The sequence below is a fragment of the Vicia villosa genome, linkage group LG3 (genome assembly GCF_029867415.1).
Source record: "Vicia villosa cultivar HV-30 ecotype Madison, WI linkage group LG3, Vvil1.0, whole genome shotgun sequence".
NCBI lineage: Eukaryota > Viridiplantae > Streptophyta > Magnoliopsida > Fabales > Fabaceae > Vicia > Vicia villosa.
Genome location: NC_081182.1, coordinates 55424498 through 55675051, shown reverse-complemented (window position 1 = coordinate 55675051; position 250554 = coordinate 55424498). Strand labels below are relative to the sequence as shown.

Genomic DNA, 250554 nt, shown 5'->3' with positions numbered 1-250554 from the left:
TATGGGATTTTTGTTCACTTTTTCATAACCTCTATTGCTTCTTGATTCACCATGCGAGTTTTGAATAAGCTTCATTCCATGTCGTACAATAACAACAAAGTGCCTTGAAGCTCTATACATTTTCCATTCTATTTTAGGACCCATGTAAACAAAGTCCTGCAACGATTTAAAAAATATTTACAAATAGTTTATTTTTTGAACAAGAAAAAAATATAGAATTAAAGTTCAAATAGGACACCTTTTTAAGCGATCCAATTCATCAGTCCACTTAATCTCATCAGTTAATGGATCTTGCATGGTCAATAACCTTTCTTTTTGATGTCGGGGAATAAACTTTAATTTTTGCACTTTCAATTTAACATACAATCACAACAACATAAAATAACATATCACATCTACCGACAATACTAGAAGTTTGAAGAGTTGAAAACAAGATAAGTTAAGAACCAAATTGACCCTTGGTTAGCCTTCGAAACCGTATCGTCGTAACCAAAAAATAAAATACTTAACAAAAGTTAAAATAAAAGATCGGTACCCTGCGAATGAAGTTGTAGGGTTTGTACTTTTCCACACACATACATGTACTTTGTAGTATGCAACAAAGCCTCTTCAGAAATCGGAGAGTTTTTGGTATACTCTCTCCATAAAAATCTTGTTTGACATTGGATATGAGATGATTTTACACGTCCTGTTTAGATAGAACAATCCTCTCTTGGCCTCTATTCTTTATATGAAACATAGTTTCAACAACACAATAACAGGCAAAGGCAAAGCACGAGTTACCATTACCTTGATCTTCAATGGGTTCAAGAAACCCCTTCTTCTCCATCCATCAAAGATCAACTAATCCCTCTCCATTATTCTGAACAAGTATAAATCATCTTAATATATAAGTTTAAAAATTTATATTTTTCACCAAAATATATTTAAAATAAAAATATATTTTGTCTAATAGTTTGTTTGGTTTTGATTGCCAAACTTGCAGATGATATCAGTTGGCTTCAGATTCTCTTTAAGAAATGACTTTAAAAATTGAACATAGATTTGCCAAATTCATTTTAGCCAATAAGCTGAGCAAATTGTACTACAATAGTAAATGAGATTTTTTTTCAACAATACAAGCATCACTAAAGTGGTTGTTTTATTCCACTATTAATTAAAAGTAAAACACAACTTATTGTACAAAATATAAGCCGTAAAACTAGTAACAATTAAGAAAAAATGACTCTTAAAAAAACATTTGTACTAAACCTTTTTCACAAGGTTTACTCCCATTGCACTATTAACTAAATGCAAACCACAACTTATAACACATAAAATAATAATTAGTAAAAGTTTAGAAAAAAATGACTCATAGAAAAACAAAGTTTATACTAAACCTTTTTCACAAGGGCTACTCTCCATTGAACTATTAATCAAAAGTAAAACACAACTTATAATATAAAATATATGATGTAAAACTTGTAACAGTTTAGAGAGTGACTCCTAAAATAAAAACAATATTTGTGCTAAACCTTTTTCAAAAAGGTTACTCCCCATTGTACTATTAATCAAAAGCCAATCACAACTTATAAGACAATTTTTAGAAAAAAACATGTAAACTTGTTGTTATACCCCCAAAATTTGCCCACATATTTTTCAAGAAAACTCCAATCTGAAAATTAAGAGTTTCATATAATCATGGATTTTTATTTCAACAAATATCCTGACATATGAAATACTTAGTTTTTAGAATTTTTCTTATACAGTAATTTGGCTTGCAGTTGAATTTATTCTTACGCAAACACCAAATACTGTGTATTACTTCACACATGCTATTTATTTATTTACAGATAAATAGTACTGACACAATTGGTACAGAGTTAAAATCTTTTTGCAGGCGCAGAATCAGGAAACTCAGACTGTACTGGTAACAGTATATTAGTTATTTATTATGTCTATGTTTTTAACAAGTCATGTAAATAAACTTTCATTTTTCACATAAAACATTAAAACAAAAACAGCAAAAAAGAAAATTAACTTTGACTGTTGATTTTTCACTTCTAACTGCTGTTTCAATACCTGAACAGTCAGTTGACAGCCAAACTGCTGGCAGTACAATTCTCAGTGTTTTGTACCATCAATCAAATCAATCTTTCACAATTCAAAATTCCAAGATTTTTGTTCAAGAAGTCTTCTGAATATCACATGATTAGCAGAGACTCAACACTGCACAAAAATCAGGTACGCTTAACTGTCTCCTACACAAACAGTCCCTAATCAGGGTTTTTCTTGTTTTTACAGGAGCAACAAGTTTTTGAGAGCTCAAATGGATTTCATATACATCCATACATCTCAAAGTACCATCATACAAATTTTCAAACTTCAATTCACTCAGACGCACCGTCAGCAGCTCAAACAGTCAACAGACGACCCGTTTGACCAGAAAAGTCAACTGACAGTCAAAAATGAAATTTTTTGTCAAAATCCATATTTTGTCAAAGGATTCAACATTTGATCATTGGATGATCACAATTCATCAAGGAAAGATCAAAAATCAACAAAACCCTAAAATTCAAAATTAGGGTTTTTGCCTGAAAAGTCAACTCAACTTTGACTGATCATAACTCTCTCATCCTTCATCCAAAAAATGCCAACCAAAGCTCATTGGGAAGGAAATTCAATTATCTTTCAAATGCCATTGATCCCATGGTCATTGGATTCACCATTTGAAAACTATGGCCAAAGACATTACAGGTCATTTTCAAAATCAACAAAAAGACACTTTTTTCAAAAGGACACACAAGGAGAACCAAAAATCATTTTGATATGAGACCAAAGACATTGGTTAGAGGACTCTTTGAGGTTTCCAAAAAGTGCAAGATCTCCTTCATATGACAAAAATTGAAGGATTTACACCTTGTTGAAGTTGGCTAAATTTTGGGAAAATGCATGAAATCAACATTGCTCAAAAATGTTTTTTTTCCAAAAGATGCCAAGTTTTTATGGTCCAAACATCTTTGCCATGTTACTATGGGCCTCCCACGACCAAGACAAATCCCACTTCTATATTATCCATTTTTTGACATAATTTTATCTTATTTTAAGATTAAAATTAAAGGAAAATTGCAAGGATAATTAGTAGCTTGATCTCTAAGCATGACTCACCTCCAAAGTCTTCAATTTTCTGCAGAAGATTGGTGTCCAAGGCAAGAGCATTGAATGGAGTCAAAGTTGGTCAAAAATTCAAGGTTTTTTAATATTAAAGAACCAAACTTTCAACAAAGGCAACAAAGCTTCTTAGCTTGAGTTCCAAGCAACTTTGGGCTATAAATGAGCTATCATACTTCAGCAACAAGGGAGCCAAAAAAGAGACACGAAATATAGCAAGAGCATAGCCAAGAAACCTCTAAAAATTCTCAAAATTCTCCAAAACTTTGTAATTTTCGAATTATATATTTCAATCACTATCAATACAAACCAATTGCTCTAATCATCTCCTGGCACTTAATATAGTAAGTTAGAAGCAATAATCATGGCTATATACTCATAGAACTCGTGTTTAAAGAATAACATATTCGTGCATATTATCAACTTTTGATATCTATACTATAAGCTTATTTAAACAAAATCTAATGCCTTTGCCATCCCTTTGAGATCATATGGGGTAGATCTAACGTCTAACATGTGAGTTTAAAGCCCAGAATCGTGGGGTGCCATGGTTGAAGCTTAAAGCTTCAACCTTTTCGTTTTCATACTTAGCGTGATCAAATGAGAAAACTAACCTCACCATTGGACTCAGGAGGTCATCTTTAGTAGATCTGGGCCATTGTGGTTTTTATTTTCATGCGTTTTTGTAGGTTTCAAAAAATCCAGAAATTCGAAGGTGGAATCCGCAGGTAAAATCGCAGGTAAGTCCGCAGCTAAATCCGCAGGTAACTTGGAGAAGATGATGAACAGTGTAGTTGAACGTTTGACTGCACGCGTGGACAAATCTTGCTTCTCCATTGGCCAGTTTTGGCGCGTGTGGACCCCATCAAGAGTTTGAATTCATTTTGAATTCAGTGCATGCAGTCTTATCATTATGTCATGTTCTCTTCAATCTGGGCCATAGATCTTCATTAAAAAATGAATCCAACGCATCACAACACGCAGCCTATACCATGGGCTTCACTAATTTCCACACCAGATTAGTATCCTTTTAATTTTCTATTTTATTTTATTTTTATTGCAAAAATAATCAAAAAAATAGTTTTAAAATCCAAAAAATTCCACAAAAAATATTTTAAACTTCTAAAATAATATATTATTTTCTGAAATAAAAAAATATTTTATTTTTCTTCAAAATTTCAATATTTTACATAATTAATTAGTATGTACTTATATATTTGCTTATTAATTATTTTAATTAGTCAAAAAATCATAAAAAAAATTGTTCTTTGTGTTAAATATTGTTTATATATTATAAACTAATTTTGTACATATTTAGGATTATTTTTCTCATTAAGTTTTAATTATTTGTGTAATTATTTGCATAATTATGTTTTAATTAACTTAAATCAATTTCCAATCAATTTCAAAAATTCCAAAAAAATTAGTTTTGTTCTAAAATTAATTGACAAACCTTTTGTACATATTTTAAACTTATTTTCTAGGTTTAAACCAATTTTCATCTTTTTCTTCATTTTAATTTAATTAATCAAGTATTAATTATAATTAAAATAAATCCTAAAAAACCCAAAAACATGCCTTTTATTTTTCTTGCAATTTAAAATTCCTAGATAAATGTATAGGATGTCAAATTCATGTAAATAGGCTAGTTTACATTTCCCGCACAATCGATGTAATAGCGTAGATTTACTTTCCGCACTTTACATTTCCGCACTTTACTTTCCAGCACATATAAACTGCGTGTATGTCAAAGATAAAACTGAACCGTTAGATCACTAACTTCAAAGATAAATATCTGAATCCAATCACAATCACACTTGCACCTCTTCAGGTAATCCTTTCTCATTCTTTTCAAAATCAAAGTCAAAATTACACTGTTTCAAGTACAAAATCGAACCTTGCTTTTATATCCGATGACAGGATAGATTTTTAAAGGAAACAAGGATAAAGACCTTATAACTCAGGGTAGACCTCCTAGTTTGCTTGCTCAAATCAAAACAAACAAAATTCTCATACACTGCTGTTTCTTTCAAAACTTTCCAAAAAGACAATACTTTGTATACATCCAAACACGGATTATTACAAAGTCAACGTTCTTTTCAAAACATCTTTCGAAAGATAAACAAGCATTTTGTATACATCCACACACGGATCATTACAAAATTCAATTCACAAAGTATTTGGGAGCCACATATGAGCAATTTCATAGCAATCAAAAATGATCAATCAACAATTGAGCTAAGCAAACTTAAGAGCCCATGGATAACCATGGATACAAAGGGTGCTAACACCTTCCCTTTGTATAACCTACCCCCTTACCCAGAATTTCTTCAAGGTCTTTTTTCTGTTTCTTTTATAAACCTTTCCTTAATTGGATAAAATAAAAGGTCGGTGGCGACTCTGTGATATTTTCAAAAATGCGAAAGCATTAAGCGATAAAAAAGGAGTCAGTTCACGTATCTCTACAGATCAGAGGTATGGCCCGGTATATTGAAAAAATCGGAGGTCCACACTTGTAATAGTTTAGAAAAAATGACTCCTAAATCCTAAAACATAAGCAATGTTTGTACTAAACCGTTTTCACAAGGGTTTCTCCCCATGCGAAATTAATCAAATATCTCCCAAATATGGGATTTCTGCTCCTTTTTCCATAACCTTTATTGCTTCATGATTCACTATGCGAGTTTAGAATGAGCCAATACGACAGCCACCTATTTCAAATGAACTTCCTTCCATGTTGTACAATAACGACCAAGTGTTTGAAGCTCTATACATTTTCCGTTCTATTTTAGGTCCCATGTAAACAAAGTTCTGCAATGATTTAAAAAATATTTACAAATAGTATATTTTTTGAAAAATATAAAAAAGATATAAAATTATAGTTCAAATAGGTCACCTTTCTTAAGCTATCCAATTCATCAGCCCACTTAATCTCACTAATTAATGAATCTTGCAAGGTCAAAAACCTTTCTATTTCATGTTGGGAAATAAGCTTGAATTTCTGCACTTTCAACTTAACCTACAACCAAAAAAAGATAACCTGTGACATCTACCAACAATGCTATAAGTATGAAGAGTTGAAAACAAGGTAAGTTAAGAACAAAATTGACCCATTGTTAGCCTCCACAGCCGCATCGTCGTAACCTAAAAATAAAATATTTAACAAAAATCAAAATAAAAGATCGGTACCTCGCGAATGTAACTGTAGGGTATTACTTTTCCACATACGGACATGCACTTTGCAGTAAGGAACAAAGTCTCTTCAAAAATCTTAGAACTTTCGGTATACTCTCCCCATAAAAATCTTGTTTGACATTGGATATGAGATGATTTTAGACGTTCTGTTTAGACAGTACAGTCCTCTCCTGGACTGTATTCTTGAAAAGATACATAGTTTCAATAGCATGAGTTATTGTTACCTTGATCTTCATTGAAGTTCAAAAAACCCCTTCTTCTCCATCCATCAAAGATCAATTGGTCCCTCTCCTTTATTCGAATAAATATAAATCATCTTATTATATAAGTTTAAAAAATATTTTTTTTTTACCAAAATGTATTTAAAATGAAAATATTTATTTTCTAATAGTTTGTTTGGTTTTCATTGCCAGACTTGCAGATGACATAAGTTGGCCTTAGATTCTCTTTTAGAAATGACATTCATAATTAAACATAGATTTTCCAAACTCATTTTAGCCAAGAAGCTGAGCAGATTGTATTACAATAGTAAATGAGATTTGGTTTCAACAAATATAACTATCACTAAAGTGGTTGTTGCATTGCACTATTAATTAGAAGCAAAACACAACTTATAATACAAAATATAAATCGTAAACCTAGTAATTTTTTAGAAAAATGACTCCTAAAACAAAAACAATGTTTGTACTAAACCTTTTTCACAAGGGTTACTCCCTATTACACAATTAATCAAAAACAGACCACAACTTATAATATAAAATATAAGTTGTAAAATTAGTAACAGTAAATAAAAAATGACTACTAAAACAAAAAGATGTTTGTACTAAACCTTTTTCACAAGGATTACTCTCCATTGCATTATTACTCAAAAGCATTACATAACTTATAATACAAAATATATGTTGTAAATCTAGTAACAGTTTAGAAAAAATGACTTCTAAAACAAAAACAATGTTTGTACTAAATCTTTTTCACAAGGGTTATTGCACTATTAATCAAAAGCAAACCACAACTTATAAGACAAAATATAAGCTGTAAAACTTGTAACAGTTTAAACAAAATGACTCCTTAAACATAAACAATGTTTGTACTAAACCGTTTTCACAAGGGTTACTCCCTATACGAATTTAATCAAATATCTCCCAAATATGGGATTTTTGTTCACTTTTTCATAACCTCTATTGCTTCTTGATTCACCATGCGAGTTTTGAATAAGCTTCATTCCATGTCGTACAATAACAACAAAGTGCCTTGAAGCTCTATACATTTTCCATTCTATTTTAGGACCCATGTAAACAAAGTCCTGCAACGATTTAAAAAATATTTACAAATAGTTTATTTTTTGAACAAGAAAAAAATATAGAATTAAAGTTCAAATAGGACACCTTTTTAAGCGATCCAATTCATCAGTCCACTTAATCTCATCAGTTAATGGATCTTGCATGGTCAATAACCTTTCTTTTTGATGTCGGGGAATAAACTTCAATTTTTGCACTTTCAATTTAACATACAATCACAACAACATAAAATAACATATCACATCTACCGACAATACTAGAAGTTTGAAGAGTTGAAAACAAGATAAGTTAAGAACCAAATTGACCCTTGGTTAGCCTTCGAAACCGTATCGTCGTAACCAAAAAATAAAATACTTAACAAAAGTTAAAATAAAAGATCGCTACCCTGCGAATGAAGTTGTAGGGTTTGTACTTTTCGACACACATACATGTACTTTGTAGTATGCAACAAAGCCTCTTCAGAAATCGGAGAGTTTTTGGTATACTCTCTCCATAAAAATCTTGTTTGAGATATGAGATGATTTTACACGTCCTGTTTAGATAGAACAATCCTCTCTTGGCCTCTATTCTTTATATGAAACATAGTTTCAACAACACAATAACAGGCAAAGGCAAAGCACGAGTTACCATTACCTTGATCTTCAATGGGTTCAAGAAACCCCTTCTTCTCCATCCATCAAAGATCAACTAATCCCTCTCCATTATTCTGAACAAGTATAAATCATCTTAATATATAAGTTTAAAAATTTATATTTTTCACCAAAATATATTTAAAATAAAAATATATTTTGTCTAATAGTTTGTTTGGTTTTGATTGCCAAACTTGCAGATGATATCAGTTGGCTTCAGATTCTCTTTAAGAAATGACTTTAAAAATTGAACATAGATTTGCCAAATTCATTTTAGCCAATAAGCTGAGCAAATTGTACCACAATAGTAAATGAGATTTTTTTTCAACAATACAAGTATCACTAAAGTGGTTGTTTTATTCCACTATTAATTAAAAGTAAAACACAACTTATTATACAAAATATAAGCCGTAAAACTAGTAACAATTAAGAAAAAATGACTCTTAAAAAAACATTTGTACTAAACCTTTTTCACAAGGTTTACTCCCATTGCACTATTAACTAAATGCAAACCACAACTTATAACACATAAAATAATAATTAGTAAAAATTTAGAAAAAAATGACTCATAGAAAAACAAAGTTTATACTAAACATTTTTCACAAGGGTTACTCTCCATTGAACTATTAATCAAAAGTAAAACACAACTTATAATATAAAATATATAATGTAAAACTAGTAACAGTTTAGAGAGTGACTCCTAAAATAAAAACAATATTTGTGCTAAACCTTTTTCAAAAAGGTTACTCCCCATTGTACTATTAATCAAAACCCAATCACAACTTATAAGACAATTTTTAGAAAAAACATGTAAACTTGTAATAGTTTAGAAAAAATGACTCCTAAATCCTAAAACATAAACAATGTTTGTACTAGACCGTTTTCACAAGGGTTGCTCCCCATACAAAATTAATCATATATCTCCCAAATATTGGATTTCTGCTCCTTTTTCCATAACCTTTATTGCTTCATGATTCACTATGCGAGTTTAGAATGAGCCAATACGGCAGCCACCTATTTCAAATGAACTTCCTTCCATGTTCTACAATAACAACCAAGTGTTTGAAGCTCTATACATTTTCCGTTCTATTTTAGGTCCCATGTAAACAAAGTTCTGCAATGATTTAAAAAATATTTACAAATAGTATATTTTTTGAAAAATATAAAAAAGATATAACATTTTATTGTTCAAATAGGTCACCTTTCTTAAGCTATCCAATTCATCAGCCCACTTAATCTCACCAATTAATGGATCTTGCAAGGTCAAAAACCTTTCTATTTCATGTTGGGGAATAAGCTTGAAATTCTGCACTTTCAACTTAACCTACAACCAAAAAAAGATAACCTGTGACATCTACCAAAAATGCTATAAGTTTGAAGAGTTGAAAACAAGGTAAGTTAAGAACAAAATTGACCCATTGTTAGCCTCCACAGCCGCATCGTTGTAACCTAAAAATAAAATATTTAACAAAAATCAAAATAAAAGATCGGTACCTCGCGAATGTAACCATAGGGTATTACTTTTCCACATACGGACATGCACTTTGCAGTAAGGAACAAAGTCTCTTCAAAAATCTTAGAACTTTTGGTATACTCTCCCCATAAAAATCTTGTTTGACATTGGATATGAGATGATTTTAGACGTTCTGTTTAGACAGTACAGTCCTCTCCAGGACTGTATTCTTGATAAGAAACATAGTTTCAATAGCAAGAGTTATTGTTACCTTGATCTTCAATGAAGTTCAAAAAACCCCTTCTTCTTCATCCATCAAAGATCAATTGGTCCCTCTCCATTATTCGAATAAATATAAATCATCTTATTATATAAGTTTAAAAAAATATTTTTTTTCACCAAAATGTATTTAAAATGAAAATATATATTTTCTAATAGTTTGTTTGGTTTTCATTGCCAGACTTGCAGATGACATAAGTTGGCCTTAGATTCTGTTTTAGAAATGACATTCATAATTAAACATAGATTTTCCAAACTCATTTTAGCCAAGAACCTGAGCAGATTGTATTCCAATAGTAAATGAGATTTGGTTTCAACAAATATAACTATCACTAAAGTGGTTGTTGCATTGCACTATTAATTAGAAGAAAAACACAACTTATATTACAAAATATAAATCGTAAACCTAGTAATTTTTTAGAAAAATGACTCCTAAAACAAAAACAATGTTTGTACTAAACCTTTTTCACAAGGGGTACTCCCTATTGCACAATTAATCAAAAACAGGCCACAACTTATAATATAAAATATAAGTTGTAAAATTAGTAACAGTAAATAAAAAATGGCTCCTAAAACAAAAAGATGTTTGTACTAAACCTTTTTCACAAGGATTACTCTCCATTGCATTATTACTCAAAAGCATAACATAACTTATAATACAAAATATATGTTGTAAATCTAGTAACAGTTTAGAAAAAATGACTTCTAAAACAAAAACAATGTTTGTACTAAATCTTTTTCACAAGGGTTATTGCACTATTAATCAAAAGCAAACCACAACTTATAAGACAAAATATAAGCTGTAAAACTTGTAACAATTTAAACAAAATGACTCCTTAAACATAAACAATGTTTGTACTAAACCGTTTTCACAAGGGTTACTCCCTATACGAATTTAATCAAATATCTCCCAAATATGGGATTTTTGTTCACTTTTTCATAACCTCTAATGCTTCTTGATTCACCATGCGAGTTTTGAATAAGCTTCATTCCATGTCGTACAATAACAACAAAATGCCTTGAAGCTCTATACATTTTCCATTCTATTTTAGGACCCATGTAAACAAAGTCCTGCAACGATTTAAAAAATATTTACAAATATTTTATTTTTTGAACAAGAAAAAAATATAGAATTAAAGTTCAAATAGGACACCTTTTTAAGCGATCCAATTCATTAGTCCACTTAATCTCACCAATTAATGGATCTTGCATGGTCAATAACCTTTCTTTTTGATGTCGGGGAATAAACTTTAATTTTTGCACTTTCAATTTAACATACAATCACAACAACATAAAATAACATATCACATCTACCGACAATACTAGAAGTTTGAAGAGTTGAAAACAAGATAAGTTAAGAACCAAATTGACCCTTGGTTAGCCTTCGAAACCGTATCGTCGTAACCAAAAAATAAAATACTTAACAAAAGTTAAAATAAAAGATCGGTACCCTGCGAATGAAGTTGTAGGGTTTGTACTTTTCCACATTCATACATGTACTTTGTAGTATGCAACAAAGCCTCTTCTGAAATCGGAGAGTTTTTGGTATACTCTCTCCATAAAAATCTTGTTTGAGATATGAGATGATTTTACACGTCCTGTTTAGATAGAACAATCCTCTCTTGGCCTCTATTCTTTATATGAAACATAGTTTCAACAACACAATAACAGGCAAAGGCAAAGCACGAGTTACCATTACCTTGATCTTCAATGGGTTCAAGAAACCCCTTCTTCTCCATCCATCAAAGATCAACTAATCCCTCTCCATTATTCTGAACAAGTATAAATCATCTTAATATATAAGTTTAAAAATTTATATTTTTCACCAAAATATATTTAAAATAAAAATATATTTTGTCTAATAGTTTGTTTGGTTTTGATTGCCAAACTTGCAGATGATATCAGTTGCCTTCAGATTCTCTTTAAGAAATGACTTTAAAAATTGAACATAGATTTGCCAAATTCATTTTAGCCAATAAGCTGAGCAAATTGTACTACAATAGTAAATGAGATTTTTTTTCAACAATACAAGTATCACTAAAGTGGTTGTTTTATTCCACTATTAATTAAAAGTAAAACACAACTTATTATACAAAATATAAGCCGTAAAACTAGTAACAATTAAGAAAAAATGACTCTTAAAAAAACATTTGTACTAAACCTTTTTCACAAGGTTTACTCCCATTGCACTATTAATTAAATGCAAACCACAACTTATAACACATAAAATAATAATTAGTAAAAATTTAGAAAAAAATGACTCATAGAAAAACAAAGTTTATACTAAACCTTTTTCACAAGGGCTACTCTCCATTGAACTATTAATCAAAAGTAAAACACAACTTATAATATAAAATATATAATGTAAAACTAGTAACAGTTTAGAGAGTGACTCCTAAAATAAAAACAATATTTGTGCTAAACCTTTTTCAAAAAGGTTACTCCCCATTGTACTATTAATCAAAACCCAATCACAACTTATAAGACAATTTTTAGAAAAAACATGTAAACTTGTAATAGTTTAGAAAAAATGACTCCTAAATCCTAAAACATAAACAATGTTTGTACTAGACCGTTTTCACAAGGGTTACTCCCCATACAAAATTAATCATATATCTCCCAAATATTGGATTTCTGCTCCTTTTTCCATAACCTTTATTGCTTCATGATTCACTATGCGAGTTTAGAATGAGCCAATACGGCAGCCACCTATTTCAAATGAACTTCCTTCCATGTTGTACAATAACAACCAAGTGTTTGAAGCTCTATACATTTTCCGTTCTATTTTAGGTCCCGTGTAAACAAAGTTCTGCAATGATTTAAAAAATATTTACAAATAGTATATTTTTTGAAAAATAAAAAAAAATATAAAATTTTAGTTCAAATAGGTCACCTTTCTTAAGCTATCCAATTCATCAGCCCACTTAATCTCACCAATTAATGGATCTTGCAAGGTCAAAAACCTTTCTATTTCATGTTGGGGAATAAGCTTGAATTTCTGCACTTTCAACTTAACCTACAACCAAAAAAAGATAACCTGTGACATCTACCAAAAATGCTATAAGTTTGAAGAGTTGAAAACAAGGTAAGTTAAGAACAAAATTGACCCATTGTTAGCCTCCACAGCCGCATCGTCGTAACCTAAAAATAAAATATTTAACAAAAATCAAAATAAAAGATCGGTACCTCGCGAATGTAACCGTAGGGTATTACTTTTCCACATACGGACATGCACTTTGCAGTAAGGAACAAAGTCTCTTCAAAAATCTTAGAACTTTTGGTATACTCTCCCCATAAAAATCTTGTTTGACATTGGATATGAGATGATTTTAGACGTTCTGTTTAGACAGTACAGTCCTCTCCTGGACTGTATTCTTGAAAAGAAACATAGTTTCAATAGCATGAGTTATTGTTACCTTGATCTTCAATGAAGTTCAAAAAACCCCTTCTTCTCCATCCATCAAAGATCAATTGGTCCCTCTCCTTTATTCGAATAAATATAAATCATCTTATTATATAAGTTTAAAAAATATTTTTTTCACCAAAATGTATTTAAAATGAAAATATATATTTTCTAATAGTTTGTTTGGTTTTCATTGCCAGACTTGCAGATGACATAAGTTGGCCTTAGATTCTCTTTTAGAAATGACATTCATAACTAAACATAGATTTTCCAAACTCATTTTAGCCAAGAAGCTGAGCAGATTGTATTACAATAGTAAATGAGATTTGGTTTCAACAAATATAACTATCACTAAAGTGGTTGTTGCATTGCACTATTAATTAGAAGCAAAACACAACTTATAATACAAAATATAAATCGTAAACCTAGTAATTTTTTAGAAAAATGACTCCTAAAACAAAAACAATGTTTGTACTAAACCTTTTTCACAAGGGTTACTCCCTATTGCACAATTAATCAAAAACAAACCACAACTTATAATATAAAATATAAGTTGTAAAATTAGTAACAGTAAAGAAAAAATGACTCCTAAAACAAAAAGATGTTTGTACTAAACCTTTTTCACAAGGATTACTCTCCATTGCATTATTACTCAAAAGCATAACATAACTTATATACAAAATATATGTTGTAAATCTAGTAACAGTTTAGAAAAAATGACTTCTAAAACAAAAACAATGTTTGTACTAAATCTTTTTCACAAGGGTTACTGCACTATTAATCAAAAGCAAACCACAACTTATAAGACAAAATATAAGCTGTAAAACTTGTAACAGTTTAAACAAAATGACTCCTTAAACATAAACAATGTTTGTACTAAACCGTTGTCACATGGGTTACTCCCTATACAAATTTAATCAAATATCTCCCAAATATGGGATTTTTGTTCACTTTTTCATAACCTCTATTTCTCCTTGATTCACCATGCGAGTTTGGAATAAGCTTCATTCCATGTCGTACAATAACAACAAAGTGCCTTGAAGCTCTATACATTTTCCATTCTATTTTAGGACCCATGTAAACAAAGTCCTGCAACGATTTAAAAAATATTTACAAATAGTTTATTTTTTGAACAAGAAAAAAATATAGAATTAAAGTTCAAATAGGACACCTTTTTAAGCGATCCAATTCATCAGTCCACTTAATCTCACCAATTAATGGATCTTGCATGGTCAAAAACCTTTCTTTTTGATGTCGGGGAATAAACTTTAATTTTTGCACTTTCAATTTAACCTACAATCACAACAACATAAAATAAAATATCACATCTACCAACAATACTATAAGTTTGAAGAGTTGAAAACAAGATAAGTTAAGAACCAAATTGGCCCTTGGTTAGCCTTCGAAACCGTATCGTGATAACCAAAAAATAAAATACTTAACAAAAGTTAAAATAAAAGATCGGTACCCTGCGAATGAAGTTGTAGGGTCTGTACTTTTCCACATACATACATGTACTTTGTAGTATGCAACAAAGCCTCTTCAGAAATCGGAGAGTTTTTGGTATACTCTCTCCATAAAAATCTTATTTTACATTGGATATGAGATGAATTTACACGTGCTGTTTAGATAGAACAATCCTCTCTTGGCCTCTATTCTTTATATGAAACATAGTTTCAACAACACAATAACAGGCAAAGGCAAAGCAGGAATTACCATTACCTTGATCTTCAATGGGTTCAAGAAACCCTTTCTTCTCCATCCATCAAAGATCAACTAATCCCTCTCCATTATTCTGAACAAGTATAAATCATCTTAATATATAAGTTTAAAAATTTATATTTTCACCAAAATATATTTAAAATAAAAATATATTTTGTCTAATAGTTTGTTTGGTTTTGATTGCCAGACTTGCAGATGATATCAGTTGGCTTCAGATTCTCTTTAAGAAATGACTTTAAAAAGTGAACATAGATTTGCCAAATTCATTTTAACCAAGAAGCTCAGAAAATTGTTTTACAATAGTAAATGAGATATTTTTCAACAATACACGTATCACTAAAGTGGCTGTTTTATTCCACTATTAATTAAAAGTAAAACACAACTTATTATACAAAATATAAGCCGTAAAACTAGTTACAATTAAGAAAAAATGACAATTAAAAAAACATTTGTACTAAACCTTTTTCACAAGGTTTACTCCCATTGCACTATTAACTAAACGCAAACCACAACTTAGGGTCACTCACCATTGAACTATTAATCAAAAGTAAAACACAACTTATAATATAAAATATATGTTGTAAAACTAGTAACAGTTTAGAGAGTGACTCCTAAAATAAAAACAATATTTGTGCTAAACCTTTTTCAAAAAGGTTACTCCCCATTGTACTATTAATCAAAAGCCAATCACAACTTATAAGACAATTTTTAGAAAAAACATGTAAACTTGTAATAGTTTAGAAAAAATGACTCCTAAATCCTAAAACATAAACAATGTTTGTACTAAACCGTTTTCACAAGGGTTACTCCCCATGCGAAATTAATCAAATATCTCTCAAATATGGGATTTCTGCTCCCTTTTCCATAACCTTTACTGCTTCATGATTCACTATGCGAGTTTAGAATGAGCCAATACCGCAGCCACCTATTTCAAATGAACTTCCTTTCCATGTTGTACAATAACAACAAAGTGTTTGAAGCTCTATACATTTTCCGTTCTATTTTAGGTCCCATGTAAACAAAGTTCTGCAATGATTTAAAAATTATTTACAAATAGTTTATTTTTTGAAAAATAAAAAAATATAAAATTATAGTTCAAATAGGTCACCTTTCTTAAGCTATCCAATTCATCAGCCCACTTAATCTCACCAATTAATGGATCTTGCATGGTCAAAAACCTTTCTATATGATGTTGGGGAATAAGCTTGAATTTCTGCACTTTCAACTTAACCTACAACCAAAAAAAGATAACCTGAGACACAGGGCCGCTCCCGACTTTTTAGAGGCCCAGGGCAAACAAATAAATGGACCCCTAACAAAAAAAATAAGTTTTTTATTTGCCTCCAAAATAAAGAAGAATTTCAGAGACAAAATTAAAAATATGAAGTCTTGATTGTTTCTAAGAATGAAAAGAATAAATCTAAAAGCCTTAAAGAATTCAAAATCACATTATTAACTTAATTAAGAATAAGAATCTTTTAAGTGCCACAATTGCTCCAATTTCTAGGCAAAATTCATCGTCTCAAAGAAATGAAAGTGATGTTTTCTCTTATTTTAATTGTGAAAAACTAAGTCATATAGTTAGAACATATAGGAGCAGGTGTAAATCATGTCCTGGCCCTAATACGCAGGTTTATTTGATTGATAAGAAGTTTATTTTTTTAATAAAAATAAATAAATTAAAACACAAGTGATAATATAAATTTGATTTCATCATAAGAATTTGATGATAAATAGGTTAATTGTATGACATACTTTTAAATATTTAATTATAACATACAAATAGTCTAAAATTTATATTAAAATAAAATCAAATAAAATTATAGGAGTTATAATAAATAACCGTTGAAAATAAAATAAAATTTAAAATCTCATTATAAACTTTAATTAATTATATACAAATTATTTTATAATTAAAATTTTAAAAATGCTAATTGTTACAAAAAATATTTGAAATGAGTTAATTGTATGACACTAAGGTATCACTAGTATGAGTTTCTGTAAAAAAATATTAATTAAAAATTTGGAGCATTGAAAGATGAATGAGTTTCTATAAAATAATATTAATTGAAAACTTAGAGCCAACCAAGTATCGAACCAGGAATTGCTAAGCGCCTCAAAAGCAAAGGCTGAGCCACTGGGCTAGAACCAATGAGCTATCTTTTAGATTCGTTTACATGTATACATTTTATTATTCAAGTGTTATAATTTTCTAACTGCACCTCCCAAAATTGAGGCCCCTATTTTCTTGAGGCCCTGGGCTGTGGGCCTGCTTGCCCTGGCCCAGGGCCGGCCCTGCTGAGACATCTACCAACAATGCTATAAGTTTGAAGAGTTGAAAACAAGGTAAGTTAAGAACAAAATTGACCCATTGTTAGCCTCCACAGCCGCATCGTCGTAACCTAAAAATAAAATATTTAACAAAAATCAAAATAAAAGATCGGTACCTCGCGAATGTAACCGTAAGGTATTACTTTTCCACATACGGACATGCACTTTGCAGTAAGGAACAAAGTCTCTTCAAAAATCTTAGAACCTTTGGTATACTCTCCCCATAAAAATCTTGTTTGACATTGGATATGAGATGATTTTAGACGTTCTGTTTAGACAGTACAGTCCTCTCCTGGACTGTATTCTTGATAAGAAACATAGTTTCAATAGCATGAGTTATTGTTACCTTGATCTTCAATGAAGTTCAAAAAACCCCTTCTTCTCTATCCATCAAAGATCAATTGGTCCCTCTCCTTTATTCAAATAAATATAAATCATCGTATTATATAAGTTTAAAAAATATTTTTTTTCACCAAAATGTATTTAAAATGAAAATATATTTTTTCTAATAGTTTGTTTGGTTTTCATTGCCAGACTTGCAGATGATATAAGTTGGCCTTAGATTCTCTTTTAGAAATGACATTCATAATTAAATATAGATTTTCCAAACTCATTTTAACCAAGAAGCTGAGCAGATTGTATTACAATAGTAAATGAGATTTGGTTTCAACAAATATAACTATCACTAAAGTGGTTGTTGTATTGCACTATTAATTAGAAGCAAAACACAACTTATAATACAAAATATAAGTCGTAAACCTAATAATTTTTTAGAAAAATGACTCCTAAAAAAAACAATGTTTGTACTAAACCTTTTTCACAAGGGTTACTCCCTATTGCACTATAAATCAAAAACAAACCACAACTTATAATATAAAATATAAGTTGTAAAATTAGTAACAGTAAAGAAAAAATGACTCCTAAAACAAAAAGATGTTTGTACTAAACCTTTTTCACAAGGATTACTCTCCATTGCATTATTACTCAAAAGCATAACATAACTTATAATACAAAACATATGTTGTAAATCTGGTAACAGGTTAGAAAAAATGACTTCTAAAACAAAAACAATGTTTGTACTAAATCTTTTTCACAAGGGTTATTGCACTATTAATCAAAAGCAAACCACAACTTATAAGACAAAATATAAGCTATAAAACTTGTAACAATTTAGACATAATGACTCCTTAAACATAAACAATGTTTGTACTAAATCGTTTTCACAAGGGTTACTCCCTATACGAATTTAATCAAATATCTCCCAAATATGGGATTTTTGTTCACTTTTTCATAACCTCTATTGCTCCTTGATTCACCATGCGAGTTTTTGTTAGAACAAGAAATATTCTGATCAATATTCTTAGTTTTGATGATAACATTAAGTATGAATTTTGTATAAGACAATATGGTACTCTAATCCTTTACGTTTTCCATTACAAGAAAAGTATAAAAGAGTATGCACAAATCAGTGTTCAGAAGCACTGACCCAGAAGTTCTGGATGGCTTCATCAGAACATGGCCTGGCAAGACATCAGAAGATGGTCCTGCAGAATCAGAACATGAACTGGAAAACATCAGAAGATGGCAGCCAGAAGTACAAGCTCTGAAGCTCTGATGGTATCATGCTCAAAGCACTTCAAAGTCTGAAGACAGTAGTTGCTCTGCACCAAAGCTGAAGACTCTGATATTCAAAGGTTGTTATCTACAAAATCTGAGTCTAGAAGAAAGTACAAGATGAAAGGCTATAATGTTAATTCTCTGACTGACAAAAGGAACGTTAGAAGCTACAAAAGGCAAAGTCAGTAAAAGCAGCAAAAGCATGGCTTGAGGTAGTTGACAAAAGTGTGAAACATTAAATGCAACATTGTACTATTCACGCAAAGCATTAAATGCTCCTAACAGTCATTTCCTCTCAACGCCTATATATAGTAGTTCCATTCAGAAGCAGCATACAACACTTTGCGCAAACATACCAAAACGCTGTCAAACTGAAAAGCAAAAAGAACTTCATCTTCAACCTCACAACTTTGTAATATCTTAGTGAGTGTTAAGAACTAGAACTTAAGAGAAATATCACTTTGTGATTACAGCTTTATTAGAAGCAAGTTATACTCTTGTAAACATTTATTTTTACATTGATTGTAAAAGGAATTCCTAGAGTGATCAAGTTGTGATCTGTAGACTCTAGAAGACTTAGAGGGTATCTAAGTGGAAAACCATTGTAATCAGTTGGATTAGTGGATTAAATCCTCAGTTGAGGTAAATCACTCTAAAGGGGTGGACTGGAGTAGTTTGGTTAACAACGAACCAGGATAAAAATCATTGTGTTGATTATTTTTATCTTCCAAGTTTTTGAGTTACACTTATTCAATCCCCCCTTTCTAAGTGTTTTTCTATCCTTCAATTGGCATCAGAGCGCCGGTTCTAGGTGCAAGCACTTAACCGTGTTAGACAAAAGATTCAGGGAGAAAAACACAAAATGGTTGATACAATTCCAACTCCTACTCCTGAGCAAAACAACAATGGTAACAATGGAAGCAGTAGCTTCAATGGTTACAATAGACCACCAATCTTTGGTGGAGAAAATTTTGAGTATTGGAAAGATAGACTTGAAAGTTATTTTCTATGTCAAGATGGTGATCTATGGGACTTAGTGTTGGATGGTTACAGACATCCTGTAAATGCTCGTGGAGTCAAGATTACAAGACAAGCTGTGAGTGATGACCAAAAGAAAGAATTCAAGAATCATCACAAATCAAGGACTATACTGTTGAATGCTATCTCACACGCTGAGTATGAAAAGATTACCAACAGAGATACTGCTCATCACATTTCGTAGTAAAAAAAGTTCCTAACTCCCATTTATAATTTGCCATATCTTTGCGCAACTTGAAAACTGGATGTTTTCCCTTGTGCTTTTGTTTTTTGCTAGTACCATGTGGACAATGATATAGTCTAACAAATTATTCATTTCCTCTTCCATAAAATCATCATTATCAACTATATCCAATGCATTGTCATAGTTAAAATTCACATTATCACTATCATCCTCACTTTCATAACCATCCATGTTACTATTATTCATCACACCTACCTTAACCTCATCATCATTGTCCATTCCACCATTATTCAATTTACCATTTTACACCTGATCATCATGGACTCTATTTGTATGCACTCTTGTTTCATAACCTTTCACTACTTCTTCATAGAGTTTAGAAATCAAATCTTCTTCATAAAGATTAACAAAATCCCTAAGGCTTATGGGCCGGTTTATTTTAACTTTTTTAAACTATAAATAGAGGTACGTAGAAAACTTAAATTTTATACTAGAAATTAGAGATATGCAAAAAAAAAAAAAACTTTGAAATGACCATACATTTAGTTAAACCCTAAATGAGAAAGGGGCTAGAAATTTGTGACTGGTCCTGAAATCCTGCACATGCACTTTAAAAACCTGCATTTGAATTCAAAAACTTGTGTTCGTATCTTCACTAAGCTTGCGCCATCATCTTCTTCACATTTCTTTTCAAATGTTTGTCATTTTGATTCTAATCTAAACATGACTTCGTTTCAATTCAACATAATTTATAATTTTATTTTCACATTAACCGTATGTGATAATTTAATTTGACTTTGAATAATAAAATTAAGAAAAAGAATAAACATGACACAATTTAAAAAAACAAAAGATCAAAATCGTCTTTTTAAAAATTAAAAGTTTGCCAAAATAACTAAAAGTTAAAAAAATATCAATAAAGTATACGATGTCATAAATTTTGTGTTGTCAAATATTATGATGAGAATCTAAGACAATTTTTTTTATTTTTAAATAAGGGAATCTAAAAAAAATAAATGAGTAAAAACACTTTTAAGTAAACGCATAAAACATGAGGGTTGCTATGCTTACACCCAAAATCCTACTCCATATATGTACACCCTATCAAATAAAGCATGGCCCATGTATTTTTTTGTCAAAACAAATAAAAAAATAATAATTAAATAATTTAAAAAATCAAAACCGTATAACAATACGGTGTAGTGTTACTTTTTAGTGTACAAGTAATATTTCCCATAAAACATTTAGAACAAGAACTAACGATTAAAAATATTAAGAAATAGAGAAAAAAAAGTAATAGTAAATCAAAGTGTGAAACAAACATCACGTGGAAATGGTGTTGACTAGGAAAACAAAGAGAACAACATTGTCAGCTTGGATTCAATGCAAACTGTACCTCAGATGATAACTGAATGGCGAATCACTGTGCTGTCCAAGGAGGCTGTCCCACTGACTATGCAGCCGTTGTCGTTTCCGTTGCCTCCTTAATTCTGTAAGTTTCTTTCTTTTTCTACCCAATCTGTTTCTCTGCCAATTCGCCACCTGTTTGTTCAAATGCCTCTATCAATCTTGAGTTCTCAATCTCGTTAATCAACCACTTTCCTTTGCAAATTAATTTCTTACTATGCCCTTTTTTACCTTTCTGATTTGCTTATTCTCTGATGATTTCTGTGATTCCAATTAAGTATGCTTTAGTTTGGCCTTTAGGGGCGTTTGTTTGTTGTATATACAGCTGAATTAAGCACTTATTCAATTGGTGCTTATCATCTATGAGCTTATGAGTAAGCTCTTTCTATAATTGAAAAGTGGACCAAGTTAAACTATTTATTAGGTTGAAGAATTAGGTTACTATAATAAGCTATCGAGGGAAGCAGCTTATGAATATATAACATAACCTATTCATGTAAGTTCTTCAAAACAATTACGCCGGTCCAAGTAATCTCTTCCTGATGCTCCTTAACCTTATTGTTGAAGTATCGTTTGTTTCAAAGACATATAGTTTGGATTTTTTTATGCATTTTTTATTGGTAATGGTTGGCTTCTATCTTTCAGGCTTCTGGTATGGTCAATATTTCCCTTCATAGTTCACAAGGTTCCTCGTACTAAAGGAAGTGGTTTTTGGATACCTGTAATTCAAGTTGTTGCTAGCTTCAACCTTCTTTTATCAATTATGGTACAAAGAAAGTTCTTTATATAGTATATATCATTGATTTTCTGTGACAAAAAAAAAGGAAGTTGTATCACCCTGTTTGTGTTTCATGCTTAGCCCTCTATATTTTTTGTATGCAGATGTCAAACCGTTTCTTGAAATTTGAAAAGAGGCATTGGAAGTCATGCTATTTGTGGGCAGGTTACCTTCTTGCCATCTTTTCTGAATAGTTTATGCTTCGTGGTTGAACATATGAGTGTTTGTTACTTGTTGTTAGCATAACCGTACTTCATGTTTATTTTCAGTTTGGGGTGAAGGTCCACTAGGATTTGGTTTGCTTTTGAGCTGCCGCATCACACAAGCATTTCAGTTATATTTTATCTTTGTCAAGTAAGTGACAACCTGATGTTGAGTTGTTAGGCTCTATAGCTTCAGTTGCTGCCTTAGGTGGTACTTTGCCAAGTGGTTAAAAATTTTATTAGGGAAATTAAGCACTTCACAACCTTAAAATTTCTAGCCGCACCTTTTTTGCGATGGAAAAATATAACCACTCATTTTATTTAGTAGCTTTTTATTTGTACTCATCTCATTGCTTAGTGAGTGCCAAATGAGTTACTTCCGTTTGTCAATTGTGAGTTGAATTTAGATTTCTTTACTGCTATTTCAGGAGGCGTTTACCACTGATCAGATCATTCTTTTTAATTCCACTTATTCTATTTCCCTGGATTGTTGGTGCTACTGGTAAGAATCTGATTCAACTTTAAGTTATTTAGTGCTGTTGTTTGTGTTACATAGACTTTGCTGCTGGTGGTCAAGGTAGCTATAAATTTATCCTAGTACTTTCATCTTTTTCCCCCTTAGAGCTGCATTTTCTTATTTACTTTTATGTAAAATCTTTTGTTTTTTCTTTCTTCAAATGTTTGCTGGACATTTAAAAATATTTCTGCAATATGTCCGTAGTACTCTCGGCGTCTTGTGGAATTTCTAAGGGTCAATGCAAACAAGTTCCCTAAGTATTGTTTATGGAGTCCATAAAAGAAAATTGTCTTGGAAATACACGGCAAACACTTGTTGAAGTATTAAATACATCATTTATGCAAAAGTTACCTCTTTTAATTCCTTAGACAATACTCGAATGGCACTTGGTAGGATTTTCCTTTTAGAAATGATTGCTACAATCTTCCCTTTGCCTAGCCTATGTTGCTATTTTCTTGTATTTATTTCTAATGATGCTATTAATTCATGCTCTAGTTATCCATATAAAGAAGCCTCTTAACAATCGCTGCCACATGTCGGCTCAGTGGACCATACCAGTTGTTTGCCTTCATTCATTGTATGTTGCGACTTTGGTTGGGGTAACTGCTGCTGTTCATCATATAGAGTTCAGGTTTGATGAACTCAGAGACCTTTGGAGAGGAATACTTGTATCATCCGTATCCATTGGTACATTTTTTCCTAGATTCTATAAGACACTCCACTATATTTTTATTAGTATTGTAGCTCCTAGCTTTCTACTAACCACTAACTAGTACTCTAATTCAAATATCAGTGTTCTTGAATTCACCATTAAGCCTAGAATGAGTAAAATTCATGTTAAAAAACTGTAGCTGAAACCAATACAGATTCAGTAAAGTGTATAAATGAAAGAAAGAGAAGGATATTTTTACTAAAACATCTTTATGTATTCATGTTTATCATAAATTCTAAGTGAAATATAGTATTGAATTGGAAGTGATCCCAAGTAGTATTAATTAGAGAGTACAATTGGAAAAAAGCCATTAATGTTTTATTGAAAATTAAGAGAGATCAGTCATTCTGGGACAATTGTTTTTACAAATAGGTCAGTTATTCCCTCTATATTTTTAAGTGTCCCTTTTGAGTTGCACGCGGTTTTTAAGAAAATAAATAATTGTGTTGATTCCAGGAATTGTGGAATCCCCATCACGTTGGGCCCAAAATGGCCTGTTAGAATTAGCCCAATTTGGGGGCTGGCTCGGTTTGAGGCGCAACCTATACAGTTGACCCTGTTGAGTCAACACAACAAATTTGGACTCCACATCACGTGCTAGCTGCATAGCTTGATACCGGTTGCATGGTTTGATGGCACGAGAACAAATATCGTGACGCAAACCTCCCATAAAATACCCCAGAAATTGCTGCTCCAGAAATCGTCCACCCTGCGACAAATAAAGCTCAAATTCAGCAATGTTTTCCTCCCCAAGCTTGTTTTCCTGAGCTCTTTCAGTTCTTCGAAAGGATTATCCAGACACCCTCCCCCAAATCTCATCATCACCTTCCCGTCCTTCAAATCCTCCCACGTCAAAGACTCTGTAGAATCCCTCCGCAAATTAAACGAATGAATTTTTGGACCTTCCATGCTCAAGTTGGTGAGTTGAATACGAACATCCTCTGAGATACCTTGAACTTCAAAAGAGCTCTCTGCATGAGTGATCAAGCAACAGGATCAGCACCATTGAAAGGAGGCAATTCCATCTTCTCTGTAGAGAGGCGGCATCTGTCGAGTGACGTATAAGTCGCCGTTGAACTGGGCTGAGGTGTTTCCTTCTGCGCCAACAGCGTACTGCTGAGGTGTTTCCTTCTGCGCCAACAACACACTGCTGAGGTGTTTCCTTCCGCTCCAACAACACACAGGGAATTTTCTTATGAATCTTTGTGGGCACATTGTCATGGAATGACTCAAAACCAGATTCCAATTCTAAATGCTCCAAACAAAGTTCCACTGCAGTTACTTGATCAATAATTTTGGGGTGCATAACAAGGACTGCTCGGACCAATTGATAAAGCAGACTTGACTATTGGTGAATAATGAATGGAATATTATTGACCAAGATGGAATTTGATGAAGAAAGCAAATTACAACTACCATAGCTAAGGCTCCTAAGTTGAGAGAGAACAGTTCTCTATCCTTCCTACCACAAAAGGGTTCTAACAGAATTCTCATTACTGAATAATGCACCAACCTCCATGCCCTCTCTTATTGGAATATTCTAATTAACTAGCCAGCTGTCCCCTAGCATATTCCCCTGCCGTCTCTCTTCTTTTTTCTCATACACCCTCCAAACTTTGGGCCTACTGCCATCGTTTAGGCCCAGAAGGACCTCCTCCTCATTAGGATTTTTGCCCAGACTTCATTCTATCAGAATGTTATAACAAAACTCAACCCTGATCCTTAATGTTTTTATCCTATTATTAAATTCATACTCTCATTTAAATAGTGAAACAGATCATGATATATATAAGAAATATGAAAACTAAGCCTAAAGGATAATCTAAGATACTCTGAATTATTTCAAGATACTATTTTTTTTCATATATTCTAACATATATTGCAAGATCTAGAGATTTATGAATTGGATAGAGATATGATATATGATAGAACATTATGGCATCGTTTGATGTAGCCGACCCCACTTAGTGGGATAAGACTTGGCTGTTATTGTATTCTAACATATATTTTCTGGATGTCTCAGCTTGGTGGCCTCAATAATTTAACCTTTTCTAATTTTTTTGTCAGTTGTATGGGTTACTGCTTACATACTTAATGAAATTCATGACAATATCTCATGGCTTCAAGTTGCCTCCAGATTTCTTCTTTTAGTTTTGGTATGCTTTCCTACTGCTTGTTGCATTACAATGAAATAACACATTGTTAGTTAATTGGAAGTATGAATTCAATGCCATTGATTATGTTATGAATCTCTTATTTACTTTATCTTATGTTGTCTTTATTTAAAGGCTAGCATACTTGTCCTGGCGTTCTTTTCAATATCAAGTTCACAACCACTGCTCTCGCAAATCAGCTTGAGGAGAAGAGAATCCAGAGAGTTTCGCACAATGGGCCAGGCTTTGGGCATACCTGATAGTGGGGTATTAACACAAAGTGAACCAATTTCGAGGATAGATCCCAATGAACCATTGGATAAGCTTCTCATGAACAAGAAATTCAGGCAGTCTTTTATGGCATTTTCCGACAGGTAAAATGTCCTGCTGTTGACTCCAGTATGTAGGCAGACATTTGTCGCGGAATTATGGCTTCTCTTATTTAAGAGAAGTGTTTAAAGTTAAGGTTTTTCATTACATATAGATAAGATTGAGATTTGTGGTTCTAAAATTTTCATATGGATGAAATTTTTTGATGCGGTTCTTAATGCAGTCGCATACGTGGTTTTAATTCACACCACAATTGCTGCCCGATGCCATCGCGGAGGCGACCGCATCAGCAATGTTGCGGCCGCAATTGCGGTTGCGGCCTGCGATTTAAAACCATGTTTGGACCTACTCATCAAAATAGAAGAAAACAACAAAGAAAAGAAAAGTAAAAAACCTTGTCTTTATTAATGCAAAAGAATAACATTATTGTTTTAATATATTTTACAGTTGCTTGGCTGGGGAGAGTGTGCACTTTTTTGATGAAGTGCATGAGCTAAGTAAGATATCGGAAGATGACTGCGTGAGAAGAATCTATATGGCACGACATATTATTGAGAAGTACATAGTCGCAGGTTGCTACTTTTTGTTACAGATAGCTTTGTTTATTCATCCGTTGTCTTGTTTTCTCTTCTATGACATCCTGCTTTTGTCATTGCCAAAATTGTTATACTGGATTTCTCTCACTCCTTATAAAAACAGTTATTTCATTTAAACACCGTTGCATGTCTCACAGATAGGGTTTTCAGTGAATGAGTTCAATACCGAGAGAGTTCTAACTTTACAGAAAAAATAAAATCGCGTGCTTGCAAGCTTTCCTTCCAAATGTAGGGTGCCTGTGTTTAATATTTGACAAAATGTAATTTTATAGGTGCAGCTATGGAGATAAACATCTCTTACAGAAGCAAACAGGAAATTTTGTCAACTTCAGACCTAGCACGCGCTGATCTCTTTCATAATGCACTTAATGAGATCGTGCAGCTGATGAAAACTGTGAGTTCCTTACATTCTAATCAATTTAATAGGACTCCTTTGATTAAAATTAGCCTCGTTGTGACTATAGTTTTCATCTAAAATTTATATATTGCATCCACTTCCCAGAACTTGGCAAAAGATTACTGGTCATCAATGTTCTTCCTGAAGTTCCAGGAGGAATGCGACATGAGGTGTAACGGCTATGAGCTTGAGCAAATGACAGGGTGGAACTATTCTCCCAGGTTGAGTTCCGTGCACGGTACAGATGATCCTTTTCACCAGGATCATCTTCTTAAGAACTCAGAATGTGGCAATGATACTGACTCATGATTTGGAACCGCTTATCGACTCGCCAAACCAGATTTACCTAAATTACTGATATATTTTACCTACTCTATATATGACAAAAAGGAAATTGTATAGTTAGGCTAGGATCATGTACATCCTGGCCTTGTTGCTAACACTGATTTATGAACCCTGAACTTTCCAAGTTACTTTAACCACATCTTAGGTTTAGAGTTTTAAGCATACACAAACGACCTTGTTGTACTTGTAGTGTTGAATGCAGCTACCTTACAGCTTCCTCTGAATGACATGGCTTTAATTTTGATAGTTGCATTAATTTATATGCATGACAGTGAAACTTTTTTACACATGCGTTCAATCACGTCACACGTCACGGTTTAGGTGTTTGTAGAGCAATTATCATCAATGATACTTCTGTTAATTTTGTTAGGATTAGCTTGTATTTGCTTTTAGGATCGTGCATCCATTTCTACATCATTAAATTTTACTTAGTACTTCTTTCGGTTTTTTTATTATAAATTACTTAGATATTATTACTACATATTAAGAAATAGTGGCATCTACTATCTATGATGAACCATTAAATTAAATGATTCACAGTATGTATAGTTGTATACCATAGATAAGAGTTATTTGATTAAATTGTTGTATCAGATGTTATTATGTACAACTTGTATAGAAAGTTCCTCTTCTCACTTTCTAAGAAAGCACGGCAAATTTTCAAAGCATCGTACACTCACCATCAGATCTTGATATGTGCAGATTCAAAGGCCCAAATGCGCTGGCACACCATATGCTTTCAGGATCTCACCACACATGATCATAATTTTATTTTTTTTTATTTGATTTAACTTCTAAAATTAATAAAAAAACAGTTTTAAAAATCTTAAAATTATATAAAAAATATTTTTAGGTTGATAAAATATTGTCTTAATTTTTGACACAAAAATATTTTATTTTTCTTAATAATTAAAATATTTTGTTTAATTAATCAATATATATTCATATATTTCCATTTTAATTATTTCTTAACCTATCAAAAAATCAGAGAAAAATATTTTCTTTTTATTAAATTAAGTTTATATATTATAAACTAATTTTGTACATAATTAGATTATTTTTATCCTTAAGTTTAATTTATGTGTATAATTATTTGTATAATTATATGTTAATTAACTTAATAATTTCAAAAACAATTTCAAAAATCACAAAAAAATTAATTTTATTTTAAAATTAATTAACAAACAATTTGGAAATATTTTAGACTTAATTTTTTTTTTTTAGGTTCAAATTTTATTTCAAATTCTTAACCTTTTAATTAAATTAACACCATAAAAAAAATCCAAAAATATGTTCCCTTTATCTTATTGCAATTTAAATTCATAGATAAGTGTATAGGTTGTCAAATTCATGTAAATAGCGTAGTTTACATTTCTCGCACAATCGATGTAATAGCGTAGATTTACTTTCCGCATTTTACATTCCCGCACTTTAATTTCTGTACATATAAAACTGCGTGTATGTCAAGAATAAAAATTGAAGCGCTAGATCACTAATCTCAAAGATAACATATCTGAAAACAAAACACAATCACACTTGCACCTCTTAGGGTAATCCCTCTGTTACTCTTTTCAAAATCAAATCTTACTGTTTCAAATACAATTCAAATTTCTGTCTGTATCCAGTCAAGGAAAATTTTCTAAAGAAATAAGAAAGAACCTTATAAACTTAGGGTATACCTCATAATTGCTTGCTCAATCAAAAACAACAAAAGCTCTTACACATCACTGTTTTTTTTAAAACAAACTTTCAAAAGACTACACTTTGTATATATCCAAACAAGGATCATTACGAAGTTAAAAATCTTTTTCAAACCATCAAAATATCTTTCGAAAGATAAATACTTTGTATACATCCGCACAAGGATCATTACAAAGTTAACTCTTTACAAAATATTTAAAACCACATACAAGCATTTCAAGCAAAACAAACGATTCGAACAAGTGAGCTAAGCAATTAAGAGCCCATGGATAACCATGGATACAAAGGGTGCTAACACCTTCCCTTTGTATAACCTACCCCCGAACCCAAAATCTCTTTAAGGTCTTTTTTTGTTTCTTTTATAAACCTTTCCTTAATTGGATAAAATAAAAGTCGGTGGCGACTCTCTGATTTTCACAACTCAAAAATAAAAGAAGAGTCAGTTCGCATCCCACAAAAAACCGAGGCGACAGAACTGGCGACTCTGCTGGGGACTTCAAAAACAAAATGTTTTTAAAAGGGGTTACCTTAGAGTTTAGATCACTTCGATGTTTTCAATTGTTTGTCTTGTTTGCTCTATTTTTCAAAGGTTTGTTTGGGTATTGAATTTACTTGTGTGTGTGTGTGTGTGTGTGTGTGTGTGTGTGTGTGTGTGTGTGTGTGTGTGTGTGTGTGTGTGTGTGTGTTTGTGTGTTGCCTTTTGGAAGACCAAGGGATAAGGTTGTCACCTAGAAAGACACAATAGCCAGATGTGGAGTGTCTGGTGTCTGGACATCCACCTCAATCAGTGTCAGTGTATGAGATAAGCTGTGTAATGAATGGGGATGGGGATAGATGTAATCCAAGATATATTGTACCATGAACATAGCGCAAAATGCGCATTAGAGCAAGCATGTGTTTCATGCGAGGTGTCTTGTTAAATTCTCTTGTTTGACTAATGCGCAAAATCTCCGTCTAACGAAAACCCCCGTTTAATTACTTAATATTTGCACGTAATTCTCTTATTAAATTACAATCCTCGTGGAGACAATCTTTTTATTATTACTTCGACACTATCAATACACTTGTCGAGAAGTCATCAAGGTTTTGGCACTGCTACCGGGAATTGCAATTTCAACAAGAAAATTTTTGTGTGTAGTTTATGATTTATAAATTTTTAAGGATAACTGTGAATATTTTTTTGTTGCTACTTAGTTGTTGTTTTCCTAAAATATTTCTTTTAGTTACTTTAGTTTCTAATTTTTAGGTTATTGTTGGAAACATTTAGAATTTTATTTATTATTTTTATATTTATTTTTTGTTTTTTATTTTTATTTTGTTAGTGATTTTAGTTTTTTATTTTTAATTTGTAATTTTTATTTTCATCTTTATTTTTTAAAAATTTCTACTCTTGTTATGTTTTTATTTAGTTTCTATCTAGTTTAGTGCTACTAGGGTATTTTTCTTTTGATCCACCACCAAGGAAGTCATTCCTTCTAGTAAAGACTTTGAACGAATTTTTGAAGTTTCCTCAAAGCAATTTGGAAGCAATAAACTCAACCATGTAATCATTCAACAAGGACATTAAAGCATCAAAAATGACATTGAAGCATCCAACAAGAACATTCAAGCATCCATGAAGAATGTGGAAAATCACATTGGACATTTATATATATACAAGTGGTAGCTCGGTCAATTGGAGGTTTTAATGCATATATATTGAATAGTCCTATGGATGATGAAATTGAGAGAGAAGTCCAAGATGAATAAGAAGTAGTTGATGAAGGAGTTGAAAAAGAAAAATTAGAAGAAAAATCCATGCCATCAGATAACATTGAATCAAGAATAGAAGAAGTCGAGGTGGAAAATATATTTGGGAAAAGAGCGAGAATCGTAAGCAGAAATGATCTAGTTTTGGATTCAACAATTTGTCTAGATGCAGATATCCAACAAGAAAATCTTCAACAAAATAATTTCCCTAAAAGCTATTGTAGAAACAAGGAAGATGGAAGAGAAGAAATAGATAAATTATGAGATGTCATTTATGCCTTGTTCGTTACTATTAAGCTGAAGAACATATGAAAGCCACATGATTAATACCTCAAGTTCATGGAAGTACTATCAAACAAAAGGAAGAAGAAAGATGATGTGTTTTTCGTGTCATAACAGAGAATCAAATGGTCAAGCTAAGGGCCTTAAATAAGTGCTTCATAGGAGGCAACCCATTGAATTTTAAGTTTTTAGTTTTTTGTTAGATTTATTTCCATTTTTCATAATTTGATCTAAGGAAGATTAATAGCTAGCTCTCAAGAATGCTCTCCCCTTAGTGTTTTTCTTTGTTTTAAATTAGCAAACTTGTTTGCTTCTGTTGTTTCTTGCAGATTTAATTTTCTACCGTGCTAGTGTCATCATAAAAAAATAAAAGAAAAAGTCACCAGAAAAAGAATAAACAAAAAAGATCAATAGTGAAGATCCCTTGCAGATTGAAAATTAATGAAGAAAAGAGAAATCAACTACTTGTACTTAATCTCTAAATACCTCAGTTTGTAAGGTTTGAGCGGAATATTTTCACTGTTTACTTTTATTTCTTATAAGAGTTTCCATACTTTAGTCATTATCTAGAATTTGCACTATTTCTAATTTTGAGTCTATTGGTCTGATAAATACACATTGAGACAGTTCTTTGTGAAAACTCTAAGCCTTTTAAGCCACCCTGTTTGAATATGATTATATTCGTTGTTTAACTACTTTGAGCCTAAACCATTCTTTCGGTGACATAACCTTTATTATATAGTCATTCGATTTGAAAGATAAATTATTTCCACCCTCTTTGGAGTTAGGTAGAAATAATTGTTTTACTTGTCTGATGCAAAAAAATAAGTTTAGGGTTGCTCTTGAAAATTAGCAACAAATAAGTTTGGGGTTGGCCGGGTACTAGAGAAATGGGTCAAAAAGAAAGAAAAATAAGAAGTTAAAATAGCTTCTTCAAAAAAAAATTGTAAAAAATAACACCAACAATATGCAATTCTCTCTAGTATCAAGTGAATTACAAAAGAGTGATATGGAAAAAATAACATCGGAAAAAATTGGGTACCTAACTCCAAAGGTTTAAACCTATTATCCTAAATTATTCTACCCTAACATAAAGTATGAGTTTAAATATGACTTTGATTGATTCGATTAGAATTTTTTTCAAATTCATTGTTAAATGCTTATGTATGTTGATTGAGGGATTACCCTGTCAAATTGAGTGCATAATTGTGAGATGAAAAACAAGTTGAGTACTTGTATGTCGGGAGAACTTTTTCGAGTTGATTAGTCGAAGTAGAGAACCGAAGTGTTGATGGGAAAATGTGACATTCATTGGTAAGGGCAAGCATTTTATTCTAATGAAATGTTTGGTAGACAGGTTATTTGAGGACAAACAACAATTTAAACTTTGGGTTGTGATGACAGTCGTCATTACGTGATTTTTACGAGAAAATTTGGATGAAATCGAAATATTAACGAGCAAAAGTCATGCCAAAGTGTGAAGAATTGAGAAAAAACTTATCACAAGGAAGAAATAAAGACTTAAAAAAATTCTGAAGAAATCATAATGAAATGAACATTTTTCAGCACAATTTATATCAAAACGTCTGTTCAATAATTTAATCATATATAGAGTTTCGTAACTTAGAAAAAATTATGAATATCTATACCTTATAGAGTTTGCCACAGGGGTGAAGCTGTACAAAATTAAAAAAAAAATGTATTATTATAATTAAGCAAATAAAATATAGATTTACATTTTTTTTTTAAGAATATAAATGAATACATATTTATAAGAAATCAAAAATGTAAAAAAATCTTATACTCTTTTAAATAGAATCTGAAATGTAAATAAATCAGAAAATAAAACAGAAATAACGTTGTTAGTGTTGTTTTCTGCCGAAAAATTTTTACACATAAAAAAGTGAAGATGGTGGAGATACATTAATCTACTTTTATAATTAAGTGAATAAAGGAGGAAATCAAAATTTAAAATAAAGGTATAGAGGAAAAATTGATTAAAAAAAATGCATATATTAAAAGAAAATTTCTCATCTAACCCCATGCATTCTAACACATCACACAGGAATTTTCATATTTGCCCCAGTTTTTGTAGATGGATTTCCGGAAGCATCCCATATTTTAAAAAAATTTGATTTCTTTCGTAGATGCATCTACGGAAGCGTACAAAATCAAAAAAATCATGGTTAAACACAACTTTTTTCCAATTTAAAAATACTTTTGTAGATGCATTTACGGAAGGTGGTGAAAACAGAGTGTTCCGTAGATGCATCTACGGAACAGTCTGCTATTTTTTGAATTTTTTTCATTTTCATTTAAAAACTCCATTTTTTAAACACACACATTTTTTAATTAAGAATTACATATAAAGACAACAATGCGTCGACTAAAAAAAATATATAAATAATGTCGGTCAAATACATAATCCAAACTCATAGTCGAGTACATCATAAAAAATACATAAACAAATCAAATATAAAAACTATTGAGTATGCAGGGTAGCATCCTGCGTACCGTCCTGGCCATGTCCTCCAGCTCCGTCTCCGCCTTCGAGTCCACCAAGGGCTTTATTGGCTCTACTCCTGGCGTCAAGTGTTCCACGGGTCTTGGCTCGATGTCGACGGTACAGAAATGCACTCTCTGCCATCCTGATCATATCGTCCAGCACACGCCTATGAGCACTCCTCACCGGGAAGAAACCCTCTGCAATGGCTCCGAGGCCCCTGTCAGCTATCTGACGACATAGAGGAAGAAGATCCTGAGTGTGGTCCAACTAAGCCTGATATGCACGGAGAATCTCCCCGTGGGATGGTCTGGGCGGACCTCCCTCGACAGTTGGAACCATGTAGGGGTGTGAGACTTTGTAGTACCAGAAGATGTATTCCTCGGCACAGCTCTAGTCGTGCTCTGATGGCGTCGCCCGTGCCTCCTCAGGGACCACGTGCTGCTCACAATATGCGAAGACCTCCTCTAACTGCATTATGATACAAAAATGATCGAGTTAGAAACTACGTATTTATAAATAAACATAAAAATAATAACAGGAAACTACTCTTCCGTAGATTCATCCTCGGAAGCACCATTCTTCCCAAAATCCTGGGTGCTTTCGTAGATGGATCTACGGAAGCTACTGAGAGCAGAGAACGCAACAATGGCATCTTCTCCACTGTTCAATCGTCAGAAAATCCATTTTTGTGTCTTGATCGTGCGTTTAAATCCTAAAACATTACCTACATTGTCTATAAACACTATTTCTAAACCTGTCCAATCAACTATACACATAAATATCGAATTCTAATTCGATTTCACAACTACTCTAAAATAACTCAAAATATCGAAAACTCACCGATTAAATTGATATTTGAACTTGATGGAATTTGTAGGTTGTTAATGTTAACAATGCCGGACGAACTCGAGAGAAAAAAATGCAATGGAGGAAGTTGTTTGATTTTTCGGTTGAGAGGGTTTTTGAGAGAGAGAGAGAGAGAGAGAGAGAGAGAGAGAGAGAGAGAGAGAGAGAGAGAGAGAGCAAATGAAAAATGAAGAATGGGGAACGAAAGGGCCTAACGCGAACTATAACATCAAATTCTTTCGTAGATGAATCTACATAATGTTTCCGTAGATGCATCTACGGAATAAAGTAAACTTAAACAAAAAAAAATGTTTTTGGAGATCTATCAACAAAAGCACAAAGACAAAATTGTCATTTCGATAGCGCGCCTAATATCATATGGGATGGCGTAAGAAATTTTCTATTAAAATAACATGAAAGAGAGTTGTGACAATGTCAGAAAAAGTAAAAAAAAAAAAAATATTGATTCGATTGTGTTATTTTAATACAAACTCTATAATAAAAATGATTCGACAGGTAATGGTTCAATTGAAAGCCGAAATAGTTGTTGTGGTGGAAATAATGTAATTAATTGTTTTAAATCAGATGATGCAATTAGTTGAGAAAAGCATAAAAATAGACCACAAATAATATTGAAATGGTGACGTGGCAGATAAGAAAGGATAGAGATATATTTTCTAAAACATCTCGAGTTATGCCTCACTCACGTTAATATTGTAAAATAATTTTATATTATCGTTAAATAATAAATCAACATGTCATTTAAATAATTTTAAAAAATATAAAGTGATTTTCTATTTTCTCAAACATCTTTCTTATATATATTATAGACATTTTTAAGTGTGTATTTGATTTTTGTAATGGATATACTGATTCTTATAGTCGTTTTTGAGACCGTGCAAGACGGACTATCACACAGGTCCTCAAAATTTCACGGTTAAACCGTAGTTAAATAGAGCTTAATAAATCTTTGTCACTATTAAAACATGGTTAAATAGGTCCTCTAACTTTTTGTCATAGTTGAACAATGACTAAACTACGGAGGGATTCCCAAAAACTTGAGACGACTCTGCTGATTCCGACAAGATTCTGATATGATTAATGGTTAAAAAATATACTTATTCAGACAAGATTCTGATTGATACTCTCTCCGTTTCACCGTGAGTGTCATTTTAGCGAATAAAATTTGTTTTAAAATGAATGTCATTTTCACTTTTTTTGTAGTAATGATTGTTATTTTTTCAATTTTATCCTTCAATTATTACTTTGTATACTACTTCTAATATATTTATAAAGTTAATTTAATAAAAATACAATATCACATGATAATATTATTATATTTCGTAATTTGTGTGCAAAAAATTTTAAAATTTTAAATGATACTAAGAATATAATGGTTTTAGAAAAATGTATTTATGGTGTAGTAGTTAGTGTTTATCTAAGCAGTGTTTTGGAGCTTGGAAGTTACCCAAAAGTGCATGTTAAAATGTGTAGGTATTTCTATTTATATTTGTAATAAAAATCCAATCAGAATCTGCAGGAAAAAAACATTGAAAAAATTACATTGAAATCCCTAAAACTCTCACTCTATCCCTACTCCCTAGTGCCGTCTTCACCTTCCATGTCTGTCCAAACTTGCTCACATAGCCTCACATCATCTTACAAGTTCCGTTCCAATCAAGAGTTACTCACATCACATGGGTCTTCCCCATTTATTACACTTCTAACTGAATCTGACCTGTCCCCTTCAATCCTCATTACACACTACACACATGACTTCTCTATAACCTTGTTGCCCAACATTTAACACAACATATTCAAACATAAACCTATCCACTTTCTCTCAGTAATAATGGATTATACACATTTCTTCCTAGTAGCAACAGCCACTCTAGGTTTCATATCCATCTCCAAATCTCTCTTCCATTTCCTCACCTGGCTATACGCCATCTTAATCCGACCAACAAAGCATCTCAAACACTACGGTTCATGGGCCGTAATCACCGGCTCAACCGACGGGATCGGCAAATCCATGGCTCTCGAGTTCGCATCCAATGGACTCAACATTATCTTACTTGGCCGAAACCCTCTTAAACTTGAAGCAACGTCAAAAGAAATACTTGATAAATTCAACAATATTGAGGTAAATTGCCTTGTTGTAGACCTGCAGAACAATAGCGGAGACGAAATAATGAGAAAAATTGAAGAAGCTATTGATGGTTTAGATGTTGGAGTCCTAGTGAATGGCGCTGGTGTGGCCTATCCGTATGCAAGACATTTTCATGAGGTTGATTTGGATTTGATGGATTCTATCATTAAAGTGAATGTGGAAGGAGCAACTTTGGTTACAAAAGCTGTGATTGCTAGTATGATTAAGAAGAAAAAAGGAGCTATTATTAACATTGGTTCTGGTTCCACTGTTGTTCTTCCTTCTTATCCTCTTGTCACACTTTATGCAGCATCAAAAGCGTAAGTACTTTCATAAATGCATCTTTTCTATTCATCAATCGATTAATTAAAGATCCGTTAATTACTTTAATCACGAACAGATTTGAATCTAGATCTTGATGCTGATTTTACAGGTATCTTGCTATGTTCTCTGCATGCACCAATTTGGAATACAAGCATCAAGGAATTGACATCCAGTGTCAGGTTCCGTTATTTGTGTCGACCAAAATGACAAGGATGAAGGCGTCTCTGTTTGTTCCAACCCCGGATGTATATAGCAAAACATGCATGAAATGGATTGGTTATGAGAAACTGGTTGTGCCATACTTTTTTCATTCTCTGCAATCGTTTGTCATAAGGGCAGTTCCTGATGTGTTGTTGGATTCTTACGAATTTTTTTTTTGAATAACCAATTTTTTTAAAAAAATTTCAGAAATAACCAACTTTTCAAAATAATTCCCCAAATGTCCATTTTTTGCTAAATAATACACGTTGTCGCCAGGGGGGGTGGCGACAACAATGGGCTTTAAGAGGTGTCGCCACTGGGCCTGGCGCCTATGTGTATTTTTTAGGTGTTGTCGCCACCCCCCCTGGCGACAACACCCCCCCTTATTTTTTTTTTCTTTTTTTTTTTGTAATTTTTTTTCTTTAACATTAATTTCTCTTAAATTTTTTCAGTATTTTTTTTTTAATAACTACAATTTTGTAATAATTTTTTGTAGTAATTTTCAATATTTTTCAATCTTATTTTCATTATGTCCACCTAATTTTTTTCATTATTTCCTCTTAATTTTATTCATTGTTTCCTCATAATTATTTCTTTCAATATTAATGTAATTTTTTTCATTATTTCCTCTTAATTTTTTTTCAATATTAATGTAATTTTTTTCATTATTTCCTCTTAATTTTTTTATGGTATTATATTTTAGGTAATTTTTTACTTTCAAAATTAATGTTTTCGGTACTATTTTCTCTTAAATCTTTGTAAATTTTGTTGGTTCCAAATATTTTCTCCATGGTAATATTTGGTAATTTCTTTCAATATGTACCATGAACTTTTTTTTATTTAGTAATTTTTTTTGTGTTGTAACCCATAAAATTTAAAAAAAAAAAAAGTTCATTTCATTGAAAAAGTAAATTACATACATCATCGAAACTAATAACTATGTTGTGGAACTAGATCCACGATTGGGACATTTGGTCCTATTATGTCCTACCTCACGACATATACTACACTTTCTCTGCATTTTTTCAGCTACGTCCATCTCGGTTCTAATACGCCTGCTGTTTGGTCGACCGCTTTTATTCCGACGCATTAAATCGTTATGCCAAATTGTTTCCCCCTCGTACACAGGCCAATATGCTTCCATTGCTACCACCGGAAAGTAATTGTCGTATACGTTGAGCAACGTTGATACCTTGTAAATTTCGGATACCAAAGATAATGCATCAAAGTGAGTATGTGAACATGCTGCCAGGACATGGGAGCAAGGCATGCGAAATGCTTGAAATTGGCCACAGTCGCACCAACGATCTGGGATATTGACGCGATACTGTTGTCGTGGAAGTCCCTGATTGTGGTCAATTGTTTCCTTTACACTGAAGGTGTGGCCATGACGGTCGAACTCGGTCACCCGATGAGTGTTACCCTTGGCAGATTCCTGTTGTATATATTTCATGCAGACGTCACTATATACCTGTTGTGTTTGTAACACTGAATTCCACCTCTTGCCTCGTGTGGCGAACAAAGTTGCCATCCGAAAATACGTAGCACTAACAATGGCAGTTACAGGTAGGTTTCGTATGCCTTTGAAAACCCCGTTCATTGATTCCACAAGATTTGTAGTCATGTGGCCCCACCTAGCCCCATCGTCGTATGACCTAGTCCATCTTGCTCTATCAATGCTGTCAATCCACCTCCCTGCATCTGGATTTGTCAACACTATTTCTCGGCGGTAGTATTGAAATCCAGGTTGGTTTAAGGCGTACCCCGCGTTCACCAAGTGGTTCTTCAAAAATTTATCCTTGATCTCTCTCATAAAATTCTGTGCTATGTGCCTAATACAGTAGACATGCTTAGACGGAGGGTTGTGCCAACCATTTGCCGGATTGTTGTATGCGCTTTCAATAGAAGCGTGCCTGTCAGAAATCAAACAAAGATTAGGTTGTGGAGCGACTCTAGCTCGGAGATTCTTCAGAAAGAAACCCCAAGCAGCAGCTGTTTCGCCTTCTACCAAAGCAAATGCTATTGGAAAAATGTTGCTATTTCCATCCTGCGCGACCGCCATCAACAAAGTTCCCTTGTATTTCCCATACAGCCACGTTCCATCAATTTGAATAATCGGCTTGCAAAAACCAAAACCGACGATGCATGGTTGAAACGCCCAGAATAGTCTATGGAAGATTCCATTACCTTCGAGAGGGGTTCCGTCCTGGGACTGTGCCGGCAGTGTCTCCAATATACTAACAGTCCCAGGTGAATACAATTGCAGTGCAGCCAGGTAGCGAGGAAGTTGTTGGTACGATTCCTCCCAGTTGCCGTAGACTCTTTCAATTGCTTTCTGTTTCGCCAACCAAGCCTTTCTGTACGAAGGTCTGTATTTGAACACAGAAACGCAATGAGAAATAATTGTCTTCACCTTCAGGGATGGGTCAGTTTCGACCAGAGGAATGATGGTATGACATATCATGTCATGACTGAGTTTTCGATGATCTTGCGCCATGTTAGTGGTGACGCAAGTGTGGGCTTGAGATATCGAACGTATCACCCACGCGTTAAACTTCTTTCTGAATGATGCCTTCAGCATGTATCCACATTCCGGGTTTTTGCATGCAATAGTGACTCTCTCTGGATTTGATCGATCGGCTTTAAAATCAACACAATTTGCTAAGTGCCAATTTTTTATAGCCAACAGACAATCATCCTTCGAACGAAACGTGTCACCCTCTTTCAACTCCTCGCTTGACCTCATGTATGGATTGTAGAACATATCGGACGATGGCTCGTCCTCTCCTAAATTAAGCGTTGTGAAATGTGCCGGAGGTGAATATGCATGTGTATCCGGTACTGGATCCGGTACTGGAACTTCTTCGTCACCTTCATCTTCGGATTCACGATTCACCAACTCATCAACAACATCTTCTATATCAGTTTCTTCGTCAATGACATGCTCGGGTTGTTGTTCGTCATCAACAACAGGATCAATAACTTGTGACTGAATATTTTGCGAAGGAGCATTTTGTTCAACCACTACGTACAGTTCCAGATAATCATAACCAAAATACTCATGGGTGAGGAGCATGTTTTGGACCTCTAAGTCAGTTGTTATCTCTGATTGACAAAACATGACTGAGTTGTTAGGTTGAAGAAGGGGTTGTCGGTAAAATATCTGAGACACTTGTTCTCTTATTTTGGATTCGATTTTCCTTTTTAGATAAGAGAAATCTGATTGTCTATTTAGAGCAAAACGTGTTGAGTTTGTGTTTCTAAATAGAAAACCGTTTGTGTCGCAGTGGTATGTCTCACCATTCATATGAACACGAACTTTGAACTGCGAGGTGGATGCCATAATTTTGAAATGTGTTTGTGAAAGAAGAAATGTGAGAATTGTGTTGTGTTGCAAAAGGAAGAAATGTTTGGGAAAGTTGTGATGGTTGTAAAAAATAGTATGTGAAGTAGTTCCTATATATCATGCAAGAAATCTTACACAAGGGTAATGCATGCAAGAAATGAAGCAATAATTCTGCACAAGATAGTAACTTTGACATGACTAATGCATGCCACAAGAGAATCTCGTCCCCACCTCTTACACAAGGGTAATGCATGCAAGAAATGAAGCAATAATTCTGCACAAGATAGTAACTTTGACATGACTAATGCATGCCATAAAAGATAGGGCTGCATGCATGAAGATAGGGGGAATCGTTGCAGGAATCTATCAGGAATCGCTTCAGGAATCATTACAGGCGCATGCTAGGGTACAGGAACTCGTTTCGGACGCATGCGAAGGACAAAAAACAGATGGGGACCATGTGGGGCCCTAATTTGTATTCTTCAAAATTATTGTTTATGTTTTTCCCTTGTAAATGAAACCCTAATTGTCCCTCTATAAATTAGGGTTTCTTGTGTGCATCAGTACACACACGAAAAAATGAGATCTCGAATAAGGCCAGATAGCACGCACCGGACTACTGAGCCTCCACCACCTGTAAGGCGTTTGGACTATCAACCTCCCATAGTTCGAAGGAACGGATACGTTATTTTCTCTGCCGTCAAACCTCCCATGCAGGTAATGTTTTGGAACATTCAATCCATGGACCAGCTTAAGAGAACCCTTCTCAGGTTTTTGGAGGGAGAGTGGAGTCAAGGCGAACAAATCAGATCTATCAAGAGACTTAGAACAAGGGGAGGTGCTTTTCTTGAAAGACAGCGTTGGTGGGAGACAATGGAGGACGACATTCAATGCACTCGAATGATGGAGGACAGAGAAGACATTGTCCTAACCGTTGTAATATCCTAGATGTTACAGTTTCTTTATCATTTCAGCTACTTCTGTACCGTCCAATTAAATGCTCTGAGCATATATTAATGAAATGTTTTTTTAACATTACAAAGTTTCCAATTGGTATTGAAGTTATTAATAATTAGCAAAATTATGTTCCGCGGTATTTCACCCACTATAAATAAAGGTGTGTGTGTGTGGAGTTGAAGTACCAACTCTTTCTTCATTCTTACTACAAACACTAAAAATGAACTCAGTTTGGGCTGTCGTTTTTTTTGAGGAAGGTAGTCACATGCGTGTCTGCCTTAACCCCCATTGGAATTTCCAGAGAATTGTTAGAGCCATCAACACTGGGTTTCGTCAACTAGATGGTCCGACCAGAAAAGTTAAACAGATAGATTACCGTTGTCCATACATTACGTTGACGGATAATAATCCAGAAGGCACCTACATGTATTATTGGGTCCGTGTGAAAGACGATGTGGACGTGGATCTAATGTTTTGGACACACAGTGGAGAGGTTAACCGAGGCGTTGAAAATCCACTTGTTCTTGCAGTGATACTCGAGTAGTTTAGATTAAGTGTTGTTGTGTTTGTTGCAATGATCGAGCGTGTACTACAAGTTGTTATGTGTTATTTTCTTAGATGTTTTGGTTTCTGTGTTGGTTATTGTCAATGTACCTTTTTAATGAATGAATGAATTAATGTTTTCCATAATATATATATCTGCGCTAGTTTAATATAAAAGTCTCAAAATCTATTATAATTGTATGTTTTAAATGAATTAAAAATTATGATAATGCATGTCACAAATTATGATAATGAATTAAAATCTATTATAATATAAAATTCTCAAAATCTAACATAAACATGACAAGACCAGACTAATGCATGACACAAAAGATTCTCGTCCCCACCTCTTACACAAGGCTAATGCATGCAAGAAATGAAGCAATAATTCTGCACAAGATTCAAATAAGTATATGTGTTAAATGAATTAAAATAAAAATAAAAACATCTAAATAAAAAATAAAAGTATATGATAAATCGGTGCATGCAATGGTTTAACATAATTTAGCATGACAAGAATGCATGCCTCTATAGCAATCTAGTCCCCCCACCACAGACATGACAAGACAAGACACTGCAGGGAATCTCGTCCCCACCACAGACATGACGGGACAAGACACTGCAGGGAATCTCGTCCCCACCACACAGACATGACGGGACAAGACACTGCAGGGAATCTCGTCCCCACCACACAGACATGACGGGACAAGACACTGCAGGGAATCTCGTCCCCACCACAGACATGACGGGACAAGACACTGCAGGGAATCTCGTCCCCACCACAGACTTGACGGGACAAGACACTGCAGGGAATCTCGTCCCCACCACAGACTTGACGGGACAAGACACTGCAGGGAATCTCGTAATAACCTATGCATTTTGGCTATAAATATGTTCCCAAACTTGTTCATTTTCTTCATCACCTCTTATACTTTCATCAGAGCAACTTATCATCAGAGCAACTTTGTGTTTCATCATCAACAAACATGTCTCTCCTAACTATGGGTCAAGAGCATCGAGGCACCATTGCTAACATTGCCACTTATGTAAGTTTTAGTAAACACTTAATTTTTTTTACTTAAATTTACTAATTTCAAATACTTATGGGAGGTGTTTTTTTTATAGGATGTCACGAGATTTAGGACCCGTGCTGGTAAGATGATTGCTCCTGACCCTTTGATTGTGGACTACGTTAAACGTGCGGGATTTGGTGAGGTAATGAACTTAACACATACCTCAGTTGATATGAAGTTTATATTAGCATTGTGTGAGCGTTGGAGGCCTGAGACTCATACTTTTCACCTTCCAATGGGTGAATGTACCGTCACTCTAGAGGACGTGTACATGTTGTTGGGTCTCAGAACAAATGGAAAGGCAGTGTATGGAAATGTCCAACAACCAAACGCCCTATGCGTCGAATTGTTGGGTGTGGATTTAATAGAGGGTGAGGGGCAACAAAGGGGTAGGGGCCAAGGTATAAAGCTTGCTGGCCTTCAGGAAGCTTATGTTGGGATTCAATTGGATCAGTTTTCTGACGAAGAAACTATACTGCGGAAAACTAGGATGTATATTATGTTGTTGTTTGGTAGGTTTCTATTTCCCGAAGGCACGGGAAATAGTGTTAATTTTATGTACTTGTGTTTACTTGGGGACATTGATGCAATAAAGACATATAGCTGGGGTTCGGCTGTGTTGGCATACCTATATAGTTCCTTATGCAAATGTGCAAAAAAGGATGTTTGTACATTTAGTGGATGTGCATTCTTGCTACAAGCATGGGCATGGTGGAGGATGCCGATATTGGCCCCTGCAAATCCAAACAGTTACGCCTTCCCTTACGCTTCAAGGTAACGTTTGGATCTTATTTTAATTATTGCTTTTTATTCCATCATCATTGTAACTATATTGATTTATATCTTTTAATGTGTTTAGGTTCAATGCACTCGGAATGGATTGGTCCAAAACGCCTGATTCCAAAATCATTTTCTACCGCCAGCTATTAGATCGACTAGGACCCCAAGAAGTAATACCTCTAAAAATGTCCATTTTCTAAATATATTTTTAAAAATAACTATCTTCTATATTCTGAAATTAATATTATTTGCTTTGCAGTTTATTTAGCGTCCTTACTTGGAATTGGACCACGTACCCGACCTTGACGAGGCGGCTATTTGGACAGCAAAATCACCCATCATACGGTTCACCACTGTGGAGATGCACCCGAGTGACCGTGTGAAGCTCCAATTCGGCATGCATCAAGGTATCCCTGACCCACCTGAGCCTGACTGTTTGGGACGTTGGCATCTTGCGAAGGTTAGCGAACAGTGGTACGTACAAAATTACAAGTCCTTTGCCATAGAGCAGCGTAAAATATGGGCTCATCGATCAAAAACGGTTCTAGAATTTCCTGTGGCGCCGGGAGAAATGAAGCCAACTGTTGAGTATGTAAACTGGTACAGGACCGTCACAAATCCTGAAATGATTGTGTCTGCCCCTTTCTATTTAGCTGACCCGCGAGCACAACCTCCATATTTTGGAGGACAACAACAACCACCACCAAATTACCACCAACAACAACAACACCCACCGCCACCAAATTACCAACAACAACAACAACCACCACCAAATTACCAACAACAACATTACCCACAACAACACCACCAACAACAACAACAACAAAGTTACCACCAACAACCAATGCAACCACAAACACCTTTTTACCAACAACATTCCCAACAACTCCACCCGTTTTTTTCATCCCAAACTCAACCACAAAATCAAGAATTCCATGCAGGGAGCTCTTCTAGATCACATTTTCAGGAATTCCATGCGGGGGGCTCTTCAAGATCACCACCAATGACCCCCGACATGGGCATAGAAGAAGAATACCCGCAATACACCACATTCGACCAACACACATCACAGTACCCCAGCCAACAATTTGACTTCAACACACCGCCACAACCATTGTATTTTAACCAAACCGGATCCACCACCAACTTCCAAAACTTCCAGGCTGCACCCACTAGGAGAAATTTTAACCCGCCTAGACACAGCTTCGACAGCGCCGCGGGCACCCGCCTATCCTATGGAGGGAATTCTATAGGTCAAGATGTTGAAGACCCAGGTTTCATTCAGGGACCGTCGACTATGGCACAAGACGTACCAAATAGAGGGGGGCGTCGTCGCGGGAATAGGGGGGCATTACCAACTCGTGACCCATCTACACGACCCATTCGACAACCTCAGTGTGGATCGTACCATGGTCCACGTGGCGCGCAATAAGATTTTTATTTGTATCTTGAATGTATTTTGTAATGTTTTTAATTATAATGTATTTGTATCGTTAATGTTTTTTGAAATGTCTTTAATTTTAATGTATTTCTATCGTCAATGTATCGTTATTGTATCTTAATATATAATTATTTTAACGAATGTCCAACTTATATTTTAATGTATTTAATATTTTTTAAAATAATATTATTTTTTTTCAATATTATATAATCTTAAAATTTATTTTATAATATAAATATAACATTGTTTTACTAACCAACTTCACAACTATATTAACCACAAAAATATAAGTTATTAATTAATTATTTTACTTATAATTCATTAACTACTACACTACTTCATTGACCAATAAAATATATATTATTAACCATGTTCAGACACTAAATTATAAATAACTTAATTAACATTTATATTCCAAAAATAATTTTAACAAGATAGATAAATAAAACAATATAAAAAAATTATTGAAAAATTGTTGTTAAAAAAAAACTAAAAAAAAAACTAACAAAAATTATTAAAACATTGTAGTTATTAAAAAAAAAATACTGAAAAAAATTGGGAGGACATTATGTTAAAGAAAAAAAAATTACAAAAAAAAAAAAGAAAAAAAAAAATAAAGGGGGGGTGTTGTCGCTAGGGGGGTGGCGACAACACCTAAAAAATACACATGGGCGCCAGGCCCACTGGCGAATACCCTTAAAGTCCAGTGTTGTCGCCACCCCCTGGCGACAATGTGTATTTTTTAGCAAAAAATGGACATTTGGGGAATTTTTTTGAAAAGTTGGATATTTCTGAAATTTTTTTAAAAAAATTGGTTATTCAAAAAAAAAATTCGATTCTTACATGCTCAGTTATTTTCTTTACTGGCGGAAAAGAGGACTTGTTAAGGACTCGCAAATTAAAGTATCTAGTAATTCTGAAGCAAATTAGCTTTGATGATGATGATGCCAAATTTAGTTTTCTGTTTCTGCTCAATCAACATCTCTGCGAAAATTTAGAGTTATGATGATTACATATGTAGTTTCTTTTTTTTTTCTTGTACTTTCTCTTCTCGATCATTTGCTTAAAATTTTATTTCTGCTGCTCACTTATGAGCTCTGGATCCATTATAATTGAAAATTGGACCAAGGCCACCTCAAGGAGATGAGACTCCCTTAGAGATGAGTAGAAATGTGAATAATTTACTTGAAAATGGTGTTGAATAGTCTGTCCGAGTTTGATTGAATTTATTTTAGTAAGTGGGAATTTGATGTAAAAACGGACATGCAACGTACACTAGTTGTTAATTCTATTAGTTCTTACACTCTATTTGCCCAAAGCCAGGCAGAGTCGCAAAAATGGACAGGACCAACCGGTTCAACTTGGTGGAGAGATGTAGATGTTATATTAATTATGTTTTAGAAAAGTTTATAGAAAAGTAAAAAAAATATATTAATGTTATAGTTTAATTTGGTGGAGAGTATTTTTTTTTATGAAAGAGAAACAAAGAAGTAAAAAACATGGTGGAGAGTGGAAGAGAATTGTTGATGGTAAGTTATGCCTAGGTTGGGCTTGGGTCAAAATTATATGTATTTTTTTATGTTTAGTATTTATAAATTTTTTAAAAATATTTTATATATATTACCAGTTTTAATTATCTGGTCTAAATTGGATAGAAAATGTCCGTATTGAAATCTCGTATCCTTTGATTTCTTAATGATTAGGTTGATTCGTCATTACAATCTATGTCTTCTTATCTACCGGTTGACAATTAATGGAAATCAAATCCCTTCTTGTTTTTCTTTCTGATACCATACCAGTCATTTATGGTTATTTATACGCCTGATACCATACCAGTCATTTATGGTTATTTATACGCCTTCAATGCTCTGTTAAGTCACTTTCGGCTTTTCTGTCTTTTTCTGTCTGATACCATATCAGTCATTTATGGTTATTCAGACGCCTTCAATGCTCTGTCTGTGGGTTGAAATGCATATGTTGAAATGCATTAATCAAAATTGAGATATATTGATCTTAGATCGGCCAGTTCAACTTGAACATAGATATATGGTGCATTGTTGGAGTTGGATTTAAGCATATTACTTTTAGTTAAGTTGAATGAATTCCAAATTATCTCGTCTAAGCATTTTTAAGGTGATCTTTGTGCTCTTTTATTCATTGTTAAACCTTTATTGTCAAAAACAATTAGTCTGGTGACACTTTATATTAAAAAAATATAATTAAATGACACTTTATATTAAATATTAATAAAAAGTAATTTATAAAATTTAACAAATCTTTATTTTGACTAAAAGATATATATAGTTAAATGACACTTTATTGTATAAAAAATCATAATAATTAATTTTGGCATATGTCAAATAATAATAACAATATTGTATTTTATTTTATGTTTTTTTTTAACAGAAAAATACCTTTTGTGGTCATTTATTTTACAATATAAGACTTCAACTTTTTTAAAAAAATATATATAATTTTAAAATTATAACAGAGTTCTTTTTTATCCTAAGCTATGGTTGTGATTTATATTTTAAAATTATATTAGATGTGCATTATTAATCTAAGGGGTTTAATGAAAATTAATTCCAATAAAATAAATGACAATATTTTTTTTTCAAAACAAGTTAGTGTAATAATTTAGTATAATGAGAAATGAATGTTAATTACTAGCCATTTTTATGATATATTTTTTTCAAAACAAGTTAGTTTAATAATTTAGTATAATGAGAAATGAATGTTAATTACTAGCCATTTTTATGAAGATTTTAGTAGTTGAAAATTGAATTAATTTCATTTTAATACAATAATGATAATTTATATTTAAAAATTAAATTAGTTGATATTTTAAATTAGCATGACTAAATGTATGAATAGATTATGTATTATATGATATAATTGATTGATATTCCAAATAAATTATGCATAAAAAAATATTGTTCATGTCTTAAAGAAAATGTATAATATGTCATATATTTTTATTTGTCTTAAATATTTAATTTGATTTTTAGTTGTCTTAAATATTTGATTAGGAAAGTTTTATTAAATTCAATTATGATTAGAAATATATATAATATTTCATTTAAATTAATTTAATTAGGTAGATTTTTAGAAATTATGAATTTATTTACAAAAGTACTGTAACTTTATTCGAAATTTATTGGCGGAAGATTGAATTTTGCTTCTTCTTTAGAAAGTTGAGTTAAGTTTAATAAAAAAAATTAATGGTTTATAATAATTATTAATAACTATATTAATATAGTTTTTATGATATCATCATAAGTAATAATAAGAATTAATTATCTATTATTTAACTTGAATTTTGTTAATTTTTTTTTGTCTATTATTTGATTTTAGTGAATGAGTGATGGATTGATATTCCAAAAAAATTATGAATAAAAAAAACTATCTTAAAGAAAATGTATAATATGTCATTCTTAATTTGATTTTTATTTCTCTTAAATATTTGGTTATGAGAAATTTATTAAATTCAACTATGATTAGAAATATACATAATATTTCACTTAAATTGGTTTAATTAGGTAGATTTTTTAGAAATTATGATTTTTTTACAAAAGTACTGTTTCTTTATTCAAAATTTATTGGAAGAAGATTGAGTTTTGCTTTTTCTTTAGAAAGTTGAGTAAATTTTGAGTTAATTTTAATAAAAAAATTCGAACTATTTTTTTATAAATATTATTAATAAATATATTAATATAGTTTTTATGATTCATCATAATTAATAATAAGAATTAATTATCTATTATTTAATTTTGATTTTGTTACATTTGTTGTCTATTATTTGATTTTAGTGAGTGAGTGATTAAAGTTTAAAGGATGTTTTATAATTTAAAAATAGTTTTATATAAAGAAATTATTAAATGGGGGAATTTCATGTAAAAACCAACATACAACGTATACTAATTGTTAAATCTATTAGTTCTTACATTCTATTGACCCGAAGCCATGCAGAGTCCCAAAAATGGACAGGACCAACCGGTTCAACTTGGTGGAGAGATGTAGATGTTAGATTAATTATGTTGTAGAAAAGTTTATAGAAAAGTAAAAAAAATATTAATGTCATAGTTTAATTTGGTGGAGAATATTTTTTTTATCAAAGAGAAACAAAGAAGAAGTGACATTTCATATTTAAGAAATAAAAACATGATGGAGAGTGAAAGAGAATTGTTGATGGTAAGTTATGACTAGGTTGTGCTTGGGTGAAAATTATATGTATTTTTTTTTATGTTTGCTAATTTTTTTAAAATATTTTATATATATTACAAGATTTAATTATCTGGTCTAAATTGGATAAATCTCTTATCATTTGATTTCTTAATGATTAATTGATTGGTCATTAAAATATGTGTCTTCTTGTCTACCTTCTTGTCTACCTGGCGATAATTAATGGGAATCAAATTCCTTCTTGCTTTTCTATCTGATACTATACTAGTCATTTATGGTTATTTATACGCCTTCAATGCTCTGTTTGTGTCCACAATTAATGGGAATCAAGTCACTTCTGTCTTTTCTGTCTGATACCATACCAGTCATTTATGGTTATTCATAGGCCTTCAATGCTCTGGTTCTGTCTGATACCATACCAGTCATTTATGATTATTCATAGGTCTTCAATGCTATGTTTGTGGGTTGAAAAGCATTAATCAATGTTGAAATGCATTAATCAAAATTTCAATATATTGATCTTAGGTCGGCCAGTTCAACTTGGATAATTTAAGCTAACCTACCTCGATTAGGAGGGCGGTTAAATCCGAGTTTGGATTCGACCCAAATTATAAAAATTTATGCTAAACATAGGTGCATTCTTGTTAAACTTTTACTGTCAAAAACAATTAGGGTGGTCACTAGTTTATAAATAAAAAAGATTCCAAGTTTTTTTTTAAAAATATTATTTTAAAATTACAACAGAGTTCTTATTTATGCTGAATTATAGTTGTGATTTATATTTTAAAATTATATTAGATGTGCATTATTAATCTAAGGGGTTTAATGAAAATTAATTCCAATAAAATAAATGACAATATTTTTTTTTCAAAACAAGTTAGTGTAATAATTTAGTATAATGAGAAATGAATGTTAATTACTAGCCATTTTTATGAAGATTTTAGTAGTTGAAAATTGAATTAATTTCATTTTAATACACTAATGATCGTTTATATTTAAAAATTAAATTAGTTAATATTTTAAATTAGCATGACTAAATGTATGAATAGATTATGTGTTATATGATATAATTGATTGATATTCCAAAAAAATTATGCATAAAAAAAACTTTTCATGTCTTAAAGAAAATGTATAATATGTCATATATTTTTATTTGTCTTAAATATTTAATTTGATTTTTAGTTGTCTTAAATATTTGATTAGGAAAGTTTTATTAAATTTAATTATGAAGAGAAATATACATAATATTTCATTTAAATTAATTTAATTAGGTAGATTTTTAGAAATTATGAATTTATTTACAAAAGTACTGTTACTTTATTCGAAATTTATTGGTGGAAGATTGAAATTTGTTTCTTCTTTGAAAAGTTGAGTTAAGTTTAATAAAAAAATTCAAATTAATGGTTTATAATAATTATTAATAACTTTGAAAAGTTGAGTTAAGTTTAATAAAAAAAATTCAAATTAATGGTTTATAATAATTATTAATAACTATATTAATATAGTTTTTATGATATTATCATAAGTAATAATAAGAGTTAATTATCTATTATTTAACTTGAATTTTGTTTTTTTTTTTTGTCTATTATTTGATTTTAGTTGATTTTAATGAATGAATGGTCGATTGATATTTCAAAAAAATTGTGAATAAAAAAAACTATCTTAAAGAAAAGGTATAATATGTCATACTTAATTTGATTTTTATTTCTCTTAAATATTCGGTTATGAGAAATTTATTAAATTCAACTATGATTAGAAATATACATAATATTTCATTTAAATTGGTTTAATTAGGTAGATTTTTTAAAAATTATGATTTTTTACAAAAGTATTGTTTCTTTATTCAAAATTTATTGGCAGAAGATTGAGTTTTGCTTTTTCTTTAGAAAGTTGAGTTAATTTTAATAAAAAAATTCGAACTAATTTTTTATAATTATTATTAACAAATATATTAATACAGTTTTTATGATATCATCATAATTAATAATAAGAATCAATTATCTATTAATTAATTTGAATTTTGTTACATTTGTTTAATTTGTTGTCCATTATTTGATTTTAGTGAGTGAGTGATTAAAGTTTGAAGGATGTTTTATAATTTAAAAATAGTTTTATATAAAGAAATTATTAAATGGGGGAATTTCATGTAAAAACCGACCTGCAACGTATACTAATTGTTAACTCTATTAGTTCTTAGACTCTATGCAAAAATGAATAGGAGCAACCGGTTCAACTTGGTGGAGAAATATAGATGTTAAGTTAATTATGTTGTAGAAAAGTTTATAGAAAAGTAAAAAAAATATTAATGTTATAGTTTAATTTGGTGGAGAGTATTTTTTTATCAAAGAGAAACAAAGAAGAAGAAGTGACCTTTCATAAGTAAGAAATAAAAACATGATGGAGAGTGAAAGAGAATTGTTGATGGTAAGTTATGACTAGGTTGGGCTTGGGTGAAAATTATATGTATTTTTTTATGTTTACTTATAAAAATTTTAAAAATATTTTATATATATTACGAGTTTTAATTATCTGGTCTAAATTAGATAAAATTGATTTCTTAATGATTAATTGATTGGTCATTACAATAGGTGTCTTTTTGTATACCTGACGATAATTAATGGGAATCAAATTCCTTCTTGCTTTTCTATTTGATACCATACTAGTCATTTTTGGTTATTTATACGCCTTCAATACTCTGTTTGTGTCCACAAATAATGGTAATCAAGTCACTTCTGGTTTTTCTGTCTGATACCATACCAGTAATTTATGGTTATTCATAGGCCTTCAATGCTCTGTTTGTGGGTTGAAATGCATTAATCAATGTTGAAATGCATTAATCAAAATTGCAATATTCCAAAAAATTTATGAATAAAAAAACTGTCTTAAAAGAAAATGTATAATATGTCATACTTAATTTGATTTTTATTTCTGTTAAATATTTGATTATGAGAAATTTATTAAATTCAATTATATTAGAAATATACACAATATTTCATTTAAATTGGTTTCATTAGGTAGATATTTTAGAAATTATGATTTTTTAGAAAAGTACTATTTATGTATTCGAAATTTATTGGCAGAACATTGAATTTTGCTTCTTCCCTAGAAAGTTGAGTTAATTTTTATAAAAAAAATTGAACTAATTTTTTATAAATATTATTATTAACTATATTAATATAGGTTTTATGATATCATCATTATGATTAATAAGAATTTATTATCCATTATTTAATTTGAATTTTGTTACATTTGTTTAATTTGTTGTCTATTATTTGATTTTAGTTGATTTTAGTGAGTGATTAAAAATAGCTTTATATATAGAAATAATTAAATGGGGGATTTCATGTAGAATTGATTTTATATTTTTATTTTTATTTTTAATTCTAATCATTTAAATGCAATATTAGCTTATCAAAATATGCACAAAACTTTTTTCTCAAAATTTTTTTTTTCTATTCAAATGTTTTATTTTTAATCGATTCTATATATAAAATTTAAAATGTTATTAATAAATTATAATTCAAAATAATTTTTTTATGAATTATGTGATTTGTATAACCTTAAGATTTATAAAAATAAAAAGCAATAACATGTTCAAAACAAATAAACATATCAAATTTATCATATTCATAACATATTTTAAAAATTATCTTATTTTCACGTTTACCATCTATATTTTGTTATTAAAAAAGTCATAAAAATATTTATTATAGTATCTATGATATTTTTTCTATTTTAAAATATATTATATCATCTAAAATTATAAATACTATAACACATTAAGATAAAATAAATGATATTAAATTTTATTTATGGTGACCGAAAATGTAAAAAAAAAATTATATTCATGTAATTGTATTTATATTATAAAGTATAGAAAGTTATTAATTGAAATTTATATAATTAAATTAATATTAAAAAGTTTTTTTTGTACAAAATGATAATACAATATAAATGAATTAAATAAACTTTAATAAAAATAATAATAAAATGAGGCATAAAATTATACGGGTGACGTGCATTAAAAATTAATGATTACGAAAAATAATGTGTTATAAATAAAAATTGATATGATTATAAAGTATAGTATTGTGATCTAGAATAAATGCATAAAAAATGTATGAATTAAATAGTAATAAAATTGTATGATAATATGAAGTAATCTTAATTTTTTTATGATCACAAAAATAAAACTAATATATCATTATGATTCAAACATGAAAATTATATTTATTTAAAATTTTAACAAATTTTATTCTCTCATAATATGAAAATTTTATGAAGCGGAAAAAATGAAGTTATGATCAAAAAAGTTAAATAATAACGAGAATAAATTTACTATTAACTCAATTATTTTTGTAAATAATGCCAAAAAAATATTTATATAAAAAAATATTATTATTTCAAAAATAATATTTATATATGAAATATTCTTAATTATTTTATGATCACAAAAATAAAACTGATATATAATTATTGAATCAAACATGAAAATTATATTTATTCAAAATTTTAATAAATTTTATTTTCTTCTGATATGAAAATTTTATGCAACGAGAAAAATGAAGTTAATGATAAAAGGTTTATTAACATTTTTTCCCTCCTGCCATATATGCCACTTTTGGTTTATCCTCTGTAAAAAACTTTTTGTAAATGTAACCTTGCCGTTAGAAGATTCTCTTGAGTTTAACCTTGGGGTAAAATGACACACGCCCTGAGCATATGTGGCATGCCTAGTGTCATTTTTTGTTGTTTTTCATTTTTTTTTAAATGCCAAATGTACATACCAGTGCCACATCATATAATTTCACTTAATATATTTACAAAATCATTCTTGTTCTACACCTTAACATTTGCCCTAACCGTGAACCACCATTAAAGAGCTCAAAGGAACTCCATTGAAGAATCTCTGCATTTCATTGAAGAATCGTGACCTAAGGTATTTTTTTACATTCCATTTTAGCATATTCATGTATTTCTTTCTTTAGGGTTTCTGATTAAAAGGGATTGTGAAACAGATAATGAGTAAGTTCGTTGTGATCTTTCATCATGGGGGAGTTTGTTAGAGAAAATACAATGTTTTATAGGGGTGGGGTTCAAACAACCGTGTCTGATCTTGATAGCGAAAACTGAGGTGTTAGAGACATTCTGAAACTGGTGCTTGAGTAGGGATACAGAAGTAATTCGTTTAGGATTTGGAGCAAACTCGAAGGTATAGATGAATCATTTTTTGAAGTTAAAAGGGATGACCTTGCTTTGGATGTTGCTAATTTTTCGGTTGGTAATAATACTGAAGGACTTCTATATGTTGAACATAATGTAAAGGACATCAAAGTCAAGGTGGTTGAGCCTCAATGCATGGACCTGGACGTAGAATCTGATCCAAGTGAGGAAGAAAGTGATGATGATGCATTAAAGGTTAGGTTTGATGATTCAGAGGATGAAATAACAACTGCCATGGATGATGGTTTTATATTCATTGAACTAGAGAAAGCCAAAATTAGATAACAATAGAGTTGAAGTAAATGGAAAGTCATTTAGGTATGAGGTGTGCTATCAAGTCACCCCTGAAGAAATTACCTATAAATAATGAGAAAGTTATTGCTGTTGTACCTAGTTATATGGCCAAATGAGGTAAAACAAGTGGTATTGAAACAAGGGTTGGGGATGGAGACCAATATGTGAATGATGAGTTGGGTAGCTCTGATCTAGATGCATCTGAAGATGAAGCAATGCCCAAGTATGAAATGAATATGAATGTGCAACTAGGCAAAGACTATGAATTTAAGCTTGGAATGGAATTTGATTCCTTAACTGATTTCAAGGATGCTTTAATTGAGTGGTCAGTTTTGAATGAAAAGGAAATTACTTTTGTGAAGAATGAAAAGGATAGAGTGAGGGTAGAATGCAAGAGTAAATGTGGGTTTTTAGGTATATGCTCAAAAGTATGTGGGAGCAAGACTTTTCAAATAAAAACATGGGTGGGGACCTACACATGTGCTAGGGTTTTAAACAATAGAAGTGCTAAGTCCAAGTGGGTTGCAAAAACTGTGGTAAACAAGATACAGAGCAGTTAGAAGGTGAGGATTGCAGACATCATTCAGGACATGAGAAAAACCTACTCAATTGGTATTACACCAAGTAGGGCATTGAAGGCCAAAGAGATAGCTAAAGGAATAGTTGAAGGTGATGCAGTTAGACATTATGCTATGGTTTGGATGTGTGCAGCTGAATTGAAAAGAGTGTGTGATGGAAATACAATTAAGATTAATGTAAATAGACATAACCCATCTATTCAGCCCAGATTTGGGTCTTTCTACTACTGTTTTGATGGATGCAGACCTTTTATTGGTGTTAATGGATGCCATTTGAAGACAATTTTGGGTGGTCAATTGTTGATAGTTGTAGGAAGAGATCCAAATGACCAATATTTTCCATTGGCTTTTGGTGTGCTTGAAACTGAAACAAGAGATAGTTGGAGATGGTTTTTGAAACTTATAATGGAAGACATAGGCCAAGATAGAAGATATGTTTCATCTCAGACCAACAAAAGGTATGTGGTTGTTATATGTTTGTATTGTATTATGTTGAATTCTGCAACTATTATGTTAACTTCTGAATCTATGTTATGAAGGGATTGGTTAGTATTTTTGAAAGAGATGTTTGATAGAATTGAGCACAAATTGTTCCTAAGACATCTGCATGCAAACTTCAAGAAGAAATTTGGTGGGGGCACCTTAATCAGGGATCTGATGATGGGAGCAGCTAAGTGTCGCGGGCGAAAAACCGTTTTGTTCCTCTTTTTGTGGATGAGACACCTGATGCCTTCTTTGGGCTCGAGTGCTCAAAAAAAATGATTTTTCTTTTGTACCGACCAAACTTTTTATTATTTCCAAAGGAGGAAAAGGAAAAAAGCTGCAATAACCTAAAAGTGGGGGGAGATCTTGGGTAAGAGGGTTGGTTATACGAAGGGAAGGTATTAGCACCCAACGTATCTATAGTACTCTATAGGTTTCTTTGCTTTGTTTTTCATTCCATTCTTGTTATGGTGGAGGTTCTTGTGAAAAAGAGGTGGGACCTAAGGTGTTTGTTTGATTATGCTCGCAAAGATCATCGCGATCCTCTGCATACATATCCCTTAGAGGGAATCAGAGCATCTGTAGCTCGGGGTCTACGGGTGCTAAGGTTTGAATGGTTTTTTTTGTTTTGTTTTGCTCGCCAAGGATCGACCTTGTGCCTACGTATTCTCAAAGGGATGTTGAGAAAGTCAGAGCAATCGTAGTTCCCACTTATGCTAGTGGAAGCAAAGGAAAATAGACAAATGTCGTCTAAATGCTAGATGTATCTAATCTATATCATCACATACATCTGTTTGATTTTTGTTGTTTGTTTAACCAGCCTTGTGGCAAAAACTTTCAATGAAGTCAGCCTTGTGACAAAAAGTTTTGATTAATCAGCCAGCCTCGTGGCAAAAGTTTCAATGAAGTCAGCCTTGTGACAAAAACTTTGATTAATCAGCCAGTACGGTGGCAAAACGGTTTGATTGATTAGCCAGCCTTGTGGCAAAAAAGAAGTTGATTGATTAGCCAGACTTGTGGCAAAAAAGTTTGATTTTGATTGATTGATTGTTTGTGATGATATATAAGAGATACTCCTAGCATAGAGATGAAAAATGTCTAATCTCCTAGGGTATTTGTTTTGGATATTGGGGATGCTTATAAGAAGCCCGTGGGTCCTTGTACGAAGCCCAAGAGGAGGCTATCCGAGGGTCCTTGCATTGTAAGCCCAAGAGGAGGCTATGGGAGGGACAATCCAGGGTCCTTGCATTGTAAGCCCAAGAGGAGGCTATGGGAGGGACACTCGTTTGTACAAAGCCCAAGGGGAGGCATGGTATAGTTGGTTTGAGCTCTTAGAGCGATTTCACCGGGAAACCATACTCTATGTCCTAACCTAAACTAGGGAGATTCTTTGCACGAAGCCCAATAGGAGGCTATGGGGAACCTAGTGTTGTACTAAGTTGAACAAGTATATATAACACAATCACAAGTATGAACAAGTACGAACAAACATGAACAAGTACATGAACAAATATGAACAGTTATATAACAAAGTGTGTGTATATAATGGAGTTTATGAAGGAAATATACCTGTAAGCATGATCCATTTGTATACACAGGGCTCGGGACTCACACTCGGGGAGAGGTCCACTTGAGTTTATTCAAAGCTATGTAAACAGGTATTTACAAAGGGGCTTGGGACTTATACCTACATGGAGGCCCATGGTATATTTTTGGGAAGATTTAAAGAAACCTTCATTTTTGGTTTGTTATTCAAAGTTAAAAAACAGATTGAGATATGTACAAAAGGCGTACAATGAAATACCTAATTTCATGTACTGGAATGGGTATGTACAAAAGGGGCTTGGGACTTATACCTACGTGGAGGCCCGTGGTATATTTACAAAACATGGTTGATCGTTTTATTTACAGACGCGTCGTTTGTTGTTTTGAAAACAGTTTGAAAAGTATTGTTTTGAAAGAGTTTTCTGTACAAAGAAAAACTGTATAAGAAAAAAGAGTGGGTCTTATACTCTCTAATATTCGAGAGGCCCCACATCATTTTGAAAATCAATTGATCAATTAAAAAGATTTAATCAATAGTTTCAAAAAGAAATGGTTTATTGTCTTTGAAATGAATCGCGATCGTTTGCTTTAACATGATTTGAATTTGACAAAAGTCAACTTAATTAAGTTAAAATCAAATTTTAATGCTTAATTAAGACCTAAGTGATTAGGGTTTGATCACAAAATAATTACAAATGATTAAGTTTGAAAATCAAATGAAAAATAATATTTTAAAGTATTTAAAAACATTTAAAAACATGTCATTTTAAACCTATTTAAAAATGTATTAAATAAATCTTTTTTGATGATTTTTTTAGTATTCATAAAATATATGTGTTAAATAAAGAGTGTACAAAAAATGAATGAAAAATGAATTAATTTGATGTGTTAAATAATTAAATGAAGTTGTAAAAGAAAAATGAAAGAAAAATAGTTGTAAAAAAAATGTTTTGGTCCCTAAGGGTGTTGAACCCGTGACCTTATGCTCATCAGCCAAAACAACAACCAACTGAGCTGCGCGCGCAGCTTGTTAATGATACACGTTCATTTAATTATATTTAAAAACAAGTATTTGAATTTCTGAACAAAAAAATGGCGCCAAGAACACCATCCCCATTTGATTTTGAAAATTCTGAAAACTGAACCAAATTGATCAAGTGAAGGGTCTAACTCACTCGTTTTTTCACAAGGATCATGATGGTGGTCTTTAATTTCATTTATTTTCACTCTAAGATCATTAATTTTCTGATGAACACGAAGAACCCTAATTCTATGATTCAATCTGAAATCGTGTTTGTGCAAGATAATTGGCAATTGATTGAGGGTTAATGATCCATGCATGTGCAGAAGCAAGATAGTATGGCAGTTTTTCATTTATGATGCATGTATGATAGAGTTTGAAATTCAAGAGAGCTTACCTTAAAAATGGCAAAACTGGAAATTGAATTCTGCAAATGAGGGATTCCAGATGTTGTTTATTGATCTGAACACCTTCAGTGGACCTTATGGAACATGTTTGAAGTCTTGGAATGAACTGAAAACCTCTTGATCAGTTTGTGGTACCCGATCTGCAGAGCTTTAGTGTGAGGATCGAATTTGATGATTTTGATGTTTCAGATCATGGATGATGATTGGGATAGTTCATATATGGTACATGGATGGTGTTAGAAGCATTAGTTTGGACAGAAATGAGCTTGTGTGGATTTTGGCATGATAAGGTTCATTTCATGTTCATATGGAGGTTAAAAAGTGAATCTGAGTTTTGGGGTGATTTGGGGTGTGTGAGTGGTTCAAACACATCCCATATGATGTTTATGAGTTGCTAGAACCATCACTTTGGCCATAACTTCAAGGGTTTGGAGGTTGAGTTTTCTACCTCTCTTTGAAACTTAAAACTTGCAATTCAAGAAAGAAAGAGAAAACCTATAATTTGTGAGGTTTTGGTGTGTATTTGAATGAAGTTTGGACCTCTATTTATAGGCCAAAGTGTCTGAACTCAGAGCTTTGCAACTTGATCAAGAATTGGTGGTTTGGCACTTAAGGGATAGAAAGGAATCTTACCATTAAATGCATATGGTTAAAGTTACCAAACCATGGTTAAAATTGGCTATGCTTCTTATCTCTTTCCCATCTGTCTCAAATCAGAAAATATCTTCCAATTATTGCCTCTATGTATCATTACTTGGATCATTTGGCAAATTGGTTCATAACTTAGTGAAAATGGCATGAAATTTCAAGTGAAAAGTTCACTAATGTCAAAATTCAAAACCATGGCTACACTCCATATTTTTTCATGCTCTTGGACATTTTAGAAAGCTCATATTACATACTTCAAAACCCTAGTTGAAAGTTTCTTCAAGATCCTTAAGGAAGTGGGTGAAAAAGATCCATGAACTTTGAAGAAAATGAAGTTTTAAGTGAAGTTTTCAAAAGATACCAACTTTGAAGCTCCATATCTCTTAAATGGTTGATCTTATGAAAAAAAATTATATGTGACAAAGTTGTTTATTGGATCAAAATATACAACTTTCATGTTGGGAGTTTTTTTCAGTTTGTAGGTGAAATTTTGAGAAATTCCCTTCCAAAGTTTGGAAAAAACCATGAAAAACACTTAGAAAAAATTTCTAAGTATGAAAGTCAAACTTTTGACTTTTTGATTCTTGATTGATTTTCTTGATTTTTCTTGATCAAATGACTTCCCATATCATATATTGATGATTTAAAACTTCAAAAGTCATGGTTGACCAAAATTCCCCAAAAGTCAATGGTGTTCTTGTACAGTTGACTTTTTCAGACGAATCGCGTTTCTGGAGATTTCAAATGAGACAGGCTATCCCCACCAAATGAATGGTATGAATGGATCATATTGAGGCATTAGAGGATATTGAGCCATGGTTTGAGTTGTGGCACCATGTCCTGATTAAAAAGTCAGTTGTTCAGTGCATTAGATCAAAAACCCTAATTGTCGACCTGATGAGATTGATGACTGTAGGTCTTGAATTGAGATGTAATTTCCATTGGATATTGTCATAGGGATTATTTGAGGATGATTGAAACCTTTGATTGACTTCCTGGGGATTTTTAGGGTTTCCCAAATGTGATCCCTGATTTTAGTCCCTGATAGTTCAAAACCCTAATCTGATGATTTGAAATTTCTCTGTTGATCAATCCTTGTGTAGGAGATATTATGAGCCAATGGATTAGGTCACAATAATACACTTGGGGTCTTGAGGTCATGTCCCAAGCCATTAGGTCAAATTCTGAGCAAAAGTCAGGAGTATGCTATCTTCAGTCAAAACCCTAATTCAGTCGATTCAGAGCCTTTGAGCTTGTTGAAATGAATCTCTGAGGACCAAATGTTGATTTTTGATGAAGATAGTTCTTTTGAGATGGAGGGAGAACAAAACCCTAGTTGATTGTTGCTTGTACTGATGAGTGATCTCTTGTTTAAACCCTGCTGAGCATAAGTAGCAAACACAAGCTATGCAATTTGTTAGAGATGCAAATGATGCATATGCAATGATATAAGGTGGTATCTTAGGTCAAAAATTGGGGTATGACACTAAGGCAACCTATTTTCAAGCATGGGAGGAGAAGATGGTTGAATTAAAGAAAGTGGATTCAAAGGTTTAGGAATTGCTGATGAATGTTCCTACAAAATCATGATGTAAGCATGTTTTTAACATATATCCTAAGTGTGATGTACTAATAAATAACATCTCTGAATCGTTTAATGCAACAATACTTGGTGCTAAGGAGAAACCTATTCTAACAATGTGTGAATGGATTAGGACATATTTAATGAATAGAATTTCTACAACTACTACAAAACTAGAAAGGAGGGAACATAGGATAATGCCAATTCCTATAAAGAGAATGGATAAGGAGGCCTATATGAGTGGGAAACGAACTTCAAGTTGGTCTATGGGTGATAAATGGGAGGTAAAACATGCATTCAACACTCAGCAATTTTTTGTTGATGTTGGAAAAAGAACTTGTTCATGTGGGTTTTGGGATTTAGTAGGTATTCCATGTAGACATGCATGTGCAGCATTAGCATATAGGCAACAAAAACCAGAGGAGTATGTAGATGATTACTACTTTAGGAAAAAATATGCATTGGCATATAGTGTTCCAATAATCCCAATAAATGGGATGGATATGTGGCCAATAGTTGAAGCAGGTGAGTTAAACCCACCTTTGTACAAGAAGGGACCTAGCAGACCAAAAAAGCTTAGGTTTAGAGAATTGGGTGATGGTAATACAAGAATAAGGAGAGTTGGAGTGACCTATAGATGTACCAAATGTGATCAAATGGGACATAACTCAAGAGGTTACTTCTCAGAATCCATAGGCACTTAAAAGAAAGGTAAAATTGTAATCAACTATTAATAGTGTTATGATTTTATTTGTTGGACTGGGTTGATATAATTGTGTTTAATTTATCTTTTGTATAGAAAGGCTCCTAGACATTATGCTAAATAAGGTAAGGCACAAATTGCTGCATATACAGATGAACAAGCTACTGCACATGCAGATGAAGTAGCTGCCACACATGCTGATGAACTACCAGATGACAATGTTGCACAGACAAATGAACTAGAAGATGCACAAGTTAACAGTGTTGTAGGAACATATGAACTACGAGATGCACAAGTTGACAACACTGTTGCACAAGTTGACAACATTATTGCACAATTTGATAACACTACTGCCCAAGTTGACATGACTACTCTAGTCAAACCAATTAAAGCTGTCAAGAAAATAATTTCCAAAGACCAAGAAAGACTGCACCTGCACTTGCTACTAATGATGAAAGGTTTTATAAGTTATATGGAAAGAATGAGAATGAAGCAACTCCTGCTAAGATGGTGAAACATGAGCTACCCAAAAGATCAAGTGATAGGTTGAAGACCTTGAAAACTAAGTCAATTAAAAAGCCTGGATCAAGCAACACATAACCAATGCTCATACCTGAGGATGAAGATGGAAGTTTAACTCAAGAAACCACTCAAGTTATCGCAGACCATAAGTTAGGGACATGTCTAAGGACACTGAGATCTTGGGAAGATATTGCAAAAAGTTTAACTCAATGAATTGAATGAAGTTTTTAAGTCTATGTTTTTTGTTAATTCTATTTTGTAATGGTTTTGTAATGTTAATGTTAAGACCTTTTTTAAGGCTTATAAACATATCTCGAAATACTTATATCAGTATCTTGTAATGGTATCACCTTTTGTAATGCTTATGACAGTATGTTGTAATGGTACCACTTTTTGTGATGCTATAACATTATCTGTTATTGAAACATTAATATGCCATTGTTTTCATTAAACCATAAGTAACATTACATTGTTATCATTACACTGAATTATTAATAGAACAAAACATGATAAATGGGATGTACTATACATCTGAACATATTCTAACAGGAACATTACATTGACCTGTAATCACCCTAAGACTACAGTTTAGTTAACTCATTTTACACACAACAGCAAAATAATATCCATGATGCAAGAAGGGCAACCATCATCTAAAAACTCTTCTTCCTTTTAATCTGCAACAACATTTTTCAGTTTCTCCACCTTCTTTGAGCTTGACTGTTTAACAAATTCTTTGGCAAACTCCTTCCCAAACTCTTGGCCATATTCCTTAAGATAACCAGCCAATTCTTCACCTCTTAACATCTCGTGATTTTGACTACTCAATAAAAATTCTTTCACTTCATCGTCCCAAATGAATAACTCGCAGGAATCATCACTATGCGTTAAAACATTAGGGTTGAATGAGATTTCGGAAAAAATATCAAAAACGACGAATCAATAAGAAATACCTTTCCAACATTTTTGCACCTCAAGAACTTTTGGTTAGGGTTTTCCTGTGTCTTCGAAACCCACATCTTCATTAAAAGATTGCAACCACACCTTGGTATTTCTCTTCTATTGAAGTTTCCAATTGATGAATTCCTGCTTCCCCCCATTAGCTAACCCTAATTTCATGATTTGGAGAAGAACAACCTTATTTTGAGCGAAGAAGCATATGTTATGGAGAAGAACAAACCAGAATGGTTTTGTAAATATATTAAGTGAAATTATATAATGTGGCACTGGTATGATGAATTTCTGCTTCCCCCCATTAGCTAACCCTAATTTCATGATTTGGAGAAGAACAACCTTATTTTGAGCGAAGAAGCATATGTTATGGAGAAGAACAAACCAGAATGGTTTTGTAAATATATTAAGTGAAATTACATGATGTGGCACTGGTATGTAAATTTGGCATTTATATTAAATGAAAAACAAAAAAAATCACACTAGGCATGCCACATATGCTCAGGGCGTATGTCATTTTACCCCAAGGTTAAACTCAAGAAAATCTTCTAATGGCAAGGTTACATTTACAAAAAAAAAAAAGTTCCAGGGGGTAAATCAAAAGTGGCCTATATGGCAGGGGGCAAAAAAGGTAATAACCCATGATAAAAAAAGTGATAAAAAACAGGAACAACTTTACTATTTATTCAATTATTTTTGTAAATAATGGCAAATCAAATATAATTTGCATATAGGAAAAATTAAAATTATTGAATCAAATAATTTTTATTTTTGAAAAAACGTAACGCACTAGGACCTGTGCGAACGTAAGGGTATCTATACTTAAGGGTGGCTAAACGGCCAGGTCGTCCTGCCTTTTGCCCGTAAAAAAAGTAGCGGGGCGGGCAAGCCCGTAAAATGGAAATGAACATGGAAATCTAGGCCGCCACTCCAAGGTGGCAGGTTGGCGGACGGCGGACTTGCCCGCCTATTTTTTTCTTCATTTTCTAATAGATTAATTGACTTTTTTTACATTTCAATTAGATTTTTCACTTATTTTTTAGAACAATTTTCTATAAAAGCATTTTTTTAAATAAATTTTACTTAAAAAATATTGCATATATTCACAAATAAATGTATAAAATAAAATCATCAAGAGTTGTTATTACTAGAATTAACTAAAAAGGGCGGACATAAGGAGGAACGGGCTGAACTGATAGGCTAGGCGGATTTTGGAAGCGGTGGGCTATGGCTGGGCCGACATTAGCGGGCGGCGGGCTTTGGCGGGGCGGGTATTGGTGCGTGACGCGGCGGGCCGAAAATCCCAATCCAATTTGCCACTTTTTGACGGGTATGCGAGTTGGCCAGGCGGACCACAACTCGTTTCGCCACTCCTATCCATACTAGAATCTGTGCGAACCCACGGGTTATTATATTTTTGTACAATTAAAGAAATTAAGTAAATAAATTTTAAATAATGTATGAATACGAACACAACCAAAGCGTATTTATTTATGATACTAATATTTATTTATATAATTAAAATAATATTTTCAAATACTATGTTATTATTTGATATTTATAATATTAAATAATTGCATAAATATTATTATAAATAATGTCAAAATAAATTTAATATTTAGATAATAATAAAAAAATTTTGGTTAAATAATTTTGTCTTTCTGTTTTTTCACATTTTAGAAATATATGCGCGTAGTGAACCAGTACCCGTACAAACGCACAGTGTCCATATCAGAATTTGTGCGAATCCACGAGATATTACATTTTTTATACAATTAAAAAAATAAAAATAATCGGACTAAACCTGTGGTGATAAACAAAAAATAAAATAAAAATAAAAATATTTAAAATAATGTATGAATCCAAACACGAGAAAATATGTTGCTTTTTAATTATTTATGTTACTAATATTTTTATTTTGAAATTAGTTACAATTTAAGATAGAATATTTTTTAAGATAATATTTAGAAAATTGAAATATATATTATTGTTGTAAAATAATTTTGTTTTTATTTAAAAAATATGTCTTTCTTTTAAAAACAATAAACTCTTTTTCGTAAGATAATTTTGTTTTTCTCATTTATAATTTAAAAATAAAATCGTGCGTACCACAGCAGTACCCGTGAAAACGTACGGGTATCTCACTAGTTTTTTTATCAAAGAGAAACAAAGAAGATGAAGTGACCTTTCATAAGTAAGAAATAAAAGGGTTTAATATACGATACCCCCTATCAAATAAGCGATATTTGATATTCCCCCGTAAAAAAATTATGATTCCCCTATTAAGAAACCCATATTCTAAATTGTGTTCCCCATGCTGACATGGCTAGGAAATCTTCACACTTGACACCCCTTAAATTTTTTTGTCTAAATTGGCATTCCACGTGGCATTTTTAAATTTTTTTTATTAATTTTTTTATATCAATGTGAAATTTGTATTTTTTATTATTTGCATTTTTTTACTAATATATTTATTTTTGATTTCTTAAATCATTTTCATTAATATTTTTTATTAATCAATTTTTTAAATTATAAAAATATGTCATTTGGGCCTAAGCCCATTTTGGTTTGAAAAGCAGCTCATTCACTTAATCTGTCTTCAATTCATTTGCATGTATGTGTGTTGGTTTTATAAACACTCACTTGCTCTTTGTATAAAATAATGTGCGACAATAAAAGTGTAGTATTTGTTGCATTTTGGTTTTGCAGTTTGTATCACTTACTCTCTTCCCTGTTCACGTATAGATCTCACCTTCCATCACCATTGACACACATTCAACTTACATCAACTCAGAACAGCCCTAACGAACCACCTTAACACCATATCCAAAATTTGATGACACGGTGATTTGAATAATGTGTCGGTTCTTGCAGAATAATTTGTCAGCTACTTTCATACATAGAGACACACCACTTCTTCGTAGCATTAGGAGCAAAATACTCAGCTACAAACTTCCTCCAAAACTCGATGTTGTTATCCTATATATAAAATCCAAGTGCAAAAGTTATTATTAATATAGCATATGATAGACATAGAACAAAGCTAATATATAGATAAATTATTACCTCTGGTCTATGTTTTTGCTGATACATTTCGTGTGTCAGCCGCCTTGCACCATATTATTTAGACACGTGTATAGTATAGAATATTTTACGCTAACTATATAGATATTCATAAGCATAAGCCACACTATATAGTATAAAAACTGAATGGGGAAGATGAAAGATATTCATAAGCATAGGCCTTATTCATAAGCAATAAAGCTAACTATATAGATATTCATAAGCATAAGCCTTATTCTATGCATTTATTTGTTGTTGTGTCGAATGCTGAGGTGAAGCTTTTATGATGATGCATTTTGTGGTTGTTGTGCAATTTCTGTGAATCCTGCATGTATGTACCGGCTTATTGTTGAGTTACTGCATGCGTTTAATGAGGTTATTAGAGTAAGCAATTCAACCTTGGTAGTATTGATAAATATATTAAATTGTAGTATTTATAGTGATGAATAAGAGAAAGAGTGTGTTGTATTTATAATATGGTGATGATAAAATGAAGAAGAAGCAACTTGCAACTATTTTGGAAATTATTACAACTGTAAGTTGTGTTGTTGAATGATATATGTTGCTTTCATATATGTGTCGTTGAATTCTGTCATGAATATATGTTGCAGTAGGTGTCGTACAAAGATTTACAAACATAACAACTTTAAAATATAGTCTCTTAGGATCTTTTGGGGTAAGGTTACTGTTTTAATGTCAAAGAGTGAGATTGGATTTTTTGGGTTGTCCAACTGCAGCTTTCATAATACTTTAAATTAGTAGTTTATAGGATAGTTTTCATTCAAATCAGTGAGAAGTTGTATTATTAGCTTCATGATGTAAATATTTCTTTTACATTTTTATGTTTAGTATATATATATATATATATATATATATATATATATATATATATATATATATATATATATATATATATATATATATATATATATATATATATATATATATATATATATATATATATATATATATATTACCGAGGATAAATTGGATAGAAAATGTCTATATCTAAATCTTGTATCCTTTGATTTCTTAATGATTAATTGTTAGGTCAGTAAGATATGTCTTCTTCTCTACCTGACGACAATTAATGGGAATCAAGTCCCTTGCTTTGGTGTGTGATACCATACCAATCATTTATGGTTATCTTCTTTTCTGTCTGATACCGTACCAGTCATTTATGGTTATCTGTTTTTCTGTCTGATACCATACGAGTCATTTATGATTATCTGCTTTTCTGTCTGATACCATACCAGTCATTTATGGCTATTCATACGCCTTGAATGCTCTGTTTGTGTGTTAAAATACATTAATAAAAAATACGATATATTGATCTTGGGTCGGTAAGTTCAATTTGACTAATTTAAGTTGGCCTAGCTCGACTAGGAGGGTTGTTGAATCCGAGTTTGAATTCGATACTAATCATGGATATAAGGATGTTGCATTTTGGAGTTGGATTTAAACATATTACTTATGTTACTTTTAGTTAAGATGAATGAAATTGGAATTATCTTGTCTAAACATTTTTAAGGTGATCTTTGTGCATTTTATTCATTGTTAAAACTTTTTTTTTGTTATAAATAAAAGTAAATTATTTTTTAACTATAATACTAATATTCTTAATATATATTTATTTTGACTAAAGCATATATAATTAAATTGCACTTTATATCGAATATTAATAAAATATTTTATAAAATTTAACATGTATTTTGAATGAGAAAATTAAGTATATTTAATAAACATTTTTAACAACAGTAAAGTTAGACTTTTTCTTAAAGAAAAACAATTCAAACTAATTCTCTCATTCTGGTTTTGAACAAGTTTTTGTTGGTTTTGAAGTTATTATTCTTTACATGTTCTCAACAATTTTGATATCATTTGATTTTTTTAGCTAAAGGGGTCAAGTTCGTAAAGAATAATTTAAAAATTAAATAAATAGCATAAAAGTTAGACTTTTACCTATTTTCTTGATAAAGTTTAATACATAAAGCAGCCATCAAAATAGAAAATAAAACATAGTCCTCCAAAAAAAACAATCCACCCGACCCATATCATATTCTATGGACTCACTTCACTATAAATTATGTCCATGTCTGCTTCTCATTCTTTACAATAATTACTAATTACACCCTCAAATATGGAATGCTGTATAATAATTTACCATTATGAGAGTTTCTTTTGTTTATTCACCATTATGAGAGTTTCTTTTGTTTATTTCAGATGTTTCTATGTTAAATTTCTCAAAGCTCCCAGAAAGCTCAAAGATTGAATAAATGAATTATTTTCATAAATTATTTTCAAGAAATGTCGTATTTATTGAATTGAGAGAATAAGAGCATGTGGAGGCTCAAGGAAATCGTTTGTAATTTCTGTTTTATTTTTATTTGAATTCACTATTTTTCTATTTACCATTACAATGTATAATTTCTGCATTTTACGTATTTTATTTGTCATCTTTATAAGTTTTTTTTGTCTATTATCAATATATAAGGCACATGGGTCAGTATATAATTTTAATAAAAAATAAACATATGAATTCAATAATAAAAGTATATAAGTTACAAGAATTTCTTTACCATTTAATATAAACAAAACTTTTATTTAAATATTTCAACAAATACCCTTTGACTGGACTTGGATAATTAATGCTATTTTTATATAGAGAATTTCTTTGTACACCTCTTAACTTTTTTTTTAGGGTTTTTGGCGAAATTCCAGTTTTACTCCCCTAAATTTGAAGATGCATATTCGACCATACTAATTTTCATTTTTTTAGGGGTTCTTTCGGAGATGTATTTTCAAATTCACCTGAAGTTGATCAAGCAACTATGTATACGGGTCCTGATTGTAGTAGTCTTCCGGCATTTAATGTCTTAACTTATAATTTGTGCTCTGTTTGGTAAAAACAATTCAGTGTATCTCTAGATACGTTTCCTTAAGAAAAATGATAGATGGATGTTTTATAAGCTGAACTGTTGACAAATTATTCTTCAAATCACCTTAGAAGTGTGTCGAGTAGAGTATAACCATCAGTCTATCCCTGGTGTAGCGCTTAAGTACAATTTGGTTCATGGATGAGGTAGAGAGATGTGAATATGTTATAAGTTTTATATTTCTGTTTTGCAACTATTTTATTCATCTGCAATAGGGATGGCAAGCTGACCCAAACCCGCAGGGCCCACCCGCACCCGAACCCGAGTCAAAGGGTGAAAACCAAAGTTGACTGGGTTTGGGTTCGGGTTCAGGTGCCACCCTATATTTCGGGTTCGGATTTTGGTAGTGTGAAACCCGCACCCGAAACCCGAAATCACACCCTCTTTTAAATATATATATATATATATATATATATATATATATATATATATATATATATATATATATATATATATATATATAATATATATTGTGGAAAGTTGTAGGAAAAATGTATTTTGTGTATTTTGTTACGGGTTCGGATTTGGGTGAAAAAACCCGAAACCCAGCAGGTGTGGGCGTGGGTGTTATTTTTCCACCCGAACAGTATTTGTTTGGATTCGGGTTCGGGTGCCGATTTCGGGTGCGGGTTTGGGTAGTGTGAAACCCGACCCGACCCGATCCGTTGGCATCCCTAATCTGCAATGAATAGTGTTCTTTAGAGGTGAATGAACAAGATATGAATGAACAAGATTTATAAAATACATGCACGCATGTATATTTGTACCCCTGACAAACAATGAAATTTGTAACTTTTTATTGTTCAACAGCGATGTGGCTTGAGATTTAAAAATTAATAGAGTATGATAGCGTATGGAATATACAAACTGAATACACATATACAACATTAATCTTCTATATGTGGAAAATAAGTATTAGGGGTTGCACCTTCTAAGTCACTTCTATAATTCAATAATAAATTTAATGTTTAAGTGTAAACAGGGTGTTTTATTAGACGCATTTCCGAAACACTTTGAAAGTTGATTTGAGGTGCGTTCGTAGATGCATCTCCGAAGGGCATTTTAGATTTTCAGGGTTTTTTTCACCTTACAAGATGTACAAAGAAATTTCCTTTTATCTATGAAGGCTTTTTTTAGCCATTCTATGAGTCGAGCCTTTCAACTCACGTATGATGTATGATGAAACTCATACTACCCTTATCAAAAGCAGCTAGAGTTTCCTTGATGAGAGAGATTTTCTAACCAATGTGAGTACGACCAATCTCCTCCACACCTTTAGCATTTTTCATATGAAAACGATCCACAATGATTTTACAATCAATATTCACATGGATTTTCTTCGTCCCCATTATCCAAGCAACTTGCAGCGTGTTGATGATGTCTTAATTTTCAGTTGCAAGAGGATTATTGTAACCCTGCCGATTGTAACATATGTTCACGAACAATAAACTTTTATTTATTTGTAAATTGTGCACGAACATTTACCTCGACAACTATTGGCCGATCATGTGGTTTAACATCATTTGATTTAACATCATCATTCACTTCATGTAGTTTAACATCATGTTTCACTTCTTCTGATTTAACATCCATCCTCACAATAGCTTTAGGAAACATACCCTGGTGCACCATATCTAATACCACAAATAACCGAAAAACAACTTCAAAATTCAAACCAATTGGAAAATCTAGAGACATATATCCAATGAAATGAGTCCAGAGATGCATATCCAGACTCAACGTTCATTTTTTCAGTAATGCTGTACAAACTGTCAACAATGTTGTCGTCTAGTTAATAATAAGAGCAGTAAAGAATCTATCGATGTTGGGGAGATGGAACAATGAGAAGATATAATCCAAAAATCAAAATAAGATAAATGATAAACTTACTCTTAAATGTGTTGGTGAGGGTGTAGAGTGCTTTGATGTTGAATGGAGTAATAAAAATTCAACCAAAATTGCATGATATAATATGTAGGTATTTCTATTTATATTTGTAATAAAAATTCAACCAGAATCTGCAGGGAAAGAAACAGTGAAAAAATTACATTGAAATCCCTAAAACTCTCGCTCTCTCCGTCGTGCCGTCTTCACCTTCCATGTCTGTTCAGTTACAGGTAAAAGTTACTCTCACATGGGTCTTCACCATTTATTACACTTCTAACTGATTTCAATCCTTATCACACACTACACTCATGATTTCTCTCTGACCTCAAAAGTTGTTGCTCAACATTTAACACAACACTTTCAAACATAAACCTATCCACTTTCTCTCTGTATTCACCGGTAATAATGGATTATACACATTTCTTCCTAGTAGCAACAGCCACTCTAGGTTTCATCTCCATATCCAAATCTCTCTTCCATTTCCTCACCTGGCTATACGCCATCTTAATCCGCCCAACAAAGCATCTCAAACACTACGGTTCATGGGCCGTAATTACCGGCTCAACCGACGGGATCGGCAAATCCATGGCTCTAGAGTTGGCATCCAACGGACTCGACATTCTCTTACTTGGCCGAAACCCTCTCAAACTCGAAGCAACATCAAAAGAGATACTTAGTAAATTCAGAAACGTCGAAGTTAAGTGCCTTGTCGTAGACCTGCAGAACAATACCGGAGACGAAATAATGAGAAAAATTGAAGAAGCTATTGATGGTTTAGATGTTGGAATCCTAGTGAATGGCGCTGGTGTGGCCTATCCTTATGCAAGATATTTTCATGAAGTTGATTTGGATTTGATGGATTCTATCATTAAGGTTAACGTAGAAGGAGCAACTTTGGTTACAAAAGCTGTGATTCCTAGTATGATTAAGAAGAAGAAAGGGGCTGTTGTTAACATTGGTTCGGGTTCCACTGTTGTTCTTCCTTCTTATCCTCTTGTCACACTTTATGCAGCTTCAAAAGCGTAAGTACTTTCATAAATGCATCTTTTCTATTCATCAATCGCTTAATTAAGGACCGGTTAATTACTTTAATTACGAAACAAATCTGAATCTAGATCTTGATGTTAATTTTACAGGTATCTTGCAATGTTCTCTGCATGTACCAATTTGGAATACAAACATCAAGGAATTGACATCCAGTGTCAGATTCCGTTATTTGTGTCGACGAAAATGACAAGGATGAAGGCGTCTCTGTTTGTTCCAACACCGGATGTATATAGCAAAACATGCATGAAATGGATTGGTTATGAGAAACTGGTTGTGCCGTACTTTTTTCATTCTCTGCAGTCGTTTGTCATAAGGGCGATTCCTGATGTATTGTTGGATTCTTACATGCTCAGTTATTTTCTTTACTGGCGGAAAAGAGGACTTGTTAAGGACTCCAAAATCAAAGCATCTGCTAATTCTGAAGCAAACTAGCATTGATGATGATGATGCCAAATTTGGCTTTCTGTTTCTGCTAAATCAACATCTCTTTGAAATATAAGAGTTATGATGGTCCCAGTGGATTACTTATGTGGTTTCCTTTTTTTGTTGGTATTTTCTCGATGATTTGCCTAAAACTATCATTGTTGTTTTCTTAATGTAACTCTTATTTTATTTGTTTTGTTATCTTTTAAGTATACTGCATCTATTAACAATCTTTTGTAGAAATGTGCATAATTTACTTGAAAATGGTGTTGAATAGTCTATGTGAGTTTGATCGAATCGAGTGAATTTGCTGTAAAAACGACCGTGAGTCAATTTGTTTTGACCTCTTAGAATTGTAAATTGGTCTTTAAGTCTAGAGTTAATTCTCAAATCTGGCAATCATAGTTTTACGATATTGCATCATTGGAGTTGGATTTGAACATATTTCTTCTAGTTAAGTTGAATTAGAATGAATTCCAAATTAAAAGAAAATACACGTAGCCAGGTAAAGATAAAGAGAATCTTTGTTGCAATGTGGCTGTCATGAAGGAATTTGAAAATTACAAGAGAATTACAAAAAAAAAAACTTTACGAGAGTGTTGTATATTTAACCCAAATAAAAATTAATTATTTTGAACTATAATACTAATATTCTTAACATATCTTCTTTTGACTAAAAATATTTAGTTAATTAAGGATATTAATAAAAATATTTTATTAAATATATCTTCTATTTTAAATAAGAAAATTAATTTTATTTACTCAACATTTTAACTACAATTAATTTAATATTTTTCGCAAACAAAAAAAAAAGTTAGACTTTTTTCTGCAAAATAAATAAATAAAAATCAAACTGATTCTCAGTTTCTCACACTCTGGTTTTGAAAAAATTTTGTTGGTTTTGAACTTATTCCTTACAGGTTCTCAACAATTATATGATATTATTTGATTTTTTGAGCTAAAAGGGTCAAACTTAAGTAAGGAGTAATTCAAGAATTAAATAAATAACATAAAAGTTAGACTTTTACTTATTTTATTGACAAAGTTTAATACATAATAACACAGCCATTAAAATAGAAAACAAAACATAGTCCTCCTACAAAACAACCCACCCCACCCATAGCATCTTTAATCAAGTGAATCTATTCTATGGACTCACTTCACTATAAATTATGTCAAGTTCTGCTTCTCAATCTCCATAACCTATCTTCTCATTCTTTACAATAATTACTAATTACACCCTTCAAAATGGAATGCTGTATAATCAATAGGCTCAAGACTCAACCCTTATGGTTTGTCTTAGTCTTTCTTGTAGGCTTATTCACCATTCTGAGGTTTGCATTTGTTTATTTCAAATGCTTCTATGTCAAATATTTCAAAGCTCCTAAAAAACTCAAAGATTGATGAATGAATTATTTTCGAGAAACATCATATTTATGGAATTGAGAGAATAAGGGCATCCGGAGATCCCAGTGAAATCGTTTGTAATTTTTTTTTTATTTGAATTTATTGTTTCTCTTTTACAATTACAAATTGTAATATCTTTATATTTAGCTTTTTATTTTATCTTTCATGTGTCATTTTGCTTATATCATATCTCGTGCATCAAATAAAATTTTAAACTATAAAGATAAATTATCAATAAAAATGTAATTGAAATAAAAATTAATAAATAAACAAAATATGAAAGGGAAAATGTATAAAAGGAGCATTTGGTTTTGCATTTAAAGGTGGAACAACCAACTATATAATGAGGTTTTATTTAACCAACCAAGTATTCAGTGCATGTTGTATAAAATCGGCAAGAAAAACCGCTCCAACAAAATTTGGTGTCCATATTTAAATATAAACAACTTTATTATGTTTGGTTAGTCGTTTCTTTCGACAGCGTAAAGATATTTTACACTGTTAGTTAATCTTAACCGTTAAATTTTTATATGTCTTGTTGATTTTTATTTTATTCACATATAAAGTATTATCTATCCATCGTTAGTTGGTCTAGTGGTGATTGACGCTAGACTTGGTAGAGAGAATTACGGTTCGATTGGGAGGGGGCTGAAACCACTTGATGCCAGAACTGACCCCGAACTGGACTAAAATAAACCAAATATATATATATATATATATATATATATATATATATATATATATATATATATATATATATATATATATATATATAAAACAATTAATTTCTTCTATAAAATGTTGGATATATTTACTTTTGAGCGTAACTAAGATTAGACTTTAAAATGTTTTATATATTTATTTTTGAGTTTAATTAAGATTAGACGCACCATCATTATAAACGTAATTGTAACTATACAGTTGTTCAATAAAAAATTACAAATTTTTAAAATTATTTTAAAATATTAAAATGATTTATGGAATATACAATGTTCTTTGACGTCATAAAATTATTTTAAATTATCAATGTAACTTCTATTTTTTCTTTAACTTTTTATTACATTATAAATTTTAAAAAAACGAAAAACATGGTTTAAAGTATTGGTTACTTTGCTATCGATTGGACGACAAGAGTTTGAATGGGACGACTGTTTGGTAAAAATAATAGTTGTGTGATAAGCTAACCGATAGTTTATAGCTTATGATTTATGGTTAATGACTGATGGTTTATGGCTAGCGACTTATAGCAGATAAAGTTTATTGAAATGTTTGATAAAATTAACGGTTCAATTAGTTGATAAATTAAAATGACATAAAAGACATTTAATGTATAATTGTATAATTGTTTTATTTTAAATTAAACAAAATTATAAAGGGTAATAATGAATTTTAGATAAAATAATAAGGATAAAAATAGAAGAAAAAATGATAAGTCAAAACGTTATTTGAAATAGCGTTCGAAAAATAAACTATAAGTTAGTAAAATAAACTATATGCTCGTGATAAAAAGACTGTTACCAAACAGGTCTTTTATTGTCATATGAACTTATAAGCTATAAACTAAAAGCTTAAAAAGTATCTTGCCAAACAGAGCCTAAATATTCTTTCATTCTTTTTAATTATTAGTGATCGTACTGATCCGACTAGATCGTCAACGGCCTACAACAGCTGGGCTTCGAATGAATGGGGGTGTACCTGCAAGGTACTTCGATGCCAAAGTGAGAAGAGAGAACAATCAAAATGCAAGTACAAAGTAAGAGTGAGAATGAATGAAGTTACATGACCCTCTAGTGAAAGAGGACATTTATAGACCACAATGTTGGGCCAAGATATCCACTTTGGACTGGGTGCCCAGACCCAAAATGGAGTCTGTCAAGATTCTACGTGTGTAGTGGAGTATGTGGTCTCCATCCTTGGTCAACCGCTCCACAGTTTTAGGGGAGACGCGGTCTTCTCGGAAGCGTGTAAACTCCGCCTTATCTGGTGGATTGAGGGTGAAGGAACCCTATGAAGAGAAGGGCCCTATGAGAGAAGGTTCAATGGAGGTGCTCGCAGGTGGCGCCCATTCGAGATCCGGAAGGAAATCTTGCTCGGTCTATAGTCCTTCTCGAGGGGCTCGTGGACTCAACAAGTTAGACTCAGAGTGATTTATGCTCGGCGTCTAGACATGCACATGCCTTGGCGACGAGGAGGCCGATTGGGCCTTCTTTTGGATTAGGTGGGATTTGTGCCTCATGCTATATTTAGGCCAAGCGTCGGTGTCATACCCCAAAATTTGCCCATACATTTTTTCCTATTCTAAATTCAAATCAAGATGCAAAGCTCCAAGACACACTCTCCCATACCTCAAAAATTGAGGGAGATGGGCCTTGTCAAAGATGGGTTATTTTGAAAAAAAATGTGAAGGAATTTGGATTTTTACAAATGGGCCCATATTTATTTGATCCAAACATGATTCTAATCTTATTAGAAGACTCCTGACCCAATCCCATGTCATTTTCATTATTTATTATTTATTTTATTTATCTTGATTTTGAAGTCATTTTAAAATTCAATTTAATTAAAATAAATAAATAAGGGAAAATAAAAATTGATTTTAGGTATATTATGTGATGGAAATATCAAGATAATTGAATCAAATTTTGTGATTAAAGAGATTGGGAAGAGAATATTGAAATTGGAATAAAATTAGAAAGATTCGATGATAATTTTCAATCAATTTCCAAGTTCCTTGATTCACTACAATTTGATTAACCTAAATGCCTCTAATATAAATGGAGATGTTACTGAGGGCAAGAGGAGGTTTTTTGGACGAATTCACAAGGTTTTGCAGTCCTGAAGAACTTGTGGAACACTTGAAAATTTCAAGAGAAAATTCAAACCGTTCTCTAAGTGGCAGAGCAATTCAGGACGTTTCAGTGATTCAAACACACTCCTGGATCATTCCTGAAGCTATCCCGATCATAAAAGAAGATTAACGCTCGCGAACTTGCCTCCATACGCTCACGATTTTCTCACTTTTTTTTCAAAATCGATTTACGTAATTTATGACTCTTAAACATAATTTGATGTTATATTCATGTTCATATGCATGTATGGAATGTTTCTGACACATTTAATTCAAGGTTTGGTACAGATTGAGTAATCCGCCATTGTTAGGTCGCGGAGGTCTCAATTTGGGGCTTTAAGGTAGAGACAAAATTAGCCAAAACTAATGGTGCCATTAGATTCAGTGAACAATTTCTAACCGATCCATGGTTTCTATATGAGTTTATATTGTATTATTTTGATTTGTGAAAGATGCAGGTTCTATGGTGACATGTGAAAACCGTGGGTAAAGCCCTGGTAAGAAAAATCCAAAACGAAGAAGAAGACTCCTTTGGGCTGGGCGCGCGTTTTAATTTTTTGAAATATATTTCTTGGTTTTAAACAACTAACAATAATAGTGCAGGTGGCGAAAGACGCTGGTGGTTGAGTGAGATTGCCTGGGTTCGATACCTGCAGGCGACATTATTTTTTTATCCATTCAATACATGTGTTTGTTTATAGATCCAATGCAACACCAATGGACAAGATCACGATGCACCTTACTTCATCTACTGTCAGATCATCGTCAACTTCAAATCCAACGTCCCACAACGCGAGTGCCCATCATGCACCTCCACTAAGGCGCAGCACCAGATTCAAGCTGAGTGTTTCTTTTGTTTTTTTTTTAATTCTTTTATTATATTTAGTTATATTTATTTATATTTATTTTATTTTCTTAATAAGATATTATATATATTTATATATTTATTTTAATTATACTTTTAAATCATATATTTATTTTAATTATACTTTTAAATTATATATTTGTTTAATTATATTTATTTCCTTTTTCTTGTTCTAATTTATATTTAAATATGTATATTATTTCAAAAAATTCATATTTATTTTGTTTTTATTCCAAAAATTCCTAAAAAATATATATTACACTCGATTCAATTTTCTCATCCCGATTTAATTAATTAGGTTGCAAGACCAATAATTAATTAAATTAGTTTATCATTATATTCCATTTGAATTTTAACCAGGATTTATTCTACACTGAGAATTCTTTGCCATGCCTTTTCAGGGTTATCAACATGGTTCACTCCGACAGCGCGCCCGATCAAAAACCCAGAGCTAAGTATCTTATCTTTAAAACTATTTTGTTTCCTTTTAAATAATCAGAGTTTGCCTTGCCTTCATTTCTCTTCTGCCTTTGCCTTTTTAGGGTTAACCCCGAGGCTTCCCGCTAACCATATCAGATCAAATCAAGCTAAGTGCTTTTGTTTATTTTATTTTAAATACATTATATCCTTATTTTTAGGGTTAACTGTGTTCGCCTTCGAACCGATAAATGCACTCACCCTATTTTGTTTGCCTTTTCCAGGATTTGTCAAACCGCCGAAGCTACGAATTTGGTAACCCTAAAACCCTAACCTTGATATTTTTCTTTGTTTATTATTACTTATGTCAAACCCTATTAAGGGATCCGCTGGTTACAATTTCCCTCCCCCATATTTGTTAATTATTTCTGTTAAACTGCGTCGTTAGTAATATAGGGAGTGACAACCATTAAATTGGATTAGCCTCACTAATTTACAAGATAATATAATTGAATATAATCACGTGATTGGTGCACACACGCACGCTTTTGGGTAACCCTCTCTGTTGCCTTGTTGCCTGTTGCCGGTTGCCTGTTGCCTTGTGTTTTTTGCAGAATAAGCCAAGTCCCTCGAATACGAGGATACCTCAGCCATGTTGCCTCGATAAAAAGGTCACGACCCTAAATGATGCTGCCTTCGATACACAAATGACCTCGACCCTCGGAAGTTGCCTACGGAAAAAGGCTGAGGTATCTTCTGGTTGCCTAACGGAAAAATGGCTTATTCTGATCCTTGCCTTAGATTACCTGCCCTTCTATGGCATGGGACAGTCTCATGGCAAAGGATGCTTCGACGACCCTTCAGCCTCCAAACGAAAGGCTTCCTGCCCTCTTATGGCAAGGATAGACCCTTTCATTCTGAAAGGCTAAAAAGAGACCTATCATCTGAGTTTAAGGTAATTGCCCCTAATTGCCTTGCAATGCTCATCTTTAATATTCTTTCTCACAATTCCTCGAAAACTGGCTACGCTCATTTACGAGCTAAAGTCCACTTTTTTCTTTCATCTACCTTTTTCTAAAAACAAACGAGCAAGCAAAGCAATTAAGAGCCCATGGAAAACCATGGATGCAAAGGGTGCCTTACACCTTCCCTTTGCATAAATTACCCCCCGAACTCAGATTTTCTTTAAAAGGTTTTTTCCTGTTTCTTTTTGCCTTTCTGAATTTGTTTGGATAAAATAAAAGTCGGTGGCGACTCTTGCTTACCGCGACATTTCGATCGATAAAAGTCAGTTCACCGAGTTACAGTCGGCCCAGTCCATAACAATTAGTTTAACAAATTCATAGTTCAATAAAGATTTTCCATTATTTTACGGAATTATGAATTACTAGGGATTATTATTTTCAGAAACTTAAGCTCCAAATACAACATGTTCTTGTTCAAAAATCATAAAAGTAAAACGTATATGAATTAATTAAAGTCCAAAAATAATATCTTACAATAAATGTAATATTTGATACTTCTTGATATTTCATAATAATATTGAGTTTTTACATGTTATACCCACGAACTTTTAATAGAAGCGAGTCAAGATATTTTACAATGACTTATCTTCCTAATAAAAAGAAAACGTTTTTAAAGGATGAGCAAACGAACCAATTAAAGATTTTATAGGTTGATCTCAATAACTAGACAAAATGTTTTCAGACTGAGTTCTACAACCAAACACAAATTTTAAAATTGGTTAATCTCAAGAATAAACTCTTGAAAATAATAACACTGACACAACACCAATACAACTCTTTTCTCACAAGTATTTTTTCACTCACAAGACACTAAAACAACTTCGATGAAAACAAAATATTTAGAGAGAGAGAGAGAGAAGAGAGACAAATTGCTAAGAATTAGAGAAATTTTGTGTAAGGAAGAAAGAAGGCACCTCATTCATATAGGAAAAGAATTATCTCATAAAGGAAACAATCCATGTGTCAATTAACTTACCTAATCGATTAGGTCCTAAGTCTAATCTCTTAGGTCCACAAATAATCGACTATTTGTGTTTGATATGGAATGTTTGGATTGAGAGTTCTTTGCAATCATTAAGACACTATCATAATCGATTATATAAACAATTTTTTTCATCTAATCGATTAGCCTTAGGATCTAATCAATTAGGTAGTTAAAGAATGTCTTCTAATAAAACTGACAATCTCCTAATCAACTATCTAGGGCTTAAAAACATTTGTAGGTACTTTGTTAGATAAAAGAAGGTTTTAAAAGATGTTTTAAGTGTGTGTGTGCGTGTGTGTGTGTGCGTGTGTGTGCATGTGTGTGTGTGTTGTGTGAGTTGTCTCAGCATATTATAAGTTACTCTCCTACTTTCACAAGACTCTGGTCACTCAGACATACACGACAAGGCAAACTTTCACACTTCCTGTCTTTATCATCTTTGAGACTTTAAGTTCCTTTTTCAGATACACCGATCAAAGAAGCACATCAATGGAACCTTGAGTCTTCTACTTAATGAGTCTTGAGATGTCTTCAAGTTAATCACCATCATCAAGGAGTTATAAAGACATTACTAGCGACTTCAGTAAACATTAGTGTTGTTATCATTAAAACACTAGGAAGGTTGGTAGCAGGATCATCAGCTTCATACCTCTAAGCACATAGATCATCATTATCCCCCCCTTTTTATAATGAGAACACATCTTTTAGGGAGTTGGTAAATGGATAAACATATAAATAAAATGTAGAGTGATTAAACTCCCTCTCACATCAGTAAAGAGTATACTCTACTCCCCCTAAGATTATACTTCTCCCTCTTTGGCATAATAAAAAATGCAAGAAACATAAATACACCACATAGATCATAAAATATCATTTTTAGAAAGGAAAGAAGAAGAGGCATATAAGAGTATTAATTCATGCATGATTTATTTGAGATTCCTTGTTCAGTTCTTATGAAAAAGAAGCTTTCTTTAGAAAGTCATTTTGTAAAAATATCTGCAAGTTTATTAGATGAAGTCATAAACGTAATTATTCATTCCGCATTTTCAACATGATCCCTAATAAAGTGGTGTTTAACCTCAATGTGTTTAGCCAACAAGTGCAGTATTGGTTTTTTAGTGAGATTTATAGCACTATTGTTGTTACATGTTATTAGGACAACTCCAAAATTTGTTATCATTGAGTTGCTGTTTCATCTAGATAATTTGAGAGCAACAACTACCCGCAACAAAGTATTATACCCCAATTGTGGATAGCGTGACACTTTTTTGTTTCTTGCTATGCTAGGAGACAAGTGAGCTCCTAGGTAAGTAACATGTATCATTGGTGCTTTTCCTATCCAGTCTGTACCCGACAAAGTCAGATTCGGTGTACCTAACTAAATTACAATCCGCTCCCTTGGAGTACCATGGATACATTTGTTGTATACTGATAAGATACTTCATGATGCGTTTAACATCATTAAGATGTGATTCTTTTGGGGGAGGCTTAAAAGCGAGCACACAGACATACAACAACCATGATATCTAGATGGGATGAAATGAGATTGATAAGATAGCCTAGTATACCTCAGTAGAAACAAAAAAGGAGGCCCGTGCTTTAGGAATTAGGTGCAAGTATGTTGTCATCATCTAGGTTGGGTTGTGTCGAGGTTTTCTGACGGTTACAATTCACTGACGATGTAAAACTACTTTACACCGTCGGTGCATTCCCATTAAATTCATATATATATATATATATATATATATATATATATATATATATATATATATATATATATATATATATATATATATATATATATATATATATATATATATGGCATATCATATGAGAATGGTATATTTATATGAGAATGAATCTGAACCATTGGATTTTAAAATAAATGGTGGAGATTATGGGTGAATCTTTTTTTTCTCTCTCCTACTTCATTTATTTCTAAATGAAGTAGGAGAGAGAAAAAAAAGATTCACCCATAATCTCCACCATTTATTTTAAAATCCAATGGTTCAGATTCATTCTCACATTCTCATATAAATATGTCATTCTCATATGATATGCCCTATATATATATATATACATATATATATATATATACATATATATATATATATATATATATATATATATATATATATATATATATATATATATATATATATATATATATATGAGAATGTAATAACCATTAGATTTATATTTAATGGTTGAGATTAAAACATATTTTTTTAAAATTTGATTAATAATTTCGCTTTCCTCTTAATGACAAGTGATTTATTAAATATCACAATTTAATCTCAACCATTCCTTTTTCAATCTAATGGTTCTTATTCATTATCACATTCTCATATAACTTATCCATTATCACTAGATATGCCCTATGTCATTACAATTCATGTCTCCTTGTCTACCTTAACACAATAAATAGAAATCAAGTTTCTTTATTTTTTTGTCTAAGACCTGCTATTTATGGCTATTCATACGCCTTAAATGTTCTGTCTGCGTATTAAAATATGTTAATTAAAAATAAAAATATTGTTCTCAGACTTGCCTACTCGACTTGGCTCAATTGACCCAACTCAATCCAACCCTTTAGATGACTTAAAAACGGGGTGACCTCTATTAAAGCCCACTTTATCCCTTGATGACTTAAAAATGAGGTTGAACTCTATTAATTTGGAGTTTAAAACTGGCTCAAAATATAAGTTAATTATTTACGAGAATATTAGTTACGAGAATATTGCATTCTTGGTTGGATTTAAACATATTACGTATGTTATTTCTAGTTAAGTTGAATGATTTGAGAATCATCTTTTCTAAATACTTTGAAGTTGGTATATTTACGTTTTTTTTAATCTATTTTCATTAAATCTTTATTTGTCTAAAACAATTATTCTGGTCAATAATATAAATTCATAAATTAAAGGGAAATCTTAAATTTTGGTCTTTGTTATGGATAAAAGTTAATTATTTTTAAACTATAATACTAATATTCTTAATATATTTATCTTTTAACTAAAAAAAATTTAGTTAAATGACACTTTATATTGAATATTAACAAAAATATTTTATTAAATTTATTTTGTATTTTAAATAAGAAAATTAATTGTATTTAATTAAAATTTTAGCGTGAAGCTTGACTTTTTTCCCAAATTAAAAAAAAAAAAAAGTTAGACTTTTTTCTCAAACTGATTCTCACACTCTGGTTTTGAAAAAGTTTTTGTTGGTTTTGAACTTATTCTTTACACGTCTCAACAATTTTGATATCTATGATTTTTGACCTAAAGGGTTTAAGTTCATAAAAAGTAATTCAAAAATTAAATAAATAACATAAAAGTTAAACTTTTACTTATTTTATTGATGAAGTCTAATACATACAACAGCCATTAGAATTAATAGAAAACAAAACATAGTCCTCCTACAAAACAACCCACCCTACCCATAGCATCTTCAATCAAATGAATCTATTCTGTGGATTCACTTAACTATAAATTATGACTTCTGCTTCTCAATCTCCATAAACTATTTTCTCATTCTCTACAATAATTATTAATTGCACCCTTCAAAATGGAATGCTGTATAATCAATAGGCTCAAGACTCAACCTTTATGGTTTGTCTTAGTCTTTCTTGTGGGCTTATTCACCATTCTAAGATTTTCTTTCGTTCATTTCAAAGGCTTCTATGTCAAATTTTTCAAAGCTCCCAAGAAACTCAAAGATTGATGAATGAATTATTTTCAAGAATCATCGTATTTATGGAATTGAGAGTAATAAGAGCTTGTGGAGGTCTCAGTGAAATCGTTGATTTTTATTTTTAAGAAAAAAAAAATTTTAGTTTATTGTTTCTGTTATTGTAATTTCTTCATTTTGCTTATTTAATTTCATATTTGTGGTCACTTTTGTCTATTATCAATAAGTCGTGTGGGTCAATATATAAGGAGCCTCTTATTTTGAATTTAAAGTTGGGTAGCTGGTATTTAGTGCATGTTGTATAAAATCGGCAAAAAAAACCGCTCACAACAAAATTCTGTGTCCATATTTAAATATAAACAACTTTATTATGTTTGGTTAACTGTTTCTTTAAATGTTTGATATATTTATTTTTTTGTTACATTAAAAATTAAAAAGAAAAAAAATGAAAACAGATAATAACCTACAACATCACCTAACAATATTGACCAGAGACAGCTTAAAATATCTGGATAGTAAAACTTCAATGGTTTCTTTACTATCGATTGAAGGACAAGAAGTTCAAAATATATGTATAGTGATGAAACTTCAATGGTTCCTTCGCTATCAATTATAGCACAAGAATTTGAATGTGACGGTTGAATCAATTTATTTTGAGTTTAATTGTAGTGCACTGACAGTGTAAATAAACTTTACATATACATCCAATCAAAATTCTTATAACTTGTCATGTCATATTAATTTTTTTAAATTAAAATTGTGTTTTAATTGGATGCATGGTTGTGATTGGTTGACAGTGTAAAAATATTTTACACTGTCAGTGCATATCCCTTTTTCTCATTTATTTTTCTTTTTTGGATTACATATAATATCTTGCAATATAAGCGAGATTCATCTCGATAATATCGATGTTCTTTCACTATGTGGCTCATGTGCCCACTATTTCAGCTTAGATTCTATTTTTTTTATTGACTTGGTAGTAAAGTGGACTTTTATTTAACTTTTTATTTATTATTTAAATTTCACATAAATTATTTTTATTTTTTATTTTTTTACATTATATATATTTACGAAATATATTTAACTTTTGTATTTATTATTTAAAGTGGACTTGGTAGTAAAGTGGACTTTTATTTAACTTTTATTTTTTTACAAAATATATATATATATATATATATATATATATATATATATATATATATATATATATATATATATACACGAGGAAGGATATATTTACTCCAAGAGTAAGTGTTGAACACTTACTCCCAATCTTAACCATTGATTTTCATTAATCTAACAGTTTTAATTGATCATTTAATCTAATTATTTTTAGAAATATTTTTCTATATAAAAAATTAATTAAAACCGTTAGATTACTAATAATCGATGGTTAAGATTTGAAATGATAAAAGAGTCATTATTATTAATAAAATATTTAATTTTCATAATAGTATAACAACCTAAAAGATATTTGGAAAATTTACGTAAGTCCTCCAAAATTCTCCTTCAATACAATTTTTGAGTTCCCCATTTTATGGGATTTTAAGTGCTATAAATAAAATTAAACCCTCCAAAACTCTCCTACCCAAAATCTTTTTATTCTTTTCACTCAATTCTTTCTATTTTTCAAAGCCCTCCCCTCCAAATTCGCAAACAAAGTCTTAGCGTTGACTCTATAAACTTAACCTTTTCATTTGTAACTAGTCAGAGACCTGTGCTGTCGCCCGGGTGTATTAATTGTAGTGTAATATTTTTTGAACGATAGAAAAAATTGTGAAGTAAAGAATTTTGACCAATGCATATATAAAATGGAAATTAACCATTTTAAAAAAAGTTTTATTAATAAAATATTAGTGGTATGAAAATTAGGTTCTAAGTTAAAATAATGATTTAAAAAAAAAATTTAAGATAGATCACGAATACAATAGTAAAATAGGGTCAAGTATTGAATTAAACATGTTGTCCAAAAAATCCTGCAAGGCATACAAATAAAAAAAAGATATCGTGTTGATAGTGCCCCGTGATAAAAATTTCTAAATTGACATTTAGAAATAAGAATTTTGTGTCTAAAAAAAACAATTATTAATTAAAATAAAATAGGTATTTTGATGATAATGCCCCGTGAGAAAAATAAAAAATTTGACATTTGAAAATAAGAATTTTGTATTTTAAATAAGGACAATTGTTAATTAAAATAAAAATAAAAAGATATTATGTTGATAGTGGCCCGCTAGTGAAATATAAATGTTGACATTTGAAAATAAATTATTTAATAATTATGAATAATTTTTTAATAATTATAATATAATTATATTTTTGGTTGAGTTAATTTTTACGTGTTCCTCTTTGTTTCATTAAAAAATATTCAATTTATTAGATAATTCAATTTATTAAATAGAGAATGTGGATTAGGAGTGAGAATAAGCTGAAACTATAGTAATACACAATGTCACAAAAGTGGGATAAGCCATTGTATCAAAAACAATCTCAGAAAAATATAGTAATACTCTCTTCACACTTTTAGTGGGATAAGCCATTGTATCAAAAACAATCTCAGAAAAATATAGTAATACTCTCTTCACACTTTTAGTCTTCAACAGAAAAAGAAACAAATCGATTCTTATTTATTTAAGGGTTAAATAAGTTTTTGGTCCCTATAAATATTGCAGTTTTCATTTTTAGTCCCTCCCTGTCTTTAGGCAACTGTTTTTTTTTTTAAAACCGTTGCCAAAACCAGCTAAAACCATTGCCAAAACCCATGAGGGACTAAAAATGAAACTGCAATATTTATAGGGACCAAAAACTTATTTAACCCTTTATTTAAATGAAAATAAACTGAAACTCATATTGATGTACGTATTAAAACTTAGCTATATTTCATTCAAGTTTTGTTTAGTGAGATTTAAATACAAAACAATATATAGTCAAAGATTAAAATAATGAAAACTAATGAGATGTTCTAGATCTACAAAATAAAAAAACATGGAGCCGCGGTTTCTTCTTCCTTTAGATCTGAAAAAAGTAATAGTAAAATTGTTCTAGATCTATTAAGAAGTACCAATAGAAAAAAAATTAGAAAGAAGAGATAAAGAAGAAGAAAGAAGCGAGAAGATGAAGTGAACAGTGATGTTGTGCAATCGTTAAGATTTTGTTGGATTTTTTGTTTGGCTTTTCTTTGCAAATATCTACAATGTTCTCTAGAGATTCAAAACTATATGATAACAATAGTTTATTGTTTGTACGGAGAGAGAAACATTGATTTGTGAAAATGAATTAATTCTAATTAAATTATAATAAATATACTTGTTTGTGGCAAAGATATTGTCAATTCATTTAGGCATATAGCTAGTGTGATAGACATTGGACAGTCTGAATACTCTGAATTTACTGATCTGTTTCTCATAGTCTAATCACATCGTAACTCATAAAATGTGGAAAAGAAAATGTTTGAAGCAATTGTTTAAGCCTTGGAGGGAAATCAATATTGAATTTGGGCCAATGAAAAATGAACAGGTGTGACTTTCTGTGAGTAGAGTTGAAAAAGGTAGTGCTTAATTTGTTAATTACTTGAATGTCCAAAACATAGTGCAAGCTTTTTTTCATGAAAGGGTATTTTAGTCTCTTTGGTCAATTGATTAGTATCTACTTTTAATATAATAAAGTATAATACATATGAAATTCTATAATTATCCCTTTAATCACTATTTTGAGGGTGATAAACGGGGACATAGATGTAATTGCATCTCCCTTAATATTTTAATTAATAAATAAATTTTCTAATCATGATTACATTCCAACATTCAATTTAATGCAAAACTTCTTTATTGGAACACGCTTTTTTATTGCATCGGTGCATTTTCATTGGGTCATGCAGACATAGAGCCAAGTGAAGTCTGCATAATTTCAAATTTGCATACCTTTTTCATTCCTCTCATTCAATTTCGTTTGCCTATTGAATCCTATCTACTTTAATATATAAAAAATAATTACCACCAAATTTCCTTAATTATCCTAATCAAAACAATTTTAAGGGAGTTTATCATACCCTAAACGTAATTCCACAATAAAATCATTCAATTACCTTTAACCCTAATTAATTAGAATCTTTTATTGGAATGTGCAATTTCCTTTTACTTTTTTGCCTTGGAAACTATCCACGTGATCTCTGAAACCTATTCTACTTCCAACATATCTTCTAAAATGCAGAAAATAAGTTATTGAAAAACGAAAAACAAATCTTTTAAGTTTCTCTTCAATCATCCAGATTTTCCCATTTATTTAAGCAAACAGAAGTTATGAGTGATCTCATTCTTCACCTTTTCGTTCCATCTTCCACCAACTGCAACAACAATTTCCTCTGTTCCTTCTTCCTCCAGGTCCTTGCATAGGTTCCTTCCATCTCTCTTTGTATTGATGTTTTGATTGTTTCTTTTAGGGTTTTTATATCACTTTGTTTCGCTCAATGGGTTTGCTTGAAGTATTCGGAAATTGTTTTAAAAAAATCATCTTCCACGAAGAGTTTTAGGTCTCTGAGTTTCTTGATGTTAATCATTTTTTACGGTCCTGGCTGAAACCGTCGTTGTCGTCGCCATCGAAGTTGATCTCAATCAAATCAAAGTCAAGCTCTTCAACAGATAAAGCTTCGACGATGTTCAGGTCTTCTATTGAACTTTTCCCCCATTTCGATTTCTTGATGTATATGTTTAAATTCCATATTTTTATGTTTGTTTTAACATCATTTGAAAAGGATTAATCACTAGATTAGTTTCAATTACTTATATTTATTTGTACTGTTGTTATTAGATGTTTTAAATCTGAGAATCTGAGAAATTAATAGGCTTTTTTGTTTAGGTTAGAAAGTGTACATTGTGTTTAGGTTAATTTGAAAATTTTGTTAATTTTGTTATTTGGTTTTACCAGCTTAATGATGTGCCTCTTGGAGATTACATCGGAGTTCAATAGTCCAAGAATGCTACATATGTGCCTCACACTGCAGGTAGGTACTAAGTGAGGCATGCCATGGAAATCTTTCACTTGCTAACTGAAAATGAGGATTTATTGATTTCTTATTGGTTTGATTTCCTGGATGATGGCATTTTTGTAATAGCTTTTGGAGTGGTTTTATTTGAACTCATTACTGGAAGAAAACCAATTTAAACCAAAAGATTTCCATGAGAAGAGAATTTAGTATTACGGGTGAGTTATCATAACACTTTGCAAAACAGATTTGGTTCATTTTGAGTCTTTTGATAGATAATGACCAAGTTAACATAACCCTAATCACATCAAATGCTCTTTCTCAGCCATATTATCTGAAGAGTGGCAACACAACTACAAGGCAGACTAGAGGTTCCCTTGCTTCCTCAACAAAATCATTGGCGTCCTAGATCATGGACTTGATGTTTGGATTCTATATCAAACTTTATCATCCTTCCTATTTTATTATAAGCAATATTTTTACTCGGTTATTCATACTCTCTAAAGAGGTTCGGCGTATTATGTTTTTTTGGATTTGAGTTGGAATATTTACTCATTGGCATCTTAGCATTGTGATCTTATGATCGGTTACTTAGTTTTGTGTTTGTTGGATTTGAGTTGGAGTATTTACTCATTTAATTGAATTCTATGGCATCTTAGCATTGTGATCTTATGAATGACTACTTGGTTGGCAAATGTTTTGAGAAAGGTTCATAATTTATGGATACAGGTTGATCTATGTTAGTCTAATCATTGTGCCGATACTTTAGTTTTTGGACAGAATTGAAAGTAATGTTGATTTGTTGGATATTCATGGAGTTTATCTCACTTTGATATATGCATGCTTTTGTCTATGCACTTGACATATTGATATTCATTTCACATCAGAAAAACTTAGTAAAAGTTTTGACAATCAGTTATATGATTATTTCTTCTTTAGATTTTTTTTAGATTTTTTACATTTTGAATTAGTTTTTACATATGGTCATTTCTTCCTTGACAATTGCACGAATTGAAGATTTATTTTATAGTAAACAATATAAACATATAATCTTATTTAAAGGATCCATAAAAATATTTTTTCCAAAATATTTAACCTCAAATATATTAAATATTTTAAAGTAATTAATTGAATTATCAATTTAAATTTTAGTTTTTTTTTTGTTGTATATGAAACATTAGAAAGTTTGTATTTTTTTTCTCATATATTTGCATTTTTTTCATATGTTAAACGAGTTGTATTTGCATTTAATTAATATAATTGAAATTCACAATAGTATAGATAATTTGATACAAATTTTAATTTAATACTACTTATCACATTAAATTTATATAATTGATATTGTTAATACATATTTTACTATGATTATGGACCATTGGTTTTCCCAAACATTTCTTCTTAGAAGACGTAAAGTCCCTCATTTTGTTCATTTTTTGATACATGTATTCCAATAAAAATAATAAAAATAAATTTTTATTTTATTTTTTAATACTGTATTTCATCCATATTCAAAATCAACAATAATCAATCCTTACATTTACATTTAACGTAATCAACAAAACTAATAATGTGATATGGGGCCAATAATGATATATTTACTTTGTATTAAATAGAATGAGATCTTTATCATATCTTTTTTATTCCATTTATCAGTATATTTTTTATTTACTAATTATAAAATCATATTAGTATTATTGTCAAATTCAATACAATATTCGCACAAGATATGATAATGCCCTTAATTGTAATTTAATACTAAATTGCTAACCAATTTTCAAAATAATAAATATTATACCCTACATTAGAGCCCTTAATTGTAATGGCTTTGGTATAACGCCCTTAATTGTAACGCCCTTAATTAGGGTATAATAACGCCCTTAATTATAATTTCATACTAAATTGTTAACTAAGTTTTATTAGGCCATTAATTATAATGGCTTTGGTATAACGTCCTTAATTATAATTTCATACTAAATTGCTAACTAAATTTTAGAATAATAAATAGTATACCCTACATATTAGACTAATTCGTTATCTTAGAATGTTTTTTTTAGACAATTCATTATATTAGAATGTCACATTCTAAGTTAACATTTTTTTGGCTAATTTTTAAAATTTATTAAAAATTCGATCATTATAATTGATCATGCCATTAAATCTATAAAATATTAAATCAATTAAAATTACCAATTATTATTAAATGAATCAATTTTATTAAATTAACAATATTTTGGAAATTATACCTGGATCTTCCTTAATCAATTTTCTATCTTCTTTTCCAATTATTTTTTAATCTTTAAATTTAATTAATTATAATAAATGTATTATCAATATGTTTTATAGTTATGTAATTTTAGATTTGTAATAAATTGAAATAACTTTTGATATTAAAGAATGCAATTTTAATTTTATAATTTAAATTTGTACTATGACTTTATTTTAATTTTTTATAATATAATAAAAAATAAATTTGCAAGCTTAGAACAGTTATTTAGTTTTTATTTTGTTTTTTTTACGTTGAGATCATTTTTTATGATTAGATTCAAACTTAGAATAAAAACTTAAAGGGTTTGTGTTTTTTTTCTTATCATTCAAAAAATCCAAATTTTTATCTCTTTTTGTTCCTTAATTACCCTAATCACAATCAATTTAAAATGGTTTTACATACCCCTGAGAGTAATTACACCCCTAAACTTATTAAATTACAGCAGCCTAATTATTTTAAATATTTTATTGGAATAATGCAGCCGCCAATATAATTATTTCATTGGAATATGAAAAAGAACTTACAACACGCTTTACTCTCATTTCCTCCACCTTCCTCATACTCTCTCTTTCTCCTCCGGAAAAAAATTCCCAATTCTCATTTTTCCTCCATCATCATTCAACACTGCACCATCCTTCATTCTTTTTAATTTTATTTTTGAAAACACTGTTTCTCTCTACAGTTTTCCTTCATCTTCATCTCTTTCATCTTTGTTGCTTTCATTTTCTTGATGCTTTAATTTATTCGTCTATGTTGCTTTTAACCAGATAATAAGTCGATAATTTTCCTCCGTTAAGGATAATAATGATTATTAACATCATTTTGAAATATTTGTATTTAAAAAATAACATCATAGTTATTCTTATCTTTATATAATAATAATAATAGTAATAATAATAATAACAATATAACAACAACAATAATAAAAATACTTTCTATAAAAAAATAAAATAATAATATTATTATTAATAATAATAATAATTTATTAGTATTGTAAATGGTGAATATTTATAAAATTTATTTTATATATTTATTACATATTAAATATTATAAAAAATTCTTAATTTGGAGAAATTTGCATGTATTAAATTGATAAAAAAGATGGATAACACAATTTTCTTATGAAAAACTCAAATTTGTTATTATTTTTATTTAATTTATTTTATTATCTATTCAATATTTATAAAAAAGATGGATAAATTCATACTATATTTTTGCATATATAAATTCATAATATATAAATTTTATATTCATATGAATTTTATACTCATATGATATCTTTTACAATTTACTTATCACATTGCATTTTATAAAAACTTTTTCTTTTAAATTTTTCAACAATGATTATTTGTTTAAGATTTGTCAGAGATTTCTTATAAAATTTAACTGTGTTTAAATATACTTTCTATTATATGATAAAATTATATATTATCAATAGAATTAATAAATTTACAATACAGAAAATTTAAAAATTATAGGCATGCCTGACGGACCTAACCTATTATTTTGACGGGCCGACAAAATATTTACTTAAATTGAACAAGTATATAGATCATATATTAATGAGTTCTGAATTACTATAGCATATAACTTCTAAATTACTACACAAATTTAACAAACATAATCAAATTGTGTTATCCATCTTTTTTTGGTAGAATTATAAACAATTATAAAAATTATTGGCATGCCCGACGGGCCAAACCTTTTTTTCCACCATATATTTGGTTTAATAGCAATTAAACAATCTATCTATATCCTAACAACTACTACATAATAAATTAAATTAATATTTATATGACAATTAATATTGATTTTTTTCTGTTAATTCGTATAAATTAAAATACATTTTTTAACCATAACCATATTATATTTATTTAATATTTATACCGACTTTACGTGACCCGTGCGGGCGCACGGGTCCTTTACTAGTTTGTTAGATAGTAGATAAGTAACGCTGAATAGGAACATTTTTTCCGATAGTCGCTGAATAGGAACATTTTTTTCTTAATCCAAATCTATTTTTTGTGTTAACAATTTTTTCCTTCAACATAATTTTTTATATGAATATGACATAGGTCAATATTACTTTTAACTTTTTATTCTCTATCTTTCAAAAACAATAACTCATCTTAATTATTACTTATTTTAATTTAAATATTATATAATTTGGTTAAATATATTTTTAGTCCCTATAAATATATTAAATTTAACTTTTAATTCTAGATAAATAGTGTCATGTTTTATTTCTTATAAAATTATTATTATATGATGTTTTAGTCCTTTTACAGAGACTAAGAGTGTGTTTGGATGAGGTAATTAGAAATTTTAAAGCAATTTAAAATTTAAAGCAATTCAAATGATTCAATTCAAATCCATTCATTTTTAAATTATTTTGTTTGGATGGAGTATTAAGATAATTCATTGTTAGACATTTGGTGTCATTTTTTATAAAATTTAAATTTTTTGGACCAAGTTAAAAAATAAAAAAGTAGGGACTAATTTGCAATTTTTAAAAATTTGAAGGACCAAATTGTAAATTTAAAAATTTGTTAAGGATCAATTTGCAATTTTTTGAAATTTTTTGGGGTCAATTTTATAATTTTGGAAAATATGAGGATCAATTTGTAAAATTTGAAGAAATAATAATAAATACATTCTATGGAACATGAGAGGAATTTCAAATTCTTTGACTTTTGGTGTCATTTCAAAATGATTAAATTTGACTTAGATGAAATACTCCATAAATTTCCATCATTTTAACAATTCTTCATTTTTGTATCCAAACAATAAATTTTGATCAAATTATTTTAAATTCCCTCAAAAAATTCATTTCCCTCATTAAAATGTTTCATCCAAACACACTCTAAAACTACGCACAAAATAAATTTGTAGAGACTAAAATATGACTTTTTTTATAAGGGTTAAAAATAAAAATTAATAATTTTGTAGATATCAAAAATATATTTAATCCTAAATTATTTAAAAAATAATTTTAATTTCATATATTATATTTCAATTATTATATATTATATTTCAATTTCATATTAATTAATCATTGAAATAAATTTCTTCCCTACTATCAGCACTAAAAATTAATCCCATAGCATTACTTAGAGTTTCTTTTTTCCTTAGAGTAATTGGAGATATTTTTTTCTTCAACTAAATACATTTGAATGAGTTCAAATAATCCTTATAATGAGGAAACTTCCTTGTTTTTTCCCTACCGATTGAACCACAAGAGTTTGAATGTGTCTGATAAACCATTCTTTCCTTCTTTTTACGTATAAATTTGGTAAATTTACAGTTTAAGGAAGACTTGTTTATTAATTAAAGTCTAAATTTTAATATAAAATAAGGCATGCCAAATTCACAATAGGTACATCAATTAATTAAAGTTCAAAACTAATACTAGAATAAAGGCATGTCAAATTCACTTAATACACTAGAACACCACATAAAAGAAACTCTCCTATCGTCACATAGCTAAACTAATACATCAATTATTAACACACCTGATGAATTTTTTACACATCATTAAAGTTAAATGTATAAAATTTAAAATAAAAATGAAAAATAACAAAATTTGACCTCAAAGGGTTGGCTCAGTTGGCAAATGAGCTTTCTCCAAAAAGGGACGGAACCGGCTAGTACCCGGGTTCGATCCCGGCTGGAGTCAAAAACGCCCTGGGGCCACGGTGCCGTCGCCTCCGAGCCCGGGTCCGGATTAGTCACGTGGGGCCCCTTTCCCCCGCCTCCGAGTCCGAGTCCGGATTAGTCACGTGGGGCCCCTTTCCCCGCCCTGGGGCCACGACGTGGGGCCCCTTTCCCCCGCGGATCGTCGCTTTGAATGAATGTTTCAATTTGTAAAGCATCGCTAACCTATTTTATTCTGTTATTTTTTAAAGGAAACTTTCATATTTGTTTTTGGATTTCGAGTATTACTCTTCTATTTTTTTTTGTCATTATTTATTTTTTAGATTTTTTGTTTTTTTTTTTTTAATGCTGTTGTGGATTTTGAACGAAGAGATTAAAATGCATATTGTTTTACGGTCACTTTAAACTTTAAAGTAGGGAAAAAAACAACTATTAGATTATTCTTCGGTTGAGTTTGAGAAAAATTAATTTTCTTAGTCCTTTAAACTTTAAAGTAGGGAAAAAATAACTATTAGATTATTTTTTGGTTGAATTTGGGAAAAAATAATTTTCTTAGTCCAAGAAACATAATTACACAATTCAAAGAGAGTTGTTTCACGAGATCAGTGCAAATGAGACACTTATTATGAGACGGAGGGAGTAATTGTTTAAATGAGGATGAGAGAAACTACTTAAAAGATCATTTTAATGAGAGTGAGATCAAGGAGGCAGTATGAAGCTGCGATGGAAACAAGAGTGCATGTCCTGATAGTTTTAGTTTTGAGTTCTTGAAGAAATATTGAGAAACAGTTAAGGATGATATGGTTAATTTTGTGAAAGACTTTCATTCTACAGCAAAACTCATCAAAGTTTGTACATCATCCTTTCTAACTTTCATTCCTAAAGTAGATAATCTTCAATCCTTGACAGAGTATAGACTTATTTACTTAGTTGGTTGTCTCTACAAGATTCTAGCAAATCTCTTTGCTTTGAGATTGAAAATAGTCATCAGTAAGCTTATTTCCAAAAATCAATCAGTATTCATTTCGAGTAGAAACATTTTAGACGGCACTTTGGTAGCGAATGAAGTTTTAGACATGGCAAAAAGAGAAAAAAAAGAGATGTTTGGTATTGAAGGTTAACTATGAAAAGGCTTATGATAGTGTGAGTTAGAACTATATGAGATTTTTGTTCAACAAGATGGGGTTTGGACTTTGGAGTAAAATGGATTAAGGGGAGGGAGGCGTGTGTTTTTAACAGTTCTATGTCAGTGTTGGTTAGTGGTGGCACAACTAAGGATTTTGTTGTGGAGAGGGGGTTGAGGCAGGAGGATCCTCTATCCCTTTTTCTTTTGCGTGATAGCTATGCAAGGTCTCTCAAGGTTGATGAAAGAGTTGTGGAATTAGGGGAGTTTAGAGGTTTTCAAATCAATGAGGAAGTTTTCGTAGATATGCTTCAATTCGCAGACGATACTATAATTTTAGGAGATGGGGGGCAGTGAGAACTTGTCGAGTACCAAGGCAAAATTAAGAGGTTATAAGTTGATTTCGGGTTTAAGAGTCAACTTTTTCAAAACTAAACTATATGGCATCAACATGAGTGAATTGTCTATGAATACAACATCATATTTCCTATCTTGTGGCAAGGATAACCTTCCGTTCAAATTTCTAGGTATGAAAGTTGGAGAGAGTCCCAGAAGAGAGTATATATAGTAGGATATAATTCATAATCACATAAAAAGATTGTCCTCTTGGAAAGGTATATATCCTTCTTTGGGAGGGATGGTAGTGTTAATTAATGATGTGCTAAACTTTATTCCTATCTATAGTATGTCCTTCTACAAAGCCCCGATAAAGGTGTTAAAAGAGATTAGAAGTATTCAAAGTAAATTTTTGTGGAAAGGGAACGATAATAAGAGAACCATTCACTGGATTAGTTGGGAATTTGTGTGTAAACCCAAAGATTTTGGGGAACTCAGTATTAAAAACATAGAAACTTTTAACAAGGCTCTTTTACTTAAATGAAAATGGAGGATTTAAAGGAAATTGATCTTATTTGGAGTGAGATCTTGCATCATAGGTACAAAAATCTGAAGATGAAGATGTTTATCAACAACAAAAGTGCGATTAGCAAAAGGGACTCAATATGCTGGAAAGATATAATTATAGTGGAAAGCTTGATAGAAGGAGGTCTAGAAAATTTAAGTGATTATATTCATTGTAATATGAATGATGGAAGGTGCATTATTTTTTGTCCTTGTAAGTGGCTAGGAAACCAATCTTTGAAGGGAATTTTTCTTGATATTTATGCTTTGGCTGAAGATCCTTTCGGGACCGTAGTAGAAGCGGGATACTAGGAAGAAGGTGTCTGGAACTGGAAGTTGCAATCTAATTTGGATATTTTAGTGAATGTTGACAGTTTACAGGTGGGAGAATTAATTACTTTGATGTATGATTTAAAACTGAAATCGTCACTTACTGATGAGTTTTGTTGGTTGGCTGTTGACAGTGAAGCTTTGAAAATCATGTGGAATTTAAAGGTACCCTCAAATATCTAAATGTTCTGTTGGAGGATGCTTGTCAATAGACTACCAACCAGAGACCAATTAATTCTCAGAGGCATTTTAGTGGGTGACAAAAACAAGTGTCATGTATTTTATTTTCATGAAGAGGAGGATAATTCTCATTTATTTAGAACATGTGCAGTTTTAAAATGAATATGGATTGCAGTGGAAGAATGGATGGGTTATCAATATGGTCTATTTCAGGACAACTTAACAAACTTATTGTTACATAGCAATCGGGTGAAGAGCGAGGATAAGTGCAACAAACTTTCTGTATTCTGGTTAGCTATTAATTGGAATATTTGGCTGATGAGGAATGCTATTATGTTTCAAGGTAGAGTTTTCAATTTTTAGGATCGTTTGTTGTCAATCAAATTTTTATCTTGGAAGTTGGTAAGATTGAGTAGCAATTCTCCTTTCTATTGTAATTTATGTGATTGGTATACCTCTCCCTTGGATTGTCCTAGGACGAGGGGATAGCTTTTGTTTAGTGTTTTTTTGGGTTAGAGTACCCTTTGTACTCTTATTGAGTGAAATTGAACCCATTTGGTCTAGGACTCTTATTACTATCACACAAAGCAAGTGCACAATCAATCTCGGTGAGGAAAAAATGTGTTGTAAGACTAGCATAATCCTCCTCTGAGAGATGGAAAAGGAACCCATCCAACCTGGGTTGATCTAGGAGAGGTTCTATGAAATGATTGGAAAAGTAATTAACCATTTTCTGACGAATCTCATACACCCCTCCACTCAAGTATCACCTGCCTTAAGAGCTAAAATAACATTCCTCCTATACATACTTAATGCAAGCATTAAAGAAACTAATATTGGCATCTCCCTCCCTAAGCCATTTGACTCTAGCTCTCTAAATAAATTGGGCATCTTTGATCCGAAGGAGGGACTAGGGATGAGACACTACCTTTTTGCTATAGACAATCCCCCCCCCCCACTAAAAGTCCCCCCTGTTCAACTCTAGCATCTAAAGAATTTATCTCCTTCCTTAAGGAAGCAATCTAGAAATCAAGGTCACTAAAAACTTGATGATTCCAAGTTTTCAGAACACATTTCATGGCTTTAAGTTTCTCTTTAAGGACAAAATATTTCCAATCAGAGAATTGGGAGCTCAACCAACTACTAAGCGACAACTCAGGAAGATGAGGATGAGAAAGCCAATTGTTATTGAAACGAAAATACTTAGGACCCTACATTTGGTTGGAATACCGGAGAATAATATGACAGTGATCTTACACATCTCTAGGCAAAGCCCATTGAGACACTGTCCCCCTAAACTCCCACCAACCACTCGATATAAGAATTATATCCAGACGACTTGCAACTCCACCAAAAGGCTAGTACCAAGTAAAACTACTACCAAGAAGTGGGAGATCAAGCAAATCCATCTTAGATATGAAATTACTGAACTCAATACACATAATATTACTAACATTATAGGCAAAGTCATTCCCTCAAATTCTTTATGACGAAGATAAACAGAATTAAAATCTCCAAGAACGCACCACACTTTCCTACCAAGATTGATCCTCCTCAATTGAAGGTCCCTCCACAAAGACGTTTTCTCTCAGAGGCTAAACTTAAAATAGATATTAACGACAAAACAAGTAGTATTATCCATCCCTCACTCCAAACATACATCAAAGTACCTCCAACCAATAAAAGAAAAGAGCGGAAATCCCTTCGAGTTACACCAAATAGATAGGAGATCACCTTCATCCTCAACCTTCTTTCCACTTAAAAGAAGATATTTGTGGTTGTTTTTGAGTCATTTTGTTAGCTTGTGTTTGAATCATTTGTTTGAATTGTAACAATAAGTTATATAGTTGCAAGGATTTATCCTCGTTACATATTGATCACCTTGAAAATCGACGTGTGACGATAGATCAAGGTCGAGTTCAATTTGTTCTAATTTAATATCCATCATTAGTAGATCAATCAGCTTTATTGTTTAAACCTCTTACTATTTCTATTTTTTAGTGTCTTATTTGATTGTATCTTTTTGTAACTATTTAATATTATCTATTTTCATCTTGTCAACATGTGCAATGTGAATATATGATGCATTAGTATTTATTGCCAAATCATGGTGTCAACTGTCTAGCCTCCCTCCTTAATTTTGTTAGTTTTCAGCTCATCTACCTTACCATACTATACCCACACTCCTCTCTCTCCCCCTCCCTCTTACCATAAATCCAATCTTACACTCTCTTTATTTTCCTCATAAATAATTAAACCCCTCTCTCTTTTTTCTCCTCACAACTCAACTATTACCATTTTCTTCTTCATCTTCCTCCTTCTACCCTCAACATGGATTGCTGCATAATCAGCAAGCTCAAATCCGAACCTCTCTGGTTCCTCCTCCTCTTCTCACTCGGTCTCTTCATCATTCTCAGATTCACTCTAATATTCCTCAACTGGGTCTATGTCAATTTTCTCAGACAACCCAAAAACCTCAAAAAGTACGGATCTTGGGCACTCGTTACCGGACCCACAGACGGCATTGGAAAAAGCTTCGCCTTTGAGCTCGCTCGCAAAGGCTTGAACCTAATCCTCGTCGGTCGCAACCCCGACAAACTCAAAGACGTTTCGGATTCTATCAGAGCCAAGTTCGGGAAAACCGAGGTTAAAACCGTTGTCGTTGATTTTACAGGTGATCTCGATGAGGGTGTGGATAGAATCCGTGAAACGATTGAGGGGTTGGATGTTGGGGTGTTGGTTAACAACGTGGGGATTTCTTACCCTTATGCGAGATTCTTCCATGAATTGGATGAGGAGCTTCTGAAGAATTTGATTAAGGTGAATGTTGTGGGAACTACTAAGGTTACACATGCTGTTTTACCTGGGATGTTGAAGAGGAAGAAGGGGGCGATTGTTAATATTGGGTCGGGTGCTGCTATTGTTATTCCTTCTGATCCACTTTACGCTGTTTATGCTGCCACTAAAGCGTGAGTGTTTTTGTATTTGAATGCTGTTTTCTGAGATTTGAGATTCTCAAGTATTGATGCTATGATATTTTCTGTTTTTGGTGTTTCAGGTACATTGATCAATTTTCTAGATGTCTCTATGTTGAATACAAGAAGAGTGGGATTGATGTGCAGTGTCAGGTATTGTGATGTTCTGTTGATTTCACTTGTTTTACCTGCTGCTTCTAGCTTAGTAGTGTAGTGCATTTTTTAGTAAAAAGTTTCGTTGTTTTGCTTAAAAGATAAAGTTAATTGCTATACTACCAATTTAAAGAGATTGGAAATTGGAAATCCAGCTTAATAGCTCTAGTTTCAGATGAAGTCAATTGAATTTTGTGGTGACCTTTATCATTATTACTATTGTGCCAGACATAGATTTTATGGTATAGAGAGTAGATCGTATGGAAAGTAGTCAAACAGATAGAGGCATAGGAAGACTTAGAAAAACTATAAGAGAAGTTATAAAGATAGATTTTGAGATTAACAATTTGGATAGAAGCATGGCCCTTGATAAAATATTATCCTACTTAGTGAGATAAAGCTTGGTTGTTGTTGTTGTGAACTTTACATGCACAAAGTATGATTAATTTGGTAAAGCACAAATGTTCACGGTTACATCTGTGAAAAAAACTAAACAGAAAAGAAACCCCTTTACTTTTATTTTCCAAGTTGTTGCAACTACATGGCTAAAAAGTTTGTTAGAAGATGTCATAGTTCCGTTTGATATTGATATTTTTTCTTGATAAAAATTCAAGCCGTGTGTTTGTCTCTCTCTGTAAAAAATTGACTATGTTACCATGATTATTGGTCATGTTTCTGATGTAATTTTTTTTTCTTCTGGATTTCAGGTTCCATTATATGTGGCAACAAAGATGGCGTCAATCAAGAGATCTTCCTTCTTTGTTCCATCAACAGACGGCTACGCAAGAGCAGGTGTGAAATGGATAGGATACGAACCTCGTTGCACACCATATTGGCCACATACCCTTCTCTGGGCTGTGGCATGTTCGTTGCCGGAGTATGTAGTTGATACTTGGCGCCTCGGGTTTTGTATGGGTATTAGAAAGAGGGGGCAGCTCAAAGACTCGAGGAAGCAGGAATAAAAAAAGGATGCTTGTTTGTTTGTACTCTTTAGGCATAGATGTTGTTGCTGATAACTGCAGAATGGTGCTAGTAGGTTAAGATTCCAAGTTGTTTCATGTGTTTCTAGTTTTACCCTTAATGTTGTTGGTCTTAATGTGTATGAATTGTGTGACTTATTCTTTTTCTTCCCACATTCCATGTGTTTCGGTTATTTGGTGTTAGTATTATGCGCTTAGGTTTAGAAGTTATAGCTCTACACGAAATGCATAAATTTGATGTGCAACATAAGTTTGTGATGATGTGATGATGATGAATTTGCATGAAAGATAAAAGACTAGGTTCATGTCTGTTTGGTAAGACCTAAAAAAGAGCTTTTAATTTTTCAGCTCACATTAATGAAAAAGTTTTGTTTGGTAATGCTATTTTAGCTTGTAGTTTTTTTATTAGTTTTTAGTTTTTTTTATTAAAAGCTATTTGAAATAGCTTTTGAACTTGTAGCTTCTAGCTTGTGACTTTTTTTTTTCCATTTATATCCTTATTATTTTAACAAAATATTATTATTCTTATTAATTAAAATGATCTTTTATGTCATTTTGTATCTATCAGCTAATGGAACAGCTAATTTACTAAACACTCATGTTAGCTTATCAGTCACCAGCTATCAACTACCACCTATAAACTATCACCACCTATAAACTATCAGCTATCAACTACCAACTGTAAGCTATTAGCTATCAGCTAATTTTACCAAATAGAGTCATAAGCTCTATTCTCTTCATTTGGTTTTCCAAGAATTAATTGTGTAGAATTATGTTCGACATATTTGGTTGATTTTGAATATCAACTACCAGCTATAAGCTACTAGCTACCAGCTAATTTTACCAAACGGAGCTATAGACTCTATTCTCTTCAGTTGGTTTTCCAATAATTAATTGTGTAGAATTACGTTTGACATATTTGGTTGATTTTGAATAGAATTAATTATATTTAAAAAATTGATTTAATTATATTTTAAAAAATTTATTGTATTTGAAGCTAAGATTTACTATAATTTTAAATTGTAAATTCCGATTTAACTCATTTTTGCATAATTTATCGTTTTATCTTCAAATCACTTTAAATTTAACTCAAATCAATTATACATAATAAAATTATACATAATAAACTCATTTGAAATTAATGCTCTTTCCCGCATAACCAAACACATGCTAAATATGTAAAATTATTTTCAGAATTTTGAGTAAAGTAAACTAAGCAAATAATTAAACAATTGTAGACTAACTTTTTTTAAGTATTAAATATGTGTTTGGTTTATATGCAAGTATGTTTTATTTTAATTTAATTCCTATAAAATTTGTTCAATGAGTATTTAGTCGATTACAATCTTACAAATAAGTTTAGGGAATTCTTATTTTACTCTAAGTGGTAGAAAAACTCTCTTAAGAAAATCAAAAATATCTTTCAAATTTTAAAAATGCATTTTTGAACGCATCTCTTCCACACCAAAACACGTTCTAAAGTGAGTCTCATCCATTTATTTCTAAAATATATTTCAAAAATGCATCTCTGGATCTATCTTATATCCACCCCACACATTCCTCACTGAATCACCCTCTTTTTGAAATAAATTAATCCAAAGATGGATCTCCATATTCAACCCGGACAAAATACAAAGATGCATTTCCGTATTCACACCACTAGATAGTAAATTTAACTTTGTTTTAGAGATACACTAATTTAATTGACAGTGAATTATAACTATTCTATCACATTCAATTTTATATAAACTAAACCATTCACTAATCAAATAATGTGAAAATGACATATATAAATGATTAAATCTAGAATGCACAATGAAGTCAAAATAAAGTACAAACGATAATAGTGCTCCTGATACAAATACTATATACTATTGTGTATGCCGGATCGGGCCCTTTAATTCCTACGCTGCCTTATGTACTGTAGAGCTGCCCATGCCACCCTCATGATGGCATCCATAACGTTCCTCACCTAAGAGCCATCTAGAAAGACTCCTTTGTCTATATCTGTCTGCCCAAGCCCCATGATACGACGACATCTAGGCAACACATTAATATCATGATATGCCCTAGCTGGTTCTTCCTCTTGTATCTCCTGATGAGTTGGCTTAGGTGGATTTCTTGGAGCATCCGACGTCATAAAAGGATCTGACACCTTGAAATACCATTGAATTTAGTCGTATGCAACACTCTAGTCGTTATGAGCTATTGTACCATGTTCTGCATCTGGTACCATATGATTAAGGTAATCATCATACATGACACTAACACCTCTGTGTGTCATAGTGGGAGGAGCATACTCGTAAGGTTCTATGGAAAAAACTACATGTATTCGAGCTACTGCATGGCGTGCTCAAGCAAATGTGCATACATCAGACGTGACCCGCAAGCCAATTGTTCAAAATATAAGGCTCTGTCTTCCAAAGGATACATCCCACAGTGATCTACGTATGCCTAGAAGTGTATATCCTTTACTAACAAGCGGTCAAGATACACTTTGAATGGCTTCGCCTTTTGATTCCATCTGAGTGGCACAAATGCAAAAGCACGTGGCATATCCTCAATGTAGGTCAGAACACATGACTAGCCAGATATGTGTGGGAAGTGCTGGAGGACCAAAGCCTGAAAATGATACATATGAATCATTAGTATTGAGGTAGCACAAGTGATAAGAAAATAACACACAAATACTATGAATGCGAGGAATACAATGAATGCGATGATAAATTGATTTGGCCTTATCACACTTCAGGAGATCTTTGTCTGAAAGAGGCTTACATGCTCAAATCAGTTCCCTCTATTAAGCTTCCTTGGACAAAGCTGATTTGGAACAAGGACATTCTACCATCTAAAGCCATGACTATTTGGAAACTGACGGTTGACAAATTACCTACTGATGAGCAACTTATGACTGGGGGTCGTGTGATGGCTTCACTCTACTCTTTGTGTAGATCCAATTCTAAAAATATGAGACATCTCTTCTTTTCTTGCAACTTTGCAATGAGACCCTGGCACTGGTTTTGTAGAACCTTAAACTGCAACCATCTCCCGACCAGCTTGGACGATTTATGGAGGATTGATGGTCGTTCTCCCTAATGTTCTCTTGTCATCAATTCTAGTATTGCCTTAATTATTAATGGCATTTGGAATGCTAGGAACCCTGTTACGTTCAACAATATATCTCATACTGACATAAGCACCATTATTAAGATAAAGACTCAAATCTCTTGTTCAGGCAAGAATTCTAACCTTTGTGTTTCTTCTTCCATGGATGACTTCATGCTTCTCAAGGCTTTTGATATCTCTTTCAGACCCCCTAGGGCTCCCTCCATAAAGGAGGTTATTTGGAAACCTTCACCTAATGGTTGTCTCAAATGTAACTACGACGGTTCTTTTATTCATAAGACCACTTGCAATGAGGGTGTTGAATAATTTTTTCAATTGTTGAATGCTTCCAATGGTGTGTTGAATGAGATGTTGAATATGATGGATTAATTGGTGTTGAATATATTCAACATGTTGAATGAGAAGTGAGTGGGGACCACATCATTTAATTTACAAAATCTTATTGGTTATTTTGATTATTTAGATTTTTATTTTATCATAATTATTTGAAACTATTATTTTATAATAAATCAATTTTTTGTTTATTTTTATTTTCACTAAAATTCATCACTTTTTTGTCTATAAATAGAGTCTTGGTTCATTTGATTTGGACAAAGAAAAAAAATCCATTTTTTCTCTCTAATTTTTTCTATTTAGCCTCCAATAAATTCTTGTTTATAGCTCTAAACAACTTTTTAGTGAAATGGATCCCAACAATAACCCTTTTAACACCCAAAATTCTACTAATTATCCTTTCAACTATCTGAATCCCAACTATATATTTCAAAATCAATCTTCCAACCAACTAGGTCCCCAAAATATGCCAAATTTCATAATGCCGTCATCTAATCTAAATTATCGTCCATATTATGGATCTATGATGTCATATTCATCGCAAGCACCACCTTATTATTCTTCTACTCCAAAAGAAAATGAAAATGTTCCTAATGTTAGACTTGATGAATTTCCTGAATTTTCTACACAAACGGCTCTTGGTGGCATGAGCGGTGGTCATGAAGCCACTCCAAATACAGAGGATTCAACTCATGTTCGCCGAAAAAGCCCCAAATGGACCACTGGTCAAACTTTGATTCTAATTAGTGGGTGGATTAAATATGGAACAGACAGTGTTGTTGGGAGAAACCAAAAAAGTGATTCATATTAATATAAAATATTTAAGTCTTAATTATTTTAATTTAATTTCAATCGACAATTGTTATTAATATATAATCACAAAAACATAAAAGAAAATAAAAATATGAAATAAAAGTGGTGAGGTAGGGTGTTGAATTTTATTAAACAAAAATCATTGTAGTGAGTAAAAGTTGAATGATTGTTGAATTATTAGGTGGGAGAGAGAGAAGATGATGTGGAGTGTAAAAAGGGAAAAAGGAGGGTGTTGAAAATGTATACCATTGTAGATAGTCTAATAACAATATGACTGGTTGTGGCAGCATTCTCAGAGATAGTAGTGGAGCTTTTATGCTTGCGTTTTCTAAAAACATCAGTGATACCTCTTCTTTTTTTTTTTTCGCCGAGTGCAGAGCCATTATCAAAGCAATCCAAATTGCTAAAGATAGATTTTGGCCAAGAGATTGGATACAAACAAATTCCCTTCTTGTGATGCAAACTCTTACTAACCCCTCCATGATTCCTTGGCAATTAAGAAACATTTGGAATGACAATCTGACCATCAATGCAAATATGACTTTTGTTTTATCTCATATTTATAAGGAACGAAATAGTTGTACAGATTTTTTTTGAACATCGACCTCACAACTAATTCCTTAACATACGTCGATGATATTCCTCCAAACATTAGACAAGGTTTAGTAAAAAAATAAGCTTAAAATGTTTTTTTTTTTTTAAATTCTCTTCATTCAACATTTTGGTATTGTCCTCTTTTTTTTTTGTGTATCTCTATTTTTTTCCCTCAATATATCATCCTTATTTAAAAAAAAAATAAAAATGTATACATTAATTCATCCAAAAATAAAAATAAAAAGATAATAAATGTATCCAATCAAAGTCTCTAGATTTTATGCTTCAAAAAAAAAAAAGTCTCTAGATTTTATGCAACAAAGAAAAAAAAAAACTCTAGTATTTAAGAAACTAATGGGGCGCCAGGGAAAGGGAGCCGCCATACCATAAACCCTCGAAGCTGAGGTTTATCAATTCGCATTAGGGTTATTTCGTAATCGCGAGATGGCGGCGATGAGTTCCGTTCGTAATCGCGAGATGGCGGCGATGAGTTCCGACAACCGCAGCGTCGTCTTCATCGACACAAACCTCGACACTCACTTGGCCCTCACCGTCTCCGATCACGACACCGTCTCCGACTTCAAAAGTAATCTCTCTCCCTCTTTATCCTTCTATTACTTTACATTGCTTAGTTTTCGTTGAACTTCAACTGATATATGTATGTATTTTGTTTGTAGAGAGAATCGTGTTAGAGCATCCTTTATGTTTTCCCAAAATCGGACAGATACAGATTAACGGGATTAAGGTACTTTCACTACTGCCTCCATTGTTGTTCTAACAATGATTATTGCAATGTAATGTCTTTTATTGATTATGTTATTTTTTTCTCTGTTTTTGTTTTCGGTAGGTTAAGCGCAATGGTCACTTTTATCACTTATCGGATTCGATGATTGTGAAAAGTGCTTTTAGTGGTTACAACAAAAGCTGGTTTCTTAGTGTTGATGTTTCTGCTTTGGAGGATTGTAGACAGAATGAACAGCTGTTTTCTCATGCCTCTCTTCATCGGGTGGATGCAAATAATGCTTTTGTTCGTCCTAGTGATAATAATGCGATTATTTTACCATGCAATTACCAGTTGCAAATGTTGGAGAACAAACAGAATGAAAGGGAAGGAGTTGCTGTTGTTAGCCCTTGTGTTTCTAAACATAGTGCTAGTAAAGTGGATACAATTTTGAAGGCTGGTGTCAATTTGTTTGGCAATAATGACGGAGAAGTTCCATTGGCTGGTTCAATCCCAAAAACTGATGACTGTAATCGTTTAAATAGTGAAGATGGGATTGATAAAGGAAATAAGGTGGATTGTAATGTGCATGAAGATGAACCTTCGGTATCTGTGCAGAGTGAGATGAGAAAACGGAAGAATAAAAGGAAACGAGAAGACACTGTGGAGGGCGATAAGTCCAAAGAAGAAATTGCTTCTGGTCACCCTCGGGTTTCAGAGGTCACTGGAAAAAAAGCTGTGAAAGATTTGGAGATGGTTCCAAGTTTGAATATTGAATGTAAAGTGGGTGAATCTGGTGAAGGAAATAAGGATGATTGTAATAGGGGTGAAGATGTACCTTCAATAACTGCGCCAAGTGCAAAGAGAAGAAAGAAGAGTAAAAAGAAAAAAGAAGATGCTGCTGGAGGTGATAATTCAAAAGAAGAAACCCCTTCTGACCGTCCGCATGTTTCAGAGCATACTGAAAAAGAAGCGGTGAAAAATTTGGAGGTGGTTCCAAGTTTGCATATTGAATGTGAAGTAGATGGATTGGGTGAAGAAAATAAGGGAGTAGTACCTTCAACATCTGAGCCAAGTGCAAAGAAAAAGCGTAAGAGTAAAAGGAAAAACAAAGATACTGTGGGAGGTAGTAACTCAGAAATTAACAATAGTGCTGTCAATAATCCTGTTGGTTGCCCATCCGAAAGGGCTTCTAGTTTCAACATTTTTCAAGTGCCACAATCCGAGAACAAGCCGGATGAAAAAGAAGAAATCCCTATTGACCACACATGCGTTTCACCGCTCACTGAAAAAAAAGCAGTAAAAAATTTGGAGATGGTTCCAAATTCACATATTGAATGTGGGATAGATGGATTCAATAAAGACATTAAGGATGACTCTATTGTATGTGAGGAAGCAACTTCTAAACCCTCTCCAAGTGCAAAGAAAAAGAAGAAGAGTAAGAGTAAAAGGCAAAAAGAAGATGATGCGGGAGGTGATATCTCCAAAGATAACATTGCTTCTGTTGATAATCCTCCCAATTGTCCATCTGAAAGAGCATCCAATTTCAACAGTTTTCAGGTGCCTCAATCAGAGAATAAACAGGATGAAAAAGAAGAAATCCCTATTGACCGCCCATGTGTTTCACTGCCCACTGAAAATGAAGCAGTAAAAAATTTGGAGATGATTCCAAATTCACATATTGAATGTGAGGTAGATGGGTCCAATAGCAAGGATGATTCTATTGTATGTGAGGAAGGAACTTCTAAACCCTCTGCAAGTGCAAAGAAAAAGAAGAAGAATAAGAGTAAAAGGCAAAAAGAAGATGCTGCGGGAGGTGATATCTCCAAAGATAACATTGTCTCTGTTGATAATCCTCCTGATTGTCCATCTGAAAGGGCATCCAATTTCAACAGTTTTCAGGTGCCTCAATCAAACAACAAACAGGATGAAAAAGAAGAAATCCCTTTTGACCGTCCATGTGTTTTGCAGCTCACTGAAAAAAAAGCTGTCGAAAATTTGAAGATGGCTCCAAATTCACATATTGAATGTGATGTAGATGGGTCCAACAAAGGCAATAAGAATGACTCTATTGTGTGCGAGGATGGAACTTCTAAACCTGCACCAAGTGCTAAGAAAAAGAAGACGAATAGAAGGAAAAAAGAAGAGACAGTGCAAGATGATACTCTGAAAGAAAATGATGCTTCTGTTGTTTTGCCAGCTCAGCAGGATATTGTAGTCCTAGCCAACTCTTCAGAGAATGCAAATAAAGATTCCGTTGTTGTGCCAGCTCAACAGGATATTGTAGTCCCTGCCAACCCTTCAGAGAATACAAATAAAGAAGAAATTAAGGAAACTGATGTTTTAAAGGAGCATCAAAACACTGCATGCAACGATAATAACACTAAGAGTGACGTTAATGTTCTGTCAATGAATGGGGCTTCAGAACTCATGTCTCCTGCAAAGAAGAAGCAAAAGAAAAGGAAGAAACCTCCAACTCATGAGTCAAAAGGTGATAATACTCCGTAAATGGATGAAAATAGAAAATAAATTCATTTTAGTTTTTATCATGTTAATATTAATTTGAAATTTTTTAAATATCATACATTAAGATCTATCACTGATTTTTTCCCCTTCTTGCGGGTAGATATCATTATGAGCAAAACAAATCTTGATAAAATGGAGATTGAGAAGGAGGCTTGCAAAGAAAGCATGCAGTCTACTACAAAAGAAGCTGGAAATTATAAGAACCAAAGTGATATTGAATTGGAAGTACAGCTTTCTAATGCAAATGAGCCCAAGGATCTGATGAAGGATAACGAGAATGTTGTTGTTGGTCATTGTAATGAAAATGAAGTTGGTCAAATCGATAGAGCTGCGGCAGGAGAAGTATCAAAACAAAATGCTGACATGAGTGGAATAAAGGAACCTGTAAAACCAGTGAAGGAGAAAAAGGGGATAAAAAAAGCTACGAGTAAAGGCGGAGGACAGATACTTAGTAAAGATAATGGCCGTGTGGATGCTTCTGAGAGTGAAACTGCTGTTACCAAGTCTCTTAAAGCAACCATTTGTGATCCTATGCCAGGAAACACAGAGACAAAGGAAAATCCTCTAAATAAAACGGAAGGGGAAGTACTGCAGCAGGAGAAAATGCAAGGGATTGCTCCTTCCGTGACAGATAAGCGAAATGATTTTAGCACCGAAAATATTGATTCCCCGGAACAAACTAAAACAAAACCTAATGCTCAAAATATGGATGAACATGTTAGAGTTGGGAAATTGTCTAGTCCGTCTGACAGCGGCATGTCCTCAATTGGTGAATATAGAAAACCTCCCAACAGAGCTTCTGGGAGAAGTAGGGATTTGGAAAAGCAAAGGAAACACATTCCTACTTCAAATGCAAAGCTGGAAGAAGGTTTGAACAAAATGGTTCAAAATAAAGCAAGAAAAGCTTCTGGGAATGATGCGAAGAGAGTTGCGAGTAACTCTCAGCAGAAGAAGAGCTTGTTAGATGGAGCCATTTTCAAGGATGACAGTGACAGTGCCTCGGAAGATGAAGATAAGGCTTATAATTCTGATGCCAGCACTAGAACTCCATCTGATAACTCAATCCCATCTGATTTAGACGGGTATGACAGCCCAGGTCTGGATTCACAACAAAATGGTAAGTAAAGTTTACTTTGATTGTGAGTGTACCTTCATTTATATATCAATTGATACAGTGAATGCGGATAATTCTTGAGTGGCTGGATTATGGGTGGATGGAGAGTTTCTGACTGTGCTTGTCCCAAGTTTACGTTTTCTTTTCTCCCCATTCATTGAGAGCAGATCTTTGGTACTTTTGTAATGCACTGTCAGTCCTAATATATTGTGTCTGAAGAGCTGCAAGCATGTAGATATTTCATTTAAGGTTTAAGTTTTTTTTTTTTTTTTAGAAAATGATATGAAAAGCTTGTTTGTCTTCTGGTAATTTTGAACCGTTTGAAGTTTATATTATTATCAAGTTGTTACTTAGTTAGGGATGGAAAGTGAAATGACAACTATTAGATTATTGCAGAACAGATATTTTTTTTTTGGATTAGTTGTTGTATTTGCTATTTCAAGAAATTATAGGTAGGCACCTACTCTAGCATACTTGATAATTTTTCCGTTAACGACTGGGTCACTATTTTCATATCTACTACTGCACTTACTCTTGATAATTTTTCTGTTAACTACTGAGTCACTATTTTCATATCTACTGCACTTACTTGGACAACTTTTGGTATCTCACTTAGTCGTTAAGATTATGTAGTAGTCTTACTTTATGTCATCAGTGTACTATTTGTTTCCTGATATGCATATTGTTCTTGATGACAAGCCTGAATTATAGATTTATACTGTATGTCTAAACTTTGGAAGTCTCAAATTGGATCAGGTTCTTATGATGGGAAAGGGCTGGAAAATGATGAAAGAAGTTCCTTAAAATCAAGGTAAGTTAATAACTTATGAGTTTGCAAAGTGGGCACATTGTATACCTGCATGATTTAAAGCAATAAATTGTTTCGAACAAGTCTCTTTTTGCTTCTGCTGCTCCTGCCATTCAATTATTTATCATACTTAAAAAATTCTTTACATAATCCTGCAACACTTTTTTAAAATTAATTATAACTGGACTCTAACTTGAACACTATATGCTTCCTATCATCCAGTTTATCACTATATGCTTGTTTTCACGTTGGAGATAATGGAATATATTCCTATAATACAACATCTTTTTGATGTATTGATTATTTTATGATAAATTGAGCCATTCACATCCACGACCATCATGTGAGAGATGTAAACTAGTCGTGCATTGGTCTTAAAATTATAGGTTGGGCTTGCCATAACCAATTATTTGTTACTAAAATTTGAGTTCTAGTGCTACATGTATCTATATGATGAAATATGTTCATTTTATTGTAAGGTTAACAACAACTTTTTGTCTGGGACATGCTTGTTGTTGCTTTGTATGAATTATTAACGGGGAAGAGCCTTCTAAACATCTGGTCTTTCGATCTCTACATCATTGCTGATAATAGATGTTTTTGGAGGCTTCTCTTTTGTTTTACTTCTCATCATGCATGTGTTTTGTACTACATTTTTTAATTTGCAATTGGTGAATTCTGAAACATTCTCTTTGTCCAGTTTGTCAGGCACAACAAAATTGCCAATTGAGCAAATCCTTAGAAGCTCAGCAAGGTATAAGAAAGCCAAAATTACAGCCTCTCAATTGGATGAATCTGAAACCCCGGAATTTGTTCCTGACAGCCTTGCTGAGATGTAATCACAAGTTTCAGCATTGTGATATTTTTGTTCTCCTCTGTAGCTCTGATGTAGGGTGTTCTTAGGCCATCTACTTTTCACCTTTGCAAACGGTGCTGATTTTCTTTTGAGACTGTTTACAGATTATGCTATTTATGTTGGAACCGGGTTTATTAATTATGCCATTGTGTCATTATTCCCATATAGATATAAATAAAGTACATTAATCAAAGTTTTGTAGAAAATTTGAAGTCAATGCCAAACCATTATGTTCCGCATCTATTCTTACGTGTGTATATTAAGCATTGATAGAAATTTTAGAATGATATATATTCTCAAGCAATAAATGTATAAAGAAGTGATCAAGAATGACGGTTGATGTGTATTTCAAATAAGTTGAACAATAAACATCATGGTTGAATATGAGGTAAATTTTGTCAAAAATCTGCTGAGATTTTGCAAAAGTTTTAAAGTGTAATCTTTGTCAAAAATGGGATGATTTAATAACTCACATGTTTGGGAGTGCGATTCAGTCACGCCACCCCAAGTTTAATTGGATTTCACCATGGAAATGCACTTGCTACAAACTGTAGCAACAACTGTTTTCTCTCAACTGAAGCCAAACACTCAAATGTGTCAAATGTAGTGTGATCCTAAAATCCCTACTACCTTGCACAACATGATTCAAATATATTTAATGAATTTGTTGAAGGTGCTTGTTAGAGAGATGAAATGTTTAATTTGTAAAAACAAAGAGTGATGTGCAAGAGTGAGATGATCTCAAATAAAGAACAAAGTAAGCCAAAACAGAAAATGAAATGACTGCTAAGGATAAGTAGAAAACCAAGTTTGATATATGACACAAAATATAGAAAAAGAGAGAACATTAGGTACAAGTTACAAGCAAGTGTTACAATAAAACATTGCACAAAAATCATCCACTCCTATTTTACTCAGATCTCATCTTATTGATCTGGTTAAGAGCAGGCTGCAAAATATTGTAAAGCACCCAAAGTATAGCTGGTGCAACCACAAACAGCAGAAGTGTTCCTCTGTTGTCACTTCCTGCAGCAGCAGCATCAGCAATCATACCTATCTCACTAGCAGATGCTTCAGACACCATACCTGATACTGCAAGCCCGCCAAGCCCGAGTCCAAGCCCGCCAATCACCCCTCTCGTGCTACGCATACGGTTGATTTGGTTCAAAGCTGGCTGGAATATGTTGAACAAAACCCACCCTATGGCTGGAATCAATGGCAACAACAGTGCTAATCCTCTGTTATCACCTTCTGCTATTTCTGCTATCTGTTGAGCAGCGAAAGCAGCGTCGGAGGTTGCAAGGGATGAGAATATTGCCCCTGCTATTGCAATGGAAGGTGAGACAGCAACGTTGGTGTGGTCAATTGAGGTAAGAGCCTTTGGTAGGTTCTGAATGGTGGTGGTTTTGCATGTTGTTGTTGTTAGTTTTGCAGTGGTTGTTGGGTTTTGTAACTTGGTTATGGCTGTGTTTAGACACTTGGAGTTGATCATCATTGCCATTGTTGCTGCCATAGATGAATACTATGTTGAGATTGACACAGATTCTTCAAGAGTGGTGGTAGCGAACTTGGTGTTTGCTATTGAAGAATGGGGACTAGAGTTTGTTTGGAATATAGATGGGAAAGCCACGTTGGAGAAGTGAGAACCAGTAATATTGTGGTATTTAGATTCTTCTCTTATCTAAATAGCCTCATTGGCGATATTTCCACCTCCTATTCTTTGGTTTCTTATCACTTCACTTCAAATACAAACTAAAATTCAACAATATATTATTATTGTCTTAGTTTGTTTAGATGTGACAAGGTGAGGATCAGCAACATGTTGTCCTGCAACAAACAAACAAACAAACAAAAGGCAACATGTTAGGGTAGTCATTAGAGCATGGTGCAAGTGTTCATGCATGAAGTTGGGCCTAGCCCTTACTGATTGAGAATTTACCCTCTCAATTTGACTTGACACCCCCAATATTTTTATAATACTAATAATACTCCTTTTCAAGAAAATCGTTCAAAAAATATGGTAGGCAAATAAAAACCGCAATAGACACACATAGATAGATAAAAAAAATTCAATATGCATTTTTTATCGGTTTTTTCAAAAAGTCTGATGTGCGTTTCAAGTTTTAGCGGTGTATTTCAGAAGCATAATGGATAACCATATTTTTCCCATAAGCTTGAAATTCAGTAATGTTATCTTAGCGGTTTTTTCAAAAAAACTTCTTATATTACTGGTTTTTTTAAAAATCACCTATAATTATCGATATTTTTTTCACAACACTGAAAAATTTGATAGTGTTAATTTTCAATTGTAGAGATTTTGCGGACACTTTTGTACAGTTGTGATTGCGCTGACATTTTGTGCGGTCCATATGATTCCAAACTTGTATAATTATGCATGATTTATTGTTAAAAAAATTTCAGATTGTCCTAATATTGGTATCTTACATTTGTGAACTTCAACGACATGAAACCTCCAGTTGATTTTAGACCTATAGAGGATGTCCCTCTTGTTGTTCTGAAATCCAAACTGGACAATCTTGTAAAAATTCTGTTAAAGAATGATTCCCCAAAATTTTCCGTCAACAATTTTGGTCACTGACATGAAACCTCCAGTTGATTTTAGACCTATAGAGGATGTCCCTCTTGTGAGTATCAGAAGTTGACATGGCTTTTAGTGGTAGATTTTGTTATACTTTGTCATTTATTGGTGCTGTCAAGTGGATTTAATGTTTATTATTTTTCTATTTTAAATGATCAATAAAAACACAACAAGGTATATCGTTGTTGCCTTAATTTTTTTTCTCATTCTTCTCTTCTTCTTCCCTGTTACTCTTCCCTATTTCTTCTAGTTGAAAACCCAACTATTGTAAGAATGTTATCTTCAAATACAAACTCAACCAACGTATCACCCATGTTATCCTCATCCGTAAAAAAGTCATGGTGGATATTTGTGTGATTGTCAAGGTCAAATGATATCTTATCAGTGCAAGAAGGGGTCCAACAAAGGTAAGCTTTTATGGAGATGTCCATATTGGGGGAGTGATGACACTTGTGATTTATTTATATGGGATGAAGATATGATAGCAAAATACGGTCTATGTATTAACAATATTTTGGTAATGAAATTAGATTAAGGTTGGGAGGAATTTTGCATATTAATAGTTATATGTTTAAGAGATAAATGTTAGCTTATTGTTTACACTGATCATTAGGAAACCTGTTAATTAGAAATGTTACTTAATATTCAATGTTAGATGTTAGTTTATCTATGAAATGTTGGCTTAATGTTTATAGATAAATGTTGGCATGATGCTTATAGATAAATGTTGGCATAATGTTTGCACTAATAATTAGAAATGTTGTATAGAAACCTTTTATGAAATTGTTAGAAATGTTGTATAGAAGTCTTTGTCATAAATATTGTCTTAATGTATGCCTTAACTTGTTAACTAGAAACATGCTATGAAATCGTAAATTGGTGTATAGTACAATTGATCATACATTGATCATAAGGCCAAAATAGATACAACCCATGATACATAATTTCAAAGTACACACCACTGATACATAGTTCCAAAACAGATATAACCAAAACAGTTACATAATTCTAAAGTACACACCATTGATACATAATTTTCAAAGTACACAACTTAGAGTACACAAAATGCCAAAGTACAAAAACTACAAATACATAAACTACACAACTTCAATTTCTTCTGCATCATTGAGAAAAGATCATTGAATTTTCTTCCAACTCTTCATTTTCTGAGTAGTGACACCAAGTGCTAACTCTAATTCATGTTCTTCAAGAATCACTAGTGGATCATCAAGATTTTTTATAGGTCCCACAAAGTTCTTTGTCTTCAGTGTTATAATAAGCTTACCACTCTTTGTTTTCACAAGTGGAACTTGTTTGACCTTTTTTATTTATAGTGTCATACTTTTGACCTTTCATAATAACACAGTTTTAGTAGAATGTCTGCATGAATAAAACTAAAATTAACATAGTAATAACCATAGCATGACTTACATGATCACTCACATGTAGTTTGTAAGTTGTTTCCTTAGCAGGATTTCGTTTTTTGGACAAAGACTTAAAAGACTTACATATTTTGGGCCTTACACCAATGAAAGTTCTCACACCACTTGATGTTGGCTTTGCAAGAGCAAGTTTTTTTTATCCTTGTGTCAATACTTAATGGTGGAATATCTAGTATAACATCATCTCAAAAGTCCTCATCATTCATCAATGATGGCAATTGGTCTATGTCTAACTGAGAATACCTTTTCAAATGAATATTTTGGTCAACAAATGCTTGAGTGTCAGGTTCAAATAATTGAGATGTTTCTGGCTCAGGTTTAGGTACATTACTTGCAGTTAGCGTAGGTTCAGACACATTACTTACAACTAGCTCAGGTTCAGACTCATAACTTGCAGCTGGATCAAGTTCAAGCACATTACTTGCAACTGACTCAGGTTCAGGCACATGACTTGCAGATGCGTGAGTAGAAAATGCATGGCTCTTTTTCTTTGACACTTTAGTTGCTAATTTCTTTGGTCCACCCTTATTCACACTATCTTTTGGCCTCTTATATTGGAAACACATAAAAATAGTTAATAATGTCCATATAAAAAACATGTAACAAGTTGTTGAGCAATTAACTAACCGGTTTCTTAGGTACGTTTTGGACAGATGGAGCCTGGCATGCTTGATTAGCTGGCTTAGTAACATTTTATTGCATTATCCCCTGGAATAATTGTAAGTTTTTTGTCCTTCTTGCATATTCTACTATTATGACAATATTCTAGGCATTTCTTGCATTTGTGGCTTGTATTAGTTTTTTGCCACTTGGTCTGGTTGACCTTATCTGGTTCCCTTCTTCTTAATTTCTCAGGCATTCCTGGACCATGTTTAAAAATTAGTGGCAAAATGATAGGATATGTGGTCTTGGGCCATTTGTTTTGCCCATTTATGGTACTGACAACTTCATTATAGCATTTTATGCAAGTTGACATACGATAACACATATGCACATACTTGATAGGATCATCAACCTTCCTATGTATTGCAGAAGCACCATGTCTACATGAGATTCCAACAAAGTCCCAATAGTTACATGAACAAATGTGTTTTGCCAAGTTTACAATAAAATTATCAGTGAACAATACATGTGTTACCTGAAATGCTAATCTACCTACATGTGTTGTAGACCAAGTTGCACTCTTTTTTATCCCTCTATCTAATCTCTTAAGTGGCTTAGATATTATCTCACCCTTGTATTTTTCTACTTTTCTCTAAGTGTGGCAAAACTACCGATAAGGTAATTCCTCATCCACTCAAACATTGTAATAATATGTTTGTTTCTCTATAACAATATAGTACCATTAAATGATTCACTGAGATTGTTCATTAGAACATCACAGTTAGAGTAAAATGGAAATGCATGTTTACACCATTTGTGTTTGGGAATAGCATTTAACCATTCAAAAGCATCTAAATTCACCTTCTTAATTTGCATCATCTTAGCATCACATGCTTCATATTAGGTTTCCTTAGTTAGAACCATCATTAGATCTCTAAACAATCTATCACCTCCAAATTTCTTCTTGAAGTTAACATACAAATGTCTAAGACAAAACCTTTGTTCATATCCATGGTATTTCTCCTCAAAGACTTGCGCAAGTCCCTACATAAATAGCAAATTTTTTAGCATACATAAATGTAAAATGAAACTAAACACATTGGTAAATATGGATACCTTTTGTTGATAAAAAATGAAACACCATGTATTATCTCTAATACCTTGAAGAAGAAGCTTAACAAGCCTGATTTAAGAGTTCTTAGTTTCATTCTCTACAACCCCAAAAGCAATAGGCAAATACTGATCATTGGGATTTCTTCCAACAACAATCAACAATATTTCACCATACTTGATCTTTAGGTGGCATCCATGTAAGCCTATAAAGGATCTACATGCTTGTGTCAAGGCCTTTTTTGTCCCATCAAAACGCATGTAACACCTCTCAAATCCTGGTATCAAGCTTGGTCCAGGTCTATTAATGTTTAACTTGAATGTGTTTCCTGATGAAGCCCTTCTTAACTTAGCTCCATATGTTCAATAATAAACTATTACTTACTTGAGTCCCTTTCTACAATTTGCTTAGCAATCTGCCTAACTTTAAAGCCCTACGACTAGTTATCTCAGTTGCAAAACTCAATCTTACATTTGAGACTACTTCATTTAACTTCATTTTTTTATTGTTCTTCAAATTGTCAACAATCATTTTAGCTACCCATTCAACCTTGGTACTCTTGTTGAAGAGCTGTTTGCCACATTTATGTTTATGAAGCAAAGTCTCAATATTGAATGTTGTGCTCCTTATAACCACGATGCATAGAACAGTGTAGTTACAAAGCTTCTTATGCTTGCATACAACCCTACACCTTATGGAATCATTTTTGGCAAATCTAAGCTCCCTACCATTCAAAACATTGTACTCTAGTATAACCTTGAATTGCTTTAGAGAGGAAAAATCAATTCCAACCTTGAATGTGAAATCCTTTGTCATTGGTTCTTCTTCATGAAACTCAATAAAGAAACTATCAAGCAGACATTAAATATTAAGTCAATTTGTAACCCTATAAACTATAGTTAATGTTAGCTTATTATAATCCCTTTTTTAGATGCAGATGAAAACTGTGGGACATATGAAAACGACACAACACTAAAAAACGTAAAAGAGAAATTGACATATGGGACAAACCTGTCTGGAACACGAAACACCAAGGACCACAACTTTCAACAAAAACTCCAACCTTCGTACACAGTGGCTTGAGAGACGAAGAATTCATGAACAACAACTTACATAAATGGTGAGGATGCTTGTTTGAAGAAGATGAGGCATGATGGTACGATATTAGGGTTTCTCAATAGAGTAACTTACATTAATCCTAGTAAAATCCTACGTGGTATTTTTTACTATTAATTTTCACATTTCTGCCACCTGTAGCGCCACATCAACTTCCGCTACTCACATTTAACGCTAGAGATTAAAATTGCTGATAACAAACCTTTGGGAGATCAATTCTTTAACGAATTTTTTTACATAAATTAAAAGTGTAAATAAGTAACTTTCTAGAGACTAAAAACATTTTAACCCTATTTTTTATAATGAGTTAGTTTCATCTATGCATTATTTAAAACTTCATTCAATAACCTTTCCTTTTTATTTATAAATAAATCTAAATAATATATCAACCACTAACTCCTCTGTGCATTGAGTGATACATTTATTATGACATATTAATAAGAATATATCAACTCCTAAAAAAAACTTTAAAATAGTATATATAAATATACATATTTTTTTTTCCACTCTATCTGATCCTTAGAGCATCTCTAATGTTGATACCTATCTTTGGATTCTTTGTGGGATCCGTTGAACGACATCATCTTGAACCAGCTCATCAAATTTTCATTCCAATTGTGCAACTTATATTGGGTCCCATAACTTTATTTTTTATATTAATATTTTATTCATATTAAATAAAATAAAATTTAAAGCAATGATTTAAATTATATAAACTAAAATTAATATAAAATAAATAAAATTAAAATTTATTTAAAATAATAATTAAAATTAATCTCAAATACATGACATATAATTGAAAAAACATAAAAATAAATAACATCAAATAATTAGTTAAATTTAAATTTCGTCAGCCTCGTGTCCAAAACGTTCCCAAATATGTTCGACTAGATCTCGTTGAAGTTGACGATGAACTTGTTTTTCATGAAGACTTGCTCTTCTTTATTGTCTTGTTGCAAGATTCGGACGAGAACCGTTAAATGTTTCAGTTGTTGAGTTATTGGTATCTACATTATCATAAGAGTAATCAAAATCACCTCCATATGTGTGTCGTTCGTGTTCAACAATCATATTGTGCAATATGATGCAATCATATATGGTATGTTTGAGAGTTTCCATGTGTCATGCACATCGGACCATGTACAATTACAAATCGAGATTGAAGCACTCCAATTGCCCGCTCCACATCCTTTCTAGCCGAATCTTGATGTTGTGCAAATATTTTTCTCTTTTCTCCCCGCGACATTGAAATGATCTTGACAAATATAGTCCACTCAGGATATACACCGTCTGCTAAATAATACCCCATATTATATGATGTCCAATTAATTGTATGAGATGAAACATAGAATGTTGAAAATTATATTGATTTGGGTCCATTTGACCTTAACAATAATAATTTGAAGTAAGAAAATAAAAATTTGGGTAAAATATATGATCAATTGAAGACTAATAAGATGAAATTGTTAGAATTTTTTTATAATATTATGAGTAAATAATAAAATTGTGAGGGAGAAATAAGATTACCGAGAGAAAATATGAAAACAAAATTTTGATTTGGTCCTATTTATAACTAAATAAATTATTAAAATTAAAGTTGAAAGAGACATTGTACTAATGGCTAGTAAAAAGTCCATTTAATATTTTTTGATTCAAAGTAACAGTAGCATTGCATTACTACGATCGGCAAACCGTCAAACTTCAACGATTACATATTCAAAATTCATACGTGACAGTTGACGAACAAGCAAAAGAAAAGACCGTTGGAGTTGATCTTAATATAAACAAAATTATTTTTTAGATTTATTAGATAATCAATGTGTTCTGGTCTGGGCCGAGCAGGCCCAACCCTTGTTACCAGCCGAGCAGGCCCAATTCCCTTGGGCCCAAATACTGGACAACAGATAAGGGCTGCCCTTCGCGACGACTCTGGCCGAGCAGGCCCAAACCTTTGGGCCCACTTACTGGATAACCGTCAAAGAGTTATCCACGCACGAAGACCACGCGTCACGCAGCGAGGGATTCGGTCAACCACCTCTGAACCCTACGCTATGATCATCCGGAACGTGAGTCTCCTGCTGACTCAGCCCTAACATGGGACGTTCTGGCAGTTCCCTAGCACGTGGGCCTCCAGTTGGATTTGGCCCAATTAGGGAACCTTGGCCCAGCGCTGGGGGTTATAAATACCCTCTTTCACTAGAGGGTCAGGTATTCTATTCTTAACTCTAAACCTCATTCTCTGATAGCTACTGACTTAAGCATCGGAGAACCTTGCAGGTACCCCCCCCCATCTTGCTCTTCAAGCCAGATATTGCGCCTTGACGATTCTCCTGATCAGGTACGATCAGTGGCGCCGTCTGTGGGAACCTTGCTCCCCCTTCTTTAACAAAGATCAAAGCATAACCTTTCACCATCGTCATGGCCAACAACAACATACCTAGTCCTGATCCCTTCGTCCTGGAACAACTGATTGAAGATTCCAGCCGCGAACTGACGAATCGCCGTCGGCAAGAACGTACTTTTGCCGGACAGAGGCAACAGATTCAGCACATTCAACATGTGCACGGCCTTTAACAAGTCCAGAACGTCGAACAAACCCATCCTGAAGGACAAGTTCAGAACGGGGAAGACGGGCAGACCTGGCCCCAGACTGAACCAGACCAGCTCCAAGTGGTGAATGAAACTGATACCCGAGACGGGCAACCCGCTTCCTCGTTCACCCACACCTCTGGCAGGCGAAGAAGCCGAAGCCCGGACGAGGAGGAACAGATCAACATTCCCGAGGGCGCCGATCCGACCGCCATCCTCCTACTCAAAGAGCTGCAAAAGACCAACCGCCTCATCCGCCAACAGGGCGACCGCATCCACGACCTGGAAAGGAAGCGACGATATCGCTCCCCCCAACGGAGACGCCATCGGTCACGTTCCTATTCCTCTTCACGGTCTCCTCCGAGGAGAAGTCGCAAGCGCAGTCCATCTAGGTCTCGCTCCCCCTCGAGAAGAAACCGGCGCCAGCGGTCTTATTCCCGCTCTCCACCTCGAAAGACTCGGAAGAATCAGAAACATGAAACCACTGAAGCCAAGAGTCTCTCACCCGAGCAGGAGCACCGAGGCCCCTCCAAAGCCGTGCAGAAAGTCCGCGAGCATTCTCCAAAAGACAACCGCAAAATCTCGGGCAAAGCACAAACTAAATCCCAGCGGGGCAGACATTCAAACTCCCCTGAACCTAGCGACGAAGAGGATTTCCGCAGTCCCCTGTCCGAGCAAATCCGGCGTGTTCGTCTTCCCCGGGGGATGGAAAAACCACCAGCCTTGGACCACTATGACGGGACCACCGACCCCGATGACCACATAAGGAGCATCGAAGCTGTCATGGACTAGCATGTGGTACGAGGATCCATCAAATGCCGCATCTTTCCGACCACACTAAGGAAAGGCGCGATGAATTGGTACAGGAATCTGCCCCCTAACTCCATCCACTCCTGGACTGAACTGAAGGATCTTTTCCTAAGCCACTTCACCGCGTCTCGTCGGCAACCGAAATCAGAAGCAAATCTTGAGGCAGTAATCCAAGGTACCAACGAATCTTTGAGAGACTACCTCGACAGGTTCAACAAAGAAGCTGTCCAAGTGCAAACCGCGAACTACATGAAGAGGTACCTACTCGAACGAGGGCTCCTCCCCGGAAGCGACTTCAAAAAGGCCATCAAGATTGAGGAGGTCCACTCCATGAACGCCCTCCTTCGCAAGGCTCAGGCCTTCATCAGATATGAGGAAGCAGAGGCTGCTACCACGAGAGCGTCACGGGACAACGACGTCGCTCGCAGTTCAAACCATGAGCCCTCAACTTCGAGGCGCGGGCACGAGAGAAGGAAAGACGACAGGTCTCTCGACATCAAATAACGCCGGGGACCTTCTGGTCGTTTCAACGAATATACCCCGCTGAACGCCTCACGGGAAAGGATCCTAGCCGAATGCCAAAACACTGACTTCAAAAAGTCGAACATCAGACCCCCGAAGTCAAACCCCGCGAGGCCAGGAACCGACAAGTCCAAGTACTGCAAATACCACAGGAGCCATGGACACATGACCGAGGATTGCATTCACCTCAAGGACGCTATTGAAACACTGATCAAGGAAGGTCGCCTTTCAAAATACACACAGAAAGGGGAACCTTCCCGAAGGGACGACCACAGAAACTCTGACGAAGGGAATTCGCCGGACAACAGGCCCCTACAAGTAGCCCTGTCAGTGACCCGACCTGAAGATTTCATACCATCGGTCGGGGCACCTGCCGCACTCAGCAAATGGGAAGGATTCCCATTCGCCATGGTCGTCTCCAACGGCGGAGATCCGGGCTCTCTCACCATCAGTTCAGTGAAGAGAAAGTTCGATGAGCTGCTCAGCGCCAACGCAGACCTCGGCCCCACACTGAGAAAGTTCCGAGGGAAATCTGAACCAATCACCTTATACCTGGAAGAACTACCCGGCGGAGCTCCAAACGCCACAATTCCTCTGCTCGTCCGAGCAAGAATGGTGAACTTCGATGTTCGACGGGTCTTAGTCGATGAAGGCAGCTCGGTCGACATCATGTACTCCCATCTCTTCCGGACACTCCAGCTGGACGACTCACACCTCACTCCCTACGTGGGTTCAGACCTTCAAGCCTTCAACGGAGCTACCACTAAACCATGGGGTTACGTCGAGCTGATTGTCACCTTCGGAGAAGGGGAGGCTTCTGGGCAAGTCAAAACTAGGTTCTTGGTGATCGACTGCAAAACCCTGTACAACTGCATCATCGGACGCCCCACTCTGGCCGAACTGACCGCCGTACCCTCCACTGTCCACCTGAAGATGAAGTTCTACACGAGGACCGGACGAGTGGCCACTATCAACGCCGATATTGAAGCAGCCAGAAGAATCTTCGACGCCTCCGTCAAAGGATTAGAACTGATCGCTCCGCCGACCAGCTCCAACAAAAAGCCAAGGGCCGAAGACAAGCATCCTCGAGGAGACCAGCATCAGACAACCAACGTCAGCTCAGTCGACCTGGACGCCCGGTTTGCAGAAGAAGAACAAAAGACTGGGGAAGAGACGAGGTCGAAGTCACCTCACCCCTTCCGACCAGTTCCAGACGGAGATTTCGAGCTGGTCCCCTTGGGCGAAAACCCTGACAAAGCAGTGAAAATCGGTAAAGGGATCCCAGACCTTCCGAGGAAGCAGCTCATAGCCTGCCTTCGAGCCAATGCTGATCTGTCCGCCTGGAGCGCCGCGGAAATGCCCGGACTCGACCCTGAGGTCGCCTGCCACCACCTCTCCATCAATCCAGCCGCAAAGGCCGTAGTTCAACGTAGGCGTCGGCAGTCTCCCGAGAAAGCGGAGGCTGCCGAGAAAGCTGTAAAAGACCTCCTAGAGGCAAATTTTATTTCCGAGGCCAAGTATTCAACTTGGCTCTCAAACGTTGTACTTGTTAAGAAATCTAATGGAAAATGGAGAATGTGTGTTGATTATACTGATGTTAACCGGGCATGTCTAAAAGACGCCTATCCTTTACCAAACATTGATAGACTGGTCGACAACTCGGTCGGCTATAAACTATTGTCTTTTATGGATGCTTATTCAGGTTACAACCAGATCCCCATGGCGAGGAGCGACAAACAGTACACGGCGTTTATGACCGAGTCGGGCAACTATTACTACAACGTAATGCCCTTCGGCCTCAAAAACGCGGGATCCACATATCAACGGATGATGAACAAAGTGTTCCGAGGGGAGATCGGCGACACCCTCGAGGTGTACATGGACGATATGATCGTCAAGTCTCGAGGGGACACCGACCACACCTCCCATCTCGAGCGCGTATTCGAGCGGGCCAGATCCTGCAAGATGCGCTTCAATCCGGAGAAATGCACCTTCGGCGTCCGAGCAGGAAAATTCCTCGGTTTCTATCTGACCGAACGGGGAATAGAAGCCAACCCGGATAAATGCCGAGCGTTCTCCGAGCTCCCCATTCCTAACAATAAAAAATCCATCCAAGTATTAAACGGGATGCTCACTGCGCTATCACGTTTCGTCGCGAAATCCGCCCAGCACGCCCTCCCTTTCTTTAAACTGCTACGCAAAGAAGCAGCCTTTGAGTGGTCCGAGGAGTGCGAGCAAGCACTGGCACACCTCAAGCAAGTACTTTCCTCGCCGCCCGTCCTTTCTCGACCCGACGACAACGAGCCTCTGTACCTTTACCTGGCCGTCTCAAACGAGGCAGTCAGCGCGGCTTTGATCCGAGAAACCGTAGACGGGCAAAAACCTGTGTATTTTACCAGCAAAGCCCTACAGGGACCCGAGGTACGATACCAACAGATCGAGAAAGTCGCCATGACCCTAGTAATAGCGGCCAGGAGGCTACGATACTACTTCCTCGCTCACACAATCTTCGTTCGGACGGATCAACCCATCAAACAACTCCTCAGCCGACCAGACATGGCCGGCAGAATGTTAAGATGGTCCCTCGAGCTTTCAGAATTCGACGTACAGTATGAGAGCAGGAAGGCGTTAAAAGCTCAGGCGCTGGCGGACTTCGTAGCCGAGATGACCTCTATCGCCGACTCACCCAACACAACTAAAGACAAGTGGACCATCTACGTAGATGGCGCCTCAAGCAGCTCGGCCAGCGGGGCAGGCATTATCTTGGAAAACGGCGAAGGTCTTATCATAGAAGTATCTTTAGTCCTCTCCTTCAACACGTCGAACAACCAGGCCGAGTATGAAGCCCTCCTCGCGGGACTGAGACTCGCCGAGGACATAGGGGCACGAGAGGCCAAGATCTACACTGATTCCCAACTCGTCGCATCTGTCATACCCCAATTTTTGACCCTAAGATCATACATCATTTGCAAAAGCACCATTGTGAAGCTTTATCTTTGATACTGTGATTATCTCTGAGGGGAATTATCGAGCATTTATAGCCTTTTATTTGTTTATACTAACCAAAAATCAAAAAAATATATGTTTTGTCTCTTTTGTTTATATTTTACAGGTGAAAGATCGGGCAAAAATCAAAACAGTGCAAGAAAACAGTTTTTGAAAATTTGAAGGTGGAAATCGATTTACCCCTGTGGGAAATCGATTTCCTGTGCGCAAAATTCAAAAAAATATAAGGAGGGAAGCTTGACATCATTTTGGCACCTTTTTATTTGATCATTTTATCAATTTTCCACCTCATCAAAATTAACTCATTCATTAAACCCTCTTTAACCTCATTTTACCATTTTTACCATTTAAATTGCCACTTTAATCACCAATTAAACACAAGTTAATCACCAAACACAAAAAGACCAATTTGCCACTACTCTTGCTCCAATTCTATAAATAGAGCCCTCTACTCTCTCATTTCTCAAGCTTTTGATAGCCAAAAAAGTTCTTGCAAATTCATTTCTCAAGCTTGGAGAGCCAAAAAATTGCTTGCAAATTCATTTCTCACCCTTTCCAAAACCCTCACCCAAAGTTCATTTTCATAAGATTAGTAAGGTTCACATTGAATCTTGCTAATTTTGAACTAAGCCTCCTACATTTCACTCTTTTCTTTGATTGTTCATCTCCATACTTGAAGGATCTACACTTTGTGCTTGTTCTTGAAGCTACTTCAACACTTTAATTCAAGAATTGGTAAATTTCTCAATTCTAAGATGTAGATCTTTGTTGCTTGTGTTCAATGCATCTTTGATGCTATATTGGTGCTATTTGATGGTGATTTGATGGAAAATTCGTGCTCCAATGGATATGTGATCATAAGGTGTTTGTATGTTTGCTTAAGTCAAGTTTTATGCCTCCTAATGCTGATTTTTTGAATGCTGCGTGCAGGAAATCGATTTCCCTCTGTAGTAAATCGATTTCCACCTTATTTTTTTCAAAAATTTGAACTCTGGACTCAGGAAATCGATTTCCTACAGAGGTAAATCGATTTCCTGCTGGCAGAATGTGTTTTTTTGCCTTTTTTATGCTTGTTTTGGCTTCCTACTTCCTCCACTTCATTAATATCATTGGATCTAGGATGTTGATAGGTTTGAAATGACCTAATCCATAATATTAGATGAATGATATTAATGATAGTGTGAGTTGATTATCTTTTGTGAATTTTATTCTTCTTCCTCCATTTCATTAATATCATTGGATCTAGGATGTTGATAGGTTTGAAAGAACCAAATCCATAATATTAGATGAATGATATTAATGATAGTGTGAGTTGATTATCTTTATGCATTTTATCTTCTCCTTCTCCTTTTTTTTTTGATCGATGAAAGTCTTAATGCCTTGAGAATTCTTATGGATTCTTGGTGAAGACTAGATCGTTACCTATTTTCTTTTCGTGCGGTATTGCTTTCGGAAGGCGATCTACATATCGTTCTTCTCGCATGCATTAGCACATAAAGTTTTGACCGGCCTCGTTGTAGGGTGATTTCTACATAAATCACTTGGCGATCTGCTTAACATAGCGCAATATTTCGTGTCCCGAATAAAAAAGATCAAATATGGAAGAGAATTGTATGCGGTTGATTTAAGACTTGTGGAGGTTTTTATCGTGTAGTCGCTATGATTCTATCAAGCTTCTGATAAACCCCATTGAATTTAAATCCAAGTACATCATTCACTCACCATAGATCTTCCTACTAACTTTGATAACATACTTGACAAGTTTCAAGATGGTTATCGTTAACATTTAACAACTAACTTTAATTTCCGCACCTTTACTATACCGCTCTCTATATTACCGCTCTTTATATTTCTCGCTTTATCGCTTTACTTTATCATTTCATCATATTTACTTTCCGTCATTTTCTCTTTGTCCACTTGGACATATGTTTATGTTTCCGTTATTTTTTTCTTTTGTCCACTTGGACCATACTTTACTTTTATGCTAAAACACTAATAAACAACTGAAAATCTAAAAAATACATAAGGTTCTCTTTGGACTATCGGTTACTATCCCTAGCACTTTGGAGATTCGGACTTATGGACCTAGTACCTCTGGACTCATTCTATTACTATCCTGTGATTGTTCTGTCTGTCTGGCATTGTTCTGTTGTATGTTTATGTGTGCAGGTATTTCCTTGAAAGCCCTTGATGGTTAATTCCAAGGCATTGATATAAGGATTTTACCCGAAAACAGCCGTCACTCTGCCCAATTTTCGTTAGAATCTTAATGTGCTTAATGAAAAAGGGTTCTAAGACAATAAGTTCATGTGGATCCCCAAGTGTTAATGTGTTGGTATTGATAAATCCAAAGGAGGGGAAAACTACCTTGGCTCTTAATGTCAAGTGTTGGCTTCTTATTTGGTTAGACCGTTTCTTTCCTTAGCTTTTATTTTATGCATTAGGTTAGCCTCTTCATCTCCTCCCATTCTTAAATTTTCAAAATCTTCTCCCTTTTTCCAAAATATTCTTATGTTTGCAATCTTTTCAAAACCTTTTTTCTTAAAAATATCTTTCGCCCTTAGTGGCTTTTCTTCAAAATTTTAGACACCGTTAATTGTCGAAACGAGTGGTTATACCCCACGATTTTGAAATTGATTGATAATAACAAGATCTTTTCCGCGTGAGAGAGCTAGTGGCATACTCGTTGATTTTATCCGAGTTGGAGCCCTTCTTTCATTTGCGATGCAAAGAACTTGTTTGTTCTCATGCTCAAGATCAATGGCTGAGTATTTCTCTCTAACGACAACAAAGTGTTTATTCGTTTTAAAAAACGTTTTTCCCAAAAGCGGAACTACATTAGCTCTGACTTCTCCATTGCACCGAGGAGGTATGTAGGCCCAAAGCTTAACGCTTTGCCGATCTTATTTTAAAAATAAAACAAACCGTTTTTAGCACACACACAACACAGATTTTCAAAAAGGTTCCCGTGGAGTACCACGGATATGAGGGGTGCTTAAAACCTTCCCCTCATATAATCAACACCCGTACCTGAGATCTCTTTATTTGTTTTAAAAAACAAAACTTTGGGTTTTTCGTTCTTTTCCCTTTTCCTTTGAAAAAATAAAGCGCGGTGGCGATTTCAAACAGAATATTGATTCGAGTCAATCCCATGGCTTCGATATCAGATTTTCCCCGCTACAGCATCTCATATCAGCGGCGAATACCAGGCCAAAAACGACGTACTCGCCGAATATCTCGCGCTCGTCAGAGATAAGATGAAAAAATTCGCCAAAGCAGAAGTCGAGCATATCCCCCGAGAACACAACTCGCGCGCCGACATACTATCCAAACTTGCGAGCACGAGAAAGAAAGGGGGAAACAAATCGGTTATCCAAGAAATTCTGCCCAGGCCAAGTGTAGGCGAAAACGCGCGAGCTCTACAGATATTCGCCATCGGGGACGACCAATGCTGGATGACCCCAGTGTACAACTTCCCCACAAAAGACGAGCTCCCCGCCGACGCGAAAGAAGCCTCAACAATTAAGAGACGAGCGTGCTCATACACTATCCTCGAAAACAAGCTGTACCGACGAGGTTTCTCCATCCCCCTCCTTAAATGCATCGATGCCTCGCAAGCACTAGAGGTACTCCAGGAGCTCCATGATGGAATCAACGGCCAGCACCTCGGTGGACGGTCACTAGCTAGGAAAGCCCTCAGAGCCGGCTATTATTGGCCGACCATGCAGCAGGACGCCAAAGAGTACGTCAAGAAATGCGACAAATGCCAGCGTCACGCCGACATGCACCTGGCACCACCAAACGAACTCAAATCTCTCTCCTCACCTTGGCCTTTCTCTACGTGGGGAATGGACCTCCTCGGACCTTTCCCGGTCGGCTCCTACCAAAACAAATACCTGGTGGTCACTGTAGATTACTTCACAAAATGGATAGAAGCTGAAGCGCTCGCTAAAATCACATCCCAAAACGTACTCCGATTTTACAAGAGGAACATACTCGCTCGATTCGGGGTACCACAGGCGATAATAACCGACAACGGCACCCAGTTCACGGACAGAAAATTCCAGGAATTCGTGGCCAAACTCGGGACAAAGCAACACTTCACTTCGGTCGAGCACCCCCAAACCAACGGACAGGCTGAAGATGCCAACCGGGTCATTCTCCGTGGATTGAAGATAAGGCTGGGCGAAGCGAAAAAAGCTTGGGTCGAAGAGCTACACAGCGTCCTCTGGGCATACAGGACGACCCCACATTCAACCACGGGCGAAACACCATTCAGGCTAACCTATGGCACCGAAGCCGTGATCCCCGTGGAGATCCGAGAACCGTCTCGTCGGACTGAGTCACCTCTCGAGGAAGAACTCAACGACGAAGCCATGAGAGAAGAACTCGACATGGTCGAGGAGACCCGAACAGGATCCTCCCTGCGAGAAGCGAAATTGAAACAACAAATAGCGTTAAGACATGACACCAAAGTTATCAAGCGCTCCTTCGAAGTCGGAGACTTAGTGCTCCGTAGGAACATGAAAGATTCACGCGAAGGCAAACTAGCCCCAAACTGGGAAGGTCCGTACCGAGTGTACGATAAAACCGAAAACGGTGCGTATTACCTCGAGAACCTTCTCGGCGAAAAACTAGCTCGACCTTGGAATGCTGAAAAACTCAGACGCTACTACAGTTAGAAACAACCTAACGCTACCCGGCCGCTCGTGACGAACACGAGGAAAGCTGGGCGAGGACTCGCGCCATGGTACAAGCGCGTATGCTCCACGACAGCTTCAGTCGGATAACCCTACCAGGAGGCAAAGCCGACCACGCGGCGGGCCTTACACGCAGACCCTCCGCGGAAGTACCTGCACGGCAGAACCCCAGCTCGCGATGGGATCGTTCACGCCGCGAGCACCTGGCCCCGACCGCGGCCTCGAGCTCGCTTATAGCGCACACCTGCTCTGCGCGCCCGGACCGTTCCCCACACGCCCGGGCCATAAACCTCGGTCGAGCACAAACATAATTCGAGCATAAACATAAAGCATACTTATTAACGACAAAATCAGATAAGCAATAAACATTGGAGCATAAAACGGAATATTAAAAACCGACCAAATTGGCCGGAGATATCCAAATGTTACAAAAATTATCCGGGCATCGCCCAACTAGCTACCTTGGCGCGCAGGCCACAAAATATCGGCACACAGGCCACAAAACATCGGCACGCAGGCCACAATCATAAAAAAGAGACTGGTCAAACATCGCAATCTTCGTCCTCGGCACCGTTATCCTCGCCCTGGGGCTCCTGCTCGTCTTCCCAGTCTTCGAACTCCGGGTTTGGTTCAATTCGTCCGTCCACGACCTTATGGTATGGACCAATGCCCTTCGTCACCAGACACGGGTTGAGGACTTTCAGCTGATCCACCGTAGCTTTGAAACCGACCCCCAAGGTAGCAACACAGTCAATCTCCAACTCCTTCACCTTGCCCAGAAGCTGAGAACGCGTCACCAAGGCCTTCTCATCATCATCCTCCTCGGGCGAAGGGAGATGAGCCCTCTCCAACTCAGCAACTCTCTCACGGAGCCTTTTCCCCTCGGCCTCCAAGTCCGCAACCTTATTACGCTCTTTAACGAGATCCTCCACTATGCCACTCTGGACCTCATACTTGTCCTTGTACTGTTCGAACTCGTGCTCTAGCTCGTCGTATTTGATTCTGAGAGCATCGTAGTCCTTCTGAGGACAGACTTTCTGAGCGTTAAGAGCCAAGGCCAAGGCAGCCACCCTCATCATCCCTTCGAGGTCCTCGGACAAATCCTTGTCTCGAGCCACCCGGTCCCGCCTGACGATGTGCCTCACCTCCTCGCGCTCGAGGAGCACATTCTTCCTTGAAAAGATTCCCCTATGCAGAGTACAAGAGGGCAGCACTATGTCCTCCTCGGAGGGGTTGTCAATGATAAGAGGACGAAGCTCCACGGTCCCGTCATTCTTTTGCTTCTTCCCGGCTGGAGAACCACGCGAGGACGTCCTAACCGACGAAGGAGAGCCACTGTCGGGGGCACTCGCAGCAGCCGCCTTAACCTCCTCAACCCGCGATCGTTTCACGGACACTTTGATGGCCCCCTTGTTCTTGGCCCGCATCTTCGTAACTTTGTCATGCAAGTCGGCCATTTTTCCTGCAAAATAAGGAGTTAGAACCAAAAAGATATTGTTTAAACAAATAATAGCTAGCTCACCTAACAAAATCATAGCATCCCCGTAACTGCGGCACTCGAGGACAGCTTTTGTGTTGATGTGCCGAGGCTCCAGCATGGGACTTCCGTCTTCCTCGAATAGGGGATCCCCGTTGGGATACGTACATATTGCCGGCCTAAACCCGTCCACGTAAGAAGCGAGCCGTTGATACCCCCCAGTATCACGCTCATTGAGGTCCTCGTCACGGAAGATGAAATAATCGGTCCCCCGCTCGAAGTGGTCAGGCTGCCACTCCAACGGGAACTGGGCAGACGGACCCACCTTCCTCACCCCATCCTCGATATACTCGCGCTCCTCGAACAAGTGGTTCTCGGCGTCGGGGGTAAGTGGCTTAACCAGAAAGTATCGACTCTTGAAATGCTTGATAGAGTCCTGGTAAATGGCGAACAACTTCTTCGGCTGCTTAAACGACACCCAACTCCACTTGCCGTCCCGATCACGCAACCTCTGCAAGTGAAACACTCTGAAGAAAAGAGGCAGGGTCGCTTCCACCTCCAAGTACCCACATACGATCTCAAAGGCTCTTAAGAACGCTAAAGCATTGGGATTAAGCTGAGACGGGCACAGGCGCAGCCAACTGAAGACACTCCGTTGCAAAAGAGTGAAGGGAAGACGGAGACCAGCCTCCTTGAAGACGAACTCGTACATTGCGAAACGAGGACCAGAGAATCTCGAGCAGATCCTCTGATGAGATTTAGGCACAAAGGCACCCCAAGAAGGCTCCTCGTCCTGCTCAAGATCCTCGATCACGTTAAAAGCTTCCCTAGGACGCGTCGTAAAGCGCGATGCGATCATCCTCGGAGCAACGGCCACCCATTCTTCAAGTGCTCGAGGGGAGGTCTCGATGACGTGAATGTCCTCTTGCGAGCCAACAGCTTCCTCCCCACCTGAAATGTCGAAGACGACATCATCCTTGTTCTCGTCGGCCATTTACCTGAAAAGCAGAGGAAACCGTGAATTCGACTGGTCAAATCCACCCTTCCACCGCAAGTCAAGTGAAAGGGCGAGGAAAAGGGACGAGGAAAACTCCCCCAATCGTCAAATGGCCGACGAGATAAAGTGCCCTCAGAGCATATACGTCGCACGCAGCGGAGGTCGGAAAACTCATGCCCTCACCGAGACGTGCAACCTCCACTGCTCGTGGCCTTCATACTACTCTCTAGTAATCCTAAAAGCTGGACGTCTCATTCAAACGTTCTAGCTCCGTTCACTCAAAATTCACTCGGCAAACGCACGGGAGAAACAGTTATCTTCTAGGTTTACTCGGCTAATTAATAAACCTTTCTCGTCACGCTCATCAATCATGCTCGCCTCACTCAAAACTAATACATAAAACTTAAATAAAAACATGAAGGAGACGAAGAACTTACTTGGAGAAAGCGAAGAAGATATGAACGAGACGAGGAGGAGAGCAGTGAGCGGATCTTGAAGGCTTGGAAAATGTTAAGTGCCAAATGAGTGACCTCCTCACTCCTTATATAGGGAAAGAAGGCCAAAGGGTGTCATGATGGCCTAGGCAGCCTAGGAGACGCCATCATTGCCTACACCCCAAAGACGGCTCCCTCCACGAAAAGCTGCCACGCGTCCCAAAGATCTTGAGAACTCCAAAAGACGCCGTCTACTTCCATCCCTAGAAACGGCGCAGTAATGATTACAGCCTGTACAGCTGACACCTGTCAATCACGCTAACGAGTGACAACCAATAAGGTTAAAAACCGAGGACAACAGCCGACAAAGCCCTCGAGGAACCCAGGACTTGGGATCGTTGCCCGTGCTCGGCTAAACCTCCTCGTTAAAGTCATCACCCTTATAAGGCTAATGACTTGGGGGGCTCCTGTTCTGGTCTGGGCCGAGCAGGCCCAACCCTTGTTACCAGCCGAGCAGGCCCAATTCCCTTGGGCCCAAATACTGGACAACAGATAAGGGCTGCCCTTCGCGACGACTCTGGCCGAGCAGGCCCAAACCTTTGGGCCCACTTACTGGATAACCGTCAAAGAGTTATCCACGCACGAAGACCACGCGTCACGCAGCGAGAGATTCGGTCAACCACCTCCGAACCCTACGCTATGATCATCCGGAACGTGAGTCTCCTGCTGACTCAGCCCTAGCATGGGACGTTCTGGCAGTTCCCTAGCACGTGGGCCTCCAGTTGGATTTGACCCAATTAGGGAACCTTGGCCCAACGCTGGGGGCTATAAATACCCTCTTTCACTAGAGGGTCAGGTATTCTATTCTTAACTCTAAACCTCATTCTCTGATAGCTACTGACTTAAGCATCGGAGAACCTTGCAGGTACCCCCCCATCTTGCTCTTCAAGCCAGATATTGCGCCTTGACGATTCTCCTGATCAGGTACGATCACAATGTATTTAGCCTATATTTATTTTGAGTTTAAAGGTAGTGCACTGACAGTGTAAACTAATTTTACACATTTAACCAATCAAAATTCTTACACTTGCCATGTAATATTAGTTTTTTTAAATTAAAATTGTGTTTTAATTGAATACATGGTTAAAATTTATATTAAAGACAAATCTAAAATAGATTATTCAATAAATCTATAATGCAAATTTTTTCTTATATTAAGACAAATCTAATGAATCTAACAATCAATTTATGAGAAAAAGAGATATGCACTGACAACCAATCACAACCATGTATTCAATTAAAACATAATTTTAATTTATGACAAGTGTAAAGATTTTAATTAATTATATGTGTAAAGTTAGTTTATAATGTCAGTGCACTACCTTTAAACTCTAAATTTATATAGATTCAAACTCATATTAAATGTATCAAATAGAGTATGTTATGTTTTTTGAGAAAATGGGTGATGCATTTCGACCAATCACGACCATGAATCAGGACAAATCAGACTGTGAATTTTAAGAAGTTTATATAACATAGCAAAACGATTTGTTTCTATTAGATGACATTGTAAAACTTTTTTAGATTGCAAGTCCAGTACTTTTTTTACCATTTAAACTTTATTTAGAATTTAAAACTCTTGATACAATGATAATCACGTGGAAACTGAAATAAAGAAAAGATGAAACTACTATTATATCACCCCCTCGAAATCATGACCGAAAGTAGAAAATGGTATCAACCGATAAATAAATAAATAAAAATAATATTAGTGGGTCCTTTTCATTTTTAAAAACCCAACAAAGACGGAGGAAAAAAAAAATTACAAACGCCTCCAACTATATCACCACAGTTGTATGAACAATTACTTCGCTTCCATTTCCGTAGCTTCTTTTTCCACTACTCCGCTTACAGTTACAACGCTCGTATCGAAGAACCGGTCGGTGATAGGTTTTTTTATCGAACCGGTTCGTTGCAAAGCAGATAATGGCGGCTCTATTACCTTGCACACCGACTCTACTCTATGCTCCGTTTGCGAGCCGGAGGAGGAGCCATCTTCCGCTTAAACCTCACTCACAAGCCTTCTCTGGGTCTACGAAACGGTTTCTTCGCGGTTCTCTTTCCGTTGCCCGGTTCGGATTACAGCCCGGTGTTTTACCCGAACCGGATGACGCCGAATTTGTTGTCAGGGAATTGATTAACCGAGCGGAGGGTTTGCTTTATACAATTGCCGATGCTGCTGTTTCGTCTTCCGATACGGTGGTAACCACCACCGCTGCGAAACAGAGTAACGATTGGCTTTCGGGAATTACCAATTTTATGGAGACGATTCTCAAGGTATAGGTTTCTGAAATTTCGATTCAACTGATTTTTTAATTTTATTTTGATTCTATTGGTTGTGAAATCATAACCGTTATTTGAATTGTCAATGAATAGAAGGAATGACACCGGAAACATGACTCCCACCCCGTGGATATCGATAATATTTTGAAAAAAATGAATAAATTAAATGTAATCACAGTGTCTGAGTCGGTTTTGGACACTGACAAACATTTTTTCAGAGGTTTCAAGGAAATTGTATGATTGTAAAGGATGAAAGTTGTCAAGTAATATGGTAGTTGTAATGCTTTCTACATTTGGAACTCATAGATGTTGGTAGCTAGGATTCTGGTTAATGGTGTCTGCTCTTATAGTTGTGACTTGAGAAATATTAACAGTACCATAATATGGATGCCATAGAAATGATTTTGAAGTTATAATTTTCGGATAGGTGACATAGCAATAAACTATTTGCAATTTGCGAAAGCATCCTAGTTTAAACTATGGATTTCTTGTTGTTCTGTTTCTGAAATTGTTATAAGTTGTCAAATTGGGAGTTGTGATTTATTTGTATGTTAGTTATATAGCTATTGTTGGTTGCTGGTTTTATTTTGTCAAGTAAATTGTAAAGGGAAGTATTTTACCCTTTTCAGGTATTCAAGGATGGACTTTCTACTTTGCATGTGCCGTATGCATATGGTTTTGCAATTATAATGCTCACTGTTCTTGTAAAAGCGGCCACATTTCCGTTGACAAGAAAGCAGGTTTGTTGATTATGGAATGTGCTTCACTTATTTTGAAAAGCTGAAAGTGATCAATATAAGTCGTATTCTTTTGATACAACTAAATTTATGGATGTGAAATGACTTCCATCCCCTTTGAGATTTAAGAGACATTTTCTTCATGTTGTTTTCTATATAATTTAGTTGGATTAATTTTTGTCTGACTATTTTCAGGTAGAATCTGCCATGGCTATGCGATCTTTGCAACCTCAAGTAAAGGCTATCCAGAAACAGTATGCTGGGGATCAGGTATTTTATAGGGCTTCTATAAGTGTTACATTTTATAATAAAACATATTTTATAAATACAATTGGGTATGAGATATTTTGCATGGCTATACAACCAAGCAATTTTTTTTTTGATATGCTGTGACCAGGCAATTGAATGAGCTCTGTATATTGTTTGATGTAATTATGATGCCAATACTCTTATTTGAGTTTGGATTTGGAATACCGAGAATTGGGATTTGGTATGATTTGTTAATCAAATTGTGTTTATAATGATTTGATTTTGAAAATCTCATTGATTTTTGATGTCACAGATCTTATTGAATTTGTTAATATGTGTGGGAATTGATTTATTTTAATTATTTAGACTGACCATTTACCCTTATAGAATAGCCTTTTCAATAAAAAACCAATTCCATGTTTAATGAGTCCTAAACATGAGATTTGATTGTAAACATCAAATTTGATTGTAAACATCAAATTTGATTTCTAAATCAAATGAAGATCATTTTTTATTTTTAAGGATTCCAAACATGATGTTAGCATTTGACTCTGCATTCTCTGACCAATGGTGCTTTTCTCTTTCAATTTACAAGATTTCTATATTGTTTTCTTGCAGGAGAGAATTCAACTTGAAACCGCTCGGTTATATAAATTAGCCAACATTAATCCTCTAGCAGGTATCCATGACATAATTGTCAGTATTGCATCGGTTATATAAATGTGCCCTTCCTCAGCTTTCATATCACAAGTCTGGTTGTTTTCTGAGTTATTTCCTCAAGTTTGCTTGTACTTTTTCTTACGTTTTACATGGAACTATAAGCATTGTTATATCATAGATATGCAAGTGGTGATTATGGCTTAGGTAGGTAGATGGAGGCAACAATTAATCCATTCGACTCCAGTATAAAGCATTAATCTTGCTTTTTAAAATTGTACTTGTTAATTCTTTTATTAATCAGTGTTCATTTTTCCCAGGATGCCTGCCTCTTCTCTTAACAACACCAGTGTGGATCGGGCTATATCGAGCCTTTTCTAATGTGGCAGATGAGGTATGTTGCTTATTTTGTTGCTTTTATATTTGATAGTTTACTATGCTGTTTTTTAGGCATACAAATCTTTCTATCTTTCATGGCTAATTATGTTTTTGTCTAATAATATTCAAAGGGACTCCTTAACGAAGGCTTCTTTTGGATACCTTCTCTTTCTGGTCCTACTACAATTGCAGCTCGGCAAAATGGAAGTGGCATCTCTTGGCTTTTTCCTTTTGTGGTAAATATCTCACTTAGCAAATAAAGTTACATATGTTGAGACTATTAAATTTGCAACCTTGTAAATATTATTTTCTGACCAGGTCATTTACTCATGCTGAAATTGTATGGAACAGATTTGTGAACTCTATTAATTTGTTTCATTAATAAGAGGCATATTTTTTATATTTCTAATTTTTGTTTTGATGTTTTTGCCTTTTCAATGAACATTGGATTTTTCATAGATTGGTAGGAAGTTGTGAAGTTCCTTTTGGGAGCGGGGTGGTAGCAAAGAGGGGAAGTTTTTATTTTGGAGTTTGCAGTGGTTGTGTCTTTGGTTGAGGCAAATGCAACAGTGTTTATAGAGTCCTCTTGTAGTTTAGTTTCTTGACTGGGACCATAATAGTCATTTTAAGTCCTCTGATTTTCTATTTCTAGCATTCTTTTTAAGGTTTCCCTGGTTGGCAACTTGATATTAAAAGGAATCATAAAGCGCTTTTCTTCAAAGTTTACCGTTTTCATTGTGCTTGTATTAGGAAAAGGCCATACTCTCATCATGAGTTTTTTCACTCTTATATGTTAGAAAATTTCCCCTTTCTCAATCTCAAGTAACTAAAATCTCAATGCTTTGGGACTGTAAGGGGGTTATATAAGTTAAAATATTTTCTTGTGAAAATGTTTTAAACGAAATGTGACATGTATGTTTAGTATAAAGTTATATGCTGGGGCCTATTTTTTGTATTGGTCTCCTAGTGTGGGTTAGAGCTACACAATGGGAAGAAGTAGGATAAGTGTGTATGTAAAAGGCATGCGTGATCAACCACCGATTCCAAGAGCATATAATAACTGTACCAATTACGATGCACCTTCTCTCAATAATGACTCGGTGAATGTTAAATTGTTTCACTATTTCTCAAGTGAGACATATCTTCTGGATTCTGATTCAACAGAACTGGTCAGAATTAACTAGTTTTGGGCCAAAACTAGTTAATTCTGACCAGTTCTTTTGGCAGAAAGATTCATTTGATTTATTTAATTAAACTCTGGGATTTGTTCTTCCAACATAGATGTAGTTACAAAGGGATATAAGAATACAATAATAGAATAGAGAGTGAGAAAGATGGTAACTGCCTAGGAGATAGAAAATCTAGTCTCTCCCTACCAACCAAGGCATAAAAACCGAGCTCCTTTCCCTTCCCTCTTTATCTTATAATTACAAAAATTAAACAATTGCTGTCCGTTGCCCATTGAAGTTCGTTGGCTTCCTTCTTGAATAAGTCCTCATAATTGGAGGCCTGTTACTTCATGATTCATATCTATTGGTCTAAATTATTGTGAAAAGTTTCCATATTATCATTTTGTTATTTTGTTCATACTGTTGTTGGTAATTTCTGGCAGATTCGAGGTGGGTTTAAATTTGAGGTTTGTTTTAACACTTTTTGTTTAAATTTTTTCATTTCAGGATGGACACCCTCCCCTTGGATGGCCAGATACACTGGCTTACCTTGTCTTGCCTGTTTTACTGGTTGTCTCTCAATACATTTCTCTTCAAATAATTCAGTCATCTCAGGTAATTGGTGTTGCACCTACAATTAAAAATTGGCTTAACTTCCTATCTGAACCTTGTTGACTGTAAACAAGTGTTTATGTGTTGTACACTTGTACTGCACTTAAGAGCTATAGCTATAGTTAGTTATAGCTTTAAGTAGAGCGTTTTTCAAGCTTCTTAATTAATGCCGTATGTTGGTATGATTTTGATTGTTGTCCTTTTTGTATAGCCAGGCTGTCTAACTAGGTTATCTTTTATCTAATATGTCATGACAGTCATGGGAACTCCCACTCATTCTTCTACAAGGATTAAGGAAAACTATTTTTGTTTTTGGTGTGTGCTCATAAAGTGCAACTTTGTATTTACATTTGTTTGTGAAATACTCATCATTTTCCATTTCAATTTTCAGGCTACTGACCCCAACGTGAAGAGTTCTCAAATCTTAAACAAGTTCCTTCCATTAGTGATTGGTTATTTTTCTCTTTCGGTTCCTTCTGGTCTTAGCCTTTACTGGTAAACATAATTAAAACCTTCCAATTGTCTTGTATGTTTAACCGTGTTATCTATATTTACATGTTATACTTTTAAGCTGTGCAGGTTCACAAATAATATATTGAGCACTTTACAGCAAATATGGCTTCAAAAGTTAGGAGGTGCAAAAAATCCTTTGAGACAAGTTCTAGATGATAATCTGAAAAATGACCTAATACAGACTATGAAGCCAGTATCTAAATTAAATTCCACAAAAGTTGAAGAAACTAGAAAAGTTGAAAAGTTGACATCAGAGGGGCCACAACCTGGTGACAGGTTAGTAATTATATTTGTAGGTAGCCACGCTCATTTCATAATGCTATTGATTTATTTTAACCTTTTGTAATTGTGTTCCTCTTTTGGTTGTGCAGATTTAAGCAATTAATGGAGCAAGAGGCAAGGAAGAAACAAAAGAGAGAAGAAGAAAAAAGGAAGGCTGAAGCAGCAGCAGCTAAAGCTAATCAGGAGCAAACAATTGAAGGGGAAAATCAAGCTGTAAACGACTTAGTTGAAAATTCCCAACCCGCGGCTGCTGATACTTATCCATCTATATCGGGAGTAGTAAATGGTAATCCATTAAGTAAGGACTTGGAGGGAAATCAGAATTCTACATCCACATCTGATACTGAAAATGATGAAGGTTCTTCTCATTTCAATGCAGTAAACGAGAAAACTCTAGAAAAGGTATTACTGCATATATAATTATAGGAAATGTTTCCAAATATTTTGGTTAAGGATGAATTGCTTCATTTATAATGCACAATACTATACTGCTAGCTGAGTTGTATAAAAAGGGTTTTAACAATTTTACAGGAACCAAGAGAAGTACTAACAACCACAGCTACTACAAACAAGCAACCTCAAGGAGAGGATTCAGATCACGTGGCAAAGGATTGATCGATTAGAAGAGTTAGAAATTCAGCTGCTGTAAGATTGACTGGGCCAACTGGCAACTATAGGCTATGTTAGAGCTTATAAATGTGACCTTCCATGCAATTTGAGGTCTCTGGTTAAAATGTTTTTTGCCATAGAAATGATGCAATGAACAAGATTTGAGGTCTCTAGAATTGCCAGAATGGAAGGGCTTGGGTTTGTTTTAGATTTTTGATGGCTGATTTTGCAGCTTCATAGTTTGTGTTTGTAATATATATTTTTCATCAATTTTCTCTAACTAATAAATAAGTGCAATACCCTTTATAGAAGTTTGCTTGTCGTCTTGGATGCTATTTTTGTTTATAGATGAATAAACTCTGGCAAGTTATATGCTGTGACTGGATTACAGTTATCGGAGAGCTTCCATACTTCATTTTTCTGCTCTCAAAAGGTATGGTCAGCATAGTATTTTCTCATGCTTGCCACCTCAAAATTGAGCATAGCAACCCCCATATTTTAATAATGGCGAAAATGCCCTACGAAATTTCAGGTATACAACAGAATTTTTGAAAAGTGCTAAAATATTTTTGGGAAATTTCATAATGTGCTATGTCATACTGGAAATTTGGCGCAATTTTGAAATTTTCGATATTCATTTATTTAGGAAAAATGACAAAAATTAGTGAAAGAAACACATTGAAAATTTTAAAGTTTCTAGAAGTTTTCAAATTTTTTTGTCCTTATCATAGAATTTAAAATTTTCGGTACAAATGAATTCAATAAAATTTGGAAAATTTATAATTATGGGTAACAAATTTCAAAATTTTCATAATTTTAAAATTCTAAAATTCTCATAATTTTAAAATTCAAAATTTTCATAATTTTAAAATTCTAAAATTCTCATAATTTTAAAATTCAAAATTTTCATAATTTTAAAATTCTCAAATTCTCATAATTTTAAAATTGTTGAATTTCCAGTAGTTCATTTATTTAAGAAAAATGACAAAAATTAGTGAAAGAAACACGTATTGAAAATTTTAAAATTTCTAGAAGTCTTAAGAAAATTTGTCCTTACCGTAAAATTTGAAATTTTCAGTACAAATGAACTCAATAAAATTTGAAAAATTTATAATTACTGATAACAAATTTCAAAATTTTCATAATTTTAAAATTCTCAAATTTTCATTATTTTAAAATTGTTGTAACAAATTTTAAAATTTTCAAGAAACTTGGCAAGACCGCGAGCCATCTTCATAATCTGGTTGACTTTACTAGGCAGACTTAATACGAAAGATCGATTATTGAAAATTGGAGTTGAAATGGATAGGGCTTGCATGTATTGTGGAGCACTAGAGAGCATGGAGCATTTATTCTTCGAATGCAGTGGCACAAGAACAATGTGGAAAATAATACTTAGCTGGATCAGTTTTGATAGGCAACCGAAGTCATGGACAGCAGAACGTATATTACACTTGGATCTCAAGGAATAACATGTGTTCTGGGAAAGCATTACATACTGATATTGTGCAGGATATTAAATATACTATAATGCAAAGAGGGAGCCTCAATAGAGTAGTCCATGCCCATATTGATAGAGCAAATTTGCTTATAGAGTAGTTTGTCTTGTTTGATTGTGATTGATGTACTTGGATCCCGTGGGATCGGTTTGTAACCAATTGTTTTTTGGTTTAATAAAGTATTTTTATCCCAATTTTTTTTAAAAAAATTTTCATAGTCTTCAAATTATAAAATTTTCGAAAAAATCTTTCGGCAATTTCAACTTTTCCAGTATTTAATGAGATTTTAATTTTTTTAATTTTTTTAGTGAACTTTGAAAATGGTGGAAACTTTGAGAAAGGATGTTATGATTTTTTTCATTAAATTTGGGGGTGTCAGATTCAATTTGGGGGTGACAAATTAAATCTTCTAATTACTTCGGAAATTTCTACTTTTCCAGTATTTTATGAGATTTCAAAAAATTTCGATTTTTTAAGTGAACTTTGAAAATGGTGGAAACTTTGAGAGAGAATGTTATGGTTTTTTCATTCAATTGGGGGGGGGGGGTGTCAGATTCAACTTGGGGTGACAAGTTAAATTTTCTAATTACGCGGGATTAAAATTTTCAGATATGATGCAAGTTTGTCCAAGCCCTATCGTTTGACGTGAAGTTAAGTTACCATAACCATCGCTTTTACATGCATTTTTTATGGCAATTTCTCATCTCACCCACATTATCCCAAGTCCTCTGCAGAATTCTAAAAATGTCCTTAATTTTTGGAGATACATCTTCGGATGCATCAAATTTTTTTCCTCAATAAAATTCGGAGAAGCAGAACCGAAGTCGTTTTAAGGGTGTGTTTGGAAATGCATCACTGATTTTTTTTTTTAAATTTTAAAAAAATTGTTCGGAGATGCATCTCCGAACTAGGCGAATATATTTAAAGCTCGCACAAGACCCTTCAATCTTCTCATTCTTCATTTTTAGAAAAACAACTTTCTCTCTACCTCATTCTAAGCATTTTAAATTTCCACTCAAGATCAACTTTTGAAGCTACATTTACTTGACTCTTACCATTTCCAACCTCTTCTACCTACATCATTCAACATCATAGCACTTTAATCCCTCATCAACACATTTTTGACTAAGTTTCTCATTTAACTGATTTTGATTTTTGATTAATGTATTAGCTCAACTAAGTTAGTTTTATAGTTCAAATAGGTTAATGTTCAGGTTTAGAAACTCTGTTTATATGATTTGGATCAGTTTGAATGTATTTGAATGAGCTAGGGCAGATGATGTTAGTAAAATCAAATGTAAGTATTATGTTTTATCGTATCCACAGAGATTGATGCGATATCAAAACTGTTCAACAATTTTCATAGTTCTAAGCAGAAAGTTTCAAGATGTTTGTTTGAAATTACGAAAAGTAAAAATGCGTAAATAACGAAAGATAAATTCAGAGGAATAGATTTGTTGGGAATTGGTTTTCATCCACCGATTCAATATGCAAATCTCGGATCAGTTATACACAATTTAAGCATATTTCATTATCATCACGTATTGCTCATAATCAAAGTTTATGTCTAAACATTGTTGAGATTTCTACCTTATGGTTCAATCGATGATTTTTCAGCCTATTAAACAATACAGTAGCATTAAGATTCAATACTTTAGAGTGAATATTTAACCTAAATTTATGTCTAGCATTTAGAGTTTAATAGATGTTATCTTGGATCAAGATTAAAATTGCATTTGTCAATATTAATTCAATCCATGAAATAACCGGTAAGACAAAGAGAACAACGATAATGATTCAAACATAAATTGCATATAACACAATGATCAAAGAAAATACATACTGCTTCGGTGAACTACGACCAATCCCAACAAGAGAGAGATTTAGCTACTCATGGTAGCTTGATGAACAATGGAAGAATTAAGTTGAAACGACATCAACGATGATTTCCTGACTCTTGATTTGTATCAAGCTCCTTCTACCTAAAACCTCCTCTATTCCTACTTCGATTACACGAATGTATTGTATTACAAGAGTAAAAACTAGAATTATGATTCTGAACTGTGTTTCTGCTCTATTTATGGCAGTTCTGGCCGCCTGAGTTCGTTACGCGAACTTTTGCTTCATGGTTAAGTTTTTAAGTTTGAACTGCCTTCAGCAAACCTCCAAAGTTTGCTACGCGAAGTGAGGTTCGCTTAGCAAACTACATTTCTTTAGCCTTAAGTCCTTAAAAAGATCTTTTAGAAATCATATCCAACCTCTTAAACACATCATTTATAACTCCCTTAGTCAACAAATCAGGAACTTGGTTTTCACTTCTATAATATCCCAATCTTAGTTTGCCTTCACTAACAAGCTCCCTCTAGTAGAGAAACATCATCTCAATGTGCTTGCTCCTTCCATGTGCAATTGTATTCTTAGTAAGATTAATAGCTGAAACATTATCAACAAAGGGTGTGACAGCCTACCTAATTGTTGCCCAACTATTTCAATAGATTTGTTCGCCACCTGGCTTGACCCACACATAATGAAGCGGCAATATACTCGGTCTTACAAGACGATAGTGTAACAATTTGTTCCTTCTTCGAACAACATGAGTTTGGTGTTCCACCGAACATAAAGATATATCCAGCTGTAAATTTTCAATCATCTTTATCTCCGCACCAATTAAAATCGGTAGAACCTAGCAAATTGCATTTTCTGTCTGTTTCCGCTACGGGAAAGAGAATTCCGCTGCTAATAGACCCTTTAATAGTTAATAACAAATATTATAATCATAAAATGCAGTGTAAAAAAACTTTTCAATAAAACAAAAAATAAAAAGCATATATATGTTTTAATATAATTATTTTAAAACAATTGAATGACAAAAATAATAATTGATAAAAAAACTAAAATCTGTCATTTATTGTGGAAGTTTCAAATCTCCACAAAATAATTTAAAAAATAAATCATGGGTATGGGAGCAGCTCCTAACAATACATTTAGAAATAAAGGAGTTTAAAACAATATGACAACATCTAAAGCATATATTATGATGAAAGAAGGAAAGATTCTTGATCAAGTGGTTGGCATCTTGGGTTTATCAAATTTGAGTTTTGTTTCTTATATTTCAATTTCAGTATTCCATTAATAACAAAATTCTGCAAATTTATTTCTCATACTTATTTTAAAAATATAATACATTTTGATAACAATGTTTAATGCCTGAATTATTAGTCAAATATTTTATATAATTATTTGTTTCTTTTATAATTTCAGCCAATCGATGTTGTAAGTGAGCCTAACTCACCTTTGATTGCAAGAGGATCTTATGGTGGCAGTAACGTTTGATCCGTGTTTTATCAAAGAGATTGAATAAGACCCATACTTTTTCTATGTTTTCCTTATGTTGACTCTTTAGATAGAAACCAATGTTAAATTATTTTGAATTTTTGTTAGATTAGATGAAAAATTATGTTAGACTATTTTGATTTGTGTTGGATTAGATAAAAATTATGTTAGGCTATTTTGAATTTTTGTTGAAGTGTCACATTTAATATAACATTGAATACTTTGATCTAAAAAATAACTATTTAATGAAGCTAATAAAACAATATATGCATAACAAATAAATATTCATTATTAATAAGAACTAACCGTCTACCCGTGCGATGCACAGATACTTTTTAGTAAATTAAATTATTGTTAACATAAAAATTTTAATTTAAAAATGATTTAAAATATATTAAAATATTATATTTTATTCTATTAACCACATGAATAAGAATTTATTACCATACAATACATAATAATAATAATAATAATAATAATAATAATAATAATAAATAAGAAAAAAAAAGGAATTGGATAGAACTAAAATGATAATAATAAGCACTATAATTATAAAACAAAAAAATATTATTAAATCAAATATTACTCACCCTTTTCTTTGTTTTGGGAGTTGAGGCTTTCCGCCTTGTATTGTCGGCTTTTTAGCCTCTCATTTTAATATATTTTTTTTTTTTGACAAAAAAAAAAGATTATATTAAAAACAAAAGAGAGGAATACAAAAGACAAAGGAGGGGGGCAAAAAACCAAACCTCCTAAGAACAAATTCTAATGCGGGGGGTTCCCGCCTTGTCAAGCAAGTATTCCGAATACATATCATTGTGCACAAAATTAAACCAAGTGAAAGCTTTACTCTTAAGACCTATGTTAGCCAGAAAATCCGCGCAAAAATTGGCTTCACGAAATATGTGCGAGATTCTAAAATCAATAGATAGCGTGTAAGCTCGACACGTAAGCCAACGAGAAATGAATTTCCAAGGCACCAATTTAGCATTCGTAAAAGCTTTCACAACTAAGACACAATCTGTCTCAAGCCATAGTCTTCTCCAATTCATCATCTTGGCTTTTTCAATAGCAAGGATAGCAGCCATGAATTCAGCATGGACAGAGTTGCCAAGGTTCAGAAAAGCACAGAAACTAGTAATAAACGTTGCAGCATCATCTCTGAAAATGCCTCCACAAGCAGCAAGCGAAGGAGATCCGGCAGCAACTCCGTCAATATTACACTTAATCCAAAACTTATCCGGAGGGCACCAAAGAACATTCTTAACCGTGGCTGGCAGTCTAGGATGAAGAGTGATGTCAAGATTCTTAAGAAAAGTGAAACTCTTAATGGAATTATCAGTATTCTTGAAGGTCACATTCCCAACCATCCTAGCATTAGCTTTTACCAAGGAAACACAATGCTTCCAGTGAACTTTTTTGTCATCGAATCTAGCCAAGTTTCTAGACTGCCAGATTTGATAAATAATGAAAACAAAGCTAGCTTTGATGACAGCCAAGGCTTGTTTGCTCCAAGGCTCTTGTAAGATGGAGAGGCAATCAAGAACAGAAATGATAGGAGTTGGAAAGGATAAAACCTCACCGAACCAGCTCCAAATATTAGCAGCAAATAGACAATCAAAAAACAGATGTTTGGAAGTTTCATTAGCTCTATTGCATAAAGAACACATAGAAGGAAAAGAGATACCACGAAGATTAAATTGCTCATCAGTGGGGATCTTGTTGTGCATAAGTCTCCAAGTGGTTATCGAGTGAGCTGGAGCAGAGTCCAAGTCCCAAGGGAATTCAGTCCAAGAATCAGCATTGGAGTTTTTTGTTAACAGCTTGTAGGCTTGCTTGATAGATAAAGTACCATTTTCTTCAGACTTCCAAATAAGCAAATCTTTAGTATCAGGGGCAGAGATGGAATAGTTGCTAATGGTGTTCAAAAGAGAAGGGTAAGCTTGGAGAATGTTGTCATGAATATCCCAGCCATTATCCTTCCAGCAATCCACCACTTTAGTGTTTATTTTATCGTGAAATATAGTTGGGATGTTATACTTAAGAACCAACTTTTCACCTGTCCAATTATCGAGCCAAAAATTAATTTTCTTCCCATTACCAATGATCCACAAACTGTTGTCCATCACCATCTCATGCATAGCTTTAAGGCCTTTCCAAAGGGATGATTTTATAGAATAATTGAGCACTCTACCATTCCTCATAACACGGTTTGCCAAGAGAATGGCCCAGTCCTGACTTCTGTTTAAGAGCTGCAAGCAAAGGACCAAGTTAGTAGCTTTGTTGTAGTGCCTTAAAGAGATTAAGCCAAGCCCTCCCTTCTTAGTACTAGAGCAACATTTGTCCCAAGCCACTGTCACCAACTTTTTCTTCTCAATGTTTCCACTCCATATAAAATTCCTGGTCCAAGTTTCAATACTTTTGATAATGCTAGCAGGCCAATCATAGATTGAAATGTTGTGAACCAGCATGCTATGTATAACAGTTTTGACCATGAGCACTCTACCAGCCATTGATAAAAGGTTTGCTTTCCAAGTAGCTAGCTTAAGTTTGATCCTACCTGCAATAGATAAAAAATGATTAGCTTTTGGTTTGCCAACAAAAATAGGGACTCCCAAGTAGTCAAAGGGAGGAGAGCCCAAGGAGAAACCAATGATATTTGCAAGCATGGTATGCCTAGCAAGAGACATGCCCCCTGCAAAAATGACAGACTTATTGCCATTGCAAATCTGTCCCGAATCTAAGGCATAAATCTGCAGAAGACTGGCAATAGAATTGAGGGAAAGGCAGTCACCCCTGCAGAAGACAACAATGTCATCAGCAAAAAGAGAGTGAGAGGGCACCCGGCAGTTCCTATTAGCCTGAATGAGATTTAGCTTGTTAGAGCTAACAAGGCTAGTGATACCTCTGCTGAGAACATCCTCAGCCAGGCAGAAAAGCAAGGGAGATAGTGGATCTCCTTGCCTAACACCATTAGAGCAATGAAAATAACCCAGCATCTTACCATTCAGCCCTATGGAAAGAGTGGCAGATTTAAGGATAGTATGAATCCACCCACAGAATTTGCTATTAAAACCAAAGCTACCTAAAGTTTGTAAAAGAAAATCCCAATTAAGGGTGTCAAAAGCTTTGGCAATATCAATTTTGAGAGCAACATTGCCACTAAAACTCTTATTTCCCAGAATATTCATAGCCTCAGAGGTATGACAAATCCCATCTTTGATGTTTCTTCCAGTTATGAACCCTTTTTGCTCATTAGAAATTAGAGTAGGGAGGATAGTAGCTAACCTGTCAGCCAGAATTTTGGAAATTATCTTATATTTGAAGTTGGCCATAGCTATAGGCCTAAACTGATTTATACTATTAGCCTCTTTGGATTTAGGAATCAAGGCAACAATGCTAGCATTATAATTAGGGAGAATCCAACCATGTAAGAAGAACTGAATGACAGCATTAACAACATCCATTTTGATTACCTCCCAATAGTGAACAAAGAAAAAGGCTCCAAACCCATCTGGCCCAGGAGCAGAATCAATATTAAGACTAAGCACAGCATTATGGATTTCAATATCATTAGGAGTTTTAACAAGCATAGCATTACTGTCATCAGTGACAAGCTTGGGAATAACATGGTGAATTAATCCAGTATCCTGTCTCACAAAAGCAGAGTTAAACAAATTGGAAAAATGATTTTCAATGTGAGTTTCAAGTTTCTTATGGTCAGTCTCAATTCTATCATCAATAAGAAGAGAGGTAATCATGTTAGTTTTCCTTTTGATTTTAGCATAAGTATGGAAAAAATTAGTGTTTCTATCCCCCTTTAAGTGCCAGTTCAGCCTAGATTTCTCCTTCCAAAGGTCTTCTTCAAGATTAAGGGCAGTGTTCAATTCTTGTTGGGCCTTAACCTCCTGAGCCAGCAAAGAATCAGAATAACCTAGTCTTTCTATATCTAATTGAATAGCCTTAAGGGCTTTCTCAGCTTCAGAAGCTTGATCAATCACATTGCCAAAAATATTCTTATTCCATATTTTAAGTCTACTTTTAAGGAGTTTCAGCTTTTGATCAAGAATATACATCGGGCACCCATGAAATTTAGATTTCCAAGTATCTTTAACAATGTTATCACAATCAGAGTTTGAAGTCCACATTCTATGACATTTGAAATGACTTTTAAAAATCATATCATTAAAACTAATAGTGAGAAGAATAGGGTAGTGGTTAGAGTTAGTCTTAGGGAGGGTATTACACACAACAGATTGACAACTATCCATAAGAGAAAGATTACCAATCACCCTATCAAGCATTTTTTCAGTCCTATGTCTACCCTGCCTACCATTACACCAAGTAAGGGCATTACCAAGGGTAGGTATGTGTATAAGTTGATTAGAGTCAGTCCAATGTAAAAATTCTCTCATAGGAATTTTAGCAGTGGTGTGACTGCCTCTATATTCAGAAGCACTCACAATAGCATTAAAGTCTCCTAAGTAAGTCCAAGGAATGTTACTAGGGCAAGAACTAAGGGCATTCCAAAGATTCCTTCTGTGAATGTAACTAGTGGAAGCATACACCACAGAGAAACCATAAGTACTATTGTTAATATTAATAGTGAAGTCAATATGTTGGTCATCAATCAGTAAAATGTCAGGATTATAGTTAGACTTACACATACACCAAATATTAGGAAGCATGTCACCTCTATTATTCACAGCAAAAATCTTAAGATCAAACCTGGAAAGCCACCTCTGAGGAAAGTTATCCAAGCTCATCCAAGGCTCAGCAACAAACACAAACTCAGGGGAGTTAATAAGAATCAATTTTTTGAGGGCTAGTCTGGAAGAATTGTTGGCAATCCCTCGAATGTTCCAGAAGATGCACTTCATAATGTAAGATTTTTGAGACTAGAACTAGGTCTAGTGTTGCTTGTAATTGCTCCTTTCTTGTTTCTTTTCTTCTTGTTGAAGACCAGTTGGAAATCCTTGTGAGGGAACAAATCAACTCCATGATCATCATCCTTTTCAAGATCTGCCATGTTGTCCCATGAGGCTTGCAAAAAATTAGTAACTACTTCTTTATGAGCTGGATCAATTTGAGTCTCAGGAACAAATTCTACAACTTGAGTAGCATCCACATATTCACTATCAGACTTATTCTCCTCTGAAGCTGAAGCATTGTTAACATTAACTACCAAGGCATTTCCATGATTCGCTTCCTCCCTTGGTTTTTCCAACAACTGATCCTTAGAAGTCTCACCAGCCAAGTGCCCCAGTGCTTCTGGAATTTCAGCTTCAGCATTAACGGTAGGGGTTTCATTGACATTCACCACTTCAGTTGCTTTCAGTGTCCCCCCAACAAGAGGCTCTTTATTGCGTTTCTTCTCACCATCCTTGCCTAACAAACTTTGATGTTCTTTCCTTTTACAGTTGTCTATAGAGTGCCCAATACAAGTGCAGAAACTACAAAAGTCTGGGAGTTTTTCATACTCAATGTCTACGAAGAAAGCAAATCCTGTCCTCTCAACAAGGATTTTGTAGCTCAGATCTTTAGTCATGTCTAGATCTACTAGAACCCTCACAATGTGACCAAAAGGTCTTTCAAAGGCCGATTTGCTTGAAGCTGAATCAATACAAATTGGTGTTCCAATACTACTAGCAATGGCAAATAAGATTCTTGGTCTCCAATACTCCTGAGAAAGACCATGAATCCGGATCCAAACCTGCGCTGAAGTTTGTTTTAGAGTCGCCGGTGTGAAGTCTTTCGTCCAGGGAAAGAGTTTGAGAATCCCTTGGGGAAGATTCCAGGCACTAACAGAACGCACACGTTGAACATCCTCCAGGGAGGAGAAAGCAAATTCGAAAAAACCTTTTCCAAGGGATGTGATGCCCCATTTTCCAAGTGTCGGCCACAAGGTCAACAACTTCGATTTCAGGTTAACAACAGTAAGTGGCGTGGTACCCTTGGACCAGACAACTCTACCATGAAGATGTCTTGCCTATTAAAAAAATAAAAAACTTACATAATAATTATCCTTCAAATATCAATAACATAAATACAAAAAAGAATTTAAAATTTTGAATTTAATCCAACTCAGATAAAAAAAAAAAAAGAACACAACTCAAATAAACAATGTAATTAAAAATAATTATATGATGCTGCAAAATGTAAACCTACAAAAACAAAAACTATTGTATGATGTTGCAAAATGTAAACCTACAAAAACAAAAACTATTGTATGATGCTGCAAAATGTAAACCTACAAAAACAAACATAATCATAATTAGAAATATCAATAATAATAAAAGTAATACCAAAATATATTGTATGATGCTGCAAAATTGAAACCTACAAAACAAATATAATCCTAACTAGATTAATGGCCTGTGCGTTGCACGGGTTTGGTTATTTTTATCTTAATAATTTATATATATAAATTATAACATATGCTTAAACGTGCTTTAAAATTAAAAAAAAATAAATAAAACTCTAAAAATATGAGAACTCTAATAACTAATATATATATATATATATATATATATATATATATATATATATATATATATATATATATATATAAAATTTTAATTATGTTCTTTAAATTTAAAAACTTGTCATATTTATGTTAATAATGCAATATTATAAAAAATATTATATTAAATTATTTGTAGATAATATTTTTGATTAATCATTAAATTCATAATACATATAAGTGTAGATCAATCTAAATTTCAATTATTATTTTCGTGTTTAGTCTATAATTATAAAATGTAAGAAATTTTGTTATTCTATATTTTTTTTAAGCTGAAAATATTATAAAATAAAAAGGAAAACAAGAAAAACAAGGGAGACCAAGCCAAGACCCCTTAAGAGCAAATTCTAAGTATAGGGGTATCTTCCTTGTCTAACAAGTAATCCTTAACAAGGACGGAATGAACAAAAGGGAACCAATAAAAACTTCCTAATGACAAGCCTAAATTCGCAAGGAAGTCAGCACAAAAATTGACTTCTCTAAAAGCATGAGAGATCATAAACTCGATCGAGCGAGTATATTCAATACACCAAAGCCAATGAGATCTAATCTTCCAAGGAACAATATAAAAATTAGAAAAAGCTTGCACTACCGTCTTGCAATCAGTCTCCATCCAAAGTTTATCATAGCCCAAATCTTTTGCTTTCTCAAGAGCCACCATTACTGCCCATAACTCAGCCAAGAGAGCACCCCTTCCCCCATGAAGTCACAAAAGCTACCCAAATGCATAGCAAGATGATTGCAGAAAATGCCCCCACACGCGATCAAGGGAGGAGATCCTCTAGCTAAGCCATCAACGTTCACTTTAATCCAGCCAAGAGGAGGAGGATTCCACAAAACCTCAAGAAGAAGCATTGGATTTCTAGGCAATATGTTAACATCAAAGCTTTTGAGAATGAAGAAACTGTTAATGTTATTACTTGAACAGTTTGTAGTGTTGTTCCCAACCATCTTTGCCCGAGAGATGATGCTACTAATACAAGTTTTCCAATGAATCAATTTTCCTCCAAACAACCTTTGATTTCTAGCACGCCAAACATGGTAAAAGACACTGCAGATACATGAAATAGCCACATCCTTAGCCTGTTGAGACCACGAAGTATTAATCAAGTTGGAACAATCTTGAAGACAATTAACATGACCAGCAAATTGCAGTCTTTGCAAAAGCCAATTCCAAATGTTAGAAACAAACTAGCAGTGGAAAAAAACATGAGATGTTGTTTTAGAACATTTACGGCACAACACACACATAGAGGGAATTTGAAAACCTCTAACCATCAAATGCTCATCAGTAGGCATTTTGTCATGAGTAATTCTCCAGATGAGCATAGAGTGAGAAGGAGGAACATTTTTGTTATTCAATGTGATGTCCAAAAAAAGTTTTAAATCATATATTCTCTAGATTTTTTATTTTATTTTGGTATACCATATTATATCTTACCCTATTGTTTATTATAGCATAAAGCCAAAATGTATAGTATAAATATGTAAAATTCCTTTATCAAGTACGTATTTATATATACAATAATGGTTTTTATTAATTATAATTTATTATTAATTATTATTATTGTAAGTTGAGTGCTGAAGTAGTTATTAAATATGAAAAAATATATTTTAAAAATTGATGCATTAAAGAATAAAAATTATTATTTGTATAAAATGAATTATCTACTTTAAGATTATCTAGTTTATTGCAAAAATTGATTAACTAAACTATATTTAAAATTTATTTTAATAAAATCTACTATTTCTTTTTCTTTCTTTCACCAATCAAATAAAACGTATAGATTATTTTGTTATAGTTTAATATTTTTAAGAATAGAATAATTTTATTCTTTTTCAATGACTAAATTAAGTTTCACATTTTTCTTTAAGATATTTAAATATTTTTTCACATTAAAAATTAAAAACCTAAATTTGTAAGTCATTTGAAAATTTGATACAATTTATCCATTAACTTCAATCTTAGCTAAGGATAAAATATATGTTAAAAAATTTTAATACGGACTATTATAATAATAATGAATTTTTTTTAAAATAATTGATACAAAGATTAAGTTGAGTCAATGGCATATAACATAAATAAAGGATCATTAGCCTACAACATAAATCAAAAGATAATTAAAACATTAGTGAGAATTAAAAAGTAATAAAAATATCAATATAAAAGAAAAAAAATATCTCATTTTCATGTAGGTTGGACTTTGGAGTGGTAGATAAGACATATTTATATTGAATAATTTTTTTTTGTATTAATTGACAAAATTGAAAGGGTTAATAAATTTTGTCATTATAAAAAAACATCACAAACTAAACTATACACCATAAAAATATTTAACAGGGTACCATTTTATTATCAATTTAAGTTATTATAGGAATTTAACATAATATTTTTATGCAGAATTTTAATTTTGTCATCATTATAATAATATATGTTTATTGTTCAATATCTATACGTATTTTTAATTTGAATACATTTTTTTATTTTTTTTTGTTATAGAAACAAAAAATAACAAAAAAGTTATTTGAGAGTTATATTTTTAATAAAATATACATAATGTAGAGTGTAAGAGTAAATGAAAGTATATCCAAAATATTTTAATTAAAGTTTAGAGATTTTATTAAAACAGAATAATGAATTTTTTTATTATAAACAAAAATTGTGAAACTCATTTAGAAATATATTTTTTTTTAATTTTTGTGTTTTATTTAAATTTTGTTTAACAGTAATTGTAAACGCATTTTTGTATTGTTTTTAATATTTATATATTATAATGAATATAGTGTATTAACTAACTTCAATCTTAGCAAATAAACATATTTTTAATTGAATTATATAAATATTAAATTCTATTAATTTTATTTTCAAACGACCAATTTATTTAATTTTTTCAAACCATATCAAGCTAAGTATTCTACATTTTTGTAAACTGACTACTTCTCGAAAGGGCTTACCTTATTTTTGAATAAAAATCATTTCCGTTAAAATCAATATAAAAACTAAAAAAAATGAAAATTCTAATATAATGTCACATCAACATTAGGGTTAAAGTTGTGTCTAGGGTTGTCATCATGACAACCTTAAATTTATATTAAGTAGATTTTTAAATACTATACAATTTTAATATTTTTTCTTTTTTAGATTTGAAAAAGTAAAAATAACTATAATCAAAAAAAAAAACTTTACTATTATAGGCTTCAACTACTAAGAAAACTACACGAACTAAATAAAATCTTAAGTATGAATTGTATCATCATTTGATTAATAAAAGTTATTAAAAAAATTCTTTTACTTTCATTTTTTTTAGGCAAAATTAAAAATTGAACTTGATATAACAATTGGTTGTTAACATGTGAATAGTAAGATAAAAAAGAAATATTATGTGAAATTAACTTCAATCTTACGTGAGATGATATAGCAAATTTGGCATTCTATCATACTTTCTTTCCATATCATTCTATTATGGAACGTTTATTATTCTCACCTCTAATACTATATTAAATCTTATAACTTAACTAATTTGTTTTACATGATTATTATTCTTATGATTATCATTATTTTTTACATGCTTATCATTATCATTTTTTTACATGATTATTAGTTTTATAACTTCAATTAATATTACTTGATCTAAATACTATGAAAATTTTGTAACAAAAAAAAACATTTTTTTTTTTGAAAAATATAAATCACAATATAAATTTTTTAAAATAAGCTTATATTTTTTTTTCAATCATTTTACTTTTATTTAAGTTAAACATTACATACTCATTTGAAATTAACAATAGTAAATAAGAAATAATACAAACTTATTAGATAATTATTTTGACAATCACTAAAACTATATTATATTTTTCTATAATACAATTACAACACTATATATGAAGGTTGATTATTATTAATATATATTTTTTTTTAAATGCTTGTATTTTAATTAAGATATATTTGTTTTTTACATTAATTGTATATAATTATAATTGATTTTTTTATTATTTTAATTGTATATTTATAAATATTACATTGAAATAAAATAAAAAATAGTGAAATTTTATTAGTTTATTTAAGGATAAAGGTTTTTAGTGAGTGATGAAGTAGTTATGGAATAGAAAAAGTTGAAGAAATATCTCAATTTTTTTAAAATCTTGGTATTCGGCCTTGGGAATTTAACTATAATTAATATTTTGATGACTTAGAAATCAAAAGATCACTATTAATAATATATAAAAATAATAATATTGTTAATAATAATTTTTTTCTACTATTATATTATTAATTAGAATTTATGTTATTTTTGAAACATATAAATATTATTATTATTTGATCGATTTAAAATATTATTTTAATATATATATATATATATATATATATATATATATATATATATATATATATATATATATATATATAAATAAAAATAATGTTAATAATATTTTTTCTACTATTATATTATTAATTGAAATTTTATATGATTGAAATTTTATATTATTCATTAAATATATAAATTTTATATGGTACATAAGATAAAGAATTAGAAATATGGTTGGTGTTAGAGTAGTTAATACGATGATATGTGTCTAGAGTTTGTTTTAGAAATGTTATTAGGATGACATGTGTCTAGGGTTGTCATTATGACAATCTTAAATTTATATTAAGTAGATTAGAAAGAAAAATAGTTAAGGATATACTTGAAAGTTAAGAATAAAAAACAAAAATCAAATTATTTAGAAAGAGAGAAAAGAGAATGAAATAATTCAATTGTAATCTTTTTTAATCGATTTTTATAATCCTCTTTAATATTAGACAGAATTGTGATGCATCAGTTAGCTGAGAAACAAATTGTTATAATAGAGATATAAGTTGTAAATTGTCATTCATCAGTGAGTTTGAGAATTAAATTGTTATAATAAAAAATAAAAGATGAGAATCAAATTGTTCTAATGGAAAATAAATTAGTTTTTATAAAGAATTGTCAAGTTATTGCTAATGAGAATAATTAGGAATAAGTGCGAGTAATGGGGTGAATGGAATTGATTTCACAATTACTCTCTCTGTTTCTTTTTAAGTGTCATTTTAGCAAAAAACTCTTCAACCAAAATAGTGGAATATTAAAGTTGTTTTTTCTATTACCCTCATTTATTTTCTCTTTTCAAATAAATTCAATAACCACTCTATTTTTTCAATGACTAATTAAGGAATTTATTAAGAAAGTAAGGATATAATTGACAAATTATAACATTAAACTATAAAACGACACTTAAATAGAAACAAAAAATTCCTCTAAAACGACACTTAAAAAGAAACGGATGGAGTATTATTTAGTTGGTGGTTTCAAACAGGGTTTAGTTATATGTGGTGGGTGTGGGGCTGTCGGGAGGAATTTAAAAATTAATTTATTCTTAATTATTTGGTGGAGGTGGTTGGTAGATATTTTAAAAGTTTCTCAACCCACCCCATGGTTATCTTACACACCACACAAAATTTCAATTTTGCCTCCAGCTTCCGTAGATCCACATCCAGAAGCACCCCATATTTTGAATTTTTTTGATTCCTTCCGTAAATACATCTACGGAAAGGTAATAAAATAGTGTATATGAGAAAAAAATACACATTAAAATATGTTAAGGGAAGCATCCGTAGATGCATCTGCGAAATAACTTAGTGACACATTGTTCCGTAGATGCATCTACGGAAGGGTCTAATATAGTTTGAACCAGCATGATCACTCCCCCATTGTTTCATTTCTCCAAACTCATCATAATCCAGACCCTAAAAACCCTACATCATCAATACCTTATTTCACTCCAACACTCAAACTTTTTGGTGCAACAAATCAAAGGGAGCAAGAAGAGTCTGAATTTCATGTAAATAATCACTTTCAACCACTACATTGTTCACATTGTCAATGAACTTTTCTGCAAAAAAGTTACGTCGCTTCCGTAGATCCATCTACAGAACGTGTTGAAGATGAACACTTCCGTAGATGCATCTACGGAATAGTCCCAACAGTTTTTTCTAGCATTTTGTAATTCTGTGTGATTTTGACAAAATAGGTATGGTGCACCCCGATAATATTCAAGAGAATTAGCTACTTTAGTCGATGTAGCTACGAGTATCGATGGGGTAGTCGCAAATATGGTAGATGTCGGAGGTGACTTTCGTAGCAAGTAAGACTTTGATGATCGTGAAAGCATGCTAACATGGATTCGTAGGAATGCAACTAATATTGGTTTTAGTGTGGTGATAAGAAGATCGGATAATGGTACGGCAAGAAGAAACCCGTTTGTAACAATATTATGCGAAAGAAACGGGAAATACCATCCTCCTCTAAATAATTTTAAAATAGACGACACATGGACTAGAAAATGCGAGTGTCCATTTAAAATCCATTGTTACATGTTGGCTAGCACGGAGTGGAGATGCTCTTTTGTTTGTAGTTTGCATAACCATGATTTGTGCGCAAAATTACAAGGCCATCTGGTGGCATGTCCGCTCAATCCGGTTGAGAAGGAATCTATTAAAGACATGCCCTTGAATTTTGTTAAACCGAAAAATATACTTGCGACATTGAAAAGTAAGGAACCCAACAACATTTCAAATATAAGGCAAGTGTATAATCAACGGTACCACAATAAAAAGGCTAGTAGGGGAGATAGGAGCGATATGTAACATTTGTTGAAAATGTTGGATGATAACAAATACGTGGTGCGGTACAGATATTACAATGACGAGGTTACAGTCCAAGATGTTTTATGGACTCATCCGGATTCCATAAAGTTGTTCATCACTTTATCGACTATGCTCCTTCTCGATTCTACCTACAAGACCAACAAGTATTGACTCCCATTATTCGATATGGTCGGTGTTACATCCACCGAGAAGACATTCGCCGTTGGTTTTGCTTTTTTGGAGTGTGAAAAAGAGGGTAATTTTAGGTGGGCCTTGGAGGTGTGTCTCTCACTTTTGAAAAAACAATTTGAGATGCCTAATGCGATTGTTACGGACTGCGACCCCGCTTTGATGAATGCGGTTGCAAAGGTATTTCCTTCTTCAAACACATTACTTTTTCGATATCACATATTATGTAATGTGAGAAGTAAGGTTAAACTCGCTGTGGGGAGAAAACAAGTTGCGACCGAAGGTGGGAAAGTGGTGAAGCCCGGAGTGATTGCTGACCAAATAATGGATGCAAGGGTTCGTATTGCAAATTCGTCGACAAAAGAATTATATGCCGATGCTGTATTGTAATTTCAAAAAATATGTGAAAAATATCCCGATTTATTGAAATACATTGAAAGCACCATTCTTGACAAAGTGAAGGAGAAGTTTGATTGTTTGCGGACTGATAAGGTCAGACACCTCGGGAATACAACCACCAATAAAGTTGAGTCGGCACATGCTACTTTGAAAAATTGGTTATGTGATAGCAAGGGTGATTTGTGTAAAGCATGGGACACCATAAATCACATGATTTCGAACCAACACAACGAAATACAAACGCCGTTCGGTCGGAGCATTATGGTTTTGGAGCATCGATTTAAGAACAACATTATTTACTCTCAATTGATAGGCAATGTGTCTCGGGCCGGATTGAATTATATCTTTCACAGGGAGAATCAAGGTGAAACAATTGATGGCGATACCGCAAAGTGTGGTTGCATTATTACTATCATGCATGGTCTCCCGTGTGCTTGTGCTATTTCTAAAAAAGTGAGATTATGTGAGCCAATAACAATGAATGAAATCACTCCTCATTGGAAGAGACTTAGTTTTGATGACGATGGTTGTGTCGAAGAAGATTCAAATATCTCTATTATTTCCGAATTGGAGAGATACAAGAGAGGTTTTTGAAGGCTGATGACAACACGAAGTTATACATCAAAGAACAATTGCGGAGGATTGGATTTCCCGAAACAACTGACATGAAACCGCCACCTCAACCCGTTAAGACAAAAGGTGCTCCGAAGAAAGTGAAGTCTACGCCAAATGACAACTCGATAACACAGTCTCCTTCATATTGTGAGCACGTCGACAAACTCTTTCTTAACTCACCTACTCCGAAATCGCAAAAATCTCAAAAGAGTTCAGACAAGGGAGCTCGCCTAAGCAAATCGCCTCCGACACCTATTCTACCACAAGTTTCGACACCTATTGCTCCATCAATTGAAGAGGTACAAATTGCTCCAAAAATTCCATTCATTGACGAGATGCCGAATTTTATGCATAAATACATCGACCGAATCGTTAATGTGGCGGGGGACTGTAATTGCGGATTTTGGCCCGTATCGGGTTTGCTTGGTAAGTGAGAGGATGCCCATGAGCTTGTCCGTCATGATCTTATTGACGAGTTGGTGAACTATAAAGACTCGTACACGCGAGTATTTGGAGACGAAACCAAATTTCAATCAGTCAACGAAGCTCTTGTTCCCGGAGGGGGGGGGGGATGCCTACGCACCGGTTTTGCATTGAATGAGATTCACGGAAATGGGACATCTTATTGCATGCACATATGACATGGTATGTATTGACTTGACGCGTTATGGTTTTTCGAAAACCTTTTTTCCGCTCCGCACCGCACCTCCTACAAATCCAATTGTTCGTATTATATGTGTTGGATGGCTCGCCAAATCGCATCATTTTGTACAAGTTTACTTGAACCGGGATGCCTCATACCACCTACGTCACCGGAATAAAATCTTCATCATACCGAACTTGCCGAAACGTGGCCAGATTTATTTATTGATAGGATGCATGAATTCGAAAGATTGAGGAATATCGATAAAATCTCGAATGCGGAAAAGTCAAAATTGGAACCACCAACAGATTTAGCCGGCGATAGTTGTTTTCATGTATTTATCTAGTTTTAAAGTGTAATATATGCAATATATAACATTGCAATTTAATCTTTTTGTGTGTGTGTGTGTTTTGTTTCTATGTGTGTTTGTATCCTAAATTCTGCTGCCTACTGCTTTCTGTTCTGCTAAAAAAATAGCAGGGAAACTTCCGTAGATCCATCTACGGAAAGGTATTACAAAGAAAATTATAGGTCTTTACCGTAGATGCATATACGAAAAGTTGTTACGTATGAACCTTCCGTGGATATATCTACGGAACGCTCTATGACAGACATTATGTGGTCCATATTCTCCAAAGGCTTCTATAAATTTGGAGTTTATAGGTTTGCATTACACACAAGCACAAACCCTAAACACAAACACAAAAATGTCTCGGATTAGGCCAGATGAATGTCACCTAACATTAATGAAGTGTCCCGATGCTGAACCGGAATATCGCAAAAGGGATAGGCATGTCATTTTCTCTCCCGTCAAACCACCCGTGCCGGTGAAGTTTTGGAATATCCATTCCTTCGACCAACTCAAGAGGACTATCATGTCTTTTTTAGAGCGGGAGTACAAGCCCGGAGAAGAAATCAAAATGATCCAGAGACTTAGAACAAGTACGTCGTTTGCGACCGGAAAAACATAACGTTGGTGGGTTGAAGTGAAATTCGACATGGATTGCATTCAAATGATGCATGGATTAGATGACATTGTTTTAACTGTTGTAATTTCTTAGATCTCTTAGTTTTCTTAATTTTCTGTTTGAAATTTCGTTGTAATATCTATTAATCAATGAATCAATGCAATGTGTTTTATGGTTAGAAATGTCTCTATTATAGTTTACTAGGTCTGGGCTGATTCCATAGATGCACATATGAAAGACTTCCGTAGGTGCATCTATGGAACAGAACAACGTTAAACAAAAAAAGGGATGCTTTCGGAGATACATCTACGGAAGTACGAGGGCAAAATGGTCAATTAGGTAGTGTGTAAGAGGGGTATGGGGTTGGTTGAGAAATTTCCAGATGTTTTTGGAGAGTTATTTAATATTTATGGAGGAGGTAGTATATCACAAATAAAGGAAGAACTTAACAACAACAAAATCATGTTAGATTATTTTGATTTGTGTTGGATTAGATGAAAAATTATGTTAGGCTATTTTGAATTTTTGTTGAAGTGTCACATTTAATATAACATTGAATATTTTGATCTAAAAAATTTTAATTAAAAAATAACAATTTAATGAAGCTAATAAAACAATATATACATAATAGATAAATATTCACCAGCCGTCTACCATGCGATGCACCATACTTTTTAGTAAATTAAATTATTGTTAACATAAAAATTTTAATTTAAAAATGATTTAAAATATATAAAAATATTATATTTTATTCTATTAACCACGTGAATAGGAATTTATTATCCTACAACACATAATAATAATTATAATAATAATAATAATATTTTTGTATACGGGAATTTTTTTTGTAAATGATACCTAAACAAAAATAATATTTGTATACCGGAAAAAGTCTATTATTGACCTAAATATTTTTATATACGAAAAATGATATTTATGATCCAAAAAAATTTTATTCAAAAAAGATACACGGGAAAATACTATTATTGATCTAAATATTTTTATGTAAATGATACCTAAATATAAATAATATTTGTATATGGGAAAAATCTATTAATGATTTAAATATTTTTTTATATGAAAAATGGTAATTATGATCGGAAAAAATTATAATCAAAAAAGGTATACGGAAAAAAAAACTATTATTGATCTAAATATTTTTATATGCGAAAATTTTCAATTGATTCAGATATTTTTCTAAATGATACCTAAACATAAATAATATTTGTATATGAAAAAAATCTGTTAATGATTTAAATATTTTTGTATATGAAAAATGGTATTTGTGATCCAAAAAAATTTGATTCAAATATGGTATACGAGAAAAAAATCTATTATTAATTTAAATATTTTTATATATGAAAATTTAGGATTGATCCAGATATTTTTCTAAATGAAACCTAAACATAAATAATATTTGTATACTGGAAAAAAATTATTATTATTAATTTAAATATTTTTATATGCGAAAAATGTTATTTATGATCTAAATTTTTTTATTCAAATTTTATTTTTTATTTAAATTAAATATATTAAATAAATAAATGTGCGTATCGAACCAGAACTCGTGTATATGCACGGATTTGTTAGTAGCTGAATATTAATAAGAATTCATGTCTATATATTATTAATAAAAATGGAATTGACATGTTTTAGAGGCCTTGTCGCATTCAGACAAATCATGTCTTATTCGGTAATTGTTTTTTACCCCTCTAATCTTCATTTTTCGTAAATTCTTTCCCTCCTTCAAAATATATTTTGCTAGCATAATGTCACTTTCGCCAAAATTTCATTTCCCTTCTAAATATTATTTATTTGTTTGTTTTATCCCACTAACTTCTTACATATTGTTATTCATTTTATTTTAATTATTATCAATAATTATTAATTTAAATATACCTAAAAACTACGACACTCAAAAAACAATTTTCAGTTTCACCCTAACTCCTAATTATTACGGTTACCATTCCACTATTACCTAAAATCTTATATATTAAAGTTCTCAAAAAACAATATCCAATTTCACCGTAACTCCTAATTATTACGGTTACCATTCCACTATTACTCTAAATTATTCATTAATAATAACTAATCAATAAATAATATTGACTTAAAAATAGCTAAACAAGTATTTTAATTCAAACTATTTCAAAACAATAAATAAATAACTATCCCACTACTACCACTAACTCCATCTAATATATTTAGCTATCGGCAAATTTTTAAATTATTACTATTTTATTAATAAAAATCACATCGCATATTAAAACTAGGGGTGGCAAACGGGCATGCCCGCCCCGTTTAGGCCCGCCCCGCAAAAGCCCGCGAAAAAACGGGGCGGGGCGGGGCGGGCATATTGAAGAGTGCGGGCCTAAAACCTTGCCCCGCCCCGCAAAAAAGTGAGGGCGGGGCGGGGAAAGGCCGCGGGCATTTAACCTTTTAGGCCTAAAAATAGTAAAATTGTATGAAAAAGCTCATGCCCGCAAAAGCCCGCAAAAAAACGGGGCGGGGCGGGGCGGGCACATGAAAGAGAGCGGGCCTAAAACCTTGCCCCGCCCCGCGAAAAAATACGGGTAAAACGGGCTTTTCCCGCGGGCCGGGCCCGTATTGCCACCCCTAATTAAAACCCTTCGTAAAAATTATAATATATTCTAATTCTAAATTAATCTATTATTCCCATCACACCATTAGTCCCGCTCACCCCACCCGTTCACACCATTATTCCCTTTTATAAATAATTGCACAAAATTTTACTTTTCTCATGCTATTGAATCTCACTCTTAACTTCTTTATTGGTATTGAGGAGTGCTAGCAACACTCTCTTTTCAACACTCTCTCAAATATTTACTTTTTTATTGGTTGAAATATGTGTGGGTCCCTCACTTTGGAAATAGATCTCACATGAAGTGGTAGGACTCACACATGTTTTAACCAATAAGAAAGTGAATGTTGTAGAGAGTGTTAAAAAGAGAGTGTTACTAGCATTTCTCATTCGTATTTCATCTCAATCACAATATTTTACTCTTCATGCCATTGGTAAATGTTTTATTTGTAGGTCACAATATTTTACTCTTCACGCCATTGTAAATGTTTTAATTTATTTGTAGGTACTAGGTACTTTGACAAAGAGGCTTCTTTTTTATAATGCTATGGTTGAAAAAGCTTAAATTTAAAGGTTTGTTTTAATAATATTTCAAGACAAAAGGGGTGATGCACTGACAGTGTAAAATAGTTTTACACTGTCAACCAATCACCACCATGTATCCAATTAAATTATTTTTTAATTTAAAAAATTATTTAATGACATGACAAATTGATGGTTTTCTATTGAATGACAGTGTAAAACTATTTTACACTGTCAGTGCACTACCTTTTAACTCATATTTCAATATCCTCTTTCACCAAATTATTGTATTACAATTCAAATTTTTACTTACTTCTCCTACTGTTTGTTTCTATTTTAATGTCTTATTTCATTTTTTATTATATATATATTTTTTTGTTTTTATCAAATTTTTCATCATTTTTTAATTAAATTTATCATAATTTGTTTAATTCTTATTTACATTGCTGATCAAAAAAACATTTACAAACTTTATGTTTTTATCAAATTTGCCATGATTTGGTTAATTTTTATTTATCTTGGAGATCAAAAAACAGTTAACTTTATGTTTTAACAAAAAAAACTCATAATATAATACTGGTATTTAATAATTATTTTGAATTTTGTTTTTAAGATATATAAAATCAAGATCCTTTGATTTATAAAGGAATGATATATTTCTATCCGCCACTTTACTAATTTTTTTAGGCTATATTTGGATATAATAAAAAGAACGGAGCGGAGCGGGATGGAATAGAGCGGAACGGAGTGAAATGAAATAAATACGTCATTTTATTGTTTGGATACTTCATAATAGAATAGAGTAATTTTTTCATTCCACCCAAATTGGAGGTACAAAAAATGATGGAAAGTGATGGAATATGATGGGATGCATTCCATCCGATACCACTTTATTCCATCCGTTTTTAACCGATCCAAAAGATAGAACATAAACTTATTCCATTTCATTCCGCTCCATTCCATCCTATTTTATCAATCCAAATATACCAATCCAAACATACCCTTAGTTCTATCTTTCAATATAAACCTCACACCACAATCGATTTTCATAATCCACTTTCTCTAATAATAATAATAATAATAATAATAATAATAATAATAATAATAATAATAATAATAATAATAATAATAATAATTGTCATTATTATTACTACTATTAAACAAAATAAAATTGTTTAATTTTCTCTTTTTAAATGTATGTTGTTGTGTTACAGCACCCCAACTTTCTTTTATTATTTGTCACACCAAATAATTTTTATTATTTTTTGTTTTTATTTTTAAATTTTTTAATAGTATTTATTTTTAAAATATTTTTTACTTTTCTAATTATATTTGTTAATTTTTGATTTTTTTGGTTACAAATTTTAAATATCTTTTAACTTTATTGATTTTAATTTTTTTTCTTTTCTATCGGTACATATTTTGAATTTTGAACCATTTCAATTTATATTTTATGATATTTTAAGAACTGTCACATCTAAATATCTAAATGATTTTTATTCTTTGGTGTTTTTTTCCAACTTTTATTAATATTTAATATTATAATACTTAAATTATTTTTTCAAATTTAATATTCATTAATAATAATTTCATAAGATTTATCCGTAAATAAATTATGATTGTTAAGTTTAACAAACCTGAGCAAGAATTCTTACTCTCAAGCTCAGGGAAATGGTTGAGTATTCGTATTAGCCAATCGTAACTCTCGAATTCCATAAATTTTGAAAGATCGAAATATAATAATTTGGACTCAGATTGCCTGAACCAATTATTTTTTTTAAAAAAAACATTATTTATTATATGAGTTGGTAGCAATGATCAGGAATATCATAAAAACATACATTTTTTGGATTGAGGTATTTAAACGTATATAAGCGCAATGACTTAGCACTAGATAGTGCTTCCAGTGAAAAACCCGGCCAGATACTATGGAATATACTTGCTGTAATCAAGTTTGGTAACCTTAGTTTTTTTAAACTCTTCAATAGTCTCCTTCGGAAGAGAATACAAATCTACATTACTTATTTTCAATATAAAATTTCGATGATTTGGATTAAAGGAAAAACCCTAATCCAAATGTATTAGAAGAAAGACAGAAATTCTTCAGCCATAACTTATAGAGATCAAGGCTTACTAGTGTTGTGCAGGTAAATATACTTGAAGGTGCAACAATGCTAAATAGAAAATTATTATTATTACTTCTACAGTCTTCTACATGGAGACGAAGATTTTGCATTCCATGCGCACCAGCATATTCCATCCATATGAGTATTTTGTCACGAAGTGTTCCTATTTCACCATCATAAGGATCAATGTAGAACTCAATTTTAAGGCAGAAAATTTTCACGCTCTCTAATTGATTCCACAAAAGAGTCGATATACTCGATAAGATTGGCATTGCAACTAAGAGAATAAATTCTAACAAAAAAATAAAATCACCTCAACTTAACATAAGTAGAACCGCCTTTGATATTAGACATTTATATATGTTAACACAATATCTTTTATATTTTATTCATATTAAGTTATCAAAAACTATTATTAATTAATATACATCCTTGACAACTTCGGTCAAAACAAAAAGACCTACTCCTCTCCTTAAAAATTGGTCTTGAGAGTTTCCACTTGTACATATTTGAAATGTTTAGGCCTATCAAGCAAACCGACACAAGATAGAGGAAGTGAACTTAGAACAAAACAGATAGAAATTAGGATTAACCTTTGGAACCATCAAGTAGGTAGACGACCCTTCAAGTCGGCCAACCTATGATCTCCAACTCGGCAGACATTGCTCCAAATAAGGCCAGAATCGTCCATCCTATTCGACCACGACAGTTACCTATATGTGAAGGGTCTCTGCCGTTACAGGGGTTACGACCTTCTTAATGGGTGACATCGAAGGTTACTACTATCACTCATTATGAAGGGAATCCCAAATTCCTCCATTAATGCGGGTGATTATTGCTTCAACAACTATAATATATGGTCTAGTTCATTAACCATTTAAATGGTTCAAGTTTTTTTATGGTTCAATGCAGTTCAGATTAGGAATATTGTTCAATTAACCATATTTTTGCACACCCTAGTTCAGATGTAAGCATCTCCATTATACAAATTTCATAGTTGAACATCAAATATGAAGGAATGCAATAACAACAACAACCCGTGCATTCGCACGGGTCGCACAAAGTCGATATATACTAATTAAGAGAAAAAGTGCCTTGAATGATGATTGTCATATAAATATTAATTTAATTTATTAGGATGTAGTTGTCAGGATATACATAAAAATGACATTGAAGAATATATGAGTATACGGTGTATTACACTTCACACAGAGACATAATTGTATCAACAACTGACTTTTTTCCATTCATAAAAGGTGCAATGACCGCGTGTCTGCCACACCCCGCATCTATGGTTTTGCAGGGCAGGGGCAAGGTTTTAGAACCCGTGTATCTATTTATAAAAATATTTGAAACTTATTTCCATTTATAAAAAAATATCAACAATTGACTTTTTCCCGTTTATAAAAATATTGTAACTTACCCACGTTTATAAAAATAATTGTATCAACCGTTGATTTTGTAACATCCCATTTTTTGCTAAACATGAGAATAGTTGGATTTGGACTAAATGGAAAACCGATAAATATTGCATAGTTAAAGGGCATTATTGTCTTTGTATCAATTAAATGAGCAACTTAACGGGTTGTTTCGATGCAAACCTCATTCTTTCATTTTGCCAAAACAAACTCTTGGAAAGGAAAGAAGAAGAAACGTGAAAGAAGAGGAAGTTCAACTCCAACTTCAACATTTGATCTTGCAAGCATCAAGAACTCATCCAAGATGCAGATCTCTCATCACCTATCTTCTATTTCAGTGGCATCTTCTTCATCTACAAGGTGAGTTTCATAGATAGGAACTTGGGGTAGGAGAATTTGGAATAATTGCATGAATTGGGGTTTGATGAGAAATTTATGAATTTCATGTTGTTAGTGAAGGTGGAGAAAAACACAAGAAAGGGGAGGGGGTTGAATTGTGTTCTTTACCAGATTAAAATTCCCTTTCTTTTTAACGTCTTTTCTTTCTTTCGTTTGATCATCTATTGGATTATGCTTTTGGTGTTGCGGAAGCATGAAGATGTAGAACTACATAACCAATGAGATGTTTCATTTTAACTTCTAAAGGATATCAGAACTTCTGACTTGCTCAGTACAGTTCTGTAGGGCTTTTGCTTGAATGTTCTAAGTTAAAACGAATAGTACAGAAAGTAAAAGACACATTCATTTTTATCCTGGTTCACCTTCTGAATAAGGCTACCTCCAGTCCACCTTCTTCAGGTGATTTTCCTCTATCCAGAGGTCTTAATCCACTATAACCAATCTTGATTACAACTGCACGATCCTCCGTCGTGACTAACAACCTACACAGCCAACTGCTGTGACTAACCATCTGGATAATGACCCGTTCAATGATCTCCACGAGATATAACGTCCATTGACTCAGGAACCATGCACAGGCTACCCGCTGTGACTAAACCTGCACAAGCCAACTGCTCGTGACTAACTATAATGGATTATTCAGTGATCTCCACGAGATATAACATCCATTGACTCCTGGACTCCTGACCTTCACTTGGTCTCCAAGAGATTTCCACAATGACCTCAGCCAATTGTCTTCTCAAGCGTCTGACCTTAACTGGTCGCTCAAGGCATCTTCTGGAGATTTCATGAGTGCTTCTTATCCAAGCAGATTTCTCATGTTCTTAAGTACATCTGTTTATGACACACTGACTAGATGTCACTTCTGGTGCCTAAACATCCTATCAAAAGTTTCTAAGATATAACACACTACGAGCAACAACTCTATGTGTTGTTACATATTATTACAAGAACCAAAATATCTTGTAGTCTTCTTATCTTCAACTTCTGGATGAGATCCTTGCATGTTTGTAGTTAAGCAGAATATAAGCATCAACTCCTAATGCTAAGTGCTTCTTCATGCTGATCTTTGTTTTCAAATCTTCTTAAGCTGATTTAGAGCAACAACTCTATTGTTGATTGCTTCTGATTTGATCTTCATCTTCTGAAAGCAGATTTAGAGCAACAGCTCTTGTATTGATTGCTTCCTTCAGTCTGGTCTTTTCTTATCAAAGTAAGGAGATTAGAGCTTCACCTCTTGAAATTAATTCCTTCTTGTAAGACCATATTCCTTTCCTTTTCAAGCAGATTTAGAGCAATGACTCTATTTTGAATTGCTTCTTTCAATGCTTGTCTTCTTCTTGAATACTGATCATGAAGCTTGTCACAGCTCTTTTTCTAAAAAAAAGCTTATTACACCTGATAACACATTTAATGATCATGAGCAAATATGAAACACTTCTTCGAGTAACAACCCAGTGTATTTAGTTTCTCAGGTCATTTAATGTGAACAATATATGAGTTGATTAAGTATTGGTGAACTTATGACAACTCCAGTGGAGAATACTGCTTAACAGGAGAGATTTTCTTTTTCACATTCTAATGATTTCTTCACATAGGCTTAATTTAGTGTACGACAACACTATGGATTAATTCATCACATACTAAGTATTTGTTGCCTCTTGTGTAGCTTCTGAAGCATGGTTTCTTGTAGTTTCTTTTCTGCTTTTCATGCTTTGCTCCTCTCTACAGATTTTCTCTCAAGGTTTCTCCTTTTTCTGCACTCTGTAGTTGTACCATGTATATACACTTTGGATACTCACTTAATGCATATTTGGTGTACGAATGGACACACATTCAAGTTTGAAGTTTGATCTATATATATAGCTTGGTGTGTAATCGTTGGAATCTAGCCGTTGTAATTGTTTGAATATGGCTTTGAATGCCTTTGTCTCGATTGTCTCATAAATGACAAGTGTTGCTCTTGGTAGAACCTTATCTTCAACATGATGATTATAGTGGATGGCGTGTTTCTTTGTTTAAGCTTTGTCTTTCCAACGTACTGCATGTGGCTTGCTTCTTCTTTTAGCCTTGGGAGTTGCTCCTTTTAAATGTTGTAACCGTTTTGCTAATGATGACAGTTTTCTTCTTGATTCTGATCCTTTGTATTTTATTTGATTTTGCATGCTGAGCTGAAGGTTATCTTCTGATTTACATGTGACTCTGTTGCTGTTTACCTTTTGTAAGTTACTGTGTTGTAACTTCAGAACTTGTAACTTCAGATCTTCTGATCTCTCTACTTGCGCGATCTTCTAATGTTTGCAAAGCTTCTTGTATTTTCTGATTCTGTGCTTGTTGTGTGTGAACTTTGAGATTGCTGTTTAACTCTTTGAAGATTGTTTTGTTAAAGTCTAGCTTCTTGTGATACTACATATTCTTCTGAATGATCTTGTTCTTCATTGTTGCTTCTTTACTTCTGATTTGCTGATTTTGGCTTGTTTGACGTATTCTTAAATCGGAACATTTGATGAATGATTTTATATCTGAGTCAGTTTCTGATGTATTCGTTGTACTCTTTGATGAATCCTATAATAAGATTTGTAGCATAGTATCTGCGCACTAAATGAAACCATTAGTAATAAAATTGTTACTCACAAAATACATGCCTGTTATCATCAAAACCAGATTCTGAACATATATTCTCAAACTTGTTCTAACAATTAGATTATGCATGGGTAGCTTATTTCTTCTATATAAACGCGGTTGTATGATTTTGGAATGATATTGGAACTTTGGAATGGTATGAATTAGAATTGGTATGGAAGAAAACCATTAAAATGCAGTTTTTCTGCACAGGTGTAACCAGGTACAACATAAAGGGTAACCGGGTACCACTCAAATAGAAGCGTAAATAGGCTAGTTTTAGGGGTGTAACCGGGTACATCATATAGGGAAACCGGGTACCACTAGGTTTGAAGGAAACTAAAACAACATTTCATTCATTACTTAAAAAGGCTTAATAGCCTACAAAACAACAGAAACTAAACTAAACTAAAACAAAGGCTTTTTCAACCATTTAGGGAAAGGAAATTAAACTAAATCAGCAAGAGATGATTGATTTACAAGATAAGATAAGGTGGGATAGAGGAGAGTTGCGACTGTAGCCACCCCCCAAACTTAAAGTAAGAACAAATTCCTCACTGTTCAGTCAGAGAAATGGGGTGTTCCTTTCCTTGCAGCTTATCAACTAGGCCTTACGCCCGTTGCTTTTTCTGAGACCACTGCAGGCCACAACCTTCTTATTTTTCTTTGCATCCTCCTACTTGACAGGTTGTGGAGAGGGGACTTGGATTTTTCACTTTCAGGTGTGTTAGAGACTTTTAGAGTCTCTTTCACAACCTTGGCTTCAGCTGTCTTGACTGGGACTTTCTCTAGAGATTTTGGTTTTTCAGGAGCCTTGTCTGGAGTATACTTTTTAGCAGTTGCCTTTATTGATGGAGGGGTATTAGTTTGGTCAGCTCCCACCGCTTTCTTGGGAGCCACATCCTTCTTAGAAGCATCTTTAGCCTGATCCAATTCTTTCGAACTGGCTGAGGATCCTTCTCCTTCTACCTCCTCTTCACCCGATTCTTCCTCATCATCAGCAGACTCATCTCCATAATTCTCCCTCATTTTTCATCTCCAGCTTTGTCACTTTCTTTCTCCTCTTCAGTTGAAGAGTAATAAGAAGCCAAATCATTATTTTTCTTTCCTTGTTTTTCATCCTTAGCCTCCTCCTTATCTTTGCTTTTCTTCTTCTCCTCATTCTTTTTAACCACTTCACTTGTTGTACCCACAAATAATTCCTCCTCTTCTTATTCATCTGTCAAGGGAAGAGATTTTGCCTTTTTAGAAGCTCCAGCTTTCATCCCTTTCATCCCCTTCTTATCCTTGACATCTTGCTTAATCAATTCATCAAGATCCAACTGAACTTTCTCAATAATCTCCTTCTTTCCTTTCTTTTTGTTTTCTCAGGATCGATATCCCGAGTCACGACAGTTGCTGATTCACTAGGTTTCTTTACTTTCCAAACTTTCCCAGGCTTCTTTCCCTTTTTTCTCACTCTCCTCAGTCTTGGTAGGTATTTCATTCTTCTTTTTCTCCATCCGCAATATGTGATCTGGGAATGGAGGGCCTTCCTCTCCACCATCCATTATCCGGTAAACACAACCTTCCAACTCATGTTTCACCTTCTGAAACTTAAAGAACTCCAACTGATTCTCCCTTATTTTCTTAACCATTTCCAGAATTTGCTTGTCACTTCCTTCCGCTTTTCCTTCCTCTGTCAATTGTTGTCCCGCCTCTTCCCTTTTTCTTGCTCTTGGCTACATAAGCAAATGCAAACTTGTCTTGTCAAATGCAACTGGAGCTGAACACACCTCATCAGTTTTCTTATGATGAAGAACATGCTTTAAACACAAAGCAGTGATGAGACAAGGAAAATACAACACCCCATCTTTCTTTCCAGTGCATGCCTTAATCTCTTAAACATCGATCTTTCCAACATTGACATCTTCTATAGCTGTGATGCAGTGCCATAGAGCTAGCTTTGTTGACAGTTTTGTTGTATGTTGTTGGCTTGACAAAGTGCTTGATAAATTGGTACTATGCCTTTGAATCTGGTGTTAAATCCATCCTCTCCATCGTCTTCTCTCCAGAATACTCTATCTAAGTTGTTCCCTCGTTGCAAAGAGATTGTATGAAAAATTCATATTCATCCTCAGTCGCTCTCTCCAGAATTTCATGATATAAGCTACCATGGGTCTTCATTCCTAACATCATATTGATGGTTTCTTCATAATAAGTGAAACTTATACCTCTCACCATAACTTCATTTAAGTGTTGTAAGGACCCGATTGCTTGCACCATTTAGACCATTTCTCCGCTTTAATCAATGACCCAATGCCTTCAGGAAGGCCTAGGTTTTCGTCTTCACGATTCAGAATGAACCCTCGTCCCAAAGAGGATTGCTCGACTGGAGATGTACTTCATGAACTTAATCCTTGCTTCAGCGTTAGTGAATGTTGCTTCAGCGACACTTCCATCTTCATCAGAGACATCAACAACTGGGTTTGTTCTCTTTCAAACAACATTTTTGGTTCGGACATAGGAGGCTAAAGCTTTCACTTTTTAGGGTTTTGAGAATGAATGGTAATTTGGGGAAAATGATTTGTGAGAGAGAAGGTGGCTTTAGGGATTTATGGAGATAAAGACATGAGAAATTGATTGTGGGGAAACAGAAAAATTATAAGAGGTTACAGGGAAGTGGGGTAGTGAAGTGTTTTTTTTTGGGAGATAGGCGAGGTTGGAGCCGTTGTGGGGTTACGTGTCACTTGAGGGAGAAATTTGAAATTATGAGTGACAAATGAGTACGGACAGACTAGGGCATGGAAAAGGACTTGGTAGGTTATTATTATCTTCCAAAAACTGCAAAGCAATTAATGCTTTTGTCTCGAGTGATGTCACCTGGCATCTGACCAATTTCACGCGCGTGGCCTTTTGGTTTCTCTCTCATTGAATCACGTGTCCCAAGTATTTATTTTTCTTATGCTAAACTTTAAAGACTTAGCATTCCAACCTCCTGTCTTTTCTCTTGTAACTTCTTCCAGGCCAGAAAGGCATGACATCACAGATCTGCGACTCTTCACCACTTTCTATCTTTAATCAATTATCTGGAAAAATAACACAAACTAAAAGACAAAAATTAATCTGGGTTGCCTCCCAGTAGCGCTACTTTAGAGTCTTATATCCTGACTTTAGACACAAATCAGAAAGATTCCAGCAAATCAATGGTGATTCTCTCATTCTCCAAGGACTCGCCATGATACATCTTTATTCATTGACCATTAACCTTGAAGGATTCGCTTGTTTTCTCATTCAAAAGATCCACAACCCCATGAGGATAAACTTTAATTAATTCGAAGGGGCCGAACCACCTAGATTTAAGCTTTCATGGGAATAGCTTTAACCTAGATATAAACAAGAGAACAAGTTGTCCTTCTTTCAACTATCTTTTTAGGAACTTTCTGTCATGCCATTTCTTGGTCTTCTCTTTATACAATTCAGAATTCTTATATGAAAATAATCTATGTTCTTCTAGCTCAATGAATTGTAACATCCTAGCTTGGCCAGCTTTAAATAATTCATTATTAAGAGTTTTGGCTGCCCAATAAGCTTTATGTTCCAACTCAATAGGAAGACGATAAGCCTTGTCGTAGACAAGTCTATAGGGAGACATTTCTATGGGTGTATTAAAAGCAGTTATGTAAGCCCACAAGGCATCATCTAAATGCCTAGCCCAGTCCTTCCTAGAAGGGTTCATTACTTTTTCCAGAATTCTTTTTTATCTCCCTATTGGAGATTTCAGCTTGCCCACTGCATTATGGGTGATAGGCTATAGCAACTTTGTGTTTCACCCCATATTTTTCCATTAAGTTATCAAAGATTTTATTGCAAAAATGGGTTCCTTCATCACTAATTATCACTCTAGGTGTGCCATATCTTGTCAAAATGTTCTTACCAAATATTTGGTCACAACCCTAGCGTCATTAGTGGGAGTTGCTACTACCTCTATCCATTTGGACACATAATCTACAACTACTAATATGTACAAATTACCAAAAGAGGGAGGAAACATTCCTATGAAGTCAATGCCCCCTACATCAAAAATCTCAATTTCCAAAATATTTGTTAAGGGCATTTCTTGCCTCATGGAGATGTTTCCTACTCTTTAGCATCTATCACATTTGCTAACAAAATCATGGGCATCCTTAAAAAGAGAGGGCCTGAAATAACCTGATTGTAGAGTCTTGGCTGCTGTTTTGCCTCCTCCAAAGTGTCCTCCATATGGTGCCTCATGGCAGGCGGACAAGATCTGTCTTTCCTCTGGTTGATCTACATATCTTCTTAGTAACTGATCAACACACTTCTTGAATAAGAAGCGTTCATCCAAAAAATAGCTTCGTGTCATGTGAAAGAACCTCTTCCTCTATTGAGAGCTGAACTCAGGTGGCACGACTCCACTTACCAAGTAGTTGACAATGTCAGCATACCATGGAGTCACTCCGTCAATTATCATCAAAAGCTTCTCACTAGGGAACGTCTCATGAATCTCTTCAAATTCTCTATCATGGACATCTTCTAGTAGCCTTGACAAATGATCAACTACCAGGTTCTCAACTCCTTTCTTATCTCGTATCTCAAGATCAAACTCTTGCAGCAATAGTACCCATCTGATAAGTCTCGGCTTGGCATCTTTCTTAGCAATGAGGTACTTAATTGCTGTGTGATTAGTATACACTATAACTTTGGTCCCCACCAAGTAAGATCTGAACTTGTCAAAATCAAATACTACAACTAGCAGCTCCTTTTCAGTGGTTGTATAGTTGATTTGAGCTTGAATCAAGGTTCTTCTAGCGTAGTATATAGTATGAAACACTTTTTCGTGCCTCTGACCAAGTACAACGCCAATTATAAAATCACTTGCATCACACATCAATTCAAATGGTTTCGTCCAGTCTAGAGCCTTCATTATTGGGGAAGAAACTAGAGCCTTTTTTAGCAAATTGAAAGAACTCAAACACTCCTTACTGAATACGAAGGGCACATCATGTTGCAGCAATTGGTAAAGTGGTTTGGTGATTTTTGAATAATCCTTGATAAACTTTCTATTTAAGCCAGCATGTCCCAAAATGCTTATAGTACCCTTTATATTTAGTGGAGGGGGCAGCTTCTTAATCACTTTTATCTTGGCTTGATCGACTTCCAAACCATCTTTTAAAATTTTATGCCCTAGCACAATTCCTTCTTTCACCATGAAATGACACTTCTCACAGTTTAACACCAAATTAGTTTCTTCATACTTTGTCAGGACTGTATCCAGATTTTCCAAGCAACTCTAAATAACTCCCCAAAGACAGAAAAGTTATCTATGAACACTTCCATGGAACTTTTAATAATATCAGAAAAGATAGCCATCATGCACCTTTGGAAAGTAGCTGGTGCATTGCATAATCCAAAAGGCATCCTCCTAAAAGAAAAGGTGACATAGGACAAGTAAATGTTGTCTTTTCTTGATCTTCGGGTGCAATGGCTATTTGGTTGTAGCCCGAGTAGCCATCTAAGAAGCAATAGTACTTCTTTCCTGCCAATATATCCAACATTTGATCAATGAAGGGTAAAGGAAAATGATCCTCCTTATGGCTTTATTCAGCTTCATATAGTCCATGCAAATTCTCCATCCAGTGACTATTCTTGTGGGAATAAACTCATTCTTTTCATTGCTGATCACTGTCACACCTCACTTCTTTGGTACACATAGAACAAGACTAACCCAGACGCTATCAGAGATGGGATAGATGGTCCATGCGTCGAGCCATTTGATGATTTCTTTCTTGAATACATCATTCATAATGGGATTTAGCCTCTTTTGACTTTCTATACTATTGTTGCCATTTTCTTCTAGAAGAATTTTGTGCATGCAAACAATAGGGCTGATCCCGTTTATGTCTGCAATCTGCCAAGCAATAACTCTTTTACGCTTCTTTAAAACTTCCATCAGTTGGTTCTTCTATTCTTCAACCAAGTTTGCTGCCACAATCACAGGTAACTTTTGTCCTGTCTCCAAAAATTCATACTGAAGATGGGTAGGAAGTTGCTTCAGTTCCAACTCAGGAGGAACCTCTATGGATGATGAATTTGGCCTTTGGCCAACCTTTAAATCAAATATTTCCATATGTTCCTTATTCACAACTGATTGATTCATTGGACCATAAATGATTCCTTCTTGTAATATTTCTTTAACTTTTCCCAACTCTTGAGTCAAAACATCAGTGGGCTTCAGCAAATTCTTGTGAACCATTCTGTCCCAACTAGAGATCATAGGACAATCAGCAACCTCTTCTTCCGGGTATTGCAATGCATTTAGCATATTAAACACCAATTATAGACCATTTACCCTCATAGTGAGTTCACCTTTCTCCACATTAATCAACGTTCTTCCAGTAGCAAGGAAAGGTCTTCCCAATAGAATAGGAATGTCTTCATCAGCATCAAAATCCATTATGATGAAGTCAGCAAGAAAGACAAACCTATCAACCCTTACTAGGACGTCTTCAATCTTCCCTTGAGGATAGCAAATGCTGCTGTCTACCATCTGCAGAGTGATGGTTGTAGGCCTAGCTGCGCCTATCCCTAGTTTCTTGAACACGGACAAGGGCGTCAGATTAATGCTTGCCCCAAGGTTACATAGTGCTTTCCCACAGAATGAATCACCAATGTTACAAGGTATAGTGAAACTTCCAGGATATTTTAACTTGGGGGGAAGCTTGCCTTGCACCAATTGGCTACATTCTTGATTAAGTGCAACAGTGGTGAATTCTCCCAATCTCTTCCTTTTTAGTAAGCATTTCCTTCATGAACTTGGAGTAATTTGTCATTTGTACAATAACTTCAATCAAAGGTATGTTGATGTGAAGTTGCTTGAGTATTTCCATGAACTTGCCAAATTGTTGCTCCTTTTTTGCCTTCCTAATCCTTTGAGGAAAAGGAGGAGGTGGCCTTTCTAGAACAAATTTCTTTTCATTGACTACTGGGGTCCTAACTTGAGGTTGCTTGGCTGATTCAGCCATCTTCCTTCGATCAAATCCATCTTCTATAGTGTCTACTGAGGTCGGTTCCTCAGCAGGTACGTCTTCTTCTTCTTCTTCTTCTTCTTCAGTGTTGTCTCCAAGAGGCAGGGCTCCACTGTTCCCGGCTTCTTTGCGTGGGGGTGTTTCACATTCTTTTCCACTTCTTAGCTTAATAACTTTGCAAGTCTCTACATTCTTCACCCCATATGTAGTGGGTGCTTCAGTAGAGCTAGGGAGTTCCCCCTGTGGTCTTGAACTCAAAGCTGTGGCAATTTTCCCCATTTGGTTCTCTAGGTTTTTGATACTCACTCCTTGTGATAATAACTGATTCTTTGTCTCTTGAATGAATGATTTTATTATGTTTTCCAGCTATTTATTTCCTTGAGCAGGCGCACAAAACCAGGAGGAACTTGCGGGGCTTGATTGGCTTGGGTAGCTTGAGGCCTCGATTGATCTTGACTATTACTCCATGAAAAATAAAGATGATTTCTCCATCCAGGATTGTAGGAGTTACTCTAGGGGTTGTTGCCCACATAATTTACAAAGACGGGATTTGCAGTACTTTCAATGGTTCAAGTTTTGGCGTGTCTGAAGTCATCAAGTTCTTTATCATTTGGTGAATTTGTGCCACTTGTGTAGCAAGGGCAGTAGCCTCGATGACTTTGTGAACTCTAATAATTCTCTTCTGATTTGTGCTCACATTGGCTCATGAAACAGACCATTGATAAGTATTAGCAGTAATACTTTCAATCAAATGATATCCTTCTTCATAGGATTTAGACAATAACGCTCCTCCACTAGATGCATCAAGCATGTTCCTCGAAGAAGGAACTAGCCCATTGTAGAATGTCCCGAGTTGGATGCAAATAGGGATGCCATGGTGAGGGCATTGCCTAAGTAACTCCTTAAATCTTTCCCAAGCATCAAAAAGCGATTCGTTGTCTCCTCGCCTAAATGAGGTAATCTCATTTCTCATATTTGCATTCTTGGAAGGAGGAAAATACTTAGCTAAGAACTTCTCAGCCAAGTCATTCCATGTGGCGATGGAATTTGGATCCAAGGATTTTAACCAACTTTTGGCTCTATCCCTTAGAGAGTAAGGAAACAGTCTGAGCCTGAAGGCGTCATTAGTCACGCCTGGAATCTTGAAGTTTCTAACTACATCCAGAAACTACCTCAAGTGCAGATGAGGGTTTTCATTAGGAGATCCAAAATATTGGCCAGTAGTCTGCAACATTTGGAGCATCATTGGTTTGAATTCAAATTGAGCTGCGGTGGTCTCTGGCAAGACAATGCTAGTATTCATTGATGTAGGGTCAAAAATAACATAGTCTCTGATGTTCCTTGCCCTGTCATTGGCAATACCAATAATGTCATTGTTCTCTGTCCTGAATGGGATCTGTTCCTCCTCGTCTGAACCTTCTTGTACTGGTGGGTGTGGATCAATATCTGCCAGATTAACTTCTACCGATATGTCTGGGATATGTCTAGCACGTCTTTGTCTTCTTAGCGCCCTTAATGTTATTTCAAGTTCAGAAAATCCACTCTAAATATGGCATGACGATCTGAGCATGCTATAGCTTACACCTGTCCGGACACCAAACTACAACAGAATGTCAAAAACACAAATGCTTAAAATGAAAATAAATATAATTAAATACAAAATCAGAAATGTAGAAACAACTCCTCGACAACGATGCCAAAAACTTGTTCGCTTCTCAAAGGTGTCACATGCTAGTATACATGTTTTGATTGCAACAAGTAATAATTATAAGAGTATCGTACCCACAAGGAGTGTACTACTTAGATATGACTTTGCATTAAAACCATTCTTTCACTTTAAGCATAAGTAGATAAAAATAAAAACAGATGATGGTGCCAGATCAAGTTTTCATAAAAAATGCAAATAAGGTAAAGAGAATAAGATGTTGTAAAAGTAATGAGAGAAATATAGTTGAGATATGATCTGTTAACATAGTATGGTGTGTTCATGTGTTAATGATGTGTAATTTCGTGACATGCATGGTCAGAAGAATCTAAAGGTGTATCTCTACATCAATCAGTAGCATACATAGAAGGGTAAGGAAAAAATCTCTAAAATTCTCTTGTAACCCTAATACATGTCTATTAAAAGTTCTGATCTTCCTTAATGGTTGTAATTTCTTATGTCTACGGAACTAATTCAAGTAAATATCTCTATTATACTCTTTTAACCATTTTTACTCATGAAATCCACTTGTTGTTGGATCTCTCACAACAATAAGCTTTTACCTATTTCTAAGGTGATCGATCAAAGAAATAAACGTTAGAGTTATAAACACATGCTAAAGCATGCACTATTCACACAAACATATAACATAAACACACTTATAACATTAACTTCCCATAATACTAAAAGAAGTTTAGCTCATAGTGAGCTGAGTACAGACCATAAACATGATTCTTAAAAGAAACATCTTAGGACAAGAAAATGCATAAAAGATAATAACCTAAGAGAAACTTGAAGTGAAACTTGAGATGACTAAGTCTTCACGAGAAACCTCCAGTCGCACCAGTGTTCATCAGCAAGCATTAAGATGGATAAGGAAAGGAGATTACAACACTCTTCTGCAACACGCTTCAGGAAAATATAACTTGTGTAAAAATGTCTGAACTCTCTTCAATGTTGTTTTAAGCTCCTTTTATACGCCAAGGATTTAGGGTTTTTCTCCTCTGTCTCGGATCATAGGCCTAGGATCAATAATATCACCCAGTCCAATGCAATCAACAACGTTCCAAGCAAGACAAAGGGAATAATTGTACTACCAAAAGGCAGAGGGGACAAGGCGAACTGCATAGTCTGAAACAACAGGTGTAGGCGACGCGAAGAGTCTTTTGGCACCAGATTTTTGCTTTTTAGCATTGCAAGCTCCCACTATGAATTTGAATTCCACTATATTTTTCAGTACCTTTGAGTCCTTTTTCCCTCCATTCAGTACTTCCTCCTATTTCCCTGCTTCTTATTTTCCATGTGAGCTTGTTATTCCTTTATAACTTATTCTTTTGTACTCCTAGCTCAGCTTCTAATTTGCCCAGGCGTGACTCAGCTTGCCTGTTTGCTAACTCCTGCACGCAAAATAATCATTAAACTAACAAATGGGAGCACCTAATGTACCCCCCCTAAAAAACAACAAATAACCAAATAAACTAACACACAATCATAAAAATGTCACTAAATTAAATACTAAGAAAAGACATGTATTAACTCACAAAATGTGGGTTAACATGGAGATACATAGACAACATGTGCTGAGGTGTTTCTTTCTATATTTGATCAGCACTCAGCTGTTTCTGGACACGAGCTCAACGTATACGGATGTTGTTTACCTCAGGTACTTTTTGGATCCCACACGGATCCATGATTATAACCGGGGAGCAACAACGTTGGCGTACACCTATTCGAGACTAGGAGAAAGATGCATGTGGAAGACTAGGATTGTTGCATGCAGTTGTTCACTATTAGTGGTAACATTCTTATATCCGTCTACTTTTTTTCACTACTTTTCATTCTATATTCGTAATAATGTTTGATCCCATTATTCTTTTCATTCCAGGGGATGATATTACATCACTTCCCGATGATCATTGGTTGAGGATCTGTGCAAGAGTACATCGAAGATTGCCCACGTGCTCGTTCCTTCATTCTCCTCAGAGGGAGCCAGGCGATGGAGCCTTACAGAGTCTATCTAGACATTATAGTTACCGAGGACACCTGCTACAACGCCTACTCTGCTCACCGTGGGACATGTCCATTTGATGACATTGCACTATTATCGAGATGGTTGGCATGCAGTTCGACCGTCACTGTTCCATAACTTCCAGAGCATGTTATGCGACAATTCGGCTACTGTCAGACGATATCCCACCAACCCTCTGTCTCTACTCATTTCGGCTTGACTCGCAGGAAAATAGATGACATCTCTGATGACTATCAGAACCACATGGTTTTGGAGAGCCTTGGGTGAACAGAGCAGAGAGAGACTGGAGGTGCATCGATGAATACATCATGCGATTCTTTACTGTCTCAAACCCCTATATGGCCCCCCTACAAAGGGATCACTTCCCAGACTAGCTCATTAGGAGATATTACAGGAGAAAAAATCTCAGTCGAACCACACTCATGGAGTGTTTCCTCGCTGTCATCTGATAGTTAAGATAGGACGGGAAGGCATTGAGGGAGGTTTCTTCCATGAAAGGTCTGATGCCATGTGTATACTGGATGCCATTATGGAGGTGGCTCAGGGGAACTGGTGTACCGCAGACATCGTGCCATGACAAGTGGGATTTTGATAGTAGAGGCAGAAGAGGCAATAGAGGATGTGGTATACGTAGAGGAGGGGATGCAGATGTTGTCTGGGACACACAATAGGGACATTGCTGATTATTTTGATGTCTGTAGTTTGATTATATTTATGTACTATTTTTTATTATGTATATGACATATGACTATTTGGATGATGTATATGACATTATTTTGATGTACTATATAACATTGAGTAGACATATCACTATTTTGATGTACTATATTTTGATGTATTATTCTGTTGCACAAAAAAATTGTAGTTTTGGATAGATTCCAAGAGAGAAAAATCTTCAATGTTCTTCTATCTAGAACAAAATATTTTTTCTGCCATTGCAATCTATCTCACATAATGGAGTTTTTGTTGTTGTTGTTGTTGTATTTTTGCTCATTTGATAGATTGCAAGTGCAGAAAATCATTCTCGCTTCAAAGATTCGTGTACTCCTCTCTCTTCAAACAAACAGACTGCTAAAAAATGATTAATTTAAATGCAAAGTTCTGACATTCTAGCATCATTCTTTTAGAAGTTGGAACTTAAACAAAAAAGGGAGCCTCAACTTATACAAAGAAGAGAGCTTAACCTTTGAAAATATTTGTTGTAAACAATTTATCTTAATATTCTGTGTAAACAATGTAATATTTTAAAAAAATGAATCAGTCACCCCGGTTTTAATCCAAAATTGAGGTAATAGTTTAAAGGAGATGATAATTTACCTTAATTTTATAGTTAAACCGAGGAGCATAATAATCATATTTTACTATAAAAACACTTGTTAAATAGATTTTACCATAATCCTTAATAATATGAGGCTGCTCCAAAGAGAGGAAATATTTACCGTCGCTACATCTTATCTCTGGGATGGATTGCAAGTGCAGAAAATAAAAAATTTCATTGGCCTTGAAAACAAATCTCTACCATTTTGCATGAGACCTCTAGCATATAAATCTTAATATCATCGAAGTTTTGTTGCATGCAATGTATTTTTAGTATTATATAAAAACAATGTAATTAAAAAATAAAATAAAATACACATTCACCTCTATGATTTGTCATGACCGAGGTGATAGTTATGCATTTTTTTCTATACTATATACATCGTCCTTAACAAATATTTGACGTCCATTTAATGATTATCACCGTTTAAGATGCTGTCATTAGTGATCTGCATGAAACTTAAGGGACTTCCATTATAAAAGCATGCTGAATATTGAAAATCTAACCTAAATGAAGCATATTGAGCGCTTGAAACCTAAGGACGCTTAGAAAAGTTCTCTATAATAGATTGCAAGAGCAAAAAAATTATGGGTTCAAGGTTTATTTTCTTAAACATTTATTCGAATAGAAAATGATTTGATTTTTGATATTAATTATCTTACCCTTTTTTTCATCATATACAACAGAAGATCTTCCCTAAGATTCAATAATTCGAAGATCTAAAGTCTAAATCTTGAGGAAATTTGGTTTTTATCTAAATCGAGAATCAAATTTTTATCTTGAACTCTAGGGAATTTGACTTTATTTTAATTTTAATATTCTGTGTAAACAATGTAATATTGGGTAAACAATGTAATATTCTGGATAAACAATATAACAACTTTAAAAAATATCATACCCCTCGATTTTTTTTAATAAATCGAGATAAAACATATGCTATTTTTGAAAATAATAAAAGTGCAGTTGATGGGGTTAGAACCCATGTGCATATAACTATACCACTCAATTTTTTAATCACCGAGGTGTTAAGTGGAAAATTTCATGACGCCCTTGTTACCTCGCTACTTTAGCTGAGGTAAAACGCATTTCGCGTTTGAGGTTAAAAGCGTTATTTATTGTAGTGTCAATGACGTCTTGGCTTACTATGGTCGTAGCAACCGGTATGAGCAGGCCTTAGTGCTCCCTGAGTTTTGTACTGACTTCCATAAAACGATAGGGGAGGGTATGAAGCCATTACGGCTCGTAGCAGGTGTTGTAGTCAGGCTGTAGTTGGATGACCTTCTTATGGGCGCCTCTTGTTTTTGCAGTCTTCACATATTTTTCCCGATTTAGCTCCAACTTATCTTGCCTTGGCCTTTTCATTAGAAACACCTAAAAAGTGAAGAAAAACATAGATACAAAACTAACACATACAAAATAGAGATCAAACTACCAGAAATTAATGATAAAATGTATTTGATTTGAAAAGCAATAAATACCACTAATCAAATCCCCTATTTTTAATCATTTCTTGTTCCCAAGCAATTAATGATAAAATACATGCAATGATGCAAAAATAAAACAAAAACCATTCATGTGTATAGTAGAATATTAATCAAAGACATTTCTAAAATCCTACCTCAGCTAGAAAAAGTCGATATTGCTAGGTTAAGTGTCGCATAGTTCGAACTTTGATACTCATAGTTGTGTGTGTGAGTTTCTAATAGTTATTACAATTTGGTATATAAAAAATAATATTAATGAAATTAAGACCTTATACTTTAATCTATATTAGATGTTCTTGCGCATTCTGTCAACTAATCATAATATTTTTAAAATAAGAAAAATAATATAACAAAAGAATTTATTTTAAGCATAAGAAACGCAAAAGATAGAAAAAAGAATATATGAGGCACTAAAGGGTGACAGGATCAAGGTGAATTGGAGGAAAGTAATCTTTAATAACTTTGCGGGACCTAGGGTCCTCTTCACTTTATGGGTGGCTTGCCATGGAAGATTGGCAACCAAGGACAGGATGCTTAGATTTAGATTTGGACTGATTAATGATGATAATTGTTCAATGTGTAACCAAAAGGAGAGTCAAAGTCATCTGTTTTTCACCTGTGTTGGCATCCATCATATATGGCAAGCAGTTATTAATTGGATGGGTTTGCAGCAGACGCTTGATGAGTGGAATAAGGAAATTACTTGGGTGACGGAAGCTAGTAGAGGCAAAATGTGGAAAGCTAAGCTTTTTAAAATGGCTCTTGCGGAAACTGCTTACGAAAGTTGGAGGTATAGGAATGATATAGTCTTTTGAAAAACCATAGCAAATACCAACATAGAGAAAATTTATAGCATTACTTATTGATATTGGGCTAGACTCAATACGATAACTCACATAGCTTATTTACTTATGGATTAATATGGTGATAGAGTGCTTTTGTTGCGTTGATTTGTCGTGGGCTGGATCCCTTTTACGATAGCCTTGCACCTATTGGTATGGGACTATTAGTTCAATATATCAATATTATTGTTTCCAAAGAGAAAAAAGAATATTCAAGTGTATATCAAACTGCTAAAACAGATAGCAGCATAAAATTCACCTAATTCAAACTAAATCAACACGCAGTCTCACAATTAAACCAATTTTTTTGTTCTAAAACTAAAGCAATGCCAATCCTAATCAATTCTCTGAAGCAGCACCCAAATAAAAATTTACTGGCAAGATGCATTCAGCCTTGATCTGCGAGAGCTAGAAAACAAAGATCTTCAAAAGACATCACAATTGTAAGATGCATTTAGTTAGGTTGTGACAATTGTGTCGCTCAAAGCTAGGTTCTAAAAGCCGAATGTAAACGAAGGTTTTATTAGATAATAGAAAATCAAAGTTTTACATAACACACCGATAACCATGATTAATTCTAGATAGATGAAACATGGGAATGTGAATGACCAACAACTTAGGGGAAACACATAAGTATTACATCCACTTATTGATACAAAAGAAAAGGGCATGTGGAAAAGAAACTTGTTTTCCAAGTAACATGTGCGGATTTAAATGGCCACACTACGGAGCAAAACAGTCTCGACAGTAAGTCCAGGTCCAAATCCAAAAAGCACACCCCATTCAAGTCCCTCACCTGTTGTGGCAAGGCCTTCTTCTTTTGATTTCCTCCTCATCTCATCCATGATGAATAGTACAGACGCGCTTGACATGTTACCATAGTTGCTTAGTATATATCTAGTGGTTTGCATTTTCTCTGGCTTTAAGCCTAATTTTGCTTCAACTCGGTCAAGAATGGCGCGTCCACCTGGGTGTGCAATCCAAAAAATGGAATTGTAATCCGAGATATTCAAAGGTTGAAAGGCCTTAACAAGAGCTTTTTCAATGTGTTTTGAAATATGGTCAGGAACATCCTTGAGGAGATGTAATATCATTCCTACTTCACGAATCTCACCTTTAATAGATCCTCCGCTATCTGGAAGGATGGTTTGTGCAGTCCATGCCAATTCAAACAAAGGCTTCTCAACTTCTGGCAATGGATCAGAACCAATAATCACAGCTGCCGCACCATCTCCAAACAATGCCTGTCCCACAAGACCTTCAACATTAGCATCACTAGGTCCAGAGAAAGTTAATATTCTCATCTCCGAACAAACCAACAACGCACGAGAATCTTTGTTGTTCTCAGTCAAATCTTTAGCTAAACTAAGTCCCATTGCACCAGCAAAACAGCCTTGTTGGTATATCATATAACGCTTTACATCTGGGCTTAGGCCTAAAAGCTTTGTGAGTTGATAGTCAGCACCAGGCATATCCACACCACTTGAAGTGCAAAAGATGAGATGAGTAATCTTGGATTTAGGTTGACCCCATTCCTTGATTGCCTTTGTTGCAGCCTCTTTTCCTAGCTTTGGTATTTCCAAAACTAGGATCTCCTGTTTGGCATCCAATGAAGGTGCCATATATTCACAGAAACTTGGATTTTTCTTCAAAATATCTTCTGTTAAATGCAGGTATCTCTTCTTAATCATAGATTTTTCACCTGAAAAACATAATATGCCGTTTGTAACTACCAAATCATTAAAAACACAAAATATAAAATTTATATGCTAACAATGTATATAAAATCTAATCTCAATATATGTAGATATCTTACATATGCGCTTGAATTTTTCTTTGAGCTCTATGTTGTGTTCATTGTTTGTGATACGGAAGTAGAAATCCGGATATGTAGTCTGATCCACACAATTTTGAGGAGTTGCAGTGCCGATTGCTAACACAGTGGCAGTGCCTTCAGCTCTTTGTGCTTGGCGGATATCATTAACTGTCACCATCTTAACTGCAGAAAGAAGAAATTTAATATATGTGATGTAATTTAAAAAACATTAGAATGTTGATAAGAAGCACGTACTAGGAGTAGTAGTAGCTAATTAGCTTGCAGAGTAATAAAAGGAAGAATTAATAAAAGGATATTTGGTGTGTAAGAAAGAAGTTGTTGTTTAGGTTATGGTATATACAGTGTGTCTTGCTGCTTGAATGGAAGGAAAGTGGTTAGTTTAAATAATTAATTTAGATATCAAATAAGTCTTAGCCCTCATAAATCTTGATAATAATCGCCAATAATAAATTATATATATATATATATATATATATATATATATATATATATATATATATATATATATATATATATATATATATATATATATATATATATATATATATATATATATATATATATACATATAGCAAAATATCCTTTTTTTTTTGTCTCGTATGTTAAATTCGGGATTCATTTTGCTTCCTTAACTTCAAAAAGTTCCATATCTGTCCCTTAATTCTTCAAAATGTGTCATTTTAGTCCTTTTTGTCATATTAGCGACGAAAAACTCAAAAATTGGTCGCTAAATCAGTCGCTAATATGACAAAAAGGACTAAAATGACACATTTTGAAGAGTTAAGGAACCAATATAAAACTTTTTGAAGTTAAGGGACCAAAATGAGCCCCGAGGTTAACATATAGGACCAAAAAAAGTATTTTGCATATATATATATATATATATATATATATATATATATATATATATATATATATATATATATATATATATATATATATATATATATATATATATATATATATATATATATATATATATATTGGACGACTCAGGTGAGAACACTTGGTTATTATGAGAAATGAGAACAATGAATTACGATCATTAAACTTTGATTTTTTGATTTTATTGGACTGGATTGATTTATCTTTCTAAGATTCCTTAATATTTATTTTAAATCAACATAGAAAGAGAAACCAATCTAGTTCATTGAAATCAACAAATCAAAATTTAATGGTCGTGATTCATTGTTCTCATTTCTCATAATAACCAAGTGTTCTCACTTGAGTCGTCCCCATATATATATATATATATATATATATATATATATATATATATATATATATATATATATATATATATATATATATATATAAGATACAAGAAAAAACTTGATTAGTGAGGGGATTGTGTGGGGTGATTAAGCTCTCACTAAATTTTGATATTGTTTGGGGATAACCCCCTCCAAAAGCACAAATCAAAAAATAAAATTTAAAAAATAATTGGTGAGGGGATACCTCTCACAAAATAAAAAGAGAAATATTTTAAATTTTGAAATGATATCGAATGTGTATTTTCCGAGGGGATACATGTCGCTAAAAAAGACCTTTGAAATGGTGAGGGATACTCCTAACAAATTGGCAGGTCATGGTAGTTGTGTCAGGCTCATGTCTCTTCGCATGTGTTGCATGCAAGAAAAACTGCTTTGAAAAAGTGATATTTCATTTTGTGAGGGGCTGCCTCAAGCAAAATGGTGAGGGGAGTCTCCTAACAAATTGTTCTATTAATATTAATATATAACACACAAATTTTTTTCTCAGTTCATTTAATCTTCTTATTTCATTTATTCTTCTCTTCTTCTCCCATTTTTTCTTCTTCCCTCCTCTCAAGTTAAGGGTGTGTTCATCCAAGGTATATTTTTTCCTTTTTAAAAAAAAAAAAATTATACTCATATTTGCTTAATTGAGTGTTGTATAATATTAAATGTATATTTTTATAATTTTTTTTAAATTTTTACCGATATTGTTTTGTATAATATGTTGTGTTTGTATTTTATTGTTTTTGGGTGTTATTGGGTGCTATATAATATATTTAAAATTTATTAGTATAAAAAATATTGAAAATAATTGTTTTTAAATAATAAAAACTATCATTCAAAAAAATAATATTATAAAACAGTATAAAAATAATAGTATATATCAGTTTAAAAATAGTTTAAATATATTCAATTATTTTTTAATACAAATTTATCTATATTATAATATATATTTATATAATTATATAATTATAATTATAAATTTTTTAATATGACAATATGCAATTTATTAAGGGCTTAACCCCTCACAAATTTCATAAAACAAAAATTTGCTAGGCGCTTAACCTCTAACTAAATGCTGACACAACCTCTACGCCCATTGAGCCTACGTCTGTGGGCTATAAATCTGCAAATTATAAATTTTCAATTTGCGAGGGGATTAGCCTCAAGTAAATTTAGTGAGGTGGAACTCCCCACGCAAATTATTTGCGATGCCCTTCTTAGTTACAGGTGCTATCCTCTCGCTAATTTATGTTTTGTGAGGAGTTTTTGAAAATTGTGAGGGTTTAACCCCTAGCTAAACCACCTTTTTCTTGTAGTGCAAGCAAAGGCTAAAGAAACAATATCCATAAGAAAGGGGAAACTACCAACAAAAAAAACCTGGAAAAACCAATAAAAAAAGAAGCAAAACCCTACAAAGGTTGAACGCAAACCACGTTGAAATAACTAGCAGACCACCAACTAAAGCTCTGAAATCTACCATCAACAGACTAGGATATCACTAACAATATAAGAAACCACTAATCTTTCTATCTGTTAGTACTAATAGCGATATCCGTAAGGATTGTCCTGTTTGGAGTTATAAAGATGAGGGAACTTAGTTCCTTCAAAGATGCTTTAGGAATGAGCACGATGAACTTATCTTTCATTTTGCAGAGTCTCATCTCCGCCTAAAATGTTATAATTTTCTTAATTAATATATAAATTTAAACATGGATTTTTTTTCAATTTTATATGATTTATTTAAGAACAAAATTATAATCTATATTTAGTAAATGATAAATATTTAGATGATTATTTAAAATTTTTTAAGTTTGAAGATTTTGTGATTATGACTCTCATAAGAATAAATTGAGTATTATTAAAATAATAGCTTTATCATAAATGATTAATTTTTTGTTGTTAATTTTTTAAATTTTAAATAAATTTAATAAAAAGTTAGAATTTATTTTTTGTTTATAAAACTTCGCGAGGATCCGCGGAGGATCTAACATAAAATATATGTGTTGGAGATCCGAGATAGAGATAGAGAATAGATTTGAGAGTTGAGAAACATATGATAGAGATGCATCCCCGCCTCTTTCTCCCGCTCTGCTTCAATGACATCCCTAATACTAAACTTTCAAATGTCCGTTGGTTTTATAGTTTTAGTCGCTAATAATAATTATTATATTGAAAAAAATAAAAGACATAAAATGTGTATATAATTTTTTTTTTAATTTGATCTAGTAGATTAATAGCTGAAATTTCACTTCTTAAAGATAAATAAGTGTGATACCGCATATTCAAACTTGTGCGATTGGCTTTAAGTCCTTCAAATCTAACAACCTAGTTAAATTAATGGTAGGGATGTGAGTGCGTTAGGCCGAGTTAGATTGTGTCAAGCTTAAATCTACCCTACTAAAAATATTAAATCCTAAGTCTGACTGATCTGTAGCCTATCATAAGTTTATTTTTTTGTCTATTTTATAATGTTTAATTGACCTATTAACTTATTTAAAAACCTATTTTATCTAAACATATTTAAATAAACAGTTTAATTAATGTTATATAGATTAAAAATTTAAAATATCAATAATATTAAAATTTTGTTTAGATTTACTTATCTACTACTACTTAGAAGCATAAGTATTTTAAGACTATTTGTTTTGAAAATCCTTATCAAAACATATGTCATTGTTTATAACATATTTTTAAATCTATTTTTATAATTTTCTTTTAGAAAACTACATTTTAGTTTTTCTAAGTACAATATACAATAAAATAGTATAATAAAATTAATGATAGGAGTTAGAATAGACTAGGTTGTAGGGTTGTGTTACTCGGTCAGATCTATTTCCACCCTACTTAATGGGACAAATAATATATACTCTCTCTATTTTTTATTATAAGTCGTTTTAGAAAAAAAATTGTATTTAAATATAAGTCGTTTTACAATTTTAAGGAATAATTAATGATATTTTTCTTATTGTATCCTTAAATATTTATTATTCTCTTTCCAGTCAATTATGTAAATTTATCTTTCACATGTCATTTAGAAGAATCCCTAAAAACCTTTATAATTTCTTATTTTCATGTAATAATTATTATTTTTCTTAATATATATGTGAAAAATCTAAAAGAAACTTATAATATATTGTTACTATAACAAAATTACCCTAGTGAAAGGTAAATATAAAATCATTACACACATTATACTTTTATATTAACTATTTTTAAAGTCATAACTTTCTTGCCGTTCAAAATCTATACATTAGTGGTTAACCCTAGCTATCCACCTAATTAGGCCCACAGAAACCACCTTAGACCTTTCCAAAAGTAGCATTTGGCTTTTACATACCATTTGCCAAACCATTTTCTCATTCAACTTTCACGATATCTAACTTTTCTTCTAATCCATCAACAAAATTTTTGCTTAATTGTAATTTTAGTTCATTTATCTGTATCGTCCTCCTATTTTGCTTTTTTATTTTTTATTTTAGTTCTTTAATCTTTTTAGTGTCATTTCTTATGATGAATCAATTGAATTAATAATGTGGCATTGCTAGGTGGCATGACTCAAATTTCATTTTATATCTAATTATTTTTAGAGAATTTCTTTCTTAACCCCCTATGGGGCTGACCCCAGCGAAAATCCCTAAATATCCTATTTCGGAAATACATTTCCGAAATAATTTTTTTTTTCAAAATTTCCCAATTCGGAAATGCATTTTCAAAATTCCATTTTTTGAGAATTCGGAAATACACTTCCGAAAAAACACAGAAGTTTTGAAGTATAGAATTATTTTGAAATGATGATTTAAAATTAAGATCTTCAAAGATTTATACTATTTATTAGTTAATAAACTGACAATAATGTTTCTTATGACAAATATATCGATTTTAATTATAGGGAACAACCATTTCAAATTTTGCACCGATCAAATAAAACATCTTATAAATGGAATAGGTACATAACTTTTAGAATAAAAAAAGATATTTTAATAATTTTAGAAATTTGTTATATTCAATTAATAATGATACAAAAAATTAGAATGACCCAAAAACTGTCATATTCAGTTCATTTTATTTCTATCAATTAATTTTATTTTCATTTTGATACTTTGTTTCTTTATTCTTTTAAATCTATCAACTATTATTTTTAATATATTACAAAAATTATAAATTTTGATTCCTCTAAATTATTTGCTACTATTTTAATTTAATTTTTTTTGCAAAGTTTCACGTGGTGCACTTGTGTATTTCAAATGATTTTTTTTATGATATTTCATCAATACAAATTTAAATTATTTTTAGTTTAATAATTTTCCTATTTAATTTTTAAATTTTATTAATTTATTTATAAATTTGATTTAAGTTTTAATTGTTAAAATTAAAATTTTAATTGTATTTTTTTATAAATTTTATTACTTTTAGATATTTTATAATTAACATAATAAATTTAAACTAAAGTTAAAATTATATTTTGTAATTAACTATTAAACTATTTATATTTATAATTTAGCTATTTTATAATTAACGTAATAACTTTTAGATAATCTCAATAATTTAGTTAAATAGTTACAATTTTATAAATAATTTATTTAATAATTCAACTATTTACTTTTTAAATAGTTAATAGTAGTTAAAAATAAATTAATAAAGATTAAAGTTATAAATAATTAAATTAATAAAATAATAATATTTTAAAGTTTTATCAGTGGTATATAAAATATTCACGGTACTTGTACATTCATATTCAGTATATTAAAATATATATAAATTTTTTGATTAATTTATAGGTTTAATTACAGTTTTGGTGCCCCTATTTTCTCAGATTCACGAAATTGGCCCCCCTATTTTAAATTTAAACAGTTTTGGTTCCCCTATTTTAGATTTAAACAATTTTGGTCCCCCTTTCATACTTTTTTACTTTAAATTAAAGATATTTTCACTTTTTAAATGACAAATTACTTGTAAAACATGACAAGTCATCGTATAATAACTTATTATTGAAATTCGTAGATAAAGATATAAGTTAATAAATAAAAAATCTCATCGATTTTCTTTGAAAAAATATGAGAGGGACTAAAACTGTTTAAATATAAAATAGGGGGACCAAAACTGTTTGAATTTAAAATAGGGAGACTAAGTTTGTGAATCAGACAAAATAGATGGACCAAAATTATAATTTAGCCTAATTTATATGTTCTAATGATTATTTAATGACATATCATTGATAAAATATATATTAAAAAAATAAATAAAGATTAAAAAATAAACAATTAAATTAAGAGAATAATAATATTTTAAAGTTTTATCAAAATGAAAAGAATTAATATTTGAAAAGAAAAGATTGAATAATTATTTTTACTAATTTAAAATTTTATGTATAGAATTAAAGTGTCAAAATGGAAAGAATTAGTAATTGACAGACATAAATATAATTGAATACAACAGTTTATTTTTTTAAAGAACACTTAGAAAATTAATCAATTAATTTTATTAGGCAATTATATAATCAATTAATTTTAATCTAATCTTGGTAATTATATAATTTTAATTAATACAAATTAATTATATTATTAATATAATTGATTCACCTTGATTTTTGTTTTCTGTATCATACAATATTTCGGAAGTGTACTTCCGAAATATTCTAGGGGTGAATTCGGAAGTGCATCTCCGAATTCACCTTTTTTTTTTATTGGAAAAAAGGGTGTTTTCGGAAATGCATCTCCGAAAACACATTTTTTTTTCATAAAAATAAAGTGTTTTCGGAAGTGCACTTCCGAAATTAATCTTTTTTTAAAAAAAGTGATTTCAGAAATGCATTTCCAAAATATAGGGACATTTTGAGATTTTCGCCGCGGGTGACCAAGAAGGTTGGGGTTTATAAAGAAATTTCCTTATTTTTTATTCTAATAAAAATATGAATTATTATATTTAGAAAAAATTTAAATTAAATTAAATTAAATTACCCTAAGCATCATATTAAAATAAAAAAACTAATTTAATTTTAGTAGTAATAAAATTTAAGAGGAAATTAATCGAGAGAAATTAGCATTCACTCATTAAAGTCATTAAATTCTGGGGCCACTGAGTTCTCGTGCAAGTTAAATCTTCTTCCACTTTTGCAGACGTGACAATGGTAATTAGGATAAAAAAATTATTTAAGTAACGTAACAGATGGTTAGGGTAAAAAAAATTATTAATCAATATTGTACTATTATTTAATATTATCATAAATAATTATATTTAAAAAATCAAAAAAATTAAAAAAAAAAAAATTAAATTATAAATTTTTGTCAATTTTTTCTTAAAGAATAGATTATTAATTATTAATTTTAATTAAAATTAATTAATAATGAATTAATTTGCTAATATTCAAAAGTAATATAATGGGGACAATGGGATTGGGACCCCAAACTTTAGGGATGCATGGGCACACTATCTCCTAGCTAGTTAGGACACCATTCATCATGTTGTTAGAATTGCATTTGAAACATACTTGACATCTACTGCTACATCTTTCCTGTACATAAACTACTACTACTAGCATTATATTCCACAACACCACATTTTCAGTTTCAGCTCCATCATATTCCACAAATTTCCTGCAAGTTTATCACCACTACAAACCATAACATTTTTATCTGGGGGCATGAATTTGTTCCATTATCTTTCCAATTGGTTTACCATGTATTAGATAAATTGTTGTCTTTTTCATAATTAAGTGCATGTTTGAATTGGTTTTTACAAACTCTAAATATACTTTTGGTAGAAGCTACAATTTCTAACTTTTGTGTTTAAAAAAAAAATCTATTCTATATTTATTATATATTATTTAATACAATTCTTTTAAATTTTCCTTATTTACCCTTTTTAATTTTTATCATTTATTTCTCTTCTTTTTTATTTATATTAGAATTTATTACCATTTTAGTAATTATACCATTCAAAATCAATTTTGTTAAAACTATCCAAACAACATTAATTCATAACAATCACTTCTATATTATTCTATCCAAACATAAATCAATTATTCTAAACTCAATTATGTTGAAATCAATTATGTAAATCGTCAACTAAACACACCCCTAAATTGTTCTACATCCCCTGCTCTTCAAAAGGCTTCCCATGTAAATTTCTTTTGGCCAAGCCATCAAGCTAAGTTCTCCAAACCATGAACACCTCACATCAGACAAAGAAAGGGAATTAAGAGCAGAATCACAAAAAAAAAAAACAGAGAGTTATAGAGGGGACCACAAACACAAATTCAACAAACTTTGTTCACCACGTATGGCACAATTTGATCATTTTCATCCAAAATCACATTTTTACCCCTAACAGAAAATCATATTGACAAACAACAAGTTGAACAATTCATCCAAGTTCTCAAAACAAACAAAATTGTTTATAATTGTCCTCCTAACAATCCAATCTTCACCCTTAAAATCACAAAACTCACATGGAACAGTGACTTGTCTCACAATCTCACCCTTAATCCATCTTGAATTTTATTTAAAAATTTCACCCTAATTTCAAGCGGATTTCATTCACTCATTCTCTGATTTCCCTCTTTTTCCTAACAAACCCTATACACGTTTGAGTCAAATTTCACACATACAAAGAGTACTATATAACAATACACTATTCTATTCATTTCCATCATAAAAACCTATCCTTACTTTGCCCAAATCTCAGCCTCATGATCACTTTCACTCAAAGCTCACTCTCCCTTACTGCAAAGAGCTTCACACTGAAGCTCTGATACAGTAGAGCTAAGCATTTCTGCACTACTCTTACCTCTTATCATCCTACACTTATACTTAATAGGTCCCTGCACACAGAAAATCCCTGCAATGTACAAGAATATCCAACACAACAACATCATTCATTTTCTAATCTAAAGAAGGAGTAGAAGAAGCTTTACGGATGCTGAATATATATATATATATATATATATATATATATATATATATATATATATATATATATATATATATATATATTAGTGGCAAGTCTAAAAGTTCAGATAAGTGAAGTAGCAGGGTACAAGCGGTATCGCACCAAATCACTGTCGCAATAAATAATAAGAAAAAAAAGTTCAAGCAACCAAGGGAAACAGTCTAACCTAACCAAAAAAAATAAAATAACAAATAAAGAATGCACCGACATAAAAGAAAAATAAGATGTTGATGAAACAATCTCTATACGTGTTTTCTGAAACTTTGTACGTGTTTGTCTGCTTAGATTTTCAAATCATGTTTGTTGTTGACATTGCTTATAGATCGGACTCAAATTTGCATCACCTAATTCACTACTACAAAATGCACAAACACCAACGCCCAATTCACCACGGTTCTTCCAAACACCGTGGTGACATCTCTAAACTCAGGAGCTTTATATTTTAAAATTAAAAATTGTTAGGATATAATAACGGTTGTTAAGTTCAATGTGTTGATACAGTCAAGCTTTCATGGATTCGAACCTCAACGCACTAAACTATTTTATTCCTTTAACGTTAAGGCACACCTTTTATTTATTTATTTTATAAAAACAATAAAAAGGGATATCGGTACGGTTGCTTTGTTCAACCGTTGTGACATATATATAAACCTATCATCACGTTTGGTAATGACAAACCTTGTGAAATAATTTACCTATATATAAGCGAATTAACTCACACTTCTTGAAAATATTGCAGTATCTTTCACAATAAAATCCTAGCACCTATTTTTTCTCTTCTTCGTCATTAGCTTTATATTCTACAGTATATCTGTCAATCTTGTTGTTCATACATGAAGGTATTCTTCTTCCTTATTCTCTCATTTTCGTGTATGTTGTTGTTATGTTTCACATGATTCTCATATGATTTTTTCTCTTCATCGTCATTAGCTTTGTTATTGTTTTTGTTGTTCGTTATTCTTGATAAATCTAGATAAATGTTTGTTGACATGATTTTCATATTATTTACTTCAGTTTCACATGTTTTGTTGTTACTTGTTGTTGCTGACAAACTATTTTTTCAGTTTCGTCTTCACCACCTTAACAAAGCGCATACGTGGCTATTATGCATATGGTTTGCATAGCTATGGAAAAAATATAAGAAGTATGAATTTATCGTGGAAGCTTCATCTACCTTATATTTATTTTTCATAACTTCATAAACTAGATGAACTTCATAATTTGTTCTAGTTCCACGATTATTTTCAATAAAAGGTACGTTCTTGAAATAATTTAATATATATTATGATGTTGTATGTTGTTAGTGTTTTGTTTCTAAAATGTATGTTTTTTTAATTTTGTTGCATGTATTTGTCATGTTGCTGTATGTTGGTGTTGTTGACAAATGCTCTCAAATCAAGAATAAGACATTGCTAAGTCACAAGAAATAAGCATCTTGTGACTTACCAATTTTTTTATTTAAATTCTTATACAGTTTGACAGTTGCTGAAATATAGTTTATTTTATGCTATGTAGATTGTTTGTTTCATTAACCTTTCACTGAAAATACATTCATTAAAATTGAGAAAGAAACTTACAGTCTGAAAATTAAGTTGTATTTGAAAACCAATTTATCTCAATTAATGTTTTTCAGAGTGCATGTGTCTCATCATTCATTTCACGTTCTTTGGCTTTAATAATGTGATTCAATGACATGATTCCTTCAATACATCAATATCTTATAGTTTAGTTTGAATAAAATATAATTATTGGCTAGGTCTACCTCGTTGTCGTCACTTATCATCGTGATAAGTCATCATAACAATCACGATGATAAGCGACGAAGATGAGGTAGACCTAGCTAATAAATTGATGTTATTCAAATTAAACTAGAATCTAAGGAATAGATGTAATAAAGAAATCATACCATTGAACCATATTTTATGAGTTAAAGAGCAGGAAATGAATGATGAGAAACATGTAATTCGGAAAACAGTAGTTTGTTTAAGTTGGTTTTCAAGAATAGTTTAATTTTCAGATTATATACTTCTTCATAAATTTGAATGGTTTTATTTCTTTAATGAGGTGTGTGAAAAAAAAAAACAATCTACGTAGTATAAAATAAACTATGGGTACTTTCCACAACGACTATCTATTGTAACTGTGATGAATTCTAATTTATGTTCCAAAATATCGCTGCTAAGAATAGAACATGGGACCTCTAGGTCTATAACTACAGTTGAGTTACCTAACAGTTATGATATCATGCGTACTTACTAGTTTACTACAACGGTCACATGACCGTGATTGTAAGTAAATAATTTACAAAAATACTTTACATAACAATGCCAGGACTGCATGATTACATATTTTTTCCAACCTTTGTTAAATGTATTTTTTGTAGTAGTGATTGTTGTTTGATCTCTCTGCTTTCTTGGTTTTGAAATATCACTATCCATTTTTGTTTTGTTTGCATTGTTCTGATCAGTTGCTTGTCTAAATATGAGTGTAGGGTCAATTATTTGTTTGATTTAGGTTTTTTTATAGAGTGATTTCCTTCCTTCCGTACCGACTAATCCACCCGAAAGCATACCTTTTGAGCATGCCCCACGTAGCCTCCGAAAGTTGGTCCTAGAATCCTTCGAACTCAGGACCTCAAGGGGAGCATACCCTTGACACCCAAGCACCCTCCCACTAGGCCAACCCTCTCGGGTTACCCTTGATTTAGCTTTTGACTGAGGTATCAACTTCAATTTCGTTAGTTTTTTTTTTATAGATTTTTTGAACTAGGTTTTATTTTATGAGTGGGTTTTGTTTTGATTTTTCTTGGAGTCTTTGTTGCCGAAAATCGACACCTGTAATGAGTTCAGAGAAGTTTGTGAGAGGGTTTTTGTGTTGGCATTAGGGTGGTTTGAGGCCGTTTGAGCTATGGTTTATGAGGGTTGAGGATTCGGCGTCTGGAGGGCCAATCTAGTGGTTTGGGAAGGTTTTAGAGTTTTTAGCCACCGGATTTGGGATCATGAGTCCTTTTAGGGAGGTCTGCTCAAGTTCTTTGGGGTTTTGTGGTGGTTGGTCTCTGGAAGGGGTGGCGCCGCCTCCAGCCGCCGTTCCTATCTGGCCATTTTTTAAGAAGATTATCAGAGAGGGAGAGTGGTAAAGAGAGAAGTGATAACCGAACAGATGAGAGAGAGTGTGAGAGGTTAAGTTATGAGGCTTCGTTTTTTTCGTCGTTTTAATAAGTTTCTGGAGACTCTCAAACATGTGGTGGCCATGTAGGGACCCACCTGGCGTGTCCCATGCATGTCCCACCATGGTATTGTTATGTTCCCTCCTTCCTGTATTGTTTGATCGGTTGACTTTGTAACACCCCACTTTCCCATCACGAATATATATACATTATAAATACATAAATAATCAGAGTGATACGAGTAGGATGTCACATCTTCTAAAAATCCATAAAAACATCACTTTATTTAATAAGTTTTCATTAAAATAAATCCAATACCGCGGCAGAAATTAAAACGGCTTATTAGTTCTCATGGCCCTACGGCCTCAAAAAATAAATCATCTCCACAAAAAAGTGGTCCAACAACAATGTCAAAATCAAGATACGTAACAATTAACAAATAACGAAAAGAAATCAAAAACTTAACGCATCCCAAAACTCCCGTGTTACGTATCAGAGCGACTCCTAAGACTCGATCAGGTAACACTCGAAAATCCAAGCACTACTCTGGTACCTAGTTATCTGTACTTCCGAAGAAGCACAAACGCAACAACAGAAAAGGGGTGAGAATTACATTCAATAAATATACGGTGAATTATCACATGCTAAGGAGTAGTATTCACACCACATACAGACAAAAATCACAAACAGATTCTCACACCATCAACAACACAACAACAACGATATATGATATTAACAATCAATTATGGAAAATGCAATGCGACTATCGACACTATATGCATGTGGTACCAACAGAGCATAAGCCCTCAACAATTGCCAATAATTAGAGGCGATAACAAGGCATAAGCCTTCAACAATGCACATCCAGGCCAACAATAGAGCATAAGACCTCAACGACATATGTATGCAGTATGGACATCCAATCAACACAATCCAACAACACAAGGCATCAGCCCTCAACTCATTGCCATTAGGCTATCAACTTGTTCAATATCACGCAACGATGATTTCATTTTCTTATAATCAACATTCACAACAATCAACATAAATCTTATCATAATACTCTATGTCCAGAAGTATAACGTTCATAGCCTTCCTATATCTACTTAAGTCTTACTAATCAAGGGAAATCATAAGGGTACTCATTTTACTCAAGAATCGGGAGAAAATCACAAAAAATGAGAAATTCTACACACCAGCCTAACCATACGCGTATAGCTAGTCCATATGCGTATCCCCCCTTGCCCATACGCGTACCACTAGAATCTGATTTTCACTAAAATTCCTCCCATACGCGTATCACATCCCCATACGCGTATGGCCTCCTCTCCATACGCGTATCACCAGAGATGGGTTTTTGGACGGGACATGGTTGCGTATCATACGCGTATAGCCCCTGGGCTTGCCCCTCATATGCGTATGGGCCCAACCCATACGTGTATCATACGCAAACTGACAGACACCATATTTCCAAATCAGCACTCACACCAGTTCGTTCCTCACTCGTTTTCATCACTTCCAATCTGCGATTTTAAGCCTAAAACAACATATTTTCATCCATTCTCTCATAACTTCATCTAAATTCATTAACCTATTATCCTACATTGATTTTATCATTTAAGTTACCAATTTCTACTCATCAAATTGAACAATTATACATTCAGATTCAGTTTTACCTATGAACACAACAACAACTCAACCAATATCCAAATCCACATCATAATTCATCAATTTCAAACCAGAATTTCATCCAGAAATCATACAGTATCATTAGTCAAGAAGAACAACATACAATTCAAATCAATTCACACATCAAAGAAGAAATCAATCCAATAATTATGAAACCTAAAGAGGGGAATGAACCCTCACTACCCTCTCATGCTTAAGTCACCATTTAGTGAACCCATTCTCCCCCCTTACCTTGGATTGTAGCTTGATTTTTCCTCAACAATGGTGGAGTTCTTCTACCTCTTGCCCTAGCCTCTTCTCTGAATTCTACATTCTTCACTAACTTTTTCTAATCTCTCATTTCTCCTCTTAATTCCCTTATTATTTTTATTAAAACATACTAATTACTAAATTACTAATGGGCTTAGTACACACCCTCCTTACCAATTACACACCTAGTCTAATTTAGTTAAATCATCCTATTACTATTAATATAATAATAATACAAACACCAATTTAAGCACCAAATACACCAATAAATAAGTAATAAAATAAATATCGAAATCAGGGCATTACAACTCTCCCCCACTTACGATATTTTCGTCCTCGAAAATCTTACTTCGTTCAAACAACTCGGGATAGGAGTCCCGCATCTTGCTCTCCATTTCCCATGTCATGCTTTCTCCGATAGTCCCCGTCTAGACTACTTTCACCAGCGGAATATCCTTACCTCTAAGGGACTTTATCTCACGATCCGTGATTTGAATAGGCATCATCTCTATAGTAAAATTCTCTCTCACTTGCACATCATCCATATGAATCACATGAGATGGGTCTGGAACATACTTCCGAAGTTGTGACACATGAAATACATCGTGCAGATTCGAAAGGTTAGGTGGTAATGCCACCCTATAAGCCACAGTTCCAACTCTTTCTAAAATCTGATAAGGACCAATAAATCGTGGAGTCAGTTTATTAGACTTCAGGGCACGACCAACACCGGTCACAGGCGTGACTCTTAGAAACACATGGTCACCTGCTTCAAATTCTAACTCTTTCCTTCGCTTGTCATGATAACTCTTCTATCTACTCTATGAAACCTCCATCTTTTCCCGCATTACCTTTACCTTCTTTGTAGTTTCTCGTACAACTTCCAGTCAAAGTACTACGCCTTCTCTAGATTCGTGCCAACATAGCGGAGTTCTACACCTCCTACCGTACAATGCTTCAAAAGGTGCCATTCCGATACTAGAATGATAACTGTTATTATAAGTAAACTCGATCAACGGAAGATGAGCGTCCCACAAACCTCCTTGTTCGAGAACACATGCTCTCAAGAAATCCTCTAAAGATTGAATAGTTCTTTCAGTTTGACCATCCGTTTGTGGATGATACGCCGAACTCAACCTCAACTTAGAACCCAAACTTTCTTGCAAGCTCTTCCAAAAAACGGAAGTGAATCTCGGATCTCTATGAGATACAATACACAAAGGAATGCCATGCAACTTCACAATCACTCTGATGTAGATCTCGTCCAACTTTGCCACTGGATATATGATGTTAATAGGTATGAAATGAGCCGACTTTGTAAGCCTATAAAAAATCACCCATATCGAATCGTGTCCACTCGCAGTATTAGGAAATCCTGTCACGAAATCCATCGAAATGCTATCCCACTTCCATTCTGGAATTTCTAACAGTTGCATCAACCCTGCATGCTTCTGGTGTTCAACCTTCGATTTTTTACAAGTTAAACACGCATACACAAACCGTGCCACATCCTCTTTCATTCCTGGCCACCAAAATATCTTCTTCAAGTCTTGATAAATTTTAGTAACCCTAGGATGAATACTCAAGTTACTCCGATGACCTTCTTCTAAAATCATCCTCCTCATATTATCATCATCAGGGATACAGATTCGACCCTGTAATCTCAACACTCCTTACGCATCTATCTTAAAGTCGCTCTTCTCTGATCGATTACAACCAACTATAATGTCTAGCAATTTCACATCCAATTTCTGAGCCTCCTTGATACTGTTCAGAAAATCGTTATCAACTTTAAGTATTCCCAACTTAACACTCTGCGGTGTTACTTCACAAACCAAATTCATATCTCGGAACTGTTCGATCAATGCTAACTCTTTAATCATCATAGCTAACATATGCAAGGTCTTCCGGCTTAAGGCATCAACCACAACATTTTCTTTACCGGGATGATAGTTCAACCCGAAATCATAATCCTTCAACAATTCTAACCATCTTCGTTGTCTCATATTCAGCTCCTTCTAGTCATACAGGTATTTTAAACTCTTATGGTCACTATAAACTTCAAATATAGAACCATAGAGATGATGTCTCCAAATCTTCAGTACGAAAACAACAACAGCGAGTTCTAGATCATGTGTAGGGTAGTTCTTTTCATGAATTCTTAGCTGCCTCAACGCATAAGCAATTACCTTACCATTCTGCATAAGCACACCACCTAAACCCATCATAGAAGCATCGCAATAAACCACAAAAGGTTCTCCTGGATTTGGTAATGTCAAATCTGGAGCTGACGTCAATCTCTTCTTCAATTCTACAAAACTTTCTTCGCATCGCGTATCCCATACGAACACTTTACCCTTACACGTCAACTTGGTTAACGGAAGTGCCAACTTAGAAAATCCTTCAAAAAACCGTCTGTAGTAACCGGCTAAATCCAAGAAACTTCTAATCTCAGTAGCCGACTTCAGAGTCTCCCATTGTAACATAGCATCTATCTTGGATGGATCTACAACAATGCCACTACCAGATATGACATGTTCCAAAAACTGACTTCTTTCAACCAAAATTCACACTTGGACAACTTTGCATACAACTTCCTTTCTTTCAACACTTGTAATATCGTCCTCAAGTCGTCCGCTACAGTAACTAGGTGAACCATACTTCAATTCAATTCTCAATTACATATAGAAAGTAATGCGCTACAGTAAGTGACCATAACAAACTACATGCCATTGTGTATCGCTATAGTAAGTGACTCATGAAACTTGTTTTCAATTAAAAAAATGCTACATTCAGGTGAAGAACAAGTATATGGCATTCATTTCCTCATGGCATGCGCTATAGTACTTGATTAAAGTGAGATCTATAATGAAAAGGAATGTGCTACACTAAGCAACTAATATATCCATTAATTTCGCTACAGTATGTGAATAAAAAGGTACACATTATTCTCTCGCTACAGTATATGTCAATTAGTGATTCTCAAACATCCCCTAATTTCACCAATGTATCAATTTCTAATATCCAAATATTTTTCTAACATCAATTTTTTTATGGATTTCAACCAACAATAAACCTAATCAAGTTAATCTACCCATTGACCCAATCATACTAACCCATAATAATAAGGATTCTCCTCCTTACCTCTTGAATTTCTTCAAACCCTAACTTTCACTTTGTTCATCTTTTGCTCCTCTTCTCCTCTTCCTCTTCTCTTGAAATGAGCAAATGTTATGTTACTCCTAACTCTCATTAACCCTTACTAACTTATTTGTCATAATGGGCTTAATAGAATAACAATCCCAATTCACTTATACTTCTAATAATTATGCCCAATAAACACAAATATACACATAGTCAATTAATTAAATTAATTATTATATCACATAATAATTAAATAAATAATTAATATACCAAATAAAATAATATAATAAAATAAATACGGATAAAATCCTCTAATAATTCAATGTCTCATATTTCCGGTCTAATCTTAATTACTCGGAAAATTCCCAAAATGCTAAATATTAACTCATTAATATTTCTAATACTAAAAATATTAAAATTTTCGAGTAAATATCGATCCGCTATCATGAACTAATATCGACTAAATCGTCCCAAAACGTAAAAAATTTCAATAAACAACACAAATGACTAAATTAAACAAATAATTACTTTTCCGGGCGTTACATCTAACACTCCAAAATTAGTGTCTCACCCTAAAATATGGTAGAAACCTTAAAAATGGTGAGACCCCTCTCAAAATTGGGCCACACACTCAAAAATATGATGAGAACTCTATTTATACAAGTCAAAAATCGCCGACCGCACTAGGGCCGTACAGGGCGTGCTTAACGCAGATCCACTTACAAGCACCTTAAACCGACGTATATCACGCTCCCAGCTGCCAAAATTCCTCTAAGTGTGCTTTAGATCACTAAGCCCGCCCTGAAACACCTTATTTCCTTCCAAAAATTCATCTTGAAGCTTTAATTTGGCTCCAATGCACAATGCTTCAATAATGCGATAAATCCTACAAAATGAACCAAAAATGATTAATCTAAATAATATTTAAATGATAAAATTATAAAGCTATTATTTACATTAACGTTGAGGTTTTGACAAAGAAATCAAAAGAAAAAATCTAATAAGTGCCACAAAAATACTATTAAAAATAACTATAATTTGACACTTATCAAACGCTTAAAATGTCTAACCCATAATTCTCTAAAATCAATCAACCAACACATGGTTTTTTATCATGAACTACGAAGCTCAGGTTTTTTCATTGCACCATGAGGATACGTAGACACGGGATTTTAAAAACTTGGCGAGCCCAATAAACTAAAAAACCAAACTCTTCTTTTCTTTTTGTCTTGCTCAATATGTAGAGGATCGCAAACTATCACGCTAACACTCATTCGCAAAACTAACTAAATGGCTCCCGTTAAGTACACCAGATGTGAGGGGCGTTAATATATTCCCTTTGCATAACAGACTCTTGAACTCGCTTTTATTTTCGGCGACCATTTTCATTTTCTCGTGGGTTTTATTCGATATTTTCCCTTTCCTTTTAGAATAAATATAAATCGGTGGAGAATCTGTTGTATTTCGAGTGTTTCTTATGCTCGGGTTTTTTTTTTGCGCTGCAACAACATGCTTCTATATAGTCTTAGAATTTATGAATGACCAATCAATCTTTTAAAAAAACTATATTCTTGCATTAACAAAATTTTGTGGACCGGTAGCATAGATACTAGAAAGTTGATTACTTCATCTTGGAAGGTTATTTGCTCACCTTGGTCTATAGGATGTGTTTGTGTGAGATATATTATGACAATAAACAAAGTTGGATGTTTATCTCTTTGTTGGAATTCGTTGACTATCAACAATCATTGGTTTTCTATACTTATTAGTAAATACTTCAGGCAAAAAAACATAATCATGCATAATATTTCTTCTTCAATATGGCCTGACATTTGTCATTACTTTTCCTTTCTAAAAGGACATAGTAGATGACATGTTGGTTATGGGAAGAAAATTGATTTATGGAATGACAATTGGTTCAGATATAAAATTAAAGATTGATACCTAGTGTTGATGATGGATATTTAATTTTTGCAAACTAGTAAGGTTAATTCAATTATCTAAGACATCAATTGGATCTTTCCTCATGGCTTATCCATTTTTCCTCCTCAAATTGTTGAAGACATTTTGAAGATTGACTTGTCATTTGATAATACTACTATTGATAAACTCATTTAGAGATGATCTTTAAGTAGTGATCTATCTTTTAATCATGTCTATGATTGTATCAAAAGGGATCACATTGAGCCTTCTTGGACAAAATTCATTTGGCATCCAATCATGATGTGGAAACTATAGACTATTAATTTCTTAGTGGCAGGTACATTTTATATTTTTAACATTGGATAGAGTAACTGTTTTGCATGAGCATTGATATAATTATATATGAAAGCTTATTCAAAATTGCTTGTAGAAGTTAGAGCTCTCAAATTCATAATCTGATCATGACTCTCATCATAATATTTTTTTTGGAAAACTTGGCACACAAGTAATGTTATCAGATCTCAAAATGATAAAATTGACCTTGATAGACATTCTCCATGTTAAACAATTGGTCTATATGAGATCTACTTATTTTAAGGAGCACATATAGTAGTCAATTCACGAGTCTATAATTATTAAATGATTTCACATCAAATGTTGACCTCCTTCTCCACTTAAAATCATACTCCGTACAAGTTAATTGGTGATTTCCTAGTCATAATTGGATAAAGTGCAACACATATAGAGCTTCAAGAGGAAATATTTGAATATCAACTTGTGATGGCATATTTAGGGATAATTTTGGAACATTCTTGAGAGTTTTCTCAGCTAATAATAGAGTTTCCACCTTCTTTCTAGTTGAATTGCATGGAATCCCGCTTGTTATTAAATATGCTAACATGAATAATTGAAGCAATCTCACATCTGCAATTGGAATGAGGTTGAAATCATTTGATATCAAAAATTAATTCTTGAACCAAATTATGAGGCCAGATACTAATATGAAAATTAAAAAAATGTATTACGAGGACAAAGACTCATTTAATATATAAATTAAATAAAGTAAATATTCTAATAAACTTAAGTTTATTTTGTACTCTTATTTTTAGGAGTGTTCAAAATCAAACTGACCTAATATAAAATCGTAAAATCAAACCAAATTAAATTGAAATCACAAAAATTCACATGTGATTCGGATGTGTTTATATCATTTTTTAACAAAACCTCGCGGTTCATTTTGCGGTTTGTGATTTACAAACCAAACCACATTATGCTACAACCAACATTCACTTAATCCACCTCCAACTCAAATCTATTATGTCTTAACCTTACGATTACAAAATATTTTCTCTTCCTCACACTTAAAGTTTCAATTTAAGTCTTCTCAATTCTCGCCTAGCGGTATCGCGCCTTCTTCTCATCTTCTTTTCCAAGTACATATCACCTCTTATTCTCTAGTCTCTCATCTCTTAAGTTCTTTTATTTTCATCTTATTATTTTTATTCTACTGTTCTCTCTTCCAATTACTCCCTCCGTCTTATAGAAAGTGTCTCATTTCCACTTTTCTCATTTCTCAAAATAAATGTCTTTTTAGAATACCAATACAATATTTATTTATTTTTTCACTACTATACCCCTATTTATTAACTTTCATGTTTTTCAACAACTTCAATAACTATTTATTATAGGGACATTTTAGTAAATAATATTAATTTTATCATTAAAATCAACACATCTAATTATTTTTTTAAGAACCGCGCATAATTCAAATAAGACATTTATTATGAAACTGAGGGAGTACCTTTTTAATGCTCCTTTTATTCTTTATTCTCTCATCTTCTGTTTTTTTTATCTTCTCTAATCTTTCACTCTTCTTTTTTCTATTTCATTATAATATTTTTGATATTGTTTTATGCTATTATTTTATGTTTTTTATTCTACTTTTATCTAATTTTATTTATGTATAAATGAAAAATTGTTGTTCAAATATGATGAGTTTTGTTGTTATGTGATAACGCATAAATGATCATATACAAAGTTATGTTGTCATCTATATGTGTATGTATGACTCAATAATTTTTTTTAAAAACCGAACCAACCAAATTAATCCAAACCGCATTGGTTTAGTTTGATTTTATCTCTAAACTAGTCAGAGACCTGTGCTTCCGCACGGGTATTTTTTTTCTGGTGTAGTATTTTTGTAATGATATGAATAATATAAATAAAAGGAATTATAAGCAATATGCATAATTAAAAGGAATTGTTTTACTTGAATAGAGTTAGAGTTTTATTGATTGCTCTGTTATACTCCCAATTCTTTGAAAACCGAATATTCATAGGAGTCGTTTTGAAATTTGAAAATAAATACTTTAGTTTTCAAATAAAAGTTATTATTGTTTAAAATAAAATAGGCATTGTATTGAAAGTGGCCCTTAAGATTAAACATTATTATCGTATTCATGTGTTAATTTTGTGTGTAATAAATGACCATATAAAAAAGGACATGTGAGTTGGAGAAAAAAATAAAATTTTAACAAATGCAAATGTAAAATTTTAAATATAAATGAAAAATATGAAATAATTTACTTAATTGTAAATTTAACAATAATTATATAGAAAACAATGATCCACAAAAAAATGTTTAAGATAGGTTAAGAACACAATAGCAAAATTGAGTCAGGTAATTTAATAATTGACGGTCCAACAACAATTAAAAGAAAATGTTATAGATCACTATGGTTTAATTATAAATGAAAAATGATCATATAAATTCAATTATATTAAATAATCATATAAAAAAAATACTATAAGATGGAGATAATAAAAATAAAATATTAACATTTAAAAATAAAAATTATCTCTCAATTAATAGTAATTGTTGATTAAAATAAAATAGCTACTATGTTGATAATGACCCGTGAAATAAAAAAACAATTTGATGCAATATAAAATATATTTAAAAACAAATGTAAAATAAACAATAATCATGAAAATTTAATTGTATTAAATAATGATAAAAAATCGTGAGATGGAGAAAAAAATAAAAATAAAGATATTATCTCTCAAATAAAGACAATGATTGATTAAAATAAAATAGACATTATGTTGATAGTGACCTGTGAGATAATAAATAAATAAATAAATAGAGAAAAAAATTAAAATGAAAGTAAGAAAGTGTGAAAAAATGTGAGAGAAATTTGAAATTTTAATTAAGATAGAGAAAATGTGTAATGATCAATTAAAAAAAAATTAAATATTGAGTTGATAGTGGCCCGTGAAATAATTAAATATTTTTGGGAATAATAATTAAATGATCGATTATTAATATTTTTTGCGATAATAGATAAATGTAGAAAAATTAAAATGAAAGTATGGAAAAATGAAATGTGAAAGAAATTTGAAATTTTTAGTAAGATTAAAATTTAAAAATAGATTATTAATATTTTTTGTGATAATAAATAAATTAACAAAAATTAAAATGAAAGTAAGAAAGTGTGGGAAAATGAAATATAAAAGAAATTTAAATATGACTTCCATCATCCATGGCTTACATGTAATGTCATCATTCATGCAATAAAGTTGTAGGGAGAATGTAATTTAATTCGGACCAATGAAAAGCTAACACTTGGGGCATTCATTCAATAAAGTTGAAAGAGTGAATATTTAATTTGTTAGTTACAAAAATAACCTTTTATTAGTGCAAATAAATTTTGGTGAAAGGATAATTTAGGCAATTTGGTCAATCTATTATTAATGAATAGACTTCCATCATCCATGGCTTACATGTGATGTCATCATTCATGCAATAAAGTTGTAGGGAGAATGTTATTTAATTCGGACCAATGAAAAGCTAACACTTGGGCCATTCATTCAATAAAGTTGAAAGAGTGAATACTTAATTTGTTAGTTACAAAAATGACCTTTTATTAGTGCAAATAAATTTTGGTGAAAGGGTAATTTAGGCAATTTGGTCAATCTATTATTAATGAATAGATAGTAGATAGATAGATAGTAGAAGACAACCGACCCAAACCAAACCGCACACTTTTTCACTTGTAGTTCAGATAATTTTTTACGTCAAAATTGCTCAAACTGCACCGCGAACACCAGTTATCTCAATAGGCCGTATACTAATATGAAAATAAAAAATAATAATAATGAATTATGAGGACAAAAACCCATTTAACATATAAATTAAATAAAGATAAATATTCTAATAAGCATAAATTTATTTGGCACCCTTATCTCAATCAATCAAAATGCGTAAATTTATTTGGCACCCTTATTTATCTCAATCAATTAAAAAGTATAATTCAACATCGACTCATTTTTTATTTTATTTTATTTTAAGTAACAGCCACTTTTTCCTTCCATTTGAAGCAGCTCGGCACGATATATATATATATATATATATATATATATATATATATATATATATATATATATATATATATATATATATATATATATATATATATATATATATATATATAACATATCTCAAACAACAATTTCAGACACACGCCAAAACTCATCTAGTGTTTCTTAATTCTTCCTTTTCTTATTTGTGCAGTTAAGATGATGACGGTAAATGAGATCCGCCAGACACAGAGAGCTGAAGGCACTGCCACTGTGTTAGCTATTGGCACTGCAAATCCTCAAAACTGTGTAGATCAGAGTGCATATCCAGACTTCTACTTCCGCGTTACAAACAGTGAACACAAGACTGAGCTTAAACAAAAATTCAAGCGCATATGTAACATGTTTATAAGTATATATATATATATATATATATATATATATATATATATATATATATATATATATATATATATATATATATATATATATATATATATATATATATATATATATATATATATTAAGTATTATCAGTTTACTATTTATAAACTCTTGGTGTAAAGATCTTGAAGTGCATATCATTTATTTTCAGGTGAAAAAGCTATGATTAAGAAGAGATACATGCATTTGACAGAAGATATTTTGAAGGAGAATCCAAGTTTGTGTGAGGTCATGGCACCTTCATTGGATGTCAAACAAGACATCCTGGTTGTGGAAATACCAAAGCTAGGAAAAGAGGCTGCATCAAAGGCAATCAAGGAATGGGGTCAAGCTAAGTCCAAGATTACTCATCTTGTCTTTTGCACTTCAGGCGGTATCGATATGCCTGGTGCGGACTATCAGCTCACAAAGCTCTTAGGCCTTCGTCCACATGTAAAGCGTTATATGATATACCAACAAGGTTGTTATGCTGGTGGGACGGGGCTTCGATTAGCTAAAGATTTGGCTGAGAACAACAAAGACGCTCGTGTTTTGTTGGTTTGTTCCGAGATAAAGGTATTAACTTACTCTGGACCTAGTGAGACTCATCTTGATGGTCTGGTGGGACAAGCGATTTTTGGAGATGGTGCGGCAGCTGCGATTATTGGTTCAGACCCGTTGCCACAATTTGAAAAGCCTTTGTTTGAATTGGTATGGACTGCACAAACCATCCTTCCGGATAGCGAAGGAGCTATTGAATGTCACATTCGAGAAGTGGGACTTACATTTCATCTGCTCGAGAATGTTCCTGACCTCATCTCAAATAACATTGAGAAAGCTCTTGTTGAGGCCTTTCAACCTTTGAACATCTCTGATTACAATTCCATTTTTTGGATTTCACACCCCGGTGGACGAGCCATTCTTGACAAAATTGAAGCCAAATTAGGCTTAAAGCCGGAGAAAATGCAAGCCAGTCGACATATACTTAGCGAGTATGGAAACATGTCAAGTGCGTCCGTGTTATTCATCTTGGATGAGATGAGAAGGAAATCAAAAGAAGAAGGCCTTGCCACAACGGGTGAGGGCCTTGAATGGGGTGTGCTTTTCAGTTTTGGTCCTGGAATCACTGTCGAGACTGTTTTGCTCCGTAGTGTGGCCATTTAAATCCTTACATGTTACCAAGAAAACAAGTTTTATCTTCTCCGTGATCTTTTCTTTTTCATCAATAAGTGAATGTAATATTTATGTTTTCCCTCTAAGTTCTTCATCGTTCTTCACATTCACATGTTTCATCTATCTTTAATTAATCATGGTAATCAGTGTGTTATGTAAGCCTTTGATTTTCTATTATCTAATAAAACTTTTGTTTACATTCGACTTATAAAAACCGTTCAAACTTGTACCATGAAACCAATTTGAAATTCAATTTATCTCCTCAACTCATCAAACATTAATAATCTCACTGTTTTTCTTGCTCACATGAAAAGAGCACAAAACTTTCACCATGCTCACTAATTTTTAGTGTACTTCTTCAAGTAGTGAAACTGGCAAAAGCAAAAAACAGCCTGCACTACACTAACAGTGAAAAAGTTTAAAACTTTGCATCAATCCATCAAAAATCAAATCACATCCAAAGATTTCTTCGAAGCAAGCAACAAGCCACATAACCTTTTGTTTGAAGAAACTCTTTATCAACAAGATTTTTTCATAAGCTGAAAGTTTTTATTGTGATCATTACGGATTACCCGCTAGGCCCCAGCAAAGTAGAGCATCAAATTTTAAGTTACTGATTGTTAATCTTACGTCTTTTGATACCATAAAAGTGTTGAGAAATTGTCATTCTGGTAGGGATATGCTTGACAAAAAGTGTTGATATGAAAGAAAGTTTTTGTTAAAGTTGTGAAAGAAAGTTTGAATTTTTAGCAAGCTTTGGTTGTGGGGTTGTTGTGAAAAATTGTCCTTCAGTTACGTTTGTGAGCTACTTGTTTATTTTGAGTGTTAATGTAATTTGTTCAATTGGGTAATTTTATTTGGTGGATTTGAAATTTAGGTACTTATAGTTTTGTTAAGATAATTTTTTTGACATATGAATACAGAATGCTACATTTTAGGGGCAAAATCAATATTTCTATGATCCAGTAGTATTAGATATGAAGGGTTTTATATTGGAAGTGTTAGTGATGAAGGGTTTGGTTGGAAGTGGGAGTTCAAGTGAGATTTGAATGATTAGAGATTTGAATATTTTTTGGGTTGTGAAGAAGATGGAAGGGAAGATGTTGAAGTTGAAAAAAGTGACTATTTTTTAATTAATTTTTTTAAAGTTAAACAATGTTAATAAGTGTCTTATTTGCACCTTTTCTATGTCTTAAAATAAATGTCTCTTTAGAATACTAATACAACATTTATTATTTTTTTTTCCAATAATTAGATGTCTCTTTAGAATACCAATAAATGTTGTATTGGTATTCTAAAGAAACATTTATTTTAAGACATAAAATTGGTGTAATTTTATTTATTGATAAAATTGGTGTCATTTACTAAAATAGTCTTATCTAATCATTTTCTTAAGAACCGCGCAGAGCTTAAACAAGACACTTATTATGAGACGGAGAGAGTAACTTTAAAAACTGAATTTTATCTCAAAATTTAGAGTTGACACAATTGTAATACCTAAATAAATGCATCTAAAAATGTCTTAAATGCATTAAATAGGTCTTACACAATTGTGATTCTTCTTTTATGTATCTTAATAGGAGTTGTAATTTTCGGGGATGTGTTGATGTGCATAAGGTATATTCTTATGCACGGTGCATAAATACTCAAATATTGTTTATATTATTCAAAGGGGTGCAGTTACCGTGCATAGATAAAAATCTATGCACCATGCATAGATTATTATGGACCCTTGGATCAAATTCTAGACATCAATTGTTATTACTCAATACTCAATACTCAATACTGGATTAAAAACATGATCCAATGACTTATGTAGGCTTATGCATGGTGCATAAGTAAATCCTTATGCATATTAGCCAAAGCCTATTCAAAGTATTATATTTATTATTCAAAATAATATATAGATTACTCAAAATAGTATAAATATTACTCAGAACAATGAATATATTACTCAAAATAGTTAAAATTCGATATAACTCATAATGGTGTAAATAATACTCAGAATAGTGTACTCATTACTCACAATTAATAATTATTCATAATTAATAGATGTGTACAAATAATGCATATATTATCCATTGATTATGATATTATTACTCGTTTCTAACTAAAATGTTACTCAGAATAATTTAAATATTACTCGTACGAGACTTATGCACTGTTCATAAGGATATATCTTATGTACATCAACCTGACCCGTAATTCTCGCATTTTCTAGTTGGCATAGGAGACGAAGTAGGCTCTAAAACTTAGTTGGATTTCTATCCAAGTGACATTGTCCGTAATCTTTTGGATCTTTCTGATTTTGTTCTTTTTTTTTCTTTTTTTTTTTTGATATGAAAACCAATTCCATTAAACATGAATAGGCAGATGCCTCACAATATTCAGAACAGCAGGAGGATAATCCCCTCTCCAGAACATAGAACCATGTATGTTACCATACCCTACAAGATTATGGGCAATACCATTGTCTGATCTACTAATAAACATAACACTAGCCAAACTAAAAGAACTAATCAAACCTCTACAATCAGCTGCAATAGTTTCAAGATCAGCAAAAACCTCTAGAGAATTTATACAGTTCACAGCATTTAGACAATCAGACTGAATCACAATCCGCATCAGCTTATTCTCCTTTGCTAATTCAAGACACCACCGAATGGCCAGCATCTCTGCTACAGCAGGCGTAGCTAACAGTTCCTCCTTCTTGCATGACGCAAAAATTGCCTCTCCACCAGGGTCCATACAGATGCAGCCAAAAGCTATATTACCCTCAGGGAAAACACCTGCATCCACCTGCAACACGTACAAATCAGAAACAGAAAAAACCGGCTGCTGCGGCAGACTTTTGCGTGCACACCATTCCGAGTTCCATCTATTGAAGTCCATCACACTTCTCCAAGCCTCTTCAGCCACCTGCACAGGTTCTTTCTTCTTGCTTTGAAAGAGCAACTCATTCCGTGTGTTCTTTCTTAATTAAAGTATCTTTCCATAAAAAAAATTACAAGCTTAACCAAAAATTAGATTATTCGAATGAAGCTAGGTGTGAAAGAGGATTAAATTGAAAGAAATTTGAGACGTTGACATTGAAGAATGATTAGGTATTCAACCTTTCATAATGAATATTACAATCAAAGAAAGTGTGTATATATGAGCTTGATATCAACTAACTTTTAGAACTGACTTTTATCTCAAAATTTTGAGTGACACAATTGTAACAACCTAACTAAATGCATCTAACATTTTCTTAAATGTAGTACTGGGTCATACACAATTGCAATGTCTTTTGAAGCTCTATGTTTTTCTCACTTGTTTTGTCTATTTGTGGTGCTGCTTTGGAGAATTGATTAGGATTGGCAGTGCTTTTGTTTTTAGTATATTGGTTATGAGAGATTGGAATTTCTTGCATTTTTAGTGTTTGCATTGGTGTTGCTTTAGTTTAAATTGGCGGGATTTTATTCTACTATATTTTAGCAGTTTTATTACACACTTGTAATCTTCTTTTTTTCTATCTTTTGCACATCTTTGAACTTGGTATGAATTCTTCTAATATATTATTTTTGCTTTTTAAAAAAAAATTGTGATCAGTTGACTGAATGCACAAAAATTATTAGCATAGATTGAATTGTAAGGTTTTTCGTTGATATAATAATATTTTGATTTGTAGATAAATTAATAATGATCATTAAAAACTCACACAAAACCGTAAGTACTACGATTTGAACCCTGGTGATTACGTCCAACCTGTCAATGCTGGAGTTTTTCGGTCGTGCCCGAGGAGCCTGTCGTAGACCAAATGAAAAGTGTTTGAGCTTACAAACACCTAGAGAGGATGAAAATAGACCCTGAGAATAAATCATGTAAATATATTCTTCAAGGTTCCCGTAAAAAAAGAGCATTTTTTACATCTATTTGATGAAGAGATCGGTCGCCAGATTCAACAATACAAAACAATGTTATAGTCGTCGTTATCATTGCTAAAGGATCAGTTGTATCGTCACATACCATCCCATATTCTCTTTTGTTTCCCAAAATGTCCAAGAGAGCCTTGTGATGATGGAGAGAACCATTAGAATTCAACTTCACATGATACATCCATTTTCAACCTATGAGCTTTACACCATGTGGGCAAAGAGAAAATGTAACAAGTAAAATTACCATGAAGAGCACGTAGCTCGTCTTACAGTGCTTTCAAACCACACTGATCTTTAACTTCTTATGAATAAGAAGTAGGAACAAATAAAACATATAAAATGGTAGTGAAAGAATTATTCCAATAACCATACCTATCAGAGGGTGAGACTCTCTTTGTGGAATTCTGTGATGTGTTATATTTTTTCATATTTCTATGGACTTAAATAATATATCAATTTATCAATTTTAAATACATACAAAATATAATTAATATTGTATATGTTCCGGATCGGTCATATCTATCTCGATCCGACCACGCCTCCATAGATCCAACTACACGTCCCAGATTCAAATCAGGCATTTACTAAGCTTCCAAAATATTCTCTTGACTATTGGACCCTCAGAGATGCTGAAGCAGGAGATTTGTACCTCCAACGCATTGAACTGTCCTCTACATTTCACGCCAAAAAAATAGAAAGGCATTTATTCCCCTTCCCTATATATACATGGTATATTCATTTTAGGTAACAAGTTTCAAACACAATTTGAATACTCTCTCATCATTCACATATTAACCTGAGCATCGGAGTGTTAACCTTATAGGTACACCCCCTGCTCTATAATGTAGTACCCCAATTTTAACCCTCCCATTTACTCATATCTTTAGGTTTAAAATAGCTTTTATTTCACAAGCATTTGATAAGGCATGTATATGCCATTTTTTTTTATTCAAGGCATTTAAAATAATTTGAGGTTTTGAGTATGCAACCATGTCCAAATGTTTTAGTCTCATATTGTTTCGCAGAGTTGTTTTGAATTTTAATTGGTTCACCAAGATATCACATGTTACAAAATGCACCAAAATACAACAAAGGTGCATAACTTTCTATAAAAGCTACAAGGAAAACTGATACAAATGCTACATGATCACCAAGATTCCTAATTTTTTTTACAAGCTACTCCCTCCGTCTCATAATAAGTGTTTTATTTGAGTTCTGCGCGGTTTTTAAGAAAATGATTAGATGTGTTGGTTTTAATAATAAAATTAGTATAATTTACTAAAATACCCTTATTTATTATAAGTAGTGGAGTAGTTGAAAAGTGTGAAAGTCAATAAATAGGAGTATAGTAGTGGAAAAAATAATAAATTTCGTATTAATATTCTAAAGAGACATTTATTTTGAGACATCGAAAAAATGCAAATGAGACACTTATTATGAGACGGAGGGAGTATAAAGAATCTCATTACAAATTTTACAAGGAATACTAAGGATGTTACAAGTTGTTCCTATTTGTGTTAAGCCAAGCTTTCCCAAGTTGAACTTATAAAACATGTCCACAAAGTCACAACAAAAAAAAGACAAAAGATGCTCCACCAACCTCTTGCTGCTCTACTACCTGCTGTCCCATACCTGCAAAAAAAGAGTCAAGATTTACACAAAATTAGTTAACCAAAAAACTGCACTAGAAAGCCACAATGCAGAGCATCATATATGTCCAAAATTCATCAATTTCCCTCCTAATTTTCATTACTCTTCAGCTATATAACAGAGAGAAATTCACAAAGGTAAGGGGCAACCACAAAAATCTTCAAAAATTTCTCTAAACCTCTGTCTCACAGCAATTCTAAACCCTAGCGAGAATTTTCTTCAAAACCTTTCTCCAAGCTCTGCTCAAATAACATAAGCACTGAAACTTTGCTCAAACTCGCCCTCCTTAACTTCAACTCAATAAACTGTAACTCTGCATTTCCTCACTAGTTTCCATAACCATAATCTCATTCACTCAACCAACAATACTCACCCACTGCAAAAACCGAACCTCCTTTCAATACCTGCAGAAAACACAACAACATATTCAACATACCCACACCTTTCAACCTCATACGAACAATCCAAAACATAACACTACTCACAACCTGCGACCTCACCATTCAACACACTCTTTACCTCACCATAAAACTCACTCACCATAAATCTCACCTTCAATCACCCTCACATACGCAAACAACTCAACCGCAAATACACATCACTTATCAACAGAAAATGACACTCACATAGACGCAGAAGGAGTAGACGAATAGGAGAAGAGGAACCTGAGAAGGATCCGAGACTGCCATCCCTCTATTGTTAGTGCTACGCCATTTTTGTTTCTTTTCCTTTGATTTATTATCGCGCTTTTCTTCGTTTATGTTGTTGATACACCTTTCACTATGTAACTTAGAAATATATAATGATAAATGGGGTTAGGGTTTATATTGGGGTTTAGGGTTCTATTTGTTGTCCTTTTGATTGCTGTTTGTTGATTCATTGCGTTGAGAAACTGTTGCGAGATCGAGAGAGAAAGATGAACGTTTCTTCAGGGAGAATGTGAACAGAAAGAGGCATAGATGAGTGTGTTGAAGTTAGGGTTCTCTGAACCCGGGTTTTTGAGGCAAGAAAAGACTTGGATCCGGTCGACCCGGTCCAGCCCATTTGCTCTGTCTTGTTAGTTTTTTTAGGACAATTTCTTTGTAGACCCCCAAGGGGGAGAACCCCTGCTAAAAACTCCAAAATACCCCTACTTCGGAGATGCATCTCCGAAGTATTTTTTTTCCAGAATTCGGAGATGCATCTTCGAAAACATCAATTTAGGGGTGTTTCCGAAGATGCATCTCCGAAATATGCAGAAAGCTATTTTTTTAATTTTCTAAACAATGTTTAGTCCCGTATTTTTAATTTAACGACAATGCTTGCAGTAAACAGTGCTTGATATAAACTAAATATAACATGCAAATTGGAATAAAATACTAATATTATATATACAACTAATAGTGTATGTAAATGTCAAAAAATACAACCCGAATACAATAAAGTCAACAATGAAAAATAAACCAGAACCAACTACTGAGTATGCTAACCCTAACTCCCTGGAACCTCCTCTTCCTGGTATATGCTGCCGCACCGGCCGCGTCATCGAACATCCTCTCCACGATGGCAACTGCCTCTGGACCGCCGTGCATAATGATACCTCTGTCCAATGCGTCCTGCCCAAGCATCTCTATCCGCTGGCATATCGGCAGGAGATCAGTGGTATGGTCACCCTCGGCCTGCTGGTTCTCCAAGATCTCCTCGTGTACTGGCCTAGGTGGATCTCCGGGAGCGTCGGGTGTCATTAAAGGATGTGACACCCGATAGAACCATGTCACGTACCCCTCTACACAATGCCGCTCCTGGGTGGCCTGCATACACTGATACTCCTCCGGGACCAAATGATGCGCTCAGTCCTCAAATATAGCAATGAGCTCCACTCGGGTAACTGAGTCGGGAGCAGCCTTAAACGGTTACCTCGGTATCATTTACACACGGTGATATTCTGTAAAAAGCTCGTCCCCCTCCTGCTCGGACTCCGCCGCCCCCACCAAGTGGTTCTCATACAGCTCTCTCAACCTGGAGAACCGGATATTGGCCTCACTCGTCGTCTGACACTCATAATCAGACATGTTTGGGTCCATACCCAGATAGTCGACCATCCACTCAATCGCCTCGACCCTCTCTATCCGGGAATGGTGCAGCAGCCTCCCTCTAATCGGCAGGTGGAGCAGACACTGAACATCATGCAAGGTGATCGTCAACTCCCCAACAGGAAAGTGGAAAGAAGACGTCTCCTTGTGCCACCGCTCCACGAAAGCCCCCTGCATACCGTGGCTGATAGTGGTATACCCGGTCATGCACAACCCGCCGAGCCCGGAACCAACTACCACATCATTAAACCACTGGGCCTATGGTTTAAACAGATCAAAAATCTTCCGCGTGTGGCACGGATTTTATTATCGGCCTTTCCTGCTACAACAAAAACAAAAACAAAAAAGATTGTTAGTAAATAAAAAACGGTTAAATAATAAAGTCAGTTAAGTTTAAAAAAAAATACCTCTCCCTCCCAGACACGTCGAGCGACGTGGTCGTGATAGTAAATCAGCAAGGAAGTGTCCTTAGGCCCTCTCGGGTAGTCGTCCTCCTCCTCCTCCTCCTCCCCGTGCGGAGGGTCAGCATCATGTATCTCCTCCTCCTTGTATCTCACCTCCTCCTCATCCTCCTGTACCTCCTCCTGGCAGGAAAAAGACACTCGAGCCACCCGATTCCTCGATCGAGATGAGGAACCAACCTCATCCATCTGGACGGGTACTCGTACTTACCCCGTCCATGTGTCGATGACAATTAGAGGCCCACTCGCATTGAGTCGACGCTGTCTAGGTCTCTCTACCCTGTCTAAGTTGTGCGGGGTTGCCTGCCATTTTCCTATAAAATTTGAAATCAGTAAGAAGTCAAAACAATCAAGAAAATAAAAAAAAACAATTATGGGTTCATTTCGGAAGTGCATTTCCGAAACTGGTCATGGAGGTGTTTTCGGAAATGCACTTCTGAAACCCCCTACGAACTCCATTTTTGCAGAACCTCCACATCTTGCACTAAGTGCTTCAAAATCAAATTTTTCCTATCCAAATATACCCAATGACTTATAATAACTTAAACATACTACATTATACTAATTTCTAAAACCCCATTTTCAATTTCAATCCTAGATTTAAAGTTGTGAGAACTTACAGATTTGAAGTGATGTTGATGTTGCTTTAGAAGTGGTCTTTGAAGTTTGGAGAGCAATTTGATACTATTTTGAAGTAGCCTTTGGAGTGTGTAGGCGCAAATGGTTGAGATATTTTAAATTTTTGGGGTTTAGGGTAAACTGAAAGTGGGGGGAGGCTGTTTTGTTTAAACAGCAAAACGTGCATTTTTTCGAAAATATATCTCTGAAATGTTGGTTTCGGAGATGCATCTCCGAAATCATTTTTTTTAAGTAAAAAAAAAAGGTATTTTCGGAGATGCATCTTCGAAAACACTCTTTTGTTTTACTTCGGAGATGCACTTCCGAAATATAAGGACATTTTGGGAATTTCGCCACGGGTTTCCAAGAAGGTTGGGGGTCCATAAAAAAATTGTCTTTTTTGGTATCTTCATGGGCCAAACCCATCAAGCGGGTGTCATACCCCATGACCCAGTTAATATTTTTCTTTTCTACTTTGTTTTTATTTAGTTGTTTAACTTAGATACATAATTTAGATTTCATTTCTTTATTTAAAATATCTTAAAAATTTCAAAAGAAAAAAAAAACTTTCTTTTAGATGTTTAGGGTTTATTATCAAAATATACTAAAAATACCAAAAACATTTCTTCCGTAAATGTATGTTTAAGTTTTTTTTTCAAAATATTTCAAAAAGATCAAATAAGATTTTCTTTTCTTTTAGTAATTCATCTTTTAGAATTAATCTTGTAATTATATGATTTACTTATCATGTTGTGTATGCTTGTATGATTATGTGTTTGGCTTTTGTGCTTCATCCCTCGCCATTTTATTTGGACCATATTCTTTGTTAATCAAGATAAAATGAATATGCGATAAAATCAATCTCTTTTAAGATAAGTTTCAAATACTTGATCAACATCAAGTTTCTTTTCCATTACACTTCATATTCGAGCCCTTCTCACTTTCACACAAATTTCACCATAAATATTGGTCGACACTAAGTTCCTATTTTACAATTTCTTTTTCATAATAAAAAACACTTTTAATAACCAAATTGAGTTTGGTTATTATGGATAAAACAAAAAGGATTTGTACGTACTTGTGCAAGTTGTTCTTTAAGCATTTAGTCGATGGTCGTTAAGCTTTTGTTTGAATGCATGGATTCCATTAAAGACTACTCAAAACTCGATTTGCCTTACCTTTTACAAAAAACATTCTTAACAATTGAATTGAGTTCAGTTACTTATGGATGAATCAAGAAGGGTTTGTACGTACTTGTGCAAGTTGTTCTAAAACCTTTAGGCGATGGCTGTTAAGTGTAACATCCCGAATTTAATTAACTGACTAATTAAATTAAATAAGGATTTATTTACTTAATTTGGACGAAGTTTGATAATTGATTGGATTGTCGGTGTTATTGAGAAACATGTTCAGATTATTAAGTGAAGTTGGAATTTATTCGGTTAATCGAAGAATTAATAAAGTGGAGTATGTAGAGAAATAATATTATAAATAATATTATAAATAATATTATTATTGGATTTTATTTATTTGAGATAAAGTCGAATTTAATTGGATTAATCGGAAAATAATATTAAGGGTAATAATATTATTTGTTGTAGCATAATTATTTATTTGACTACTATATTTCATCAATTGGGCCTAATTAGTTAAGAAGTGGAATTATATGGGTTAAGCCCAATATGAATAATATAGTAAGGGTTGGAAGAGTAGAGGTATCATAATTTTGTTCATTTGCAAAAGAAGAGGAGAAAGGAGACTAAGAGAAGAAGAAAGGGGAAGAGAAACAAGGGACAAAAGTTAGGGTTTGAAGCACATTGAAGAGGTAAGGGGGAGAATCCTTATTATTATGGGTTAGCATGATTGGGTTAATGGGTAAATTAACATGATTTAGGGATTTTATTCTTCAATTTATAGGTTTTGATATGTTTAGATTGGAACCCCTAAATTTTCATAGTTTAAAAATTGTTAGGATGTAAAAACTATTGAATTTCATGTTCTTCCATTTAGATTTATTTATCCCCGTGAAGCTTCGACAATACCATCACCTGGTATTTTGAAATATGGGCTACATGTGGTTTCGTTTGCCAAATTGGTTATCGTAATTGCCTTCAATCGGATTTGATTTTTTTTCCAATTAAATATGTAGCTAAAATTCTATGGTATGAGTACTTTAAATTGGTTTATGGTTTTACTTGATTCTAAATGGGTCTGTGATATCAACATATACTGTTTTATAAAATTAACAATTTAGGCTAGAATGACATACAAGTATATTTCTCAAGTGGGTCATCATATTAAAGTTACAATTTTGTGAAATGTTTCCTTGATAGTGGTATCACAGTGCTGCCGCAGGTTGTGAGAACTGGAAATGCAATCATTTGTGTAGCATTCAAACTTGTCATAATTATCAATTTATTAGCTTATAACTAATAAGTGTAATTAAATATATATAATTTAATTTAATAACTAATATTGAGTGATCCTTGTGTTATTTTTTTTTAGTTTGAGATGTTTAGAGATAGAGTTGTTTTGAGTTACTAAGAGTCAGATTTTTACTTGTTTTGAGTTATTAAAAATCATATTTTTAATTGTTTTGTGTAACTCTGACATGTTTAGAGTTGTCAATTTAGGATGTCGGTGTTTACATTCTCGTTGGAACTTTACAAATTTATAACTTTCAAACCGTGAATTCGTTTTGAGTACCGTTTAAAGCGTTAGAAAGCTAGCGCGATATTCTTTTCAATAAAAATAGTTTTGTTGGCAGTAGGTGATATTAATTGATGATTAATAGTTGTATTAATTGCATTGAGCCGATTTGATTGGATTATATTCGGACTTGGATCTATTATTCGGTTTATCGATAAATTGCGGTATTTTGTAAAATGGACCGAATTTGTATTTTGGCTTGAATATTTATGTTAAGAATAATATGTTGCTATGCCGATGATGTTGTTTTGATAATGTTTATATTCATATATATGTGGTAAATGTGAATTGACATGAGATAGTATGGATACTAGTGTTAATTGGATTTTGTAAATCGTAATTGATTAATTGGCCTTTTATATGTGAATGATATGTATGTGTTGTGAATGTTGTGTACAATTGGGGGATAATTCATAGAGTTGAATTATTGTGATATGCGGAAAGTTAAGATGGTAGAGATGATCTTAATTGCATATGTTTGTTAACATTGTACATACATTCATATCATAGTGTGCCTTGAAACAAAGGTGGTTTGCTTTGAAACAAAAGCGAGGCTTAGATTCTAGAGTGAATCGGAAGCGGTAGACTATATGTTTACATTTTGGGTGGGCTTTGGTCTTGTCCGGATCGGAAGCGTGGCTTGGATTCTAGATATTGAATCGGAAAGCGGTGAAACTTTGGGTTCACAATTCGGTACCACATGCATAGCGTCACATATCTTGCATTGAGTCACATTAAAATTATGCGATAATTGAGTATGTGAAGTTGATGTCGTTGTGATATGTGTATGAGTTTGATAATTGAAACGAGTGAATTTTGAATATATATTTGATAAAATGTGTGAATATGTGATAACTATGATTGTGTACTTAATTGAGAATATAATAGTAGAATTGAAATATTATACTATTCAAGCTTGTTGTGTACTCGATAACATGTGAAATATGGGTTGATTACTATTATCTACATGGTTATACATAGTATGATTAATTACTTGAAGTGTTGATTTAACCATTGTATTCCGTTATACTTTCTTCATAATGGTTCGTATTCTCACCCTTCTGTTTTAATGTTGCCCTCGTTTGGCGACATGCAGGTTTGACGATTAGTAGCTTGCGTGTGACCTAGTCGGAGGTTCTTCTAAGTTTGCTTGGTAATTAAGTAGCGAGTCAATGCTCTGGTCATGTAACACTGGGTAGCTTAGACGTTGAACTCATGTTCTAATTGTTTATGTATTTTCTTATAACTTGTGAACCTGTTTAATTGGTTACTTGTTGTTGAGAGGCTTTAAGCCAAGTATTATGATTATGGTTATCTTATGAGTTGTTTATGGAGATATGATCATGGTATGGGACATGTATCATTTATATGAAACACATGAGTATTACTTTCCGCTGTTAATTCATATTCTGGATGAATTATGATTATATGTCAGGTGTTATTTGAAATGACCAGGTGTATTGTATTTTGTGGATAAATGTTGTCGGTTTTTAAAAGCTTTTTTTTTTAGTTTTTGAAAACGTCGATGTGACGCCCTTTTTAATTATATGCATGCTTATTCTCTGATTATATGCTTATTATTTATGGGGTAAAAAGGGGTGTTACATTAGTGGTATCAGAGCATGGTCGACCAGTTGGTCAAGGTTATTAATGTCTTTTATCCCGTTGTATTAGATTTGTGTATCTGACACGATCGATACTGTTTTGTCTGTTTGGTCGTTGGATGTCTTAGGACAATGGTTATAAGAAGGAATGGTGACGTTAATGTCGAGGCATTGATGAGGTGGACTGGTGCGATTGGACAAGCGCCGCAAGAGAATGTCGGTTATGGAGGAAAGGATGAGTTCTGTGCTTTTGGAGACTTTCGAATGTGCAACCTGCCGATCTTTGAAGGAGGGTATGGACCGGACAAAGCGCACGCATGGATGAGAGAAATTGAGAAGACCTTTCAAGTCGTGAGTTGTACTGATGTACAGAAGGTACAGTTTGGTACTCACATGCTGACAAAAGAAGCTGACGTTTGGTGGAGTAATACTGTGCGGAGATTTGAAATAGAAGGTATTGAAGTTACTTGGACTCTTTTCCGTGATGCATTTTTGGGAAACTATTTTCCAGAAGATGTGCGTGGAAAGAAAGAAGTGAGGTTTCTACATTTGAAATGAGGAGGAGAACAGTTCCGTGAGAAATCGTATGATGACATGAGGGAACAATCTGGTATTGGCAAGAAGCCAAGTGGGGGAGGAGCTTCTATTCCGATTAAGTGCTACAGGTGTGGCGAGACGGGTCACAAAACTGTTGATTGTGGAGTTGGTTCGAGTAGGATTTGCTACAGTTGTGGTGAGCAAGGACACAATTGTGCCATGTGCGATAAGCCAAAGAAGGATCAAGCGAAAGGAAAAGTGTTTGCGTTGTCTGGTACTGAGACTACTTCTAAGGATAAGTTAATCTGAGGTACGTGTTTTATTATTGATAATGGTGCAACGCATTATTTCGTTTTTTTTATTATGCTATAAGATTGGATCATGTTTTATCTGTTATGCATGGAAGTGTAGTTGTTGATACAACTACTGTGGCTTTGCTTCTATTTCTTTTACGTGTTTGAATTATTCGTTGAGCATCTTGGTAGATATTTTGGGATTGATTTAGTTTGTTTTCCGCTAGACCAATTTGATGAGAATTTTGGTATGAACTGTTTGGAGTTGAAGCAAGTAATTGTAACTTTAAGAGAGATTTTGGGTATTGGTGTTTTAAGTGATTGCGAGTGCGAGTTCTGAAGGAACACTATTATGGTTTAGTAACGATGGTTTATGTTTCATTATGATTGTCGATTGTCTATTGACAAATTGAGGACTTGATCACCCTTAATCTATTGTTGATAGAAGACGAGATCGTATTGGACGAGATAGACTTCTCTTACTAACTTGGTAGCGTGTAAAGCAATTAAGGAGAAGTTGAAGAGTAGATTTGAGGAATTGTTTGAGAAGAGGTTCATTGTCTGAGTGAATAGTCGTAGAGTTACCCCTGTTCGTCGAGTAAGAAGAAAGAAGGTTCTATGAGGTAATGTTTCTTGAGGATATTTGATTCAAAGAGCGACGATGATCATGTTTAACATTTAAGGATTGTGTTATCGGTACTGAAAGAGAAGAAGGTTATGTAAAGCTTTCTGAATGTGAGTTTTGGTTGGGAGAAGTGAATTTTCTTGGATATGGGATTTCGAGTTGAGGTGTGTTGATGCAGATATCGATAAGTAGTAGCTTACGCTTCAAGGTAACTTAAATTTCATAAGAGGAAGTATTTGATGTATGTATTGGAGTTATTTATCGTTGTGTTTGTTTTGGAATTTAAGAGGCATTGTTTGTGTGGATCAGGGTTTGATGTGTTGAGTGATCACAAGAGTTGAATATGAGGTAAACAAGACGAGTAGAATTTCGAAGGATTTTAATCTTTGGTTTGAATTACCATCCTGGAAAAGTGAAGGTTGTGGCCGATGCATTGAGTAGGAAATAATTTTATAAGTTATGTTGAGGATTCAAAATTAGAAATCGTTGGAACGATTTAGAGGGTTGAGTTTGGTTGTGAAGCGACGTCTTCGTGTGCTAAGTTGGTATGTGGAAGCCTACTTGAAATATTTTGACAAGATTTGAGAAGGTTAGAAAATTGGATTTTTCAATTGGTGGACAAGATGATATTGATTAATCAAGAAAAAAAATAGTAACTTTTGGATTGTCGAGAATGGTGTCATGAGATGTTGTGATCGAGTTTGTATTCCTGATGGTTAGAATTCGGACAAAGAGAATTTTGGATGAGGAACATCGTAATGATTTGAGTATTAATCATGGTGTTAATGATGTATCGAGATTTAAGGAAATGTGTAGCGGTAAAGTATGAAGAGGGGTTTACCGGAATTGCGTATTTGAGTTGGATTTGCCAGGAACCGTTTCATTTGGTGCAACAGTTATTTATTTTCGAGTGGAAGTGAGATAGTATCTCTATGGATTTTGTTTCGAGATTGCCGAGGCATCGAGTAATTGTGAAATGAGTTGGGTCAGTGTGGATAGTTAGCAAAATGTGCTCGTTTTATTCCGATAAAGATGGATTAGTCGATGAAGAGACTTGCTAAGTTGTGCATCGAAAGGATTGTGTATTTGCATGGTATCTTCTTTAAATATTGGAATGACATCTTTTGAAGCTTTGTGTAGTCGTAAGTGTAGAACCTTTTTGTATCGTTATGAATCGAGAGAGAGTGTGGATGTGGTTTTGGTGTTGAGATGGTTGTGTCGACGGAATTTTCGAGGACGAAAATCTTTTAAGTGGGGGAGAGTTGTAACATCCCGAATTTAATTAACTGACTAATTAAATTAAATAAGGATTTATTTACTTAATTTGGACGAAGTTTGATAATTGATTGGATTGTCGGTGTTATTGAGAAACATGTTCGGATTATTAAGTGAAGTTGGAATTTATTCGGTTAATCGAAGAATTAATAAAGTGGAGTATGTAGAGAAATAATATTATAAATAATATTATTATTGGATTTTATTTATTTGAGATAAAGTCGAATTTAATTGGATTAATCGGAAAATAATATTAAGGGTAATAATATTATTTGTTGGAGCATAATTATTTATTTGACTACTCTATTTCATCAATTGGGCCTAATTAGTTAAGAAGTGGAATTATATGGGTTAAGCTCAATATGAATAATATAGTAAGGGTTGGAAGAGTAGAGGTATCATAATTTTGTTCATTTGCAAAAGAAGAGGAGAAAGGAGACTAAGAGAAGAAGAAAGGGGAAGAGAAACAAGGGGCAAAAGTTAGGGTTTAAAGCACATTGAAGAGGTAAGGGGGAGAATCCTTATTATTATGGGTTAACATGATTGGGTTAATGGGTAAATTAACATGATTTAGGGATTTTATTCTTCAATTTATAGGTTTTGATATGTTTAGATTGGAACCCCTAAATTTTCATAGTTTAAAAATTGTTAGGATGTAAAAACTATTGAATTTCATGTTCTTCCATTTAGATTTATTTATCCCCGTGAAGCTTCGACAATACCATCACCTGGTATTTTGAAATATGGGCTACATGTGGTTTCGTTTGCCAAATTGGTTATCGTAATTGCCTTCAATCGGATTTGATTTTTTTTCCAATTAAATATGTAGCTAAAATTCTATGGTATGAGTACTTTAAATTGGTTTATGGTTTTACTTGATTCTAAATGGGTCTGTGATATCAACATATACTGTTTTATAAAATTAACAATTTAGGCTAGAATGACATACAAGTATATTTCTCAAGTGGGTCATCATATTAAAGTTACAATTTTGTGAAATGTTTCCTTGATAGTGGTATCACAGTGCTGCCGCAGGTTGTGAGAACTGGAAATGCAATCATTTGTGTAGCATTCAAACTTGTCATAATTATCAATTTATTAGCTTATAACTAATAAGTGTAATTAAATATATATAATTTAATTTAATAACTAATATTGAGTGACCCTTGTGTTATTTTTTTTAGTTTGAGATGTTTAGAGATAGAGTTGTTTTGAGTTACTAAGAGTCAGATTTTTACTTGTTTTGAGTTATTAAAAATCATATTTTTAATTGTTTTGGGTAACTCTGACATGTTTAGAGTTGTCAATTTAGGATGTCGGTGTTTACATTCTCGTTGGAACTTTACAAATTTATAACTTTCAAACCGTGAATTCGTTTTGAGTACCGTTTGAAGCGTTAGAAAGCTAGCGCGATATTCTTTTCAATAAAAATAGTTTTGTTGGCAGTAGGTGATATTAATTGATGATTAATAGTTGTATTAATTGCATTGAGCCGATTTGATTGGATTATATTCGGACTTGGATCTATTATTCGGTTTATCGATAAATTGCGGTATTTTGTGAAATGGACCGAATTTGTATTTTGGCTTGAATATTTATGTTAAGAATAATATGTTGCTATGCCGATGATGTTGTTTTGATAATGTTTATATTCATATATATGTGGTAAATGTGAATTGACATGAGATAGTATGGATACTAGTGTTAATTGGATTTTGTAAATCGTAATTGATTAATTGGCCTTTTATATGTGAATGATATGTATGTGTTGTGAATGTTGTGTACAATTGGGGGATAATTCATAGAGTTGAATTATTGTGATATGCGGAAAGTTAAGATGGTAGAGATGATCTTAATTGCATATGTTTGTTAACATTGTACATACATTCATATCATAGTGTGCCTTGAAACAAAGGTGGTTTGCTTTGAAACAAAAGCGAGGCTTAGATTCTAGAGTGAATCGGAAGCGGTAGACTATATGTTTACATTTTGGGTGGGCTTTGGTCTTGTCCGGATCGGAAGCGTGGCTTGGATTCTAGATATTGAATCGGAAAGCGGTGAAACTTTGGGTTCACAATTCGGTACCACATGCATAGCGTCACATATCTTGCATTGAGTCACATTAAAATTATGCGATAATTGAGTATGTGAAGTTGATGTCGTTGTGATATGTGTATGAGTTTGATAATTGAAACGAGTGAAGTTTGAATATATATTTGATAAAATGTGTGAATATGTGATAACTATGATTGTGTACTTAATTGAGAATATAATAGTAGAATTGAAATATTATACTATTCAAGCTTGTTGTGTACTCGATAACATGTGAAATATGGGTTGATTACTATTATCTACATGGTTATACATAGTATGATTAATTACTTGAAGTGTTGATTTAACCATTGTATTCCGTTATACTTTCTTCATAATGGTTCGTATTCTCACCCTTCTGTTTTAATGTTGCCCTCGTTTGGCGACATGCAGGTTTGACGATTAGTAGCTTGCGTGTGACCTAGTCGGAGGTTCTTCTAAGTTTGCTTGGTAATTAAGTAGCGAGTCAATGCTCTGGTCATGTAACACTGGGTAGCTTAGACGTTGAACTCATGTTCTAATTGTTTATGTATTTTCTTATAACTTGTGAACCTGTTTAATTGGTTACTTGTTGTTGAGAGGCTTTAAGCCAAGTATTATGATTATGGTTATCTTATGAGTTGTTTATGGAGATATGAACATGGTATGGGACATGTATCATTTATATGAAACACATGAGTATTACTTTCCGCTGTTAATTCATATTCTGGATGAATTATGATTATATGTCAGGTGTTATTTGAAATGACCAGGTGTATTGTATTTTGTGGATAAATGTTGTCGGTTTTTAAAAGCTTTTTTTTTTAGTTTTTGAAAACGTCGATGTGACGCCCTTTTTAATTATATGCATGCTTATTCTCTGATTATATGCTTATTATTTATGGGGTAAAAAGGGGTGTTACATTAAGCCTTTGTTTGAATGCTTAGATTCCATTAAAAAAACTCTTTAAAACTCGATTTGTCTCATCTTCTACAAAAACTCTAAAAAAAACAACTTCAAACTTATTCAAATCCTTTTGTCACCTTGACTTGTCATTTCAAAACCTTTTTTTATAAATGAGACACTTAGTCAATTTCAAATGCAAACATACTTCCACATGTGAAGATCAAATGTTTTTCACTCGAATGCGATGATGGTCAAAATCTTGATTCAGTTATCCATTCTTGTAGTGATGTAACAATCTCTTATCCATGTGCGTGTAGTATTGTTTTCGTTTGAATGCAATATCGAGTACCTCTCGCTAAATTCAACCAACAAACTTGTAGTTTTTACCCTGAACTACGATTCTCTGACTTTCCCATTGCACAAGGGAATACGTAGGCACAAGATGCACTGTCTTGGCGAGTACAATAATAAAAAACAAATTCCGATGAATGTGAGGGGTGCTAATACCTTCTCCTTGCATAACCGACTCCCGAACCCTAATTTGGTTACAACTACCATCTAATCTATTTTTCTTTCCTTGTGGGTTTTATCGATATTTTCCCTTTCCTTTTGGAATAAATAAAATTTGGTGGCGACTTTGTTCGTATTTGAGCGTGCGATACGCTAAAGTATTTTTGGGCGGCCGCGACACACAACTCTGCACTTTTTGGTTTCAGAACAAAACAGTGGCGTCGTTTGTGGGAATCAAATCTTGATTCCCGCATGTCCTGCAATTCTCCATCTCCGAGTTCAATATTTTAGCATGACACTCTCTTCGACTTCGAAATAGAGGACTCAAAAAATCGAAGAAAATTCAATTGCACCCGATTAAATCAAATTTAACATCGGCCAAGATATACCGATTCTCAAGACCTCCATTTTTTTCGACTCCTTTAAGCTTTGTTAATCCATAGAAATAGCTGGATCAAGAACCACAAATTCTAAGCCACTCAAGCAGCTATTGATGTGGCACCATCATACCAGTCGAGCAAACACAATTCCTCTTATTGAAAATACAAACCTCGATACCAACGCTCTTCAATAACAATATTTGATTCTCCCTCCACCGCGAGCGAGAACAATCCAAACGTCACCGCTTCGGATCCCATCTCCAATTCTTATGGAACGACCTGAGATCTCACGGGGATTTGGAATTCTTCAGGTGAACCTTGGATCTCAAGGAGCGAACAATTTGATCAAAAATATTTACAACATCGTTCAACAACAAAACTCCAAGGCAGTGGAAGAAAAGTTCTTTGTTTGGAAGAAAGCCTTCAACATATTCATCCTCGGGCGAATACGGTGCAAGAAGTTGACTTAAGAAGAAATCATTTTGAACGGCCGAAGCCGTATACAACAAAAGAAGAAAGGAAAATCCAAAAATCAAAAGAGCATTCTAAAGGCGGGAAGCGTAATTACCCTTCATGAAGTCCAGGTGGAGACCGAGGAAGTTACGCTTCTTCCTCGGATCGTAATGAACATCAACTGAGCCATGAACAACCTAAATATCCTTTGTGGGAATACAATAGGAAAGGAGATCCTGACGAACATGTGCAACTTGTCAACGACTAGCTCAAATACTACAGCACCAACAATGCTTCCAAATGAAAAATATTGGCGTTGACATAGTCGTAACGACTAGACTGTGGTTTAACAGTCTCCCTGACAGTTGCATCGAATCATGGACAGATTTTTGCAATCAACTTACTTCACATTTCACTTCCCGAAAAAGGAAGCATGTCACTATAGTCACCCTTAGAGGCATCATACAAGGGGGAAAAGAGAGCCTGAGATCGTACATCAACTGATTCACTCAAGTCGCAGTAGAAGTAGAAAGAATTGTGGAATCCCTCATATGTTGGGTCTTCAAGAATGACCTCTTCCATGATCATCCTTTCTGCACCAAGTTGGGGAAGAAAAAGGTGAGAGCAACTCAAGAGATGTTAAACCTTCCACAACCGTACATTACATTGGAGGAGAAGTTAAACAGTCACTTCTATAATCCAACCTCAGTTGTCGATGTTAACTCCGAATGCCCATTAGGTAAGGATTATCGTAAGCAGAGATAGGATGCGTTTAAAATAATATACAGCCGGTACGAAAAGTATACACCTTTGAACACTTCCCGGGGGAGAATCTACCGAGAATGCTCTAATACCGAGTTTAGAAAATAGGAATTTTCCACTAATATCGTATGTGAATCCACCCAAACAGATAAATCAAAGTACTGCCATTTTTATAGGGGACATGGAGATGAACTCCTTATATAGCCATAAAAGTACAACTCCAAAAGTCCATCATGAATTTCAGTTGAAATTTTAAAAAGTACATGAGATCAATATTCAATAATGATGATTTCTAATCTTGATACTGACCACTTTGAATAAATTTGAATCTTTTGATTATTCTTGTTGTATTTTATTCATATCACATCCTCTAAAAACACACATGAGGCATTTAAGGAACTTGAGGAGCTTGAGGGATTTGAGGAACTTGAGGGAATCCTTGAATAGGATTTAAACTTGTGTTGTTACTCTACTTGAAATTAAGATGATCCTTCCAACCGGGGTCGTAAGTGTAAGAATAAGGGTTATCTCTTGGAAATTTGTTTGCATATCATGCTTCTTCTGTGACTCATTCTAGTATGCACTTCCCATTAGTATGCGCCTTCCTACAAAAATCACATTTGCATATCATGCTTCTTTTGTGACTCTACTTTTGATGATTTGTCAATTTGTGTGTATGTGCATTATTTGATTTATCAGGTGTTTGTAATTTGTTTTAATTCATTTGTATTTGTTTGTCTAAGATATGTTTAGTATTGTACGTTTAAGACCCTCCTCAATTAATAAATTAGTAGCTAAATTCATGATGATGATCCATTTTTTAGCTTACAATTTGATTCAAGTCATTGTATTAAGTATAACTTAAATCACATGTTAGAATACTTAAATCAAGGTTGTGGTGAAGCTTGATTTGAATCATACATAATATGGTTCGAATCATATATTTCCTTGAAAGTTAAAATTTGACACTCCGTCATTTGATTCGAATCATGAGCGTGAGTGGTTCGAATCACAACACTCTTTGACTCGGATCATGAAAAGTGTGTGGTTCAAGTCATGGTGTTGTTGAAATGTGACTTGACAAAAAAAATCTTATTGTCTCTTGTCTTCCATTTCTTGCCTACCTTCTAGCAACTTATTATTTCTCTTTAATTTTGTCTATCAATAACATATAGAGGGTGTGTGACCATATCACGTCTTTTTTGTTACATAAGTTAAGTGTGATTGATGTAGAGAAAAAAAGAGAAGATTTAATCAATCATGAATTGAATTGATCAATCTTAGAATATTTGCCAAGAACCAAAAAAACCCATTTTTACCAAGAACCTTGAGAGAATCCAAGTTTGTGTTCTTCATTCACCAACACCTATATCCTTGTTGATACCTTATGATTAACCTCCTAGAATGTGGATCATGATAGAATTAGCTAAGTGTGTGAAGTTCTTAAGATATTATTCATCATCCTCAACCTTTTATAAAGAAACCATTGTTACGGATATTCAACTCTAAAGATTGAGTGTGAGATGTAGATTAAAGGTACATTAGGGAATCTAATATTATTTGTGAAGTTTTTGTTGCATGTATGAAGAATCGTTTCTTGGCCATGGATGATGGATGTATCTTATCCATTAAAAAAAGTTTTTCTATACTCCATTTAAAACTTTGATGAACTAAAGTAAAAGTTATCGTAAAAAAAAGTTGGGAGTTGTCCAATCATCATTATCTATTGGAAATATCTCAGACAAATCTTTGTCAGATTCGAGTAAAGGGGTTGAAGATTTGAGTAGGTTATTATGGATATCAAAATTATTGGATCAAGATCATTAAGGATCTTGAGTGTTTGTAATTGAGTATCTGCATCAACAAAAGGAATTATCATTTAAGATTTGTGTTGGCTAATGCAATTTGGCTATTAATGTTCATATTGATGATAGTTCATTGTACTTAAATTCTTGTATATTAACTATTGAAATTGTGGAAGATGTGATTATTTTCCCAATGGTTTTAAATCATTAAATAGTGGAGTAAGCATAGCAAGGACGAAAGCTAAACCTTTATATATATATATATATATATATATATATATATATATGTGTGTGCGTGTGTGTGTGCGCGCGCGCAGGCGCGCCCGCGTGTGTACTTATTTTCTCTCCCTATCTCTCTTTAAGGTTTTGCACTTTTTATGTAAATGTTACATTCTTACATCGTTTGTATGTCATCTAGATTAGATCTTGCTTATAGTAATTTATTGTGTAAGCATATGTCTTTGTTGCATCAAACTTATTGAATCATCTTTGATTCAATTATGATCAAAGTATTTCTATGTTAAGGTTTTAAATTTTTTTGGGTAAGCAACTTTGTCTATCTTGTTTGGTTATGCCTTTGAAAGAATAATTTCTCTAGTGATATTTTGGTTGGAAATCCTCTTGATGTGTTTCTAAGTTTCCATATTATTTTGTTTTTGCTTTCGCCCATAAATCTTTGATTTTGTTTCAAAAAGTTTTGAGATTGATTTTTAAAGGGGGCCGGTCAATTCAATCCCCCTTTTAGAGTGTTTCTTATCCATATTCTTGCCCAACAGATTTGTTGGAGTAGTAAATGAATTTATTCTATCTCTAATTCTTGGCAAAGAAAAGGAATATTTCAATTCAGACACACCTTGTAAATCAGATGAAAACTGCGACCTCCGAGACAATTTGTTTACTTCTGAGTATTTAAATGATATAAAGGGATATGGTATTCCAAATCATCATTTAGTGAAGGTTGGTGTACCAATAAGGCTTTTAAAAAATCTTGATCAAGCAAATGAATTATGTAATGGAACAAGACTGCAAGTTGATGTTTTGGGAACAAATGTCATAACAACAATTGTTGTTGTCGAAAAAAATGTTAGAGACAAATTCTTATTCCCAGAATGAATTTAGTATCTTTATATTCTAGATTTTCTTTTAAGTTTAAACGGAGACAGGTCCCTTTGTCTATATGTTTTGCTATGACAATTTACAAAAATTAAGGACAGTCTTTATCCAAGGTAGGATTATACCTTCCACAACAAGTTTTTACACATTTTCAACTCTATGTTGCCGGATCAAGAGTTAACTCTAAACAAAGGTTAAAACTTCAATTTTAAATGATGAAAGAAACATTTCAACATCCATAGTAAATGTTGTAAATAAAGAGGTCATCATACGAAGTCGTCACCTAATTAATCTTCATAAACAATCTCCACAAACGAAATCGTCACCTAATCAATCTTCATGAACAATCTTCACAAACAAATTCGTCACCTAATCAATCTTCAAAAACAAACTTCACAAACGAAATTGTCACCTAATTAATCTTCATAAACAATTTTCACAAACGAAATTGTCACCTAATCAATCTTCATAAACAATTTTCAAAAACGAAATCGTCACCTAATCAATCTTCATAAACGATCTTCACAAACAAATTTGTCACCTAATCAGTCTTCAAAAACAAACTTCACAAACGAAATTGTCACCTAATTAATCTTCATAAACAATTTTCACAAACGAAATTGTCACCTAATCAATCTTCATAAACAATTTTCAAAAACGAAATCGTCACCTAATCAATCTTCATAAACAATCTTCGCAAATAAATTCGTCACCTAATCAATCTTCAAAAACAATCTTCACAAACGAAATCGTCACCTAACCAATCTTCATAAACAATCTTCACAAACGAAATCGTTGCCTAATTAATCTTCATAAACAATTTTCACAAACGAAACCGTCACTTAATCAATCTTCATAAACAATCTTGACAAACGAAATCATCATACTCAACTAAAAAGAATACATCTCACACTAATTAATCACTTAATTCTTTGTCTGTGTGTCGCAACTTCCAAGTCTAAATGAATTAGGTTTGATATAATGATATATGAAAAAAAAAGTTAATAATACAATTATAAAAAAATAAAATAAAATGGTACATTGTGCAACACCACTCTACCTTTCAAGTTTGAACCATATACTTAGCATATTCTATTTTATTTTATGTTAAATAATAAAGCTACATCTTATCCGGACTCATAAACATTATAAAATAAATAATTATTTTCAAATTCGAGTAAATTTAAATTAAAAAAATAATTTTGCTAACCATACTTTTATTAAAGAAAATATTTGTGCTTGCACACTTGTAAGCAGTAATAAACCATAATAATTTCAAGTTTGTTGGCAAAGTGACAAATCACCATCCACAACACCTCATAATAAATCCTAAACATAAATAATAATAAAATTGAAAGAAAATAAAAGAGGATAAAACCTAAAATTATTCATTCTATTCTTCTATCTCATTCATTCACTCTCAAAAACAAAACAAAAACTCATTTTTTTTCTCCTTCAATCTCTCAACCTCCTCCTCATCATATTCCAAACACCACACCACACCCAGTCCAACGTTAATCGATCAAAACCCACCTCTGTCCTTGTTTCTTTGACCCAAAAAACTTCACAAAATTCTCATCCGATTCTCTTCAACCGATGCAGATTGAGTTTCACAATTCCTTCCTGTTGCTTATATGTAATCACTCTTTCCATCGTTTTCTATAATCCGATCTGTACCGATCGTAATGCCACTCATCGACAACTTTTTCGTCATATGATTCTGTTCTGTTTTTGGAGAATTCTCTGTTTGTGTTTTTTTTTTCCTTCTTTTTTGGTACTTTTTGGTTGCGTATTCCGCAAGTGTGTACTTGTTGAATTGGATTACCCTAATATTTCTCTGATCTGAAAAAGTCACACAAAAAAAATACTGTTTTCAATTTCAACCTACCCTTGTTGTGGTTGCAATCACAATCCCCTGTTTCTTGGTGATCATCCATGGAGAACGGTTTTTCTGGTTTGATTTTTCGTTCTGATTTTGATTTTGATTGTGTTGATCTCACTTTGATGAATCACGATGACTTCACGTGATTAAAATTTTTAACTTTGATCACAAAAATTGAAAAAATTCCTTTCTTTTTTTGGGAATATCCCTCACCTTAGGAGAATGAATGAATACTATACTTCTCTTCAAAGTTTTCGTCCTTTGATTCACCTTCAAATACCCTTTACTTTTTTCAGTTTTTTCATGGTTTTTATTCATCTGGGTCATCGTCTAGTATCTAAACAAATGTTTTATGAAAGGATCGGTGTTGATTTTGTTTCTTAATTTGGTATTTATGAAGTGTTTTTTTTTTTGTTTTGATCATCCTGTTTTATGGGAGGTTCATGATTTCTGTTGTCGAAAATCTTAATGCATGTAGTTCATTCATGATTAATAATGTTATAATCAACTTAGAAATTTGATCATTTTTTTTTTCCTTTTTGTGTCACATAATAATGAGTTTATGTTAAGTATGTTTTTCTTTGTAGGTTTGAGACGTGAGATTTGCTAGTCAATTATTTTTTTGAGGTACATACTCTTTGCAAGTTAGTAGTAAAATGATATGAAAATTGAGAAGTCTCGCATGCTATAATTAGTGAAACATAGAAATAGGAATCGATTAATTGAATGTGGTAATGATAAATTTGCGCATATTTTGGTAACTTAGATATTTTCTTCTGCAAAGTTTGGGGCACTGCGTAAAGTTTTTGCAGTGCCCAATGGATGCCACAACGAGCGGAACCCCTACTATTCAATACCATAACATCACTGACCAGACAATTACTGCCATTGTTGTTGCCACACCACTTCCGACATTTCAAAGGCAACAACGACATTGCTTAGGAAACTCTACTCCCGGAGAGTTTCCTTTGTCTGCTAATCCTTCTATTGTCCTCCATGTCCTTACTGCGTGTAATTTGGATCCTCAAGACCTTGCTAAACTAGAGGCAAGTGCTATACTTATCTGCATTTTACCTGTGAAGTTGTTGTTCTTGATTTGAATGTGACTAATGCTTCTGGCTTTGTTTTTTTATGTGTATGTTGCAGGCAACATGTTCCTTCTTCAGGCAGCCAGCAAACTTTGCTCCGGATTTAGCGCTGTCGTTATCCGAGCTTGCTGCATTTGACATGTGTCAGAAGAGAGCCATCTTTAAGCCAATGACAACAGAAGAAAGGCAAGATTTGAAGCAAAGATGTGGAGGCTCTTGGAAGTTGGTTCTGAGGTATTTATTGGCTGGAGAAGCATGTTGCAGGAGGGAGAAATCACAGGCAATAGCAGGTCCTGGTCACAGCATTGCTGTGACATCTAAAGGGGATGTTTATTCATTTGGATCCAACAGTTCGGGACAACTCGGGCACGGCACCACCGATGAAGAATGGCGACCACGGCCAATAAGGTTGTAAAACATGTAGACTTAAGGTTAACTTGAAGTGAACTAGTAGTTGATTAAAAGTTAATGGAACTTCATTATGTTTCAGAACTTTGCAAGGCATTCGAATTATACAAGCTGCTGCCGGTGCTGGAAGGACAATGTTGATCACTGATTCTGGACAAGTCTATGCATTCGGAAAAGATTCTTTCGGAGAAGCTGAATATGGAGGTCAAGGATCTAAAACTGTCACAACTCCACAATTGGTGGAGTCTTTGAAAAACATATTTGTTGTCCAAGCTGCAATCGGTAACTTTTTCACAGCTGTATTGTCAAGAGAAGGCAGGGTTTATACATTTTCTTGGGGTAATGACGGAAAACTCGGCCACCACACTGATCCAAATGATATGGAACCTCATCCTTTATTAGGAGCTTTGGAAAACATACCAGTAGTGCAAATTGCTGCTGGATATTGCTACCTTCTTTGTTTGGCTTGTCAACCTAGTGGAATGTGAGTTCCAATCACATACCTTAATCTAATTCTTTTTCTTGTGTTAACTAGTTTATACATGTAACTTCATTCTTGTTATATTGCTTATTTGAATGCTTTGCATGTTGTGATTCTTTGAAAACATACAGGTCAGTGTACTCAGTTGGGTGTGGCTTGGGAGGCAAGCTAGGACACGGAACAAGAACTGATGAGAAGTTCCCTCGTTTGATCGAACAGTTCCAGACGCTAAACATTCAACCCATGGTGGTTGCAGCCGGCGCATGGCACGCTGCAGTGGTTGGACAGGATGGTCGTGTCTGCACATGGGGATGGGGCCGATACGGTTGTTTGGGACATGGGAATGAAGAATGTGAAGCAGCACCTAAGGTAGTAGATGCATTGGCCAATGTCAAAGCCGTTCATGTTGCAACAGGCGATTACACAACCTTTGTGGTGTCTGAAGATGGTGATGTTTATTCATTCGGTTGTGGAGAATCTGCTAGTCTTGGTCATAATGCAGTAAACGATGCACAGGTTCACTTTGTTTTTTCATTTATTTCACTAACACGATTGAAGGGCACATTGTTAAAGATATAATGGTGACATTTTTTTGTTGATGTTATGATTACAGGGAAACAGGCATGCAAATGTGTTGAATCCCGAGCTTGTGACATCACTGAAGCAGATCAACGAAAGGGTGGTACAGATTAGTCTGACAAATTCCATATACTGGAACGCTCATACCTTTGCTCTAACCGAATCAGGGAAGCTTTATGGATTTGGGGCTGGAGACAAAGGACAGTTAGGAATTGAACTTGTTGCGAACCAGACAGAAAGGGTAAATCCGGAACGGGTTGACATTGATCTCGGCTAACTATTTGTGCTGCCTCTAATCACCAATTCTTTAAACCGTTTTATATCGTCTAATTAATGATCATGCATAGCATTTAGTGTTTAATTAAGTTTCCTTGTCTATTTTGTAAATATAATCAAAAGAATGCAGTGTGATGAAGGTCCAAGGTAGGTAAAACAGCTAACAAGGGCTTCAGTTACTACTGTCTTTATTTATGGTCTTTCATATCATATCTTAGGCTTCAACTGTTTGTTGATAGTTTATTTATACTTTGTTGAAGGTTCAATTTATTTACAGTTTAGTTTGTGTTGAATTTGTTTTCATAGCATCATTTGCTTTGAAATTGTTGGTCAAATTTATCATTCATTTATTTATCATCATGAACATCTCATTGTTTGGATTATTCTCCTTGTACTTGAAAGAATTCACCTTCTAGGATTGTAGTGGAATATCTGGAAATAGAATGTGGGGTGATTGAGATTCCATCACCTAGTGATTAGAGAGATTCTCACATAAATTTAAATTACTTAGTCAATTATGTTGTTCAATCAATGACTCTCTAGTTCGATCATTGGAATTTTGTGATAGCATGCTGGATAAACCCAAGAGAAATAGGAAGAATTCAATTTTATTAAAGGAATTTATTCTTTAATTAATATTATTTTTGCACTAGTTTCTTAGTCTTCTTTAAGAGGTTTTGTGCCCATTAATCATGGGGGTTTCTTATCCCATCCTATGAGGTGGAAAAAAATTCTATGGAAATTTGAAAATGCTATTTAGTTTGTGGAGATGTATTTTCGGATGTATTTTTTGCATAACTCAATGGCGTACAAAATCAGTGCTACCCTATTGCAAAATCAATGCCACCCTATTGTAGAATAATTTTTATTTTTGGAGATGTATTTCCGGTAAAATCAATTCAACATATTGTTGATTGAGCATTCTAGTGAGGTTTTTGGAAATGTATTTTCGGAGTTTTGAAGCAGAAATTTGAAAAATTGACACTTTTGTATGTCAGGCTATTCTGGAGATGCATTTTCAAAAATATCAAAGTGCTTTTGATAAAATAGCCACCGAAATGATTAGAGTCCATACTATTTTTTTAAAAAACCATTTTCAAAAATCTTTCCATTCTCAATTAAGATTTTTACTCTTATATTTCATTTTTGTGTTTCCTCATATTAAAAGGAGCAAAAGAATTTGGAATTCAAGGTAAAGTTTATTTACTTCTAGCCTAATTGTTCATATTAATCTTATCTTGGAGCTGGAAAAAGTTACGTTTAATCTGTAAATATATTTTCAAATTCAGTATGAATTTATCTTGAAATGCATTTTCGGATCCTGAATGTCTTCATTTTGTAGTGGTCTGCTTTCAATATTAGTATTTTATATTATTATATATGCGGCACCGCGATGTTTTTCCGAAATTTATTGTCTCCAGATGCTAAACATGTTGTGAATGAGGTAGATGTTGGCAATCAATCTAAAAATGAACAAGAGTTTGAATTTTGTGATCACATACTTCAATGAATTTGTACGGAGGCATCCAACCAGGGGTTGGTACTGTAATCAGAAGGTCCGAAAATGGTTTGAATAGAAGAGTTGCATTATGACATTGACATGCGAAAGAGGTGAGAAATATAGACCTTCTCTCTGGAATTTTAAACGTGATGACAACACCGGTTCAAGAAAATGCGAGGGTCCTTTTAAGTCACGCGATTATCTGTTGGCAAATAACAAATGAAGATTTAATGTGATATGTGGTTTACATAACCATGATTTGTGTGAAAAGAGTTGATCATTCAATTGCAAGTTGCCTCATGCTAGAACAGAAGAAATGCGTTTCAGACATGACATTGAATTTGGTGTAACTGAAAAACATAATTGCAACTCTGAAATGTAAGACTCGAAAATATCGCAAATATCAAGCAACTGTACAATATCCAGTACCAAAATAACAAGGCGCTGAGGAGAGATAGAACTGAAATGCAACACATATTGAAACTTTTAGATGATAACAATTATGTATCTAGGTACCGAACGTGCGAGGATAAAGTAACCATTAGAGATATACTTTAGACTCGTCCTCATTCCATCAAGTTGTTCAACATGTTTCCTATTGTGCTCATCATTGATTCAACGAATAAGACCACCGAGTACAGACTTCCATTACTAGAAATTGTTGGTGTTACCTCTACTAAGAAGACATATTATGTCATGTTTGCATTTCTAGAGAGAAAAAAAGAAGAAAATGCTACTTGGGCTTTAGAGGAGTGTCGGGCAATGCTGAAAAAACAAAAAGACATGTCAAAAGTAATTGTTACTGACCGCGATAATTCTTTGATGAATTTGGTTGCAAAATTATTTCCTACTACTTATGCATTACTTTCTAGATATCACTTAGCAAAGAATGTGAGAAGTCAAGTTAAGCTCGCGGTGGACGAAAAATATAAAGGGCAAAGATGGAAAAATTGAATAGAAGTAACAGAGAGAGGAGGTATAATTTGAACAATATAATCCCTTCGGATCAGGTTTAAAAATATTAGTAGAAGTTATAGTAGGTAATGAAATAGAGGTAGAGAGAAGAGCAAGGATTGTCGGTTGCTCGAGTATTATACATGTGAGCCTACCCAAAATGTGGGTTGCTCGAGTATCATATATGTGAGCCTGCCCAAAATGTAGGTTATGTACTTGAATTTGGAAAACCCAAAATTTGGGTTGTGTACTTGAATTGAGAAAGAAAATAACTTTTAGGTGAGTGAAAATATTGTCTATTGCTCAAATATCATATAGGCGAGTCTACCCAAATTGTGGGGTATGTACTTGAATTGAGAAAGAACACAACTTTTATGTGAGTAGGCAACCTTAATCCATAAGAAATGGAAAAGAGTGTACAAAATCCTTCATCTTGAACTATTTGGCGAATTTGAGTCATGATTACTGAACGAGACCCACATGATGTATTCCTAATAGATCATTTTGCTCGTATGCTCGAGGAACTTGTTTAAAATATTATTGAGAGTCTTTTTTAACTCATATACTTCCACTATATTTTGAGATACACCATGGAGAAATACCATAACGGTGTCAGACCAAAATTTGTGTCTTCTTGAAGATTTCCATTCAGAACAAAAGTAACAGAGAGAGAATGTAGAATTTTAATAGCCAATTCCCTCTGACCGAGTTTGAGAACCATTAGCAGAAGTTATAGTATATAAGAAGTAAAAGGTAGAGAGAGAAGAGAAAAGATTGTTTGTTGATCGAGTATAATATAGGTGAGCATGTCCAAAATGTAGGTTGCTCAAGTATCATATATTTGAGCCTGCTCAAAAGGTAGGTTATTAACTTAAATTGGAAAAGCCCAAAATGTGGTTGTGTCCTTGAATTGAGAAAGAAGATAAATTTTAGGTGAGTGAAAGGATTTTTATTGCTCAAATATCATATATGTGAGTCTGCCCAAATTATGGGTTATTTGCTTTATCCACTTGGACACATAATCTACAATCATAAGTATGTAAATATTTCTAAAGTATTGGGGAAATGGTCTCATGAATTCAATGTCCCACACATCAAACAATTAAATTTCCAAAATATTAAGGAGTGACATTTCTTGTCTCATGAAAATATTCCATATCCTTTGGCATCTATCACAAGTTTAAACCAATTTATTCGCATCTTTGAATAAGGAGAGCCACAAGTTACCTGATTGTAGAACCTTAACATCAGTTTTGGTTCCTCCAAAATGCCATCCATAGGGTGCATTGTGGCATGCTGATAAGATTTGGAAGGCCTCTCGATAGTCCATACATCTTCTTAATATTTGATTAAAACACTTCTTGTACATGACTGACTAGTAATTCTTTGAGTCATGAAAGAATCTTTTTCTTTGCTAAAAGTTGAATTATGAAGGGATATATTCACGTACCAAATAGTTCATAATATTTGCATACTACAGTGTCACAACAGAAGTCATCAGAAGCAATTGTTCATCAAGAAATTCTTCTATAATTCCTTCTTTGTCTCGCCTATGGACTTCATCAAGAAGTCTTGACTAATGGTCAACCACTAGGTTCTCCACTCCATTTTTATCTCTGGTTTTTAGATCAAATTCTTGCAGTAGAAGTACCCATCTTATCAATTTGTGCTTCGCATCCTTCTTATTATCTATTAATTTGGCCCATGAAATCAACATATTCCCTCGTCTTTATACCAACACTTGGTATAATACAAAACGCATGCAACAGACAAAGTTTCACGTGACATACCTGTTGTGTAGAAAGACAAGTCGCACGTTCATTTCAGCGTTAGGAAGTTTTTGCATGTTTTTGTCTTGTATTGTTCGTTCTTATCCATTCAGCTTTCCAGCTCAGCTAGTGCTTTCATCCTCTTGCCCATGTTTTCCCTAATGTTGAGATCATTCACTCTTTTCAGTGTCTTATGGCTTTAAGGTCTGCTAGTAAGTGAGGTTACATCGAAACAACATTCTTGGCGTGACATAACTTGTCACCAAAATACTTCTGCATAAGCAACAAACACATATAACTCACAAGAGATAACACCTAGCATGATCCATACTAACTAAGCTAAAAACAAAAAAAAGTTAATCCATCCTATTTATACTATCAAAAAAAGAAAAAAAAATCAAGTAATAAGGACCTAAATATCTCAAAATTAACGAGTTATCAAAATATGTAATTTAATTTCTCAATTTGTAGTTATTTCTAAGATCACTATGAGCTTAAACACTTTGTGTTAAAACACTTGTGTGGTTCTATGTGTTGTGCAGGTAACCATGTGATTTTGATGATGACAACTATAAGTATGTTGACGACATTTGTCAAGTATGTTGATAACAACTATGAAGGGTATTGATAACACATGTGAAGTAGTTTTTATCATGACGTTTTTTTTCTTCTAATTGTTCCTGATGATAGCATCAAATCAAAGAAGAAATATCATCACTCAAAGATATGAAGTTCAGGTACATGGTTATATCAAGAAAAGGAGCTTGGATACTTGAAGTTATGATCTTGAAGCATGAAGAATTGAAAGTGTGAAAGTATGAAAACTCGTCTGCTTTGGCGCTTAGGTTTTTTCCAAGTCTTGATCAATTAATTATAAAAGGAAGATGACTAAGTCTTGAATTGCTAAGGCAATTACACACACACGCAAATTTGAAACCTTTTCTCTTTTGAAAAATCTTCAAAAAAAAATCAATTTGAGGAAGTACTTACTAGATTAAAAATTTGCTTAATTAGTTAGGAAGGTAAAATACACCTGGTTAAGCAATTAAGAGGATATAACAATCAGTCAATATGTAACTCCTCTTAATCAATTAAGGAGGCTGATAATCGATTAAGTGGCATAGAATTTCAAACTTTTCTATTTTATCTTGGCTAATCGATTAATACATAAATTTAATCAATTAACTTATTAAAATAGATTTGTTTCTTGAAAACTGTATTAAAATAGAAGTATTTGTTTTCTATTAATTAGATTAGATATGATTGAGGCTTTGTTATCTCAAAATTAATCCTATTTGAAAAACCCAATAATCATCATAATCAAATCCAATTATCTTCATGATTCATTATCCTAAGTTATCATCAGAATTAATTTGAAGAACTCAAACTCAATTGAAGAACTCAAACTAATTCAAAAAAGACATATTTAATTGAAGAACTTAAATTCAATTGAAGAACACATACACAGCTGTAGAATACAAACTCAGTTGAAGAACTCAAACCCATTTGAAAAACACATACTCAGTTGAAAGAATACAAACTCAGTTGAAGGTTGATGAACATGATGAATAATTATAATATTTTTTATTTGAGATTTTTATATTAAATAAAATTTAATTAATAATAATAATTTGCTAACATTGAATAAAAATGACAATGACGTTATTCTTGTACATATAAAATAAAAATGAATAATTACTATTCTTAGCTTTTTGTTTTATTCTAAGTATAAAATGAATGAATTTTATTACAATAAGAGAACTCAAACCCAGTTGAATAATTTGAGGGCTTTCTAAATGGACTAAAACCTCACTCATCTGGAAGAATTAACTTGCCACCCCCTCCCCTCACTTATACTTTGCACCCTCACATTATTTCATAATTTCAAAAGTGCTTTTGTTCAAATTTGAAGACAAATATGTAATTGACAAAATATTATATAATAAAAGGTACGGTGCTAAGTAGTTTGAGTCACAAAATATATAAATAATACAACTGTAAAATCAAATTATTAAATAGGTCTACCACTGGCTATGTGTGCTTCCCACGTTAATTCGGTAAAAACTTCAGCATATAGATTTACCAAACCCATGAGGTTATTCATAATCAAAGCAATCATCTACAGGCGTTGCTGGTCATCGGCATCAGGTTGAGGTGGGGGTGGCGGCACGTCATTGGCAGGTACCCGAGCATCAGAAGGCACAACATCATCTGTATGCTCTACAGTCGGCTGATGCGAGGGTGTGATATTGTGAGATACCACTATAGGTAATCATCCTCACACTGCAAGTCATTATGAACCCTTACTATGCTATCTATAATGGCACGGGCAGAGCTAATGATGTTACTTTGAAACCATGTGTCAATTTCAGAAGCTAGAATATATCGGGAACTGGTCGTGGGATGCTCTGGACATAACCATAATTTCGCAGACACCTCTCAGGAAAGTGTCTAGCGACTAAGGTCTCCCACCGCATATAACTAGAAAATAAAGACGACTCATCAAACTCACAGTGGACTATGTGACGTATGTATGGTGTCCAGATGACACCATATACTATCAGCGCATTAAGCCTCCTCATGTACTCCGCAACACCATCTAAATGTGCTTGCTTGGCCTTCAATCTCATCGCATGTGGAGCACCCGCCTCTGTATATTGCACCCTCGTCTCACAGATGGTGGGAAAATGCTCGTATGTCGAGCACTGATAAAAGAACACATACACAAAAAATAATAATTAAGAAACGTTATTTGTAAAAATTAAATAAGAACTACACTACAAACAATAATTTCTACTATACATGAAATAGACTTAAATAACTAGCAAGCTGTTTGGTCTCAAAGGCAATCGTATCTCCAAGTGCTACATATAGGATGGTCAATGCAACACACCCCAAGCCCAGCTAGTATCGTCAAGGTTATTGAACAACCACATGTACCGAGCATCAATATAACACTTGACTTATCCGCAAAGAGAGTACATGCTACTAAATGTAGCATGTACACGTTAGCGGAAGGCTCATACATCTATACCTCTACAAGGTCGTGATACCTATCCCGAAGCTAAGATATTCGTAGGTGAGCTCCCATGCTAAACTCAAACTCCTCTAGCACGACCTCCTCAGGTGACTCCCAATTCATGTATAGTCGTCATACATGCAAGCTTCTGCTTAATAACAAGAGCGATGAAGAATCTACTGGTGGTAGAAATATGAAACAATAAGGAGACATCATCCAAATAGATGGTCATCTCTCTAAATGGAAGATGAAACAAAGATGTCTCTTTGTAACATCGCTCATTAAAGGCAGACAGAAGTGAAGCATCAAGCATGGTGAGTAAGCATTAGGAAAATGATAGGAGACCAAAATCTCTTATAATTCTCCTGACCTGCTCAAGCATAGGACTCCTAGGAAAGTTCTTCATCTTAGATCTGTGGGATGCCACATTCAACGTACGACGGTCATGTAATAAACAAAGTTTAAAAAAATTATTTGTTAGCTTTCAACACATCATGGAACAATAATACTTAAATTAAAGTTAAGCATAAAATAGGTATACCCTTCCCTGCCATAATAAGTATACCACATGGTCAACATATTCGGTAAGCATTGGTCGGTCATTGGATCTTCCCGAGAACTCTCCATTAGTGTGCACAGATGGCTCTATCAAAGCAGGAGTCACAACCTCTGTATCATCACAAGTAGTAGTATCCTCATAAATAATATGGACCCAATATGTGGCAGCCACCTCATCAGCAATTGGGGGATCTATCTTGGCCACCTCATCAACCACCTCATCAGTAATTGGGACTGCATCTATCTTGGCCACCTCATCAGCAAGAGGTATTGCATCTGTCACGACCACCTCATGAGCATGAACAACCTCAACATCACATCTAGGTTGCTCGTCTGATCTAACCGCTCGATGTCGGCTGCTATAGGTTGGACGGAACTGCACCTACTCAAATAACTGTTTTCAATGAGAATCGGTTGAAACTA

The 250554-nt window shown here is 33.4% G+C and overlaps 15 protein-coding genes, 1 long non-coding RNA gene and 1 other non-coding gene across 22 annotated transcripts; 13 read left to right on the top strand and 4 right to left on the bottom strand.

Moving 5' to 3' along the window:
• Positions 1-21581: 21581 nt before the first annotated feature.
• On the top strand, positions 21582-27993 carry LOC131661498 (regulator of G-protein signaling 1-like). 3 transcript variants are annotated; one of them, XM_058931060.1, is made up of 11 exons: positions 21582-21791; positions 22352-22472; positions 22589-22649; positions 22754-22838; positions 23116-23189; positions 23700-23891; positions 25984-26072; positions 26205-26443; positions 26847-26971; positions 27274-27389; positions 27498-27993. In XM_058931060.1, exons 1-11 carry the CDS (start codon positions 21712-21714, stop codon positions 27699-27701), a joined length of 1386 nt encoding a protein of 461 aa, XP_058787043.1. In that variant the 5' UTR covers positions 21582-21711; the 3' UTR covers positions 27702-27993. The 3 variants fall into 3 exon arrangements, with proteins under 3 accessions (XP_058787043.1, XP_058787044.1, XP_058787042.1); XM_058931059.1 differs by having other exon boundaries at positions 21583-21791; positions 27268-27389; XM_058931061.1 differs by lacking the exon at positions 23700-23891 and having other exon boundaries at positions 27268-27389.
• An 8493-nt stretch (positions 27994-36486) lies between these two features.
• On the top strand, positions 36487-73325 carry LOC131661497 (very-long-chain 3-oxoacyl-CoA reductase 1-like). Of its 2 annotated transcripts, none has more exons than XM_058931058.1 (2): positions 36487-37290; positions 72797-73325. In XM_058931058.1, the coding sequence occupies exons 1-2, from the start codon at positions 36674-36676 to the stop codon at positions 73137-73139; spliced, it is 960 nt and encodes a 319-aa protein (XP_058787041.1). In that variant the 5' UTR covers positions 36487-36673; the 3' UTR covers positions 73140-73325. The 2 variants fall into 2 exon arrangements, with proteins under 2 accessions (XP_058787041.1, XP_058787040.1); XM_058931057.1 differs by lacking the exon at positions 36487-37290 and adding an exon at positions 71774-72682.
• A 15565-nt stretch (positions 73326-88890) lies between these two features.
• LOC131655794 (uncharacterized) lies at positions 88891-89991 on the top strand. The gene is made up of 4 exons (XR_009299883.1): positions 88891-89026; positions 89291-89366; positions 89478-89566; positions 89674-89991. It is a non-coding gene; the product is annotated as an uncharacterized LOC131655794 (long non-coding RNA).
• Positions 89992-99916: 9925 nt separating this feature from the next.
• On the top strand, positions 99917-102062 carry LOC131655793 (very-long-chain 3-oxoacyl-CoA reductase 1-like). Its single transcript, XM_058925600.1, has 3 exons — positions 99917-100770; positions 100860-100929; positions 101637-102062. Exons 1-3 carry the CDS (start codon positions 100133-100135, stop codon positions 101889-101891), a joined length of 963 nt encoding a protein of 320 aa, XP_058781583.1. The 5' UTR covers positions 99917-100132; the 3' UTR covers positions 101892-102062.
• Positions 102063-104221: 2159 nt separating this feature from the next.
• LOC131658094 (uncharacterized) lies at positions 104222-105341 on the top strand. The gene is made up of 3 exons (XM_058927428.1): positions 104222-104357; positions 104662-104926; positions 105065-105341. Exons 1-3 carry the CDS (start codon positions 104222-104224, stop codon positions 105339-105341), a joined length of 678 nt encoding a protein of 225 aa, XP_058783411.1.
• A 376-nt stretch (positions 105342-105717) lies between these two features.
• Positions 105718-106179, top strand: LOC131658093 (uncharacterized). Its single transcript, XM_058927427.1, has one exon. It carries the CDS (start codon positions 105718-105720, stop codon positions 106177-106179), a length of 462 nt encoding a protein of 153 aa, XP_058783410.1.
• A 947-nt stretch (positions 106180-107126) lies between these two features.
• LOC131661495 (leashin-like) lies at positions 107127-113043 on the top strand. The gene is made up of 6 exons (XM_058931055.1): positions 107127-107361; positions 107453-107520; positions 107623-109987; positions 110123-111139; positions 111893-111947; positions 112645-113043. The coding sequence occupies exons 1-6, from the start codon at positions 107220-107222 to the stop codon at positions 112781-112783; spliced, it is 3786 nt and encodes a 1261-aa protein (XP_058787038.1). The 5' UTR covers positions 107127-107219; the 3' UTR covers positions 112784-113043.
• A 550-nt stretch (positions 113044-113593) lies between these two features.
• On the bottom strand, positions 113594-114435 carry LOC131661496 (photosystem II core complex proteins psbY, chloroplastic-like). The gene has a single exon (XM_058931056.1). The coding sequence runs from the start codon at positions 114311-114313 to the stop codon at positions 113711-113713; it is 603 nt and encodes a 200-aa protein (XP_058787039.1). The 5' UTR covers positions 114314-114435; the 3' UTR covers positions 113594-113710.
• A 21582-nt stretch (positions 114436-136017) lies between these two features.
• Positions 136018-142066, top strand: LOC131661494 (ALBINO3-like protein 1, chloroplastic). Its single transcript, XM_058931053.1, has 11 exons — positions 136018-136543; positions 137179-137289; positions 137482-137556; positions 138154-138214; positions 138513-138586; positions 138702-138806; positions 140247-140354; positions 140743-140846; positions 140931-141140; positions 141236-141548; positions 141678-142066. Exons 1-11 carry the CDS (start codon positions 136193-136195, stop codon positions 141759-141761), a joined length of 1596 nt encoding a protein of 531 aa, XP_058787036.1. The 5' UTR covers positions 136018-136192; the 3' UTR covers positions 141762-142066.
• Positions 142067-151463: 9397 nt separating this feature from the next.
• On the bottom strand, positions 151464-153771 carry LOC131658092 (uncharacterized). Its single transcript, XM_058927426.1, has 3 exons — positions 153703-153771; positions 152799-152837; positions 151464-152576 (listed from the first exon to the last, which is right to left on the bottom strand). The coding sequence occupies exons 1-3, from the start codon at positions 153769-153771 to the stop codon at positions 151464-151466; spliced, it is 1221 nt and encodes a 406-aa protein (XP_058783409.1).
• A 6192-nt stretch (positions 153772-159963) lies between these two features.
• Positions 159964-160959, top strand: LOC131658091 (uncharacterized). The gene is made up of 2 exons (XM_058927425.1): positions 159964-160352; positions 160407-160959. The coding sequence occupies exons 1-2, from the start codon at positions 159964-159966 to the stop codon at positions 160957-160959; spliced, it is 942 nt and encodes a 313-aa protein (XP_058783408.1).
• A 71-nt stretch (positions 160960-161030) lies between these two features.
• Positions 161031-161414, top strand: LOC131658090 (uncharacterized). The gene has a single exon (XM_058927424.1). It carries the CDS (start codon positions 161031-161033, stop codon positions 161412-161414), a length of 384 nt encoding a protein of 127 aa, XP_058783407.1.
• A 17203-nt stretch (positions 161415-178617) lies between these two features.
• On the bottom strand, positions 178618-179587 carry LOC131658089 (uncharacterized). The gene is made up of 2 exons (XM_058927423.1): positions 179175-179587; positions 178618-179086 (listed from the first exon to the last, which is right to left on the bottom strand). The coding sequence occupies exons 1-2, from the start codon at positions 179585-179587 to the stop codon at positions 178618-178620; spliced, it is 882 nt and encodes a 293-aa protein (XP_058783406.1).
• Positions 179588-180177: 590 nt separating this feature from the next.
• On the top strand, positions 180178-180284 carry LOC131593794 (small nucleolar RNA R71). Its single transcript, XR_009281174.1, has one exon. It is a non-coding gene; the product is annotated as a small nucleolar RNA R71 (small nucleolar RNA).
• Positions 180285-187192: 6908 nt separating this feature from the next.
• LOC131661493 (chalcone synthase 1A-like) lies at positions 187193-188871 on the bottom strand. Its single transcript, XM_058931052.1, has 3 exons — positions 188758-188871; positions 188503-188685; positions 187193-188388 (listed from the first exon to the last, which is right to left on the bottom strand). Exons 2-3 carry the CDS (start codon positions 188678-188680, stop codon positions 187397-187399), a joined length of 1170 nt encoding a protein of 389 aa, XP_058787035.1. The 5' UTR covers positions 188681-188685; positions 188758-188871; the 3' UTR covers positions 187193-187396.
• A 23553-nt stretch (positions 188872-212424) lies between these two features.
• On the top strand, positions 212425-214073 carry LOC131661491 (chalcone synthase 1A-like). 2 transcript variants are annotated; one of them, XM_058931050.1, is made up of 2 exons: positions 212425-212671; positions 212855-214073. In XM_058931050.1, the coding sequence occupies exons 1-2, from the start codon at positions 212479-212481 to the stop codon at positions 213844-213846; spliced, it is 1185 nt and encodes a 394-aa protein (XP_058787033.1). In that variant the 5' UTR covers positions 212425-212478; the 3' UTR covers positions 213847-214073. The 2 variants fall into 2 exon arrangements, with proteins under 2 accessions (XP_058787033.1, XP_058787034.1); XM_058931051.1 differs by having other exon boundaries at positions 212425-212656; positions 212855-214071.
• A 24927-nt stretch (positions 214074-239000) lies between these two features.
• On the top strand, positions 239001-242623 carry LOC131661490 (ultraviolet-B receptor UVR8-like). 2 transcript variants are annotated; one of them, XM_058931048.1, is made up of 7 exons: positions 239001-239252; positions 240086-240125; positions 240265-240544; positions 240645-240994; positions 241077-241478; positions 241607-241991; positions 242089-242623. In XM_058931048.1, the coding sequence occupies exons 3-7, from the start codon at positions 240317-240319 to the stop codon at positions 242329-242331; spliced, it is 1608 nt and encodes a 535-aa protein (XP_058787031.1). In that variant the 5' UTR covers positions 239001-239252; positions 240086-240125; positions 240265-240316; the 3' UTR covers positions 242332-242623. The 2 variants fall into 2 exon arrangements, with proteins under 2 accessions (XP_058787031.1, XP_058787032.1); XM_058931049.1 differs by lacking the exon at positions 240086-240125.
• Positions 242624-250554: the final 7931 nt, after the last annotated feature.

Bases quoted from the DNA above. Each gene is read 5' to 3' on its own strand.
- LOC131658091 (XM_058927425.1), top strand. From the start codon at position 159,964: ATGGTCGGTGTTACATCCACCGAGAAGACATTCGCCGTTGGTTTTGCT. The intron at 160,353-160,406 runs GTAATTTCAAAA...ATACATTGAAAG, and splicing joins TTATATGCCGATGCTGTATT to CACCATTCTTGACAAAGTGA.
- LOC131661496 (XM_058931056.1), bottom strand. From the start codon at position 114,313: ATGGCAGCAACAATGGCAATGATGATCAACTCCAAGTGTCTAAACACA.
- LOC131661497 (XM_058931058.1), top strand. From the start codon at position 36,674: ATGGATTATACACATTTCTTCCTAGTAGCAACAGCCACTCTAGGTTTC. The intron at 37,291-72,796 runs GTAAGTACTTTC...TTAATTTTACAG, and splicing joins CTTTATGCAGCATCAAAAGC to GTATCTTGCAATGTTCTCTG.
- LOC131661498 (XM_058931059.1), top strand. From the start codon at position 21,712: ATGGCGAATCACTGTGCTGTCCAAGGAGGCTGTCCCACTGACTATGCA. The intron at 22,473-22,588 runs GTACAAAGAAAG...TTTTGTATGCAG, and splicing joins ACCTTCTTTTATCAATTATG to ATGTCAAACCGTTTCTTGAA. The intron at 26,073-26,204 runs GTATGCTTTCCT...CTTTATTTAAAG, and splicing joins GATTTCTTCTTTTAGTTTTG to GCTAGCATACTTGTCCTGGC.
- LOC131661494 (XM_058931053.1), top strand. From the start codon at position 136,193: ATGGCGGCTCTATTACCTTGCACACCGACTCTACTCTATGCTCCGTTT. The intron at 141,141-141,235 runs GTTAGTAATTAT...TTGGTTGTGCAG, and splicing joins GGGCCACAACCTGGTGACAG to ATTTAAGCAATTAATGGAGC. The intron at 141,549-141,677 runs GTATTACTGCAT...ACAATTTTACAG, and splicing joins ACGAGAAAACTCTAGAAAAG to GAACCAAGAGAAGTACTAAC.
- LOC131658089 (XM_058927423.1), bottom strand. From the start codon at position 179,587: ATGGGGAAAATTGCCACAGCTTTGAGTTCAAGACCACAGGGGGAACTC. The intron at 179,087-179,174 runs GTTCATGGAAAT...AAGTTCATGAAG, and splicing joins AAGGAGCAACAATTTGGCAA to GAAATGCTTACTAAAAAGGA.
- LOC131661493 (XM_058931052.1), bottom strand. From the start codon at position 188,680: ATGGTGACAGTTAATGATATCCGCCAAGCACAAAGAGCTGAAGGCACT. The intron at 188,389-188,502 runs GTAAGATATCTA...TATGTTTTTCAG, and splicing joins AGAAAAATTCAAGCGCATAT to GTGAAAAATCTATGATTAAG.
- LOC131658094 (XM_058927428.1), top strand. From the start codon at position 104,222: ATGGAAAAAACTACATGTATTCGAGCTACTGCATGGCGTGCTCAAGCA. The intron at 104,358-104,661 runs GTATGCCTAGAA...ATCACACTTCAG, and splicing joins TACATCCCACAGTGATCTAC to GAGATCTTTGTCTGAAAGAG. The intron at 104,927-105,064 runs GTTTTGTAGAAC...TTGGAATGCTAG, and splicing joins GCAATGAGACCCTGGCACTG to GAACCCTGTTACGTTCAACA.
- LOC131658090 (XM_058927424.1), top strand. From the start codon at position 161,031: ATGAAACCGCCACCTCAACCCGTTAAGACAAAAGGTGCTCCGAAGAAA.
- LOC131658092 (XM_058927426.1), bottom strand. From the start codon at position 153,771: ATGGTGGCTCTTGAGAAAGCAAAAGATTTGGGCTATGATAAACTTTGG. The intron at 152,838-153,702 runs GTAGTGCAAGCT...TTGTTTTTGTAG, and splicing joins TGGAGACTGATTGCAAGACG to GTTTACATTTTGCAGCATCA. The intron at 152,577-152,798 runs GTAGGTTTACAT...TTTTTTTAATAG, and splicing joins ATACAATAGTTTTTGTTTTT to GCAAGACATCTTCATGGTAG.
- LOC131661490 (XM_058931049.1), top strand. From the start codon at position 240,317: ATGGATGCCACAACGAGCGGAACCCCTACTATTCAATACCATAACATC. The intron at 240,545-240,644 runs GCAAGTGCTATA...TGTATGTTGCAG, and splicing joins AAGACCTTGCTAAACTAGAG to GCAACATGTTCCTTCTTCAG. The intron at 241,992-242,088 runs GTTCACTTTGTT...TTATGATTACAG, and splicing joins ATGCAGTAAACGATGCACAG to GGAAACAGGCATGCAAATGT.
- LOC131655793 (XM_058925600.1), top strand. From the start codon at position 100,133: ATGGATTGCTGCATAATCAGCAAGCTCAAATCCGAACCTCTCTGGTTC. The intron at 100,771-100,859 runs GTGAGTGTTTTT...TTGGTGTTTCAG, and splicing joins GTTTATGCTGCCACTAAAGC to GTACATTGATCAATTTTCTA. The intron at 100,930-101,636 runs GTATTGTGATGT...TCTGGATTTCAG, and splicing joins GGATTGATGTGCAGTGTCAG to GTTCCATTATATGTGGCAAC.
- LOC131658093 (XM_058927427.1), top strand. From the start codon at position 105,718: ATGGATCCCAACAATAACCCTTTTAACACCCAAAATTCTACTAATTAT.
- LOC131661495 (XM_058931055.1), top strand. From the start codon at position 107,220: ATGGCGGCGATGAGTTCCGTTCGTAATCGCGAGATGGCGGCGATGAGT. The intron at 107,521-107,622 runs GTACTTTCACTA...TGTTTTCGGTAG, and splicing joins TACAGATTAACGGGATTAAG to GTTAAGCGCAATGGTCACTT. The intron at 109,988-110,122 runs GTGATAATACTC...TCTTGCGGGTAG, and splicing joins TCCAACTCATGAGTCAAAAG to ATATCATTATGAGCAAAACA.
- LOC131661491 (XM_058931050.1), top strand. From the start codon at position 212,479: ATGATGACGGTAAATGAGATCCGCCAGACACAGAGAGCTGAAGGCACT. The intron at 212,672-212,854 runs GTATATATATAT...ATTTATTTTCAG, and splicing joins CATATGTAACATGTTTATAA to GTGAAAAAGCTATGATTAAG.